General features: G+C 34.0%; 36 protein-coding genes, 2 long non-coding RNA genes, 3 other non-coding genes and 5 pseudogenes across 49 annotated transcripts; 22 read left to right on the forward strand and 24 right to left on the reverse strand.

Annotated features, from left to right (window-relative positions):
• Positions 1-668: 668 nt before the first annotated feature.
• LOC108862819 (calmodulin-binding transcription activator 6) lies at positions 669-5,436 on the forward strand. 2 transcript variants are annotated; one of them, XM_018637069.2, is made up of 12 exons: positions 669-908; positions 1,245-1,370; positions 1,467-1,582; positions 1,662-1,750; positions 1,861-1,906; positions 2,054-2,159; positions 2,732-2,851; positions 2,934-3,241; positions 3,314-4,017; positions 4,100-4,649; positions 4,735-5,028; positions 5,115-5,436. In XM_018637069.2, the coding sequence occupies exons 1-12, from the start codon at positions 842-844 to the stop codon at positions 5,142-5,144; spliced, it is 2,556 nt and encodes an 851-aa protein (XP_018492571.1). In that variant the 5' UTR covers positions 669-841; the 3' UTR covers positions 5,145-5,436. The 2 variants fall into 2 exon arrangements, with proteins under 2 accessions (XP_018492571.1, XP_018492572.1); XM_018637070.2 differs by having other exon boundaries at positions 2,735-2,851.
• A 1,765-nt stretch (positions 5,437-7,201) lies between these two features.
• On the reverse strand, positions 7,202-10,834 carry LOC108858069 (F-box/kelch-repeat protein At3g16740-like; annotated as a pseudogene).
• A 752-nt stretch (positions 10,835-11,586) lies between these two features.
• Positions 11,587-13,405, forward strand: LOC108860351 (B3 domain-containing protein At3g17010). Its single transcript, XM_018634243.2, has 4 exons — positions 11,587-11,811; positions 12,248-12,539; positions 12,628-12,920; positions 13,002-13,405. Exons 1-4 carry the CDS (start codon positions 11,713-11,715, stop codon positions 13,260-13,262), a joined length of 945 nt encoding a protein of 314 aa, XP_018489745.1. The 5' UTR covers positions 11,587-11,712; the 3' UTR covers positions 13,263-13,405.
• Positions 13,406-13,528: 123 nt separating this feature from the next.
• LOC108857643 (universal stress protein PHOS32) lies at positions 13,529-14,925 on the reverse strand. The gene is made up of 4 exons (XM_018631649.2): positions 14,640-14,925; positions 14,156-14,265; positions 13,884-14,002; positions 13,529-13,780 (listed from the first exon to the last, which is right to left on the reverse strand). The coding sequence occupies exons 1-4, from the start codon at positions 14,821-14,823 to the stop codon at positions 13,702-13,704; spliced, it is 492 nt and encodes a 163-aa protein (XP_018487151.1). The 5' UTR covers positions 14,824-14,925; the 3' UTR covers positions 13,529-13,701.
• A 457-nt stretch (positions 14,926-15,382) lies between these two features.
• On the reverse strand, positions 15,383-18,190 carry LOC108856460 (protein high chlorophyll fluorescent 107). Its single transcript, XM_018630265.2, has 8 exons — positions 17,565-18,190; positions 17,354-17,497; positions 16,975-17,280; positions 16,841-16,900; positions 16,514-16,759; positions 16,304-16,414; positions 16,061-16,237; positions 15,383-15,964 (listed from the first exon to the last, which is right to left on the reverse strand). Exons 1-8 carry the CDS (start codon positions 18,093-18,095, stop codon positions 15,620-15,622), a joined length of 1,920 nt encoding a protein of 639 aa, XP_018485767.2. The 5' UTR covers positions 18,096-18,190; the 3' UTR covers positions 15,383-15,619.
• Positions 18,191-23,338: 5,148 nt separating this feature from the next.
• On the forward strand, positions 23,339-27,912 carry LOC108861947 (phytochrome B). Its single transcript, XM_018635946.2, has 4 exons — positions 23,339-25,879; positions 25,949-26,756; positions 26,850-27,140; positions 27,374-27,912. The coding sequence occupies exons 1-4, from the start codon at positions 23,722-23,724 to the stop codon at positions 27,624-27,626; spliced, it is 3,510 nt and encodes a 1,169-aa protein (XP_018491448.1). The 5' UTR covers positions 23,339-23,721; the 3' UTR covers positions 27,627-27,912.
• A 605-nt stretch (positions 27,913-28,517) lies between these two features.
• LOC108859047 (glycine-rich cell wall structural protein) lies at positions 28,518-29,604 on the forward strand. The gene has a single exon (XM_018632891.2). The coding sequence runs from the start codon at positions 28,585-28,587 to the stop codon at positions 29,461-29,463; it is 879 nt and encodes a 292-aa protein (XP_018488393.1). The 5' UTR covers positions 28,518-28,584; the 3' UTR covers positions 29,464-29,604.
• A 69-nt stretch (positions 29,605-29,673) lies between these two features.
• On the reverse strand, positions 29,674-31,417 carry LOC108859048 (probable pectinesterase 67). Its single transcript, XM_018632895.2, has 5 exons — positions 31,126-31,417; positions 30,776-30,938; positions 30,497-30,703; positions 30,172-30,419; positions 29,674-30,074 (listed from the first exon to the last, which is right to left on the reverse strand). The coding sequence occupies exons 1-5, from the start codon at positions 31,374-31,376 to the stop codon at positions 29,909-29,911; spliced, it is 1,035 nt and encodes a 344-aa protein (XP_018488397.1). The 5' UTR covers positions 31,377-31,417; the 3' UTR covers positions 29,674-29,908.
• A 15,262-nt stretch (positions 31,418-46,679) lies between these two features.
• LOC108860949 (peroxidase 29) lies at positions 46,680-49,035 on the forward strand. Its single transcript, XM_018634784.2, has 3 exons — positions 46,680-47,171; positions 47,772-48,132; positions 48,532-49,035. The coding sequence occupies exons 1-3, from the start codon at positions 46,926-46,928 to the stop codon at positions 48,939-48,941; spliced, it is 1,017 nt and encodes a 338-aa protein (XP_018490286.1). The 5' UTR covers positions 46,680-46,925; the 3' UTR covers positions 48,942-49,035.
• Positions 49,036-50,783: 1,748 nt separating this feature from the next.
• On the reverse strand, positions 50,784-52,069 carry LOC130494819 (uncharacterized). Its single transcript, XM_056985618.1, has 2 exons — positions 51,499-52,069; positions 50,784-51,361 (listed from the first exon to the last, which is right to left on the reverse strand). Exons 1-2 carry the CDS (start codon positions 52,067-52,069, stop codon positions 50,784-50,786), a joined length of 1,149 nt encoding a protein of 382 aa, XP_056841598.1.
• A 694-nt stretch (positions 52,070-52,763) lies between these two features.
• On the reverse strand, positions 52,764-53,588 carry LOC108858070 (glutathione S-transferase T3-like). The gene has a single exon (XM_018632053.1). It carries the CDS (start codon positions 53,586-53,588, stop codon positions 52,764-52,766), a length of 825 nt encoding a protein of 274 aa, XP_018487555.1.
• A 1,510-nt stretch (positions 53,589-55,098) lies between these two features.
• LOC108858071 (uncharacterized) lies at positions 55,099-56,744 on the forward strand (annotated as a pseudogene).
• A 3,689-nt stretch (positions 56,745-60,433) lies between these two features.
• LOC130495383 (small nucleolar RNA snoR118) lies at positions 60,434-60,526 on the reverse strand. The gene has a single exon (XR_008934654.1). It is a non-coding gene; the product is annotated as a small nucleolar RNA snoR118 (small nucleolar RNA).
• Positions 60,527-60,575: 49 nt separating this feature from the next.
• Positions 60,576-60,652, reverse strand: LOC130495335 (small nucleolar RNA R66). The gene has a single exon (XR_008934607.1). It is a non-coding gene; the product is annotated as a small nucleolar RNA R66 (small nucleolar RNA).
• Positions 60,653-61,148: 496 nt separating this feature from the next.
• Positions 61,149-62,339, forward strand: LOC108856622 (transcription factor bHLH147). The gene is made up of 2 exons (XM_056986805.1): positions 61,149-61,337; positions 61,425-62,339. Exon 2 carries the CDS (start codon positions 61,445-61,447, stop codon positions 62,087-62,089), a length of 645 nt encoding a protein of 214 aa, XP_056842785.1. The 5' UTR covers positions 61,149-61,337; positions 61,425-61,444; the 3' UTR covers positions 62,090-62,339.
• Positions 62,340-70,992: 8,653 nt separating this feature from the next.
• Positions 70,993-72,283, forward strand: LOC108859950 (putative glycine-rich cell wall structural protein 1). The gene has a single exon (XM_057010402.1). It carries the CDS (start codon positions 71,531-71,533, stop codon positions 72,071-72,073), a length of 543 nt encoding a protein of 180 aa, XP_056866382.1. The 5' UTR covers positions 70,993-71,530; the 3' UTR covers positions 72,074-72,283.
• A 6,493-nt stretch (positions 72,284-78,776) lies between these two features.
• On the forward strand, positions 78,777-80,916 carry LOC108861113 (uncharacterized). Of its 3 annotated transcripts, none has more exons than XM_018634941.2 (4): positions 78,777-79,096; positions 79,580-80,258; positions 80,353-80,497; positions 80,594-80,916. In XM_018634941.2, the coding sequence occupies exons 2-4, from the start codon at positions 79,811-79,813 to the stop codon at positions 80,652-80,654; spliced, it is 654 nt and encodes a 217-aa protein (XP_018490443.1). In that variant the 5' UTR covers positions 78,777-79,096; positions 79,580-79,810; the 3' UTR covers positions 80,655-80,916. The 3 variants fall into 3 exon arrangements, with proteins under 3 accessions (XP_018490443.1, XP_018490441.1, XP_018490442.1); XM_018634939.2 differs by having other exon boundaries at positions 79,589-80,258; XM_018634940.2 differs by lacking the exon at positions 78,777-79,096 and adding an exon at positions 79,110-79,487 and having other exon boundaries at positions 79,589-80,258.
• A 3,909-nt stretch (positions 80,917-84,825) lies between these two features.
• On the reverse strand, positions 84,826-85,514 carry LOC108859892 (cell wall / vacuolar inhibitor of fructosidase 1-like). Its single transcript, XM_018633792.2, has one exon. It carries the CDS (start codon positions 85,450-85,452, stop codon positions 84,901-84,903), a length of 552 nt encoding a protein of 183 aa, XP_018489294.1. The 5' UTR covers positions 85,453-85,514; the 3' UTR covers positions 84,826-84,900.
• Positions 85,515-99,177: 13,663 nt separating this feature from the next.
• LOC108861122 (uncharacterized) lies at positions 99,178-101,103 on the forward strand. Its single transcript, XR_001950810.2, has 3 exons — positions 99,178-99,307; positions 99,911-100,745; positions 101,089-101,103. It is a non-coding gene; the product is annotated as an uncharacterized LOC108861122 (long non-coding RNA).
• Positions 101,104-104,265: 3,162 nt separating this feature from the next.
• LOC108863592 (E3 ubiquitin-protein ligase UPL6) lies at positions 104,266-111,430 on the forward strand. Its single transcript, XM_018638067.2, has 26 exons — positions 104,266-104,721; positions 105,042-105,139; positions 105,241-105,368; positions 105,724-105,835; positions 105,987-106,167; positions 106,293-106,475; positions 106,655-106,837; positions 106,936-107,017; positions 107,147-107,262; positions 107,370-107,665; positions 107,813-107,909; positions 108,228-108,368; positions 108,464-108,547; positions 108,660-108,746; positions 108,852-108,998; positions 109,141-109,266; positions 109,374-109,472; positions 109,584-109,651; positions 109,743-109,809; positions 109,945-110,115; positions 110,197-110,286; positions 110,373-110,453; positions 110,548-110,621; positions 110,710-110,781; positions 110,890-110,979; positions 111,114-111,430. The coding sequence occupies exons 1-26, from the start codon at positions 104,563-104,565 to the stop codon at positions 111,178-111,180; spliced, it is 3,099 nt and encodes a 1,032-aa protein (XP_018493569.1). The 5' UTR covers positions 104,266-104,562; the 3' UTR covers positions 111,181-111,430.
• A 1,394-nt stretch (positions 111,431-112,824) lies between these two features.
• LOC108861120 (B3 domain-containing protein At3g17010-like) lies at positions 112,825-114,446 on the forward strand. 2 transcript variants are annotated; one of them, XM_018634950.2, is made up of 4 exons: positions 112,825-113,151; positions 113,276-113,561; positions 113,642-113,937; positions 114,019-114,446. In XM_018634950.2, exons 2-4 carry the CDS (start codon positions 113,480-113,482, stop codon positions 114,034-114,036), a joined length of 396 nt encoding a protein of 131 aa, XP_018490452.1. In that variant the 5' UTR covers positions 112,825-113,151; positions 113,276-113,479; the 3' UTR covers positions 114,037-114,446. The 2 variants fall into 2 exon arrangements, with proteins under 2 accessions (XP_018490452.1, XP_018490451.1); XM_018634949.2 differs by having other exon boundaries at positions 112,825-113,561.
• Positions 114,447-115,541: 1,095 nt separating this feature from the next.
• On the reverse strand, positions 115,542-116,954 carry LOC108861123 (uncharacterized). Its single transcript, XR_001950811.2, has 3 exons — positions 116,570-116,954; positions 116,048-116,425; positions 115,542-115,944 (listed from the first exon to the last, which is right to left on the reverse strand). It is a non-coding gene; the product is annotated as an uncharacterized LOC108861123 (long non-coding RNA).
• A 3,724-nt stretch (positions 116,955-120,678) lies between these two features.
• Positions 120,679-121,316, reverse strand: LOC108861114 (pectinesterase inhibitor 2-like). Its single transcript, XM_018634942.2, has one exon. It carries the CDS (start codon positions 121,277-121,279, stop codon positions 120,716-120,718), a length of 564 nt encoding a protein of 187 aa, XP_018490444.1. The 5' UTR covers positions 121,280-121,316; the 3' UTR covers positions 120,679-120,715.
• Positions 121,317-131,087: 9,771 nt separating this feature from the next.
• On the reverse strand, positions 131,088-133,765 carry LOC108863067 (dihydrolipoyl dehydrogenase 2, mitochondrial). Its single transcript, XM_018637374.2, has 2 exons — positions 133,414-133,765; positions 131,088-132,589 (listed from the first exon to the last, which is right to left on the reverse strand). The coding sequence occupies exons 1-2, from the start codon at positions 133,678-133,680 to the stop codon at positions 131,339-131,341; spliced, it is 1,518 nt and encodes a 505-aa protein (XP_018492876.1). The 5' UTR covers positions 133,681-133,765; the 3' UTR covers positions 131,088-131,338.
• Positions 133,766-134,300: 535 nt separating this feature from the next.
• Positions 134,301-136,101, reverse strand: LOC108857468 (probable protein phosphatase 2C 43). The gene is made up of 2 exons (XM_018631455.2): positions 135,779-136,101; positions 134,301-135,604 (listed from the first exon to the last, which is right to left on the reverse strand). Exons 1-2 carry the CDS (start codon positions 136,067-136,069, stop codon positions 134,612-134,614), a joined length of 1,284 nt encoding a protein of 427 aa, XP_018486957.1. The 5' UTR covers positions 136,070-136,101; the 3' UTR covers positions 134,301-134,611.
• On the reverse strand, positions 135,861-141,573 carry LOC108857747 (zinc finger BED domain-containing protein RICESLEEPER 2-like). 3 transcript variants are annotated; one of them, XM_056986095.1, is made up of 3 exons: positions 141,415-141,554; positions 139,574-141,272; positions 135,861-135,997 (listed from the first exon to the last, which is right to left on the reverse strand). In XM_056986095.1, the coding sequence occupies exons 1-2, from the start codon at positions 141,458-141,460 to the stop codon at positions 139,585-139,587; spliced, it is 1,734 nt and encodes a 577-aa protein (XP_056842075.1). In that variant the 5' UTR covers positions 141,461-141,554; the 3' UTR covers positions 135,861-135,997; positions 139,574-139,584. The 3 variants fall into 3 exon arrangements, with proteins under 3 accessions (XP_056842075.1, XP_056842074.1, XP_018487260.1); XM_056986094.1 differs by having other exon boundaries at positions 135,887-136,012; XM_018631758.2 differs by lacking the exon at positions 135,861-135,997 and having other exon boundaries at positions 139,429-141,257; positions 141,415-141,573.
• Positions 141,574-142,853: 1,280 nt separating this feature from the next.
• LOC108856749 (zinc finger BED domain-containing protein RICESLEEPER 2) lies at positions 142,854-145,082 on the reverse strand. The gene is made up of 2 exons (XM_018630627.2): positions 144,923-145,082; positions 142,854-144,826 (listed from the first exon to the last, which is right to left on the reverse strand). The coding sequence occupies exons 1-2, from the start codon at positions 144,957-144,959 to the stop codon at positions 142,995-142,997; spliced, it is 1,869 nt and encodes a 622-aa protein (XP_018486129.1). The 5' UTR covers positions 144,960-145,082; the 3' UTR covers positions 142,854-142,994.
• Positions 145,083-148,481: 3,399 nt separating this feature from the next.
• On the reverse strand, positions 148,482-150,860 carry LOC108859646 (zinc finger BED domain-containing protein RICESLEEPER 4-like; annotated as a pseudogene).
• Positions 150,861-154,368: 3,508 nt separating this feature from the next.
• LOC108862991 (probable inactive DNA (cytosine-5)-methyltransferase DRM3) lies at positions 154,369-158,250 on the reverse strand. 2 transcript variants are annotated; one of them, XM_018637275.2, is made up of 10 exons: positions 158,096-158,250; positions 157,708-157,754; positions 157,484-157,615; positions 157,279-157,375; positions 157,097-157,194; positions 156,925-157,021; positions 156,534-156,685; positions 156,334-156,433; positions 156,031-156,122; positions 154,369-155,899 (listed from the first exon to the last, which is right to left on the reverse strand). In XM_018637275.2, the coding sequence occupies exons 2-10, from the start codon at positions 157,708-157,710 to the stop codon at positions 154,562-154,564; spliced, it is 2,109 nt and encodes a 702-aa protein (XP_018492777.1). In that variant the 5' UTR covers positions 157,711-157,754; positions 158,096-158,250; the 3' UTR covers positions 154,369-154,561. The 2 variants fall into 2 exon arrangements, with proteins under 2 accessions (XP_018492777.1, XP_056841970.1); XM_056985990.1 differs by having other exon boundaries at positions 157,683-157,754.
• A 307-nt stretch (positions 158,251-158,557) lies between these two features.
• LOC108805271 (importin beta-like SAD2 homolog) lies at positions 158,558-166,631 on the reverse strand. The gene is made up of 21 exons (XM_018577271.2): positions 166,431-166,631; positions 165,809-165,981; positions 165,549-165,716; positions 165,106-165,216; positions 164,929-165,006; positions 163,182-163,378; positions 163,052-163,112; positions 162,787-162,861; positions 162,626-162,703; positions 162,430-162,492; positions 162,233-162,316; positions 161,972-162,150; positions 161,610-161,649; positions 161,382-161,525; positions 161,125-161,244; positions 160,828-161,043; positions 160,424-160,585; positions 159,584-160,256; positions 159,225-159,424; positions 158,958-159,096; positions 158,558-158,882 (listed from the first exon to the last, which is right to left on the reverse strand). The coding sequence occupies exons 1-21, from the start codon at positions 166,588-166,590 to the stop codon at positions 158,740-158,742; spliced, it is 3,264 nt and encodes a 1,087-aa protein (XP_018432773.1). The 5' UTR covers positions 166,591-166,631; the 3' UTR covers positions 158,558-158,739.
• A 4,876-nt stretch (positions 166,632-171,507) lies between these two features.
• LOC108859942 (uncharacterized) lies at positions 171,508-172,983 on the forward strand. The gene is made up of 3 exons (XM_018633843.2): positions 171,508-172,104; positions 172,282-172,569; positions 172,741-172,983. Exons 1-3 carry the CDS (start codon positions 171,600-171,602, stop codon positions 172,833-172,835), a joined length of 888 nt encoding a protein of 295 aa, XP_018489345.1. The 5' UTR covers positions 171,508-171,599; the 3' UTR covers positions 172,836-172,983.
• A 2,603-nt stretch (positions 172,984-175,586) lies between these two features.
• Positions 175,587-178,335, forward strand: LOC108858073 (uncharacterized; annotated as a pseudogene).
• A 552-nt stretch (positions 178,336-178,887) lies between these two features.
• On the forward strand, positions 178,888-181,477 carry LOC108862222 (uncharacterized). Its single transcript, XM_018636283.2, has 4 exons — positions 178,888-179,255; positions 179,607-180,613; positions 180,828-181,115; positions 181,274-181,477. The coding sequence occupies exons 1-4, from the start codon at positions 178,999-179,001 to the stop codon at positions 181,369-181,371; spliced, it is 1,650 nt and encodes a 549-aa protein (XP_018491785.1). The 5' UTR covers positions 178,888-178,998; the 3' UTR covers positions 181,372-181,477.
• Positions 181,478-181,999: 522 nt separating this feature from the next.
• On the forward strand, positions 182,000-191,548 carry LOC108862221 (kinesin-like protein KIN-12C). Of its 2 annotated transcripts, none has more exons than XM_018636280.2 (30): positions 182,000-182,599; positions 182,674-182,829; positions 182,942-183,025; positions 183,112-183,231; positions 183,307-183,420; positions 183,520-183,612; positions 183,692-183,852; positions 183,924-183,998; positions 184,288-184,375; positions 184,452-184,510; positions 184,604-184,667; positions 184,781-184,846; positions 184,935-185,096; positions 185,225-185,283; positions 185,636-185,702; positions 185,782-185,838; positions 185,988-187,365; positions 187,494-187,570; positions 187,697-188,920; positions 189,008-189,115; positions 189,212-189,363; positions 189,455-189,527; positions 189,619-189,693; positions 189,963-190,205; positions 190,287-190,385; positions 190,479-190,553; positions 190,638-190,696; positions 190,808-190,919; positions 191,007-191,102; positions 191,189-191,548. In XM_018636280.2, the coding sequence occupies exons 1-30, from the start codon at positions 182,123-182,125 to the stop codon at positions 191,354-191,356; spliced, it is 5,841 nt and encodes a 1,946-aa protein (XP_018491782.1). In that variant the 5' UTR covers positions 182,000-182,122; the 3' UTR covers positions 191,357-191,548. The 2 variants fall into 2 exon arrangements, with proteins under 2 accessions (XP_018491782.1, XP_018491783.1); XM_018636281.2 differs by having other exon boundaries at positions 185,782-185,811.
• Positions 191,549-193,252: 1,704 nt separating this feature from the next.
• On the forward strand, positions 193,253-196,031 carry LOC108856345 (receptor-like cytoplasmic kinase 1). Its single transcript, XM_018630120.2, has 8 exons — positions 193,253-193,525; positions 194,002-194,112; positions 194,209-194,459; positions 194,553-194,679; positions 194,763-195,036; positions 195,130-195,262; positions 195,395-195,481; positions 195,661-196,031. The coding sequence occupies exons 2-8, from the start codon at positions 194,031-194,033 to the stop codon at positions 195,799-195,801; spliced, it is 1,095 nt and encodes a 364-aa protein (XP_018485622.1). The 5' UTR covers positions 193,253-193,525; positions 194,002-194,030; the 3' UTR covers positions 195,802-196,031.
• A 209-nt stretch (positions 196,032-196,240) lies between these two features.
• Positions 196,241-199,086, reverse strand: LOC108857802 (probable receptor-like protein kinase At3g17420). Its single transcript, XM_018631815.2, has 7 exons — positions 198,825-199,086; positions 197,696-198,263; positions 197,388-197,615; positions 197,142-197,312; positions 196,934-197,063; positions 196,638-196,853; positions 196,241-196,544 (listed from the first exon to the last, which is right to left on the reverse strand). The coding sequence occupies exons 2-7, from the start codon at positions 198,235-198,237 to the stop codon at positions 196,449-196,451; spliced, it is 1,383 nt and encodes a 460-aa protein (XP_018487317.1). The 5' UTR covers positions 198,238-198,263; positions 198,825-199,086; the 3' UTR covers positions 196,241-196,448.
• Positions 199,087-203,128: 4,042 nt separating this feature from the next.
• Positions 203,129-203,548, forward strand: LOC108858075 (heat stress transcription factor A-4a-like). The gene has a single exon (XM_018632055.1). The coding sequence runs from the start codon at positions 203,129-203,131 to the stop codon at positions 203,546-203,548; it is 420 nt and encodes a 139-aa protein (XP_018487557.1).
• Positions 203,549-204,133: 585 nt separating this feature from the next.
• On the forward strand, positions 204,134-205,270 carry LOC108858076 (uncharacterized). Its single transcript, XR_008945840.1, has 5 exons — positions 204,134-204,249; positions 204,398-204,446; positions 204,591-204,708; positions 204,808-204,902; positions 205,099-205,270. It is a non-coding gene; the product is annotated as an uncharacterized LOC108858076 (transcript).
• Positions 205,271-205,408: 138 nt separating this feature from the next.
• LOC108857318 (novel plant SNARE 13) lies at positions 205,409-207,967 on the reverse strand. Its single transcript, XM_018631290.2, has 10 exons — positions 207,663-207,967; positions 207,500-207,592; positions 207,285-207,378; positions 207,037-207,074; positions 206,768-206,868; positions 206,364-206,443; positions 206,230-206,286; positions 206,058-206,150; positions 205,900-205,974; positions 205,409-205,806 (listed from the first exon to the last, which is right to left on the reverse strand). The coding sequence occupies exons 1-10, from the start codon at positions 207,737-207,739 to the stop codon at positions 205,699-205,701; spliced, it is 816 nt and encodes a 271-aa protein (XP_018486792.1). The 5' UTR covers positions 207,740-207,967; the 3' UTR covers positions 205,409-205,698.
• A 2,513-nt stretch (positions 207,968-210,480) lies between these two features.
• On the reverse strand, positions 210,481-211,142 carry LOC108858077 (uncharacterized). The gene has a single exon (XM_018632057.2). The coding sequence runs from the start codon at positions 211,081-211,083 to the stop codon at positions 210,481-210,483; it is 603 nt and encodes a 200-aa protein (XP_018487559.1). The 5' UTR covers positions 211,084-211,142.
• Positions 211,143-211,275: 133 nt separating this feature from the next.
• On the reverse strand, positions 211,276-213,015 carry LOC108857254 (50S ribosomal protein L3-2, mitochondrial). The gene is made up of 5 exons (XM_018631215.2): positions 212,523-213,015; positions 212,233-212,442; positions 212,003-212,107; positions 211,821-211,934; positions 211,276-211,712 (listed from the first exon to the last, which is right to left on the reverse strand). Exons 1-5 carry the CDS (start codon positions 212,892-212,894, stop codon positions 211,539-211,541), a joined length of 975 nt encoding a protein of 324 aa, XP_018486717.2. The 5' UTR covers positions 212,895-213,015; the 3' UTR covers positions 211,276-211,538.
• A 2,342-nt stretch (positions 213,016-215,357) lies between these two features.
• Positions 215,358-216,650, forward strand: LOC108861193 (putative F-box protein At3g17500). Its single transcript, XM_018635021.2, has one exon. It carries the CDS (start codon positions 215,395-215,397, stop codon positions 216,586-216,588), a length of 1,194 nt encoding a protein of 397 aa, XP_018490523.1. The 5' UTR covers positions 215,358-215,394; the 3' UTR covers positions 216,589-216,650.
• Positions 216,651-220,165: 3,515 nt separating this feature from the next.
• LOC108861144 (putative F-box protein At3g17500) lies at positions 220,166-221,461 on the forward strand (annotated as a pseudogene).
• Positions 221,462-228,486: 7,025 nt separating this feature from the next.
• Positions 228,487-229,853, forward strand: LOC108832073 (putative F-box protein At3g17500). Its single transcript, XM_018605561.2, has one exon. The coding sequence runs from the start codon at positions 228,562-228,564 to the stop codon at positions 229,738-229,740; it is 1,179 nt and encodes a 392-aa protein (XP_018461063.2). The 5' UTR covers positions 228,487-228,561; the 3' UTR covers positions 229,741-229,853.
• A 2,091-nt stretch (positions 229,854-231,944) lies between these two features.
• LOC108832072 (CBL-interacting serine/threonine-protein kinase 1) lies at positions 231,945-235,800 on the reverse strand. Its single transcript, XM_018605560.2, has 12 exons — positions 235,392-235,800; positions 235,183-235,245; positions 233,911-233,982; positions 233,716-233,823; positions 233,547-233,627; positions 233,260-233,439; positions 232,957-233,175; positions 232,771-232,875; positions 232,566-232,682; positions 232,399-232,461; positions 232,235-232,309; positions 231,945-232,154 (listed from the first exon to the last, which is right to left on the reverse strand). Exons 1-12 carry the CDS (start codon positions 235,581-235,583, stop codon positions 232,092-232,094), a joined length of 1,338 nt encoding a protein of 445 aa, XP_018461062.2. The 5' UTR covers positions 235,584-235,800; the 3' UTR covers positions 231,945-232,091.
• A 15,248-nt stretch (positions 235,801-251,048) lies between these two features.
• LOC108860132 (late embryogenesis abundant protein, group 3) lies at positions 251,049-252,228 on the reverse strand. Its single transcript, XM_018634037.2, has one exon. It carries the CDS (start codon positions 252,088-252,090, stop codon positions 251,200-251,202), a length of 891 nt encoding a protein of 296 aa, XP_018489539.1. The 5' UTR covers positions 252,091-252,228; the 3' UTR covers positions 251,049-251,199.
• Between the last annotated feature and the right edge of the window lie 11,348 nt (positions 252,229-263,576).

Genomic DNA, 263,576 nt, shown 5'->3' on the forward strand with positions numbered 1-263,576 from the left:
ATCTACAGAAACTTAAAAACAAGTCTAAACTTCAAACACAACTCTTTTTGATGAATTTATCTCAGAAAATTTCATACCTTTTCTCTAAGAGAAAACGAACACTGTCAAACGATTTTCTAACCTCCAAAATCCAAATCACAGTTTACGTTTTCACTTCCTCTCACTCACCAATCTCTTTTCCGTCCGCTAAGTATATATATTATAATCTATAAACCCTAGTATCAATCACACAACTCCAATACGCAACAACGTTACACTTACCGAAGCAATTATAGTTATAACGAGAAAGGAACCCTTTTTTACACATGGGGTCGTCGGCTCCAAACCAAATGTCAACATAACGAGAGAAATTCTCTTCTTTATCCAGCGGATCGTCGTCTCTGGCGTCCCCTGTAGTCTGACACAGGCGTCTATGCACCGCTAAACTCTAATCCTGTTTGTCTGTGCTCTGACACACATCGAACAACGAATACCGAAACTCACGAGATCTAAGACAGGGACATTTTCGTCCACCCATGTCTGAAATGTTACTGCTTTTTCTTATATCAAAATCTACAGACATTTTGCAAATTTGGCCGAAAATGGGTATATTCCACTCATTCACTCTTTAAATTATTATTTTAATATATTTTCATAAATAATTCCAGGGGACCAGTAAACAGTCTGCGTATTCTCTCTCTCTTAATTTTCTTCGTCCTCTCTCCCGACGAAATATTGGACCAGATAAAACGCTCTCTAGTCTCTAACTTTTTCTTGGATGTGTACTTCACTTTCTTAGGCTTCTTCTTCGTCGGTGTGTTACTTTCTCTGCTCGAGGGAGAAACGAATACTGTGAAGCAAGATGGATGGTGATGGTGGTTCCGGTGGACTTATCGGCTCAGAGATTCATGGATTCCATACCTTACAAGGTTATTACCTCTTAATCTCTGTAAATTCAGTTTCAGTTTGTTTTTTTCCTGTTTAACTTTTCTGTTGTTTCTTGTTGGACTCCTCAATCGCATGACTCTGGTTGGTTCTGATAGTTTCTTTCAGTGTAGTTTTATATAATTTTCTGAATGAAGTATTCCTTTTCTTTTTTCATTTTTTTGGAACTTCTTCTTTTTTGGGGGTTTGGAGAGAGTATTATATATCGGTTAAGGTGACGTGGCAATTTTGTTGCAGTTTATAGTATGTGATGTTGAGGTTCCTCGTCCTTTGATTTAAAACATGTTTTTCTTGTGGTTGTGTGTTTTTTCTGTTGGCAGATCTTGATGTACAGACAATGTTGGAGGAAGCAAGAAGCAGGTGGCTTCGTCCTAACGAGATCCACGCTGTCCTCTCTAACCCTAAATACTTCACCATCAATGTCAAACCTGTCAACTTACCTACTAGTAAATATCTTTCTTAAATTAACCACTCAGCATGTTTCTTCAATTTGCCATATGACTTGTTAGTTCTTATAACATAACCGTGTTATGTTCCTGTAGGTGGCAGAATCATACTGTTTGATCGCAAGATGTTGAGGAACTTCAGAAAGGATGGTCATAACTGGAAAAAGAAGAAGGATGGAAGGACAGTTAAAGAAGCTCACGAACACCTCAAAGTTAGCTTAAAACAAAAAAAATCTTAAATAGCTCATATATATTTTTTACAAATAATTTATGTCCTTCGTCTGATGATAGGTTGGTGACGAGGAAAGGATTCATGTGTACTATGCGCACGGTGAAGATAATACTACCTTTGTTCGAAGGTGTTACTGGTTACTAGATAAGTACGTATCAAGAAATGACCACTGCCTTGTCTTTCCTAGAAAAGCCTTTTATCTACTATGTTTATTCCCAAGGTTATATGATTGTACCTTCTTCTTTTTTCTTATGTCAGGGCTAAAGAGAACATCGTCCTTGTACATTACCGTGACACACAAGAGGTTTGTTTGTCTTTTTTGCTTATCTCGCGTATGTTTACTGTGTTAGCTAGTTTTTCAATGGACCAAATATGTGTTTATTTTGGACATTATATAGTCATTGGTAGGCTTTATTTGCCGCCTTCTGAGAAACTCTTGTATGATGTTCAGGCAGCTACGACATCAGGGGACTCAAACTCTCCAATATCTGTCTCTGCTCATTCATCCTCAAATCTTGTGGCTGTTGAAGATATTGACTTTATTCCTGATAGTCTAGGTGAGAAAATAAACTTTTTAAAGTTTGAGAAATTGCCAAAAATACCATTTTCATAGTACCACTTTTCATGTTTACACTAACCACTTTTACCACTACTTTTAATGAAGGGTCTAGATTTAAAGGTTTAGGATTTAGGGTTTAGATTTAATGTTTTAGGGTTTAAGGTATATAGTTTAGGATTTAGAGTTTAAGATTTAGGGTTTAGAGTTAAGGATTTAGGGTTTATAGTTTAGACTTTAGGGTTTAGGGTTTAGGATATTGAATTTAGGGTATATAGTTTAGGGTTTAGGGTTTAGAGTTGAAGATTTTGGGTTTAGGGTTTAGAATTGGAGGTTTAGGAATTAGAATTTGGGATTAAAATTTTGAAAAACATATAAAAACAAAAATATAAGAGTTTTTACCATTTTAATAAATAAGGTATTATTGAAAATGTGTCTTTAGTGGTGGTAAAGATGAATAATGGTATCTTGAAAGTGGTATTTTTGAAAATTCCCCTTAAAGTTTCTCTATTTACTATTTGCTCTGAGTTCTTCATCTGGACGCTTATCACGGTTTCTTTTGGTGGCTCACAGCAGCCAACAACACTCCGGTTGTGAAAACCCATGAGGTTAGGCTTCATGATATCAATACGCTTGATTGGGATGATCTGCTAGTACAAACTGATCTTCACGACCAATCTGCACCAATCGTTGGTAAGTTATTCAGGATTCTTGAGCACATTCTTCTGAATATTAGTTTGTTAAGTTAAAGAAAATACATTCTCGTTGTGGTCAGATGATATGCCATACTTCTCAGAACAGCTCCAAAATGCTGCAAAAGACTCTGCACAGCATGTGACAGTGACTGATGAATCTCTTGACGCTTTGCTTAACAATGGTCCGCAAAGCCGAGAGAATTTCGGTAAGTGGATGGATTCCTTCATCGGCGACCCTAATGGTTCCCTGGAGGATCCGTCCTTTGAAGCCATGGTTACACTTGACCATGATCCATTAGCTCCTCATCATCACTCCGACTTACCTCAGCAAGTGTTCAACATAACCGAGGTTTCACCTGCTTGGGCCTATTCTTCAGAGAAAACAAAGGTAATAAATATTGGGTTTTAACTGGACTGAATCATATGAATGTGGACGTTACATTACATGTTGATCCTGCAGATTGTGGTGACTGGTTTGTTGCACAACAGTTATCAACATCTCGGGAATTCAAACCTTTTCTGCATCTGTGGCGACTCTTGTGTCCCTGCAGAATATGTCCAAGCTGGAGTCTACCGTTGTTTCATACCTCCTCACTCTCCTGGCATGGTAAACCTCTACCTTAGTGCAGACGGACACAAGCCAATAAGCCAGTGTTTCACCTTTGAACACCGTCCACTCCCAGTTTTTAGTGGCGAGACCGTTTTCAAGAACGATCAAGAATCCAAATGGGAAGAGTTTGAGCTCCAAGTCAGACTTGCACATCTCCTGTTTACCTCTTCCAACAAACTCAACGTCCTCTCCACCAACATCACGCCTGAAAACTTGCTAGATGCTAAGAAACTCTCCAACAAGACTTCTCATCTCTTGAACAGTTGGGCTTACCTGATCAAGTCTGTTCAGGGGAACAAGGTGTCGTTTGATCAAGCCAAAGATCACATCTTCGAGCTTACTCTGAAGAACAGGATTAAGGAATGGCTAATGGAGAAAGTGCTTGAAGGTCGCAGCGCACGGGACTATGACTCTAAAGGCCTCGGTGTGATCCACCTCTGTGCCATTCTTGGATACACTTGGTCTATCCAGCTCTTCTCGCTGTCAGGTCTATCGTTGGACTTCCGTGATAAGCAAGGATGGACAGCTCTACATTGGGCTGCATACTACGGAAGGTAAAAGATATCTCTCCCTATTAAAGTAACGAGAGGTCATTAGCTCAATTAGAGTGACCGTTCACTTAACTTTGTTTTGAAGGGAGAAAATGGTGGCTGCACTTCTCACTGCTGGGGCTAAACCAAACTTGGTGACAGACTCAAGAAAGGATAACCTTGGAGGATGCACGCCGGCTGATCTGGCTCAGCAGAATGGATTTGATGGTATAGCTGCTTACCTTGCTGAGAAATGTTTGGTAGCTCAGTTTGTAGCCATGAAGATTGCTGGAAACATTAGTGGAACCCTTGAGGCTCGCAAGGGTGAGATGTCAAACCAAGGAGCTCTCCCTGACGATGAGCAGAATCTCAAGGACGCTTTGGCTGCATACAGAACGGCTGCGGAAGCAGCGGCTAGGATTCAGGGAGCGTTTAGGGAGAAAGCGTTGAAGACGGCACGGTCAAAAGTGATCCAGTTTGCTAACAAGGACGAAGAGGCTAAGAGCATAATCGCGGCGATGAAGATTCAGAACGCGTTCCGGAAATATGATACGCGTAGGAAGATAGAAGCTGCTTACAGGATTCAGTGTAGGTTCCAAACATGGAAAATGAGGAGAGAGTTCTTGAATATGAGGCGTCAAGCAATTAGGATCCAGGTATGTATGCATGGATAAAGTCTTGTCTGAAGTTTACAACTCATGAGTGTCTGTTTAAAGCCTGTTTTTTGTTTTTGTTTTGTAGGCTGCATTCAGGGGGTTACAAGCAAGGAAGCAGTACAGGAAGATCTTATGGTCGGTAGGAGTGTTGGAGAAGGCAATTATGAGGTGGAGACACAAGAGAAAATTGTTTATAGGACTCCAAGTGAGCGAAGCTGAAGAAGCAGAGGAGAAAGCAGAGGAAGATTTCTACAAGGCGAGTCAGAGACAAGCAGAGGAGAGGCTCGAGAGATCTGTAGTGCGGGTCCAAGCCATGTTCAGGTCTAAGAAAGCTCAAGAGGATTACAGGAGGATGAAACTCACTCATGAAGAAACTCAGGTACAATTATGTTTTGCTTTTTGAATCTCTCGGTTTAGATATACACACACACTAAACGGAGAGTATTTGTTGATGGTGTGACGCAGTTGGAGTATGAGTTCCTTCATGATATTTGATACAAAAAATGGGTGGCTATGGAGAGAGATGAATCCAAGAGTGTTTGATGTGGAGTATTGATGCTCTTGATCTGTAAACTACTTTCCACTTTCGCCAAAACTGGTTTAGAATAAAATATTACATCACTAAGCCAATCTCTATTGTTGGTGGTTTTATGGGAAATGATAAACAAATTTAACAAATACTAATAAACAACTAGACATATGTAGTTATTTGTCTATTTCTATAATTCAGTTCCTGTAGGACTTGTACATTTATAGAATGCAAATAGCTGTATAATAATTCTTACATTGGAAGCCCTGCAGGTCATGTCTGCATCTCTTAACAGGTACATAATTGCCAGAAAGTGGATTTAGTTAGGCATTCCATTTAATTACTAGTAACAATGAAATATACATTGAGCTTACCAATTTTATTTATTTATTGATTTGTTATTAGACAAAATGATCATGTAGACGAACACCAAACCTTTTAAGGTAGTTAGTTTTGCAAGGGCCGTTTTTGTGTCTGCTTCATCGGTTTCTTCTGCATTCAAACTTCGCAATTACTCTATCTCTCTTATATTTGCAGATAATAAAATGTTGTAACTCATTATCCTACCTAAAAACTGCGAGAAAGAAATGTACTTCCAAAAATACTTGGTCTAAATTGAAACTACCATGATCCACATGGTTATAAAATTTGATCTCCAAGACCATCACCATCTTTTGATTTACAAGGATATTGTAACATCATTTGATTTACAATAGTATTGTAACAACATGTCATTTTGCAAGATCATTATAATAATGATCGTTTTTGGATAGTCAAAACCAAATAGAATAAGATTGTTTTAGGTGTGAGACATCTTTGCATATGATTAAGATATCACCGAGTCTTTTTAAAGAATGAGTTCTTTATTTCTTGTAATATGATAACGTTGTATGTGGATGACTATTTTAATTAATTATTTGTTATTTAATTATAATAAATTAACCTTTGATTATGTATTAGTTTCATGTTAAATTACTTTAGTCTTTTTCTTTTAAATGTAAGGTCACTAAATATTTATTTAATAAAAATCTTATTATGATTAAATGAAGGTTGATATATATAGTTATTGCAACTATGAGTTTTAGCTAGCAAACAAAGTTGCATTTCAATAAAGTTACACTGTCATCAAATCTATGCCTAAAGTTTTCAATGCCATACACAAAATAAAAGTATACTTTATGTTATAGACATTCTGAATTTAAAGATGTTTAAAGGTGTTTATATAGCAAAACTTTTATAAAATTATTATATAATCAATTCCAGTCTGAATCACAAGTCACAACACAAAGTTTACATAAACCATATAAAATCCTATCAAATGCACAAAACTTGTTCCATGCACCCACTAATTGCGAGTTATTTGTTGCTAGCCACTCATGCTTATTTGTGGTTAATCCAAAACCTTTCTCGATGCTCATATCAATATTTTCTTGCTTGCATAGTTGCAGTGATCAAATATAAAATGTTGTTTGTATCTTTTTATCAGTTCAAATACATATACAATTTTTTTGAGTTTGTTCTCAAGTTTTTACTTAAAATTTCTAAATATATAAATAATGCATGTATACTTTATCATGTGTTTAAAGGTATTGGAGTTTTCTGATCTTCTCATAAAACTGAGTTCAGTGACATCAAACCTGATCGAAGACTTCAATTCATTAAAAGGCCAACATGTTTTTCTTCTCACAAGGGTCTAATCCAGTAGACCCGTGATAAAACCTTTTAACAAAGCAGATTTATCTTCCTCCTGCCATACTTTTTCGAAAGTATTTCTCTTGCTCCTCTCCTTCTAACTTCTCCTTCTTCTACTTCTACTTCTCCTTATCTACCATTGTTTCTTCTTCTTTGCTTGGCTTTGGAGGTTGTTTTGCTCCCAAGGAAGAGTTTGTTGTGGTCAAGGGTTTTGAGAAAGTGTCGGTCGACACACAAAAACAGAATGTTTCCTTTCTAGATTTGAGGTCATCAAAGAAGATATTCATGATTGTGATTATAACTTCCTATGTTGATGAGTCTTTTAGAACTTTTATTTATCAGGATTCTTACCATTGCTTAAATTCATGTACATAGAAATTTTGAAATCCTTTATTAAACAAGTATACGTGAAACCAAAGACAAGATTCAAGCATAAATATTCTCAATGGGTGAAGGGCTTGTAGATCAAACTATTAAGTTTAATCACGGAAGCTTGTTTCTCATCATATTTTCTTGAATCATCCTCGTCCGTGTTTTATGTTTAGTTTTACCTTGGATAAAGCCACGAAGTTTCTTTCTTCAATAAACACACTTGCAAAGAAAAGCACGTACTGACCAGAACACTTGCAAATCCTGTCAAAATGTCAACACCAAGTGCCTTCGTTGAATTGGTCAGATTGTTTCGGATTTTGGTAGCCAGGTTATTAGCATGGTCTGCAACACCCTGACGATCATAACCAGCAGCTGAAACCTGTTTTCCACGAGGAACCAAAAAAAAACATAATATAGTGAAGGCGAGAAGGACTAATAATCTCTCTACCCTGGTTCATTTTTATAAACATGATCATCTATGATCATTTCAGTCACACTATTTGTTACCTTTCACGCATGTCAAAGACAAAAGCTAACAGCGAGAAGAGCTTTCGAAGGTACACAAACACAGCCTCTGTTAACAACAACTCCTTCAGTGATAGCTGTTTTAAGTCCCTAAAAAGAACAAATACAGAGTAAAGAAACAGAGTTAACTCATCTTCGTTTTTTCACATGCAGATAGAGAGAATCTTCCAATTATCACGAATGCAAGGCTAATCAATATAAACTAGACAATGAACGTTGGGACAGAAAGACTGATGTTCGCGTTCTAACTAAAGTAGTAAACAAAAGTTATTAGTTTTTAATTGTTTATATTTTTCTTCTCCTAACAATTACTTCTAATTTTTTTCAAAGTTTTTGTTACTGAAAGTTGTTTACATTTGTCGATATATCTCCTTGGTTGGCTGCAGGATTTTACTGACCGGCAAGTAGCATCTCACTCTCATCAACACTTACTTGGGCTAAGCTTATTGCGCGAAGTGTCATCACGAAGGATCTTTTTCAATCATATATATCTGTGGGTTATCCTATTTGGCTTACTCATCTTTTTGTTTAAGGTTGATACTCTCTATCACCTTCTTATTGATTGTACTTGATCCTTTGTACCTCCTTCATATATATAAAAACTAGCGTTTAAAAAAAAGACTGATAAACATTTTCATTTTTAAAAAAACTTTGGATTTGTTGACGCTATACTACACGATTCAGAGATTCGATGGTTATACTAACTCGGGTAAAACAAAAAAAAATCAATTTCAGATATAATATATATTTTGGGTTAGAGAAAAACTACCTCTCACCACGGTACCGGTTCACCCTTTGGTTGAAGATGGATTGTATCTCCGTCTTGCATATGAAATTTTTGATGATGTTGGCTTCATATGAAATTTTTGATGATGTTGGCTTCTGGGGCCAATTTCATAGCAAATATAACTTAGGTGAGCCATTGATGCCATATACACTGAGTCGTCTTGAGCTTCATAATGTACTTATTGTTGAGAGGAGAGTTTACCGCTGTCAACTATACAAATCATTTAGGATTTGTCATTATCACACCCACATACCACATGGGTACCCCTGACACAGATTCAACCTTTCCTCCAACCTCAAGTTCTAGCATTAGGCTTCATGATATCAATACGCTTGATTAGAATAAGCTGCTAGTACAAACTTATAAATTTTGCAAATTTAGTTTTCTTACTACAGTACCACTCATGAGACATTCTTGAATTTGCTGGACAGCGCTTATTGATGTCTGTGTGGAGAACGCTGAGGAATTCTTGAAGTCAAACTTTGGAAAAGAGGCCACCTATGATGTATTGAGTTTTGGTTTCTAGCATTTTTTTTGTTGTTGTAATGGTTTAATGCTCTTTATCCTCATCATTTGTGATTCCAAGAGCAATGACCATTACATACACATTTTCTAATCTCAAACACTCTCTTAACATCATCAAGCATATATATACACTATGTAAATGCATATGTATCACATCTTGGTTGTTGAAGCTGAAAAAAAATTGATGGGTTATTAGAGGTTAAAGAAGAGTTAAATTAACAAGGGTGAAAGAAGAGACCAAGAGCAGAGGATATCATCCATGGCTATGCTTTTCTTTTCATACCCCAACGCATCATCATAGCTTTCCTTACCAATCTCTCTGCACTCTTTTTTTTTTGTATTTCACTCCTCTTACTATCTTCACCTGCTTCATCATAGTTACGAGAGCAGATGATACCAAATACATGGTGGAAGAAGCCATACAAGATCACAACACAGAAGTATTTTGATTGGAAATATAAATAAGATGAACAAAAGTAAAGAAACCATAGGACATGATCAGATACCATATAAAAAGGTGGGAAAAAAAAAAGAAAAGAAAACGGACAACAACAAATTTATAGATACTCTTGTATGTGCCTTAGTGGTTTGCAGTTTACATGATGTCCACAGAGCTTGGAACATAAGAGCACACAAGTGGGATATGACTTGAACATCGAGTTGTTTGAAGTGTCCATTTTTACCAATGATGCAAGCAATGTTGTGAGTGAAGCAAAACTTACTTCTGGCTTTATCAAGAACCACTGCCACCTCCTCCTCCTCGTCAACGAAGAAACTCTCACCGGTAAAATGAAACAGAAAACCAGTGAGTGGTTTCATATCCAACACTTAGGAACAGCTTGTTCCACGACACTGCATTGGGCTCGATCTTGCTACTAATCCAAATCTTGACCGTGTATGGAGAAATACCTCCTTCCTGATATAGCACAGCAAGCTGCTCTTCTCTAACACTAGAGATGGTCACTATCTCGTCAAAGGAGTGAAAAGGCAGAGGCAGACGCGGCCCAAACCTCTCTTTTGTAAAATCAAAACAGAGTAAGAAATCACGGAGATCTGATATCTCTGTTCCTGGAACTAATGAGAGCTTCTCTTCAGCAAGCCAGTAAGTGTTTCCCTTTAGAGACACGCCAAGGTGATAATACCCTAGAGTCCAGTCAGGGTTGACATCAACAACTTTCCACGAGTTAGAGCTCAAACTGTAGAGTTCATACTCATGAACATGGTCCTTTAAACTCCAGTCGTAGAAATATATATATATATCTCAAGATTTTGTGGCTACGAACAAGTGAGCAATTCTTCTCGTATCCGAGAACGTACTCGCCAAATTTGTTGTAAGAATCTCTGGGTTCGATCCACCTTGTTTGCCCACTATAAGGGTTCCAAACCACAACCCCCTCGGTTGTCATGTATTCGGTGATGCATAACAATAAACCGTCGCAGTGAAAGATGTTAGATATCTCGACTCCATCAGCAGCAGCAGCGGGATCCTTGTGGTTTAGGCTAACGAGCTTCCCTATACGCTCTGTAGACGGTGGAGTGAGGAGATCAACGCTCATCAAATAAACCTTATAGTCCAGCAGCATCACCACCTTCCTCCGCTGATTCTTACCGAGGTGCTTCTTTATAAATCCCTCATCTTTGGTTAAAGTGTTCCACTTCTTACAAGTAGATCGTACTCCTCCCAGGGATGTAACCGGAAGCCAAGAGAGCACCTCCTCTGCCACATCCCTTGGCAGGTCGGATATCATCGTCGCTTTTGTTATTGTGTTTTTTTTTCTTTATGTATTGTATGCATCCGTACGTATAAATCTATGTTATTAACACCTATGAAATCAGTATTAACACTATTTCTCATCTGATAGTAACACTATGAAGTCAGTACATTATCTCTAAATTATTTACTTTATTTAGTTTCAAATTTCTAAATATATATATATATATATATATATATATATATATTTCAAGGTCAAACATTCACAAGAATAACAGTATAAAAAGCGTTGAACATATACATATATGCATTATGCATGTATGCGTGGTGAGTTTATTTTCTTTGTGAAACACATTACCTTGGTGTGAATCGAGTGATCCTCAGAAGGTGATGATCTCATCCTGGTATAGAGAAAAAGACTTTGACCTTTGACTGCCAGAGAAAAATAAACGTTTTACTTATAAAAAGTCACTGAAGATAAAATGAAATTTAAATAATTAAATCTAATAAAAGGTTAGCTGTAAATTTAGTACTAAATAATAATATTATTAAAAGAAAACGGAAGAAGGGAAAGTATTAAGTGTGTGCTTTTTCCGCATCAGGAATTTTCAGGTACTAAAACAGGCATTCTGCTTTTGCGTGTCTGCGAAGTCAGTTTTGTAACAGCTATTCTGTCTTTTCTATCACCATTTAAAAATCAACAGAGATACTCACTACTTTGACTATACATGGATGCTTTTTCACAGTTTATTTTGAAAATAAATGAAAAGGACCAAGTACTTTGTAAAGGATAACTAGCCACACTTTTCTCACTTACTAGTTACAAGAGCCAGAGAGAGGCCTCAGAGGGACTGAGAGACAGAAGGAAGTAGAAATCAGAGAGGTTTTGGGTGAAAGAGAAGAGCAAGTTGTTGAAGGAGAGATGGATCGTAACGGTGGATTTGGTCGGATTAGGGAAGAAAGGAAGAAACTGAGCTTCTTCAAGATCTTCCAGAGTGCAGACTTATCCTCTGAATCGATGGTAACTTTTTTTGTCTTCAAACTCTTATCTTGTCCTGAAGGTTGTAATCTTTTGGTTGTCTTTGAAACGTTGGTTCTCTGGTGGTAAACGGGTCTCAAGGCTTTTGAAAAGTTGAATCTCGTTAGTTTGTTGTGTATGAAAAGTTTGAATCTTTTAATTTGGCTGTTGTTTAATGAAAGGTTGAGACTTTCTACTGATTTCTTAAGGACAGTGTATTCATTTGTTAACTCTGTCCTTGTTTCTGCACTCAGAAACATCTATAGTTGTTGATTCTCTCTCTGAATCTGTATGGTCGGATATTCTCTCTCTCTCTCTCTCTCTCTCTCTCTCTCTCTCTCTCTGCTTTTCTTGATTTCTTGGGATGATTAGATGTGAAAGATTTGAAACCTTAGCCTTCAAGTTAACTGTTTTTCATTCATTGTATGTTCAAAAACAGAGAGCACTTCCTTACGACTTCATGCAAAATCTGTCGGACAATGACTTGTCATACAAGATGGTGATAAGAGCGGAGTGGGGAAGCTCATGGGAAGTAGACATCTCGAAGAACCCGAAGTTCTACTACATGGAGAAGTCTGGATGGAACCAGTTTGTGAGCGACAATGCCTTGGGTGAAAACGAGTTCGTTACCTTTACTCACACTGGACTAATGCGTTTCGACGTCAACATCTACAATCCCGATGGCAAGGAGATCGTCACACCACGAAAACCCCCTCCAACAACTCCTTTCAGTAAAAGCATTTTGTTTTCAATCAAACAGAGTAGCTTGTCAAGAAGAATGATTTTTTTTTTGTTTGCTAATTGTGATGATGGAAACAGGTGGAGTCAAGAAAAAAGAAGGTGAGAGCAGCTACAAGGACGTGAAGAAGGAAGATGAAACATGCGAGTCTGTGGAAGGAGTTGAGCTCGAAGCCACAAAGAAGAAAGCTGAGGCTTCTAAAACATCCAAGAAGAAGAAGAGCAAGAAAGTGGTGAGTTATGTGGGAGTAGGTGAACCATCCAGAGGCAGAAAGAAGAAAGCTGAGAAACTCAAAACATTCAAGAAGAAGAAGATCAAGAAAGGTGTTCCAGAGTTCAAAATCACCATACGGAAGTCATACCTCAAGTTCTTGGTAAGATTTATAACAAATTCAACAGTATTACAGTCTCGTGATATGTGAATCTTTGCTCTTTTCTTTTTTTGTTGGTATCAGTTACTCCCAAGGGTGTTTGAGGTGGAGCATATCACGAGTGAGTCTAAGGAGTACACGATACATCACTGGAAGAGGAAGTGTTCATGGAATGTGCTTTGCTTGGTGAGGGAGAATCGAACAGTCTTCTCAAGTGGATGGTGTAGATTGGCACGAGAGTTTCCTTTAAAGGTCGGTGACAGGTGTACCTTCAAGCTCATCAAACCCACAGAGTTTGTCCTCATCACCAAGAAGAGCAGAAAGGAGATCACTGTGATTGGCTAATGGAAGGAATGTTTTATTGTCTTGTTTCCCTATATCTATGGAGACAATATGATATTTAGCTTAATGTGTTGTTTTATGTGTCGGTTGCACTTTTATCTTTATCTGTTTATGATACTAATCTTGAGACTTTTACTTACTTTGATCTTGTTTATGAAATTAGTCTTGAGATTATGCAGATTGCTGATCAATTGGTCATTTACATGTCATTTTCTTTAGCAGCAGAGATAATAAAAAGTCATTTACATGCTTAAATAGAGTAAAATCAGTTGGTCTAAAACTCTCACAAAAGAGTCTATTTTATTAGAAGGTGAAGTATTTTTTTACCCCCATTAACACATATAAGATGCACAACATACAAGAGTTTGAAAATAGAATTTAAGACACAACCAACAACACACAAAGCTTAGAACATACACCACAGGTCATTCTAAGACAAAGCTCAGTGGTGGGACTTGACGACGGTGACAGGGCAAGCAACGGTGTTGACAACATGGTTGCTAACACTTCCCATTATCATCCTGTTTTGCATAAAAAAAGGAAACAAGACTTGTCAGTGACATTGAGATGTTGAGGAATTGGAGGATAAAGAGGAGGAATGTTTTTTTTTTTTTGATAGTTTACCTCTTAAGGCCACCAAGGCCACGGTTACCGATGACAAGGCTAGAGAGAGGGATATGTTCAACAGCTTCACAAATCTTCTCACGAGGATCCCCCCAGTATATCTTCATCACTACTGTAATCTGCTCATCATGTTTCAAAACAAACAGTTGGATCGTATTCATTTTACACAAACCAAACACTTGTTGTAAAACCAAGAATCATTCATATACGTTACGCCGCGCAACTACTAAATTACTATTGAAAGGAGAGAGGGGGGAACAAGAAGCTTATACCGACTTCTGCCTAGCGGCAGTGTTGGCAATGTCAAGGGTTTCAGCATCTGGCTTCACTCCATACTTCTTCATCACGGAAGCTTCAGATACCTCACTCAGTGGAATCAACGCTGAAAACGTTACAACAAAAAAAAAAAAAAGTGTCAAAACAAGAAGAAGAAAGATCATTGTTAAGAAACACTTTATTTCAAACCAACAGGAGCAAAAGTAAGCTTAATCAACAACTAAGTAAAAACAAAATCTATCGAGTTCTTTAAGTACAAGTCAAAACGATGCATGAGTAAGTCCAAGTTCCTCCAACACAAGGGATTCTTTTGCTACATGAGATAAAAAAAAGGGCTAAACGGAGTAGAACTGTTAAACCCTCTAAAACTGACACGGATCGTGATTTTCTACAAAGCATCCTTCGATTCACAGTAAAACAAACAATAAGAAGGTCGCAAGAAAGAAGAGAATGGGAGATGATAAGAGAAGGGAAGTGTACGTGATCCGACGGTCTCCCAGAGCTGCATCTCGCCTTCCTCGTAATTCATGTTGGGGGCCACGGTGATGAGGATTAGATAATCTCCGTCGCGAACCAAGTTCTCGATCGCCCAGTTCAGAGCCTTCTTGCTGCACTCCGAGAAATCCACCGCCACTCCTATCCTCCGTCCACCGCTCTCCGCCATTCTCTCTCTCTCTCTCTCTCTCTCTCTGTACGAATACTACACGAAAGCTTGATTCTCTCTCTCTCTCTCTCTCTCTCTCTCTCTCTCTCTGCAAAATAGCGCCACGCGAAGACAAATGGTGTTTGGTCGGGAAGGACTAGACCAGGGAAACAAGATCCTCTGTGACGCTGTCCTATGATATGTATTACTTACTGACCGTTGGATAGATTCTCAGATGATCGTAGCCTTCGAATTAGAACAGCTCACTAAACAAGTGGTTTAAATACTTCACAGAAAATAGTAAACGGACAAGGTTAATGTTAGGGTCCCACTTATTTTGACACAAGTCAAACAGACTCTCATACTTTAATTTAAACCCGTCAGATTCTGTTTCCTTTTTTTTTCTCTCTTTTTATAATCATAACATATACTACCAAATCAGTTTATCAGATCTTACGGTAATAATGAATGTTCAAATCTTGAGAACGCTGGTGATTTCACACACAGCCGGCCACGGCTATTAGCTGAGACAGAGGTCACAAGGAACCACTCGTTTTCCAACGGACACTAGATAAGCTGATCATCCTGAAATATATATTCTTTTTAAGTATAGTTTGGTTTCCTCCTCGGCAAGTGTTACAAAAAAACTAAAGTAAACAATGAGCTGCATAAAGCTATACCAAATTGAATCTTATAATCATAATTTGGTTTAAAACCAACAATTGCTACCTTATAACTCTTCCAAAGTTAACAGTATTTTCATCTTTACAGTCCCTCCCCTCCCCCCAACCCCCCCCCAAAAGTATAAAACCTTCTCTCAAGCACCACTTGTTCTCCCTCTAATGAATCTCCCTAGCCTCTGAGAATCAAGATTAACCTCTATCTTCTTCGGATCCAACGACAGTTTCTCACGCAAAAACGCATCCAGGTTAAACCCACTCCCAGTTTCAGTATCCTCACGTCCTCCCACAGAACCTCCTGCTACCTGATTAGATTGACCATCCTTGGCTCCACCCATGTACTTAAGTGTATCATTTAACGGGCTGTTGTTGTTGTCACTGTTCTGACCAAAGTTCAAGAGCCTCTTAACCGTGTCTAAAGCGGGGTCAATTATGTCCAAGAATCCCGTGACCCACGTAGCATCATCAACAACCTCTGTCCGCTGTTTTTGCAACGAAAGAAGAAACAAAAAGCTTATCAACATGAGATGAATAATAACTCTTACTAGGAAGTGTAAAAAAAAAAAAGAGATGATTACTTGTTGGAAATAGAGGTTACGGATTTCCTCAGCACGGTCTGAATCTCCTTGATCTTCCTCAAGTTGTGCCCATGTCATCCATGTAACGTAGCTTTGTGAGTTTATGTTCAGTGATGATCTGAACAATCTTCTTGCTGCTGATAGGTTTCCTGCTCTCTGCTCTAAAACTCCCCACGCCTGTAAACACATAGAGCAGGCTAATTTATTATTCCAACAAGCTTTTGGTTGATAAGTACTGTTTACCTGAAGACAACGAGCGGCACTTTCAGTAGATGCATCAATGGAGAGAGCTCTTTGGTAAAGTTCTCTAGCTGTTGTTGTGTTTCCTTCTTTCCACTCCATCCAACCCCAAGCCTATACCCAGCATACACACTTTCACCGATCATGCTCTCTTCCATAGATTATAAAGAATCTTTAATACGCTATAGCCAGATTGAATAATGTAATACTTACAATCCAAACAGGTTGATGTCTAGGATCAAGCTCTGATGCTCTCCTTAGTAAAGCCCGAGCAAGGTTAGCAGATGAGTGTTTATACTCCAGTAAGCCAAGGGACTGAAGGAGAACCGGGTCTCTTGGATTCAGCACATGACCTATCTTCAGCAGCTTTCTTCCACGCTCAACATTTCCTATTCCAGCTTCAAACACTCCCCACACGTGCCACGCAAACCTATTCTTAGGGCTTGCCTGAACAGCTTTCTATTAAAACAAAAACAAAACAAAAAAAACTCAGATCATGAAGCTTCCATATGATATATATACAGCCTGCACTGTTCTTACCTCGAAAAGCTTTCTAGCAGCTGGGAATCTTTCCTGCTGTATCTCCAACTGTGCCCATGCCTACAGACAGTGGAGCAAACATGTCCTAACTATTATGAAGAAACATGTTCGATGATGCAACAAAAACCACTTACCAACCAACTAGCACAGCTCTTGGAATTGGATATGGTGGCCTGCTTGAACAGGTACCTCGCCTGCTCATACCTCCCAGCTTTAGCCTCTAACAAGGCAAGCGTCTGGTATATATACTCGTTCCTTCCGCAAAACTTGAGGCCTTTGGCGAGCAGGTTCCTCGCTTTGCTAATATTCCCTTGTTTTATCTCCAAGTTCGCCCATCCATGCCAAGCCGCTACATGCTTCTTATCAGCCACCGTTGCTGCATCAAACAGCTCTCTAGCTCTCCTTACATTCCCCAATCTGTTCTCCAACACAGCCCAACACTGTGTGTTCCAAATTAAACAACAACGTAGTGAGAAACATAAAGTGTCGAAAATCAAAGATAAAGTAGCAAACCTGCCAAATGTATGCATTCTCTCCTTGTGTAGCTTGACACCCTTTCTCATAAACTATTCTTGCTTCGGACAGCTTGGTTTGTTTGGTCAGTATCTTCCCTAATGCCACGTACGGTCTCCCATCCTCCGGCCAGTAACCTATACACTTTAATACCAAACGAGATATCATAAGAATCATTACGAATTTGACTTTTATTGAATGATGTTTATACCTTCTCAAGAATCTTCTCAGCGTCTTTGTATCTGAAACTCCTCGCGAGAAACTTAGCTCTGTACAGAGACAAGTCGAGGTTCACCGCGAGAGGCTTCTCCTGCGCCCTCGCGACGGCCGCCGCCGAGGAAGACGACGAAGACTCCGATCTCTCCGGCTCGAATATCGGCATCTTCTTCGCTATCTTGCTCAGACCGGCGTCGATCTTCGCTCGATACCTTTTCTCTCCCTCTCCTTCTTCGTCTCCGTCATCGCCGGAAGTCTCCAGCGACGGCCGGCGAACTACCAGCACTCCCTCAGCGTCACCGTCCGGAGATTCCTTCTGCGATGGTACGTTGGGAGAAGGCCTGTCGACGACTGCGTGACATAGAGAAGTGTTCTTTGATGAGTGTCCGGAGATTCCATGGATTCCGATGTGGAGTCTCGCCGGTGGTCTGCAGAGATTCTCCGGAGAGAGGAATAAGAGAGAGAAGGAAGAAGTGTTGGCCGGAGATGGGGATGAAGATGAAGAAGTCGGCACCATGAAGTGCATTGTTTAGACTTAGAAGAACAAAAAAACAAGTTTTACTGTTAAAACTGTTGTGAGCTTTCATGGAGGAGGTTCGTTCGGACAAGAAGAAGAATGATGGTCCAAAATTACGATGTTGCCCCTACGTTGATTTCAGATTTTATGTATTTTAATAATTATAGATGTCTAAGGAAGGGTTATTTGGTAAGTTTGGATTGAGGATACTTACTGGTGTAGTATCCCGCCACGTTGCTAGCTTTTTGGGTGGCTTAGCTGAATTGGATTTCATTTGACACGTGGTGAGATTTTATTGGTTTCGAGTTCTGAAGACGATTCTTAGCGGTAAGAACAGTGAAATCCAGTCCGGGTAGGTGCATGTTTAAGTTTGTAGTCATCCACTCATATATCGTCAGAGATTAGACCAAACAAGAGGCGCAGCAGCAGCGTCTAGTGTCTACCATGTATTCAAATTTTTTTAAGTCTTTTCTTTTCCCATGCATCATCAAAACGATCACATGCACTAGTCATATTATTATTTTTTTGGTAACCACTAGTCATAATAGTTCAAACTGAAATTTTACCTACGTGTGTACAATAAGTTGATCATTTTGTCTTCATGCTAAAATGTTTATGTAATAATGTGATACTCGAGAACAATGGTAGGTTACGAATTCATGATAGAGCTCCAAAGCAAACAAACAAGAAAAAGGAAAAAAAATTCAATAACAACAAATAAAGAGACAAAAGCAGTGTCGAAACGTGAAACTGTGACGCTGCCTTTTAGCAAAAAAAAAAAAAAAAAAAAAAAAAAAAAAATTTATTGAATGATTTTGTAATGGACTCTTACTTTTCATGCACACGATTCTTTTTTTGTAAGGTTTTCTATTTCTTAAAAATAAAAATTTATTGAATGATTTGTTTTTTAAGAGGAAATATCTAATCTATTAAAATAGAATCCTAATTTTTATTTACTGTTGGAAAATTGTCATTTAAATTTGGACCTATTCATAATACTAGCATTTATTTTTATTGAATTATTATATTACTTAAATAAATGATATAACATATTATTTGAAAAATATAAATAAAATAATCTGTTAATCTAATTGACTTGTTATTGATTTAAATGTTTATGTAGTATGTAAACTGCAAAAATAAAACAAGTTTGATTTATTTCGCTGTTTTATAATTTATTTGATTTTTTATTTTCTTTATCTAAATAATTCTGAAGAAAATTATTAAGAATTATTAAGAAGATGGGGCATAATGTTTTATATTGTTTGAACTCAAGAATCGCGTTGATAGTTTTCCTTGTTGCATAGTATCCTTTGGAAGTATAGATAATAGTATAAAGAAATATATATTAATGATTTAAGGTAAATTTAACTATAAAGTAGAAAAAATACTAATTGTAAACAAAAAATTTAAACTGATTATAATATAAATAAAATTATAAAAAAATAAATTACACAAAACAGTTATAATAAAGTTAATTAAGTTATATTAGAGGAGTAATACAATAAGACATATTAAGTTAAGTATTTTACATCTATCATTTTTTCTATCAAAATTTTGTAGAAACGTCATAATTTTATAAAATTTCAAACGGTTAATTTTAAAAAAATTCGTGAAAAGGTGACAAATTATGAAACTATAATAATTTAAAAACAAATTAGATTACATATTAGTCAATCAATTAATCTCGGATTTTAAAGATTTTACAGTTTTAAATATATATATATTTTTACAAAACTTAAACTGAATTATCGGATCACCACATTAACCGGGTTGACCGTGAGTCAGAATAGAATTGAAAAACACCGATTTAAATACAAAATTATTTTAAATACACAAATTTTTTACAAATTAACTAAATATTTATTAAGCTAATAGTGAAATTTTTTATCATAAAGTATTTCGTATTTGCAAAGCGCATGTTAATATCTAGTAATTAGTTAAATATCCATATACTATCACAGAGTAAACCAAATTCACCCTTAACATTTTTCTCTAATATAAATCGGTTGATAGTTGTTTCCGGAGGAGGGGAAGAGGAGAAAATGCATTTAATGTTACAAATTGGAATGGTTGTCACATTGTTTAATCCAAATTTAAAATACCTTCCTACTGATTTCAATTTCAGGGATGTACGGATAACGGATCGTTTGTTATATCTCATTGTTGTGTTAACTACTAAACAGAAATCCAAATCCGAACTAATTAAACAACGACAATTTAATTCAAAAGAAAAATTGAATCCAGGATCCCCCCTCCCCCCATGACTTTTAAGATTTTGTTCAGTCATGAGCTCTGATTTATTTTCCCTTTTCTTGTGGTTTAGCCAGTTTTATAACAAGAGTCCAAGTGGTTGAGTTTCCTACAAATCTCCGAACAGCTTTATATAGTATCTAATCTATTAATTTAGAGTTCTATTTTTATCTACTATTAACAAGTCATAGTAGGACCACTTAAAGAATTAGTCAATATGACATATTTGATTATTTGTATTAACAATAAACCAACTATAAATATATTAACAATAAACCAACTATAAATTTGATTTTTTAGTTATAATAAAATCTGTTGAGAAAGAATCTAACAAAATCTTAGTTTAAAATTTAAATATTTTTTTATAAATAACACATTAATATATTTCGAAATTAGTAATATAATATTATTATAAGTAAATTTAACTAAAACTTATTATAAAAAAGAAAATAAAAAATTCTTTATACTAACTTTTTTTATAGATTCTATGATATATTCCGTATTATATAAAAATAGAAGTGCTATATGAATTAAATATTAAAAATATATTAAATAGGTAAATTAACAAAAAAAAATTATTTTATTTTTTAACTTAAATAAATTATTGATCATCATTATAATGGATTAAACTTCGTAAACTATATAATACTTTTATATTAAAATAAATGTATTAACATAAGTTAAAATTTTATATTTACAGCCATACATTATCTTTTTATTTATTTTGAAACTATTAGCAATATATTGCTTAAAAATGTTTATATACAAAAATATAATAGTATATAATAACCTTTAGTTCATATACTATTTAAAAATATGTTATTAGTAAAATATGAAATTTCAGTAATTCATTTAAAATATTAGTGACAAAAATCAAATTTTAATTATAAATTTTATGTTATTTTAATTGTAACAAAATTTGTTGATAAAAGAATTAAAAATATCACCAAAAATTCAAATATTTTATAAAATAATACAGTAATGTAGTACCAAAACAAATTCAAAATTCATGTATTATTCCAAACTCAAATAGTTGTGTAATTTTCCAAAGTTGTCTCGAAAAAATATATTATTTTGAAAATAAATATTCAAACTCAAAATGATAATATTTCAAATTTTACAAAAGACAAAATCATGGATAATAAAGATTAACTTTTTGAAATGTACCTGAAAAAAACTAACTATATATGTTGTAAAAATTTAAAGTAACCTAATGTTTTGACGTCTTAATTTTAAAAAAAATAGAACTTAATATCATAACATCCAAAACAAATATCCTATATAATAAATTTAATAAAATAGTATGATAGATACTACTATGTATAAAGTTTACTAAAACAATAGGATTATATTATTTAAAATAAATAAATCCCGTAAAATACTAAAATGAGATATGTTAAAGTATATTTTCTTAAACACAACATGTAAATATAATTATTTTAGTCATATTTATTTTCTATAATATAAATAAATAAAATTTAAAAATGTATTATATGCAAAATGTTTAAATTAAAGAAAACAACATAATTTGAATGGGGTTCTCTATTTGAGTATTTCATATTTTTATTTTATTTTACCTAACTCGAAAATATATTAGTAAGTAATAAAAATCAATAACAAAGTAATTTTTTTTTTAAAAACTATTATATATTAATAATACTGAATAAGAAATATAAACAATAATATGATATAGTAATACAATATATAACACTAAAATAGAAATTATATATTTAAAACATTTTTAATAATATAAAATATATTTAAAAAATATAAATATATCCGCACGAACGTGCGGGTTAAAATCTAGTATATGTTAAACAAAAAGCTAGTTCTAGTTGTGTTTTTTTTTTCTTTTTTTTTGATAACCGTGGGGGTTCCCAGGCGGTAAGCCCAGACTAATCCACACGAGGCCTTCCATCCGGGCACGCACGGTTATAGGCGGGAAGGTGGCCAAGACGACTCGAACCTAGGGCGGGCACTCCAGCTGGAGTGTATTGGTGTTTACATATACATTCTTCCGTGAGAAACAAAATTCCTTCAAATCTTAAACACAGATTTTTATCCTCGTTTCTAGGTTATTTATGATTTATGTTTTACCCTAGCTAGAAAGGTATACAAGTAAGAAGATAACTTAAACTTGCATATAACAATGCACGACGTTCCAAATATGCTAATATTAAGCTATATATAATTCTAATTTTGTGAAAGTTTAGACTAAACTGAGTTGAGATAAGTTTCTTAAGCAACAAAAAAAACTCTAGTTGTGTTTATATAACTAGATGTGTATATATTAATATACAATGCATGGAATGTAAATTAAGGATAGATAGTACAGCTTTTCAAAGTGCATCGATACAGTATCATTTTTGACATAGCGGCCAGTCGATGAGTTGTTATTGTGTGAATGTTAAATCCAAACACTTAATGTGATATCTTTTGTTGGTTCAATGTATATTAGAAGCTCATAGCCTCATATACCACGTAAACAAAACCATTGTGAACTTGTAGTGCATTTTCATCGAACTACTAGATTTAGACCATTACTGGTGATAAACCATTTCCAATACTTTGTGAAAAGCCATCTTTTTATCTCATTCTAGTGGTTGTTTTACTAATTGGGACACCTCACAATGACCCTCTAACATCACAACCATCAACATTATTTTCCCGACCAGCTAACTTCGATATCTTTTCTTTCATAATTGTCAAAACATGTTTTGTAAAAAAGGTGATCATAATATCCTAGAAAAAATAACGAGAATCGATAACCACCATTCAACTTTTCCGATTACGTTTACGTTTCATCGGATTTAGACTTTGCAACGATATGAAACCAGAGAAAAGGAAACAAAAAAGTACGATTTGAATTCGATACCACACGCCCCACGGGCCCAGGGGCCACGTGCGCGCACTAGAGAGAATAAAGCATAGCCCACGTGATATTGGGCCAATCTCTTGGATCTTTCTTTCTCACAAATACGACAAAAAACAAAGTTTCGGGTTAAACAACTTACAGTCGAAGCAAATTTCATCATCAAGAAAAAAAAAACGATGGAAAAAGCCAATGAAGAAGATGACAAGAGACTCTTCTCTCTCTATCACAAACACACAATTGCCTCCTGCTTCATTTAATTAGCCTCCGTGACCTAATTTCCACCTTTTGATTTTTAAATTTCACCAACAAAATCTCCGATCTCAATTTTCTCCTCGGAAAATCTCTCTCGAGAAAATCGCCAGCTCTAACAGAATCTTGCGTTTCGACTCCACCAAGAATCTCTCGGCTTCATTTCCCAGCATAATATCTATAAAGCTCACTCCCTTTTTCGATATAATCTGACGTAATCTCCCAACAATCCCACACGAAAGAAACAAAAGGAGAATTATGGTTTCCGGAAGCGGCGGAAGTGGTCGGGGCCGCGGCGGAGGAGAAGCATCGTCGTCAGGTCAAAGGAAAGAACAAGCTCAATCCTCTGGGACGAAGTCTCTCAGGCCACAACAACAGAACCAACAACGACCGCCGCAAAAAACGGAATCAGTGAGCAAAGCCATCCAACAATACACAGTGGACGCGAGACTGCACGCCGTTTTCGAACAATCAGGGGAGTCAGGCAAGTCGTTCGACTACTCGCAGTCCCTCAAAACGACGACGTACGGCTCATCAGTCCCCGAGCAGCAGATCACGGCCTACCTCTCGAGGATCCAGCGCGGCGGCTACATACAGCCCTTCGGATGCATGATCGCCGTCGACGAGTCCAACTTCACCATCATCGGCCACAGCGAGAACGCGCGGGAGATGCTAGGCCTCACCCCTCAGTCCGTCCCCAGCCTCGAGAGGCCCGAGATCCTCGCCATGGGGACCGACGTCCGCTCTCTCTTCACCTCCTCCAGCTCCGTCCTCCTCGAGCGCGCCTTCGTCGCTCGGGAGATCACTCTCCTGAATCCCGTCTGGATCCACTCCAAGTACACCGGTAAACCGTTTTACGCGATCCTCCACAGGATCGACGTCGGAGTTGTGATCGATCTTGAGCCGGCTAGAACGGAGGATCCGGCTCTCTCGATCGCCGGAGCGGTTCAGTCTCAGAAGCTAGCCGTTCGCGCGATCTCGCAGTTACAGTCTCTCCCCGGTGGAGATATTAAGCTGTTATGTGACACTGTTGTGGAGAGTGTGAGAGACTTGACTGGATACGACCGTGTGATGGTGTACAAGTTCCACGAAGACGAGCATGGAGAGGTTGTTGCGGAGAGCAGGAGGGAGGATCTAGAGCCTTACATTGGTTTGCATTATCCAGCGACTGATATTCCTCAAGCGTCCAGGTTCTTGTTTAAGCAGAACCGTGTGCGGATGATCGTCGATTGCCACGCCACTCCCGTTCTGGTGGTGCAGGACGATAGGCTGACTCAGTCAATGTGCCTTGTTGGTTCGACTCTTAGGGCTCCTCACGGTTGTCACTCTCAGTATATGGCTAACATGGGATCTATCGCGTCTTTAGCGATGGCGGTTATAATAAACGGTAACGAAGAAGATGGGAGTAGTGTTGTTGCGGGTGGGAGAAGCTCTATGAGGCTTTGGGGTTTAGTCGTTTGCCATCACACTTCTTCTCGATGCATACCGTTTCCGTTACGGTACGCTTGCGAGTTTCTGATGCAGGCGTTTGGTTTACAGTTGAACATGGAGTTGCAGTTAGCTTTGCAAATGTCGGAGAAACGCGTTTTGAGGACGCAGACGCTGTTGTGCGATATGCTTCTCCGCGACTCGCCTGCTGGAATCGTTACGCAGAGTCCTAGTATCATGGACTTGGTGAAATGCGACGGTGCGGCGTTTCTGTACCACGGGGGTTATTACCCGTTGGGTGTTGCTCCGACTGAGGCTCAGATTAAAGACGTTGTGGAGTGGTTGCTTGCGAATCACGCTGATTCGACTGGGTTAAGCACTGATAGTTTAGGTGATGCTGGATATCCTGGTGCAGCTGCGTTAGGGGATGCTGTGTGCGGTATGGCGGTTGCGTACATTACGAATAGGGATTTCCTTTTCTGGTTTCGTTCTCATACAGCTAAAGAAATCAAATGGGGAGGCGCTAAGCACCATCCAGAGGACAAAGATGATGGGCAACGGATGCATCCTCGTTCGTCTTTCAAGGCTTTTCTTGAAGTTGTTAAGAGCAGGAGTCAGCCATGGGAAACTGCGGAAATGGATGCGATTCATTCGCTCCAGCTGATTCTAAGGGACTCTTTTAAAGAATCTGAGGCAGCTATGAACTCTAAAAATGCAGATGGTGCGGTTCAGCCTTATAGTATGGGAGGAGAGCGGGGAATTGATGAGTTAGGTGCTGTTGCAAGAGAGATGGTTAGACTCATCGAGACAGCAACTGTGCCTATATTTGCTGTTGACGTTGGAGGATGCATCAATGGATGGAACGCTAAGATTGCAGAATTGACTGGTCTCTCGGTTGGAGAAGCTATGGGGAAGTCTCTGGTTTCTGATCTGATATACAAAGAGAATGAAGAAACTGTTGATAAGCTCATTTCTCGTGCGCTCAGAGGTATATTCAATTCTCCAACTATGTTGTATTTGCAATATGGTTATTTGATTATTTTGTTGCATCATGCAGGGGACGAGGATAAAAATGTGGAGATAAAGCTGAAGACTTTCAGCCCTGAACTACAAGGGAAAGCTGTTTTTGTGGTTGTGAATGCGTGTTCGAGCAAGGACTACTCTAACAACATTGTTGGCGTCTGTTTTGTCGGGCAGGATGTTACTGGTCAGAAAGTCGTAATGGACAAGTTCATCAACATACAAGGAGACTACAAAGCCATTGTCCATAGCCCAAACCCGCTGATTCCACCAATCTTTGCGGCAGACGAGAACACGTGTTGCCTGGAGTGGAACACCGCGTTGGAAAAGCTCACTGGTTGGTCTCGCAGTGAAGTGATTGGGAAAATGCTTGTTGGGGAAGTGTTTGGGAGCTATTGCAGGCTAAAGGGTCCGGATGCATTAACCAAGTTCATGATTGTATTGCATAATGCGATCGGTGGCCAAGAAACAGACAAGTTCCCTTTCCCGTTCTTTGACCGTAACGGGAAGTTTGTTCAGGCTCTATTGACTGCAAACAAGCGGGTAAACCTCGAAGGAAAGGTTATTGGGGCTTTTTGTTTCTTGCAGATCCCGAGTCCTGAGCTGCAGCAAGCTTTAGCAGTCCAACGAAGGCAAGACACAGAGTGTTTCACAAAGGCGAAAGAGCTAGCTTACATTTGTCAAGTGGTAAAGAATCCTTTGAGCGGTTTGCGTTTCACAAACTCGTTATTGGAAGCTACAGACTTGAACGAGGATCAGAAACAGCTTCTCGAAACAAGTGTTTCTTGCGAGAAACAAATCTCAAGGATTGTCAGTGACATGGATCTTGAAAGGATTGAAGACGGGTAAGCTTAGTTGAAATTCTATATAAAAATAGTGTTTGATTACTTGACAAAATGTGACCAGATTCCAAATATTGTTTTTGTCCATTTGATCAGTTCGTTTGAGCTACAAAGAACAGAGTTCTTACTCGGAAGTGTCATAAACGCGATTGTAAGCCAGGCGATGTTCTTATTAAAGGAGAGAGGTGTTCAGCTAATCCGTGACATTCCCGAAGAGATCAAATCCATACAAGTTTATGGAGACCAGACAAGGATTCAACAACTCCTAGCTGAGTTTCTGCTGAGTATAGTCCGGTATGCACCGTCCCATGAGTGGGTGGAGATCCATCTTAGCCAAGTTCCAAAGCAAATGGCTGACGGATTCTACTCTATCCGCACAGAATTTAGGTATATATTTCATTGTTCCAGCTGTTGTCTCCTCATATCTGTTTTAGTTATTGATTGTTTGGATATAGAATGGTTTGGTTTATGAATCGTTATTTAGGTGGCAGTTTTGGCTTGGTTAGACTGGATTGGTAACTTCTACAGAACCATAGGATTAGAATTTGCAGACCTTTAATGTTTTCAGATTTGCATATGTTGGGTGTTCTCTGTTATGTCTTGATTTTCTGCGATTTCAGAATGGCGTGCCCAGGTGAAGGTCTGCCTCCAGAACTGGTCCGAGACATGTTTCATAGCAGCAGGTGGACGAGCCCTGAAGGGTTAGGTCTAAGCATATGTAGAAAGATCCTAAAGCTCATGAACGGTGAAGTTCAGTACATTCGAGAGTCGGAACGAACCTATTTCCTAATCATTCTCGAGCTCCCCGTTCCTATGAAACGCCCTTTGTCAACCGCTAGCGGAAGCGGCGACATGATGTTGATGATGCCATAGCAGTCGCACTTATAAGCTGGCAGGAGCGAGTTTGTATCCTTGTTGTATGTGTGTGTATGAGAGAGAGAGAGAGTCTAACGACACTGGAAGAGGATAGAGAGTTTTTGTTTCCGGTGAGATATAAGTAGAGAAGAGGGTAGAGAGTTTATCTGCAAGACTTGTTTTCTTTTTTGTTTGCACTGTGTATATTGATTACTCTGAGAGAGAGGCAAACGAATGAAAAGAAGAAAGTGATGTTGGTTGTTGACCAATCCTTCATAATTGTAACTCGCATATTGAAATGTCAGTTACCGTAAGTCTTTACAGACTAATTAGCTAGTATATTTTGATAATAGATTAGTGTAAATCTTCACAGCAAGTTATATCATTCACAGAAGGGTTGCATAAGATATTCCAAGAATCACTACTTAGTTATTTATTAGTACAAGTTACTAGAGAGATCAATAATGAAAATGATAGGGGGGATTTGGCAGTTAATGTGGCTACCGTATCCAAAGTAGTTGAGAAGCTCTAGATGTCAAAGAGAGTACGATATTCTTAAAATTAATTACATCCTCACCTTCCCACCACAGTCTTCATTTTGAATTTTCTCTGCATGTTAGCTATAAGCTGTATATAATAATGAAGTCGTAAAGTAGAAGAACATGGAACTAAATAAAAGCTGAAAGGTTATCCATGATAGGAATAGGAGATTACTATTAAAAGACGCAACTGGGGTGTCACAATTAATTGCATCGTAGAAAAAAACTGAACATGAGTGATTGGACATGAGCATGTGGAGAAACGCGGTGTAGGAAAGAAAACGTTGAAGAAGGCCTCTCTCGCAACCATATCTCATAAATGCTCTCTCTACTTACTACTAGCCACTAGGAGTATATATAGTGTTCGTAACTCGCAAGTGAGTCATAGCAATTGTATTCTGATCATTAGCAAGATACTAGAACAACATATCAAAGATATGGGGAAAGTATCTTTTGTGTTTTTAGCTTTGATGCTTATAGTGGTGGTGATAGGGGTTGTGGAGTGCAGGAGATTTGAAAAGGAGACGTTAGGAGGCGGTGGCGGTGGACTTGGTGGTGGTTTTGGCGGCGGCAAAGGTTTTGGTGGTGGTGGAGGTGCCGGTGCTGGTGGAGGTTTTGGAGGTGGTGTAGGAGGAGGACATGGTGGCGGTTTAGGAGGTGGCATTGGTGGAGGCCACGGTGGAGGTATTGGTGGTGGTGCTGGAGGTGGAGGTGGTGCCGGTGGAGGACTTGGAGGAGGCCATGGTGGTGGTGCCGGAGGAGGTGTTGGCGGAGGACTCGGAGGAGGCCACGGTGGTGGTATTGGTGGTGGTGCTGGAGGAGGTGCTGGTGGTGGTCTAGGAGGCGGTGCTGGTGGAGGACTAGGAGGAGGCCATGGTGGGGGTATTGGCGGTGGTGTTGGAGGAGGACATGGTGGAGGTATCGGCGGTGGTGCAGGTGGAGGAGCCGGAGGAGGATTTGGTGGTGGTGCAGGCGGAGGAGCTGGGGGAGGATTCGGTGGTGGTGCAGGCGGGGGTCACGGTGGTGGTGCAGGCGGAGGATTCGGAGGAGGCGCTGGTGGAGGAGCTGGCGGAGGATTTGGTGGTGGTGCAGGCGGGGGTCACGGTGGTGGTGCAGGTGGAGGATTCGGAGGAGGCGCTGGTGGAGGAGCTGGCGGAGGATTCGGCGGTGGTGCAGGTGGCGGTCACGGTGGTGGTGCAGGAGGGGGTTTTGGTGGAGGATCAGGCGGAGGATTTGGTGGTGGTGCCGGTGGAGGAGCTGGAGGAGGATTCGGAGGTGGTGGTGGTGCCGGTGGTGGATTTGACGGTGGATTTTAAATTTCTTAGTAATTAAAATATTCATACAAAATCTAATCTTGGCTTTTAACTAAGCAGGGCTAGTTACTTATGTACCACGTCATACAAGAAGAAAGCATATCATTTATCTTTGGTAATTTATTTTGTAAGAATAATCATATCATCATTTTCGTTGGATTGTTTATCAATTAATCACTCGGAAGATATAATTTATAACTTAGGTTACTTATATTATTAAAATGGAACCTCTTACATAATGTGTGCAAAGTGCAAACACACAAAGAGTTTTCCAATCACTCTATAAACATTGTATCAGAACAAAAATTAGAGATATCTATTTCGTATAGTAGTAGTATACCATCAAAGAAAAGATGGGGTTCTTCTTACTTTATGTGCTTTTTTTCCAAGCCACAGCAAAACGCATAACGCTAAAGTCAAACGCGAAACACGCACAGCATAAGGCGCTCTAAGACTTTTGCTGAAGCCAAACAGGAAGCCATGAAGTTCCATCAATAAAATCAATGGACAGGAAAGACTCAACTTCTTGCTTGGTAAGTTCTTTGGCCCAACTAGATCTACGTTGCCTATTAGCACCTGGTCCATGACACTTGTACTCTGCGTGGAATAAGTCCCTGATCAAAGTGTCAAGAGTGTTAATTAGTATTAAACATGAACAACAGTATATAAAATACCACATAGGTGAAAAATAAATAGTAATCAGAGACTAACTTGGTTGAGCCATGGTAGCTCCAGTTGGTCCAACCGTCAGGGACAACGGTCTTGGAAAAGTAAGTCTTGGCAAAGATGACCCGAGAATACGGTCCTTTGGCTCTCCCCAAGTAAACCTCATCGATTCCGTACACTTTGCCTCTTATGAAAACATAACCAGTATTTTCGTCTGCGTGCTCCCTGTTGTGTGCTGTGATTGACCCGTAGGGTTTCACCCTCTTGTCCGATATCACAAATATCTCACAGTTCTATAACAATCATTACAATCAGTGTTATTGGTATAGTCTAAATGTTTGAGAGATTGTGTAAATGGGGAAAAATATACGTCGAAAATGGAAGTTGCACGACCGAAGATGAAGTCAATAGAGCCTTGGATGTAACACTGATGGTAATAATGTCTACCTTTGTTATCAAACAAAGTATTGTGCAAGCTGAAGAACGCACAATGGTAAAACGCTACTTTATCGGCAGCTACAAACGCTGCCACGGATTGGTTATCAGACGTGAACGCCATTCCGACAGGTGCATCATTCTGCATATTCATCACAGATTGCCATTAACGTGATTAAACAAAAATCTAAATCTACAATTGTGTTAGACATACCCTGATGGTGATACCAAAAGCAACGAAGTGATTAGCTTCAACTTTGAAAGTGGCTGAAGCAACATTATCGACCGAACTTTGCGATGATTCGATGACCGTTTTTCCTCTTCCGTTACCTCTCATAAATATGAACGGTTTGTTCTCCGGAATGTGCACTCTCTCTCTTTTTCCCCAAACAAGTAAAATAACATCAAATTTCATAATGACAATAATAATGCTGCATTAGTGATCTTTCAAGATTACTATAACTTGGTGTTACATATATGCTAATATGCTTGTTATACAACATGTTTTGTGCATAATATTAAATAATCTAAATTAAAGGTTAAACCTCGTAAAGGTATACGTACTTGTAGATTCCTTTACGAACATGGACGATAATCCAATTAGAGTTACCAACGGGGACAGCATCAATGGCTTTTTGAACCGAAGTGTAGTCTCCTTTGCCGTCGATATCGACAATTATCGATCTGTTTGTTGCGATTTTTTCAGTCAGAAGCGGTGCGTCGAACTTTGTCTTTTGCATTGCGGATGCGTCCGAACCCCATGCGGACACTAAAATCAGGGTTAGGACAAGTATCATTCTTGTTCTACAATCCATATTTTTTGGGTTTTTACTCTCTTTTTTTTCTTTTTGAAATGAGGTTGCGAGAAAGATATTATATTGGTGAAGGAAGAGGTTAAATTTAAGAGAATAGATTTTTTAAATTTAGGGTGTTTCGTTGCGTTTGTTTTGTTTTTGGGAGGTAGAGATGGGTTTTTTTCTTAGGCATTTTTTTTATTTTTAGGTTTAGACATTTATTCTTGATTAATGGGCGAAAAATACTTTGAGCGATGTTTCTATCTTTGGTAACAAATCAAAATAATGATTGTTATGTAATGGCACCACACGCCACAAGGTGTAAAATAAACATGCCTTGTCCACTAAAATTATTAAAACCTAATTATCCTTTCGAATAAATACTACAGTATAACCTCTTTAAATTAATATTCGATAAATTAATATACACTAAAATCTCTATAAATTAATATAATTTTATAATTCCAAATTGAGTTTTTGGTTCAATTTGTATATAGATAAATTAATAATCTCTATAAATTAATTAAAATATAGTTTTGGTGTAGTCCCAACATTAATTTATAGAGGTTTCAATGTAGGTAGTAATTTTCGCCGTACGCATAAAATAACTTATTAGATTATTTATTTTAAATTGTAATAGGAGATATATCGTATATTTTTTCAAGGGATGAACATTTAAATATCTGTTCGGATTTAGTTGATATATTGAAATTTTGGATTTTGATTTTTAGAGTTAAAAATTTACATATGATTAGGATATTTACAATTTTTGGTTTGAATGTGGTTTGGATTTGGTTCGAAGCATTGCATGTTCAATTCAGATTCGAGTTTGAATACTTTTTTTAATTATGTAATTTTAAAAACAAAATCCAAATATACTTAATCCTCAAAATCCAAAAATAAAAAACATAAAAAGATAATATAAGACTAAATACTTAAATTTACATAAAATAGTTTAATTTAAATATTTAAATAGAGAAAGTAATATATTTTCAATGTTTTGAACATATTTTATTATTTTAGGTATTTTCATATTAATTAATATCTAATAGATATAAAATTTAAAAAAAACTAATATATTTAAGTATATAATTGTGTTTTAGATATTTTCGGTATCCAAAATATTTTAGTTTGGATTGGATTCAGATCTGGTTATCCGGATACTAAACTTTAGATCAATTTGAGTATTATATATGTTTTGATTTGTGTTTAGTATAACTTTCAAATCAAGTTCGATTCGGTTCTTCGGATCCAAATATTTTATCCAAACTTATTTTCTTCTACTAATATAAAGAAAAATAAATGTAAAACTAATATGTTGGACTTATTTTACATTCATAATTATTGGAACACACTTTAAGAATACCAATAAAATGGTTGGGCGTGGTATCAATAGTGTTGGGCAAGATGTAGTCTATAATCAATAACGTGTACTTTAAAAAAAATATTTGGCAAATATAATTAAAACACAATATAATCGAGTGAATGTGTTAGAGTTGCCTCAGAAATATTCAATCGATTTCGCGAAATTTTTTTTTTAAAGCTTTTCTGATTTCTGATTTTTCTACAATCTGATTATGTTTTTAATTCTTGGTTTGATATAAAAATTCTGTAAAGAAAATAATACTTTGCTAAACTAAGATCTAACTTTGTGTGGTGTTTTTCACCTAAATTTTCTTAATTCATAATCAGTCATAATTATTAATTTTTTTTGTATGCATAAACCTCAACCATGGCCAAGTTCGGCAAAATACGGAATTTTCAATTTTTAAAAACATTCTCATTCTAACATTTTAGTTGATGTGAATCTTAATGATTTTGTAGTTTATTTATTTCAACAATGATATTATTTAGTAATTGTCTGGAGAGAAATTGAATTCACTAATACAAAAATTAATAATACAAAAACTAAAAAGAGTTAATTAAAAAAATTAGTGTATGAACACATTAAATTATCTGTGATAGAATTAAAATGTGAGACTGACATGTAAATATTTTTTGTTAATGTATGTGAACACATTTTGTAATTGCTTCTCCTTTAATACATAAGAGATTTCCATTAAAACTCCAAAAGAATGGGCAAATTGCACATAGTTGATTACAGATCAAATTGGCTAATCATCCTCTTGTTTGCTTGAGAAACTCTCGACTATTTTTCATTGCTATCGACTATAAACTCTTGACTACCATAAAAATAGTCTATACATTGCTATTGACTATTTTTCATTATTTCCTGTACTTGTTATTCATATTATATTTTACCATACCGTTCGTATTATATAGCCATATCGTTTATAGTCTAGGATACGTCCTCTTTCACATAACGATGTCTTCGTCATGAATTGATATTCGATATTATGAATATATACATAAAATATAACTCGAAACTGAATTCACGCTTCCCCACGGATATTTGATTATATTTATATTCAAAGTAAACTTATAAACTTTTGGTTTTATAAAATAATCTTATGTATATTTTTATATTTTTTTAATTTTCATCTAGAATATAATATATAATTTCATGTTGATAATTATCTTTTTATTTGTAAATAATATTATATTAAAAATTTATAACTTGATACAACTTGATGTAACTCTACTATTCATATATTAAAATGTTTTTGTTAATTTAATTTTTTTAATGAAACAACATACTAAATTTTAAAAAAAATCTGCATTAGTTTTCTATGAATTATTATTAATTTTATGATATTTTGTTTTTCTGAAAATTGAACTCTCAAAAAATTTATATTTGACTAAACTAATTAGATAAAGCTATATTTAAAATTATTTTATATAATATACTATATATATCAGTTTGTTTTTTATTTTCACCACAAAAAATAACAATTATTATAATTAATTAATTTAAATTGATTTTAAATGCAGAGGCATAATCTGTAAATAAAAGTAATACAAAAATACTTAATTTATTATAAATGCAATGGCTAAATGTGTAAATAAAATTAAGTAATTAATCAGCTATCAATATTTTCAAACAATTTTATTTATCTTTATATCCACTTTTCTAAACAATATCAAAAATACTTTAATTTTAATAATATAAATAATGCTTAGCTTTATATGGGTTGTCAAGTTCTGATACATCCATAATGTATCAGTCTTGCCGTGTGTTTTAGCACTCGATCCTGAATAAAAGCTCTTAGCTTCTAACTTCATTCATTCAAAAGGTTGATCATAATTCATATACGAGAGTCACTAGTTGTCTGATTTAGATCACGCTTTTGCAGAGCCGGTCCTAGAAAGTGGTGGGCTGGAAGCAAAAACAAAAAAATTGGCCTATTATTACAAATAAAAAATAAAAATCAAATGTTGTAGGAAGAGGTATTCGAACCCCTTACCTTTGGTATTCAAAGGTTATGCAGTAACCATTTAAGCTAATGAAACTTTGGAAATATGTGGCCGATTTAATATTTATTATTTAGCGGCCGGAAGCAGGTGCTTGGTCAGCTTCTACTAAAGGCCGGCTATGCGCTTTTGGCTTCTTCTTACTTTGTGACAAAGTGTTGGAGAGAACAATAAATTTCGGGAGCTTACAATTTAAAATCAATTAGCAACAACTAGATTTAATTCGAATCTCTTATATATTATTTAAAAGAGAAAAAAATTAAGATAGCACAAAACCAATATTTTATCACAAAATAGCATTACAAAGAGGAAAATGACCAAAATAAATTTTATTGAAAGATAAATATGCATTTATAACTTTTGGCTTAATTAATTTACGAATTAAGGTTTAGAGTTAATGGGTTGAATTTTAGAAATATGTTCAAATATTTAAAAACAAAATATAAATATTAAAATTTTCAAAACAAAAATATATTATTTTGATCATTTTATTTTTTGAATGTTATTTTGTGACAAAAACTTAAAAAGTATTGTTCGAGAGAATTACCTACATAAAATGTCGTATGTTTTAGGTGTGTGAGTTTTTCTCCATAACAAACTTACCATACTGGTTTCTTATAGTATACAAACCGGGGATTGACCATATTTCCCATTAAAATAATTTGAGTTAGAGATAATATAGATTTGTTTTAGTAGGAAAGATACGTAATACTAATATACTAATTGTTTATTTGCAAATATTTATGTTAATCCATTAAGATGTGATTGGGAGAAAAAAAACATGAGGTCAATAAATGTTCAAATGTCGCATGAGATGTAGTAAGTATTAGTCGTTTTCAACTTTAATGCAATTAAATTCGGTAAAATAAACAATTTCGTATAGCTGTGAATGACTGCGGGACCAGTACATTCGTTTTAAGAAAGTTATTTAATAAGAGATATATTTTGTCCACGACAAATCTAGAAGCTCACTTTGATAAAAAACTGGAACTTGATCTAGGTTCTTCTGCAATTATTTGATTTAATTTGTATTCAACGTAAATACATAAACTATCGGTTTTATAAAATGTCTATATATATTTTTATATTATTAAATTAAATTTCAACTAGAATATATTATTTTATAATACGGATGTTTGATAATAATAATTTTTATTAGTATATAATATTATATTTAAAATTTTATAATTTATACAATTTGATGTAATTATACTATTTATATATTAATTTCTTTATTTATTTATTTATTTAAAAATGAAACAATATACTAAATTTTTTAAATTTTTGTATTAGTTCTCCATAAATTATTATTAATTTATGATATTTTTTCGGGAAATTTTACTCTCCGGATATTTATATTTGTCTAAACTAAATAAGATAATAATATATTTATATATATATATATATTATAATATATACTATATATTTCAGTTTGTGTTTTTATTTTAACCGCCAATAAAAAAACAATCATAATTTTTATAACCGCTAATAACATAATATCGATATAATTAAAATGACTAACAGTCAAAATATAAATACCAATCTGGTTATTTAAGCTTTAAAATCGCAATTAATTATTTTTAATTGATTTTAAGTGATGTGACACTCTGTAAAAATGTATAAAAGAAGTAATTAATTTATACTAAATGCAAGGCTAAATCTGTAATAAAAAGAAATCTAAATATGTACATAAAATGAAGTATCTTGATACTTCATTTTAATAATATAGATTAAATTTATTGCGGAATATGTAAAAAATATAAAAATGAAGTATTTAATTTATTCTAAATGTAGTAGCTAAATCTGTAAATAAAATAAAGTCTAAGTCAGTAAATAAAAAGAAGTACCAAAATATACTTCAATTTTAATAATATAGATGTTAAATATAAAAACTATAATTTAATTGGTATTCGAAATTGGGCTTTGTATTCTATTTTTATTATATATATTGAAACATTTTTATCATGGTTATTAAAAAACTATTTTACTAAAATATTTTAATAAAAAATCAAATTTTGAATAAATATGATTTTAAATTGATTTTAAATATAAATCAATTTTAAATTATTATTTTACTTTGAAATATGTATATAAAGTTTAAGTTTTGTTTTACAATTATTTTTAACAAAAGATGTTTTAGGTAACTAGATTGAGTCATTTACGTATATTTTAAAACTTTTCTCAGATAAATAGTTTCTCATAATATAATGGACATCCAACTTTTTTAATAACATAAGCCAATTTTTTTTCTTAATATACTGTTATCTATGCTTCCAAACAATAATAAATTTTTATATCTTTCTATATATGTTTCCAAATAGTTTTCAAAGTACTTTAGTTTTAATAATATATATTTTAAATTACTATTTTGATTTGAAATATGTATATAAAATTTAAATTTTGTTTTATGATTATTTTAGACAAAAGATGTTTTTAGGTAATTAGATTGTACTATTTCATATATTTTAAAACTATCCGAGATAGATAGTATCTCATAACACAATGGACTTCATATTTTTCTTGATAACATTAACTAATTATTTTTTTCTTAATATACTATTATCCGCGTTTTCAAGCAGCATTATATTTTTTTATACTGTTATCCATATTACCAGATAGTTTTCAAAGGTATTTCATTTTTAACAATATAGATGGGAGCATAGAAGAAGATAGTACTAGGCATTTTATCTGGTATCCGAACCCATATCAAACCTGAACCTAATCCAAAAAAATTCAATCGAAATTCGAATCAAAATAGCAAAATATCTTAATGTGTATTAAATTAGGAAAAATTGGATATTCGAACCCAAATAGATAATATCCGAACCATATGGATGTTCAAAGATAGCTGAACATATGTATAATTAACCTTGTACTCCTAGTTTATTTTTCTAATTTTATTCAAAATATTTATATTGATAGTGCACATGGCTCAAGATCTAGGTAATATACATATAGCTATAAAAAAAAATATTTGGTACTCATTTAAAATGTATGTCAAGCTTATTGTTTCATGCATTAACGAAATTTGCATATAAAATATCAAACAACAGCTAGATTAATGCCTTTCTATTTCAAATTTTTTTATCTTCAACCTTATTAATCTTCCAACCTGTTAAATATTAGAAAATCTGTTAATTAATCATAAATTTTTAAGTATAAAAAACTTGAGTAATGAAGAATTTGAATTTTTCTTTCAAAATCTAAATATTTTAATTTGATCCGAAATAACTGAATCTGAACTAAAAATATTTGAACCAGGCCAGATATGTAAAAATATCCGAATGAATACCAAATACCAATATCAAAATCAAAATATCCAAAAATTTGAAATATCCGATCTAAACCTAAAGGGATATGTGAACGCACATTACCTAGAAGAAAAAGAAAGCTACAACTCTAAGCCGTTAATATTTGTTAATTATGAAATTGACTATACTATAGTCTACCAATAACTTAGAATTCACGTAATTTTCTTCTCGTTGACAATATTAGGCCATTTAATTGTGTCGATTCCTAACTAATAAAACGGTCAATAACATGCTTGATTTTAATAAGATAGATTTATTCATTCAACCCGGTTTAATTCAGATCCGATTACGAACCGATTCTAACAAAATTTGATTTATCTTAGTTGAGTCCATATATACAATTAAATTCGTATATACTTTATACAGATAAAGATGATATCGAAGCATATCAGATAGGACTTCCATTCCAGAGTCGTATCTTTTTATGAAATCTTTAACATTTGCACCAAATAATCTTTTTATGAAATCACCCCTATAACCATTAACGGATACTCTCGTACGCTTGTGGAACTATGAAGAAAGTAGTAACCTGTTACAGATCTAAGAACACGAAAAAACAGAAAACAGTTTTTTGGATCACAGATTCCACGTTTGGAAAAACAGTTAGGGACATTCATTTCACCGAAAACTCGTATTAATTAGTCTCACCAACATTACTCTCTACTCGTCTTTATCAGAAACCATATACTTTTGTGTATCGTCTTTGTGCTCGGTTCTTTTTCTGAACATATTGATTGCGATCCAATTATTTTATAGCTTGGTGATAAAGCTTATCTGAATTCATCCGAAACATCTTCCTTGTGTAATTTTTCAAGGCCATTAACATTTTCTCTTTCTCAATAAAAACATTTCACTAAAAGTTCGAAAACATATTTTCTTCCTCTTTTAATCTAAGCAAGACAATCATGTATTTGTCTCTTGTTGAAACATCTAACCAAACGATTGTTAATTAGTATATGATAACCTAAAATGCTAACAAAATTATATATTAGTTTAATCTGAACTATACGCTAGAGTTTTCTAAATGTTGATTCTGTACACAGTATAAACTAAAATCAATATACATGTACACAGGGGCGGATCTACCTTCAACAAGGTGGGGCAGCTGCAACCATAAAAACTACAAATATTTTTATTTTCATATGATATAGTGAAACTTCAGCAGCAAAGTTGGTCTCAACCCTCATTATGCCCCCAATAAACCACCGATTGAATAGGCACGCTTTTCGAAGCTATTTCAAAAGTATAGATCTACGCCCTCCCTCTGCAGCTCCGTCGTATTTTTACGCCGGCAACCACCGTATCTGCTCACCGGAGAAGAAAAATCTCACCAAGTATATTCTCCTCCTCATGGTAATTAGCTCTACGGTGTTAGAAATGGCGTTTGGAGCTCGATTTGCAGTAGATCTGTTGTCTTTTGAAAACCTCTCCTTAAAGTAAAGCAAAGTTAGTTTCTCCTTTTCCTCGACACTGAGGACCTCTTCGACGATTCCTATTATTACGGTGGGGGAAGCTGCTTCACCTGTTACGGGAGCCTCTACCTTAGTCTACACTGTGAAGATCGATTACCCTACCTTGTTTGTAAGGCCATATCTCAGTCACCTTAAAGTTCAACTCTTCACTCCGGTATGGCGCATCGCTACTCAAGATCCGAGAAAGGAAAATGGGTGCCAGAGGCCTCTAAAACCATGGATCGAAGATCTTCTCCACAAGGTCGGAGAGCCCCCGTTCTGCTCCCTGCAAGCGACAACTCGGATCTTATAGAAGATAACAAGCTCACTCTCTTAGGTCGGGTAACAAAGCCCACGGTTCAAAAACCTCAGTGGGTTCTAGATTGGCTCATACAATTCTGGAACCTAGAAACAGCTGTCACAGGAAGAACACTCGGACCGGACCTCTTCCAAGTCAAGTTTGAAACAGAGGAAGCCCTCCTGTCGGTCATGAGGCGAGCCCCCTTCCACTACAAGCGATGGATGGTTATACTGCAGCGATGGGAGCCGATAATCTCCAACTCATTCCCCAAACGCACTCCTTTCTGGATTAATATCCATGGTCTACCTCTCCACCTCTGGACGCATCAGGTTCTAAAAGCTCTTGGAGATGAGATAGGCCCCAGAATTGATGAAGATGTTCCTCAAGGTAGAATACGTATTGATGTAGACTGCCTCCGCATTTTAGAAATGCAATTACCGGTCCAACTTCAGTCGGGAGAGACCTTTACTGTGGACTTGGAATATGAAAATCTACAGAAACACTGCTTCTACTGCTACTCCCTCTTTCATGAGGTGGATGATTGCCCTACAAAGCCAACGTCAGAACGCACCTCTACCCACTCTTTGGGAATCAGTCAACAAAATACTCTGAGGAGCATTGAAGATCATAGGCGCAGACATGATCATCGACGGACCTCCTCTAATCAAACGAGGCACTCAGGGGCCTACCAGAGAGAGGATTTCTCCCGATCACAAAGATCAGCTACCTCTCGACCTGTGTACTCGGAGAGGAGACCATATGACGAAGCCATGCGACACCACTCTGGTTATGAGGTACGCCCTGCAGAGAGAGCTACTGAATCACGACAAAGGCACCATCAGCAGCGAGTCTCCTTTGAAAGGAGAGAGCTCCGAGACCGCTCCCCTACACGCTCCTCTAGAGATCATCACACTCCATCAGACAGGTCTCACTACTCTCAATCGTCAAGGACACCTCCTCCGAACCCACCTAGAACCCCTCTGGAGCTACCGGTTATTCCGGAACGTGGTGAAGTCACCAGTCAGACAGTGGGACGCCGATCAGCACTTGAAAGGGTGGAGCTACCCCAACAGGAACAACAGAGATCAGGTGGCCTCTCGAGCTCTCTCTTAGCTCGTCTGCAGGATGTTGAGGTCACCTATGAACAAGAAGACCTTCGTAACAAACTGAATGAAGGAAGCTCCGGAAGTAAGAGAGCTCAGAGATCACCAGAAGAGAACCTCAGCTCAGGGCAGAGAGTTCCTGCGACTCTGCGTATTGGATCTCCACCAGGGGCGGCTACAAAAACACCACGAGCTTCTGCGAATAAAAAGCAGGCTGCTGGCAAGGCGGTAGTGAAGAGGAAAACCCCAGCTAAACCAGCACCTCAGGGGAAGAAGGCACCAAAAGCCAAAGTCAACAGAAGCCCTCTACAAAGCACGAGACTGTCTAAACAAATGACGACTCGGTCTGCGAATCAAGCACGCAAGCGGCTTTGTATAGAAAGGGAGACGACTGATAATTTACCTGGTTCTCAGGCTCAAGATCCACCGGCTATGGTGCAGGTTCCGGCTATAAGGAAGCGTCGTGCGGATTTTCGGGTTCCGCAAAACCCGATTCCTTAGCACTCGTGTGCTGGAACTGTCAGGGACTAGGAGGAGAACTGACAGTTCCAAGGATCCGGGAAATAAACAAGACACTGTCCCCGGATATACTCTTTCTTATGGAGACCAAGAACCAAGATGACTTTGTGCTCTCGGAATTGCGCTTTCTTGGTTATGAACATCACTTTACAGTCCCTCCAATAGGGCTCAGCGGAGGACTGGCGCTGTTTTGGAAATCAGGCTTCTCTCTCGACATCCTTGAATCAACTCCTCACTTTATTGATGCCAAATTGAAGGTAAAGAGAGCCGATTTCTATATAACTTTTATTTATGGAATGCCACAACAGGAGCACCGTGCTGCGTTCTGGGAAACAATCTCCCATCTTGGTAGAGGCAGAGATACGGCCTGGCTTCTGTCGGGTGATTTTAATGACATCCTGGATAACGTAGAGAAGGTGGGAGGACCAGAAAGATGTGAGGGCTCTTTCATCCCATTTCGTGGTTTTGTCTCTGAGAATGGCCTATGGGATGTGAAGCATATAGGCAACCCACTGTCATGGAGAGGTCAAAGATGTACCCACTTCATTAGGGCCCGGCTTGATCGCTCGTTAGCAAACTGTGCTTGGACAGATTTATTCCCGTCGGGCCGCTGTGACTACCTCAGATTTGAGGGATCTGACCACCGCCCCTTGGTCACCTATCTAGATACCTCCAGGAAGAAACGGAGACGCTTATTTCGTTACGATCGGAGCATAAAGGACCTGCCAGAAGCTAAAGGGATCATTGAGGAAGCATGGAGGAAAGACGTTCTGGAGCAAGTGGAGGATAAAATAAAGCGTTGTCGTAATGAACTGATTCGATGGTTCAAAATCAAGAAGGAGAACAGTGCCAAAGCGATTGTGGCGCTCCAAACCAGCTTAGAGGAGCACCTTTCCTCAGGGGAACCTTCTCCTGAAAAGATTAAAGAGATCTCTCAACAGCTCAGCAAAGCTTATAAGGAGGAAGAGCAGTTCTGGCGACAAAGAAGTTGAGTACAGTGGCTACAAGGGGGGGGATCGCAACAGCGCTTACTTCCATGCGGTCACCAAGTGTAGGAGATCTTATAATCGGCTGACTACCATTGAGAATGAGTTGGGAGTGGCATTCCATGAGGAGGCTGAAATTGGTGGAGTGTTTGCTGATTACTACTCAAACCTCTTCACCTCTGCTGGCTCAACTGGATTAGCGACAGTGGAGGAGGTCATCTCTTGTTGCATTTCGCAGGAAACTAATCAAGCCATTACTGCCATCCCGTCTGATCTTGAGATCCATCATGCAGTTCTTGACATAAATGCAGAGAAAGCGCCGGGACCCGATGGGTTCTCATCAGGTTTCTACCACTCGTTCTGGAATGAGATAGGGGAGGACATCTGCCGGGAAGTTAGAGAGTTCTTCTTGTCGGGGAAGATGGACACTAAAATCAATGAGACAAATATCTGCCTACTTCCCAAAGTTCCAGGTGCAAAGAGTCCCTCTGAGTTCCGCCCAATTGCTCTTTGCAATGTTCGATACAAGATCATTGCAAAGATACTCACTCTGCGCCTGCAACGGTACCTCGATCTCATTGTGCCCAAGCATCAGTCAGCGTTTGTCCCGGGAAGATCCATCACTGATAATATCCTGATTACTCACGAGACCCTGCACTACTTGAAGATTTCAGAAGCGACGAAACGGTGTGCCATGGTAGTAAAGACTGATATGAGTAAGGCGTACGATCGGATAGAGTGGGATTTCCTCGAGAGGGTTCTTCTGCAACTGGGCTTTGATCCAGTGTGGGTGAATTGGGTGATGGAGTGTGTCACTACGGTCTCTTACTCGTACCTCATTAACGGAGCACCTTATGGTCAGGTCCAACCGTTCCGGGGACTGCGCCAAGGAGACCCTTTATCTCCGTATCTGTTCATCTTATGTGCGGAGGTACTCACTGGGCTATGTATGAAAGAGCAGCAGTTGGGACGGTTCAAGGGCTTGCAAGTCGCACGCAGATGCCCATTCATTAACCACCTTTTGTTTGCTGATGACACAGTCTTCTTTAGTAACACCAGTGTAAAGAGTTGTACCTCTCTAATGAGGATCCTCAAGCAATATGAAGAATGTTCGGGTCAGTGTATTAACCTGGACAAATCGACAGTCTCTTTCTCCTCCAAGACGCCTGCAGAGATAAAGAGCAGAGTACAAGCAGCGATTGGAATTGATAAAGAGGGTGGAATGGGAAAATATCTAGGGCTCCCGGAGACCTTTGGGAGGAAGAAGAAGGATGTATTTACGGGTCTGGTGGACAAAATCCGCCAACGAGCTCAGTCTTGGCCCACTAAATTTCTTTCAGGAGCAGGAAAGCATGTCATGCTTCAAACTGTTCTATCGGCGCTCCCCAACTACTCCATGTTAAGCTTCAAGATTCCAAAGTCTCTGTGTAAGCGCATCCAATCGGTTCTTACCCGATTTTGGTGGGATAGTGCACCTGATAAACACAAGATGGCGTGGGTCTCGTGGGACAGAATGGCCACACCCAAGTGTGTTGGAGGTTTAGGCTTCAAGGATTTGGAAACATTCAATGACTCCTTGCTAGCTAAATTGGGATGGCGTATCATGAATAATCCAGAAGCTTTGCTCTCACAGGTCTTAAAAGGCAAGTACTTTCCAGAATGCTCCTTTATGGAGAGCACACAAAAGCAAGCTGCATCACATGGCTGGACAGGAATATTGGCAGGCAAGGAAGTCCTCAAAAAAGGGTTAGGCTATTTGGTGGGGGATGGAGAAAATATTGCTGTCTGGTATGACCCATGGCTCTCCACGTCAAAACCCCTAACCCCCATAGGCCCGCCAACGTTTGAAAACCAACAGCTCAGAGTAAGAGATCTTCTCCTGCCAGGGACTAACGAGTGGAACTTGCCGATGGTGCGATTGCATTTACCTCAGTATGAGGAGGTTATTAGACAACTAATTCCCAGTGCTCTAAAACCACCAGATAAGATGGTCTGGTTAGGAGAATGCAAAGGAAACTACACAACAAAAACTGGTTATAAAATGGCCAATCTCATTGAGCAGCACCAATTGCCATTTGGGTTTGAATGGGTTAAGCATGTCTGGCGGTTGGACGTACCAGGGAAGTTACAACACTTCTTATGGAGGGCGTTGAATGAGGCTCTCCCGGTGGCGGATCTCCTGCTCCGAAGAGGAATTGAAGTTGCTCCAGAATGTAAAGTTTGTGGAGAGGTGGAAACGATTCCTCATCTGCTATTCCTCTGTCCCTTTGCGCAAAAGACTTGGGAACTGGCGCCTTTGGTCCTGACAAGAACACAGGCCCAAGCCTTCCCCCCAAGTGATCTTCGCCAGATGCTCACTCTTTTACCAAATGTGATCAATCTACCACCTGCAGGCCTCACTTGTTCTCCCCTGTCCCCATGGATCGTGTGGAACCTTTGGACAGCAAGGAACAAGAGACTCTTTGAAAACAAAGTATACACAGCTGAGGAAACCCTTTCAAAGGCGGTTAGAGATGCTAAAGAATGGGAGTTAGCTAAGGAAAAACCTGTAACAAAAGAGCTTCTTTCAAGGAGCAATTTTGGAGCCATTAAGCAAGATATTCCGACATGTTCGGTTGATGGAGCCTGGAATGCTGATTCATATTGTGCTGGATTTGGTTGGTTTTTTCAGGACAAGAAGAATCACTTGGAGACTCATGGTGCAGCATCTCGCAGGTGTGTCGGATCGGCGCTAACAGCGGAGGCCCTCGCCATAAGAGAGGCACTGCAAGAGGCGTCAAGGAAGAGAATCTCAAAGCTACAGATATTGTCGGACTCAAGCGTCCTAGTTTCAGCCCTGCGATCAGGGTCGGTTCTGAACGAGATAGCGGGGCTGTTATTTGATATCAGCCACCTCATTCCTCTCTTCACTACTTTATCTTTTGTCTTAATTCCTCGCACTGCAAATGTTGTAGCAGATCGTCTTGCTAAGGATGCTCTAGCTTCTCTTTCTTTGCAAAACATTGGGTGAGATATGTTTTATTTATGAATGAAGTAAGCCGTTGACCAAAAAAAAAAAAACCACCGATTGAATCTCCATCAAAACGTTTGACCCAATTTGAATACTTTTTCTAATTTTCTTTTTTTGGCTACTTATTTCCCTTTTCTTTACTTTGCTTTCTTTTAGTTTTTGTTATGTTCATCGATTCTTTTCTGTTTTTTTTTTAATTTATTTTTCTGATTCTTTGGGCCACCTATCATATTCTTTTCTCCTTACATTACATTTTTTTTTTATAAAACAAAATTTTTAACATGGTTGAATCTAGAGGAGTCGAAAGTCCGTCGATAAACTTTTTCTTCAGAACATTCAAATTGGTCCTAAAGTATAGACCTATATCCGTGTTAGATGAACAAAATAATCTGATTTAGTTTCGCATAACACGAGGATCGAACCTGAAATATGTTAGCTTCTCAGGTACGTCCTTATGTTACATTCTTTTAGTTTTTCTTTTCTTTTTATACATTGGTTCTTTGGTTCTTTTCAATTCAAAATCAGTTTTGTGTTCAATAATTTTTACCAAATAGTTTTAGTAGCTTAATACAATATTCTCATCCTTTATTTGTACAATGTCATTTTGTTTTGTATTTATTCGTTTCTTTTCTTCTATTGAAATATATAAAATTTATATAACACTATCAAATATATATATAATATTTATTTATTAGAATATTAAGTAACTATATATTTATTTTTGTCCTCATTCAAAATATTTTCTAGATACACCACTGCATTGAAAATAGATATAAAAGCAGTGAACCAGTGGACCGGTTTAATATATGTGTACTGTGTACATGTCACATTATGATAAACGTATACGTGAAACTAAACCTAACAGGTCACATTATGCATGTTGCTCTAGTCATTCTTTGTCTTGTCTTCTCAATCAACCGTTTCCACCTATACCCATTTATTAAACCAAACCGGTCCACTGGTTCACTGCTTTTATATCAACTATTACTGAAACAAAAAGATGAAAAGAATGAAACAGTTGGGTTTTCCTCTACCATTGAAAATATATATACTTTCTTCAAGGTTATATTAATTTTCAATAGAGTCGGTAGAGAAGCTCTAAAACCACACTTAAATCAATACCAACTCTGGCCGGTATTTACTTCTGTTGGCATTTTAATTATTAATGTCACATCGCTCCAGCAAAATTGTATAAAGCAGGCTACCTTTTACCCTTAAATTCGAATTAAGCAACCGAAAATTGAGATCAACCGGCATAATGCGGATTCAATATGGCTTTTTCTTTGGGTTCGTGAAATGAAAGCATGAGGATAACCAAACTTAAACCAAAATCTAGCAAAACCGATCGGTTAAAATCAAATTAATGTCTTATTCCTTTAATTTTCGGTTGGGATAATTGATGTCACGGCTATAGCTTCGGCTTCCTATATATCCATACATACACTTCCAAGGGAAATATGAAAGTCATCTTCTCTTCAAGCAACTCAAACTCCAGTTAAAGAAACAAAATTGAGACGATGATGAAATCAAAGAGCATAGCTGCAGCTTCTGCATCATGTTTTCTTATTATGAGCTTGTTATGCAACTACATTAGTGGCGACCAAAATGAGACTAATTATGAAGGACTATCTTACAATTACTACGAGAAAACATGTCCAAGACTCGAAGAGATCGTGAGATCTTCTATTTCACCACTGTTTGCTATTGATCCTACGGCTCCTGCCGCCTTGCTAAGGCTTATGTTTCATGACTGTCAAGTTCAGGTTCTCTACCCCTTCCTACATCCATCTCTCTCTCTCTCTCAAATTGTTTTCCACTCGATCAAATTAGGACTACGGTTTGAAAAGTATTAATTTGTTAACTATGTTAAGGATTCCATGAATACGTTAATCAAGTGAATTAACATACATGATCATTTTTGGTTATATATTATTCATTTGAAGATGCCACAATTGGTCATTAATTTGTACATGAATTTGAGCTTTTGTTTTATACATTATTTAATATTGGGTTGCTTTTATATGTATACAAACAAAAGTTTGAGATATTTTATTTCTCAAGAAAAAGTTTGAGATGTTTCATATATATGGTTATGAATTTTTGCTGACTATGTAATTTATTTGATAGTGATCTATATGTATTTAGAAGAGAACATGACATGGAAATTCCGCTAAGGCCACCTTACTTAGCTAAACATGTCACGGTCCATTTTGTAGGAAGCATGAAGTCTTTTTATTTGTTTCCATGCTAGCTATAACACTCAATTTATCATTGTTCTCGGTCCTATTTATTACATACTGATCATCATTTAATCAGTTGTCGAAAGAACAAATGTGTGTTGAATTTGCTACTTCATTTCACAGGGATGTGACGCATCTATCCTAATCGAGACAAGTGGGGACCAGCAGTTCACGGAGCTTGACTCAGCCAAGAACTTCGGAATCAGAAAGAGGGAACTCATTGGCTCAATCAAAACCTCACTAGAGGTCGAATGTCCCCAGCAAGTCTCTTGCTCTGACCTCATCATCCTCGCGGCAAGAGAAGCCGTCGCTCTCACTGGTGGCCCACTCATCGCAGTGCCATTAGGAAGAAAAGACTCTCTCTCCACTCCCAGCAAACACGTGGCTGACTCTGAGCTTCCTCCCTCCACTGCTGATGTCGACTCTATCTTAAATCTCTTTGCCAGCATAGACATGACCATCGAGGAATCCGTTGCCATTATGGGTATAGACATAATTAATTATAGTCTCGTTCTTTTTTTCTTCTTACTGTTTTCAACTTTTCTGCCTATTCAAAGTATAATAAATATATATTTATATCTATAATTATTTTTATAATATATTATCTAATAACTATTAACCAAATTAATTAGTTTGAATATTTTTGGAATATTCAACTTTTACAACTTTTAATATTTATTAAATAAATATTTATAAAAATAAAAAATCTATTTTTCATAACGGAAAGAAATGAAGTTATGAATATAAAATTTACAGCAACTGTATATATATAATATATGAGTTAGGTATTTTATATATTTATTTCTTGTAATAAAGAGTTTTGGATTACTCATATATATTTCATATCTTAAACACTTTTTGGTTGGTTTTGTTTGATTTGTAGGTTCACATTCAATAGGAGTGACACACTGTAACAACGTATTATCGCGATTTGATAACGAAAACGCGACGAACACGAACATGGATCCACGTTTTCAAACGTTTCTGCGCGTTGTTTGCCCAGAGTTTTCTCCGACATCCAAAACAGCAGAAGCTACATTTGTTCCCAACGACCAGACTTCGTTGATCTTTGACACAGCTTATTACGATGATTCCATCGCGGGACGTGGCAATCTGAGAATTGACTCGGAGATAGGAGTGGACCCACGCACACGCCCGTTTGTCGAAGCGTTTGCGGCTGATCAGGACCGTTTCTTCAACGCCTTCTCTTCCGCGTTTGTTAAATTGTCTTCTTACAAAGTGTTAACCGGGAATAATGGAGTGGTTAGAAACGTGTGTGACAAGGTAGATTGATGTATATTTATAACAATCAAATATGTTATACTCTGTTTTTAAAAAAAAAAACATAGTGTGAAGCGTATTGTTGATATATATTATTTCACAAATTCATCGCAAGTTACTAAACAACAAGACCTGTACCAAACTAGTTAACAGAAAAAGGTTAATACAAAGAACAAAACTTAGCTACACCCCCTAAGGTGAACCTCTACATTTACCCACCAATAGGAATTAGTTAATTGAGATTTGATATCTCTTAAAAAAGGAAACCAAGTAATAAAAATTTAATGAAATAAAATTATGTTTTTAGATAAATAAAAAATAGTGGCAATTATAAAAAAAAAATTATTTTAGTATTGATAAATCCGTCCAAAAATACTGAACCCTATACCCTAAATTCTAAATACTAAACCCTAAACTCTTGGGGAAAGTCTGAACCCTTAGGCAAATCTTATACCCTAAATCTTTAATTTTAAACTCTAAACCCTACCCTTAATCATAAACCATAATATTAAACCCTAAATTCTAACACGAAACCCTAAACCCTAAACTCTTTGACAAATATTAAATCATAAACTCTTAATCCTAAACCATGACCATTTTGGAATTTAGGATTTAGGGTTTAGTATTAGGGGTTATGATTTATGGTTTAGGGATTAGGATTTAGTTTATGATTTAAGGTTTGGTTTAAATTTAAGGGTTTAGTGTATATGATTTGCCCAAGGGTTCAGGCTTTTCCCAAGAGTTTAGGGTTTAGTATTTAGAATTTAAGGTTTAGGGTTTAGATTTTAGGGTTTAGGGTTTAGTATTTTTTGATGGATTTATCAATATTAAAAAGAATATATTTTTTTGATAATTGCTACTATTTTTTATTTATCTGAAAACATAATTTTATTTCATTAAATTCTTATTACTTGGTTTCCTTTTTTAAGAGATATCAAATCTCAATTAACTAATTCCTATTGGTGGGTGAATGTAGAGGTTCACCTTAGGGAGTGAATGTAAGTTTTGTTCTAATACAAACTATGTTTGGAAAAGTATACAAAACAAAAAGAGTTCGCCCTAGTTTTTCTCTCTGGCCCGAGAATCGAGAAGCCAATAAACATCATCTCTCTCGATGCAGGTGAGGCATTTGGCCGCCGGCGTCGGGTTCTCTGTCCTATAATCTGCTATTCATTGCCTTTAATTCGCTCACCACCGTGTTTCATTCGTTTCCGCCGCTTGCGTTTTGGTTTCGGAATCTGGGATACCGGATCCGTGATCTCTTGGGGGACTCCCCACTTCTCCATCATGCCGTTCAGATTCAGTCACCCCCAAACCTCTAGATCTACAGATACAGCCTTATCTATATGGCTCTAGAACCTAGCTTATAAAATAACAATGCATTAATACAAAATACCATTTAGCTTTGTTATTCCAAGAGTTATAGTGAACGACCAGGGCAAAGTCATATGATTTAAGTATGGATCTTCTAAGCAACATATGAATCTGAAAATCCAGGAGAAATGAGTCCTTGACAGACAGTAGAAATGGTTCTTTATTAACCTACAAAATCAGAACTTGATCGCCACACATACGATTTGCTTAGAGCAACTCCATTGCTGAACCTCTTTAATGAGGTTCTAAGCAATTCTCCAGAATTAATTTAATTAATTTTAATTAATTATCAAAAGTTAAGGAGTTTCAAGCATTTGTAAGTCTATTGGTGAATCCCAAAATGAGGTTCTTATGAAATTTTTTTTTTTTTGCAACTCATTGGAATAAAATAATATTATAAAAATTATGAAAAATAAAATTATGATTATTGAAAAAACAAATATTAAACATACAATAATTAGGATCATACACTTATCAGGATTATTGGTTTCCAAATTTTGCAAATATATTTGCAATTAAATCGGTCTTCAAACGTTCATGTATGCTTTGGTCGCGAAGATCCTCCTGAGTGGGAATTATATTACCGAGATTCGTAGGCATGTCGGTAGAGAACGATAAATCCACCTCTGAACTTCTGCTTATTTCTCCTTCTAACCACATATTTGTATCGTATTGATAAGTGTATCCATCTCGTTCGTCTTCCACTATCATATTGTGTAGTATGATACATGCTCTGATAATGTTGCTGATTTTCTCCTTGTCCCAAAGAAGCGCCGGGTTTCTAACAATTGCAAAACGAGCTTGCAAGACTCCAAATGCACGCTCGACATCTTTTCTGGCGCTTTCTTGACGTTCTGCAAATAACTTCGCCTCAGGACCTTGAGGAAGAGAGATGGATTGGATAAAGGTAGGCCACTTTGGATATATACCGTCGGTGAGGTAGTAGGCCCTATGGTAGGTGTGACTGTTGACGGTGAACTTAAGTCTTGGAACTCGACCATAGATTATGTCATCAAAAACCGGAGACCGATCAAGGACGTTAATATCGTTTAAGGTACCTGGTGGTCCAAAAACGCGTGTCATATCCAAAGGTCTTGTGAAGCTACCGCCTCTAGAACAATAGTTGGCTTTCCTGCACCACGTGTATATAGACCTTTCCAAGAGTGTGGATAATTTTTCCACTCCCAATGCATACAGTCAATGCTTCCTATCATTCCAGGGAAACCGCGTACCTCTCCGATATCAAGTAGTCGTTGAAGATCTTCAGGTGTGGGTTTTCGTAGATACTTATCTCCATATAAATCAATGATTCCTTGAGTAAATTTTTCCAAACACAATAAGGCAGTGGACTCACCCATGCGGAGATATTCGTCCACCATGTCACCCGCACAACCATAAGCTAACATACGAATTGCCGCAGTACACTTTTGTAGTGGAGTTAGCCCAAACCGTCCTACTGCATCTCTTCTATGCTGAAAATAAGGAACTTCATTGGAGAAGCGATTAACAATCCTCGTGAATAATGACCGGTTCATTCGGAAACGGCGCCTAAAATACTCAGGTGGATAAGTCGGCTCCGCACTGAAATAATCATTCCATAAACGGTTGTGCCCATCCTCGCGGTTTCTTTCTATGTATGCTCGTCTCCTCGGTACTGGTGGTTGATAGTCCAGCATGGTGTTGTACATTTCTTCGATTTGTTCTTCGAAATAATCTTCAAACCTGTTTTCTAAATTCCGTTCATCATCGTTGGATGAGAATGCCATGTTTCCTGTAATAAAAGAATTATAAATTCTGTTCAAATATTATATTGAAAGTTATGAAATATTAATTATTATATCAAATACTATATAGATTTTCCTTGCAATATTACATGTATATATTGATCTAAAAAATATCAATTATTATATCAATCAGTCGCTTGTGATAAAGATTTTCCTTGCAATATTACATGTATATATAGATAGGTTCACATGGGCTTTGCAGTATATTTTTGAGGTATCAAATAAAGAAATACAAAGATAGGTTGACATGCTATTTCAATCACTCGCTTGTGATATGCAAGTAAACAAGAACAAGAAGAAAGAAACATAGAAGCATAAACCAAACTTACAAGATGCAGAGAGAAAGTAAAGAAGAAGCAGAGAGAAATACAAAGATGTTTTAATAGAGATAAACAAACACAAGTTTACATAGGTTTTAAATAGAGAAATACAAGTTCACATGACAACAGAAATAAAAAAATAGGTTCACATGACATAAAACAACAAGAGATAGCTAGGTTCACATGACATAAAACAACAAAAGATAGCAGACTCCTCTCTGCTCCCGTGCTCTTCTATTCCACCTGTGACAGAAAGACAACAAATACAACTCATTAGTTAGGCAAGAGACAACAAAGACAACTAACTCAAACAACTAAAAGCTTATCCTAAGTAATACCTCACTGGAAAGACGAACTTATCCTAACATTTCAGACATCAGTTTAAGTTTAAGTGACTCTTCCATTTCTGAAAGAGGGTCACGCTTCTCAAGCAACTTCTCAAGCAACTTCTGCTTGTTCAGTTTGTCTTTCATCTCCACCACACTTTTTATCTCTGTGTGTTTAGACTCCTCTTGAACACCTTTCTTTTTCTTAGCCGCTTTAGCAGCCTTGATACCCGGAGGCCTAGCACCAGGGACCTCCTCTTCGCCTTCACCAGTCTTCCGCTTCGGTGTAGCAAGATTGCCAGGCTTAGCCAAAGAGCACCATTTCTGGTCATGCCTTAGCTCTCTCCAAGCATGCTCCATAGTGAACTTACAACCATGGTCACTGAAGAAAAAGTCGAGTGCTCTCTTCATCACATCATTCTCATTCTCACCGCTTGCTTGGCCCCTCAATGCCGCATCATAGCAACCACAGAATTTGCAGGTTAAGTCATTAAGCCTCCCCCACCTTTGCTTGCACTGACCTAGCTCCCTAGGGGAAAACCCAGCATGTTGAACACTTGAGTTGTAGTACTGGAGGATCCTTGACCAAAAAGTCCCTAACTTTTGCTCATTCCCAACGATTGGATCCTTGCTAGTGTTGAGCCAAGCGCTTATGAGAATAACATCCTCCTTCGGATACCATTTCCTCCTCTCTTTGACAGTGGGTGCCTCTGAGGACTGGCTGCTAAAAGCTGGAAGATCAGCTGAGTCGAGGTCTATGGATTGAGAACCTGAGAGGTTCTCAAACCCTGGAGTGCTAAATTCACCGATTTGGCTTGTTAATAGGCTAACATACCCTGTAGGATACGATGCCATTTTCTAAGTTTGTGGGTTTTGGTTACTTTCTGTGGTTGTGGTAAGCGTGTGTTTTATGGTGGTTTTAAAGTAGTGTTCTTGTTTTAATGATGTATTTACTATCTAACCTAATCCTAACCACCACTCTAGGATAGTTCACATTTAAACAAGCTAGATACTTTAATTAACTTTAAAGACCAATCAACTCAATGCAGTTAGGAAGTTTTTCATTAATTTTTTCAGAAACAATTAAAATAAAAGACACTCAAGCTATCCTATTTTTCACAAGACACTCAAGCTACTTTAAAGTTTGAAATGAACTCGAAGTTACCTTATTATGTGCCATACTCAAGCTCATCAGACACTCGGCTTATGAGCTTCTCCACCTCTCAAGCTCAGACACTCGTTCTATGAGCTTCTCCACCTCTGCCTGCAAATGTTAAAAATATTATACAACATTTTGAAGGCATAAACATAACCTAAATAATAAAGAAAATATAGAAGGCAGCTCACCTTCAACACCAGATTCTCGACTTCCAGCTTTATGACCAGCGATTTATGCTCCTCACTTTTTTCCACCCGCGTTTTCAAGAACCCTATCTCTTCCTCGACTGCACAGACCCAGGGCTGCCTGTAATGCATCCCATCATCCTACACAAATAAAAAATGTATCAAGAACCCACTAGACAGACACAAAAAAATGTATCAAGAACCAAGAAAGTCAATTCACTTACTTTGTACTCCTTGCAAGTGAAGAACCTCTTCCCTGGTAGGTAGTCATAGACTTCTGCTGGAGCTCTCTCGCGCACTAAGCGTTGCCCACAAACACAGCGTTCTTGAATTCCTTGCATCGAGTCGGTTACAAAATGCAGGGAATCGTAGTGGTCCTTCTGCGCCTTCATAGCTCTCATCTCTTCATTAGGATCCATGACCTAACCTCCAATAGTGTCAAAAACAATAACTCGCATCAGTAACAAGAAGTAGCCAATACCATATATCGATTCAAGAAACCCCTATTTTGAAAACCAACCATAAATCGATTTGGAAACCATCTCGAGTACAACCACAAGCGAAGAAGAAAACTCCAAATCCGAATCAAAAATCGTATCCCAAATCGGCTTCAAACCCAGACGAAAACCCTAATTTCAAATCGATCCCAAAATCGATTTTAAACCCAGAATCGAACATAAGTGAGACGAAAACATCAAGGAACAACAAGTAATCACTAAATCGAACCCTAAACAACTCGAATATATGATTTTCCTATCAATTTACCTAAGAAAAGCTTTCGATTTCGAATCGCCAAAGATCGCCTTCGGTGGTTTTCTTTTTCTCTCTCTCGCGTAAATGATTTTTTTTTTTGGTTAACGCGACTTGGCGAAAATCAGACGCACAGGACGTGCCACGTCAGTAAGGATTGCCTCTAAAATCTCCTAATTAAGGGACACCTCTACCCAGCCCAATAACTTTTAATTGTTTTTTAATCCAACCCACCTAAGAAATTGAGCTAAGGAGTTCAAATAAGCCCGCGATGGAGATGGTCTTAGGTTCCTCTGTTCTGTAATAGTAAACCTACAGTCTTTTGGGCACTTTAGTCTTTACTTAATTGGAGGCAAAAGAGTTTACATAAGAGTTTCTTATACTATCTCCTATGGTGCATCATTTTGAGGAAAAACATAAAAATGAGGGAAAACATTTTCATCATTTCTAATGGTGCATCGCTTTAAAGGAGAAAAATGTGTTTGTAAATAGTATTCTCTCAAATTTGAAGAAATTAACAAATTCATTTTTGTCTCAAAATGATGCACCGTTGGAAAAAAATTCATTTTCTTTATGTTTTGTCTCATTTTGTGTTAAGTTTTATATTTATAAATTAACCCAACGGAAGAACTCCAGCAAAGACTTCCACTATGAGCTCGATCGATCGACTGGATACTGAACTATGATTTTAAAAAAAAAATTATATAATTTTATTTTATATTTGAAAATTCAATATTTTTATACTTTTAGAAAAAAATATTAATATTTTCATAATATAATTATAAGTTTATATAAACCCTTGTATCTTTATAGAAATTAAACTTATGTACATAATGAAAATTTAGATAAAATAAAATCTGGATAAAATTTATAAGTTTTATAAATAGTAACAACTATTTTCGAATTAGTAATAATTAGTAATAACATTATGTAGTTGAAACTATTCTTTTTGAGGGAAAGTTGAGAGAAATTAATATAAGAGAAAAAGACTAAAATAGCATTAAACCAAGTTTTTGTCACAAAAATAACATCAAAAAGAAAAAGATGACAAAAAAAAGTTTTATTGAAAGGGTAAATATGTATTTATAACCCTTAGGTTAATTAATTTAAGACTTAGAGTTTATAATTAAAGAGTGAAGTTTTAGGAATGTGTTCAAATATTTAAAAACAAAAAAAAATATTAAAACAAAATGTGTTATTTTGGTCATTTTATTTTAGGGAAAATTGACATTTAAATCCCAAACTTACAAAAATAAGCCAAAACAAACCTGAACTCTTAAACAGGCCATTTAAACTCTCAACCATTATGCTAACACAAACAAATCCCTAACTATTGTTGACCAAGCCAAAAAAAAAACACGAGTTTAGTTACACGTTAAATCATCATTAACAGATGTTAACCACAAAACGACGTGTTTTAATTTATTCTAAAATCCTCAATCTGTCATGAGTTTCAGAGAGAACATGGATTAAAGCATGTTTTCATTAAACTTACAAAGACAAGACAGCCAGACAATGACACAATTCATAACAGAAAAAAAAGTTCATGGATGTATTGAAGAAGCTTGAAGCTGGAAACGAAAACAGAGTTGAGGAAGTTGAAGGAGAGAGAGTCAGAAACAGAGGTGACTGTGGCTACTTTGAACGCCGAGATGCGTAAGACATGTCAGAGATGGCTAAAGCAGAAGCTGATGCTGCAGGAAGAGTGCAGCAGCAATGACCAAACCTGTGAGCGTCAAGGAAACAAAAGAAAAGGAAAATGGAGAGGAAGAGAGGAGGAAAGAGCTGATGAGGAAGATGGCGAAGGAGTATCATACACTGGATCAGATACTTGATAGTAACAAAGGAAACAGAAACAAGTATTTTGCAAAGAAGAAGAAGAAGAACCCTACTGTTCCTCCTTTGGGAGATTTCTAAATAAAATCATGTACACTGCAAGTGTGTGCATATATATATATATGCATGTATGCACTTCAATATCGGTGATATCTGTGTATATGTGTGTGTGTTCTTTATTTGTTTCTCTTTGATTCTTTTTGTTTGGATTTTGTATGCAAAACAGCAACGTGTGTGTTCCCTCTTTTATCCTATAACAGTTTTAACTTTTAATCTAATGCTATCACATACTAAAGAAAAGTAAACATAGAACAACGTCATCAAAGAACAACTCTTACGATTACTAACATTGCAGAGAAACTGAAAAGGAAAAAAAACCATGAAGTTGTTATGCATATATCATTTTAATCTCTAGCCGAAATAAGAAAAAAAAAACACCACCCATCCGAGACAAAACAATCCAGCAGGAACAACGATAAAAAAAAGCATTAGACTGAGGCTTTAAACTCCAAACAATTCAGGGTAGCTGTGATTGTCCTTGAGACATTCCTTCAGATTGTCCTTGAGACACCCCTTGTGAAGGTTCTCCCTACAAAAAGAACACGTTGTTATTATGTTAAACAAAACAATGTATAACCATCAAACTTAAGTCTTGGTCATACCTCAAAATTAAGTCTTGGTCAACCTCTTGGTCTCTTTGGAGGTCTCTCAACAGTTTCATTTGGACATTTGGTTTTGGTGTGACCTTCTTGAAGACAGTTAGAACATGTCATCACACGCCTGTCTCGGGATAGCTTAGTTTGTTGTGACGAAGAAGACTCATTCTGTCCTTTAATATCCCACTTCAGAAAAGCACCATCTAATCCTATTATTGGCCTACAACTCTGAATCCAAGTTTCCCTTTGTGATGTAAAACAAACGTAAAACCGATCAAACCTTTGCTTGCTAGTCGGAGTTACCCCTGGAATAGTCTCAATCACCACTGTCGAATATGGATTACTTCTCCTTAACTCTGCCTCATAATCCCATATGCGAGAGAAATGTACTTCATGGCTAGCTTTCCTTTCCCGATAAAGTTTGCTCTTGGCCTTTGCGCATTGCTCCTCAGTGACAATCAAGTTGTACTCCCTTTTTATCTCCTCAGCCATTTCCTTTTTGCTAAATTTCGGGTTCAACCTTAATCTCTCTTCAAAAAGCATTGCAATTGATGACCTTTTCAACATTTTAGAGTAACCTGACCTTAAACATATATGCTCATTCACATACACTTTGATTTGCATTTTGTGTTTTCTCCTCTCGTATGAGCAATATACTCTCCACGGGCACTCTGATTCCATGTCAGAACATTTCGCACCAAGCTTCTGAGCTGACGACTTGTATAGCTTAATGTCATATCTAGTTCTTAGAGAATACCGTAGTAGAGCAACTTTGAAATCTGCAGCACATCCGAATGTCTTTCCCAGAAAGAGAAGCTCTTCACTATCTATTGTATTTGCACGCATTTCTTTACGCTCCGCTGCTTCTTCATCATCGTCTGATGACAATGGATCAGGAATATTGCTGTCATCCCAAATATCGTCGCCACTATCTGCATCACTCGCCTCTTCTTGTTCTCGAGCCATATCTCCAAAGAGAACTTCTAAATTTGGGCAATCTTCTTCTTCGACACTGATTCCATTTACTCCAACATCCTCATCTAACTCATCAGTTGCATCATCCACGATGGCCTCACAATCATCTTCAGATACATCTCCAGCTGCATCAACTTCGGTAGTAGTACCTTCTTCTCTATTGTATTCCATCCCAGTATCTTTGTCTCTAACATCTTCCACCACAGTCTCTCTGATTATATCTCCTTCGACAATAGTCTCTTCAACCCTAGCCTCTTCCACCATAGCCTCTTCCTCTCTAGTATCTTCGACACGACTTGTTTCCGCTTCAGAATTATTTTTTTGCCTCGGTTTTAGTTTAATCCTCGTATTTTTCAAGGTTTCGGGTGAGACGTGAGAGGTAAGAAGAAGATTGATGAATGGTTCTGAGAGAGATGATGAAGAAAAGTGAAATTAGGGATTTTTAGAGATGAAACTCACGACAGATTAGGGATTCTAGAATAGATTAAAACACGTCGTTTTGTGGTTAACGTCTGTTAATGATGATTTAACGTGTAACTAAACTCGTGTTTTTTTGGCTTGGTCAACAATAGTTAGGGATTTGTTTGTGATAGCATAATGGTCGAGAGTTTAAATGGCCTGTTTAAGAGTTCAGATTTGTTTTGGCTTATTTTTGTAAGTTTGGGATTTAAATGTCAATTTTTCCTTTTATTTTTTGAATGTTATTTTTGTGACAAAAACTTAAAAAATGTTATCCCAGAGAATTGCCTTTTAATACAAACTCATTTTGAATTTACATCATTTTGAGGGAAAAAAATAGTGCAAACCATTGAACATGTGATTACCTTTTGTATGATTATGGAGACATGTACATGAAACGAGCAAACGGCAAGAATTTAACAGGGAACCAATCGGTCAAAAGTTCAGATTTGCAGAGCCAATGAAAAGACCGTGGATGTCTGCAACCCCCACCATACTCTCTCATCCTCTACACTGCACCCCCAATGATTCGTTTCTAATTTTTGCTTCTAATGGTCTTTGGTAACATTTGAGCAACGACAAAGCAGTTGTGATTGTTCACAGCCATCCCCGCGATGTAAGTTTCGTGTGTAACTTGTCTCTCGAGCAAATCGTTGACTTGCAAGTGATTTGAGTTTGCGCATAGAGTTACATATCGATGTTACCCGAAATCGAGGAGTAGATAGGAGTTAAGTCATTAGAATCCCAATAGTTACAAGTTTTTTAAGATAAGAAATTGATTTCTGTGTGCACAAAAAAAAGGTAATCGATTCAGTTTGACTGTGTTCTGTTATGCTTTCTTCAGGGAAGTGCAAAGAGACTGAAAAAAGCGGCCCATAGAGGCAGCGAGGAAACCAGAGATAAGATATTTAGATCTATAGAAAATTGAAAAGAAAATGAGATAAACATTTTCATGATGACATCACAGTTATACTTAAGAGTTATATAGTAGTGATCTTGAACCATGACCTCATCTCCAGAGGGCACACTGACACAACACTCTCTCTCCGGGGTGCCTTTGAACACTAAAACATAAAAAAAAACAAGACAAACATGTATTGACATTTCTTTCATTCTTACTTGTGGTTATGACATTTTGACATCTGAGATACAAAAAAATGAAAACGTATTTACCAAGTAATGTTGCATCAAGTGGCAATGTTCAGCCCTGTTCGTCTTCAACTTCAAGTGAGCATGGTTCTCGGCTGACGTATATTATTCGTGATCTAAGTAGTTTGTATTTGACGTCACTACGTTCCTCAATTAGCTACGACCCCTTTTCTTGTTCGAGATGTATTACTATAAGTATAACCATAGGTAACAATTTAATTTATTACAGTATAATATGTAAAATCAGTGGAATATATGCTTCTACCATGTGTGGTATTTTTTTTTTTTCATGTGTGGTATTTTCATTCTACTGATATTATTCATGATTTCTCTCAAATGTGAGAAATCTATTTAAAACAAATCTTTGTTTTCGATGTGCCATGGCCATTTATAGTTCTTGCTCTTGATGGTGAATCAGAGGTCAAATACAAATCTAATAATCATCTCCGAGAAAAGTAAGAATAAATTCTGTTTAACAAAACAACCCTTATAAGTAAGAAAAAAAATCATTTTGAAATAACGGAAAGGAGAAGATCAGATTAAGCTTTCTAGGCAGCATTATGCATCAAAAAGAAGTCGACTGTCAATCAACAACTCAGAGCCCAGTGCATATTCATCATCTTTTCTACTAACGGATTTAAAACAGATACTCAAATGTATAAAACAATAAAGGATCCTCAGTAAAAAAATGCTTATAGCGTTTCATCAATAAAATAAATCAGGTCTCAAAGATTTCATGCCATCATAGGATCCTTATAAGTGTACGAAACTTAGAAAAAGAAACATGAGAAAAACGGATATATAGTAGTTACAGCACGAGCTTATTTGCTATGCCTGGTTAACATAAGCAAAGCGACTCAACGCCCATGCTTTTAAACATAGATGAAAAATCCATCCCACAAATATCGAAACTCTGCAGGAAAATCAAACTGAGAGGATATACCAATCAGGGGAAAAGGGTGCTTAAAAGATTATAAACAAAGATACAAAAGGTAGTTAGCAAAATAAATGATCTGACGGAAGTGTTTCGTATTTATACATAATGGAATTAGGGTTTCGTAGGTGTAAATGCGTCTTAGTAATAGATTAATGGGCCTTATAATTCGATATTGGGCTGCTTCAGATAAAGCCCATAAGTTTGCATATGCGCAGTTACATTTTTTAGGCCCATATCCTATCTTCAAACAGCAGAATAAAGAAAGGAGAGATAGGATAAAGAATAATAATATATTCAAACAAACAGGATAGGATATTGAATCACATGGGGGAGAGAAGAGAATGACGACGATGGTAAAACTAAATTTTATAAAGTTTTTCATTTTCATGTGTATAAAAATGCGATTCTTTGCTTTCCTTTCTTCTTACTCTCCACATCCTTTCTGACACCTCACCTCTCCCACCACCTCCGTTCCGTTCCGTTCTCCAAAAAAAAAAGGTAAAAAACTAATCATTAATCATCTCTTCGATTTTCGATTCGTCTAATTCAGATCCCCGATTCTGATCTTGATTCTCATCTCATCAGAGATTTGATCGGCGAGATTAATGGACTCGAATCAGACGACGACCACCACGAGCTCTAGCTCCGATCTCTCTCACCGTAAGCGCAAGAAGAAATCTCCACCGTCTCCGCCTCCTCCATCGTTGCAGAAATGGAGATCGGAGAAGCAGCAACAGATCTACTCGACGAAGCTCGTCCAAGCTCTCCGCGAGCTTCGAATCAGCCAGACACCTTCTTCACCATCCAACCCTCGCAACGGCAGAGCCGTGCGCGAAGTCGCCGACAGGGCCTTGGCCGTGGCGGCGAGAGGCAAAACGCTCTGGAGCCGAGCGATTCTATCCAAAGCCGTTAAGCTCAAATTCAGGAAACACAAACGGCAGAGGATCACGGCTCCTTCGGCGTTGACTCACCCGGTAATCGCGACCGGGAGTATCAGGTCAAAGAAACAGAGAGGGGCGACGGTTATGAGGATCAAGGCCAAAGGACTGCCAGCTGTACAGAGGAAAGTCAAAGTTCTTAGCCGGTTAGTTCCCGGTTGCCGTAAACAGACGTTACCGGTGGTTTTGGAAGAGACCACTGATTATATAGCTGCTATGGAGATGCAGATTCGTGCCATGACTGCTCTTCTCTCCGCCGTCACCTCTCCGACAGAACATGAAGAGGAGGGACAAACACATGTGCTTGGTTAGTTGGCCAAACTGTCTTTTTCCTTTTTCTTTCTTTTTTTCAATTTACAAAAAAAAACCAAAAAAAAATGTTTCTCATTTATTTTTTCACTGTACCGTTTGCGGTTTGAATATTTTACTATTTGTCATTTTACCATTTCATCATGTATATCCATTTTTATCTTGAATCTCTCTCTGTGTTACAGTGATTGAGCTCTGTAATCGTAATAAATTTCAGTTTATTGATAATCGTGGAAGTACATTTCAGTTTCAATGTTGTTTAATTAAGATAGCACATGATGACAAGATCGAGTATTGTTTTAGGTATTATGAATGAATGAATGGCAAATGCAACAATGGAAGATTATGATTAAAGCTTCTTGTTTTGTTATGTTTGGAGTTAGGTTGGTGATTGGAATTGAATTGTTATGACACTTATATGATTGTTTATTTTTCTTCTTTTGTATATGGTTATTTGGTTAGATTTTGGTGATGTAAGAAGGTTAAAAAGGAAATAAAAAAACTAGAGAGTTATACCACAATAGATCACATGGCTGATTAAGACATATAGACATGAACATAAATGACTCAGTCACATGCTCCGTTCTGAAAAGAGAAGTATATAAATATAATAATCGACCAATGTATATTTTCCTTTCCTTATGTTTGATTCCTCTAGAAGAAAATTATTACTTAGGTAAAAGAAAACAAAGTGAATAACAAAAAAAAAACTAAAAAGGCAGTAAAATCTTCTTCTTTGTTTTTGGTCGGCCAAAAGGCACTGATTTTGGTGAAACTGTTAGTATTTTCGAAGAATAGTGATAGCAAAAAAAAAAAAAAAAAAGCAAATTCATGAAACATAATGTTTTCTGACACATGTCATGTGGTTCTTACATTATCTCCAACTTTCAATACTTGTAGACTAACCCCACCAACATCTTATATTTTTGTTGCACATGTGATGCATTCAATTGTGTAGACAATGAAAATCTTTGAATAGATATACTTCAGAAGATATGTAGTAGAGATCATCCTTTAATTACTTAACAGTAAACTCTGACCACATAATAACAAATATTGTAGGATTTAGAAAAGTACTTTATTCCAAAATCATTACATTTCATTTACCTCGACAAGGTATTTACTCCTACTGATATGTTCGAAAATAAATTTTCAGTTAAACTTTTATTTAGTTATTCAGTTAGACTAATATTTCCAGCATTATTTTCAATATATAGTAGTATTGAATAGTTGCAATGTGCGTATATTAGCCTAAACTATTCTGTATTCAAGTTAAATGTGCAAGTGATAGCCAAGTTTGAATTGAAATCTTAAATTGGTGTAGTCGTCGTAAGAGTCTAAGACGAGGGTAAAGGAACTAAGAATAGCCATGTAAAAGACAAATTTAATTATACGACCACAAAAATAAAGAAGATAGTAAGAAAGAGGAGAGCACATGGGTTAAATGATTTTGTGTAGCCGTCGACTCTTAAACGTGTATGTATAGTGTCGCTATGAGAGCTTTAAGCTGCTTTCCGTTAACCTCATCTTTAATTTGATTGAAAATAAAGACTATTTATTGGTGTTATTCCAATCACCTTTTTATTGTCCACTATTCGAGTCACTTAGTTGTCGGTTTAGATACACTGTATACACTTTGCATGGTCGTAGATTAGCATGGAAGAAACCTACAAAACATCATGCTTCAACAAACTATTGGTTTCATCCTTAATCAGGATTAGTAGTGGTTGTAGAAACTGGTGTATATCAACTCGTATGTCGCAAAGTGCATATGTACTCATATAGCTTTTATTCCTTTTTTACTCACAAAATTGATAAACCATTTTTATATCAACCAAACGTTGATTTCGTTTGAACATATAGTTTTTTGTTAACTACAAAGAGTTTGGACCTTAAATCATCCAAAATCAGCATGTGCTGATACCAAAACATGGTATAAACCACCTTTTTATCAGATTTCAAACTACGAACATAAACATCAACGCATACCATATAGTTGTACTTTCGTAGTTGGAAAATATATATTACGTGTGTTGTTGAGATTCAGCACTACCTCAGAAGCTATGTCAAAGAATCTATCATAAACTTCGTCAAGAACTGGTAATGAAAATCAAGCAAGTTCGCATAATTTAAACCAAAATAAAAACGTTTGAAAAAGTAAATATCAATTTTATAAAGTAACGGAAGTTGATAAGATTTTTGAAATATTACTTTCACAAAGTTATGAAAAATTACAAATATTTTAAAATATTTTTTACTCTCTCTGTCTCATTTTAAGTGATGTTTTAGGATTTTTATTTTGTCTCATTTTAAGTGATGTTCTCACTAATCTAGGTAGAATTTAATATGATTTGAATTTTATGACCAATTATAAAATACTTGGTTAAACTAGTTTTATTTAATGTATTTTTATGTTACCAAGATAAACTACATAAAAATATGTGTTTTCTTAATCTATGTGCAATAACCTAAAACATCACATAAACTTGGACAGAGGGAGTAATAAATTTATAGAAATGGGTGAATGTCCTAATCCAACTAGTTTAAATTAATGTAGTAAAACTTTTATTATATAATGGGAGCTCGTGTGTTTTGTTATCTCTTATCCTTTGAAGCCAAGCATCTTACAAATACCGATGTATATTTTTCTATTTTTATTCGAAGAGAGGTGCTAGATCTTTGTAAATCCTGAATAAACAAATATAGGCGTCTACCTAGAGTAAACATTTACTGGTATGTATCTTCTATGTTTATTCCGCTTTCTTTTTCTCTTCTCTATAATTTTACAAATTTTCATACTTTCTAACTTACATCGACGAATCTGTTAGAGAATGTGTCAAATTTTGTTTGTTTGATTCTTGATACCAAATCAAACTGTTTTTTCCATTATTATGTGGTTGAATTTTCCTAACATGTGTGACGATGGAAAACAAACTTTACACTTGCATTTTAACGGAATGGTAGAATTACAGTTTTATTTGTTTAATACGGTGTGCGTACAACTGTACTAGAATAAAATATCTTCGTGCACCCAAAGCATATGCTCGACAATTTCATCAATAAAGATGCATGTCTTCTCAGATATACGAACTACACAGCAATTATGCGCTCGTTAGTAAATTATAGACATTGTTTATCAAGACGGTTCCAGTTTCACAATGACGGGCAGCATGTGGTGTGCAGCTGTTCTAACCATACACGAGCCACTGACCATTCTTATTCGCACGTGGGGCACATCACTTGTTGGACCACACGTGTTCTCAGATTATCCACTACCTTACTATCCATAATAGGGAAACAAAATATGCCCATTTGAATATTTTTTCTTTATCTCACGTCCAGCTGAATCTATTCAATGCAATGTTGTGTACTATATATTTTCTTTTGTTAAAGAAACGATTCCGATGGGATTCGATCCACAATTTCCGGTTTTGTAGACGAGCGCCCTATATCCATTGAGCCACAGTCTTTTGTACAGTATATTCGATCCAGTCTTTGATGCAATGTTTTTTTCCCAAAATATGATCATTACTGTTTAGTTGAGCAACTATTGGATAATAGTTTTCTTATGAGAATATGATTATTCTTAGAATAAATATGTGGTTTTTAAAGCCTAACGTATACGACAAGAACAAAACGTTAGATTCACAACAAGAACAACAAAAACAAATATTTAAATGGAAAATGTAGATAGGAATTATGGTAAGTTGCTGTGTTGAAACAAGAGATGGGCATTTCTCTGCTGTCTCATCTCAGTCCACGACAAATTTTGTTGGATTGTCAAGTAATATACAAATATTTTTTTTTGTAACAAAGGTAAATACAAATCTTCATTTCTCAGTTTCTTGTTTAAAAAAAAAAATTTCGTTTGTCAGCATTAATTTCTGATATCAATTACTATATGCATGTAATATTATTATTCAGCATTATTTAATATATATTTACCGGGCTGTTTATGGTAATAAAACACGCAATCTATGCTCTATACTACTAGCAGTTGTAATTTTTTGGGTCAAAACTAATTTTGTAATATCTAATCTATTAATTTAGGAATTATCTACTATTTGAAGTTCTCATTTAAATTTTGGACTCTTTCATAGTTGTTGCTAGAATATATCATGCCTCCTATACAATGCAACCTACCAACTTAAATTAAACCAAATCTTAACCAATATAGATTAGTTAAACCTAACCAGTAACACTTTTATAATATTTTTGGTTAATCTCTTAATATAATTAGATCATATAAAACTGAACCACTCTTAAATCAACGAGTTCCATATCATTTCAGACATAAGAGAAAAAATATCCGACTCATTTACAACGTAAGCATAAAAAAACCGTGTATGCTTATGCTCATTGATCTTCCAAAAACCAAATAATTGTGGCATAGACCAACATAGGCTCATGTTCGTATCACTACTTTACTTCCATATATTTACTCTTCACCTACATCATATCACAACATACACAGTTATGCAAGAACATAATTTTTTTTGTTCAAACAACCAAATAATGGTGGTATATGGTCAGTAGATTTTTTAAATATGTTTTTTTATATATTACATTTTACGAGACTATGTGTATAAGTTTTTTTTTGAAAAAGGGCATAACTAATATATATATGTCTAATATGTATATATATATATATAAATGTTACAAAAATATATATAATATTATATACACATATTATATATACCATATATTATTAATTGAAATTTGACAAATCAATTTCCGCCCTTTAGAGCGGGTACTAATCTAGTATATATTATAGTAAAGAATTTAAGATCCATTCATTATTGTCATGGTTTCAGTTCTTACCTCTACAAACAGATTTTTTTCTCTCTGGTTTTAACGTCTACAAACAAATGTGATAGATGATTTTGAGCAGGACGGTATTGGTATACATGCTTACGTGAATAACGTTTACCGAAACAAAGCCATGTCTTTTTGGTTGATAAGTTTATATTCATGTTATTCTAGACGGCTATGAACTCTATGCAGTGATGAAAATTGATGTCTATTCTATTGATTAGAGCTCTATATCAGATATACATACTAAGAGCATTTTTATCCCTAAAATCCATTAGGATTTCTTAACCTTTTTTTTTTACTTTTCTGATTTAAAAAAAAAAATTAAAATCACACCAATCGTGAGTCACCACGTGTCGTGGGACCCGCGAATAGTGCATAAAACCCATCCCATGAGTTTTTCATCTGGCGACTTTTTTGCTTTGTTTCTCTTCTTTTTGTGGTCTTCCTTCTTTTGAAAACCCTTTAGAAACCATGAATAAAGATGCTCTAACTGACGAGGGTTTCTATTGAGTAGAATTCTTATGATAAGTGATAAACTAACCAATTTATGGCGGTTAGTAATTAAAGATTCATGTTAATTGATGCTTTGGAGTATAGCTTGACTCATATCTGACTGTAATTTTAATCATAATTTTACCTGAAGTTGTAACAAAATACTTCAGACTTTGGCCTGATATTACACATGTTCACCAAAAGGGACACTTACATATATATCAACAAGGTACAGTTGATACAGAACTAATAATTAAACCGAGTAATACTTGTAGTTGTAATACTAAGTGATAATTCAACTTTCGTTTTATCTATCGAATGCCTAAAAACCAATCTAGCTCAAGGCTCACATGCTACGAGAGTAGTGGACAAGTGGTTGTTCTTTCCTTTGTTCTCTACAATTACCTTTTTTAGAAAAGCCACCTTTTGATAATCAGTTATTGAGTGGCAATTAGATCCATAGACTTTGATTAAGCGCGGGCTAATCATAGTTTAAACTTGATTAGTTATAGATAGTAGATTTTAGAACACGCGATCGCAAGATGGTACAATCATTTTATTAATTTACCATTTTCCAAGTTTTCCAAAAGTCGTCATACTCTCAACACTTATCTATAACTCAAGACTTTCAAACTAAGTTAACAGCATCCGAGTCTGCTATTAAACTTGATTATGATTTTGTTTCACCCTCGTTAGTTGTTATAACCAAGTAGGCAATTACTAAATCAAGAAAGATAATACTAGAAATCAATTAGGCCATCTTAATTATATAAGTTGGGAAAAACAGAACAGCGACTTGTTCATTTGTCTACAAACACACAGAAAGGAGAAAAACATTGTCCAAAGCTATTTAAAACGCACGTGGGTAGGACCCTGGTCTGTCTAGTTTTCCAAAAAGCCGTAAAACACGAAAACAACAATTTTGTAGTAACTACGATAATAACATTTATTAATTAATGGAACATATCTTAATGAAATATAATTCAATGTTTACAAACTGATTTGTTGAAAAAAAAAACCGATTTAACTGTGAACAAGATTACTAGTGTATTGGTTAAGGTTTTTTTATAAACCAACAAAGCAAAAAAATCAATGGGATAAATGCACACACGAAAAAAAAACTTGCGAACTAATTGACTAGTATTTCAGGTGTCTTCTAAACTTTTGATAGTTTTTATTTTCTATAAATAGGGAAGATGATATAATTACAATTTTGTTGGTGTATAATCATAATTTTATTTTAAGGTAACCATGTGTTTATGTCTTATTGACTTATCGGCCAGTCATGTTTTCTGTATGAACGTATTTAATTAGTGTTATGCCATGGATTTCTCACCAAATAACTATCACATTACTTGATCTAAATTTGAAATATATTTTTGTACTTGCAAGAAGTAGCTGGAGCGCATGTTACTAAACTATTATATAAATTGTATGGATCAAAACTAAAATCTATTTTTTTCATCAAATTGTCATTTTGTTTCAAGGGAAACTCAAAACTCCAAAAAAGTGTTAACATATTTTCAGGTCAATCTTACAACTCAACCAGAGTCATGCGGTCACCAATACATTATCTTCCGTTAACTATAAGTTCAATCAATTTAAGTGTTAAAAAGGGAACTTTTTATTTGATAGACAATTCAAAATCTTTTCTTCCTGATAGAAAAAAAGAAAAAAATATTTATCTGAAAGTGGTAAAATTATTTCGTTACATTGGACCAAATATATTTCAGATCCCGGTTCTAATGTTATTCAAACTTTTAAAGAAAATCATATGACTGTATGTATGATCATACAATATACAGCAGCACGCTACTTTGCCACAGGTACAACAAGGAGACTATGCGATAGAATGAAGGATGGGCTCTTACGCAGATATATTCTTGTTAGGCCTGAATTTAACAAAAAGGCGAATTGGTTTTGTAAGACATTGACCAATAGACCCAATAACAATACTGTAAAGTCCAGTTTGGACTTTCTTCACGCGTCTCGGTTTATAAAGAAAGTGACAGTGTCGGCCCTGAGGGGAAGCACAACAAGCACCAGCTTCCAGCCCATCCAAAAAAACTTGAAAAAACCAGCCTTTTTAAAGCAAATTATCTATCTTATTAAAGCTGAAGTACAATTTCGGTGTGTTTGGAAACATGAATTGCAGTTTAAAAAGAAAGTTTGATTGGAAACATGGATAACAATATTAAATGAGAATTGTTTGGAAACATGGATAGCAGTATATTTACTTTCTTTTATTTACACATTTAGTCATTGCATTTATAAAAAAATAGATATTTCCTTTTCGTAATTTTTTTATTTACAGATTTTACCACTACATTTAAAATCAATTTAAATTAATTAATTGTAATTCCAAACTTATCTAAACAAATTGATGTCTCCATATATTGATCATTATTAATATGTAAAATTACTATTAAAAAAATATTTCACATATTTTAGTCAAACACATAAAAATATATTTTTTTTTATTTTTTTACAAAATCAGTTAGGCATAAACATTCGGATCATTTAGGTACGAGTCGTTTTTTTCGGGTATAGATTTTTTGGGTTTTGAAATTTCTTTTCAGTACTTCCTTTTTGTGTTTTTTATTTATAGATTCTACCACTGCATTTCAAATCAATTTAAATTCATTAATTACAATTCCATAACTTATTGAAACAAATTGATATTCATATATTGATCATTATTAATATTTTACAAATATTACTGAATAAAATTTTATATTTCACTTAATTTAGCCAAACACATAAAATATTTTTTATTTGTTTACAGAATCCGTTAGAAATAAATATTTGGGTACCCATTTAGTTACTGGTCAATTTTTTCGGGTATAGATTTTTTTGGTTTTGATATTAGGCCATGTTTGGATATAAATTTAGGTGTGAGTTTCAAATTGAATCCCCCGGATCTGTATGAATTTTGTTCTGATGTATAAGAAACTAAAAATATTCAAATAACGAAAGTATTTTAAAATGATTTATATTTGAACAAAAAATAATGGCATCACATAACAAAAAATCAATATAAAAGTACTGTACATTTGTATTCAAAATCATTTTTTAACAACAAACTACACAAATATGTTTATTTTTATAAAAAATAAATTACAATGTAAATATTTAATTAATATAGAAATATGTCACATTGTTTAAACAAAATATCAATATAAAAGTATTATACATTTGCGTTCTAAAATTATTTATTTTAACAACAAGGCAAATAAATATATTTATTAGATAGAAAATAAAACAAAGCCAAAAAACACATAGTTTACCAAAGAGACTCTATATGTCAAACTTATTATAAAGAAGATTTTACTAAGATAAATACATTCAATAATTATAAACAAATAATATGTTTCATAAAACTGAAAATAATACCCGCCCTTTCAAGGGCGGGTCAAAATCTAGTTGATATATATGTATGATACTTTAGTTAAAAATATACAAAATAGGCCAAGTTTTAGAAAATTGCTTGTGGTCTTTCCCATGTCAGGACCGCTACTGAGAAAGTCTTGATAAAAAAGATCGAATACCCAACTACAAATTCAGATGAAAAGGCTAGAGGCCACGTACCATGTACTTGAATAAGTACACCCACAATAAAAGCACTTTAACAATATTTTTATTATAAATGTAACTTTTTCAAATATGACTTTGGCATCACTATTTATAGAAATGTTGGTTGATGAATGGTGCTACTCGAAACGTCTAAACGTGTCTGTTAAGCATATAACTTTCTACTAGCAATTTAGAGAGATGAGCCATGCGGACGACGACACATGTTCCAATATTAGTAATTTAAAATAGATTGGGATGATATTGGAGGGGTGGCGATGGCAGTATCATCACCAAGAAAAGCACTAAGAAGTTGCCGTCCCACTTTGTTCAGCATTGTTCACACATACCGGTCAAAGGAAGCTACTAGAACTTACGTGGCTCTTACGTTTCCATCACCCTCGGTTCCTTATAAATAGATACACATTCCAACGTTCTCTCCATATACCATCAAGTGATATACAACCTCACAAACAGCTTCGCTAGCTATCTTTATTTGTTTTTAAAACTTCACAAATAAGAATCTTTTTTATCAGTGACTGATTAGTTTGGTTCGTAAAGGAAGTGATGAAAATGGGGAGCCTCAAGTTCTTGGGAGCTGCTTTCTTGGTCTTGGTTGTTTTTGACGTATGTTTAGCAGCTAGATCACCAAAAGCTCTCGGTAGAGGCTCTGGTTCAGGCTCTGGTTATGGCTCAGGATCCGGGGGAGGCAATGGCGGCGGTGGAGGTGGCGGCGGCGGTGGTGGTGGTGGTGGTGGTGGAGGAGGAGGAGAAGGTTCAGGTTCAGGGAGTGGCTACGGTTCAGGGTATGGATCCGGTAGTGGTTACGGGTCTGGAGGAGGTAACGATGGTGGTGGGGGTGGAGGCGGCGGCAGAGGAGGTGGTGGTGGAGGTGGAGCTGGTAACGGAGGTTCCGGCTACGGGTCAGGTTATGGAAGCGGTTCTGGATATGGAAGTGGTGGTGGTAGAGGCGGAGGAGGTGGCGGTGGAGGAGGCGGAGGTGGTGGTGGTGGTGGTAGCCGTGGAAATGGATCAGGCTATGGAAGCGGATACGGTGAAGGATATGGGAGCGGATACGGTGGAGGTGATAATTACGGGGACTCACCCTAAATGATTCTTAATGAGACATAAGCTTATTTTTACATGATAATAATGAGGTGACAGATTCTTTATCGTCACATAGACATGCTTATATATTATGTTGAGTCTTCTTTCGTTACTGAAGATAGGGATTGGGTGGTTTCCGTTGTCAATAAACATGCATGTTTCCATGCACATATTGCACTATATATATATAATTCTTATGACGTGTCACATGTACATCAGTTTCTAGTATTCATTTTATGAAATACTTCGGATACATCGATAACTTTTGAATGACATAAATAAATTAGGTTAGTTCCCGCAAAGAATAACACTTAGGCCATGTTTATTGCATGGTTTTAGAGTAGAGTTATTAGCATAATATAAGAATCATTTCTTAATTTTAACTAAGAAAAATTAAAAATTATCTTTTAAGTATTTTATTTAAAAAACGGTTTTTAAACTTTTCAGTTAAAAGTTAAGAGATAATTCTTATATTACGCTAAGAATCCCACCTTAAAAACCCACCAATAAACATGCACTTATGTATCGTTAAGAACATGTGACGATAATGAATCTGTCACCTCATTATTATCATGTAAAAATAAGCTTATGTCTTATTAAGACCTTGTGTTTTTAACAACTTTATCCAAATAAGAAAAAGAGGTCAACTAACTATTGGAAAAATAAATCCGGACTTCAATTATTGTTTTAACTTAAAAAGTAGGCATGGGCATTTTACCCGGACCCGAAGATCCGACTCGAAACCGACCCGAAAAACCCGGTTCGGATAGGAACCGACCCGATCAAATTACCCTATCGGGTCTTGTTGTAAAGGACCCGCGGGTCTTGGACCCGACCCGACCCGAACCCAGAACCCGACAGGTATCCGAATTAACAATGTAAATTAAATAAAATGTATTGAAGGGGAGTCGAAGACGAGTTATTTGTCTACAGATAAAATGGGTCAACCACTAGAAGACAACCAATTATTGTTCTATCTTGCATAGTTTAGTATATATACACATTTTAATATAATAAAAACAAAAATTTTAAATAAAATGTCAAATATTTTCGGATATATTAATATTTTCACATGTTTTTTTGTATTTTTAGGTATTTTTAGGTCGTACCCGAACCGAACCCGACCCGAACCCGACCCAGAACCGAACCGATAAATTCTAGTTACCCGAATGGGTCCAACTATCTAAGACCCGACCCGATCCGGACCCGGTACGACCCAAACCGACCCGGAACCGAAAATTTAAAATTACCCTATCGGGTCCTAAACTCCTAGACCCGAAAGACCCGGATCCGAAAGGACCCGATCCGAACCCGACCCGACAACCCGAATGTCCAGGCCTATTAAAAAGGATTTCAGATTTGATATTCGTTTCTAAAAATATTAATATTTATAATTTACTTCATATTTTACAGATATTAAATATTAATATTTATTATGCATCGTAGAAATATGGATATCCGAACTTTTTTTATTTGAATCGAGATTAATCGAATCAAAATTTAAAAATATTTTATCCAACTCTAAGATATAGAGTATGATTGTATAGCAGTAGTAGCTATAAATAGTTTGTCAAAAAGTTATTTACTCTCAGTTCAACTGAAAGATTGTTAGTCAAGTAAAAACAAATTTTGTTATTTTTGCACTGGATACCGTTTGAATAAAAGTAAATGTACCGTTTTATTATCTCTTTTTTTTGTTTAAGCTACCATTTTATTATCTAAACGACACTATAGTTAACATAAAAAGATGGAAAATAAGGAAAATATCAGAAAGTGGAAAAAATATTTCTCTCACAAAATAGAAGAGTAGATTGTTATAATGCTTTTTCGCTTTATTTACAGAACATAGAGTCAACATTCATAATGACAATTTTACCTGATTGATAAGTTTATAGCTGAATATGAAATAAACTGAATTTAAAAATAAAAATTTACTCTATAAATACCATTTAGTCACACTCTGTTACTAAGACTGTTTTAATTTAATTTAATTTTGTTTTGTTTTTATTTATTAATATTACTTTTTTCCTTTTACTCCATTAAATTTATTCTCTTTTCCTTCATTTAATTTATAAACAACAATTCTTTTTTTTGTTACTGAAACAACAATCCTCTTTATGGAAATATTAAAGATTTTAATATTTATTCAATTATTTGGGCAAACTCAAAGATTATTACACACTAATGTAACATAGTATATTCTTTAAAAATTGTTCATTATGGGTAGCTAAACTGATCCGTTGAAGAAGAAAAGTGTAGTAAATCTAAATATATAAAGTATGACTTTTACTTTTTTTTTTGTTACATGTGGAAAGAGAATTTGATGATATGTGTTTTCATATATTTTGTTTTTACATTTTAGATATTTTTCTTTTATATTACTATAATTTAGCCCAATATTTTGTAATTGTGATTTTTTCTTCTTCAACTGGTTTCAAAATTTCTAATCGTAACTTTAACCTTTATTTTACATAAATGAATCTTAAATACAGTTCATCATATCTAATATTTTTCGCAAAAAATCATCATCATATATAAATTTTTCTAATCTATTTTAATAATCAATAAAATCAAAAAAAAAAATAAGCAAAATATTATAAATAATATAAATATATTTTAAATATTTAATTTATTCACAAGTAAAAATAACATTAATTTTATTAGTTTATTATCTTTTACTATTTTCTATTATTTAATTTACAAATTATATATTTATTTTCCACAAATAAATCTTAAATACAATTCATCATATCTAATTTTCTCGCAAAAACCATTATCATATATAAAGTTTGCTAATTTATTTTAATAATCAATAAAATAAAGATAAATAAATAAATAATGAAAACATAAATTTTTACTATTTTATTATATTTTACTATTTTATATGATTTCATTTACAAATTATATATTTATTTTACTATTAAAATAAAAAATAACCGAACTAAGAAAAAGAAACTGAAGCATGTTACATAATATAAACCTGAAACATCTACAATCATAGAGAAATCAAAATGTCATAGTACTACTAACTTAATAAAGATCCAAAGTTGAAAAAAGATTAAGAATGAAGATTAACTTACCTCAAATTATCATAGAGTGTTTTGGTCCTAATAAACATATGTCAAAAATGGTAGAAAAATAAAACCTGAGAGAAAGCAATTCCCGTACACAAAGGAGCATGACCAAACACCAACATAGAGAACCAAGAAAGCGGATCAGAGGAAGAATAATCAATGAACCAAAATCACCATGAAACATAAAGACATATGTCTGAATCACCGGAAGCACAACCACCGGTTAAAAGGTAAAAAGTACCTTACAAACTAAACAAGTACATAAAGGGAAGTAAGGGAAGAAGAGAAACAACTTGAGAAAAGGAGAATGGAAGCCAGTCACCGAGAAAAATGAGCCCAAGCTTGAGATGAGAAACAATCTCACAAGTCCATAGAGCATACACGGAGAAAAACAACATCAAAGATAACTAAACTCTGACTCAACCAAAAGAGATGATGTCCCTATCCGAAATCTAAAGAAGAAGCGGAGCAGTTGACCTGAACATTCTATAATGTTGTGAGCAACAACCACATAACTGGAAACTCATAAACCTCTAAACAAATATCATATAATCTTAAAAAGAAAATGCGAGTAAAAGCAAGATCACGAAGTTGAATCTCTTTTTGGTGATGGTGAGAAGTATCGTACACTCGAAAGGTAAACAAGACATATAGATGGTGACGTACGCTCAAAAGATAAACAAGACATATAGATGGTGACGACTCATAGTCAAAATATGGAGAGAGGCCAAAAAATATTTTAAATGAGTAATGTTCAAAAATTTGAAAAAAATAAAATATAATTTTGACACTGAAACCGTCAATATTAGAATCAACAAATGTCAAAAAGCGAAGTTGTTTAAATTCAATATAATTTATATCATAGATTCACTACACCACTAACAATTACTACTATACACACAACAATTCATTATCGAAAAACAAACACATAATATATTAGCATAACACCTATCACTACATAACACAGTAAAAATATCAAATAATACTCTTAACAAATAAAAACGACCGTTTAATTACATCATTTAGAAATCATATTTTAAAACAATAAAACTATATTCCGCGTGAATCGCGGACAAACTTTAGTTTTATATTTTACCTTCTAATTTGGAGGAATAATAAACGTGGCAATAGACTGTAAGGTGAGTATGGTGTAACAAGTCGGTTTCATGGGGCCACGGTATTATTTCGAAAAATGGACCGATTAAATTTAATGTTTGGATGTGAAGAGCCTACCAATCAGACAGCTCCATGCCTTATAATTTATCTGGAATTATTGATTTCATCTGGGATAAAAGAAACTGGAGCTTCCTATATTTCACTATTTGTTAGTTAATCGCCCTAGTGATGATTTTGTAACATTGACAATGGAATAGAATAGCAAGAAAAGAAGAATTACACAAAACCATAATACAACATACTACTAGTATTAATTAAACGAGAAGACTAAATCGTGTAACAAAACGAGGTTGTTCACAAATTTGAGGCGATGAGACAGAGGAAGCGTTCATCGTAATCAGATATATCAGGGGTTAATCGAGAAGGCTTTACTAGTTAAGGGACTTATATTTCACTCATAGCGAGGGGAGTTCGAGAGAGCGGTTCTCGTTGGAAGTCATAAGTTTTAGATATTTGTAAACTGGGCCAGACAGATCTATAGTAAATCAAATTGGGCCAAAACTTATTTAATATGTGATATTCCATGTCGCCATATTTGTCTCTCTTTACCTGACTCTGTAATTTCCTTGTAAATTCATACAAAAATTACAAAATCTGAGTTTTGTATTTATGAAAAGCCCAAAATTAGCGTAAGAACAAACAATCGCACAAAGGGCTACAGGTACAGTATATTTTTAAGGCATCAGCATTGAGAATTCATGAGTGAGGTTCACACATTTTTCAAAAAAAAAAATATTAAAATAAGCAAACTTCATGAACTCCTCTCTCCTGGAGCTTTTCCTAGTGAACCCCTATTTCATGAGGTTCATCACTACAGCGCGGGCTCCACGTGTCGTGGCGACCCGCGATTGGTCTATATTTTTTTTTTTTTTAAAAGCAAAAATCAAAAAGAAAAACCAAAAAATTTAATAATTAAAAATTAAAAAGATGAACCCCAAGAGGGGGTTCACCAATGCAGATGCTGTAAGAAGTTAAAAAACAAGGGAGCATCATTATAGGTGTCCCTTAATTTTGAGTCCTTAAACATATTTTATTATAATTTTTGTGTTAAGGGACTTTGTTAAGGGCAATTGTAAAAATATTGATTATTGGTAGGACTTACAAATTCTAAGAGACTTGTTCGTGGTCAGATATATTTGGCACGAGATGCTCGTTTCCAAATTTCTGATCATCCAATTCATAAGAACTGTACAACATTGAACAGAACAAAAAAGAAAGATTTTGAGTGCAATGTAAACGAATGTTCACAGGGATTTTCACATTATCCAACATAGAAGGGAAATTCAAGGACAGTAGATATGGATGCTTACCTGCTTAACTGCTTTCAATAGATGCTTACCTGCTTAACTGATTTTGAGTGCAATGTAAACGAATGCTCAGCTGCCACCAACGAACTTTCTGGGAGGGGCCCAAAAGAGCATTGGATAATGACTAATGGAGAACTTGTCAGAGCTTCGCATTCATCTGCGCTGCCAAAAAATAAGTTCTTCATACATTACACGTTGTCCCAATAAAAAAAGAAAGCAAGGAAGATGGCGCAAGTAAGTACCTTTACTGCACAATCAACTCGAGCCATTAAAACAAGGCCATGATGTGCAGCGTCTGGTCCATTGAAGAGCCTTGCCACCTTGAATCCATCATCAATTTAGCCACAGACAGAACAAATGTTAGAACGGCACAAAACAAAGCCTTTCAAAATTTTCAATTGGTAAAAAAAAGTTTTAAGTTCTTTCTGGATAAATCTCAGGGGGATTGGCAAACGTAAAAAAACTTAAAATTGACGAACATCTCTCCGGTAGAAACCAAACAAAAAATTGAAACTTTGATTGTTCAGACAAAGAAAAAGATCAGGAGAACTGACCAGTGAGCGAAGAACTCCAAAAAGGCGTATTTGGCGGGGGTGTCTTGGAAGACTGAATCAAAGTTGGTAGCGTTCAATTCGACAGCGTTATCTTTCTCATCGTCGATAACATTGCCGATGTCACGTAGAATCGAGTGCGATCCAGGTGAAAACGACGCTGCAGCAGCTTCAACGCTCACAAAACCCACGAACAGGAGGAACAAGTGTATCAAAGACATCATCAAATCCAGTAGAGTGTATCTCGATTGGGTTTCGGAGAAGAGAGAAGAACAGACCGACAAACGACTTCGATTTCTTCTCCCAACTTCAGTTTCTTCTCCCTATCCCGTCCTGCCACGTTGCCTTAAGGACCGAACAAAAAAGCCCTTAGTTTAGGCCTGTTTGCAAAGTCCTTACTGATTTTTCATTTATTTTCGACCCAATAATTGTTAAGGGCCAGCCCTAAGGCCGCCCGATAATGATGGTCTAAGTGGAATAAAGTAATACCTTGGCCCATCCCTATGCGTCGGTGACGTGAAGCTTCCCTGCTGGAGAAGAGCTCACATGCGTAATCTCAGCTTATATTTAGAACACAAACACATGTCCGAACACAATGCACTCTGTTACTAATTCAAATCAGCTGTCTTTTATTTTTTCTTTTTATTTTATATCATTAAATTAATTAATTTTCCTTTAAATTATTTCGTTACTAAAATCCAGAATATTTTTCTGAATAAGATACCTACTACATATTGAGCAAAAAAAAAGCTGGAAACTTCGGCGAATGTGTTATAAATCTTTCTCGCTTTATTCTTTGTCCTGAATTAGTTTTTTGGAATGAGTCTGAACTCGGACAAGTAACCCGCCATTTTCTCCTCGGTCTCTCTGCCCGTCTCTTCAGTATCGGATCTGGGTCTCCTTCTCTTTCGTTTCAAGGTACACCCAATAAGTTTCAAATATTTTTCTATTCTATTCGCACCAATTTCGTTCGGATATTCCGATTTAAATTTTGGGTTCGTATTTGATTCGGTGAAAGTGATTCGTTTTTGTTCTTCTCCCAAAGTTACGGTATTTGGAATAAAGCAAAAACACAGCTGTTCCTTGCTTCATGACCGAGATTAAGCCAAAAATAAATAAATATTTTCTTTTTCACAAAACAATTAATTTCGAATCAATGCACTATAAAAGTTACCTACTTTTGACAGTAGTAGCTGAGATAAAAACATCAACAAAACTTCAAGCTCCTTTCATACTCTTTTAATCCTAATCCAGTCTTTACTTTTGTTTTTCCGACTTTATTTATCAATACCACGTGATTGTTGATCCGGTAACTATCCATAATTCTACACCAGGATTAATTATCCAGACTATGATTAAGCATTAAAAGTATTTTCTTTATCGATTGATGAGAAATTAAAGTTTGTGCAGATTTATTTTGAGGAGACGTGACGTTAGCTGTAATTCATTCTTTACTTGCTTTGGGTATTAAAAGGCGACACAAAGCGTGAATAAAAGAAAAGGAAACCCTATAGAGACACATTTGGTGTGTGTGTGTGTGTTCATTCGCCTCTACTGGAGATAGATCTTGATCCAGTTACAAGAACTTAGGTTCTTTTTTCTTGTTCTTGAGTGAGTAAATCTAGCGAGATCATGGGACTGAGTCTCGATTTCGATGTTGATCTTGAGAAAGGAATCTTAGATTGCCAAAATGTTTATACAAAATCGCCGGAGAAGCCATTGACACACATGTCTCCGGATAGCAAACCGGTAATAACCGGAGAAGAAACTCTCGGTTCGTTGGAAAACCACGATGCTACTCCGGTTAAATGTGCGATCAGTAAACCGGAATGGGGGAGGAGCGAACGGAAGAAATCAGCGTCGAAACCTCCTAGGCCGCCGCGTGGACCGTCGCTGGACGCAGCGGATCAGAAACTGATGCGGGAGATAGCTGAGCTGGCGATGCTGAAACGCGCGAGGGTGGAACGTATGAGAGCTTTGAAGAAATTGAGAGAGGCCAAAGCTGCTTCGTCTTCTTCTCTCGGCAATGTCTTAGCCACCCTTCTCACCGCTATCTTCTTCTTCGTCCTCGTTTTCCAAGGTATGGTTTGTTTTCAAACTCTTGCGATTGCGTTTGCGTTTTGGTATCGTCATTTTCGATTAGTCTTATGTGTGTGTTTTCCAAAATATTTCAGGATTGTCGCCGAGAGCAGCTGCTAGCTCCGGGGAATCTCCCTTGGTTGGAGAAGCCAATGGTGGTTTTGTACCGGTTCGATATGCGGGAAACCCATCTGCGAGCGAACCGAGTGTAGGTTATGGCGGTCCGGTTAGATTGCCCAAGTATGTTGTTTTGTTTCTGTATGGTTAAAGAAGAACAATGCTATTTTCATTTGTCTAAAACGATCTCTAATGCTGTTTTTTTTTCTGTACTCGCAGTTTACTAAAACCGGTTTCCGGGTTGGAGAATGAAACGAAGATGAATAGAGTTTCACAGTGAATGTAAACCAACGGTCTACTGTTAGGAACTCCATACTTGTTGATCGAACCATATATCGGTTTAGGTTGTCGGTGAACCACGTACTCGAGTACCGATGATTTTTGGGCAAAAATCAGCTGCTTTCTAGGCGGCAATGAAACAATAACGATACGATGTGGATAGGAGTAGTTTTGTAGTAATGTTTTTTCGTGTAATAAAATGAGAGAGTTAAAAATGGAGTAAAGTAAATTCAGTGTTATACTTTTTATCTGCAATCAGTTATATCACAAAGAGTTAACAATAGAGTTTACAATAGAGAAATTGGTGGAACTACACCTAAATGGATCATATATTTGTCATATGACCTCAAGCATATAGTCTACATTTCTATGACCATTTTATCCCTCTGTGCTATTTCTTTTAGATCTATAGACTCTATTGCATAACAGAGAGAAACGTTCTACACATTGGACAATTAGTTGTCTCATAGCTTTTCAAAAAAAAAAAAACAAAACAAAGCTAGTTGTGTATTAGTGTTTTTGTCCAGAATATCAAAGACATATTTATTCTTGTTTCTACAATCATCCTAGTTTAATATTTCTACCAATATTTTTTATTCGTTTTATCCCAACATTTATAATCCCAAAATCCTCTCACTCTCCATTTTTGTTAAATCCTTTAAATCTTCGATATCTATTGTTTCTTTCTGCCCTAATTGCGCATTCAACGTAGGGAATTTTTCTTCTTTAAATGATTTTTGCAGATGGCAAAGAGTCTTTGAATAACCGAGTGAACTCGTATCACAAAATCATGATCATCTAAGCTGGTTATTGATGCCCTTGAGCCTGAAGAGATGGACGGAGTTCTTATGCAATTTAACTTTTGAGAAGACTCGGCCATTGAAGAAAATCTGCCATTCTCGGGTCCGTTTGGACAACATGTCGTTGCGATTAACAAGATTGGTAGAATGTAGAGGTAATCTTACATATACTGGTTTAAGGTAAGTACAACATAGGTCCGCTAACTTTGTTTGATTATTGATAATGGTTTTTTTACGGTTAACAAGATTGATAAAATATAGAGGTGATAGGGCAAGAATATACTTTGTTTATGTTAAATACAATTTATAGTTGCTAATATGTCTGTTGAGGGATACATGTCACTTTAGCGGTTAACAAGATTGATAAAATAGAGAGGTGATAGTATACATTGTACTGGTTTAGGGTTAATAAATTATTTATCCGCTAAGCTTTTTAGATATGGCTATGTATCCGCTAATTTGATGGCGTCAGTGCACCCCGATGTTTATTTGTGGATAACTATCTTTTTGCGATTAGCAAGATTGGTAGAATGTAGTTTAACGTAAATACAATATATATCAACTAACTTTATTTAATTATGGCTAATTGTATTTTTAGCGGTTAACAAGATTCATAAAATATAGAGTTGATAGAATATGCATATACTTTGTTTACGTTAAAAACAACTTATAGCTGCTAATTTGTTTGTTGATCGATACATATCCATTTAGCGGCTAACAAGATTGATAGAATAGAGAGGTGATAGTATACGATATACATGTTTAAGGTTAATAAAGTTTTTATCTGATAAGCTGTTTAGATATGGCTACTTATAATTTTAGCCGCTAGGATGACACATAGTGTTTACATATTTAGTCTTGTTAATTGATGTGTTATTTTATAACAGTCTTTATGTGCACTCATTGAAGGTGGCTGTCAAGTAAATTCTAGAGGATCCGTATACGGTCAGCTGGAGCCCATATGTCCTCAAATCAGTGGCTTCTCAGAAAGTATGTAGTTTTGAAGAACTTTTCGGTTTTGAGATGTAAAGAAATCCCTCAAAGTCGAAGCCCAAACCGATGCAGCCGTCATGTATGTCCTATTGATTGAAGCTCATGCAGATTCAGTGTCGATGGATGTAAGTTATCACTCCTCGTGTTCTTCCAGACGCCGCAAATCAACTGATTCTTAAATTTCATGAAGATCTCTCGAAGTAGTGGTTGGTCAGTCTACTACAGACTTTGTTTAAGATTTTAAGGATTGTTTGTTTCTTTATGTACACTATCGACTTTTTCATTTTTAACAGATAATTCATGTGTACTAGTGGACCATTATATTTTATTCGTTAAATCAAATCGTTAGGTTTTAAAATAGTGCTTGATCGCTTAGTCATTAACTCAAATCATTAGTCGATAACAAGATATCTTCCCAAAATGATCAATACAAATAACCAATTATTAGATGTATTAACATGGAATTTAGGTGATCAATACACTATATTTTTGTCGCTAAATTAGCTTAATACACCCAACATACATCTTGTTCGCTTGATTGTTAACTCAAATCGTTAGTCGGTAACAATATGTCTCACCAAAACACAACTCCAAATTTTAACCTATCTTAGTAATGCTAATCACTAACACTCATCTATGAAATACATCGAAGTGGTGGTCCTAGAAAAAGACAATGTGTCGAGGTCAAATAAACCATCACAAGCTATTAAATATTGTCTAATTCCCGGTCACGCTAAAAACATCAATACCGAATGCCAGATTAGTTATCTTTGTAATAGTGTAGATAACTGTTAAATGGATTATTACTCTCTACCTTGTTGATTGGTGTCGTGCTTATTTATTGGGCTTAGTTGTTATTTTGTTCACGCTCTTACTCTATGTTTATTTTTTACCGTTATTTTATGTAGGATCCTATGCAGAGTAACATAAAGTGTTAGACGCTACAAAGTTATTTACAACCTTGGTTTATATCCCATACATTGTTTGTTGAAGTCTCATTTTCCTTGTTACTTGGCTAGTTACGGCTATTGAGTAGCTTATCTTCAGAATCATGACCAGATAACTCAGTCGTTGTTTGTTAACTTCATTGTTACCGGCTAACTATGTTTTTAAATGTTAAAAATATTTGGCTTATACCATGTATATTTGTCTCTTTTGTTGCTTGTTAACTTTGCACTTTCCTGCTAACTCGTTCAATTATAACCACAGAACACATAATATGATCTCAACGAATTGATAATAACGATTAGTTACTTGATACATGTATTGTTTGCTGATATATAATATGATACCAAAAAATTGATAATTGGTTTTTATGATATTACAAGAGACTTGACGTTCATTGATATATGGTTTGTGTAGATGATAAATGGTTGAATAAATAACTTGCGAACTTGTACATTTTTGATACTTAGTTTGTTAGATGGCAAATGGGTTGATACATAGCGTGGATTAATAAGTTGTTATCTGATACATTATTTGTACTCCCTAAATCAACTAACATAATGTGTACTCGCTAAATTTTAGAGTTACACGTAGTGTAAACTAGGTAACGTTTGACAATAACAAAAGTTAACTGTTAATATATATTGGATGTGTAACACAACATATTAGTTGTTATTGAATATCTTATGGGTAATATAATTTTGATTTGATTTTCACTGCTTTATCCAATAGTCCATTGTCTGCTCTGCAGTCTGACATACGTTTCTGAGTTCTGACGCACGCCTCTAACACACACTTCATCTCTCCAGAATCTGTATTTGATAAAACAAAGGTATTTTCGTCCGCACAGTACCAAAATATTACTCATTTTTGAGTTATTCATTGTTATGGTCAATTGACCAATTTGTATCTTCCCTGGGTATATTACACAAATTGTCTCTTTACAATACAAAGAGGAATCATTTTAAAAGAGTGCCAACCAAATAGGATCACTTTTCTTTAAGAAATCAAAACGTAAGAAGATATGTTAATCAACATTATTGGTATAGTTATTTTATATCTGAAATCACATGTTAGCGATGCTTGCAGTTTGAAATTTGAAATCAATTATGTTTTTAAAAAATAACAAGTATATTTGGAAACAGAATCCATGTGGCTGTAATCTAAATACTCCACTGAGCTCGAGACACCAGTTTTAATGCTGCGCCAAATTAATTGAACATGTGATTTCACGTGTCGGTGTGTATTTCAGATGTCTATTATTTCTGTTATGTTGCTGTCTTCGGATTGGGCCAATGTTTAAGCCCATTAATCCTAATTCGTTGATTTTTATATATTTTTTCCTTCCTTAGTGTTACTAAAATTTTTTTTTGTTTTGAATGAAATATGTTACTAAATTTGGGGGTTAGCACTTGGCAGGTAGAAATTTGTTCGTATCAATAATCACAAATATGTATATATATATATAATTATTATTTGTAACAGAAACAGAGATTCTTGTCTTAACTCTTAACGACCCTTCATTAAAGACTTAATCACAGAAATGGCCACGTCACAAAGATTCTTAACCTGCTTGTTCCTAGCCGTAAGAGCCACCGAGCTTTCATCGTCCGCACCGGCACTATTGATCCACTTCTGACAAGTATCAGTCTGTTTCTCAGCGTCTCCGAGCACATACGTCGCGAATCCGAACTCCCCTCGCCGCATTGCCTCGATCGCCTGAGGAATGTTGAACTTGACCACCGGCCGGTACAGCTCAGCGCACTGAGCCAGTGCTCGCTCCGCCGCCGGATCGTGAGAATGTCTGATCAGAGACTTGATATATCCTAGGGTATCTGTCATGTTACCAAGAACAACGGAAGCCATGGCGGAGGCTAAAGACTTGGGATCAGAAGGTGAGGGAGCGAGTGGGCGGAGAGAGGCTTCGCAGAGGTCGATGAACGGCGTCACTCTGCAGATTTTGTCGATAAGGTCGTCGGAGGACTGAGCTAGCAATGGTAGGAGCATGAGAAGAAAAAAGGAGAGAGACGGCGGTGACGTGACGGCGGAGGATTTCTTCATCGTCTGAACTAAGTGTAGTAAATTAAGTGAACTTGTGTGTTGTAAGTGCTACTAGCTAGCTCTGTTTCTATACTTATATATAGCTGCTACTTTTTTAAAAGAAGTATATAGCTGCTATTTAAATTTTATTATATGTTTATAAATATTAAAAGCTTACAGATTAGTATTTATGTGGTTTTTTCTTTTAGACAAACATACAGATGCTTTATTATACGTGTCGTCACATATGAGTTTCGTTAGATAGATAAATGAATAAAATTATTAGGTTTACATAGTTCTTATGATTCCACCCGTGACGAAGCTTCGTGATCAACTTCTTTTGTTTTAGGGTTTGATAGAAATGTCAAAATATATAATATAAGCAGCTCCGCGTATTTTAGTGATCACTACCTAATTGTCTAATACGTAAACATGGATCTGTATCTGCTCTTTAGTTTTTGTTTATAAACACTTTAGCTTTTTGGTTACATGTGGTTGTTGGCACAAACAAAAGAGAAAAGTAGAAGTATTGGTGAATAGGTGCGTATGTGAGTCGGTCCGTATGCGACAAATATACCCGACGTCGACCGAATAATTTAAATATATTATTCATCTAGCTAATTTTAAATATATTTTTCATGCTTATAAAACACAATATATATTCGTATTTTACCAGTAAGGGGAATATATATATATATATCTAAAATTAACTAGATGAATGTATATTGAAAAAGTTGCTCAGGAAAAAAGAAAGAATGTATATTGAAATTAGTCGGTGTGGGGCTGTCTTCTCTCGTCAGTCGATAACTGGCTCGTGAATGTTGGTATCTCCGTGATTCTATTCTAGAAACTTCGTGCCCATTTTCGCCCGTGTTCGAGAAACCGGCTCAATCATTTACCAATGATACTACCGGTTTAGTAGAAATGAAATTACTTTGTCTCTGCTGTTCTCCCTACATGCCACTATCGGCTAGATCTCTCACCCAATTACTTCAAGTTTGTATGGGTTATTTCTTTCATGTTCGCTACCAAACTGAACGGATGAAGTATCGATTGTTTTCTTGTTTCCATGTTTTTAACCTTTTTGCCATGGAATCAATTCCATAGGTTTCACATTTGGTGAATGACTCTTTGTAGACCTTGATAAATGAACTTGATATTGGGCCTCACATTCGGCCAATTTTATCTACTGTATCCCACAAAACTTATCTTTCGGCCCAAAGGAGTCGAGACGTATACTGCTCGCGCATATTTCAACGCGTGCGTTATAGGAGTTAATCAAATCCAAATTAATTATATTATTTTATGATCTTCATCAAAACCACGTTACATAAAAACTCTATAAATTTTATTAGTTTACCAAAGTTTCATTTTTGAATTTTTCTATTTTAAAGCATATCTTTTCTATAAATAAGAAAATTAATTAATTGTACTATATACACATCAATTAAGTTTCAAAAATTCGACTTTTATATATTTTATATTGTTTGGTGTATATGATTTTTTTTAGAATTTAAACGTTGTTTTAGATTTAATTTTACTAAATATTATCAAAATATATTGAATTCGTAAAAAAAAGATAATCCAACTATAAATATAAAATAATATAATGGTTGTTTTGTATAGGGCTGGGCAAAAAAACCGAATCCGAAGAACCGAACTGAATCCGACCCGAAAAAGTAGTACCAAACCCGAACCGAAATTGTTTAAATATCCGAGCGGATTCAAATTTTTGGTATTTAAAGAACCAATATCGAACCCGATCCGAACCGAAATATTTCGGGTACCCGAATGTATCCGAAATAATTAATATACTTATATTTTTAGATTTAATGTATATTAAAAATCATCAAAGTATACATGATACTTTTAAGAATACTTGAAAATATATAGAAATAGTCAAAAGTACATGTTTAAATAGTTAAAATATACTCAAAACACCAAAAATATTTAAAATATTTATTGATTCTCTATCCAAATATTCAAATCAAACCAATTTATATGTTAAGTTTTGGTATTTTGACACAAGTTATTCAAATTTATATGTAATATATTATTTTGCTTATACATTTTGTGAAGTTTAAAGCATATAATGAATTTTTAAAATTTTAAAATAATTTAAATGGGTTATCTGAATCCGAACCGAACCCGCAAAGATCCGAACCGAACCCAAACCGAAATTTATAAATACCCGAATGGGGGAAATTTTTGACCCCGAAAACCCGAAATCCGAATAGACCCGAACCGAATCCGAATGGGTACCGGAACACCCACCCCTAGTTTTGTATATATTAAATGTATATATATAAATTATTATTTTATAATTTTAACTAGACCATATATTTACATAGAATTGTTTAAAAATTATTATCTTATTATTTTATCGATTTATATCATATTTTGAACCGGTCCAATTCGGAACAACTTTTTTTATTAATTTATAGTGTTTATTAATTTATCGAGTATTAATTTATGGAGTTTCTTCTGTATTTCTTATATGAACCGTTGGATCTGTTGTCATCTCATCAGTCCTAGTAATATTTCAAATCTAACGGTTGCAATTGATTTTTTTGGGGTTACATTTCTATTGCTAAAGCTGATTCAAAGCTTCTCTCTCTCTCCCTTCTTTCTCAGCATGTTTTTTCATGAATAAAGTACACCATCTCATTGTGCCTCACAGCACAAACATATATTAAATACATCATCAAAATGAGTGATATCATATCCATTTTCGCATATTTCAAAAATTCAATGTACAAAAAATGTTAATCGGTAGTTAAACGTCTTATAAAGTATTAAAGTTTAGATTTGTATGTAAACTATGTTTTGAATATATTAAAAATTTATTTCATCCAGATCTGGTTTGCTAACCATGAAACATCTATACCAATTTTTAGAACACTAATGTAATTTGTATTGAACAAAACTTTTATAAGGAATAATAGTAGGGGGATGAAAGTTATTTCTTACGAATTGTATGGACTTTGGAAAGGATGAGTATTTAACGAGTTAGGATGATTTACTTTACCTTTAAAAGAAGGGTCCTTTGATCAAAAAAAAAAGAGAAGGGTCCTTGTTAGTACGATTAATAAACTGAGGACTTGACCATCCTTCAAATTTAAAGTGAAAAAAATCAAAATTCAAAGATTTTTTTAGAATGACATGTATTTTTTTGAATCTTATGTTGCTAATTGGGATGCTTGTTTTACAGCTTAGAATGTGCTGGCTCAGAGTTGATTTCAGTTCTATGTTCTTTTGTGTCAGCATTGATAGTTGCATATTTTTTATTAGGATAATCAAACAATAATTAAAAGCTAAATATGAGCATCAACTAGGCTATCCACCTCAACAAATTTAATCCACCAATCATAATATGTTTTTCTTCCACGTCACTCCGCCAATTTATCGTTAACAGATTAATAATGGGTCAACTTCTCTAGACTGCTGATCTATGTTAATTGGCCCATGGTTAACGAGCATAGTCGTCTTCGACTCTGTTGCTCAAAAAAAGAAAAAGTCGTCTCTTCCAATTCATCTGAAACAATTTGATTGCAAATCGCCGTTTTTCTTCTTATATTAATCATCATTCACTCCCATTCATTCAATAACGTTTTTCAATCCTATCTTAACTAGATGCATCCTTCCACCTCCATGTGTTTCTTCTCATAGCTATGTTTTCATCGCACAGTCCAAGATTTATATAAAATATGATTCGAAGTAAAACTGATACAAAAAGATTTATATATGAGAAGAAACACATGGAAGTGGAAGGATGCATCTAGTTAAGATAGGATTGAAAAACGTTATTGAATGAATGGGAGTGGATGATGATTAATATAAGAAGAAAAACGGCGATTTGCAGTCGAATTATATCAGATAAATTGGAAGAGATGACTTTTTCTTTTTTTGAGTAACAGAGTCGAAGATGACTATGCTCGTTAACCATGGGCCAATTAACATAGATCAGCAGCCCAGAAAAGTTGACCCATTATTAATCTGTTAACGATAAATTGGCGGAGTAACGTGGAAGAAAAACATATTATGATTGGTGGATTAAATTTGCTGAGGTGGATAGCCTAATTGATGCTCATATTTAGCTTTTAATTATTGTTTGATGTTTGATGCCAAAGGAATCTTCAGTGACACTCTTGATCATATTTGTTTTGCTTATTTTTGGAAGTTTGATTGTAACCCAGAGATTGCTAAGCTGGTGAATGAGGGGGAGGTAACTAAGGCTGAGACAATGACTATTGGTGAAATCTTCGCTTACATCAGGAAGGGTCCGCCAAAGTAGAACTTGAGCTGTAGATATGCCACTCAAATCAACATGCCTAACTACGTATATCACTTGGTCGTTGACGAATGCAGAAGGCGATTTTTTGTCTATAACTGTTACAAAAATTGTCTCTTTCTATCACCTCTGACAGTCCCACAGATGAAACAATACACCTATTGTTATTTGAAAAGGTAATAAAAGGTTGCCACATTCATAGTTTCAAATACAATTCTCTCTGATATTTTCATCTCCATGACCTCTTTTTGATTTCTCTTTATTTGCTTCTCCAGTTAATAATTGGTATTCTCTGTGAATATATCCAGAATTCCAGCGTTGATACAGAACCTGGCAAAGAGGAAGAATATAGTCCATTCCTCTGACTCTTCTCTTATCTCCCTCTATAAAGGAGATGTCGCCATACGGAACCGAAGTACTCCTTTGACGGCCACCAAAAAAACTAACAGATTTTGCTTCTTCTCCATCGTTTCCTATTCTACATCAAATTTTCCCATCTTTTCAGTGTATCAACAAAATTCAATACAGGTTTGTGACTTTCTTTTTCATATCCATTATTCTATTCTGCTTAAAATACTATCCTTTGAAAATCAGGAGAAGAATATATATAGAACAAGGTAACCTAGATCACATTCAGTTCTACTATATATATAGAATCACTATGATATGTGGCTATTTACTTTTGGGAGAATCTCTGGCCCTGTCGCTATTTACTATATAAGAATCACTGTGCCCTGTGACAGGCTCACCGCTTTGTGGCTATTTACAAATCAGTTTTGTTTGGCCTATCTTTAGAAAGGTAAATAAGCAAATCATATCTACTGGAGTCTAATAGACTGTTTGCGTGTTTTGCTATTGATTCCATAGAAAATGAGTAAACGGGTAATTAGAGGGGCCTGATACAACTTTATTCAAATGTTGAAAATCGATGAAAAACCAAAACCAAGTAAGGCTACAGACCTGGGTTTTACCCATATGCAAAACGAGAAAGTGGCTAGCCTATTAGATATTTGATTCCCCAGTTTTTTGGACGCATTATGTAGGAAAAGAAATTCATAGAACTGATTCTTCAAACTTTCAGAATCTCAGATCCATCTTTGCTTCTTTTTCATAACTTTGTTTCATAGCATTAATCTTCATTTTATATTATGTTTTTGATATTTTATAGTTTGTTCAGAGTGGTTATCCACTTACCCTTGCCTCCTTTTCATACCGTCTTCATCGTATTTCTCTTTAACAGCTGAAATAAATCATTAAATTAAAAATTACAGTCAAACAATTTGTTGCCACAAGTTACGTCGCATTTTCAACTTGCATACGTGAGAGGAGAGGCAAATAATGAAATTATTACATTTTTTTGAACAAAAAGAAAAAAAAAGATCTATTACATCTTGGAGGTAGATGCTTATCTAATATTAAAGTATGTAACTTACAGAGAAGATCTATTGTTTTATAATTTTGTCTACAAAGTTGTTACCAAATTTTGTTGTTGAAATTTGTTATTAAGATACCTCCGAGATTAAATCAATATAATATTATATGTAAACAACTACCAAAATCACAAAGAAAAAAAAACCATGACTTCTTTTGAAAGAAAACTCTTCCGTCAATAAAAATGTATTCTTTGCAACACACAATAAGGCTTCAATTGGTAATAACATTTTAAGAAAAGAACGTGATGAATTTGTTGTTCTTCAAAAATTGATACCAATCAAGTTGAAATTTTAATCAAATTTTCAACAAATGGGTTCCACTATATTCCTCTATTTTCCTCATCTACGGAAGAACTCATGAACAAATAATTCCTCTTCTAATTTTTTTTTTCCTTAAACCTTCCTTTGATAATTATAACTCCTCTTCTAATTTTGATAAGGAACAAGTTGAATTTATAGTTTAAAGTTTTTTTTAGTGATAAAATTAAAAAGTTGGTGCAAGAAACTAAGAAAATATTTGCTCATCAACATCCAACTATCATATAAAGTTTTAAACTTATCTTTTCAATCTCATGATTATCCCATTAATTTTATAAATAGTTAATAATTCTTGGTTGCTCAAAAAAAAAAGTTAATAATTCTTGCTGAGTAGAAAATCAGATAGAAGAGAATCATACAAACAAAGCAGAAATAAAGTTTGAGAGGTATATCATTGAGTTATTAGATAACAAACGATGATAAGTACATCCGTTCATCTGTTTGTTTATCAGTTATGTTTACTAATTATTCAATTCTTTATTTATCTGTAGTCAAATTTTTGTTTCAGTTCAATTCCTTAAATGAAACTTTGTTCAATATTTTCTCCATTTATTTTGTTCATTAAGTGGTCACCAATTGAAGCCTAAAGTGATCCAATTGGAGTTTGTACATGGGTGACCATGAAACTCATTTGATGTAAGGGGAAACTAACACAAAAACTATTAAAAAAAAAGAAACGATAAGTGATCTGATCAAAGTGGGAAGAGAGAAGTTGAAATTTTTTTGCCCAAAAAGAAGTTAAAAATTTTACCGAGAAGAGTTCAACCATAAAATAAAGAAACAAAATTAAAAAGGCATTAATCATACTATGATTTGGACATGTGTACTTGTGTAGCATATAGCCAACATATGAATACCAGCGCCACTTTTTAAAATTACACTTAAAATAAATTACAGAGGATTTATGAATCATCATACTCAAATTGTTGAACATGTTCATGCTATTCGAGTCAAAACAAACACATAGTGGAAACAGTGTGAAAATTACAAATCGTACTAAAGGTTTTTCAAAATCATCTTACATGAAAACATATACTAAATTTTTATTTTTAATAGTTTGCTAAATTTTTGTATTTGAAAATCTGAAACATCCATCACAAATATAACCTTAATAGTTTAGTGATGGATGTTTCAGACTTTATTTTTAATAGCTTTATTTTTAATAGTTTGTAAATGACTAAAGCAAATTACAAACTGATAAAACTATTTTTTTCACATAAGGAAATTGGAGGCAAAACCAAATGCTTAGCAAGTCTTTCAAATAGTTCATAATTTGAACAAAGAACCCAGACATGCAAACATAACCTTGGGTGTTATAACTTTTGCATGACCTTATATATAGCGATAGCTTTTTACCTATAACATCTAACACTATTATGGGAAAATCCCCGGGCGTAGCCCGGAAATAATATCTAGTTATACATAATGTGTTGTGGATGGGGTTCAATTTACCATCCTTTGTTTTTCGGTTGATATATATGGTTTGGTTTGTACATTTGTACTTGGTTTAACCTTTAATGATTTTTTCAGATGGCAAAAAAAACATTAGAGTCTACAACTTTTAAAAATAAAACTTGCAAATCTATGTACAAGAAATGAACCAGATCTGCTAAGAGCATGGTATAAATTAAAAGATATAGCTTAGGTATAAAAAATTAATAAAATAATATAAGAGATAAAGTTTAATAATAATTAGTGGTAGAATAAGTGGGAGAACCTAGCCAAAATGCTTCTTGTCTAGAACCCAAAATATACATCTCTCATCACTTATTCAATTTTTTCATTTTTTTTTTACGTCAAACGGCTATTCTATTACTCAAACTTGAGGTGGCCTGGGTAACCAGACCGGAATAGAACAACCAACAAAAAGTAACTCCCTATGGAAGGATCTAGTAGTTTTAGCTAAGAAATCTGAAATCTGATTGCGAGCTCAAGGAACATGTATGATCTCAAAGTCCGGAAAACATATTAGCAGCGTCTCTATTCTCTCCAGTTCTGTTGCAAAGCTTGGCCACGCAGAAGGTTCCTTTAACATTGCCATCAGCTCCTTGCAGTCCGTTCCAAATTTCTGGCATGTTGAATATTGAAGCATATTTTCCATTGCCCATCTGAGCGCCTCTACTTCCGAGTGCAAAGCTGATTCCCTTCGACTCACATTGCGGGTCCCCATGAGTTGAGTCTTTCCATCTGTGTTCATCCAAACCCATCCACACCCAGAGAAAGTAGCAGAGGATGTCCATGATCCATCTATCAAGCAAATGTTCCCCAAACTTAAGATTTGAGGTTCCATACTAGAATTATCTGTTACCACAGCTGGGATCGTTTCATTTGCCTTGATCCAAGCTTGACATTCACTCTCTGCATATCTTACTAGTTCCAATGGATCCCTATCTATTCCCCTGAATAGTTTGTCATTTCTAGCTTTCCATATGTACCAAATAATTCAAGGATAAGGATCACTGTCTTGTTCTGGTTCTATAATCTCATTCTTCCTCCAAAATAGGTAATCCATATTTGCATAAACACTTGACACATAAAAAGTATCCTGGCTAGTTGGAGTTGTTGATAGAGCCCAAACTTGTATTGCAGGAGGACATTCAAAAATGGCATGAGTAACTGATTCCTCAGGTTCCCCATATCTTGGGCAGAAGTTATCACATCGCATATTGCGTCTTGCTAAGTTTCATTTTATTATAATGCTCAAAGATGTTTTGAAATATACTGATAAAATGCTCTAACATAAACTGAAACTTTAAGATATTAAACGTTACTTTATTATGGGCTGCTATTGGGCTAAAGATAGGCCAACCAAGATACTCCAAAATCATAATGTCCTCTTCTGTAGAATTTTTCTAAAATTCGTTAAGGCTTCTAAATAGAATGCTGAAAATAATGACTTTTATAAGATCTATACTGTTATAGTTTTATTCTAAATAGACTGCTGAAAATAATGACTTTTATATGAATTATCTTGTGTCAAATTCTCTATAGTTTTAGGCTTTTTATTTATTTTGCCAATATTTTCAATAATTTCAATTAATAGTTTCAATATTATGTTGATTTGTCATGTTCTTCATAATTTTAGGATAAATTTATGAAGTGAATTTGTTTGTGTCAACTTCTTCATAGTTTTAGGTTTCTTTTTTCTTATTTATCAATAATTTCAATAATTTTAAATAGTAGTTTCAATATTTATTGATTTGTCATGCTTTCTTTAATTTTATGATAAGTCATATTTTATGTTTAATTATTAATTTTAATAAATAATTTTATTGATTTAGCTGATAATTTATCATTATCACCATCTTGAGAGTAATTAAAAATATCAACGATAATATTATATTTATTTTAATAACATTAAAATATTATATACATATTATATTATATTGTTTAGTAATATTAAACCAATTCTATTTTAATATATTATATATATATGTATAAACATAAGATAGAATGAATCATATATTTTTTAAGATAATTTTTTTAACAGAATCAAAAATCATTCATTGTGATAATTTTTTAAAAACAATTCATAAAGAATTTAAATATTTATATTATTATTTATAAAATAATATTTTTTCGTTCTCACGTTGAAAATTTAGATCGTTTAAAGTCTTTATTACACTTAATAAATAATTAGATTGAATCTGTTAGTATATAAGTACCTATAAACTGAAAATGAATTTCATTAATTTAATAATCATCATTATCTAAAATATTCTATATTATGTTATATAAAAGTATTTTAAATCATAATATTTTAAAAATAAAAATAAGTTAATATATATAGTTTTATGTGTATATGAATGTTTTCAAGTTTATTTTACGTAATAAATATATTTTAATAAAATATTTTTTCATATATAAAAAGTTTAATATTTAATTAACAATTAAATATTTCAAAAGCATAAAAACAATTTATTCTAATAATTTTGAATTAATAATATAACTATTTACAAAATTTTGTAAATTTATTAAGCATGTAAGTGCGGGCAAAACACCTAGTCATTATTGTTTATATGGTTTCATAACAAAATCTGGAAAATATCAAACCACCAAGTCCAATAACTATTTACTTTAAAATAGTGAAATATTTTGAGCATATCTTTGAAAATTTCATTAAACCTTTATTTTCTTTACTTTTGCATGCTACATACTTGCATTACAAAAATATTGGGCACAAAACAGAAGATCTCTGGAGCATGGTACCAAAGGAAGTGACAGAAGAGGGAAGGATTTATATGGGCAAGAAAACAAACGAAACAAAAAAATCATTACTATTATTCTTACTTATTCTTACTTGTTATAACTGTAGGGGACCCTTTTTGAGAAGTTAAGAGCTTTGTCGTAGTTTTGTATTTACCAAAAAAATTGTTTTTGAAGATATCAACTGAAATGTCTTATACTGAATACTTATGAAGAGTGAATACGTATAAACTAATTGTAGTGCTACCGTTCAAACATTAAACGAAATATTAAAGACAAATAAACATACAATATATAGTTTAACAACCGTAAAGTTTAAGAAAGTACGATGAGACAAAGTTACAAAAAAGTATGATGAGACATTTTTATAATCAACCAAGCATTAGCTTACAAAATAGAAGACTTAGCTTAGTGAAACAAAAGAATTTCACAAAAGAAGGATGTAATTACTTGAAAGACGGAAGGTGGTATCCGCGGTCTCGACCACTTTGTTTATCTCTTTCTCTTATCATTTTCTATTCTATATTTTGAAAATTTTGAAGTGGTTTCATTAGCTTTTCACCTCGTGATATGGTGAAGTTTATCCTAGCATCACTTATAAATCCATTTCCATCTTCTTGCTCATTATAATCAATTTGATTGAAGAGGCTGCCATGTTCAGGAGAATGTGAAGGAGCCAATGAATTGTCCGTTGAAACTAAATTGGTTTCGAAGACAATAACATGTGATGGAATTTTCTCCATAATAATAGATTATAAAACAATGTTAGTATAAAGTATTAGACTATTAGGACATTACTAGTTTATCAGTTTGATTATAAAACAATGTTAATAGTGGTATGAAGTATTAGACTATTAGTACATTATATAGCATTATTTTGACCATTTATGCCTTAGGAGACTGTGATTTTCCCGCACGCCCACAAAGTTCTATTCCCCACAAATCTTACTTTTGATTAATTCATTTTTAGTTACTTTTTTTCTTTAACCATTTTATATAGCTAAAAACGTTCGATCTTTTTGATTATATTTGATCAATCTTACTTTCGCTTACTTCGCTTCCGAGAGGACGGAAACTCGTTTGAATAAAGAATAACAATATATTCAAGACACAAGAGATGAAGAAATTGTAGAAACCTAAATTTTACAGTAAAATATCTGAAATCTATAAAATAATAAAAAGAGAAATCAAAATTACAATACCGAAACAAACTAGATAACAAAAAATTATAGAGTCAAAATGATAATTTTTTTTCTTAAATATTTAAACGTCTTAAAGTGTAATGATTTTATAACACTCAAACTCGAGTATATAGTTGCACTTTTTCTATTTTCTAACACCAAAGATAGAATTTATCAAATTTTTTATATGTTGTATTCTTAAATATAAAACTTAACAAAAGAAAAATGTTCAAGCGGGAGAGGCTATTGTTGTTGTTGCTCGTGTATATGTTTCAACTTATAAGCTGAATGATATGATATCCTGATTTTATACCACAAACCCCAATAGATATTTTTACCTAAAGTGAAATACTTCCTCCGTTTTATAATGATCTATGTTTTAGAAGAAAAAAAAATTGTTTCTAAAAAATTCATATATTAGATTTTTAATGTAAATAATAATGACAAATTGTAAACTTCAAAGACATTAAATGTATTTACTGAATTTTGATTGATTAAAAATCATAAGAAATAGCTAAACACAAAAAATAATACAGTTATTGTTAAAATTTTACTTATTTTCTTAATAAGTATAAAATTTTTAAAATATGTATTATTTTGAAACGGTGGAAGTAGATTTTTGTTTTAATTACTATCCATTCTTTACTTAAGCCATGTTTATTTTTTGTTACCAAAAAATAATTCATGTTTTTAAGTTACAAAAACTCAACTAAAGCAACATTAATTTTATAAATGACTTTTGATAGAAATATTAATTTTAGACTGTAAGCCTGTTTATTAAATTACGAAGTCCAAAATTTGAATAGGGGTGGGCACTACGGTTATTTTATCGGTTCGGTTCGGATTCGGTTCGGTTCTATAAATTTTCATGTTGAAGTAAACCATATTTAGTTTGGTTTGGATCGGTTTTGGTTCGGTTTATATTTCGGTTCAGTTTGTGTTTCGGTTCGGTTTAATCAGATTTTCTTAGTTTAGTTCTTTTAAAAAAAATCATGTTTTGAAACATCAAAGAATAGTCATGAAATCATCATATTGGTGACAATAAAAAATAAATTATGTGAATTAAATCTAATATAGAACTAAATCAATAATTTCTTTGTGTTTAAACGTAAAACCAAACATAAAACCAAATATTAAAATGTAATCTACTTATTTTAATTATTATCTTTGAACGTAATAAAAATACTATAGGCAATAAGAGTGACACTTCGGTTATTTTAGGGATTCGGTTTCGATTCGGTTCGGTTTGACTAATTCAGTTCTAAAATTTTTCCAACCGAAGTAAATCATAAGTAGTTTGGTTCGATTTTGACTCGGTTCGGTTAGTTCGGTTTGATTCGGTTCGGTTCAGTTTTTTTTGCCCGTTCCTTCTATTCAATTTATATTTAGTGGACATTTAATAAATATAACATTTAAAATTTTGTAAATTATCTTTTTAAATATTCAGTTATTATTTAAATCAACTCTGATCTTGGAATGTGGCTATATTACTTTATAATATCCAACAATATTTAGTTATTCCGAAGTATTTTTTTCATCAAAAATTGACCAAAAATGATCTAAAACAATTTAGTCAAAATCAGATTCCAACATAAATTTCTCAAGAAGTTAGAAAATTAATTTTAGGAAATTATAGATTTGAAAAATAGAAACAACAACACATGGACGTCATCGTTTTCTGAAGATTATTTATTAATAAAGTATGAAGTTTTTGTATGTAAACATGATATATTTTGAAATTTGAAGCCTAAAGTTTTGTCCCTAGAATTGAGGAATTCCACTTACCAAGATTCTCTTAATTTGCTCAAACTCAGTCTCTTCACCAATTAGCGAATAATTATGTTTAGCTACTAGCTAGTAAGCCTATCTAGCTGGGTTGAGTTATGAAGTAAAAATGTTACAATAAATAACGCGGAATATAAGTTATATGAAAAAATACATTTTAACATGAGGAAACCAATTGAAGTACTGTTGACAAAGAAAAAAAAAGTAGAAATGAAATACAGTTTCGAGTTTCTATTTGACCTGTTGACTTTTATTGCACTTATTATTAGGACCAAATAAACTGCTAACTCAGAGAAGAGGACCACCTTCCGGGCAGAAGCCGCAGAACGGTCACGTGTTCGGGCAGGTTGGTGATTGGTCTATGGATATCGTAACGACGACGTCATCAAGTTCACCTAAATAGTAGCAGCTCGCTCGGCATTGACGACGCCACGATCCCTCGCAAAGGTCCAATTGGGCCCCGGCCCACGAAGGTTATTATTTATTTATATCTAATTTATTTATTCCTCCCTTCTTATAAATCACTCTTCACTTGATACTTCTCCATCATATATCTCACCGTTTATACTCTCTCTCTCTGTCTTTCTACTTCTCTCTCTCTCAAATGGAACAGAGAGAAGAGTTCTCATGGATGAAAGAAGCGAAACAGAAGTTTCTCCAAGGTAATATGCATATCATGCATAAAAATATATTTGTTTATGTATTTTTGATGTATGTAATGTGTAGAGTTAGGGTTTCATCGGTTGGAAATCCTGGTTTTTCATTGTTGATATCTTAATGATATAGAACAGAAAAAATGATAGGTACTGAATTATATAATACTTATATGCCTACATATATATTTATGTAGTGTAGGTTTACATACATTTATCCACACGATCGACCACACACTTTCGCGAATTTCGATTTACGAAGATGAGTGTTCTGAGTTATCGCCACATGTTTGTTTGCATATATGTATCAGAAGTATTAATATGCTCAACCTAACACATGTGCTATATAAACATGCATGTTTATATATAGAGTCATGTAAATATATGTATTTCCATAGACTAGCTTTATTATCATGTACTTGTGTATGTTTTTCGATAGATAATGTTTTAGACTTTTAAAGCTAAGTTAGTATAAACCCTTTAACAAAAAAAAAAAAGCTAAGTTAGTATAGAGTAATAATCAAAAACAATATGGATTATCTGGATCCACTAATTATATACACACGACTATTTGTTAATACAAAGAGTAATAAGTTCTTCTTGTGTGTGCAGGCAATAGCGTGAACATAAACCTCATGATGCATAGAAACTACTGGGTCCGTTGTGCTGAAACACTAAGTTTCTTCTCGGAACTCCAATTACATTGATAGGCTGGTGTTATCCCAACTTGAGCTCATTGTCAATTTTTTTTTTTTTTTTTTAATTTCTTTCTCCCATTAAATGATTTTTATTTTCTTGACCTTGTAAGGCCTTTTCTTGACCTTGTAAGACCCCATCCCTTTCTAAGTGTCTCCTTCTTCTATCCTTTTACAGATTTTCTTTTATCTCTTTTCGGTGTAAGATATGTATGTATATCTACCCCTAATTCGTCCGAGTCATCTTCTCCTACCTTGTCTATCCCTCCTGAGCTAATCCTTACATCTTTTTGTTAGTCCATTGATGTATGGCTGATATAAATTTCAAATAAAGAATTTAGTTTTAACATTTGTTTGTGTTGGTTGCGTTGTTGTAATAAAAGTTAAAGGAGGTGAAAAAAAAGTCTCACTATCGAGGGGACTGGCAAAAGGCAATGAATAAGGAAACGGGCAAAAAGAATTATGCCTTTACTCTCTATCTTTAAAGCTTTGGACAGGAATTTACTTTTGTTTTATGTGTTGTGTTTGTTTGGGTCTAACTGACCCCAAAGCCAAACCAGAGAACACTCTTATTAATTATTCCCTCAGAACCATTTATTGTCTCTTTCTCTCTATCTCTCTCATTCACTCGTGACTATGTTTCTCACTGTCTGTAGTCTGTACTAGTATATCCCTTTTACCAAATAGCATTCTCTAACTGTGGTTAAACCTATTGACAGATGGGTAAGATTGGAAGTTTTATACACGGAAAGGTAAGAAGTTTTGGGTTATTAAGTATTTCACTTTCTACAGAGATGATCAACAAATTAATCAAATTAAATGTTTGTAGAAAAGTGTGTTTATTAAGATGAGCACAGCTTATATTGAAATACTTTCCACATGTTTAATACAATCTTCTGTTTTCCGATTAACCACACTTGTTCTATTAGGCTATTACTTTCTTTAATAGTACAATCTTCTGTTTTCTCATATATGCATCAAATAATTCCATAAGACCTTGTTGATGTGGGGAGACTTGGTTCTGTGTTTTAAATTTCCACATTGCCTTTTTCAATGGTAAAAAAATCCACGCATAATTATTAGTTTGATTTTTAGAGGAGTCAAATGGAGAGAAGGGGGTAATAAGCTTTACTGAGGAGAGGGCAAAAGCTGAGCCACCCTTTTGTGTTGTATACGAGAATAAATGTTGCTTGTTTTTTTTATCTCATATCTTTTTGCCATTCCTCATAAATACCCATCATGTGAGTACTTATGATCAGTCTCAAATATCATAATTGTACATTTATACAGTTGATTTATTGATAGCTTTCATTTCAAATCAACGACCCTGTATCCAGTGTATATATACTTATAATTGTTTTACAGGCGATTTGATATATCCGTTTCATATTCCAGATTTGAATTCTTAAATCGGCTTAGTAATATTTATCAATTAATCAATTTTATATCTGAAAAACTATTGAGATTTGAATTCTAAATTTTCTTTTTAGATTAAACAATTTTTCATATTTATGAGCTAGACCAACACTGTCTTCTCCTCTTGATTTTTCTGTTTTAATTGGGTTTATAAATTTATATGGTAGAGAGATAACACAACAAGGAGTCAAGGACATTAGATAAGGCCGGTCACATGATGGATGCATCTGCCAAACCTGTTCACTATGATTTTATTTTAAATTTACCCGTCACTAGAGTATTTAGGGTTAGTGATCATGTTATGCCTAGACCAAGCATACTTAAGCTAGCATATTTCATGTACTATATTTTCCAAAATAATTTAATTTATCTCAAGTTGCAAGTTGGGCAGACATCATTTACACCACAATAGTAAACCTCAAAACCATTTTACTTCTAGCTTGTTTCATTTTAGTAAATGTAATAAGTTAATAACTAATGATTGATCAATCTAACTATATAACATCAAACTTGTTTCATCAATATACCTATCTAAAAAAGTCTCCTTTGATGTAAGCTTGATGTAGTGTATTTGTTAACTAACGATAAAAATATTTTGTAACAAAACATCGTCTAGTGTAGTGGATTTTGTTAAAATTTGAATCCTTATAAGTAAACCGAAGTTTACAAACGAGTAACGATATTAGGGAGTATTGTTAGCTACTTCAAAGTTAATACTTCAATTAATTAATTGGATTCAATACTTTGTCAGCGGCCCCTTCAATTATGGTAGTGGAACGGTGGAGAGATTAATTATACGAAGTCTTTGGTCAAAATCAGTTCCCAATATCAATGTTAAATTTTATTATAATCATTGCCATGTTCGACTTTTAGGAAATTTCGAAATGTAATTTTATGTTCAATAATTAAAGAGACTTTACAGAAAACAAAAATTGGCATTTTTATTTTGGTTCTTATGATATTCCTATAATTGATGTTATATGGTGGTGGTACGTTCTACCACGAAATGATTGTGTCTGCAAGTGGACAATCTAGCTTTGAAAAAATAAAAAGGGTTTGCAACATCTTACCTCCTTTATTAGAAACGGTACCAAACATGTATAGCATTAAAAAGGCTTTGAATTTTTGTAGATATAATAACATAATGACTTATTGGAATTTTAATTTGGGTGCATAATTTTTTTCAGCTAATTCCATAAACTAAAACAAATTCAGTCAATGAATAATTTTTACCAATGCAGTGTAACCTGCATAGAAAAGAAGAGATTTTATTTCCATAACGTTAGCAAACAATACGGAGAACGAATGTAAACTACAAATCTCAGAAGAAATTACGAAGTCATGGTTCGAAAAGTCATTAATCATCTTAACTAACTGTTTTCATATGAGGTTGGAAAATTACAATGTGATATGCGATTATATATATATATAATTTTTTTTGGACAACAGCGATTATATATATTTATAAGAGATCAAATGAGAGCATCAAGTGTTTTTTTGGCGCATATATAGTCCTGTTATATTTTCACATAGCCACTATGTCAACTTTAGGTAGTTACCTTATGCTCTTGGGTTTTAGTTCATATTCGATGTCTACTTTGGTCACAAAGACCTGTTTCTTTTTTCAATGTGAATCACCAGCACTTTCTAGGTTAGGACATTTACAAATGTAGTTTCAGAATAAGCGAGTTACAGTTTTGTGTGTTTATAACACAGGCTCCAAATGGTGATCAAGGGAATGTGTGGGAATAACTAATTCCTTAGCATTCCTTACAATTTATACCATTTACAAGGAATATTTGTTACCTATGATTCCTTAACATTCCTTAAGATTTATGGAATAAAAGACTACAACTATTCCTTATAAAATTAGAAGAGGAATGAATTTTACTTTTATTTTATTTCTTTCATTCCCATTTTCCTATTCCTTTTATTCCTTTTGTGGTTACCAGTGAGAACCGATCTAAAAAAAAAGCTCTTTGAAGGAATTACCTGCAAAATATATTTCTACTTTGTATTTAAAGAAACACCATTTACACTTACTGTTGTTTTGTTTTGTCATCCACTTATTGTTGTTTCTTGTTCATAAAAAAGATCATCTTCAGCAGAGAAAATCGATAATGAATTGAGTTTATATTCTATACACCTACGGTTTGGTTTGTGGATTAGAATAATTTGTCCGTAAGAATGGTGATGATCACTGTAAGTCTGTACCACCAAGACTGATACATACGCACATACATCAAATGTGGATATAAATGGAAGGGAGATGAAGAAGAAGGATGCGACAAGATATTTCAAACTTTATACTAAGAATGGGCAACTTCTTATCATGGTTGCCTCACTCATTGATAATTCTCTTTTCTTCTTCTTCTTCTTCTTCTTCTTAATATCGTTCCTTTTCCCCAACTTCTTTGGCTTTCGTGTTCTTTCTTTTCAAACTCTTTTAATGTGATTCCCACTTTATCTGTAATAAAGTTAATTATTTGATTTATAAAGATACGAGACTAAGCTGATTGTGATGCGTTTAACATTTCTATAATCATAATAAACTATCAACGGTTACATTTTACTTAAAATATGTTCTCCCATCTCCTTCTTTCTATGCTTAGCTTGTATGAACTGAACTAGCACTCTATTCAAACAACCACCAAAAAAAGGAATAAACGGAACTCATTATGCGGGGACATTTGTTTGTACATCTCTCTCGGCCCGTTTCATTGAAAGTTTCAAGGGCCCAAATATTACAAAGCCCGGCCCGATTTGTTTCGTATAAACTTTTGTTTATATTATTGTTCACCCCGTGAAACACGACAAGACCCAACCCAAATTTTCTACCTACCCAAAAAAAAAAGATCCGAAACGTCGTCGTATAAGGCACCCGTCTTCTTCTTCTTCTTCGTCTTGATTTTTGGTTCAGCAAATCGGCTTCCCGAAAATATTTTCTCTGCTTGAGATTTCTCTTTCCACGCAATCATTAATTTTCGTGATCGTTAACTCCAAGCCCCCACCCACCTAGGTGTAAATCGGTTCTTAGTTTCAATCGAAGCGGATAGGCCAACAGTAGCTGAGATTTTTTGTTTTTTAGGTTATTGGAGGAGGAGGGGTGAATCTTGTAATTTTTCATTTCTAGGGTTAGCTTTTTAAAAAAAAATGTTTTTCTCCGGCGATCCTTCGACTCGGAAGCGAGTTGATTTAGGTGGCCGGAGCAGTAAGGAGAGAGACGCTAAGAAGCTTCTGGAGCAGACCAGGACGGAGCGTAATCGCCGTTTGCTTCAGAAGCAGCAGAATGCCGCCGCCCTCAAAATTCAGGTTTTAAATTCTTCAACCTAATCAACAGTGCACTATGTTTCCTTACCAAATAGCCTTTGGGGGAATTGTTAAGCTAAAAGGGGTCTCCTTTTGATAGCTTTGAGGTTTCAGAATCTCAGTTGATTTGGCTTATGGAGCACATTTTTGCTTGAGCATTTGATTCTTTTCGTGTTCATGTAGGTAAAGTCCTGTAGGTCTTGTTTGGGTAGTGGGGTTTAGGATTTAGCCACTAGTACTATTACGAAATGCTAGCTGGAGGCTGCAGATTAAACACTATTGATGGGCAAAGTGCTGACTGGTGACAATTTTTTTGGCTTCAGAAATTCTTTAGAGGTAGAAGATCAGTGGCCATTGAGCGTTCCAAGGTCAGGCGTGACTTCTGTGAAACCTTTGGTGATAATTGCCAGAATGTCGACAGGTATATTTTTCTTTCCTCTAGTACTATTGCTACTTTTTTTCTTGTTTTGTGGTTGCTTATTGTCTTTTTTAACCCTCTTGATATTTAATTTCTGCATTCAGGCGTTGCTTTGAGCCAGGTTCAAGTTTCCTCCGTCAGTTACTGTTTTTCTTCAAGGCACAAAACTCTGGGGATTTTGTGATTCTTGTGGAGACGTGTCGCCTACTGAAAAGTTTTTCTCAGAGCAATGGTATTTCCAATATCTATGCATGTTCCTTTTGTTGATATTTTTGGTCAGTTCATTCGTGGGTTTAACTTTCTAGGTAACTCTTATGTATGCGGAAACATGTTCTGAGTCATCATTTTACTTAATCAGTTATTGATGGCTTTTGTACTCTTGTTTAATATGTGTATCTTCTGAGCAATATAACTAGAACCTTGTTTGAGGAATGTCTACTTCACCACAAATTAAACTCCCCCATCCTCCTCACACATGTATACTATATTATTATTAAATTTGGCTTCAAGAACAATCTTTTTCTAGTTTCTTCCCGATAATGACTGGGATCTTACTTAACGATATTTGAATTTTCATAATATGACAGGTGACATTCTCAGCCTTTTCTCTGGCTTGGACTATTCCACTGAGCATAACTTGGTGGATTTTAGAGTAAAGAAACTTACTTTTACCTGCATCGAGGCTATACATCAGAATAGGTTATTTTTTATTACTTTTTTTGTTGCTGTCATCTCTCATTTAAAGGCAATAGCCTTTTTGTATCAAACTGTGATCAATTATCACTATATTGGCTTTGTTTCAGTTCTATTATTAATCTGTTCAGTTTTGCCTCCTGATTTGAGTCAGCAGGGACCGTTTAAGAGATCAGCTGTTAGTTACTATTGAAGAAGCTAGCACCTCAACAGCTATCTTGTTGGAGGCAATGTCATTGATGCTGGATCCTAAGCTGCCTTGGGTTTGCAAAACTGTGAGTTATCTACAGAAAAGAAACATATTCAAACTGGTCAGAGAAATCGTCATTACAGCTAAGGTATTCTCCAGTAGCTCCCCAATATTATCCCCCACCCTCCATTTCTTTTAATGTACTCCACATTTTTGAATTGATGTTCCATACTTGGCAACCTCTCCTCTTGAAGCATTTGTGTTGTGATGTAGGAAAGCCCTAGAGGTCAGAGTATGACCGGTAGCATTCTTTCACTAGAAAGAGTATTAATCCTGGTAGTACCTCATGTTGGCCGTGAGCCATGTTGCTGCCCTGTTGTTGATCCACGTTGGAGTTTCTCATCTATGATCCTTACAATACCCTTGATATGGCAGCTCTTCCCAAACCTGAAAGTGGTTGGTTCCTGAACTCATGTCTTTTAGTCACGGATAGACGCTAAACACAATATATGCATTATCATCTTGGCTAAAAGGATAGTTTTTTTGAACAAGTTTATACTTAACCCTGAGCTACATATTGTTTTAATTGTCTGCATCCATTTAAACTTTGGTAAACTCATAGTTTCATGGTCCAGGTCTTTGCCAACCCAAATTTAAGTCAACAATACATTCACCAGATGGCTTTCTGTATTCAAAAGGATACACATGTTCTCCCAATAGATACAAGCACAGAGTTCCCTGGTTATGCTTGTCTTCTTGGTAATACGCTGGAAACTGCAAATGTGGTGTTGTCACAGCCTGACTGTTCATTGGATATGGTGGGTTCTTGATGCAGTTTATTTCAATCACAAAATATTGTCCTCTCGGTTCTGTTTGACTCTAAGGTTTCCTTGTTTTTGTTTTTTATTTTGACCAGGCAGTTGACATTGCATCAGTTGCAACTTTCTTGTTAGAGAGACTTCCTCCTGTGAAGTCATCAGATAAAGAAAGCAGACAGAGTATGGCATTTGTTTTGTTTCACAGGACATTGTTTCATTATTCTAAATTTTACTGTCCATTCTGCTCGCGGAGTTCTTCATTAATTTGATCGTATTCTGAAATAGTCATGCACTTTAATCGTGGTTCAGGCTCTTCTGAGGAGGATGATATGTTGATTGACGATATACCAGAATTAGTCTTGAATAAGACTCTGGAGCAGCAGATAATCACCAATGCTATAGACTCACGTTTTCTTCTGCAGTTAGTATGTACACATTCCCTGTCATGTGAAACCATATTTAGTGCTATTCCTCCTCTGGGTCAAGTGAGTTATTAATTTTAACCTAAGTTATTTTATTGTCAACTATGCAGACAAATGTTTTGTTCCATCAAGTTTCGCTTGGTACCCAGCCATCTGATGAAGATAAAGAAGCACAAGCTATTGGCACAGCCAGTTCTTTTCTGTATGCAGCATTCAACACTCTCCCTCTTGAGAGAATCATGACAGTTTTGGCTTATAGAACCGAGCTTGTAGTTGTGTTATGGAATTATATGAAACGATGCCATGAGAACCAGAAGTGGTCATCCATGCCTAATCTCCTAGCTTACCTTCCAGGAGATGCTCCGGGTTGGCTATTACCTCTGGTTGTTTTTTGTCCTGTTTATAAGTAAGGTTTGCTTTATTTAATACCAATTTTTTTGTATTATTCTTGATACTTGATACTTGTCGTGTGACTATAATTAAGTTAGGGTTGTGAGGGTGATTTAATACTTAAATCTGATTTAACACTTAATTCTGATTTAACATTGATCAGGCATATGCTTATGATAGTCGACAGTGAGGAGTTTTACGAACGAGAGAAGCCACTGTCGCTACAAGATATCAGGTTGCTTATCATCATTCTCAAGCAAGTAAGTGTTATGACGGGTCCTATTAAGTAGTCTTGTAACTTTGGTATGAAGAGTTTTCGGAGATATGATTGAAGACACTTGCATAACGTTCAAACACGTAACACAAAATTTAAAGACGTGATTAGCTAAGGCCTTAGATGGCTATCTGTAATATAATAGATGGCTATCTGTAATATAATAGTTTGTAAACTAGATTTTTTGTTTTCGTATGGTTGCGTTGTGGCAGTGGTTGTTAAATTTCTGCACCAAAATAGCATCTAATGTGCCATGCTTATTAATTTTACAATTGTTCTTGTGTATGATGGTCTTTTATTCCAGGCATTATGGCAGTTACTATGGGTAAATCCACTTACGCAGCCTAGCACTGGGAAATCTGTCTCCAACAACCTCTCAAAGAAGAACCCTGTTGCCTTGATTCAAAACAGGGTTGGGGTTGTAGTTGCTGAATTACTTTCACAGGTTATTGTTCATTTTATGGCTATGTTGACTGTGGTCAGGATAACTTGGCAAAGATCTTTGTTCACTTTTTCGTTTTGTCATTATTTTTACCGCAGTTGCAAGATTGGAACAACCGGCAACAATTCACTTCCTCGAGCGATTTCCAAGCTGATACAGTCAATGAATATTTTATTTCCCAGGTGACAAAACACTTAAGTTTCGTTTGGTGCTTGTTCCTCTATCATATTGAATAATTCACGTTAATTTTCCCCTACCATAGTACCATTGCTGATATTCTTTTCCTTTCTCCAGGCAATAGCGGAAGGTACAAGAGCCAACTACATACTGATGAACGCTCCGTTCCTGATTCCATTTACAAGCAGAGTCAAGATATTCACAGTGAGTGGTTGTTAGGATGTGTGTCTCTGGTGAATGATTGTCATTTGTTGGGTTTGAGGAACTTAGGAATGCAAATTAACATACACTTGCTGGACATATTTGTAGACACAATTAGCAACGGCGAGGGAGAGTCATGATCATGGATCTCAAGCCATTTTTGCTCGAAATCGGTTTAGAATACGAAGAGATCACATCTTGGAAGATGCTTACAATCAAATGAGTGCATTGTCAGAAGATGATCTCCGGGGATCGGTATGTTCTGTCTCTTGCCTTGTATTTTGTCCTCAAGCAGTTGCTTGTTCACTGTTGCAAACAGATGCATATTTTCTTTCCTGTGTTTCTGATTTTGTTTGCTTTTGTAATTACTTATAATGCAAATATCTACCGGCTGTAGATTCGCGTGACATTTGTAAATGAACTTGGAGTTGAGGAAGCTGGTATTGATGGTGGTGGCATTTTTAAAGACTTCATGGAGAAAATTACCCGAGCAGCCTTTGATGTGCAATATGGGTTGTTTAAGGTGGCATGTCTAGTTTTACTCAACTTTTCGTGGACATAATTTACCACTCTCCATCAATGTTTGCATGTAGTCTACCTTTTTTAAATCTTGTAAATGCGTTCTTTCAGGAGACCGTTGATCACATGCTTTATCCTAATCCTGGATCAGGAATGGTACATGACCAGCATCTCCAGTTCTTTCATTTTCTCGGCACTCTTCTCGCAAAAGTATGTTTCCATTGAAATTTTATTTAGTTTGACCTTTTTCTTTATTGAAGTTGATTTTCCATCTTTTAAGAAAAGACACATGAAATGTTTTTCCCCGTTTTGTTGTTGCAGGCTATGTTTGAAGGGATTCTAGTTGATATACCATTTGCAACGTTTTTCCTCAGCAAATTGAAACACAAGTACTGTTAATTTTATTTCTAATTCATCTGTTTGTTAATCCCGCATAGTCCCTGTGAATACGTCGTAAAACTTCTATTTACCGTTGGCTAGGTACAACTATTTGAACGATTTGCCTTCTCTGGATCCTGAGTTGTATAAGCATCTTATATTTCTCAAGGTCAGTATTGCTTCCTCTTATTGTGGAACCGAGAACTAGCTGTTAGCATATGTGGAAGAATGGTGAAATCAGTTTGTGTTCCTGGGATGATTTTGGATGTTCTTATGAGCTTTTTCTTTTATCCACTACTTGCAGCGTTATAAGGGTAATATCTCAGAGTTGGAGCTTTACTTTGTTATTCTCAACAATGAATATGGAGAGAGGACAGAGGAAGAGTTACTTCCAGGGGGCAAAGACATGCGAGTTACAAATGAGAATGTTATAACTTTCATTCATCTGGTTTCAAATCATCGGTTGAATTTTCAGGTACCGGCACTTTCTCTCTCCTTTATTTTAGCATTGCTTGAGGTCACCCATATCATCCCCCATTTTTTTGGTGTGTTGCAGATACGCCAACAGAGTTCTCATTTCTTGAGAGGGTTTCAGCAACTCATTCCAAAAGAAAGTATCGACATGTTCAATGAACATGAGCTTCAGGTTCCAGTGGATAACTATGCTCCGGATGGTTAAAACTATTACCGACTTGTTAGTTGTTTATACCTTTTGTGGGGTTTTGGTTGTAGGTTCTTATATCTGGTTCAGCTGATAGTTTGGATATTGACGACTTGCGTCAGAACACTAATTATACCGGAGGCTACAATGCTGTGAGTTGTTCTTTGCTATCAGCAGAAATGCCATTCATTAATAAGTGATTAGAACATTGTTATATGATAACTCATCGCTGTGTTTTCTTGACAGGGACATTATGTGATTGATATGTTCTGGGAAGTTCTGAAAAGCTTCTCAACCGAAAACCAGAAGAAGTTCTTAAAGTAAGCCAAGTTATCACATGAGTCTTTTGTGTGTTTCTTCAACGGAACTGAGAAGGAACTACTAACATCTATCGTCTTTATTTTACAGATTTGTGACAGGCTGTTCGAGAGGACCACTGCTTGGTTTCAAATACTTGGAACCTGCTTTCTGTATACAGAGGTAACCTCCTTACACAGGACTCTTAATCATCTTGCCTTTTGAAATTGCTTTTGGGGCAGCAGCAGAAATCATTAAAGATGCATCATCGTCGTTGGGACTGTGTTTCAGGGCTGCAGGTAGCGCGAGTAATGAAGCAGTTGATAGACTACCTACATCAGCCACTTGTATGAACCTTCTCAAGCTTCCTCCCTATCAAAGGTTTGTCCTTCCCCATCATCAGTGTTGGTTTTTACTCATTTCGACAACATCATTTGTCTCGAATAACTTGTCTTGCACTCGATCCTACATGACTGGAGAAAGCAAACTTAACATCTCTTTTGTCAATGATGCAGCAAAGAGCAACTTGAGACCAAATTGATGTACGCCATAAGCGCAGAAGCAGGTTTTGACCTGAGCTGAGTAGCTTTTGTGACTTTGTCGCACGGAGAAACAGATGAAAGACAAAGGGGCTGCTTGATAGAAGAAGACAGGAGAAGGAAAGAATCAAAAGCATGTTTCTTGGATGTGGAAGAAAAAAAATCCGTTTCTGTTTTTCCTTTTTCTTTTGTAATATATATTCAAGGATGATGGTAAATATCTTTTGGGTGCATAATAATACATAGGAAAGGAAACGTGACATTTTGGTTTGGAGAATAAGTGAACCATGGCATCAGATTTGCAAGCAACACAAAATCCACACAACCAGACAAAATTATACAATCAAAGTCTTTATCTAACTTGATATACTTCTCCATACATGTCTCATGGTTGATTCGTGATCAATTAAACTTACTTCTTAACATTTACAAAACGCTCGGTGTTCGTTTTACAATATATATATACACATATATATGTAAATATTTAGAGATACAACAATATATTACGATACTGACCATATATTGTTGTGTTTGATCAGTTGTGATTACATAAAAACACTATTGTGTGCCGGGTGAAACTTATATTTAATTTAATTTAATATTTAATCGATTGCATATTGCTTGATTGTAGGCGTGATTCAATTTAGAAAATATAATTTCATAAATTTAATCGATTATCATAGAAAAAGGTAATCTAATTATGAAGTTTAGATTTTTGTTGATTCACTCGTAATTAGGCATTATTAGTTAGATATTGTTTGATCATAGTAAAGATATAATTGGGAATATTGATTGTGACAATATTCAAAAATTGTAAAAAAGAAACTTATAGTAAATGTGAATATAATTGAAAATAGTCATAACTCTATTATGTTACAGGAAAAAAGGTCATAACTCTATTAAAGAATCATAAGTTTTGTATAACACAACTAACTGGTTTAATATTATACTAGATTTTGACCCGCCCTTAAAAAGGGCGGGTATATTTTTTTGTTGGAAAATTATTTTATGTAATAAAATTATGATTTTTGATAAATTATATATTTTAAATTTTATGAAATGTATCTTAAATTTACTTATATAACTTATTTTTGTTATTTTCAGTATGACTAAATTTTAGAAGACTCTAAATAAGTATAACCCGTAATATGATTTTATTTATTTAAACCAAAGTTAAACTTATTTTACAATGATTTTTTTAATTTAAATAAAATATTTTATATCTTCAACATTCTTGTATTGAAAAATTCATTTGTGCGTTTCAAAACATTTTCTATAATTTTATTAAATTTAGTTTATATGATTTAGTTTTTATTTTATATGAAACTATTTTAAAGAGTTGAGATAGTTGAGACCCATATTATGATTTTGTTGATCTAATTATTTGTTATTTCAACTTGATTTTATTTTGAGGTTTTATTTAATAATTTTTTTTCAAATAATTAATAATGTGAAAGATTTTTTGGAAAGATATGTTGCAAATATTTAGGAAACAAAATTTACAAAAATGGTAAGAACTGAATTATATTAAATACTTTTTAATGTAATTGCAAAATAATGATTTTGGATGGGAAATTGCCACTAATACCACTTTCAAGGTACCACTTTTCAAAACTACACTAACCAACTTTACACTTAAAATATCAATAGGTAAAAGACTAATATACCCTAACTTAATCAAATCAAAGGAGATGGAGAAGTCGTCGTTGTCTCCACCTGGTGAACGCCTCCGTTGCCGCCGAATCATTATAACCACCTCCGTAGCTTTTTGGCTTCGTTTCTGCATCTCTTTTGCAATCTGTTTCATCTTCGTGGAAGGCTTGGTTGGTTCAGCAAACGTGTTCGTATGAGAAGCCAACTCTGATGATCCGAGGGGATCAATCAGAACTGATTGGATTGCAGGGGAATATGAAAAAGATCGGGATTGATAGGGGCTGGGAGATATTACGATCTACGATCTACACAGATACATGTGATCTTGGGTCGTCAAGTGATGATGGCTTGGATAATAAAGGTATGATTTTTCTTCTATTCAATGGGAGATCTGTTTGGATTTACTTGGTGTATCGACAGAGGAGTCAACGATTTGTTAAAAGTGGTGCCTGGAAAGTTTGGATTGGGTTATTAATGTGGCTCAGGATCATAGTGATACTTGAAGATAACCAGATTGGAGAGAGAGAGAGAGAGGAGAAGGTCGAGTTACGATGGATGTGGAGAAGAAACATGGGACAGGAAGGTTATGTTTAAGAACCAGTTTGTGAGCGACAATGCTTACAGAGCCAGTTTGTGAGCGACAATGCTTTGGGTGAAACGAGGTCATTACCTTTACTCACACTGTACTAATGCGCTTCAACGTCAACATGTACAAGCCGAGTGGCAAGGAGATCGTCGCACCACGCAAACATCCTACAACGACTCCTTTCAGTAAGCATTTTGTTTTCAATGAAACAAAGTAGATTGTGAGGAAGAATGTTTTTTTGCTAATTTGATGATGATGTAAACAGGTGGCATAAAGAAAGAAGAAGGTGAGAGTAGCTACAAGGACGTGAAGAAGGAAGATGAAGCATGTGAGTCTGTGGACGGAGTTGAGATTGAAACCACAAAGAAGAAAGCTGAGGCTTCTAAAACATCCTCCAAGAAGAAGAAGAGCAAGAAAGTGGTGAATGAAGTAGATGAATCATCGAGAGGAAGAAAGAAGAAAGCTGAGAAACTCAAAACATTCAAGAAAAAGAAGAAGATCAAGAAAAATGGTGTTCCAGAGTTCGAAATCACCATAAGGAAATCATACCTCAAGTTCTTGGTAATATTTAAAGAAATTCAACAAGTATTCTATACAGTTTCTGACATGTGAATCTCTGCTTCTTCTTTGTTTTGGTATCAGTTGTCCGAGGGTGTTTGAAGAGGATCATATCCCGAGTGAGTCTATGGAGTACACGATCCATCACTCAAAGAGGAAGTCTTCATGGAACGTGCTTTGCTTGGTGAGGGAGAATCGAACAGTCTTCTCAAGTGGATGGAGTAGATTGGCAAGAAAGTTCCCTTTGAAGGTTGGTGACAGGTGTACCTTCAGGCTCATCAAACCCACTGAGTTTATCCTCATCACCAAGAAGGCCAGAAAAGAGAGTATTGTGGTTGACTGATGGAAGGAATGATGTTTAGTGTCTTGCTTTCGCTTATATCTGTGGAGACAATATGATATCACTTTAGCTAATATGTAGTGTTTTTCTGTGTTCGCTGTTGTTTATGATATTGGTCATGAGACTTAATTTTGTTTATATGCAAATCAATGGTTAGTTATTTAACGTCTTACTTATCGTGGCCTTTAGCATAGATATTTTAGATCATTTATAAATTCTTACAAAAATTCTAAGATGGCGAGAAAAGAATTGAGAATTTATAAATGATCTATAAAGTCTTCTAACTGATTTATAAACTCTTATAAATTGTGTTATGAAGATTATTAAATTCTTACAATCTTTGGAATAAACCCTTATAAATAGATTTATAAACTTTTATAAATAGATATATAACCTTGTAAATTAATTTATAAACACTTTAAAATAAATGTATAAACTCTTATAAATATCTTATAAGTTCTTGTAAATAGTTTTATAAACCTTTTTAAATATTTTATAAACCTTTATAAAATGTTTATAAATTTGTTATAATAGTTTATAAAATGTTTATATATTAGTTATAATGGTTTATAAATTATTTGTAATTGTAAGGAATTATATATGTATAATTTCTAAAGGTTTATAAATAATTTCTAAAGATTTATAGATCATTTGTGATGGTTTCTAACTTATTTATAATGGTTTATATATATAGTCTGGTCTGGATGATCTTGCAGCAGTCTGCAAAGCATTGGAAAACAGTGAGTTCTGACATTACTCACGAAACAGTTTACTTTAATGGGAAGTAAAACCCATGAACATGTTTGATCTGATCATCTTGATGACCTACTGGTGTATCTTTATTTACGATTGCAGGATCACGATAGTGTTCAACAGCAAAAGAAAGGAGATGACTTCTGAAGACTGAAGCTGACCCTCTAGTATTTGATGATTTTCTACTTTTGTATCTGATATAAATTATTTATAAACCCTTACAAAGTTATTTATAATCACTTATATAGTTAATAAATTCTTATGAATACATTTTACAAACCCTTACAAAATGATGATTTATGAACTCTTATAAGTTATTTATGAGCCTAATAAATGATAAATGATTTTAAATAGATTTATGAGCCTAATATATGATTTTATAAAACCTTATATATGATCTATAATTGTTTTATAAAATCTTATAAATGTCTTTATAAAAGATTTATAAACCCTTATATATAATCTATAAATTGTTTTATATAAAATTTTAAATTTCTTTATAAACTCTTATAAATGATTTATAAAATTTTATAAAAAAATTATAAACCCTTATATATGGTTTACAAACCATTATAAATTATTTATAAATGATATTTAAATATTTACAAATGATTTATAGACGTTTCTCATATTATTTATTATCATTTAAAAGTGATTTATAGAGCATTTAAACTGTCAATTATTCACAAACTCATAAACTTCACATTCTGGCAATGCCCAACGTTGTCTTTCAGTGTCTTCTTTGTTCAGTAACCATTGATCATGCCCACTGCAACATCCATAGCTATATTAAAGCTATCACTTAACTTCTTTACAAGCAAAAAGATCAGTGAACTTCAACTTTTAATTAACAATGAAAATAAATAACTTTGTGAACCAGAGAAGTATAAGTGTTTGGGTTTTAACTGTGTACACATCTGCAAAACAAGATCAACCTGATTTAGCTACAGAAATGAGGTATTATGAAAGGAGTCACTTGACACCCGAACAAACAAAACAAAAAGGAAAGCAAGCCATTACTTTAGGATTATTAAGAACCTGATTCAACCCCTTAGCTTCTTCAACAGCCATCTCTTTAGCTTCTTCTACATGCATCACTTTCTTCGGTCATTCTTCGAACTCCTACAGGTAAACAATACACAAAGCAGACAACACAGATACAAACTACAGAACTCACACATAAGCAGTTAAACTTTTTTGCTAGTCATTAGCCATTTCACCTCAAACCCATTTTCTATTGTGATGTTTGCTTGATTAGAAAGTAAATTTTCACATACGACACGGACCGTGAGAACACCAAACTCAGCATCCCAAGCAATGTCGTGGCTCAAAGTGGGACTCCATGAGCAAACTCACTGCGCAGGTCGAGACGGACGTAAAGGTTGTCCTCCCTGTGTTCTGTCATAACATAAACAGAACAACAAAAGAAGAGATTACCAACTACTGACAAGGCAGCAAACTCGTAAAGGTGGAAACTTTATTATGTTTTTGCACCAAGTAAAGGAGAGTAATGGGAGAGAAAATAGAAAGAAAGAGAGAGACTTGATATGAATGGAACTCCCGCGACATGTCAAGTAATCTTGCCTCAGCCATCTCCTCTTCTTCTTCTTCTTTCTCTGCATGATCTCTCTCTCTCTCTGTCTCACTCTTTCTCTCACTCTCTCCAATGACCTGATTCATCGCGAAAATAGGTTCGACCGAAAATCTCTCCGGTGGTTTCTTCCGATCGGATTATGCTATTTCCTGTGTCGGAACACCGTACTGGGCCGAATCGTTCACCGTCGCTTCTGCCATTACGCTCCGTTTCGATTTTTTTCTTGTTTCTCTAAATTTCACAGACGCCACTCCAAGAGAGGAGCATACGGTGGAAGATCGAAACCTCCTTTCAGTGATCGGATTTGGCAGCCGTGGAGGATCGTAGAGCACAAAGAAGAAAGACTCAAGGGTTACATTAGTCATTTTAACAATATATATTAGGTATTTTTGAAAATGTCTTTTTAGTGATGGTAAAGATGAAAAGTGGTACCATGAAAGTGGTAAACATAAAATTTCCCCATTTTGGATTGGTTGCAAATAATGCTAGAAAAAATGTACAAATAATTTTTGTAATTACTTAGAAATTTTAGGGGCAGATTCATAAACAGTCATTTGTTTTAATAGTATAGATATCTAAATATAGTAGATGATGATCATAAAATATAGTGTATAACATTAAAATTAAGGGTAATAATAGAATTCTTTTAAAATAAAAATTTAACCATGTTTTTAATTGGATGATTGAATAATTAGATGGTCCATCATGAAAATACTATATATATATATATATATATATATATATATATCGTACTTGATCGGGTATGTACTTCGTTTTAATCAAAAAGTAGATGAGGGGCTGAGTTAGCACAATTAACAATGAAATAGATGGATGGGTTGCATAAATATGAATACACACATGAGGAGCTGAGTTACCATAATTTGATCCCTCACTTTACGGCAACAATATTGATTGATACTATCATTATAATTAAATAAAACCAAATTAAGGGTATACCAAGATATATCGTTAGTTAATGAAAGAGTTCAAATAACTTGTATAAGTAGATTTTTCAAGAATGCTTCTCTTTTAATAGTATAGATACAACACATGCAAACTTGAATAGAGCATATGACAAACATGTACCTCTTCACAAAGAAGTCATCCAAGAATAATACGACTATAACAATAAAAATAGTGGATTTTACCATCTCAAGAAATAATCTAATGGTTTGTACAACTTTATAATATTCAAAACACAACCCACGAATATCTAAAATAAAAACTCATAAAAAAGCAAATCATTCCTAAATCAAATCCCTATAATTACGCAATAAGTCAAACGCTCTTTAAACACATCATAACATTAAAAACACGAGATTTCCTTATAACCATACTAAAAAGCTATATAAAACCTTCCTCAGTGAAGTTTCTGTCCAAAGAAAATACAAACTTATAATAACACAAAGCCATGGTTTCCCCTCCAGAATAAGAATCACCACCTTCTTTCCAAGACCTTTTGACCTAAGCTACTTCTCGGCTATCTTCTCAGTATGGTCGAAACCACACTGCCTTAATGGAGATGTGTTTGAAGAATAAAAATTATGAAGCTCACTATATCGAGGGACTAAAGAAGTATTTCTACTTCAATAACACTATCCTTTGGATCACAGTGGAGGCAGTGGCGGAGCTAGCATTGTAGCATGTGGGTCATTGGACCCATGTGAATTTCTGTGGAAATTTTTTTTTACATGTAGCTTATTCAGAAAAATCTGAAATTTTAGTTTATTGACACTGGTAAAATGCATGAATTATCAGTTTGACCCATATCAAAGCATTTTCTCCCTCCGCCACTGAGTGGAGGTGATCCAATCCTTTGGTTGTGTTCTTGTTGTGGAAATACTCCTTTATACCTTCAATGAAGTGAGCCTCAGGATTGTTATTACTACCGCGGGGTTAATATTTTTTTTTCTTTACTGTAATTTGCCAAGGAATTGATGTAGTTTGTGAAGTGTTACTGAAACTGTGCAGTAGGTGTTTATAGAATTGTATATTATGTGTTCAGTGAGTTTTTCTTGGTTAACCGTATCTCTCTTTGTGTGGCTAGAACAGGTTACATTGTGGTGAGTTTATGAGTTTCTTATTTTTTGTGTTCAAACGGCTTATCCCGAAAGTATACGATTATATGTTTGCTGTTTCTTTGAATTTGTTTAATCTTTTTTGTTAGTAGTTTTATGTGTGTTCAGTTAGTTTATTGTTTTGGTGTTTTTAGTGTGGGAAGAAGTTTATTTTAAAGTTCATTGCAGAGTTAATACAAATTTTTAAAATAGAAAAGGTTTAATTGTTTTTATTTTAAAATTCATTTTTTGTTTAGGCTGTAGTCTTCATTTTTGATGCTCAGAGAGTATAAAAATCCCCTCTTTAACATGAACGACGTTTATGAATGGCTGACCTTAAACTTTATTGATTTATAAAGTTAGAGACACTGCTTAATAAGTAAATACACGTTAATGCTCCCTTTATTATTTAAAGTTATAATAAATCTTACACCAGTAAGAAATAGTTTACAGAAAATTAAAGAGACAGGCCAAAGTATGACTACATGTAATAGACAATTGAAATGAAACGAAACGTGAGGTTGAAGGTTAGATGTCCTTGCGAGAATCACTCACGGGGCGTTTGCGTTTGTTCTTCTCGGCTGCAGAACCTGGCAGACTTGCTTCACCAACTCCCAGTGAAATCTTTTGCGTATCACCCATGTTGCTGGCAGATTCTGTTGCTTTTCCATATTCCATATCCATGACTGGAGGTGGTGTGCTACTCTAAGAAACTGTAGGACATGTGTTAGTTTATATCATCAATTTAGAAAACTGTGAATACATAGATTATCCTACACCTACCTGAGTGCCAAAATAAGAACTGAAGCTTCACTAATTGCTGAGAACGGAGTTATATTGTAGGGAGTCACACGTAGCTTGGAAACATATTCATTGCCAGTTAGCTCCTCAAGACATTTTGGTACCTCCATTTCCTCACCGCTACTCCGTTGAATTAGGTTGGAGGTTTGTGGGGTCTTAGAGTAAGAGAAACAATTATATACAAAATAAAGAAGAATTGTGAAAGGAAAACGTACATCCTCAAGAACCTGACTTGCTGACTCTTTCTTAGTTATTTAGTTTTGTTATCTCTCTGTCAAAGACCACAAAATTGGTTTCTGCTTAATTATCCTTTTTTTTGAATTTTGAATAAAACTTTGGATAATTAAGATAATTTTAAATATTTCAGATTTTTTTTTTGTAATTCTGTTTTTGATATTTTAATTTAAAAGTAATAATTAAAAATTATACGATTATCTTTATACGTATATAAACACTACAGAAACTTGGGTACCCATACGATTTTCGGTTCAGTTTTGATTTTCTAATTTTTCGGTTCGGTTGTAGATAAAGAATAGTTAAGATCAGAATAATATTTATGATTTGTATTTTTGTAATTTGCTACCATAAATTTCTCTAATATACTGAATTTAAAAATAATTGTTTTTACTATGTTTGCATATCTTGATTTAAAAATATGTGTGCACAACACGGTATAATATATATTATATACAAATCAAAAATCACAAATGTTAATTTTTTAAAAAAAAGTAAACCAATTGTTTACAAAATTTTGATTGTAAGTCTTTTATCAGTTTTAGTAATTTACAGTTGTTTTAAAAAATTCAAGATATGATATATAAGAAAAAAAATATAATTTAAAGTTTTTAACAGTATATATTAAACTAAAATGATGGAGAATACAAAAATTTATACAAATTTTTATTATTCAAAATCATTAATTATCATATTAGGTAATTCCGTAGTTTTTATTTAAGAAAATAATAAAAAATATATTTATTTATTAATTATTAATTTAATAAATAATATAATATATATTTAGATGTACCAACTTCTTTTTTAAGGATTCTGAAAAATCAACTGATGATACATGGCTACACTCAAAAGTTGTAATATCCAATTAATTAATGTACAGGGATGGAAAAGTAAATATAAGAAACAGAGAAAAACATATGTTATCACACCAGATAGTAAATGGAATTTCGATAGGTTTATTCTTTTATTGCCACCTTGTAGGTGAATGAAAGATACAAAGAATCAAGAACTTAAAAAGCTGGAGAAAACTGAATCAACGGTACACATTCTTCCATACAGCAAATTGCGTTGTGGAACATAAGCAGGCACATTTCGCCGTCCTTTAAGACCAGCTTCACAAGAAGATAAACTATCAAAGGATTTAGAAGCTGCTTGAGATGCTAGCTTGTACGATTTAGAGGTTGCAAACGTTTGAGCTCCCTCGATCGCTTTAATAGCTGACTCATAACCTGTCACACAGGTAGTATATGGGGCCTTGAGCGTCGGATCACTTGTGGTTCTCACTAAGCCTTTCATCGTCGCAAGATTCTTATAGGCAAACAACTGCGTCTTTTGGAGGACCAAGTCGACAAGACCACTTATGTCGAGAGTGAAAGTTTCTGGATCAGGGGCTAGCCAACCGGCGCAGAAATGGTCGTAGATTGGCGGTTTTGCGCAGAGTTGGGCAAGCACTCCTATTGTGACTTTGTCACTAGGAGAAAAAGATGAAGACAAAGGGGTGATTGATAGAAAAACGAGAAGGGGAAAAACTGAAAATACGTTTCTTGTGATGCAAGAAAAAGCCATTGCCTTGAATTGATAAGAATATATTATTTCTGTAGATCTGGGGATTGTATATATAAGAGATAATCTCTTTCTATTAAGCAAATAGAAACGTCCAGATTAGTAAGAAAACAATCGCATGAAAACTAAATTCATTGACTTTTATATGTTTAACTTTATATTTAGGACTTCTCTAGAGTCGTAACGAAAATTAGTAAAAACGCATCTAAATAATAAATTGATTACGAATTAATACATCTTAAATTTCGATAACGGGAAGGATATCTTTGTCTATAATTGCTGTATCAGTTATATTACCATTAAGTGTATTTTTGTAGTTATGTTGATTTATAATTACAAATCAATTTGATACGAAGTAACACCTATTTGGCAGGTTCAATCTTGGTGAAGTAAATGAAATATTGACCCGATTATGTTGTTTTCTTTTATTGGCCACCAAACTTGATGAATCACATTTGGTCATCTGAAAATTATTACTATAGTCAGATGTTTATAAGAGTATAAGAGTAGGTATTATTACTATGGTTTTGCAACTAGATGAGATCCGGTAAGTGAAAGAAATTTCCTAGATATTATTTGCAAAGTGATTTTACACATCTATCTTATTAAAGGTGAAGTACAAATTCGGTGCGTTTGGATACTTGGATAAGATTAATAAAAAAATTTGGTGTGTTTGGTTATAGCTATAAAAAATGGAGTGTTTGGAAACTTGAATAGTAGTATCTATTAATTGTGTTTCCATATTTCACTTAGTTTAACAATTAAATTAATTATATTACCTTAATAATAAATTACATCATTAATTATATTACCATAATAATAATAGTGCATATTTTTATTTATTAGTTAATCAATATTAACTTTGTGCCAATTATAAAATCAAAAATGCTAAATAATTAGGTTTTACATATAATTAAACATTTGGTTTATTTTATTTTACTAAAATATTTTTATTTTAGTTACAATCGGTGGAAAATTACGTACCCAAAAACATAGTTCAAAAAATATGTTTTGTGAATAAAATAATAACTTAAATCAAAATACTTAAAATGTCCTACATTTATTGTCACTTAATTTTCCACTCCATATAATTATTTTACTTGATAAAAAAAAACTCTTTCTATTTCAATTAATTTAGCAAACACGCATAAAACAATTTTTTTTATTAATTTATATAATCATTTAGACATGAACATTATCCGTCTATTTAGGTACATGTTGTTCTTTTCGGGTATCCTTTTTTTTTGGTAACCAAGTCCCGCTTGAATATTATAAACTTATGTGTGGATTTTGAGTTGGATCATTCTAGATCTGGATGAATTCGGTTCTGATGTATAGGAACCTAAAAATATCTAAATAACCAATGTATCTAAAATGGGTTCGGATATTTGTAACAAAAATAACCATATAACCTGATTCGGTCCAGATCTTTTGAGTATCGTTAGTTACCAGATCTTTTGAATATCGATGTATAAAAATATATTTCACGGGCCAATTTAACAAAATATTAATTGGTTCAGTTGAAATAAATATATTTTAAAAAATTATATGAACTGAAAAAATCACTATAAGAGTACTTACATTTGGATTCAAATCATTTTTTTAATAACAAACTACACAAATATGTTGATTTGTATACAAATTTAAATTACAATGTAAATATTTGATTGAACACAATTAATACAGAAATATGTCACATTGTTTAAACAAAATATCAAAGTAAACAGTTGCGTTCTAAAATCATTTATTTTAACAACAAGCCAAATAAATATGTTGATTGGAGAGGGAATAAAATAAAGCCAGAGAAATACATAGTTTACCAGAGACACTCTATATGTCAAATTTATTATAAAATTTTTTTTACTAAGATAAATACATTCACTAATTACAAACAAATAATATATTTCATAAAAGTAAAAAATAATATCCGCGCTTCGATATGTTGATTGGAGAGGGAATAAACAAAGTCAGAGAAACACATAATTTACCAGAGACACTATGTGTGTCAAATTTATTATAAAGAAAATTTTACTAAAATAAATATGTTCAATAATTACAAACAAATAATATATTTCATAAAAGTAAAAAATAATACCCGCGCTTTCGAAGCGCGGGTCAAAATCTAGTTTTACTTATGTCTTATGTACATTCACTTTTTTTTTATGAATGTTAAATTTATTCAATTCAAAAAGTTTTTTTTACAAAGAATGCATTATGTTAATTTTGCCTAAATAAGACATGGACAAAATATATAAATAAATAAATATGATATGATATACTAAAAATGATGATATAGATTATGTCTAAATAAGACATTGACAATTACATTTAATATTAATTTTTAATTTAGAGATTTTCTTAAAAATATGTCAATATCTCATTACAAAAAAAAAATAAGAGACAAACCAAACTAATCCAAAGAACAATTTAGAAAAAAACGCACACGACAGATTTGATCTTTAAATCATATAAATCATTTAAACTGAGAAACACTACGTCATCTCAAAAACCTCTACCACTCTTCAAGTCGAAAACTATGTCGTTATAATTAACTGAGCTTGATTCAAATTACATGAAAAAAACAGAGTGACATAGTGTAGTGGTCCTTACTGGATCTAAACCGAATTTGGGACATAGGAGCACATAAGTGGGTAGTAACAACTTTCCTCTTGCTCCACTTATTCTTTTTTTTTTTTTTGTTTAACCTGGGGTATCCCAGGCCCAGAAGGCCCAGACTAATCCCCAAGGGGAAGGAATGCCCACGGATAGACGCCCCTCCCAGTTTTTCAAATGGGCCGAAAGCATGGCCCATATCCGTGTGGATGACAAGAGCGTTGTAAGGTAGTTCCCTCCGGCGTGGATCGAACCCCCTACCTGGATGCAGGCGGGGACCCGTCCTAACCATTGGGCTACAACGTCTTGTCAAGCTCCACTTATTCTTGTAGTGTCCAATGTCCATCTTCTCCAAATATGCAAGCTGCGTTGCATCATTAATACGTTTCCACTTTCCATATAAGTCAACGTATCATATTACCATATGGGCCTTCTGCCACTTCTTAATTATTTATTAAAACTAGATATTTTCCTGCACCATTTGGTATAGAAATAAAAAATTTCAAATTTAAAATTTATTTTAAACAATTTTTTTGTTAGTTTTTGATTTTCTTATTTACTTACAATACACAATATTAATTTAATCATATGGAAAAATTTAAGATTAAATAAATATTTATATTAAATGTATATTTAGTCATATATGTATATATGTAAAATTACAATTATGAAAATATTCCTTTATGTATATCTTTTGGTTAAAATATATTAAATCAAATTCTATAAATTTAGAAGAAATATTTGTTAGGTATTTAATTATCAAAACATAAAACTAAATAATATTTCTAAAATTTATGGATATTAAAAATATACTAATAGTATTGGGATTAGAAAATTATATTTTAAAACTGTATGATTTTGAAGATCTTTTTTACTAAAAATAATCATATAATTATAAAATTGTATTAAAGTTTGAAAATTTTAGAATAATATTATATTTCTAATTATACTATTATATTATGTATTGCTATATTAATGATGATCTATATGAGTTATTATCATATTCTAAAAACTTACCAAAAATACAAATCAACATGGAAATGTCCATGTTATAATTTGAAAAAATATATTATTTTTTAAATGCATAGTATTTTGAAGAATTTTTTAATAATAAAAAATATATACTTATAAAACATAGCTAAATAATATTAGTTATTATTGTATTTTTATTTTTATATAATTTATTGTTATTATATAATGATCTATAATTATTACCATATTTTAAAAACTTAACTAGAATATAAATCAACAATAAACGTAAATTTTCATGTCATAATTTGTAAGTCATGTCATTAATTTTAGTGTGTCATGTCATTATTTTTATTTCAAATAACAATCGCTCTCTCATCTCTTTCTTCTGGTTACTAATTTTCGTTTTAATCGTTGGAGTTCATCAAATGTCATTTCTCTTTTACTCTGATTTTCTTTTTTTTTTGTAAACTAACTTTTACTCTGATTTTCAACATCAATTTTTTTTGTATTTCTCTCTTAGTGCTATCACACACCATTTTCCATATATCTTCCTATCATATCATTTGGCGTCCAAAGAATTTACTTCCCAGTTTTCAATACATCCTTACAACTTCTCGCTTTGTCCGGCTTGTTTCTCGAGTTGTTCACCCTTCGTTTCCAATTATGTTCACACCATCAACCTTACAAACTGTCACTTTTTTTTATGTCTGAAACTCTTGACAGACGGCCTGCTTTCTCATGCTCATCCTACTTGTGAACATCTAATGATAAACCTCTGTTGCAGGTTATAATTATTGATCAAAAACAATTGCAAAAGAATACTTAGAACACAACTTCAAGCAAATTTCTCTGCCTTTTCTTTTTGACTTTTTCATTTTTTTTTTTTTGATAAAATACTTTTTCATTTATATAAGAAGCAAATTGGAACTAATAGTTCCTACAAACAAGGAATCAAAGTTTACACATGGAACTGAGAAAAACGTGAAGATAAAACGTGAGATATGAATTGCTTGATCCTAAAGTTTAGGAAACAAACCACGTCCTGATTATGTGCTGAAACAAAGAAATTAACAACTAAAACATTGGCTCAATCAAACCGGTTACTCTTGGTAATTTCGGTTTGTTTACCCAGTTTGATCGCTGGTATAGCACTGAACCATTTGGTGACTCATCATCCAAACTCAGAAAACCGTCAAAATCAGTTATATATGCATGCAGGATACGAAAAGAAGAGAACACACAACACTTTTTTTTTGTAAAAAAGAGAACACACAACACTTATTGACATACAAGTACGAAGCAACAGATAGAAGTCTTTATTAATCAAAACTTTTATTAGTTGGGATTTCATATGATATCAAAGATTATTTTCATACCCTGATATACAAAGGGTGTACAACTTCTGATGTTTAGCTTCTAGAGCTGCCTCTCCTCTAGGGCTTTGGAATGAGTTCATCGGGTTATATAGAAGGGGTGATTTTGTTGACGATTTGTAGCTTTTGAGAAAATTATAAATTGTTTGCACTAATTGCTGATGTGGATAGTTGTGGTGATTAACAGCATTATAAGCTTGTGATAAAAGAAAGAAAAATAGCATTATAAGCTTCATAGTCATAACGGCGAGAAGGGGAATGGTTGAACGGAAGGAAGAGGGAGAATCGGGAGTTGGGGACTATGACGATAGGTTTCACTGGTATAAACCTGGTGTCAGACTTCGGCCTAGCTTGTGTGTTTTGTTGACAGCAAAATGGTTGTTTGGTATTGGGCTTAAACATATGATTCGGTTCAGCTGAGAAATACGTAGCCCAACAAAAGAAAAGATGTTTTCTGATTGGTTGATTTTTTAAGCATAGGTGGCATGATTCCCATTGAGTATATTTGACTTTTAGAATTGGTAGATATTTAATACTCCCTCCGTTTCTTAAAGAGTGTCGTTGTGATATTTTTCACACAGATTAAGAAAATTGTTGAAATGTATGTAAGTTATAATTAATTATACCTCTTTGACCAATAGTATTTTAGATAAATAAAATTATTTATAAAATCAATGTAGTTTGCAATTAATTTTCAACTGAAAGTTAGTATAATTTACATTGAAATTGAAATTGTAAAATGACACTCTTTGTGTAACAAGAAAATGAGTTCATAGTGACACTTATTATGAAACAGAGGGAGTAGCTTTTTTTTTGCAATTTATAGTCAACGTGTTTTCCTGCACTAATAAATTTTTAAAAATTTAAATTATATTTTTAAAAAATCTATAAAATCTATATATTTTATTATTTTTGACAAATAATAATGAAAAATTCCTTTGGATAGTCTTTTTTAATTTATTTTTACAAAATAGCACTTAAAGATGAAAAATGACCAAAAGAGTTTTATCAAAGAGTAAAATATGTATTTATACCATTTGGGTTGACCAATCTAGACTTAGGTGTAAAGTTAAGAGGTGAGTTTTGAATATTATTTTCAAATTTCAAAAAATTAAAAAAATATTAAAATTTTCAAAACAAAAAAGGGTTATTTTGATCATTTTTGTTTCAAAAACTTAAAAAGGATATTTGAGAGAATTACCCAATAATAATATAAATTTGATTAAATTAATCATAAAATTGAGAATAAATTAATTTTTTTATTTTAAATTATATTTGAGAATATATATTTTTACATTTAAAATTGTAATCTTATATGTTTTTATCTATTTTTGGTTAAATATATTAAATAAACTTGTATAAAATTACTAAAAATATTCATAGAAAATTATATAGTTATCAAAAATTTAAAATAAAAATATTTATAAAATTTATAGATATCTAAAAGAAACTAATGATATTATGATTAAACATTTATAATCTTAAAAAAATTGAAAAATTTAGTAATAAAATGTGTATAATTATAGAAATAAAATCAAATAATATTTTGACTTTTTTGTTTGTCAGCAACATTAATATTCGAAATTTATAATGTAATATTTGAGTATATTTATTTTAGTGATGATTTATGAGTAATTATCATATTCTAAAAAGTTGCCAAAATATAAATCAACAAAATGTAATGTATGAGTTATTGTCATATTCTACAAAGTTTACCAAAAATATATATCAACATTAAATGTAATTGTCCATGTCATATTTAATCATAAGCCATGTCATCAATTTTAGTAGCCATGTCACATTTCCTTTATAAAAATGATTGTAGAAAGGACATGTGACAAATCACTTCTCAAATAATTCTAGGAGATTCCTTGGAGTTTATAGTCAATTTCTGGATTATATATTGACTAGAAATCTATCAGAATTAAAGGGAAACTAATGTTTATATTCTCTGCAATCTTTGAATAATATTTTTTTTTTCTTTTGATGTATACATGTTATTACTGTATATAATCAGACAAAGTTAAGAAGAATTCACCAAACAAGAAAAGTTAAAGCGAATATCTCTCAAAAAAAGTTTTTTAAAATTCTCTCTAATATGATTATCACCATAAAAACTTCAGTCATGCTTGTTTTCACTACTTTTTTCATTATATCTTTTGTTGATTCACTTCATTGTCATCCTCCAACTGCGGCTACCATTACTGCTGATTCTCCAGGTAATGATTTATAACTATAGGTACAATTTTATCATTTTTGATCAATATTCATATTGGTTCAATGATTTTGTTCATATAAATAGGTTATGGAATAAAGCTGGGGGAGACTGTAGTATGCTTCAGACTCACAAATTCATGTTATTCTGGTGGGTTTGCAGAATGCCATAAGATTTGTACGGATCGAGGTTATTATCAAAAGAAGTGTAGTCAGGATGAATGTTATTGTGAAATATTATAAGTATGCTGCGTTGAAAGATAAAATAATTGACGCTTGTTTGAAATAAACATCAATAGCTTTTATGCATTTTTACCAATAGATGATCAAGAACAAAATAAATAAATTTAATCAAATTGAAATAAATAATTTTTATCAAATTGAAATTAGTTTGGTTATTATATATAACCAAAAGCTATTATTACTCATACAGTTTTGGAAAAAAAAAGCTGTTAAGACAGCAAGAAACATGAAAGACATGAAGATTGTTTGTTACATTAAACAACCTCCCAAGCCGCACCCTTTTGGCAGACGATAGATGATGTCCATTGAAACTTATCCCAAAAACAAAAATTTCCCTAAAAACAAAGATCCTTGTAACATTTTTCGTACTTTTCTTTGTTAACCTTGTCAACAAAGTACTGCTTAAGAACCAAATTTGGTTTTAAACTGAAAGATAATGAATAATGAAGCGTGAAGTCCCTCACCCTCTGACTAAGCCCCTCGGCCCTCCAGTGTATTCGGTATCCTCTTCTTTTCTCTCCTTGTCACTTCCATAGACGCCTCATGTAAGTTTTGAATCCAATGTCCTAGTTTTGCTATCGAATGAGCTGAAGGAAGAGTCTCAGCTGCACACATGATTCCCTTTTCATAGAAGACCAACCCTGCAAAAGTAGCAAGACTAGCTCCAAACATAGCCAATTAACGATTGGTAAGGTGCCTATAGTTTTTTGCTAGTCTTATCCACATTATCATCATATAAAGTGTAGCTTAAGTGTAGCTTGTACGGAAGAGAAGCTCGTCTCTTGAGCAGAAGATAAGGATGCTTTTGACAAGGACATTACCTCTTGCGTGTTTGTCAAGAAAAGTTTCAGCGGAGCTAGAGCTTTACAAGCTAAAATGACCTTGGTTAGTGTTAAAGCAGCTGCACCAACTGCGCCCATTGGTTGTTGGAATCTTCCAGTAGATCTTTGTTTGTGGCACTGTCTAAAGCTTCCCTAATAGCTGGGAGACCATTGAATATGTTGTGATGATCAACAAGTAAGTTATAAAATGGAGTAAACAAATAGTGGAAGCTCATGACTATCAGACTCCCTTCTCCTTGGCAACACAGCTTGATGGGATAATCTTTTTACCGAGCTGAGTGATATGTGAAGAGATAACAGTTTCAACATTAGTGCATGTGCATCATCATACAATTAAAGAATTTTGATTCTTGGCGAAGTTGCAAGACATAGCAATTTACACTAAGAAATTATGCATTTTATTTGTTTTTTAATTTGTTATAGTTGTTCACTATGACATTTAATACTATTTGCCTTCTAGCAAAACTGTGGAGAAAACCATACCAATGAAACACATTCTTTCAAACACCACAACGCAACGCGAAAAATAAGCAGGTATTGGCTGTGCTTCAATCAAGGTTTCACAGTCAGATATAGCACCCATCGCTTTATAAGCCGCCGTATTTGCTGAGAAGTAGTCACTGGAGCTGGCGAACCCTTTTGCTTCCTCGATCCCTTTAGTGGACATTTCATAAGATGTCAAGCAAGACCCATATATCATCTTGAGATTTGGATCAGTTGTGGTGGTGTTCACTAAGCCTTTCGTCAACTTTATGGTCCTGAACCCAAACCCTTGGGTCTTTTCGATGACCATACCGAGAAGACCTTGTAAGTCGAGGGTTAGTGTTTTTGGGTCGGAGATCAGCCAACCGATGCAGAAGTTTTTGGAAAGTGTCGGTTTTGAGCAGAGTTGGACGATTAGTTCTTTTGTGACTTTGTCACTAGGAGTATACGATGAAGACAAAGGGGTGATTGATATGAGAACGAGAAGAGGAAGTACCGAGAACATGTTTCTTGTGACACAAGAAAAAGCCATTTTCATTATGTAGAAGAATGGTTATGCGTGTTCCTAGATGTGTATGGGAGTGTTGTTTATTGCTTCCTAATATATTTATATATACACATCAGCTTTTGAGGATGATAAAAGTTTTAAGTCCTATTAAGTAAGAATCTTGGTGAGGTTTAATGAAATCAGAATCTTGGTGAGGTTTAATGAAATCCTGACCTGATTTTGTTTCTTTTATTGAATTGTTTACTCAATTTAAAGGATGAGATCAAGAAGGAACTTATCTAATAATTAAGCGGAGACAACTGGAAAAGAATTCTGTAGTTTTCCATTAATCGACTTATTAGTTAAGATCCATCATATTCATAACAACTAATACATTAAGAACATACTCTATAGTCTCTCCAGAATTGTCTGAATCTACATGGTGTCTTTGTAGACTTCTATACCAAAAGAGTAATATTTGATCCCAACTTGGTTCAACATAATTAGCAAAAAATATTGTTAATTACATAACCGAACCAAATGATTAAAACTGGACGTAGAACCGATATTAGAAAAACCAACAATGAAATCACACCGAATTTGGTTTACTCAATTAAAAATGGTTACTTGAGCATTTCAAATTATTACAAAGGAGTGGTAAAGTTATATTCTTTGAGCTCATCCCACATCAACGGGAAAGTAAAAAGAAAAATCAAGGTTTAAACCGAAAATATAAAACCAAACCAAATATAACCAAAACAACTCCGGTTTAAGTTCTCGATTTGGCCTAAACAGGACCAAAACTAAACCGTGATTTTACCTGTGGGGCTTCTTCTTACATGTGAATGGGCTTGTCGTAAGTAGCCATTGCAGCTTCCTTGATAGCCTCACTCATGGTGGGATGAGCGTGACACACACGAGCAATGTCCTCACTAGACGCATCATAGTTGATCGCTAGAACCGCCTCGTGAATCAACTCTCCTGCGTTTGGGGACATAATGTGAACTCCTAAGATCTTGTCCGTCTCTTTATCAGCCAAAATCTTGACCATTCCCTCTGCTGTATCTATAGCCTTTGCTCTGCTATTCGCCATGAACGGGAACTTCCCAACTCGGTAGCTTACACCGTCTTTCTTCAGCTGCTCCTCGGTTTTACCCACAGAGGCAACTTCGGGATAGGTGTAGACAACACCAGGGACCTTGTCGTAATCCACGTGGCCGTGTTTGCCTGCTATAAACTCAACACAAGCCACACCGTCTTCTTCAGCTTTGTGAGCCAGCATTGGTCCTGGAATCACATCTCCGATAGCATAAACGCCTGAGACATTAGTGGAGAATCTCTCGTTCACTAGAATCCTCCCGACTTTGTCCGTTTCAACTCCTATTTTGTCAAGATCAAGTCCAGATGTGAAGGGAGATCTTCCTGCTGAGACGAGGACAACATCAGCTTCGAGAGTGGTCTGGTCTCCACCTTCTGCAGGTTCCACTGTTAGCTTCACACCATCTCCTGAGGAATCCACGCCAACAACTTTAGTCTTGAGCATGAACTTCATCTTCTGCTTCTCTAGCGAACGTTGGAACTGCTTGCGGATTTCACCATCCATCGAGGGCACAATATCCGAAGCAAACTCAACAACAGTGACCTCAGATCCAAGCCTTCCCCACACAGAACCCATCTCAAGACCAATGTAGCCAGCGCCAATGACGATCAGTTTCTTCGGTATCTCAGTCAGAGACAGCGCTCCAGTCGATGAGACAATCTTCTTTTCATCGATGGTGATGCCAGGCAAAGACTTGACATCAGAGCCAGTCGCAACGATGATATGTTTCCCTTTAACAACAGTGGTTTCTCCGTCGTTTGTCTCCACAGAGACTTCGGAAGGGGACAGGAACTTGCCGTAGCCCTTAACGTAGTTCACCTTGTTCTTCTTGAAGAGACCTTCGACACCACGGGTGAGATTCTTGACGGCAGTGTCTTTCTGAGCTAACATAGCAGGGAGATCGATCTCAACGGAAGAGACCTTAACACCATGGTTAGCAAAAACGTGTTTTGCTTCGTGGTACATATGAGAAGAGTGAAGAAGAGCCTAAAATATACAAGAAAAAGAGGAAGCTTTATGAGAACAATCATTCAACAGAAGCTAATAGACATAGCATAGGTTCATCAAAGCTAAAACAGAGTGCTATTAACACCATGGTTAGGTAAAAAAAAGTGATTTATTACATGGTACATGTAAGAAAAGTGAAGAAGAGGCTAAATATTCAAGAAAAGTTTAAGCTTTACGAAATATGCATTCAACAGAAGCTACTAGATAACGTTAGATAGGTCCATCAAAGCTAAAACAGAGTGTGGAAGAGCCTAGCAAAAAAAAAAAAAACAGAGTGCTATTAATACTACGGTTAGCAAAAACGTGCTTTGCTTCGTGGTACTTGTAAGAAGAGTGAAGAAAAGGCTAAATATTCAAGAAAAGTGGAAGCTTTCATTCAATAGAAGCTAATAGAAAAGGTAGTATAGGTCAATCAAAGCTAAAACAGAGTGTGGAAGTTCCTAACACAATCATACAGCAAAAAAAAAAAACAGAGTGCTAATTACAACCACGGTAAGCAAAAACGTGTTTTGCTTCGTGGTACATGTGAAAAGAGAGAAGAAGAGCCTAAATATTCACGAAAAGAGGAAGCTTTATGAGAATATTCATTCAACAGAAGCTAATACTTAACGAATGATAGGTAAACAGAGTATGGGAGGTCTAAGCCTAACACAATCATACAGGAACAAAAGAACAGAGTGCTATTAACAAAAGGAACAAAGAGATCTGATTTTTAGTGATTTAGTTCTTAAACCTCAAAACCTCAATCTAATCTCCTTCACGGATCGAATCTCAATCAACAAAATTGAATCTACATGAATCACCTTTGAAGGAATACAGCCGACGTTGAGACAGGTACCACCGAGAGCGCCGCGCTTCTCGATGCAGGTTGTTTTGAGACCTAGCTGTGCCGCCTTAATCGCCGCCACGTAGCCTCCAGGACCGCCGCCGATGATGACGACGTCGTTTTCCTCCGATCCAGACGAAGCGAAGCCGCGGGAAAGGGAGAAGGAGAATCTGAGGAGTGGGGCGGTGGAGATGTTTCTGGTGAGAAGGGAAGCCTTTCTCCTAGCCAAGCTCGCCATCGCCATCGTTGTTTGTTAGAGACACGGAGACTTTTTGGTTCTATTTGAAGAAGAGTCGAATAAAGACGGAAGCACTCACTCTAGAAAGGTGCCTCTCTCTTCTTCCCTTCGTTCCTTTTAGTTTATGCAAACCGGTTTCTGGTTTCCGGTTTGGATCGGTTCAATTATTTATGTTATTAACCGGTAAATATCCAAATAAGTATGGCATAGATTATATAATTAGGACATTCCAAAATCATTGTTAAGTCCTAAATATTACTCAGAAAAAATAATAATATGATGATCATCCTAATAATTCGAGAATACAAAACATTTTGCTAATGGACCAACCACTCATTAAAGCATATAAAACATAGTGTAGGCAGACATGAACATTTAAAAATAGATAGAATATTGTCGATTATAGAATTGTAGTATCACAATTATTGTACGTTAAAAGAATTAAAAAATCTAAAATCAACTAAAATATGAAATACTACAGAACTATATGTAGAGAGATGACCATCCTAAAAATTTAAGTTATATATGATGATAATACTTCATGGTTTACAATTTTACTATGGACATATAAGAGACGTTTGGCTATGCACAAAGTGAATATGTTATATATGAACTGGAGATGAGGATTAGAGAAAGGAAGATAGGAGTAGATTCTTTTCGAAATCTGTAAAAATAAAACAAAAAAAAAAGAGAGAGAAAACTTTTATAGAACCTGTATTCGCCTCTAGTCTTAGAATCAGTTTTTGTACACAAGTGTTCAATAATCCTCTACGGGAGAAAATAGCCAAACAAACACATCAAAAATTGGCTACAACACTTGATGCACATCTTAAACAACAAAACACAAGTAAATTCCCTTCATCTTCTCTTTTGTTTTATTCATCCAATATCTCTGCTTTCTATGATTATATACATTTGTCCCCCTCAAGTCTCAGTTTTAGCCTTGTAGCATCGTCTGCAACTTGGCTCTGGCTTCATCAGAAACACAAAACTGTATTCTCCTCCTCTGAGAAGCTGGGGGTGACGACGTGAAGCAGATGACCACAACCGTTACGTTATCCGACGTGTCAAGCCTGAACGCTTCCCTTCCAAGTTCCATCGCACATCTCCTCGGGTCACCGTGTCTCCTCAGCCCTTGCCTGGCGAACGTAACAGCATACTGGCTCGTCATCACGTCCCAAACACCGTCGCATCCCATTATCAAAAACTCATCTTCCTCCGTCAGAACCATCTGTTTAATCTCCGGGTCCGAGATCAGAGGCGACAAAGAAGATGAAAGCCTCTTCACTGACCAATCTCCAAGAGCTCTCGTAACGGCGAGCTCACCGTATATATACTCCCCTTCAAAGTACCCTCCCAACTCCTCAACCCGTCTCCGCTCCGCATCCAACGTGGATTTGTGATCAAACGACAAATCAACAGCTCTCCCTCTCCTGCACAGCACCGCACGACAATCACCTGCGTTAGCAACCATCAAGTGCCGTCCGATCACGAGAGCTGTCAATGCCGTTGTCCCGCAAGAACCACTAACGACGCTCTCATCTTCCATGGCGAGATCAGCTAACCTATAAGCTCTCCGGTGAGATCTCTCCACTTCTCGCAAGAGAAACGCGTTCACAGTGGAGTGAGACTCTCTGAAAACAGCGTCTTCTTCAAAGAACAATCTCGTTGCGTTCTCTTTGATATAGCGAGAAGCTTGAGATCCACCGTGGCCATCAAAGACACCGTAGAAAGCAACGGGAACAGGGAATCTGAAGAAAGAAGAGCCGAGATGAGATGAGAGGTCGTCTATGCATATGTGTTCATCCTCCATGTACTCCCTGGATTCACCTTTATCCGCATAACTCCCGGAACTTATTTTAGGGACAAACTCGGTAGTAACAGTCTCTTCAACAGTAGTTGCAGCAGCTACAGAACAAGTCTTCTTCACCTGTTTCGAAAATTGACAGAAAACAAAAAAAACAGAGTATTCATACAAAACAGAACAGCAAAAGGAATAAAGGCGACAACTTTATCATAAAAGTCAAGTCTTTGATCCAGAATTGACCTTTAAAACAATCAAAAGAAGCGAAATTGAGATAAACCCAACAACATACACACGTACCGATCTCAACAGAGGGGTGTCTTCAGGAACAGGAATCTCGATACAGACAGAGTCGTTGATTCGAACTTGAGCAATCTGAAAGCTATTGTTGAGATCTTGCTGAGATGATGATGATGACTTAACGTTGATCTCAGCGGTGGGTTCAACGACGACGTTTTGACTCAGGAGCATCGATTTAGCTCTTCTGATGAACTGACGTACGCATCTGATTACGAGATCCTTCAAGAGACAGAGCTGTGTGAAAAGCAGCCATTTTTCGGTCACTGAAGAAGATGCTCTGCTTGTACGCATTTTTAATTTGTTTTCTTTTTTTAGCCAAATACTAAAGAATTAACAAGAATTTTTGCATGAATATATATATCACTGATATATAAATATTATGTTTTTTTTTTTTGAGATAATTTTGTGATACACGATTACTATTTAGGTGTTTTTTATGTTTTTGGTAAAAATATCTAATTAATGTAAATATCTGTAAAAAGGTGTTTTTAAATGCATGAATCTTTTGTGTCCACCACACTTATGTGTTGTTGAATAACCCCAATTAAGACAAAAGATTTTTATTAATATTGTAATTTGGCCAGTGGTGACTTACACGTGGGAAACATGAGTGCAACCTTTTAAACTACTTGGCCTCTTTACCAATCCACCGCCACCGTATGTACAGAGATGACCATCTTGATAACCGAATAAATAAAAGTTTGTAATGATAATACATATAAGTTTGACTAAAACATGGTGATGTTAATATACTGCTTTAGTTTTATCTAAATCAAAACCTAACTGATTCTTTACTCGTTAAAATTTGTAGAAAAAAAGGTAGCAAAGATTTTTCTTAAAAGTCAAACTCCAAACTTCAAAGGGAGACGCTGCTTAATTGGTTGCTATTTCCGCTGGTCAATTTAGTACAATATAGTTCATTTAATTCCTCTTTTGAATAAAAATGTGGCGTGTTGAAATTCTCATCGCACGTTCATACGGCTATCGCTTTGTACACTTATGTTTATATCAACCATATGTCCATAAGTTAGTCCCTTTCATGTAATTTTCAAAGCATCAAAATCATGAATTAGTGACGATTATCCACTAGTATACTTCAGCATAAACCAAAAGGAAACAATAAATATCATTAAAGCAAAGGGAGAAGTAGGGGTGGGCATTTCGGTTTAGTTTCGGGTTCGGCTTGGGTTCGGTTTGGGTAATTTGGGTTTCATAAAATTCAAACCAATTAAAACCAAAATAGCTTTGGTTTGGGTTCAGTTTGAGTTTAATTCGGTTCGGTTCAGTTCGGTTTGGTTTAGATTTTAGTTCGGTTTATATTATTATGGTCTATTTTAGTTTGGTGTAGTTTGGTTTGGTTATAAAATATGAAGATATCAGTTTTATACTTTTATTAAAAAATAATCAACTCATAAACGACAGAGTGAGAATATAAAAATGTATGCTACATAATTTTATATATAATAGAATCATATTTATATTTTTTTTTAAAGATATGGAAATTATGAAAAAAATGGAAAACGAAACTTTAACTAAAATTTACAATATGTTAATACATATATATATATCATATATATTTTTACTATATATATTGATTATCGGTTTGGTTTGGTTTGGTTTAAACTCAAACCAAACCAAACCGTTCGGATTGAGTAAAACATGAACCAATTGGATTACATAAAGAGCACGGTTTAGTTCGGTTTGATTTAACTTCGGTTTGGTTGGTTCGGTTCGATTTGGGTTTTTTGCCCATCCCTAGGGAGAAGTAGTTAACCACGTTTATTCTTTTACTTTTTTTTTAACTCAAAGGTTTGTGATAAAACAGCAGTTTGAAAACTGCAACATAACAAAAGATGCTAACAAAACAAGAAAGCATCAATGACAACTTAGGCTTATACCAGTTCACCCTAAGGGAAGGGCTTAAGAACTGATGATAGTAGCCTCGGTCCGGATGAGATTGTGTAGCCAAGCAGGGCCTCCCATTGCAAGATAAGATTGTAGTCGTCCATCTCTTAGCACACTTTTGGCTATCTTTGTCGCTACCGTGTTCGATTCAGCAGATTCCACTTCAAACAACAGAGTTCTGAAACCTGTACAGACTTCAGCAACCTGTCCAAGAAGATATCTGTATCGTGGCCATCTCAATGGAGATTTTATTGCTTCAACCAAACCTGTAGAATCTGTCCCAATGCTAACATCTTCTACTCTGAGGTTTGTCAAACTCCGAAGAACCCACAGCAGACATGTCAACTCCGCCGCTAGCTTGTCTGGCGAAGGGAGCAGAGCATCTCTTGCGTGCATTCCAACTACTCCCATGTGATCTCTCGTGATCCAAGCACCACCCGAGAGGTATTTATTGGATCTCCAACTCAAGTGAAAGTTACATTTCACTATTCCTTGTATTGGAGGTGACCATCTCTTCGATACTCCAAGATAGTTTCCCCCCGTCTCATATCTGTTCTCCTTCTTGTTTAACTTATGCCACAGAGTTGTATCTTCAAGCGCTCTTTGTACCAACAGAGAAGAAGATTTTTGCACTTCTGCATATAGGAGACTATTTCTATTCTTCCATATCGTCCATAACATCCATGGTATCGCTCTCTTCTTGTTTATATCCAATGCGCCCTCCGTCATTAGTCTTATGCTTTCCTGTACAAGTTCTGTTAGTGTATCATGTTGGAAAGCTCCGGTCAGTACGTCACTGAACTCCTCCCATAGTTCTTTGGCCTTCGAACAGTGGAACAGAACATGCGCAATAGTTTCCGTTCCTTGATTACAAAGCTTGCAACGCAGCTCTACTGGCATGCCGTGCGCCGTAAGTCGCTCTGCTACCGCCAGAGCTCCCGACGTCGCTCTCCACAAAAAGGTACGGATCTTTGGTATGGTGGGTATCTTCCATATCTTCTTCTTTAACTCCAAGGTGTTTGCATCTAGATCCCCAACATCACCTGTGTTCTCTGCCAATTTCGTTGAGAGCCAACTCCCACTTTTAACTGTATATTCTCCAGCTTTAGTGTAAGCCCAGATCTCCCTATCCTTGACGTTACCAATGAGTATCTGTTGGATCCTTTGAACCTCATTCGGCGGGAAAAGTTCTTGAAGCATATCCATTTTCCACTTCCCATCCTCTCCTATCAGCTCAGAGACTCTCAGATTGACATCATACGTCATTTGCTTATTCACTGGTCTCCTAGGGACATCATCTAAAATCCATTTATCAGCCCAAACATAAGTATCTTTCCCATCTCCTATGGACTTCATGAGTCCCTTTTGCAAGAGTTCTCTGCCAAACAAGATGCTACGCCAAGCATACGAAGGGCGATATCCCTTACCACACTCAAGGAAGCTAGAAGATGAGAAGTAGCGACCCTTATAGACTCTCGCCAGTAAGCTCTGAGGTTCATTGAAGATTCTCCATGCTTGCTTTGCAAGCAAAGCTTGGTTGAAAGCCTCAATGTCCCTAAAATCTAAACCTCCCTTGTCTTTTGGCACACATATCTTTTACTATGCTGTGATTTCTTTTTTGATTTTTCTAAATTTTTATGATATTCAAAATTAATTAACTAAAGATAGTTTTGTCCTTGTTTTGTTAATAGGTTTCATATAAATTTTCTTTTGTTGACTGCATAATACGATTGTGTAAACAACTCTTCAACGAAAAGAAGATGCTACTGATGATAAGGAGATGGGAAACAAACGTAGCAAAACCAAAACACAGAGTTGTTAAGTTTCATGAAGACTAAGAAAGCATGTTTTAAGTTCTTAATAGAGAGATAACGAAAGAAAAGATCTTACCAGTTTTGCCACTATTTTATAAGTGGTAACCAGCTTCTGCCGCACATCACTGCGTTAGCAGCTTTGGCATCCATGGAAAGAACAGACTCAGGAGGCTCTCTCTTCTCCGTAACATAAGCATCGTAAGACGTTGCACGCGAGACCGGTATGGAGAGAACGTCACGAGCTACACGGGAGAGGACTGGATAAGTCTGGCTCTTCTCTTTCCACCATTCCAACGCTTTGAAGTCTTTGTCCCACTCAATGATCGGCTCTTTGAGGTAGGCATCAAGCTCTGAATCACCAAACTCTCTTGGAGATGATCCTTCATACTTGAGAAATTCTTGAAACAAAGCGAAGTCCTTGTACGCATCAGGCTTCTCCTTCTCTTCCTTGTCTGCTTCTTCATCATCATCATCACCATAATCTTCATCCTCATCATCTTCATCCTCTTCATGGTCAACTGTAGCAACAGAGCATATTGGCTTCTGACAGAACTCACTAGCTGCATAGCGAGCAAACAGACTACGCAGATAGTCCAAAACAGTTTCAGCCTTTGATCCCTCATCACCGTCAATCTTCTTAGCGCAGTAAAACTCAACGTACTTCATCTTAAACCTTGGATCCAACACACAAGCAGCAGCCAAAACCACAAACATACCACCCCAATACTTATCAAACATCTTCAACATCTTCTTAGCTTTCCCCACAAAGTAACCATCACTCTCACCACCACCACCACCACCATCCACCTCCTTCTTCAACATCACCTTAAGCTCAGCAAGAAGATGAAAGTAAACATTACAAGTCGAATACCCTCCTTCCTCAAAAAGCTCCTTAGCCACTTTGTAAACACACCCACCGAGCTTACAATACGTCTCAATCTGCACCCACTCCTCATCAGAGGGCTTATCATACTCATCATAAATCTCATCCTTGGAGAAAGCATCCTCCTTATGCATATCAAGAGCCAGCCCGTAATGATAGAGCGTAACATTCCAATTAGGCGTTGAAAAACACCTCCCCCAGCTAACTAACATACGAAGCTCCTCGTACAACCCCCACCTAAACCGGCCACACAGATCATCCACCATTAACCGGAACAGATCAGCACAGCAGTACACCACATTAACCGGTAGGCCCTCCTCTCCCATGTATTTCTTGATAGCATCAACCGTCTTCTCATCGAAATCCTCATCGTTAGGGAGTAGTATAGTAGAGACTTTGTTCTGAATCTCGAAGCTCTGAACAGCGGTTCGGAAATGGTAAGTGAGGAGATCATCCATAGGGATGGAAGCGTCGGTGGTGTAGCCGAGGATCCATTTCCTGACCTTCCAGTCATCGTCGATGAAATGAGCAGACAAACAGGTGAAATCCTCGTGTTTGACAGGGGCTATGGTGTGATCTCGGTAGCCGAGAAGCAACCAATCGTAAGAGAGAGTTAGCTTCCCTTGAAAGTCCTTGAGGAATCTCTTGGCCTTGACTTTGCGTTCTTCGTGTATCTTGAGGACTTCTTTCCTGATGGAAGCCGGAGTGATTCCTAGCCAGTTGGACGTAGGGTTATTATTATCATCACCATCTGACTCATTCTCAGACATATCTTCATCATCATCTTCTTCCTCCTCCTCCTCAAAATCATCCTCAGATTCGTGCATGAGATCGTCAACAGTGTCTTCCACAGAATCATCTATGTTCTTCATCGTTTCTGAAATCGTAAAGACTAACACTTAAACGAGTAAAGAAGGCAACCATTATCTAGAATAAACCCTAATTTTTTTTTTGTAACTATAGAATAAACCCTACTTCCGTACAAAATCGTGAGAAGAGAACCCTCTATGGAGATAAAAAGAATAGATTGCAACCTGAATCGGAGCCGGAGCCGGAATCGATATCACTCTTCTTGTCCATTAGCGATGGTTGCTCTTGTGCGTGGAGACTGAGACGAAGAAGGGGGGGGGGAGAGAGAGAGGCTTTACTAGGTTGAATAGAGAGAGACGGATCCGATTTTCTACTAATATACACTGTGTAAGATCTTTACTTGTGATTTAGGCGGGAAGGCTGTAGCCACCTACGTGTCTTTCAGTTATTGGATGCTTTTTGCGTTTCCGAGGTTTGATTATCGAGGCGGTGGATCGGACGGTTTTTAATGAAAGTCGTGAACGGATGAGATTTATTTCAAATATTGTGTTTGGATTTTGTGATTTCAGTAATGGTAATTACGAATATACGGGGAATATATTTTCAGCCCATTTTTAAGAACTGTTTATCAAGTTTTTAATGATTTTTCTTATTTGACCACAAAAAAAAAAAATTTCTTAAAAGTTTTTTTGTAAAATATTAGAGCATCTCCATCCATTAAAGAAATTATTGAATTTTTAAAACAATTTTTAAGTAGATTTTATCAGTCATAAAAAAATCATGTAAAATAGGATTTATTTTGAAGTATCTTAAAATTTTCTAATAACTATACTCTAGTTACTTTCTTCACTGGAGAATCATTTTAAATTTTTTGAAGGTTGTATTGTAGACTCTATCTCAGGGGAACCATCTTGGGATACAAAAGGTGACGCATTTACTTTTGATTTAGCTCCAATGATGTAACGAGCCATGATGAGTTAGTTTTTGTAACTGAAGCTGATAGGATCTCATTCTCAACTTATAACCAGACTATTCAAAATCAAATCTTATGTGCTTTATAGAACCACAAAGGTGTGACCCATTTATCTTTATGTTCTGTTCGATCTAGTGAATTATGCTGAGTGGTTTATATAGCTAAAGCTGACAGGATCTTATTCTCAACTTATAGTCAGGCCCTATTTCTAATACCTTAAGAAAAATCAAAACTTTATGTGCCGTATAGGATCTCTGCATGTAGTTTTGAGTCCATATCTATATATTTAGTTGTCTTCACTTTCCTAGACCATTGAAATGAGTTCGGCGTAATGGCTTTGTCATGTTGAACCTTGACCAGACCGTTTTATACAATCCGTTGGTCTCTAACATTGTCTTTACTGTGCAGGTCAGAGTCTAACCAGTACCCAAACACATCCCTTATTCAGATTGAAGGAGTCAACACTACGGTGGAGGTGACAAGGTACCAGGGAAAGAGAAGCGCTTACATCTACAAGGCAAAGACCAAGAAGAATGGTAGCCACTATGGCACTGCATACGGGTAACATATTATGAGGGGAACTTATATTAGCTGTGGCTTTTGTCCACTAGTTCGTCATTTTTGTATTTTGATATCCGAAATCACTTTCCATCTTTTCGTTAAACAAAGATAAGTAGCTTACCTTCTTCTAAGAAAAGAACATTGTACTGATATAGAAAAGGGGAGACAAAAGCACCAACACGAAAAACAGAGTTAAAGCTTTCTAAACTTCAGACTAGAGATGAAGACGGGAAAATAAAGTTGTTACCAATTCTGACACACTTAACTCTGTCAAAGTCGTAACCATCTTTTGCTGCACATCATGGCGTTAGCAACTTCGGCTTCCAAGGAGACAACGAAAGCAGGAGGCTCTCTTCTGTCCATTCCATAAGCATAGTACGACGTGGCTCGTGATATTGGGATCGAGAGAACGTCACGAGCTACTCGAGAGAGGACTGGATACTTGTGACCCCCCTCTTCTCTCCACCAGTCCAGTGCTTTGAAGTCTTTGTTCCACTCCATAACCGGTTCTTTGAGGTAGGCATCAAGCTCTGTTTCACCAAACTCCCTTGGAGATGATGATCCTTCAAACTTGAGAAACTCTTGAAACAAAGCAAAATCCTTGCAAGCGTCAGGCTTCTCTTTCCTTTTCTTTCTTGCTTCCCTTTCGACTTCTTCTGATGTATCAGAATCATACCTTTCTTCTTCTCCTCCTTCTTCATCATCACAATCACTTTCTTCTACTTCTTCCTCGTCATAATCCTCCTCTTCTTCTTCTTCATCCTCATAATCTTCTTCTTCTTCTCCTTCATCTTCATTATCTTCTTCACCATCTTGTTCTTCATCACAATCTTCTCCTCCATCATCATTTTCATCTTCTTCTTTGGAGTTTGGTGCAGCAACTGGACATATTGGTTTCTGACAGATACCACTAGCTGCATATCTAGCATACAAACTGCGCAGATACTCCAAAACAGTTTCAGCTTTTGATCCCCCATCATTCTCCATCTTCTTAGAGCAGTAAAACTCAAGATACTTCATCTTGAACCTCGGGTCCAACACAGAAGCAGTAGCCAAAACCAGAAACATACGATCCCAGTACTTATCAAACCTCTTCAGCATCCACTTAGCATTGCAGCGTAAGTAATAACTCTCACCACCATCCACCTCCTTCTCCAACATCACCTTAAGCTCAGCAAGAAGGTAGAAATAAACATTAGACGTCGAATACCCTCCTTCAAAAAGCTCCACCGCCACTTTATAGATACAACCAACGAGTCTAGCAAAAGTCTCGATCTTTATCCATTCCTCATCAGACGGCTTGTCGTAATCATCGTAAATCTCGTCCTTGGAGAACTCATCCTCGTTCCTCATATCCACAGCTCGTTGAAGATTAGAAACCCATAGGTTCCAGTTCTCAGATTCACACTTGCCCCAATTAACCAGCATACGAAGATCCTCCAGCAGCTTCCCGCTTAAGTCTCTAAACACACCATCAACCATTAACCTGAAAAGATCAGCGCAACAATAGACTAGAAACACATTATCTCCTAACACCCTCCTGAAACCACCTAACGTCTCTTCATCAAACCCTTCCTCGTTAGGCAGCAACAGAGCAGAGACTTTCTTCCCCTCAATCTCGAACCCCTCAACAGCATTCCTAAAACCGTGAACGTAAAGATCATCATCCGTAGCCACCACTAGTCCCACCTCGCTAGCGTACCCGAGGATCCATCTCCTGACCTTCCAGTCATCATCAACGAAATGAGCAGTGATGCAGACGAAATCCTCGTGCAAGACGGGGCCTTTAACGGAATCTCTGGTCCAGCCGTAGTCCCCGAGAACCATCCACTCGTAAGAGAGGGTTAGCTTCCCTTGGAAAGCTTTGAGAAAGTCTTTGGCTTTATCTTTGCATTCTCGGTGTATCTCCAGAACTTCCTTCTCGAGGAGAGGAACGGTGGGGCGGAAATTAGGGTTGAGAAGCCGCGTGAAGTTTGTAAAGGACGGGAATCTGATCGTGTTGGGGTTAACCCCGCCGCGAACGAAGAACTTCGCTAGAGCGTTGAGAGCTTCTTTATCCTTCTTCTCCACACCGTCTAGAGAATCGTTCTTCTTCGTCATTTCTAAAACGATTGGAGAGTAGAATCAGTACAGATAGACAAAATAGAGAGAGATAGGGATTAGATTCGAAAACCCTAGAATCAACGACGAAACAGTACCTGAAGAGGAGCCGGGGGCGAGATCTCTGTTATCCATATCCAAAATTTGGTGTTTCCGATTAGGGTTTCTGATTTTTATGGAAGAAAGGAGGGACGATTGCGATTTCTACTGTATGATTTAGGCGGGAAATGATGCTGCAGCTCTCCAACCTACGTGGCTTTTTTTTGTTGGATAGTTGTTTTCTTATCGCGGATCTAAAAGGATCGAACGGTGAAGAAGTAGTGAGAGTAGTAGACGGACGAGATTGTTTTGAATATTGTGTGTGTGAGACAAAAATGGTATATTTGGGTAATACATGACCTCGTTATCTATACATTGAAGAACAGAAAAATGGTGTTGCATAGTATCACTGGTTCAGATGTTTACGAAATTTATATATGACAAAACACTCTTGGGATTTTATCATCTATCTGAAAAGTTCCACTCATAAAATTTTGATATTTGGCAGTGCTGCTCGGGGACTTATCAGTCACATGTTGTGTTCAGTCAGAGAAGCTAGCAGGGTGCAAGGTTGAGGTTAGACACTTAGACACATCCTGATGCAGCCTTGTTGACTCTCATCGTAACATTCTCTCTCTCTGTTTCATTGTAGGCCTAAAAATGGTGCTGTTTAGCTTTAATTAAAGACCTTGTCATAACGGAAATGACGATTTTGGTTTGCAAATTGCAGTCGAATCATACAATGGTTCATAAGAAAAATAACGGTGCTAATATAAATATCTGAGCATGAATGCAGCCAAAATTGAGCCAAGAAAATAAATATAGAGCTCAGACAAAGGTGCTTAGATATGATATACATAACTAAAAATAAGATACAAGAACATTCGGTTTCTTGATTTATTGCTTACCTTTCCAAGTAGCAGCATATATAGCAGGCCGAAGATTAAAAGAAAAACAAGAAGTCTTTTTTTTTTTTGTAAAAAAACAAGAAGTCTACGATTGGATTATGTAACATACAGAGGGATGCAATAAAAGCATCAGTTTCAAAACACACCTGTCTAGATGATGATGCAAAACCATGGATACTAACTTTGCTATGAGACAAATCTCAACTCTCTATATTGCTGAAGACGTGAAGTAACATAAACAGATATATATATATATATAATTGACTAAAAATAGCTTATAATTAAAATTACACAAAAAATTCCATAAATTATATTTTACTTATATAATACAATTTCTCAAAAACAAATCACAATTTTTTACTGCTTATTTTAAAAAGATATTAAAAACTATAAAATAAATTTTAAAAATAAACATATTTATTATTAAATATTTTAAATTCATTATTGTTTTAGAGTTTAGAATACGCACTAAAGTATCTATATGATGTTGAAATACTCTGTATATGAAAGTCATTTGTTTATTATTAAATATTTTAAATGTGTGAACATAAAATTATTTTAATATTACTTGAATTGATAACGTATATATTTATAAATATTTATAAAATTGTTGTGCCCGCCCATGCAGAGAAGAACAGCTAGTAGCCTACATATAGTCGAAAGCCAGTAGCACATGTACCTGGTTTCATAAAATTTAGGAGATTTTGAATTTTATGTAAGCATTTTATCAGTTTAAAATATATTGAAATGTGCTGCACCTTTTTAATAGAATTTTACATATATTTTTTTAAATGATATGAAAATTAATAATTTTGAAACAAAATTGAAAGGTTTAAGGCGTGATTTACATGTTGTAAAGTCGAATGAAATCACAACATAAAAGGTTAGTTCATAACATAATGTTTACTTTTTATCAAAACTCACTACCATGGCCTCACCGCTTTGCTTTCGTAAATCATCCCACTTCTACTCATCAACCAGATTAGGATCCGCCCTAAAGGGCGGAAATTGATTTGTCAAATTTCAATTAATAATATATGGTATATATAATATGTGTATATAATATTATATATATTTTGTGTAACATTTATATATATATACATATTAGACATATATATAATATTTTATTAAATATATAGAATTTAATAGTATTATCATTTGTGTTGTAATTGTTATTAGTTTGTATTTAATCTTCTTTTATTTTTAGTATAATAATTTGTCTTGTTACACTTTTTACCTTTTAACTTATACACATAGTTATGCCTTTTTCAAAAAAAAAATTATACACATAGTCTCGTAAAATGTAATATATAGAAAAACATATTTAAAAAATCTACTGACCATATGCCACCATTATTTGGTTGTTTGAATAAAAACAAAATCATGTTCTTACATAACTGTGTATGTTGTGATATGATGTAGGTGAAGAGTAAATATATGGAAGTAAAGTTAGTGATACGAACATGAGTCTATGTTGGTCTATGCCACAATTATTTGGTTTTTGGAAGATCAATGAGCATAAGCATACACGGTCTTTGTATGTTTACGTTGTAAATGAGTCGGATATTTTTTCTCTTATGTCTGGAATAATATGAAACTCATTGATTTAAGAGTGGTTCAGTTTTATATGATCTAATTATATTAAGAGATTAACCAAAAATATTATAAAAGTGTTACTAGTTAGGTTTAACTAATCTATGTTGGTTAAGATTTGGTTTAATTTAAGTTGGTAGGTTGCATTGTATAAGAAGCATGATATATTCTAGCAACAACTATGAAAGAGTCCAAAATTTAAATGAGAACTTCAAATAGTAGATAATCCCTAAATTAATAGATTAGATAATACTATTAAAACATAAAAAATATTTATCGACTAACTTTTTGGAACTAACTAACTAATCTATTTTTTAAAACTAATGAATTTAATGTATATAAATACGAAATTTCAATAAAAATAAATTATATTTTATTTATTAATGTAATAAATAATTATATATGTCTATTTAATTCGTTTATATACAACTATATATTAATCCAAATGCAAAAAAAAAACAATTTCTTCAAAACCATCACTAAATACATAAAAATATAATTCTTATTAAATTAGATATACATATACATAAATCTATATATATATATGATAAAAAAAATATTATAGTTCGATACTATTTATATTTAAAAAATATTAATAGTTCGATACTATTAATATTTAAAAAATATTAATAGTTCGATACTATTAATATTTCATGTATTCAAACATTTAATAATAAATATGGATGACACAGTATAAAGTATTTTTAGATAAGGATTAATACCGTGTTTCAAAAAAAAAGATAATGATTAATACCAAAATAATATTTTTTTTTAAAAAAATAAGATTATGTATTAAATTTTTAATTATTCATTAAGTGTATAAATGATAATTTTAACGTGAGAGCTCCGTAGCGAAAATCATTTCGCAAATAATAGTAAGATTATAATTCATTTTTAAAAAAATATATATAAAATGCAAATATTGTTAATATATTATTATAATTTCGAATTTAAATTATTATAATTCACAAAGTAAAATTTAATAAGGTATCAAATGCAATGTATAATGGTTATTTATAGTATATAGTGTCTCGAAGTCTTCCAAAATCATTTTAAAAATAATTAAACCCCATTGAAATAGAGAAGCAGTTTCTTTTTAATTCTGAAAAAGTCACTCTAGTCTAACAAATTTAGTTTAACAAAGATAAACTTGTAAGAAAAGAACATTGTACTGATATAGAAAACGGAGATGGAAGTTCTAAAACGAAAAACAGAGATACCGAGTTCCAGGAAGGACACAAGCGTTATAAGTTCTTACTAGAGAGATTAAGAGAAATTCTGACACAATATTGTCAAAGTCGTAACCATTTTTTGCTGCACATCATGGCGTTAGCAACTTTCGAACGCGGGAGGCTCTCTTTTTCCCGAAACATAGGCATCGTAGGACGTGGCTCGTGAGATTGGAATCGAGAGAATGTCACGAGCTACTCGAGAGAGAACTGGATACTTGTGACCCCCTTCTTCTCTCCACCAGTCCAGTGCTCTGAAGTCTTTGTTCCACTCCATAAACGGTTCTTTGAGGTAGGCATCAAGCTCTGATTCACCAAGGTCTCTTGGAGATGATGATCCTTCAAACTTGAGAAATTCTTGAAACAAGGCAAAATTCTTGCAAGCGTCAGGCTTCTCTTCTCTCATCTTTCTTGCTTCTCTTTCTGCTTCTTCCGATGAATCAGTATCGTAAACTTTTTCTCCTTCTTCCTGTTCTTCATCGTAGTCTTCTTTTTCTTCATCCTCATAATCTTCTTCTTCATCAAAATCTTCTCCTCCTCCATCATTATCATTATCATTTTCATCTTCTTCTTTGGAGTCAACTGAAGCAACATGGCATATTGGTTTTTGAAAGACACCACTAGCTGCATAACAAGCATACAGACTGCGCAAATAGTCCAAAACAGTTTCAGCTTTTGATCCCTCATCCCCGTCCATCTTCTTTGAGCAGTAAAACTCAACGTACTTCCTCTTGAACCTCGGGTCCAACACAGAAGCAGCAGCCAAAACCAAAAACATCTGATTCCAGTACTTATCAACCCTCTTCAACATCCCCTTAGCTTTACAACGAAAGTAATCACTATCAGCGCTCTCAGTCTCCTTCTTCAACATCACCTTAAGCTCAGCAAGAAGGTAGAAATAAACATTTGAAGTCGAATACCCTCCTTCAAAAAGCTCCACCGCCACTCTATAGATACAACCAACGAGTCTGCTAAAAGTCTGAATCTTTATCCATTCTTCATCATACTTAACGTAAACCTCATCTTTGGAGAAGGCATCCTCCAGTTTCATATCTACAGCTTGGTGAAGATGAGACAACCAAATGTTCCAGTTGGCAAACGAGCATTTCCCCCATCCAACCAACATACGCACATCCTCCAGGAGCGACTCGCTCAGCTCGTTAAACACATCCATCAACCATTAACCTGAAAAGATCAGCGCAACAGTAGACGACAAGAAACACATTATCTTCTAACCCTCTCCTGAAACCACCCAACGTCTCTTCATCAGAACCTTCATCGTTAGGCAGTAAAAGAGCAGAGACCTTCTTCCCCTCAATCTCAAACCCTTGAACAGCGTTCCTAAAAGCTATCTCCTTCTCCTCATTAGTCATTACCATCATTAGTAGTATACCCGAGGATCCACCTCCTCACCTTCCAATCATCGTCGACGAAATGAGCAGTCGTGCAAGACGCAGACGGGGCCTTTAACGGAATAACTAGTCCACCCATGTCCAAGAACCATCCACTCGTAAGAGAGAGTTAACTTCCCTTGAAAACCTTTGAGAAAGTCTTTAGCTTTCTCTTTGCGTTCCTCGTGTATCTCCACAGCTTCCTTCTCAAGCGCAGATACAGTGGGGCGAAGGAAGAGAGTTGGATTAGGGCTTCTGATTATATTGAAGAAGAGACGATTGCGATTTTTTCAGTGTGTGATTTACGCGGGAAATGATGCTGCAGCTATGCACCTACGTGGCTTTTTGTAATTGGACTGTTCTTTTCTTTTCAGGGATTAATTAAATCGGACGGTTGAGTACTGGAGTAGTGGACGGACGATATTGTTTTGAATATTTATTTATGCGCGAGAGAACTATGAGTTGGAAAGAGAGAGATTTTTTTTTTTTATTGGGCTTATATTTTTAGGCCATTTGAATTTCTTACGTCTTGTTTTTGTGTATATTCAACCACAGAAAAATGGTGTTTCACACAACACACACGCACGCACAGTATCACTGGTTCATTTCATCATATGTTAACAAATCTCATGACAAAACCACTCTTGGGACTTTTATCATCTATCTGAAAAGTTTAGAATCACTCACAAATGTTTTATGTTGGTATCTGACAGTGCTGCTTCCTCGGGGACTTATCAGTTACATGTTTTGAGTCAGAGAAGCTAGCAGGACTCAAGGTTAAACAGAGATCCTGATGCAGCCTTGTTTATGCTCACTCTCCCTGCTTCAGTGTAACCTAATAATGGTGCATTTAGCTTTACTAAAAGACTTTGTCATCGAGTAGTAACTTCAATGATTCGAAACATTGAGCCATGAAAACCATTGACACTGAACAAACGGTGCTGATATAACATCTGAATATGAATGCAACCAACATAGAGCCAAGAAAATAAGTATAAAGCTCAGACAAAGGTGTTAAATATGTGTTACGTATGAGGCAAGAAGGCCACCAATCATCTATCAGTACCGACGCAGAGGCCCAACCCATCAGAAGGAAGCAGTAACACGTGAGGAGAAGGAGGAAGAGCGGAAAAATATCTGAGTCACACGTGAGAGGCAAAAGGAATAAAGCGTATCCGTTCGTTGCAACAACCTTGGGGGAGAGCACATGGGATGTTGGCTGACGTGGATGATCTATTTACTTTCTATATATGTAGTAGCATAATAATGAGTTTGTTATCGAGTGAGAAGTTCGATCATTTGTGAGAGGAGAGAGAGTACTTCTTTAGTAAAACTCTAAACCCTGTATTACTTGTTCTCTAAGGAATACAATTTGTATTTCTTTAGATCAAGTTTTGCATACAACTCGTAACAAATTTGGTATCAGAGCAAGACGAACCTGGACGTTGCGATGGCACCAAGGAAGAACGAGGACAAAGCGGTGGATCCGACCCCACGCGACGAGGACCGACTCGGAGCTATAAAGGGAAGGATGTCCACCATGGAGGATCGTATGGAGGCGAAGTTGACGGAGATGATGAAGATGCTGTCCATGGGTCTCGAGAAGCTTGATCTGAGGAAGGAGCATCAGATCGGAGGGGAGGTGCGGCGTGTAGAAGGGCTGTTACCCTCTGATGTGATCTCTAACCCAGTCAAGCCGGTCCAGACTATGGCGCAGGTGGGAGAAGGATCGGGAAAAGGGATCGTTGGAGGGTTCCTGCCACATTCTGCGGGGAAATCGGTGAGTGACTCAGATCCATCGGCGGGATCCGTCACTACCCGACGTCCACCGTGGGGTGTACTGGAGGATCACGAAGGTTCGATAACACGGAGGATGGAGATTCCCTTGTTCGATGGCGAGGAGGCTGCAAGTTGGGTGCTCCGCGTCGAACAATAATTTGAGATCGGTGACTTTTCGGAGGACGAGAAGCTCAAGGCGGTGAGGATGAGCTTTACCGGAGAAGCGCTGCCTTGGTATCGGTGGGAGAGGAGCCGGAACCCATTTCTCAGTTGGGAGCAGATGAAAACAAGGGTTCTGGAGCAGTTCTCACCGACTCAGGACACCAGCGTAGGGGAACGATTACTCTGAATCCGACAGAAGGGGACGGTGAGGCATTACCGGCGCGATTTTATCGCCCTAGCGTCAAACGCGCCGGAGATACCAGATCACGTCTTGTTGATGGCGATCGTGTTCGCGATTCAGAAGTGGTGACACTACTTGATAGGGCGGAAGTTCATAGTGCGCACGGACCAGAAGAGTTTGAAGTTCCTCTTGGAACAGAGAGAGATTAACATGGAGTATCAGAAGTGGCTCACCAAGATTCTGGGGTTTGATTTTGACATTCACTACAAGCCAGGCCTCGAGAACAAAGCAGCTGATGCTCTATCACGCAAGAATCCGGTCCCAGAGCTATTTGCAGTCTCAGTTCCAGTGGCTATACAGTTAGAAGAAGTGGGAGCAGAAGTGGAAAGAGATGAGGAGTTGAGTAAGATAATTCGGGAGATTCAGGACGGGTCCACACAACATCCTGACTACGAGTTGGTTCAAGGGAGATTGTTGCGAAAAGGGAAGCTTGTTGTGCCTAAATCTTCCCCTCTGATCGGGGTGATCTTGCGAGAGTACCATGACAGCAAGTATGGGGGTCATGGTGGCGTGTTGAAGACGCAAAAGAGAGTAGGAGGATTGTTTTACTGGCCGGGGATGATGTCTGATGTCAGAAAGTATGTGGCTGCGTGTCAAACCTGTCAGCGCCATAAGTACTCTACTCTGGCCCTTGGTGGGTTGCTACAGCCACTACCAGTCCCAAATCAAGTGTGGGAAGACATTTCACTCGACTTCATTGAAGGGCTACCCAAATCAGACGGTGTCAATACTATCCTCGTCGTCGTGGATCGCTTGACAAAGTACGCTCACTTTGTAAGCCTCACTCATCCTTTTACTGCGGTCGATGTAGCGCTGGTGTTTGTACAGGAGATTGTGAAGCTGCATGGGTTCCCCCGCACCATCGTTTCTGACAGAGACCGCATTTTCACGGGACAGTTTTGGAAGGAGCTGTTTCGCTTGGCAGGGACCAGTCTGTGCTTCTCAACGGCGTACCACCCTCAGTCTGACGGTCAAACAGAGGTGACTAACCGTGGGCTGGAGACCTACCTGAGATGCTTCACGGGGGAGAAACCTCGAACTTGGGCAAAGTATTTGGCTTGGGCGGAATTCAGTTACAACACTTCATTTCACTCGACGATTCAGATGACACCCTTCCATGCAGTTTACGGAAGGGAGCCACCATCGTTGCTTCGTTATGAGAATGGGTCTACTAATAACGCCGATTTGGAAGCACGATTGAAGGATAGGGATGACACATTGGTGGTTCTGAAGCAACAATTGCTGAAAGCGCAGCAGGTCATGAAAGCTAGAGCAGACGAGCACAAAAGGGACGTCGAGTTTCAAGTGGGGGACATGGTGTTCTTGAAACTACGACCTTACAGACAGAGATCGTTAGCGAGGAGGGCCAACGAGAAACTTTCCGCTAGGTTCTACGGTCCGTTCAAAGTTGCAGCACGAGTGAGAAAAGTAGCGTACCGCTTGGAGCTTCCTCCTGAGGCTAAGATTCACCCCACATTTTACGTCTCACAGCTGAAGAAAGTAGTGGGGAATTCTCCAGCGGCCGTTACTCTACCACCACAGCTGACTTCGGAGGGTGTGTTGGAAGCAGTACCAGAAGCAGTGTTAGCTCGGAGGTTCAATGAGACAACTGGTCACGATGAGCTGTTGATTAAGTGGACTGGTCTTCCAGAGGCAGATTGTACATGGGAGTGGGAGAGTGTGATGTTGAAGCAATTTCCTGATCTTGACCTTGAGGACAAGGTCAGTTTAAATGACGGGGGTAATGTTACGTATGAGGCAAGAAGGCCACCAATCATCTATCAGTACCGACGCAGAGGCCCAACCCATCAGAAGGAAGCAGTAACACGTGAGGAGAAGGAGTAAGAGCGGAGAAATATCTGAGTCACACGTGAGAGGCAAAAGGAATAAAGCGTATCCGTTTGTTGCAACAACCTTGGGGGAGAGCACATGGGATGTTGGCTGACGTGGATGATCTATTTACTTTCTATATATGTAGTAGCATAATAATGAGTTTGTTATCGAGTGAGAAGTTCGATCATTTGTGAGAGGAGAGAGAGTACTTCTTTAGTAAAACTCTAAACCCTGTATTACTTGTTCTCTAAGGAATACAATTTGTCTTTCTTTAGATCAAGTTTTGCATACAACTCGTAACAATATGATACATAACTAAGAATACAACAACATTCGGTTTCTTGATTTAGTGCTTACCTTTCCAAGAAGTAGCATAACAGGACCAAGATTTAAAAAAAAAAAACAAGAAGTTTACGATCCGATTATGGAACATACAGAGGGATGCAATGAAAGCATCAGTTTTCAAAAACAGTTGTCTAGAATTACAAAAACCATGGATACTAACTTTGCGATGAGACAAGTCTCCACTCTCCATGTTGTTTGAGGACGTAAAGGCACTTCATCAGTTTGACTCCATGACAACTCTGACACGTTTTGTGACACGAACAAACTCGTTAAACAACGAGTAATCAAAATCACGAGCTTCGCTTCCTGCGGTTTCTTGTGACAGATCTGGTGGTACTGGTGGGTTCTGACAAATGACAAAGTCGAATCCACCGAATCTCTCCATCAAAGCCTCGAGCTTAGTTGTACTTAAGCTCCTAATCGCTTCAATCTGCACAAGCTCTCCGGTTTGTCCTGAACTCTGCCACCATCTTTTCAGTATGTTACGGCTCAGTGCACAGTGCTCAACAGAGACTACGTTCTTGAGATGGATTCCAAGTCGGTTTAACGTGATTTCCGCACCACCTATCCCGCTAAAGAGTGATAAAACAGTTAACCCTTCAGGAAACAAAGACTTGAGGACAGAGAGATGGTAACCCAACGTGTCTGTTTGGAAACAGAACTCAAACAGCTTCAACCTCTCAGCATATTTCCCACCACCGATCTTGGTGTGGTTTGTTGGATATCCCATGATGCACTCTAGATGTTCAGGCTCTACAGGTGAGGGGATGTTTGGAGCAATCCAGATAAGATTAGAGGTGTGACAATGTCGGAGTATTATAGTCTGGTCTTGTTGAGAAGGCTTTCCCTTGCATTCAGCTAGACGACGTCCAAGTCTTTCGCAAAGAGTAGTTGCATGTTGTATATCAGAACATGCAACGCTGCTCAGATGCTTTCTGACATCCCATTGTGGCCACCAGCTCCTCATGTGTGGCATTGCGTCTTGTATAGTTAACAGTGGCCTTGGAAGGATGTTGAACCTGTTTTCAACGGGAAGATTGTGCACGTACCCTTCTGTCCTGCGGAGCGGTGAACACAACCGAGTATCTACATGCTCAGGTTGAATACCGAACAAGAAACTTGAGATCGTAGAACACCACCTCGGAGAGATTTCACTTAAGTTTCCATATAAGAAATAAGGTCGTGTGGCTACATCTGGGGAAAGCTTTTGGGACAAACGTGGCTGCATTGCACTTGGAAATCCGTATGTGGTATCTTTATCATCTTGCATCCAAGGGGTTTCCATATATTCGGGTCTTGGCCTTTTGCCTCTGTCATCAAAGTCAGAAAACTCGTCTATATAGGCATTATCATCTTCGTCTTTTAGTCTTTTACCCCTTGAGGTCTCTCCCACATTGGCAGTGGCGGGGAAAGGAAGAGGGTCAGTACCAGGATCTGGTTTTACATCAGAAGTGCCACTTGAGGAACCTCTACCACTGTCTACTTTCTCTGCACCAGCACCAAGAAATCTCCAACTCTTTGAAAGACATGTAGCCGCAGGAGCCGCTGAAACTTTCTACAGTCACACCAAATATTCAGTAACATCTTAGTTTAGCTAAGAGAAGAGAATAAGATGGTTTTGATTGTGATTCAAAAACAAACACACAAACGTTCATTTTAAAAAGACAACATTGAAGGCACACACACCTTTTCTATTTCTTCAAGGTCCTTAGGAATGACACCAGGAGCTTCACCAGTAACAATTGTCTCAGCGAGGTCAGAGATCTGACCTTCTGTACCTGAAGAGGCGCAAATAGATTTAAGTACTTGGCTACAAGACTAATAGGGGTGGATGCAAAACAGATTATAGTTTTTTTCATTATTATGATCATTCCTAACAATATAAACCAGAATTCATGTCTATATAGTGGCAAGCAATCATGCCAATGTTTCTCTCATACACATTCCAAACATTGGACGAACATGTAAAGAGTCTTCTTAGTTGCTTACCTATTTTTTCAATTGCTATTGATATCTCATGGTTAGAGAATCCCATTTCCAGTAGATGCAAAGTTTTGTCCATTGTTTCGAACAATACTTCATTGGGAACCTATATAAAACATAAAACATAGGTTAAGAAGGTAGTAATAAAAGTCATAAGCAAATTGTAAAAATATAGAAGATAGGCCTAAAAGAAAGGTATTGAAGACCTCAGGTTCTCTAGCAGCAACTGGAATGACGTCTTCATCTTCTTCATTAATTTCAGTGTCATCAGGTGAGTCTTCGGATTCTTCTGCAAACTGTTCCGCTAGTTGAGCAGCAACAATAAAGTCCACCATCACATCAATTTCAGCGCCGTGACCTATCAGACAGAAAAGAAAATCATGAAGTAAAGGCATTGGCTTTCACCCTTAACGTTATTTTAAAACAGTTTCATTTATGGCCTATTCATCATGTCATACAGTGAAAAGTTCCACATTGTCAAACAATTAATCTTTAAAGAAGAACACAAAATGGTTTTCTTGCAATAGCAAGAAACTTGAACCAATCTGCAAGATTTTAATACTGAATGGAAAGCGAAAGTTATTGCGGATACATTACCAAGCCTATCTAGTGCAAAGTCAATCAGATTTTCGGGGAACTTCATTCCTAGTAACGCCATCCTTTTACCATCGGCTTCATATTCAGTATCAGGCTCCTATCAAAGAAAAGAAAAAGAGATTATTAATCTGAATGAAATACAAGACATGCTATAACAAGTTAGACAATGTACCGGTTTGGGTTCCACTAGCCCATGAAAGCTGGGTTCAGAATGCTCAGGTACAGAACTCTTAGTAAGAGTCTCTAACAACAACTCAAGATCATCTTCACCTGGATGTTGGAAAGGCAACGTCAGTAATATTATCAAGCAAAAGAAACTTTTCATATAAGAGTACAAAATATTTGTTTTAGTACCATTTTCATCAATGGCTTTCTGAACAAGAGTAGGGGTAAAACCCATCTCAATCAACAATGACTTCACATTACTTCCAGAAGAACTAGCTGCATTGTCCTATAGCACGTCAAGTATGAAAACAATAAGAATGCTTTTGAGAAATTCAAACTGGCATATAAACTCTTAAGTTGTTTGTGTCACTAGGTATAGAATGGTTAAACATACACCAAACTGCTGAGGATAAGAGGTGTCACAGGGCAAGTCGAAATCTATGGTCTCTGGTTTTGGAAACACCATATGTTCATTCCTTTCATTGTCAGAGGAACCTCCACCTCCTGCTCCTCTACGCAGATTACCCTGCAAGATTCCCAAAACTTATGAAAAAGTGCAACACCAACATATATATATATATTACAGAAGATACCTCCCAGAGTTGTCAAAGTATATACCATTTAGAGAAATAACGACAAACTCCACAGCAATATCACATGAAAGCCTGCACATACCGTAGAAAAAAAGTGTCACTGTCACCATCATGGATTGTATTCAAAATGTACCCAAAATTACACAAAAAAAATAAATGAAATAAATGGAGCAGCTTTCATTGATGATTCTCCCACCCATAAACAGCAAAGAATAGATGAATTATTTGATAAGAATCTAAACGTCTTGCATTCCCTTAAAGTAGAACTCCTCGAACTAAGAGAAAATTGAGTATTTTCGACATTTTCAATTTAATTTCACTAAAAAAATAGTAATAATCAAGCGATTGCATCAAAGGGGAGTCACAGAGAGATTATGTAAAGAGTGTGTGTGTGTGGATGGATGTAACCGTACTTGCTGAGGAAGGTGCATGCCTGTTGCCGTGGTTCGAGTCCAGTCCGGCGGAGGGAAAAGCTTAAGAATAACTAACTAATCGCTCTGTATCGCGGCGCGTCGACTTCACTGCCGGCTATTGTGAAAATCTGGAAAAGTTCTTTATTGATTCGCTTTTAAAGAGCGAACGATCAAGCGCGTGAGGAAAACGAACGGTCCAGATCAATAAAAGTTATAGGACTTTGACTTATATTATTTGTTTCCATATAAAGAATTTAAAAAAAAAACAGTGTTCCAGTAATATTCTCTCCTATAAAAAAAATTAAAGCAATTAATTTTGTTTAAAAAGAAAAGTTTCTTTGAATGTAAAATTTGATAATAGATTTATTTTACATTGTTTCTTTAGCAAAGAAAAATAGAAACTCGAAACTTATTCAAACACATTGAAATGCCGTAACTTTTAGTGAACTGGCAACCAATAAAAAAATTATAGTTAAATTTTACTTTATAGTAAAATGAGTTTGATGAGTTTTAAGCGAATCAAAAATTTCAACAAAAACATAGACTGGTTCAGAAATCACAAAACAGAACATGAACAAAACCAAACCACACCAACACACTTGGACAAAGAGAGAAAAAGTGCAGTTTAATGTTCAGTGGCACTCTCAAGTGAAGAAACCGGTATATGCAGGAAAAACATTTAGAAAGGTCGAGATCACTTCAGAGGGTACGAGTTTTACTACTCTTTGGTGATGCCTCTCCATTAACGATAAAACCAGCTTCTGCGGATCGATTTCATTCAGATGACCTGCAAAATCAGTACATCGAGAAAAATTAGAAGTCTCGTAGGTTGTTTCTTATCTTGTTGTGAAGAGCAACTTACCCAAATCAATCTCACGCTCATCATCTTCTTCATCTGCTTCTTCAATAACTTCACTATCCTCCAGTTCTGCTGCAGCTTTAGCATATCTTTCCAGAAATTCTTCCTCTGTTTCTTCGCACTCATCTTCACTCTCAGAATCCTGTTCAAATACACACAAACATGAATCAGTTTTATTTGGAAGAAAAAAACAAGTCACTAGAAGACCAATTTTGTTTCTTGAAAACAGCATATTGTTTCCTCATCTGAGTACTAACAATCAAATCAAACCTCGTCATTTGAATCATTTTCATCAGATTCTTCCTCAGGTTCTCCATCATCTTCATCATCGTCTGATTCTTCAGCTATTTCCTCTAGCCTCCGAGAAGCCTCCATCAGTGAAACAAAGCACTTCCTTACCAAATCATCAGTTGCATCATTCCCTTGCCTTGCATCTAATAGCAGCTCGATCACCTTTGCTAACGTCAACACTGGAAAAAGCAGTCATGCAATTACATTTAGTCTATGCCCATGCATTTATGACTAGCAATACAACCAAAACCTTTAAAAGATCATGTTCACCCGTTGCTTAAACCAGAGGTTGTTACTCCGAATCATCAACATATAAACGAAAGATTACTTCAACTCACCATATAGTTTTACTTCCGAGGCTATTGATGGACTGGCATCAAGCGTAAGCGAATATGAAAACGCCAATGAGGATACCCATAACTCGAAACCTCCAGGCGCTGCTTTCTCCAAAACGCATTCCACAATATCAGAATGGGAGATGTAGCATGATGATATTGCCAGCAAAAGAGGCCTCCACAACGAACAAGGTTTCTCACGCAATTGTAGAAAATGAGAAAAGGCTGCTTCACTGAAGACCACCGCCAATGATTGCCTTACCCCTTCGATGTCAGACGAGTAGTCTGGCACATGTAACAACGTGTGGACACAAGAACAAGCCCTCCTTGTGGCAGACGGGTACTCAAGTATGGCTTTACTGACAAACGAACCAATGGATTCAACAACAGATCGTGGACGGACTGGCATCGCTGGAGGGGATGGCATATCTCTGAAAAGGAAACTTCTGAAACCATATTTGTTGCTTACACTCACAACTTCTTCTATGCAGTCAAAAACTGACAGATCCTCCGACTCTTCCCAACCATTCCAGCTAGCAAGAAGATCAGCCCAAACTACGAGTAAATCAGCTAATCTGAGCTCCACAACAACATTGGAATTAGTAGACGCAAGCACAATGAACCACAACATCTTCGAGAAATGATCTATGCAAGAAGTAGGAGGCGCATCTGTTGCCTGAGCAATGCAAAGATAAAAGACAGAGCAGAAGTCTGAAGTTAGAACAGGAATTCAATGTTCCATGCAGGCGCACATTCTTGGTTTTAGTTTCTAGAATTCCATGAACAAAGAAGCAGTGGTGCTTGAAGATTAAAAGAGATTAAGAGTAAGAAAAATTCAACTACCAGCCATGTGTGCTGTAGAAGTGCTGACAAAGCTTTGCTGATGGTACCTTGTCCGGTTAGCCATGTTTCAGTGGCTTGATTTTCCTCCTCATCCGTTTCAGGCTTAGAGATTTCATAAGTCTGGGACATTGCTGCTAGTGTCTCAAGGCCACCCATAGTAGCCTTATTTGGGAAAAAAAAAACAGACAATTGAACGGTGACTTGCTGTGTCAACTAAAAATAGTCCAAATTCAACAAGAACTGCACAAATATTTGGGCTTGCGTCCAGGATTTCATGTGCATGTGATGTAAGCATTTGAAGATTTTTACTCAAATCAATAGAAATACATTCCCTTCTTTCAATTATGTTTTGAACCTTTAATATTTTTTCAGCTAAAGTGTTAGAAAACAGGAATTAAACATACCTGAGACCATTGATCTTCACCAGGATGGATAAAATTAAGCATATTACTAACTAGGGAAGATACAATATAAGGAATATGCATAGCGATATCTTGACTTCCAGACTCGACCACGGATTTTAGAAGCTGAAACAAAATGCTATCTTCTTCGTCCTCTTTGCCAATTCTACCGATAATAATCTGAAGAAGCGGCAACCATTCAGGTGGTGGGTACTCATTCTGAATTGAACAAACATTTTCTCTGAGTTAGATATGACAAGTCATCACTTAAGCTACGAACGCAATTAAGTGCTGACTTACTTCGAGTAGTGAACATATTCCCCCAGCAGCCGAAACACGCACTGGGTAACAAGAGATCTCTTCCTGATCTGGCATTGCTAATGCCTTCAGCAGAGACGAAAAAACATCCACATTCAAATCCTGAGAGCATTAAAGCAACTAATTAATAATGAGATCACTATAAGTCACAAAACAGTGCATACAAAAAACATAATATTCCAGCAAATGGTTTTATACAAAAAAATATATATATCAAGAAGAAAGTGTAAAATCAACACCTCTGGTAAGCAGGACGCAAGCTCTCCAAGTACCCAATTCGCAGATGCAACCAAGTAAGGTGAGCAACCAGGTGCAGAATAAATCGGTAGCACGCGGGTACGCACTAAAGATGCCACATACTCAGGATTTTGTTCTTGGATAAACTATAAAAGGTAAAACATCATCAATTTAATGTACAATATCAGTCAACGCTCAGCTTCAAAACAAAGAGAACCAATTTTTCTCACCTCTTGCAGCCCACCATATGCCATTAGAACGCCAAAATAGCTGACATTTCGAAAGTAACAACAAAGTCAGCTAAATCACAAAGTGAAAGGGAATGAAACAGGAAAGTATTAAAGTGGAAGAGAAAAGCTGAGAAGTCTAGCAAACAAGATAAGAGAGTATGAATACATTCCAATATACTGAAAATATATCTACGACATGATCTTGAGCTTGAATAACATGGCATTATGGAAGATTAACTTGCAAATGAAATCTCCTAAATTTACACTGCTCCAAAAGTGTAAAAGCATTATCCAATTTGGTTACATCTGCCTCAAATTTCAAGGAGTTGAAAAAGAAGTCGTGAAAATGTATAGGAACTCACGCTGCTGAAGTATTAGCGTCCAGTATGTTGCTCTTTGAAGGCACAGAAAACTTTGACAAAAATGGAAGCACCAGTAGATCTCCCATGGAACGTCTTTGGTTATTTATTACGTTTTTTTCACCTTTCTTCCTTTTAGATGCAGCTGAGGAAGCTTTATTTGTAGTAGATACTGGTGGTCCCTATGATAATGGGATCAAACTTTGTAAGAAGCTATGAACAGATAGCTGAATATAGGTTATTGACTAACTATAAGTTCTTCACCTTTGACATGGCGATAACACCAAGCAAATTCATAGCACTTTTCCTGGCTGTAAACAAGTCCTCCCTCCACCCAGAAATTTCTTCCTGCCAAATCAAAATGATATTATTACTAACTTGTAGTTGTGGCCACGCACATAAAAGTATTCATAATCATGAAAGTATTCCGTGTATAGAGAAAGAGAGTTAAGTTGACATACTAGTTCAGAAGGAAGGTTCTTCCTTATGAATTCATCTGCATCTTCTTCCCACTCAGATATGTCCTGTGTAAAAACATCCCAGAAAGAGCAGTAGAGTTTCAGAATTAATATTTTATCAAAAAAAAATGTTTCAGAATTAAGAACCCCTGTAGAAAGCAATGCTTGCAACACATATTACAACTTGAAGAAAGCGTACCCTTTCATTCAGCGCCAGGGCTGGAAAAATTGCGGAGTCCAACAAAAGAGAAAAATGGGGTGATAGTAATCTCCATCCCTGTTTTCAAGGTACCAAATATTTGCCGTCATTGACATTTCATAACTTTATTAAGATTTGCAGTAAACATTTTAACAACTTACAGGGCCAATTTCCATGACGCGTGAAATGACATCAAAAGCAAGTGATATGATTCTCTCAGTTAGGCTTCCGAGCTTCTGCACATGATAGTAGAAACTCAGAGCATTAGATTGGGAAAATAGTGACATTTGGGTGAGAAGCAGCAATTGTTTGTAGTTACAAATTTTGATGGAAACTTCTCAGGCACCAAAAACTCAATTTTGAAGAGCTCGAAAAACAATGTCTGATAAAATGACTTGAAAAGCTTTCACAAACGTCAATACGTACACTGATGCTTGAGCTATGTTTGACCATCTTCATTGAGCAGTTTACTATCTCCGGCACCAACCTGCATAATAAAGATATATTAGGCGTGGGATGTAAGCATTGATAAAAGGCTTTTAAGGTGTTTGCGTACTTGTCAGAGTATTTTCTATGTCTGCTGACAAGTGTGCCAAACAGGAGCAAGCTTCTTTTTCCAGTTTTCAACCTTAGCAAGTATCCATCAGAGGGAGTAACATTCCAGTCAAAACTCAAGGAGTCCAGAATTCTGATCATATCTCGGCAGAAGGAACCGAGAAGAGGTGACAAAGCAGACGGCATATGGGACTTCACCTACAATACTAATTATTCTTAACAAAACAACCACGGTGGATAGTATGATATGAACATGGCAAGGTAATATAATAAGTTTTAATCCAGAGAAAAATAATCTCCCAGACATGCAATATAAACTGAACTAGATTTTGACCCGCGCTTCGAAAGCGCGGGTATTATTTTTTACTTTTATGAAATATATTATTTGTTTGTAATTATTGAACATATTTATTTTAGTAAAATTTTCTTTATAATAAATTTGACACACATAGTGTCTCTGGTAAACTATGTGTTTCTCTGACTTTGTTTTATTCCCTCTCCAATCAACATATCGAAGCGCGGATATTATTTTTTACTTTTATGAAATATATTATTTGTTTGTAATTATTGAATGTATTTATCTTATTAAAAAAAAAATTATAATAAATTTGACATATAGAGTGTCTCTGGTAAACTATGTATTTCTCTGGCTTTATTTTATTCCCTCTCCAATCAACATATTTATTTGGCTTGTTGTTAAAATAAATGATTTTAGAACGCAACTGTTTACTTTGATATTTTGTTTAAACAATGTGACATATTTCTGTATTAATTGTGTTCAATCAAATATTTACATTGTAATTTAAATTTGTATACAAATCAACATATTTGTGTAGTTTGTTATTAAAAAAATGATTTGAATCCAAATGTAAGTACTCTTATAGTGATTTTTTCAGTTCATATAATTTTTTAAAATATATTTATTTCAACTGAACCAATTAATATTTTGTTAAATTGGCCCGTGAAATATATTTTTATACATCGATATTCAAAAGATCTGGTAACTAACGATACTCAAAAGATCTGGACCGAATCAGGTTATATGGTTATTTTTGTTACAAATATCCGAACCCGTTTTAGATACATTGGTTATTTAGATATTTTTAGGTTCCTATACATCAGAACCGAATTCATCCAGATCTAGAATGATCCAACTCAAAATCCACACATAAGTTTATAATATTCAAGCGGGACTTGGTTACCAAAAAAAAAGGATACCCGAAAAGAACAACATGTACCTAAATAGACAGATAATGTTCATGTCTAAATGATTATATAAATTAATAAAAAACTGTTTTATGTGTGTTTGCTAAATTAATTGAAATAGAAAGAGTTTTTTTTATCAAGTAAAATAATTATATGGAGTGGAAAATTAAGTGACAATAAATGTAGGACATTTTAAGTATTTTGATTTAAGTTATTATTTTATTCACAAAATATATTTTTGAACTATGTTTTTGGGTACGTAATTTTCCACCGATTGTAACTAATAAATAAAAATATGCATTATTATTATTATGGTAATATAATTAATGATGTAATTTATTATTAAGGTAATATAATTAATTTAATTGTTAAACTAAGTGAAATATGGAAACACAATTAATAGATACTACTATTCAAGTTTCCAAACACTCCATTTTTTATAGCTATAACCAAACACACCAAATTTTTTTATTAATCTTATCCAAGTATCCAAACGCACCGAATTTGTACTTCACCTTTAATAAAATAGATATATGACTTACTGAAAAGTAGAGGCATTTGTTAATGATGTGGAGTGTCTTCTCTATTTCCAGCTCACCCCATTCATGTGTAGTCAAAGCCTGTTTCATGCTAAATATCAATGCTCATTGAGCTCCAAAGAGCAGATATAAAGTTGTGAGCAGATGAAGAACAACAAAACACCAAGGGAAAGGAATAACCTTGTCAACCAGACGATGGAATACTGAAACCAATGGCACAAGAATTTCATTTGTGATACTCTCCAGCTGGAGTGGCACTGGTTCCTTAACAAGTTTTGGTTGCAAGAAGTACTGCAAAGCAAACACACAGAAATATACCACGTTTACTTAAAATAACAGGATCATTGGAACCAAGATCACACTACAAGACTACCACTTCAAATACAAACATTTTTTAGATTTGTTTGAATTAGTTATAATACTACTAGAAAATATTTCAGCCAGAAGTAGCAAAAGTTCATAACCACAATAATATGATGGAGAAGGAGATAAGCTAGAGGAGAGCATATACGGGAGGGAGAAAGAGAGAGAGAGAGAGAGAATATACATGCAAGTTTTAAGCTCGTGGCTTCCTTAATATGATGTTTATATTTTTCTCCTACGAAAGCGAATGCAACAAATACCTGAAAAGGTTTTACAACCATGAGCAACACCATCACAGCGTTCACGGTACTCCAGCTAGAGTCTGAACAGCTTATTAAACTGCTCTTCTCGATAGCAGAACGCAGCTCCAGTACAAGTTCAGGCCACGCATCTTTCTTCACAAATTCTGACACAACGACAATGTGGAACTGGCCCCAAACAAAAGTAAAATGAAGAAGAAGCGAAAACAATATTAGCAACCGTTAGCTAGACGAAGATAAAGCTTTTTAAATACGCCTACCAGTTCAAGTAAAACTTTAAGAAGTGCAGGCTCTGCGTGAAGCAGAGCTCGAAGGAGCTGATCCTTAAACTCTTTGCTGACTTCTGAGATGATCCCTCCAGTCCCAGTATTCCTCCTGGTAAAATTCTTCAGGTAGGTTGCAGCAGCAACTCTCTGACTAGGATTTTCACCTCCTGGGAATCAGAAAATAAATAATGCAGTAACACACATTCAACGGCTGTGAATACTTAGAAGCTAGAACTAAAAAGACTCAGCCGAGACTAGTTCAAATATGTATGAGACTCAGGATCAGCTGAATCAAAATATAACAATGAGCATATTATCCGTTAAATTTGATTTGATTTATTGTTATTGGTTTTGATTCGATCCGAAAAGATCCGGAAAGTAAAACAAATAACAAATATTATTTCGAAATAGCAATATTGCTCCGGCTCCGTATATTTATAGATATGTAATGTAATTAGGTATACCAGCAAAAGCGTGGTTAGACTAGAAGTAGATCTACCAAACAACGTAACCCTAATCGTTACATTCTAATTCGAGGATATCAAAAATTATACTCTTATGAACAGGAGACCAATTGGGTAAGTGATGAGGTAGAATTAGAGGACAAAAAGGTTACCGGAAGCGATGGAGAGAAGGCGAAAAGGGAAGTGAGGGAGCTCCGTAGAGAGTCGATCCAGAGCCTCTGTGGCCTCGTGGACGGAAACGCCATCTATGGAAGTAAGCGTCTGGTCAAGAAGCCGAACAATCTGAGCTGAGTCGTCGTCGGCGACTAACATTTCGTTTTTTTTTTTTTTTTTTTTTCCCTGTCAAGTTAAACCCGCCGTAGTTTCTTATTTTTAATTCACTGATAAAATTTAATTTGGAAAACACGAGAAGCGGGAAGTAATTTAGTTATCAGCTAGTGGCGGGAAATATCAGTATATTTGAAGGTTTTTTTATTACATAACATTGCTTCTTTTTTTTGCTATCACTCAGCAGTTTTACTATTGATAACGGTTATTAACATCTAATACAATAAAGTTGGGTCTTAGGCTATCCACGACATCTTTGGTGAGAGAGGCAAATGGTGACACCTGGTGCAACAATAGTGGTCTGTGTGCTTCATAAAAAATATCATAAATCATTTCAATCGTTCTAAATTTATTAAAATTAAAATTTATTTTTTGTCAGTATTTTGCAGTTATGAGTGGATAAATAGACATATAAACTTTTTCTAAAAATATTTTTTAATTTATACTAAAATTATGAAATAGAAATATAATAAATAATATATATATATAATTTGTATATTTAATTTAAACTCACAAGCAGTATCATAATTTATTTTACAAAAACTTTAAACTAATAATATTCACTATAATATTTTGATATATATAGAAGGATATATACATATATAAGCAAAACAAAATATTATTTTAAACAAAAATTGAATCAATGATCTTTGATATAAGAGTTTTAATTATTAAGCAATCTCATTTTTGTTAGATTTCCGTTGATCAAAATTTCGTAAAACTAGTAAAATGTTATACATAAAAACCAAGAAATATGGATTAAATAAATTAATACTATTAAAACAAAATCACTTTTATCTATTTGTAAATAGTTTAGGTTGGACCATTACATTTACATAATTTTTTTTTATTTTTTTCATACAACTAACTTATTTATTATTAAATATATATAATACCTAACAATTATTTTATATTATCAAAAATAAGATATCTATATTCTTAAGTATCATTTTCAAAGATTAAATTTTTAATAATATATTTGAATACCTTTTATTTAAAATGTAAATATACATTTTTAATATTTACTTTTAATTAAGAAAAACTCGTAATTAACATTGACTATAATTAAAAAACGAATGTTAATTCATTTTTCATTTTATATAAGAAAATAAAGTTTCTATATATCTATATATGCATAATTTATATCATAGTTAAATTATCACACCAGTTAATAAATATAAATAACCTAATTTATTTATTAAATATTTAAAACTATAAAATAACATAATAATAATATATATTCATGAATTTTACAGCATACTTAACTTAATAAAAATATCAAAGTAAGATATAAAGACTGATAAATAATTTCATATTTTAATAAATTATATATATATATATATATGTGTGTGTATATATATTAAAATTAAAATATTAAAAATAATTTATTATATTTATTAAGTATTAGATGGGTGGATGACAATGGTTCATTAATAATGCTGACAAAAGAATATAATATAAAAAATTGTACTATAATTTAAAGATTTTTAAAATAAATAAAATTGATATGAGGCTGGTTATATAAATGGAATTATCTTATTTTCATAAAATTATATTCTTGTAAATTTTAATATAATTATATATACGTTAAACAATTGTTTTATAAAAACAAATACATGTGTATAAGATTTCTAACTTTTAGTAAATAATTTTTTTTGAATAAAAATTAATCACGGGCTTTAAAACGTGGATCAAAAATCAAAAAAAAAATATTGTTAGATATATAATAAAATACATATAAGAAAATTAAATTAATAAATATTACTAATATGTATAATGATATTAAATTAAAATTTTAAAATAAACCAAAAACAAAACATCGGAAATATTCTAATAATATATGAACAATAAAGGTAAACTAAATAAATAAATTCAAAATTATATTTATTTCACTTAAATCACTAAATGTATTAGCTGTATATAAATCATTAATGCTCAAATTTCTATTCTTAGTATTCATCTTCTTAGATTTTGATCCATTATGTTTACAACAAAATGATAAATTAGTTTGACTGAAAAATTATACGGCTAAATTTTAAAAAATTAGAGCATCACATTTATAATATATCCACGATTCATCTAAATTTTCATGAATTATAATACTTTAAATATTACAATTTAATTCAAATTGTATTACATAGTGGATCACCCATCGGTCTAACCAATAAACGGGTCGCGGATTTTAGCGGTTTTGCGGGTTTTATAAAAAAAATCTAATAACAAGTTGTTTTTTTAAAACCAAACTGAATTACATATATAACCACCAGTTTTGTCGGTTTGACCGCGTATCTAGATTGAATTTCAGAATATTGAATATAATGTTTCATATGTAACATTTAAATGTATATACACAATCAAAAATATAAATTTATATCATATAAAATTTAGTTTAATTCGAAAATAACCACATACTTTGAAATAACGGATCAAAAATAGTGTATCTTAGAAACCAAGGCAAACTCTTTAGTTATTACTTCCTCCGATTACAGTTTTGTGTACTCACAAAACATGTCAACAACTTTGGCGTATGTATAAATAACAAAAATCGTATTTTTCATTGTTAAAACTATAAAAAGGAGGATATCGATAGAGAGCCCTCTACAGAATACCTAACTTGTTGAGTGTTTTTTCTCTCTCTCTAGACTTTTCTCTCTGGCTTCTTTCTAAGTCGCTTCTGCCGTGAGCAGTTGTCACCAGCCGACGGGTGGGCTACCACAGCCACCGTCGATCTGGTATCCTTGTTTTTTCTCTTGTTCTCTCTTTTGTACTTTGTCTAGATTTTCTCTTCGTTTTTTTCTTTTGGTTTGTCCTTGTCTCCGGCGTCGCACCTTCTTTCAGTGGACGGCCGGCTAAAGTCTCCGCCGTTGCACCTATCCGATTAGAGTGAATGGTCGGCTCTTGGTTTCCGCGTCGAACGGCCTTTGCGTTTTGGCGGTGGCTCTGATGGAAGATCTATGCTTTTTCTTTTGTGTCTCGGTGGTGGTTACTGGCTTCGCTTTCGGTTGAGAGCCCGATGGTCTTATAGGTCTACCCGGTGAAAGAAGCGACGGTGTTGTTTTTAGTTTGTGAATGGTGTCTATGTCTGGCCTGGAGGAGAGCTCGGTACGATTCCGGCGAAGCGCTCCTTGGAAGAATAGACGACGAGAAAGGTTTTCGTGCGCTCCAGAAACGGTGAGATCCGGTGAAACGGTGGCTGCTTCGGCTTCTCCGGCAAGCACCGACGTCCTAACCTTCGATGTGATGTTTCGGATCTCGAGGAGCGGAGTGGGAGATGCGTCAAGCGCGTGAGATTAAATCGCAACGCGCGGGCGTTTGGCGAGAGTGGTTGGGACGCGTGGCGTCGGGTTGGGTTTAAGGTCCATTATGGTTGTAATTTCTTTGCTTCGCCTTTTACTTGGGCCTCGGTTTGTAATCGGTTTGTGTTGGCCTCAGTCCCTTAATATATTTCATTAGACAGGAAAAAAAAAGGAGGATATCAAATCTCTATAATATTATTTGAGAAGTCAGTTTACTATGTGTCGCGCACACGTTAACTCTCACAATGGTTGATTACATTGATACCCTTAATGAATTAAAAGTATTACATTTATTACCTATTATTTTTTTAAGTTTCCTTTTTGAAATTTTCCATATAACATATATATTAAAAAGGAAATTTTATAAATTTTAAAAATCGAATTTAAAAACGAAAATATACATATATATAATATGATTCATTAAAAAGGAAATTTCACAAGATAGTAGTATTCTATTTTAAAAATATTTTTAAATAACATAAATTATAATTTTGAAGTCATAAATACTTACTTTATATCTATTGCTTCTTAGATGAAAAAAATATATTTGTATATAATGTGATTTCATAAAAATAAATTTCAGAAAGATAATCTTGATATTAAAAAAATATTTATTTTAAAACATAATTTTAAACAATACAAAATATATATCTATCTATAATATAATTTGAGAAGTCAGTTTCTTATGTGTCGCACTCACATTATGCACTCTAATATACCCAAATGATAACTAAATCAATAGTAAAAATAACAAAATCGAGTAGATTTAACATAACACATGCAACTTAATATATTCACAACATGAGTAACTCGACTAATCCAACTTATATCTAATATCATAGATTAAACTACAATAATAATATATAATTTTATGGTAATAATTAATTTTATAAATATAAATTATAGAATGAGTCAAAATATATTAACAAATGAAAATAAAATATTAACCAATTGTTACAATTTAGTTTTTTTGTAAAATTTATATATGTAAGCATGAGACTTAATAATATCATCGTTATATTAATTTATTGAATTTGGAATTCGACACTTTAATTTATCTTTTATTTCATTCTAAGCACAATATATCTTAATTTATAAATAATCAACCTAAAATATATTTGCATATAAAAGATAATCAACCAACCGAGTAACCTAAATGCAAATAATAAAATTAATCAAAATATAGTTAGAATAAAAGATATTATAATGAATTCAAAGAAATAAATGCAAATCAATATATCCAAATGATAACTAAATCGACTGTAAAAACAACAAAATTGACAACTTATAACATATCTAAATCAAATGTCTAATTAAAGTAATATAATATTATTAATATAAACTATGCATACAATTATAAATTAATATAAAATTAAAAATAAATAACAATTCATTATTATAGTATTACTATATAAATACTTATACCCGTGCATGAGCACGGGAAAATCACCTAGTTTCTAATAAATCACTATCAAAATAAGGGAAAACACTTTTACCAAAAAAAAAAAAAGGATAACACACAAACTCAAGTTGATATTCAAATTTATGGATTTCATACTATATATGACGGATAAGTCGATAACTACGAATATACCATACCGTTTACTTTCTACAAAAACAAAACCCTTCCGATCTCAGGAGTCGGTGACAAAAAAAATAAGATTACAGCTAGAGAAAGGGAGGAAATAGAAGACAGCAATGACGTCAAGGCTCCTCTTCTTCTTCTTCCTCTTCCTATGCACAGTAACAACTCTAGTATCGACAGTCTCAGGAGCATTATCTTGCCGAAAATCCTGCGGCGACATTCCAATAAACTACCCTTTCGGCATCGACAAAAGTTGTGGATCTCCACAGTTCAGTGGAATGCTCAACTGCTCCTCCACCGATCTGTACTTCGTTACTCCTTCCGGAAGCTACAAGGTACGGTCAATCGATTACGACAAGAACACGCTGGTTGTCTTCGATCCGTTGATGTCTACTTGCTCCACCCTCCAGCCTAACCACGATTTCAAGCTGTCGGATATCCAGAACACTCTTATTAGGCCCTCCTACGACAGCGTTTTCGCTCTCTTGAACTGCTCCAATGATTCTCCGCTGCATAACCGGTACCAGAATCTCTGCTTCAGTACCGCCGGCCACTCCTGCGACGAGCTTTACAGCTCATGCACTTCCTTTAGCGTCTTCAACACTACTTCTCCCAATGGTATGAAATCAAGATTTGGATTATCTTTTTCTTAAATAATCGATAAATTCTAGTTAAGACACCATAATTGGATTTTGTTTCTTTAGGTAATAGAGACAAAAACATTTCAGACAACGAATCGAATTTTTATTGTAATTTCATTGTAACAGCCATTTGTTTTTTTTTTCCTCGGCTTAGGTAACAATACGGAGCGTGCGACGCCCAATTGTTGTTTCACGAACTATGATACGGTGCGGGCGATGAGTATGAGCGTCTTGGATTGTTCACATTACACGACCGTGATTAACGATGGGAAAATGAAGGGCGCGGTGCCTATAGATTGGTCGTATGGAATCGAGCTTTCGTACTCAGCGCCAGAGATTGGTTGCAACGCTTGCGACAAGTCAGGCGGCACGTGTGGTTTCGACCTCGAGACGGAGATCTTTCTTTGCCAATGTCCAAACAACATTACGACAAGAGATTGTGGTAATTTAAACCCTGTATTTTTTAGTTATTTCCAAATAGGATGAGAAACTTTTGTTCTTTGTCAATTTAATCCATGACAGCATAGCAACACAGTTATCGTTTGTTACTGAACTCTGACCATATGTTAAGTTAGAAACGTTATATGTGTTTTTTTTGCTTTGTCAATCGTAGGTGGAGTGAGTGATGGAGGCAGCAACTCTACAAAAGCTAATTATGCTACGCTTTTCTTGGTGATGCTCGTGTCATTTATCTGTGCGATCTTGTGATCTATTCTTGTATCAGTTTCGAAGAAATTAAAATATTATTAGTCTATGGATTATGATCAAAATTCATCAGTGATTTCATTTTGATAACTTGTCGCGTTTTTAAGTTAAAATTAGCTGAAAAGAAGTAAATTAGTTTTCATGTTGATGACTAAGAGCATGTTTATTCGGGTGTTTTGGGCGTATCTTGAGGGAGGAGAGAGGGAGGGAGACCCACGAGATTATCAAAATCCAAAAGAAAAGTCGTCTGAGGAAGAGACGAAATCGGTTGAGTTTTTTTTGATTGTGGATCCACTGACACGTACCAGCCCACGATTGGCTCATTTAAAAAAATGATAAAAAGAAAAAAAAGAAAGAAATTCTGCGATAAACATGCTCTAACTAATCGCATGTGGCCCAAATAAAATATCTTTACAAACATATTTTATTAATTGAATTCAAAAATCAGTAAAGGTATACTAGTTTGGAAAACTCCAAACAAATTCCTTCCACGGTAACAAAACGAGAATGTAAAACTCCAAATATACGCAAAATGAGATTGTAGAACTCCAAATACACATTCAACATCTTTCCTGCATGCCTTTCTTATGTTGCAAAATATTTAATTTTTTGACTCTCTAGCTCTTGAATAGTTTGCATTATATGATTGATCATTTTGGATAAATATCATCATCTTAAATAGTAATCCATATAATATTTCTTTCCTTGAATAAAATGATGAGCACAAAGAGAAATACCTTGAAAAAGATTGTAAAGAAAATAGTGCATGGCATTAGAAATATGCATGCCATACGAAAATTTATACCTGCGCCATGTCTAATTTTATCTTAAAAACCAAGGCAAACTCTTTGGTTACTTCCTCCGTTTAAAGTTTTGTGTACTCATGAAACATATCAACAACTTTGGCGTATGAATAAATAACAAATATCGTATTTTTCAATGTTAAAACAATAAAAAAGAGGATATCAAATTTCATAAAAATCACTATCAAAATAAGGGAAAACACACATAAATTCAAGTTGATTTTCAAATTTATGGATTTCATGTTGTATGTGACATAACTACAAATATACATATTCCTTACATATTAAAAGACAACATTGTCCTTTAATGCTTTTTACATTACATTGGAGACGTAGCAGCATTACATCGATTTTAATTTGAATATACTGATGTGTTGGTCTGACAATCATTTAACAATTAATGCGTTCATTCACTATTTTTTTAACTCTCCCGCAATTGTGTTCATACATTAGTTTTTTAGTCATATTATTTTAGTGCTTGCATTTTTGATATCTGTATTAGTGAACTAAAATTATCTCTGTACAACTACTGAATAATATCATTGAAAAAAATTCAAAATCATTAAGATTCACATCAACTAACTCGAATGAGAATGTTCTTAAAAATTGAAAATTTTGTAACTTGCTGAAATTGCTAATAGTTGAGGCTTCTACACACGAAAACAACAAATAGTTGTGATTTCTTATGAATTAAGAAAACTGAGATAAAACACCATACACAAAATTGGATCTTTAGTTTAACCAAATATTACTTTTCTGTATGGAATTTTAGTATCAGACCAAGAATTAGAAATATAACCAGATTGTTAGAAAATTCACGAAACCGATTGACAATAGAATTCATATACCGAGTGAAGAGATCACATTATTTCCACCGAGCTCTATCATTTTTTCACTCTATTGTATCGTATTTTTATTTTAATTACCAATATTTTTTATAAAAATTTACACATTATTGTTTATAGACTACATCAATTTTGTAACACTCCCAACAATATTAACATGACTTCCAACCATTTTTATTAGTATTTTAAAAATATTATCTAATAATTATGTATGTTAAATAAACCTATAATATTTATTTTGCTTTATATTAGTACAAGAGCTCAAATAGATATAAAAGTTTAATATCCAGATAGCCAGACATGAATCTGATCCAAATTAAAATATTTTGGTTACCACAAATATCTAAATTACAATTATATACTTAAATATATTAATTATTTTAAATTTTATATCTACTAGATATTCAAAAATATGAAGATATCTAAAATCAACATGGAGCTTGGAAATTTCACGTTGATTGATATCACTCAAATTACACTAATGAGTAAATTATTCTTTTAAATAAGAAATTTAGTTGTAGTAATTAGGAACTGAATCTATATAAACTCTAGGATTACACAATAAATTTATAGTCTTCGAACAAAGTATTTTGCATATGAGAGTAGATTCATTCAAACAAAGTTCGAATCTACAATTTTTGATATAAAATTTTTAAATATCAGGCAACCTCATTGTTTGTTAGATTTCTGTTGATCAAAGTTTCGTAACACTAGTAAAATACCATATACAAAAACACCAAAAAATTTGGGTTAAACAAATATATCTTAGGCAAACTCTTTGGTTACTTCCTCCGATTACAGTTAGACATTTTGTGTACTCGTGAAACATGTCAACAACTCTAGCGTATGTATAACTAACAATTTTTTTTATTTTTTTCAGTGTTAATTTAAGTTTTCAATACTGGATTAGGTAATTAGTTAAAATTAGAACTATTAGAATGAGAATATCAAATTACTTAAAATCACTATCAAAATAAGGGAAAACACACAAATTCAAGTTGCTATCCAAATTTATGGATTTTATACTGTATATGACAAATGATTACAAATATACACATACCATGTTATTTATTTCACTTTTACTTTCCACAAAACCATCCTGATAGATTGCAGCTAGGGAAAAGGAGGAAATAGAAGAGAACAATGACGCCAAGGCTCCTCTTCGTCTCCCTCTTCCTATTCACAGTAACAACTCTAGTATCAACAGCCTCAGGAGCATTATCTTGCCGAACATCCTGTGGCAGTATCCAAATAAACTACCCCTTCGGCATCGACACAGGTTGTGGATCTCCACAGTTCAATGGCATGCTCAACTGCTCCTCCACCGATCTCATTTTCGTCACACCTTCCGGAGGCTACACCGTACGGTCAATCGATTACGACACGAACACGATGGTTATCTTTGATCCCGTCATGTCTACTTGCTCCAGCGTTCAGCATCACTACGATTTCAAACTCTCGGATATCCAGAACGCTCTTATTAGACCTTCGTACGACACCATTTTTGCTCTCTTCAACTGCTCCAATGACTCTCCGCTGCAGAACCGGTTCCAGAGTCTCTGCTTCGAAGCTCCTGCGACGAGCTTTATAGCGGTTGTACTTCATTTAGCATCTTCAACGGAACTTCTCTTAACGGTATGAAAAATCAAAATCTATAATTACTTTTAGGGGAATTTTCAAAAATACCACTTTTAAGGTACCACTATTCATCTTTACCACCACTAAATACACATTTTCAAAAATACCTTATTTATTAAAAGGTTAAAAGTTCTTATATCTTTGTTTTTATATGCTTTTCAAAATTCTAATTATAAACTCTAAATCCTAAACCTCCAACTCTAAACCCTAAACCCTAAATCCTCAACAATAAACCCTAAAACCTAAACTATATACCCTAAATTCAATACTCTAAACCTTAAATCATAAAACTTCAATTATAAACCTTAAATCATCAATTATAAACCTTAAATCTTCAACTCTAAACCCTAAACTATATACCCTAAACCCTAAAACATCAAATCTAAACCCTAAATCTTAAACCTTCAAATCTAAACCCTTCATTGAAAGTGGTGGTAAAAGTGGTTAGTGTAAACATGAAAAGTGGTACTATAAAAATGGTATTTTTGGTAATTTCTCTTACTTTTATTAACTAATCGATTAATTCAAAGATTCAGAATTCATCATTCTTCAGATTTTGCTAAGACATCAAAACTGAAATTGCTTTTAGATATTCTGGGAATATAAACAATTAAGCATTTTATCAAAATATTTCAAAAGTTGGGGTTTATTTCAAAATCTGGTCTATTTGTTTTAATTAGTCGATAGAATGAATTTGTTTGAGAAACAATATCATAGAATAACATTTAAAATGATCATAACAAATAGTCTCCAATGGTCAAAATAACCAAAATAGTTTTAAATTAAATCTATTTGGTTATTTTTTGTTTGTGTTATTTTGGTCATAAAACATTTTTGTAGGGTTTTGTGTAGATTTATCCAATTTGTTTCTTTATTACGTAATAGAAAGAGCATCTTTCAGACAATTAATCAAGTTTTCACTGTAATGTCACTGTAACAGACTTTTGATTTTATTTTTTTGGCTTAGGTAATAGTACGGTGCCTACGACACCATATTGTTGTTTCACTAGCTACGATACGGTGCGGGCGATAAGTATGGACATCTTGAACTGTTCAGATTACACAACCGTGATTGACGATGGGAAAATGAAGGGCGTGTCGCCTATGGATTGGTCGTATGGAATCGAGCTTTCGTACTCGCCGCCGGAGATTGGTTGCAACCTTTGCCAGAAGTCAGGCGGCATGTGTGGTTTCGACGACGAGACGAAGATCTTTCTTTGCCAATGTTCAAACATCACTTCACCAAGAGATTGTGGTAATTTCTGTACTAATCCCTATGCTTTTTCGTTATTTTAAAATTGGATGGAAAACTTTTATTTTTCTCAATTGAATACATGACAGCATAGCAACACATTTATCATTTGTCACTGAACATCTATCTTATTAAAACAGAAACATTCTGTTGGACCTAACATTTATTTTGTAAGTTTTTAAATTAAATACACCTTTATACTTTATAGTTAAACCTATATTAAATCATTAATGTTCCTTTCTTTATATTACTATCCATGTTTCCAAACAATATACTTATTTCTTACTACTATCAATGTTTCCAAACAATATATTTTATACTACTATCAATGTTTCCAAACAATACAATAATTAATCTTAATATTTTATATCTATCATTTTCTCTTTAAAATTTTGTAGAAACATCATAATTTCATAAATTGCAAAATAATGAACTTTAAAATTTGGATTATAAGATTACAAATTATGAAACTATTACAATTTAAATCAAATGAGATTACATATTGGTCATCCATCAGTTCAATCGGTTAGTCTTGAATTTTAGTGATTTTTGTTAATATGAATATTTTAAAAACCTAAATTGAATTGTCAGATCTCCGGATTAACCGGTATAATCACAATCGGGTTGAATTTAGAAACACTGATTTAAATGCAAAAATATTTTAAATACACTTTTTAAAAGTTACCAAAATATTTGTTAAGTTATTAGTAAAAAATTTCATCGTAAAATATTCCGCGCTTCCAAAGCGCGGGTCATAATCTAGTATATATGTTAAGTTAGAAACGTTATATGTATTTATTTTATTTTATTTTGTAAATCGTAGGTGGAGTAAGTGATCAAGGAGGCAGCAACTCAACAAAAGCTAATTTTGCAGTGCTTTTCTTCGTGATGCTCCTATCATTTATTTGTGCAATCTTATGATCTATTCATGTGTTGGTTTCGAAAAAAATAAAATATTTTATAAGAGCATGATTATTGCTTGGTCCTTGTGTAAAGTCCTTAGTATTCATATATGTATATGTATATATTATATATGTGTATATAATTGTTTGTTAAGAACTTTACGAAAACCGAAATCGAAAAGTTCTTAATTAAGGAACTTTTGGTTTCGGTTTCCGTAAAATCCTTAACAAATAATTATATACGCATATACAGTATATACATATACATATATGAATATTAAGGACTTTACACAAGGACCAAGCAATAATCATGCTCTAAGTGTATTGATTAATGGATTATGATTTTTGATTTCACATTTTTATAATCTTATGGCATGTTAAATCAGTTTAAAAGAAGTAAGTTAATCTCTGATTTTGACGACTGACTGATGGCATGTGGCGGAATTTGTATAACTGCTACCACCACTACTTCTGATTATATGTGGGGTCGCTAATCTCCTCTTGAATCCATTCAAACCACTACTTCTGATTATATGTGGGGGATACCAATGATGATTTGAAAGCAAGATAAAACAATAGGGCCTTATTCGTAAATAATGAAGAAGCTAAGGGCTCAAAGAAAAATAAAAAAAGAACTTTCTAATTTTGAAAATCCACTCCCTCTAATTCAAATCCGAGCTTGAAAGCTACAATTAGAGTAACTGATGAGCATTTGATAGTGTCCTCATGCGCCGTAACGCTCCGAGAATCGAGATGCCGGTGGAATCGGAAGAGAAAGAGTTCACGAGCTGCTTCGCTCTGTTCTCTCCCTCACGACCCCCTCTGAATTCGATACCAGATCCAAGCCAATTGCAGAAGAAGGCGACTCATCTCTCCGGTTTCGAATTGGCTCAGAAATTCCAAGGCAGAGGAGGTGGTGCGCACCCTAGGATTGTAAATCGTAATGCCAGATCTAGGTCGGAGCCGAACTCTAGTTTGGTCAGGTACTATATGAAAACCAAATATATTTTTTTTTTTTTGTGAAGCTTTGGTATTTTGTATGAAAATAATTTACAATGTTTCATTTTTTTGTTTGTGATATGTGAAATGAATTTTTTTCTTTCTAACTTCTCTGTTGCATTTTTATCTAATATAAATGTCGTTCTATTCTTTGAGTTTGTCGTCCTACGTTTACACTACAGTTCTGATATGCCTCGTGTTAGTTGATAATATAACCTTGAACCTGAAAATTTCAACTTTTCTCATAAAATAATACTATGATTAATTTGACAAGGTTGGGAAAGAAGCCTGCTTTGGTATCGTCTTTTATGTTTTGGTGTTGCTTTTCAATGCAGAGAACTAGATGAGATACAAGCTGGACTTGGAAGATACTTGAAACAGACAGAAACAATGTCTACTATTGGTGAAAACAAAGAGGAAGTGTGCTTTTCAGAGAGTAAAAACTGCAGTGGTATCAATGATGATACAGACAATCCTGATGGCAATAGGATTCGGATAATAAATGAATCACAGGATGTGCTAGAGGAGAACGATGGATCCATGAACAACAAAAGTAGTATGGAAAGAGAAGCTGTTCCTAGGATAGAAGGTCATCATGACTTTGAGTTAAGCGGCATGGTCAATAACACAGACGCTGTAATGGAGGCTGATGAGGGGGCAGACAGGTCACTCCTGCAATTCAAGTTGAGGAAAGTAATTAAAGACCTCGAGGAGGCTAAAACTCTCAATAGTCAATATGAAAAAGAGCAGAAGTTACCCTTATCTCAGCAACAGGTTGAAAGTATTGTATGTTCATTTCCACAAGTGAAAAGGAAGAAGCCGGCAACAAAAATGACTTCAAGGCTCCTCCCCTTCTTCTTTTCCGTCTTACTCTACACAGTAACAACTCTAGTATCAACAGCTTCAGGAGCAACATCTTGCCGAACATCTTGCGGCAGCATCCAAATAAACTACCCGTTCGGCATCGACAAAGGCTGTGGCTCTCCACAGTTCAATGGAATGCTCAACTGCTCCTCCTCCACCGATCTCTTTTTCTTCACTCCTTCCGGAGGCTACAAGGTCCGCTCAATCAATTACGACAAGAACACTATGCTTGTCTTCGATCCCCTCATGTCTACTTGCTCCATCCTCCAGCCTCACCACGATTTCAAACTCTCAGACATCCAGAACGCTCTTATCAGACCCTCCTACGACACCCTTTTCGCTCTCTTCAACTGCTCCAGTGTCTCTCCAGTGCAGAATCGGTACAAGAGTCTCTGCTTCAACGCCGCTGGCCACTCCTGCGACGAGCTTTATAGCTCGTGTACTTCCTTTCGCATCTTCAACACTACTTCTCCCTATGGTATGAAATCGATTATTTTTTTTCTTAACTAATCTATTAATTCTAGTTAAGACTTCATAATTGGATTTTGTCTCTTTAGGTAATAGAAACAAAAACATTTTTTTTTTTTTTTGAAACTGGCTTCAAGAAACAAAAACATTTCAGGCAACGAATCAATTTTTTTTGTTAATGTCATTGTAACGTAAAAGCCATTTATTTATTTTTTTCGGCTTAGGTAACAGTACGGTGCATACGACGCCGTACTGTTGTTTCACTAGCTACGATACGGTGCGGGTGATGAGTATGAACATTTTGGACTGTTCACATTACACGACCGTGATTGACGATGGGAAAATGAAAGGTGTGGTGCCTATAGACTGGTCGTATGGAATCGAGCTTTCCTACTCGGCGCCGGAGATTGGTTGCAGCCCTTGCCAGAAGTCAGGCGGCACGTGTGGTTACGACGACGAGACGGAGATCTTTCTTTGCCAATGTTCAAACAACATTTCGCCAAGAGATTGTGGTAATAATCCCTATGCTTTTTAGTTTTTTCCAAGTAGGATGAGAAATTTTTTGTTCTTTTGTCAATTTAATCCACGACAGCATATCAACACAGTTATCGTTTGTCACTGAACTCTTAACATATGTTAAGTTATATGTATTTTTTTTTGTCAATCGTAGGTGGTGTGAGTGATCAAGGAGGCTGCAACTCTACAAAAGCTAATTATCCCATGCTTTTCTTGGTGATGCTCGTATCATTTATTTGTGCGATCTTATGATCTATCCCTCTATTCCTGTGTCAGTTTCTAAGAATTTAAAATATTATGTCTATGGATTATGATCAAAATTCATCTGTGGTTTCACATTTTATAAACTTGTCGCGTTTTTAAGTTGAAATCAGATGAAAAGAAAAGAAGTAAATTAATCTCCATGTTGACGACTGACTGATCGCATGTGGCCCAAATAAATATCTTTACAAACATATTTTATTAATTAAATTCAAAAAATCAATGAAGGTATACTAGTTTAGAAAACGCCAAACAAGTTTAGAATTCATCAGTCTGACTAGGAATGACTTTCAAACGTCAGATTAACGGCTAATAGATTTTGAACACTACACTTTTCAATCGATTTCTTTATTTATTTGGATCGCATGGGTAAAAAAAGCAATTAATTGCAGTTTACATTATTACTACCACCACTACTTTTGTTTATATGTGGGGTCGTTAATCTAAAACCCTTTGAAGTTACACTAATTAAGCATATACTGTACTAATGATGAATCGAAAGCAAGATAAAACAATAGGGCCTCATTCGTAATAACAAAGAATCCAAAGGGCTCAAAGAAAAAATAAAAAGGAACTTTCTACTTTTGAAAATCCACTCCCTCTAATTCAAATCTGAGCTTGAAAGCTACAACAGAGTGAGTATAACTAGCATTAATTTCATCTTGTTCCATTATGAGCAATTGAAGAAGATCCGTGCATGCTGAGATCGAAAGATAACAACAACAGTACAAGCTAGTCCCTCATGCCGCGTAACGCTCCGAGAATCGAGATGCCGGAATCCGAAGAGAACGAGTTCGCGACCTTCGCTCTGTTCTCTCCCTCACGAGCTCCTCTCAATTCGATACCGGATCCAAGCCAACTGCGGAAGACGACGGCGAATCATCTCTCCGGTTTCGATTTAGCTCAGAAACTGGAGCTCGCGAGAACGCAGCAGGGTCCGGAGAGGAGAGGGGGTGTCGCGCACGACTCGAACCCTAGGATTGTGAGTCGTAACGCGAGATCTAGGTCGGAGCCGAACTCCGCGCAGAGTACGCCGACTAGGAACGGTGCCAGGGTTTCTCTCGGTGGCGGGGGATGTGTTACCGGCGCGAGAGTTGCTCAGTCTTTCGCTGGGAGAGGGAGGATCCCAAGGGGGATTTCTATGGCTGATTATGCGGAAACGGCTCCGCATTTTGAGATGAACGAAGATCATTCGTTTTGGAAAGAGCACAATGTGCAGGTTTGTGGATTTTGTTTAGTTGTTTGGTTGTTTGAAAAAGTTACTAAGTAAGGCTTTCTTTATATTTGGTGTAGGTTTTGATAAGGCTGAGGCCGTTAAGTACAATGGAAAGGGCTACTCAAGGACATGGTAGGTGTTTAAAGCAGGAGAGTCCACAGACATTGGTTTGGTTAGGCCATCCAGAGACTAGATTCACCTTTGACCATGTTGCCAGTGAGACTATATCTCAGGTAAACCTCATTTATCACAATGCTACACTTCCTTTTTTTTTAACAGATGTTACTATGTGATGTAGTTACCTGAATACACCTTATTTGTTGTGTATCCTGCTGATTTTTTCAGGAGAAACTATTTCGTGTTGCTGGGCTGCCTATGGTGGAGAATTGCTTGTCTGGTTACAACAGCTGTGTGTTTGCCTACGGTCAGGTGAGATCATGAATGATGATATGTACCTGCCTGTTAGAATTTTATGTGGTTCAGAATGTAAGAAACTTAAACATCTTCTCTTATAGACTGGTAGTGGCAAGACCTATACTATGATGGGAGAGATATCTGAGGCGGAGGGGAGCCTTGGTGAAGACTGTGGAGTTACTGCTCGTATTTTTGAGTATCTCTTCTCAAGAATCAAAATGGTAACTACCTAATTCCTCAGGACGAATCGTTACAAGCCAATCTATTTTAGTACTTAATAGGTCTTCTAAAATCAGGAAGAAGAGGGAAGGAGAGATGAAAAACTTAGATTCAGTTGCAAATGTTCTTTTCTTGAGATATACAACGAGCAGATTACCGACCTCTTGGAGCCATCCTCGACCAATTTGCAAGTAAACCAGTTTCTTTTTCTTCCATCACTTGACTACTATTGAATCATTATGTTACTTTTTGTTTTGAGATAGGTCGTAACCTTGTATTCCATGTTTTAGCTCAGAGAAGACTTTGGAAAAGGGGTTTATGTGGAAAATCTTGTAGAACATAATGTGCGAACTGTTAATGACGTTCTAAAGCTTCTATTACAGGCAAGACTTCCCTACTAAAGATTAGCTTAAGACTTAAGGTGTTCAAGTTATTAAGTTTTAATGTTTTCCTTATGCTCAGGGGGCTGCGAACCGGAAGATTGCAGCAACTCATATGAATAGTGAAAGCAGCAGATCCCACAGCGTTTTCACGTGTACAATCGAGAGCATCTGGGAGAGAGATTCCCTAACCCATTCAAGATTTGCCAGACTAAATTTGGTCGATTTGGCTGGTTCTGAAAGGTAGCCAGTATATTTTACTGTGGTTAGTTTTGCATCTTCGACTGATGAAATTATCCTTGTTACATATACAGGCAGAAAAGCTCAGGTGCGGAAGGGGATCGCCTAAAAGAAGCAGCAAACATTAACAAATCCTTATCCACTCTGGGGTAATCCTATCAGACATCTGTTTACGTGTCAGTTTGGCTGTCCTCTGCTTTTACCAATAACTATTTTCTGTTGTACATTGCTAAGCGTTTCTCACAAAATGGATGGCACGACTTTATTTGCTTTAGGTGTTTGACAACTTAAAAATTGTTATTGCCTTAAGCTTTAAGATAAATAATCTTTGGACAAGAGGCCTACAGTGCTTACACCTTCTACTATGCTCTATTTTCTCTAATCTTGTAACAAATTCTTAGTAGTTACTAACACTATCCCATTCATCTGTAAATTTAGCTTAGTGATAATGTCTCTGGTGGATTTGGCACATGGGAAACATAGACATGTTCCGTATCGAGATTCACGACTTACCTTTCTACTGCAGGTATGACCTATTAGAGCACTTCAGCCTTCATTTTTCCTTGCAACTGCATTGAGACTAACATCATATATGGTTTCAGGATTCTCTGGGGGGTAATTCTAAAACAATGATAATAGCCAATGTCAGCCCATCTCTTTGGTCTGTAACAATATCCATTCTTGCTTAATGGGTTTACCATTTACCTAATATGTCCCGTCCTGTGTATTTCTGATTATTATTGATTTATTGCAGCTCTACCAACGAGACTCTCAGCACACTGAAGTTCGCACAACGAGCCAAACTAATACAGAATAACGTAGTTTATGATTATTCAAATATTACAATTCCGCCTTTTCAAAAAAAAAATATATTACAATTTCGTCTATGAAGTTTGACATGATGTAAGTTTGATTCATTTTCATGTTCCAGGCTAAAGTCAATGAAGATGCCTCTGGGGATGTCACAGCACTCCAACAGGAAATAAGAAAGTTAAAGGTATTGACATCTGGACCAAACAGTAGACTTTACTTATCTCCTGGATATGCATGTGACAGTGCTATCAAAACGTTTTCGTATATTGAAGGTCCAGTTATCCTCTCTCGTGAAGAGCCATAACTCTTGTGGGGCTCTTTCAGACTGCATAGCTTCTCTTGAAGAACCCAGATATTCTGGTACGTATGAAGTAGCAAGAAAAACACAAGAAGACAAGTGTCACTGTCAGGTGAACAACTCACTGAAAAAGAAGGTATTTTGCAAAAGATTAGTCCTTTTCAGATCATGTAATGAAGTTTTGGGGAAAAAATGATATTTGCTGTTCTTAATATCGTTTAGTGCGGTTGCTGGTTTCTTAAGCTTAACTTTGATAAACTGTAGGAGAACGAGGTGGAAAAGGAATTTGAAGACTGCAGAAAGATGAACTCTAGTTTGGTCAGGTACTAATATGAAAGCCAAATATTCTTTTTTGTGAAGCTTTGGTATTGTATTAAAATCATTTACACTGTTGCATTATTTAGTTTGTGATATGTGAAATGGAAAATTTGCTGAGCTCTCTGTTGCATTTTTGTCTAAAAAACTGTCGCTCTATTCTTGGAGTTTGTCGTCCTACGTTTACTACCCTGTTCTATTACAGTTCTGATATGCCTTGTGTTAGTTGATAATATAACCTTGAACCTGAAAATTTTCAATTTTCTCAGAAAATAATAATACTATGATTAATTTGACAAGGTGGGAAAGAAGCCTGCTTTGGTATCGTCTTTTATGTTTTGGTGTTGCTTTTCAATGCAGAGAACTAGATGAGATACAAGCAGGACTTGGAAGATACTTGAAATTCGACCAAATACAATCAGACTTTGTAAGGTTTCATACTGACAGAGCAGTGGTTGTTATTAAATTTGCTTCGCCGGTTATTTATGTTTGTTTACCTTTTGCAGGTTGCATCTTCCACCAGTGGAGCTGAGCAGGTTAATCAAGCACATAAACATTCAATGGTTTGTTGAGTTATTATTTGTTATAAGAATCAGTCTGAATATATATTATATGTATATATATTTATTGTTTTGACATAGAAAGCTTGCTTGGAAGGGAAACTGTATATAAATGAGAAGCTCGTCTAACGCACTTTTTTCTGTTGAAACAGGCAGAAACAATGTCTACTAATGGTGAAAACAAAGAGGAAGTGTGCTTTTCAGAGAGTAAAAACTGCAGTAGTATCAATGGTGATACAGACAATCCTGATGGCAATAGGATTCAGATAATAAATGAATCACAGGATGTGCTAGAGGAGAACGATGGATCCATGAAACTGCTGAACAACAAAAGTAGTATGGAAAGAGACGCTGTTCCTAGGATAGAAGGTCATGACTTTGAGTTAAACGGCATGGTCAATAACACAGATGCTGTAATGAAGTCTGATGAGGGGGCAGACAGGTCAGTTCTGCAGTTCAAGTTGAGGAAAGTAATCAAGGAGCTCGAGGAGGCCAAAACACTCAATAGTCACTATGAAAAAGAGCAGAAGTTACTTTTATCTCAGCAACAAGATATTGAAGTAGTCCGCGAGCAAGTCGAGACAGAAACCGCTAGAACAATTCTTGAGCTGCAGGAAGAGATGATTGCTCTCGAGTCTGAATTTCAAGGAAGAATCTGTAAGCTGACTGAAGAAAATCAATCGATGAAAGATACTATAACTGTTAGAGAGGCAGAAATGAGAGCACTTAACCAAGACTGGGAAAAGGCCACCTTAGAACTAACAAATTTCATTGTGGATGGGTCTAAATCCATCACAGATGCCTCCACACAGATTGAAAGTATTGTATGTTCATTTCCACATGTGAATGCGTGGATAGGAGATTATGTTGAAAAGGCTGCAAAAGATTGTATAAGAAAGGAAGAAACAATTTTCCTTCTTCAGAAAAGCTTGGAGGATGCAAGGATATTGTTAGCAGAGATGGATTTGAAGCTGAATTGCTTAAAGGATGCAACAATTGCTCTCAACGAATTTCAACTGGATGGCAATGCTGCAACCACCGAAGAGAGTTTTCGCGTGAGCACTGAATTAGACAGGATGAGCAACGAGGTAGACACGCTTGAGAATGACTTAAAAGCAAAGCAGTGTTCTATTCTGGAGGCAGAGCGACATGCCGAAGCTGCCTTTTCTGTTAAAAAATGGCTTTCGGACTCTAGAAATCAACACCAAATGCCGGAAAAAGTAGAAGATCAACCGGTTAAAGAAAGCGGTCCCTCAAGTTCAGTCTTGGCTTCTCCTTGTGCGGAAGCGAATGCTGATATTAATTTTTTAATGGATGGATATATAAGTGAAGCAACATATACGAAGGGTGATGAGTTTTCAACATCAAGCTCTGACTTTTCAAACTGCAGATTGCAACATGATTGTGCATTGAACGCAGAGGGTCAAAGAGTTTCAGGTTCTGAATCTGACGCCCAGGAAATTCAAAACAGGACCAGGTCAGCAGCTTTGTTGGTTAAGAGTGGTTCTGAACATTGTGTTTACTGTGGAGGTATACTTTTGCTTGTCTTTTAATCACACACCCTATACCGAAGATATATAATTAGTAATCTTGAATGACTAAACCACCAGTTCTATCTTTTATGTATAGAAAGAAGCTTAAGTGTTTGTTTTATGCAGAGGGAAGGCAGACTGTACAGAGGCCATTAACGATAATGATGGGTAGAGCAGAAACGGAACGCAAATGCAGTAACCCAGTAAGTTTTTACTACCATTCGTTCTTTTCAAGATATATGAAGAAACTGGTTACATGTCAATGAAAGAGTAAACCATTGAGTTTGCATCTACGCAGCTTTTTTGAGATATATTTGGGTCTTATGCAGAGAGTGGATCCTGTGAGAAGTTTCTTCGACCGATTTGAGGCAGTTAATGCTACCATGAAAGAAGCTGACCTCACACTATGTGAATTAGTAAAGGCCAATGAGAAGAAAAATTTTGAAACTGCAATGTGGCATCAAACGCATGAAGAGCTAATGGTTAAGGAGAAAAATCTGACGGATGATCTTGAACAGGTCAAGTCTACACTATCGGCAACTGAACGGGAAAATCAAATCTTACTAAATCAAACACAATCGACTTTGGCTGAAATGGAAAATTCGGTGTCTTTGCTTGAAGCATATCTTCTGGAAACCAAAAGAGAAATAGGAGAAACAGTAGAGGCTTTAGCTTCCGATGTTGAACAGATTGTATCTGAAAACATGGAGAGAGAGTTCACCATGTATGCAACATACCAGTGCCACATTGGGAAACTGATGGATCAAATTTTGGACCACAGAAAACAGGTTATCACTCCCCACAATGCGGGGCAAGAAAACCAACAGTCAATGGAAACAAATGCCATTGGGTACAGTGCTGAAGATGAAGTTACGGGTAAGCTAAACAGAGTTCACAAAGCTGATGTGGTCACAAATCTCGAAGGTGAAGAAGTTGTTCAGACACATGAAGGCCTGTTAAATGAGAACTTTTATCTGAAAAAGGAGCTGGACAGAAAAGAAGCTTTGTTTGAAGGTTTGCTCTTTGATTTTCGGCTACTCCAGGAATCAGCATCAAATAAAAGAGATATCAAAGATGAAATGGATGAGCTTTTTGAAGCGTTATGCAAAGTTCAGCAAGATCTGGAGCTGAAAGCGAATCAAGTGCAAGATCTTTTTGTTCATAATCAGAATCTAGAAAATTGCTCCATTGACTTGAAAAAAGCGCTTCATACGTCCAAGGTGGATCTAGAGCAGGTCAAAGAGAGGATAGAAATTCTTGCGGAGCAGAATGATGAGTTAAGCGTCCTCGTCAGAGACCTCTGTATGGAAAAGGTTGCAGCTGAAGAGGGACTGGAAGACCAAAAAGAGATTGTTCAAAGACTAGAAAACGAAATCCTTCACTTGACTACTACAGCAGAAAAGCAGTTGGTCAAATCCATCGAAGAAAACTTGAAAAAGACCAGCGATGAGAAAGATCAACTTGTTGAAGAAATATGTTCATTGAATGACAAGCTCATGTTGGCGTATGCTATAGCTGATGAAAAAGAAGCAATTGCCGTAGAGGCTCGTCAGGTTTGTAACTTGTAATTGCTTCTTTCTAAATGAATCATTTGATCCTTAGCAATACTGAAGACTGACAGGAGTCTTTGTCTCATGTAGGAATCTGAAGCGAGTAAAATATATGCCGAACAAAAGGAAGAGGAGGTCAAGATTCTAGAAATTTCTGTTGAGGAACTTGAGCGTACTGTAAATATATTAGAACAACGGGTTAGTTTGCTTTGTTTGTCATTCTCTGTGTACAACATACTGTTCAGTCCGTCGTCTTAATTCTCATACTTATCTTCGACCTATCTTGGCTTCCAGGTGTATGATATGGATGAGGAAGTTAAAAGACATCGCACATTAGAGACAGAGCTCCAAGCTCTCAGGCAGAGATTGTTTAGATTTGAGGACCTCACTGGCACTGTGGTCACAACCACTGAAGGCAGAGATGAATATGAGAGTCAACTATCCACGTTAGCCATCCTAATCCTTCTTACGATTTAAGTTTATCTTGTCCATCTTTCTCGGTGAATACTGATATTGGTAAAGATAAACGTACTACAGGTCAAAAGAGCTGCAAGGTGCGCATGGTCAGATACAAGTCCTCCAGAAGGAAGTAGCAGAGAAAACCAAAGAGGTGTGTTATATTATTGGATTGTTCAGTTCAGTTTTCTCATGAAACTCAAAATTTTACCCTTACTTCTACTTTCGTCTTTCCCCACTTACAGATTAAACAGCTAAAAGAGTACATCTCCGAAATTTTAATGCATTCTGAGGCCCAAGCATCTAAATACCAAGAGAAGGTATTGGAGTTGTAGACTTTAGCAGTTCTAAACACTAAGTTAACTTGCTAAAATCATTTAGTTCAGCGAATAATTAGTTTCCATACTGCACAAATTTGCGACATTCTTTGCTAAAAGAAAACATCATGTCAAGAATTATTGTTATTTCTGTTACCTATTGTGCTGCATCTGAAGGCGGTAAAATTAGTGTTTATTTATATTAGCACCTGGGAGTGTTATTTCTCTTCATTTGTAGCTCATATAACTTCATTGGTTTCTACTGTTAACAGTACAAGACTCTGGAGGCCATGATTCGAGACTTCAAATTAGAGGAGTCAAGTTCGTCAGCTGCAGAGACCAACATATCACATAAAACTGAGAAAAGCTCAATAAGGAACAGAGGTTCAAGTTCACCCTTTAGATGTATAGTTGGGTTGGTACAACAGATGAAGTTGGAGAAGGATCAGGAATTGACCATGGCAAGGGTTCGTGTTGAAGAATTGGAATCATTGCTAGCTGCTAAACAGAAAGAGGTCCAGCCTACTTGCACTAGATTCTTCTTTTCTTCTGAAGTGACATAGAATCCCTCTTACATAATTTTCATGCTGGAACAGGTTTGCACATTGAACACGAGGATAGCTGCAGCTGATAGCATGACTCATGATGTTATTCGGGATTTACTTGGTGTGAAAATGGATATAACTAGCTATGCTGTAAGTATATTAGATTTTATGTCATCTTTAAGAGAGTTTAAGAAAGCACTTTTTTTCCTAAACGTATTCGGTTTCTTCGTTGGGATATTTCAGGAGTTGATTGACCAGCACCAGGTCCAAAGAGTGGTTGAAGAGGCTAAGCAACATGCTGAAGAGATCATGTCCAAGGTGATAATGCTATATACATATTGCATCCTCTTTAGTTAATCATCAGCTTTGGTCATTGATCTCCCTTTTTCTCCATCGATTTAGGACCAAGAAATCATCAACCTGAAGAGACATATTGATGCTCTTGTTAAGGAAAGAGAGAGGTTAGCCCTGTTCTACGTCTACCATAACTGTTCTCTCACTAGCCAAGATGTTTATTTTCTCTCTTGAAGTACATAAAATATTTGCTCTCTTGGGATGTTCTTGCTGGACAGTTGCATGTCAGAGTTGAACAAGAAGGATACAGATGTTCTTGCGACACAGATATCTCTGGACCAACTACAAGAGCGAGCTCAATTGCTTTCTATGCAAAACGAAATGTTGAAGGTAATTAAAAGTTTGTTCCACCTTTAATCCTACAACCATTGTTACGTGTGTTTCTTAGCTCACTGATTCTATCTTCCATATTTTCAGAATGACAAGAGCAATTTGCTGAGGAGGTTAGCTGAACTTGAACAAACAGTCCGCGAAGCCCAGGCCAGTAACCAACGTGTTCCACAGACAAAAAAGGTATGCATAATATACTTACAAACGGCGCTGCATTCTTTACTCAATGATCTGATTCCAAGATCTTGAATTTTTTTTCTGTTGAACAGGATACAGTGTCATTTAAACTAGCTGATACTGATTATACTAAGAGACTGGAAAACGCTCAGAAGCTTCTTTCTCATGCTAATAATGAATTGGCAAAGTATCGCAAAACCAGCAATAACATTCCATCTACAAGAACTCAAGGACAGAGCTCTGGTACAAGATATCGGTAAGAGATCTTCTTTACCAAACTGTGCAAGTCCCACGTCCAATTCTAATTGCTAGATGGAATTTCATACGTGATTTTATTTTAAAATCTTTTGGAATGATTGTGTATAAGAGTGCATATACCATGTTGTTGTAGTTGGTATGTTGTTTGTATTTTTGTATGTTTATATTTCTATGAAGGAAGAGTTTTGCAATCATTCGGTGTTAAGCCACTTGACCACCATCTTCTCATTTGCTAATTACGGAGTAAACTAAAGATATGATGGTTTTCACTCTTGCACCACAAATACAACAAAGACAAAACTCGAGCCTATCTATATGTTCGAAGCTTCAAAGACTCATCCTGAGACAAGGCAATTTACAACATTACAGGTGTAATATGACCATCCACTTACGGGGAAGAAGGCCTTCTTCCTCTTTAGGTTCCAAGGAACTGTGATGTCCGTGGATTTATTAGACGCGATCTTGTTGAATACTAGGAGGAATCCTTCTCTGCAATAAAGATCCAGTGATATAAGTATATAACACTCTCAGCCACAACATAACCCCCTTCTTCTGATCTGGAACGGACAAACCAAAAAAAGACAAGAACATACCTTAATCAGCTCAACAATGTTCACTCTTGCTGATAGCTGTTCACTCTTGCTGATAGCCCTTTCCATTGCCTTGAAAGCAACTTCAACAAATCTCGTCTCCATCAATACGTAATAGTATGAACACCAGTTCGTTATATCATATACTAGTCTAAGTCGCAGACATTTTCAAATCTCTCATCTCCACTCCAATACACATATAGATTGAGTTACTAGGCTCCAAACAACCGATATAATGGGCCAACAATTAGGACCCTAGATCAATGACATATAGGCTTTTTTTAGTTTAAAGTGGCTACTTGCTAACTTCTTGGCTTGAATGAATGTAACCCATTTTTGAAACATTTTATGGCCCTATTGGTAAGTGGCGACTATATATTTATGTGATTTTAAGCGGATTTAGAAAATTTAATCCAAATTTATTTGTAAATCCTAAACGCAAATGAGAAAAAATAAGATATGTTTTTTGTTTGGTGAACAGATTTACATTTGAATTAACTTTCTAAAACTGCTTAAAAAACACATGAATATATACAAGCCGCGTGCATAAATAAGATTTCGAACTTCTGTTTTGGTACTTTGAAGAAAGTATAAATAATTTCGAAAAGATGGTGGAAATTGAGGTGAGACAGACGCGAAAGCTTCACGGTGGTTGTTGACTTTGTAGACCGACGACCATATCACAAAGAACACGCTCACCTCGCTTTACATCTCGTTGACCTCTATTCAACTTCTTTACTTATATTCCATCCATAGTATCATATAAATTAATAAACCGACTATTTTGCTTTTGTTTTTCTCGCATACATTCACCCACTAGGTAAAAGTTTCTTCAGCTTTTATGTGATTCAAAGAAAGTTATACTATTATTATGTTTGACGGTGAGCGTGGAACTTGGAATAAGACAAAAATCTGTCTATGGTTTGGAGTTATGCTAGAAACTAAATTACCATATATTTACTTGGCCAAATAAAAACTTTGGAGTCGGACTAGTTGTCAATATCTCCTTAAAGGATTAGTTGAGCTTTGGTTCAGATTCTCCAATTTTTTTTATAAAAAATCAGAAGGTTATGTAATTCAGTATACGGTCCACTATATAAAAATTACGAAATGAATTTATTTATCCTTTTATTTCAAAATTTATTGGATCATTTTATGTAGGATAAGGTTGACTTTGTGTGAATAAACACTATTTTAAAGATAAAAGAAATTGTGGAACAATTAAAATGGGTAATAAAGGAGTAGATTAAGACATTGGACCCTCCAGAGACGATAAAGTAAAATAAATAATCAGAAGTTGCAAGGAGGCAAAGGAGGACTACTGACTAATACAACTTGGAACTTGGAAGAAGAAGTAAGCTATCGTGCGCATGCAGCGCATCTGCTCCAAACACCTTTAATAAGAAATTTCCGCCGGGAAGAAAAGTCTGCCCTCTGCCTTCTTAAGCCTAAAGCTTCGCCACCAACCATACGTATAAGAAGATATAGTCAAAATCCTCCCTACCCTTCTTCTTCTCCTTTCATCGGAAGAAGATTCAACCACACTCAGTCTTCTCTCTCTCTCTTTTGTTTTGGAAAAAGGTAAAACCTTTCTTCTCTCTGAGCAATCTCCCATGAGTTTCCCTTTTAGGGTCTTTCCTTTTTATGTTCTTACTTCGATTTTTTTTTTATTTATCGCTAGGGTTCGATTTCATGCCCCAGTTAGTTTGAAATCCATTGTAGGGGTTACGATCGTTGACCTTTTAGGTCACCAAATGTGTTATCGTGTCTGGATTTTTGTTTGGTTTGATTTTAGATAGTTTTGTCTCTGTTTCTGCTTAAACCCTAAATAATTGGAAACTTTTTTTTGTTTCAGGCCATGTCTGAAAATTTCTATATTCGTATTGTCTATTTCCCTTTGCAAAAAAAAAAAAAAAACATGTTTAGTTTACTTACATGTTTCTTATGCAAAGACTCGGAGCCTGTTTTTAGTGTTTTTTTTTTGCTCAAATCTTGTTCTCTAACACCATTACTGACCTGCTCACTTTTTTTCTTTTTTTTTTGGCGTTATAATACAGTGTGGTTTGTGTTGTGAGAGAAGAGCGTAATGAGCTGCTTTGGTTGTTGTGGTGGTGACGATTTTCGTAGAGTTGCTGAAACTGGTCCTAAGCCTGTCTACGGCGCAGCAGGTACTTTCTAAGTTTATATTTCTCCTCTTTAATGTATATATCCTTTTGGCTATAGCCTCTAAGTTGATGAACTTTTTTTTAAACCGTTGCTAAAAGGTCACGGTGGAGTTCACCATGCAAGGACAGACCCGCCCAAGAACACGCCAGTCATTCAGATGCAGCCCATCTCTGTGCCGGCTATTCCAGCTGATGAGTTGAAGGACATAACCGATAACTATGGTTCAAAGTCCTTGATTGGTGAGGGCTCTTATGGAAGAGTGTTCTACGGTGTTCTTAGAAGCGGCAAGGCTGCTGCCATTAAGAAACTTGATTCCAGTAAGCAACCTGATCAAGAGTTTCTCGCCCAGGTACAATGCTCTTGTCTCTAATATGGTTCGGTGTGAAGTCATTATGTTAAGTTGGGTTGCTGCTTTGTTACTGACCTAAGTAATGTTAACTAGGTATCAATGGTTTCGAGATTGAGACAAGACAATGTTGTTGCACTTTTGGGATATTGCGTTGATGGCCCACTCCGTGTGCTCGCTTATGAGTTTGCTCCTAATGGCTCTCTTCATGATATTCTTCATGGTAAGTCATTAATGTGAAACATTGATTCAGTAAGACTTGTAAGATGTGAAACTATTAACTAATGAAATGTGGTGTGACTTTAGGTAGGAAAGGAGTGAAAGGAGCACAGCCAGGACCTGTTCTGTCGTGGAACCAGAGAGTTAAAATAGCGGTTGGTGCGGCTAGGGGACTGGAGTACTTGCATGAGAAGGCGAACCCTCATGTTGTCCACCGAGACATCAAATCCAGCAATGTTCTTCTGTTTGACGATGATGTTGCCAAGATTGCTGATTTCGATCTCTCCAACCAAGCCCCTGACATGGCTGCTCGCCTTCACTCCACTCGTGTGCTGGGAACCTTCGGTTATCACGCTCCAGAGTAGAGCCCTTTTAATTGCTTTGACATAAAATGTCTTGCATCTCTTCTAATTGACTAAACTAGAGTCTTTTTGTTGGTTGTGCAATATTTCAGGTATGCAATGACAGGAACATTGAGCACAAAGAGTGATGTGTATAGTTTTGGGGTTGTTCTGCTAGAGCTCCTCACAGGTCGTAAACCAGTTGATCATACCTTACCCCGAGGACAACAGAGTCTCGTTACATGGGTAATGCATGCTTTGTGCAGCTCTGCTTCTTACTCATATTCATAAGAAAAATGCTTTAGGAAGACCAAACTCTTTAAGACAAAAAAAAAAAAAACATTTTATTAAATGAAAACGTGGTCTATGTGGTCTCAGGCAACTCCGAAACTGAGTGAAGACAAGGTGAAGCAGTGCGTTGATGCAAGACTAAACGGAGAATATCCTCCCAAGGCTGTTGCCAAGGTAGGTAACCTTTGTTGTCATAACATCATTGTTTATTAAATAGACAAGGTTTACCTTAGGACATTTACTTACAAACTGCTTCTCCAACGCTTCCATTGTTTTGGTTCCTCTCTATTGATTGTTTTCTGAGTCTATTTTTTGTTTTGCTCTCTGTTATATGACTCTTGGTATTGGATCAGCTGGCAGCTGTAGCTGCGCTATGTGTGCAATATGAGGCAGACTTCAGGCCAAACATGAGCATAGTGGTGAAGGCTCTTCAGCCTTTGCTCAATCCTCCTCGCTCTGCTCCTCAAACTCCTCACAGGAACAACCCCTATTGATTTGATATCCTCCAAATCTGATGCCACGCTTCATCATATCCACTATTTCATTTGTTTTTGTTTGAATACAATTTGTGTAAATTCCTGAAAATAGGCGTTTTATTTCTTTCATTTAAAAAAACCTGAAATGTTGCTCTACTTTTTTTTTTATATTATTTCATGCCTGCGATGTAAGTTTCTACTAATTATTATACAATATGTGAGGAATGAATATCTATTTATACTACTAATACAGCGTGTTTGTGCCGTTTTGTAAAACTGAGAAGATGGATTATTGCTGCATAGGTGGTGAAGTGAACACTCTCTCTATGTCTTCAGATACAATCTGTTCAACTAAATATCTTGTGTTGCTTTTACTTAGATACGAGGGAAGATATGAGTAATATATAAGAACTTGAGACTATATTTATAACCGATTTTAAGTTTAACATGATATCAGAATCTGAACCCACTAAACTTAACAGTTATGTTGAAAGTATGAAGGTAATAAAAATTTACAACAAAGCTATACAAAAGATCTCTCTTTCCTCCAGACAAGAGAAACGAATCTTGTCTTGTCGGCTATACATATCACATAATTAATCCACAGAAACAGTAAAAGAATCTAAACAATCTCCAAAAGAATCTAAATGTTTCTTTCTGTTAACTCAAATCTTTGCATCTGCTATGGTATTATCATCCTTATTCGCCTCTGTGCTTTCTTTAGGAACCTCTCCGTTCTGACTTCTCCTTCTTCTTCGTTCCTAACAAAACATTCACATCAAAAATAACTATCAACACTCTAGTTTTGTTTTTTCTGCTTTGAAACTTTGAAAAGTGTTATCAATTCTACATACCTCTCTAGGCAGCACAGGGTACTCATCAGATTCAAGCATTCGAGCAACTTGACTCATCGTTGGCCTCTTGTCTGCATCAGGATCAACGCATCTCAAAGCTGTCAAAAGCGCTCTTTTAAGTTCGCTTTTCGTTGGTTTGATCTCAAGCTCTTTATCCACCACTTGCTCAAACTGTTTCTGCTGTACCATTAGCTTCAACCACTCCACCATATGCACCTACTCAAATAAAATCAACTTTCAGTCTCTGAATCATCATCACTGTGTCAAGTTTATTATGAATCTCTTGCTTTTTTTACCTCTTCTTTAGGCCGTTCATAATCAACCGGGTACCTTCCAGTAACAGCTTCCAATAGAACAACACCAAAACTATACACGTCACTCTTCTCGTTTAGGAGACCAGAGTTAGCGTATTCAGGTGCAACATACCTAAACATGAAACAGAGAAAAATGTTATAAAAGCAACCAATGAGATTATGACTAAAGTGAAGTTAAAAAGCTACTCACCCAAATGTACCCATAACTCGAGTACTGACATAACTTTTATCAGCTCCAAGCAGCTTAGCAAGACCAAAATCAGATAACTTGGCATCAAAGTTGTCATTCATCAGTATATTGCTTGACTTTATGTCTCTATGCACCACTTTCGGCTCAATAGCTTCATGAAGGTAAGCCAGCCTGTGTAAATGAACCATGCATGAGCTTACAAGAAACAAGAAAAATCAAGTATTATTCTTAACAAAGGAAGCTTACGCTTTTGCAGTGCCAACAAGAACTTTGATTCTAGCCTCCCAAGTGAGATGTCCTTGGTGACTCATGTCACCGTGAAGCCACTGCTCTAAGTTCCCATTGTTCATGTACTCATAAACCAACATCCTATGTGTTCCTTCAACGCAGTATCCAAGAAGCCGAACTAAGTTCTTGTGCCTGACATGTCCTATTGCTTCCACTTCAACTCTGAAGTCTTTATCAGCTTGTCCTCTAAAATGTTTTTAAAAAAAACAATCATATCATCTCATCTTAAAGATCATGGGCATTGAGAACAGATAAAAGAAACTTACGGATTGTTGAGCAGCTTCTTGACAGCCACAGGGGTTTTGTTAGTTAAAGTTCCATGGTACACAACTCCATAACCCCCATCACCGATGATATTCTCTTTTGAGAAATGGTTGGTAGCTAGCTGAAGGTCACGGAGAGTGAACCAATGACCCCAACCAATGTGAGAACCTTCTTGGAGACCAGAGAGAGGTGAATGAGTTGTTTCTGAAGTAGGGACATGTTTCTCTAAAGAACCAGAGTAGTTATGGCCGTTCTCAATGTCTCTCTCTCCGAACTTGTCATCTAGAGCTTGGTGAGGTGTGACATTGTTGTTAGATGAGACGTGATCAACACTTATGTCTTTGATTTCATCTTGATGGCGAGGGGTTTCCGTTATGGGGAGAAGCTGTATGAAGTTGGATCTTTTGGATTTTTTACGGAAGCTGAGCCATACTGAGACGGCTAGGATTAGTATGAATGATGCGAACAGAGCAATGACTATGATCTCCCATAGTTCAAGTGCACCGTATTTCTTGGTTAGAGTTTGTTTCAGCTCAGAAGCCATTATTGTTCACAGAGATTTGTATCTACCTACAGAGTTTGAAACGGATCATTAATGTAACCAAAATTGAATGTTAAAGGAACAAATAAAGCAAGAACTAGAACATAACAGATGAAAGTAACCACTCAGATCATTTTGTAATAATATAGAGTTATAAGCATTTGAAAGTTGTAATTGTAATGAAGAAGATCAACAAGAGGGTTAAGCTAAATTATAATCTAACAACATCAACTTTGTCTCAAAACGACATAAATGCAAGAGACACAAACAGAGGAGAAAAACAGAGTATATAAGAAGCTAAAAGCCTAAAACTTTATCCTGAGAAATCAAAAGAACAATACAAATCTGATACCCATGGACTTGAGATAAAAAAAGAATTGAGCTGTTAGAAGGTACATGTTCCATAGTCATATGTCAAATTTTTAATAAGAAACCATTCAGACACCAGGATCAAGATCATGTGAGCTACAGAGCATTAAAAAGTCGAAGTTGCAGAAAGAAAGAAACTTTTTAAGCTTTCTGAAAAAACCCATATACAAAGATCAAACCTTTGAACACTAAACTTATTTAGTTCGGATTAAAACCAATACCTGCTTTTTCTAGAAAAGTTTCTCTCTGTTTCCGGTGGGTTGAAAGATGGAGACTATTGGCTCGAGTTAATAAAGGGTGGACATAAGAGAAGAGAACAAACTAATTATTGTCTTCATTTTAAGAAATCTTTAGAGAGATCTTTGTAGGGTTTACATTGGTTGCAGGGGGGAAGAAGAAGGAGGGAAACAGAGAAGGAAGTTTGAAGCTTTCTTTGATGTTTCTTCTTGTGGAAATATTTTAATGCTTGTGGTGCTGTCTTTGCTTTTTTAATTTTCTGTTTGATTAGTTTTCTTTTCTAAATTGCATTTAATGTTTTCTTCTTTTACATCTTTCGGCAATTTAATTATTCATTTAATTTATGTTTTCTCTATTAGCAACAGTTTCATTGTGGAAAGTGAAAACCGCTCCTACATGAGACTTTTTTCTTCTGTTGGCAAATTGTTTTTTTTTTTTTTTTTTTTTGTAATCTAGGGGTTCCCCGCTTCGCGGGTCATTCCCCTGGATCCGGTCAGGCAGCGGTCCACTTCACCCGGGAGGGCTGTACCTGGGCCAGAGCCCAATACCACTTTGATGTCCAGCAGAGGCAGGGTAGTTTCCGCATGGGGGGAATCGAACCCGGATGGTGATTGCCACCACAGACCCGTCCTGCCACTTGGACTACTTCGTCCGGACATACAAACTTTTAGGCTTCCCAAACAAATTGTTTGCAAGTTTTAAATGTTTACTCTTTATCAAAATAATAAGTAGAACTTTGATGTTTGTACGTAAAATAAGATAAAATTTTATAAGCATATACATAAGGTAAATTGAAATTTCACTATATAAACTCTTTTATGTTTATAGTTTTTATTTAATTATGTAAAGTAATGTTTATCTCAGATTTCTTATCTTGTAATACACGTTATTTATTTTCACAAATGTATATACACTTTATCTAAAGTTTGCATATGAACATTGTACACTTTAGTTGTTAAGAAAACAAAACAGAAAACAAAATAACAAAAAGAAAGATAAGGATTATGAAAGGAAGCTGACGAAGCTATATGCCGTGATTGGCGAAGACGGTTTTCAAAGAAAATGTTTAGCCGTTTAGTATTTAACTAAGCAAGTATTGTAAAATGTGTTACTAACCAATATGAACTTTGGTCAACATTATTAAATTAGACGTCGCACCTAACCCTTTAAGGTATTACTATTGTCACCACCTTCCCGTTTATTATTCTCCACTATACATTCCTCCTTTTTTTATAATGAACAATACAACCTTTTAAGGAAGTACATTAGTTTTATTTGAAGGATTAAATTAAAGAAAATGAGCGGCTGGAAAATCAGAATCGTGCATTTTGGTTCGTTGAAGTGTTATAAAAATATAAGAAGAAGAGAAGAAGACGACATAAATCATTTGAAAATAGTTAAAAGGATTAGAAAATGCATTCGTGGGTACATGTCTTTTGTTATTTTCGTGTAGATAAATTGGCATGCAATGCAAATGCACTAACATAACATTTTGACGACGTCTAACAAACAAATGTTTAGGGCTGAAAAAGTTGTTTCGTGTTATGATGAAGTCGTGTTACAAAAAAAAGTGTTATGGTGAAGTCATTACATAATCATATACCTGTTGGAAGATACAGAAATAAATCATATTCCAGCTTAGTAAAATTCATGTGAAATGACATGTGTATGTCACTTCTCATACTTTATTATGCTTTATGCATGGTGAATTAAAGTTTGTTGACAAAGGCAAAAATAGTTACCTTAATCATTAAAATAATATGAAATCTCTCTTCTAGAATGTCAACTAAAATGTGTGTTTGACATTTTAGTGAGATCAGAACATATTATACTATGCTATGAAAAACATATTATACTATGCTATGAAATAAGTTTTATATTTATAGTACTATTACATTTTGGTTATATAAAATGTGTAATGTTTTCTTTTTACTTTAAGGAATCACATTGGAATACTCCGTGACACGCTGTGAGACACTAATGCATGATTATTGGAACGTTAATTCATAAATAAACTATACAAATTATAAAAAACAGATAAAGCAAAGCAGTAATAATGTTGCCTTAGCGTGTGCTTGACAAAAGTCAACCCAGAGTGCCTGTTTGTCTTGCTGCGTGGAATACAAGAGACATACCTTCTTCATTGTCATTCACCAGCTGGAAAAATGATTCTCTATCTCTTTTATCTTCATTTTTATTATCTTCAATACAAGCCATTATAATTTTGTTTGCTTCACACTATCTTTTTTACGTCACCCTCAGACGATCAATGTGTTAATACATAACTGCATGAAACTGCTGATTTTTTTTCAAATAGTGTCTATGCACATAATTTTTTTATAGCAGATACAACTTTTTATGTAAACCATTCACGATGGCAGGTGATAATTTCGAATTAATTTATTTTAATTTCAGAAAAGTAAAATAAACTATTTTACCCCCCCCCCCCCCCCCCCCCCCCCAAAAAAAAAAGAAAACAAGCTGATTGGTTGTAGAAGTAGAACAATAATTCAGAATACAGGTAACAAACAACTGCATGATTAGTGTCCGCCTCCACAAGCTAACTAACAATGGTTTAGTTGGTGGTGTTGTTGATATTTTGCTCTTTTTCTTCTCTATTTTAATTCGCCGTTCTTTATCTTTCCTTCAAAACATTAGTTTTATATACTTTTCTTATCTATATTTTAGTCTTTTCCATTCCTTGATGTTTAATTAATTAAGTTGTTATGGTCTTGCAGTTGTTGGGTTACATCAAATCTGTCCTACTAGCAAGTAAGATATTAGGGTCTTAATAACAATGACAAGAAACCAGTGATTGTAGAAGCTCTTTTTTTTGTATCTAAACCACAGATGCATTGCATCCAAATCAAACCAACAATATTGTTGGAAGTCTTGTTTTGAGAAATATATTACAAGCTTACTAAATTATACCTAGTGATCTTTATTTATTTTTGTATATATCATCCAGCCATTGTTTTTTTTACGACATCTTTATTGTATTTACGGTTACAAGGTTCATGACATAAAATTGTAAATGTTTTATGAATTATGAACATCTCATAATAGTTCACGACATTTAGTAGCTTTATTTCACATTCATATATACGTCAACTTCAATGGGATAAAAGAGGAGATTCTTGTGTAAAATGTTAACACAATCAACTGGTGCGATACGCAAAATTGCTGCTAGTCTGCTAGAGTCGGTGCCCAAAAAGAGTGTATACATGCCATGTCTCTCTATCTTGTAGTTTATCATGTTTACACGATTCTATAGTATATATATATATATATATACACACACGTTTATATTTGTTTATTTTGGTGAAAGTGAGATTGTAGTCAAAAATGTCGACTAACAACAATTCCTTGAATCTCAAGAGAGTTTTTCTTTTCCTTTCATTTCCAAACCTGATCACGAATAGCTTATTTTGCGTGTTTATTACATGTGTTAGCTGAAAATAGTATTTTCATGGTAATTTTATATGGATCATGTTTCAAGCAATATTTAAGTTGATTTTATCGGTAATTTTTGCGTGTTCAAAGAAAAAGGAGTTGTCACGAATACGGCCGTGGCACATAAAAGATTTTTATATTTAAGGGGCCAATCATACAATAAGCTTTATCTAGTTCTACTGGTAATAAGAACGTCAGGATGCATGTCAGAGGTGCCAGGTTCATTCCATTAGAATGCAATTTTAAACATTTTTCTTCTGATTTTTACTTGTGGGAAAATTTTCTCAGGCTCGGCCCTGGTCACGAATATCTTACTGCCGACAAGAATTGGTTAGTAATACCAATTAATAGAAGAAGACCTTCAATTATAAATTAGTTAGTACATCACATTCATTTAGTTATTCTAAATTAAATATAATACAACCTCCCTAATCCTCACGTTTATATATAGATATATATAATTTTTTGTCGCCATATATATATATATATATATATATATATATTCAATTATCATGTATTGCAGCTTTCTTTTTTATCTCGCGTTATTTTTACTGGGCCTAACAAACAAGCCTCATGATAAACTAGGCCGATAAAGCCCAAACAATTTATTTTTGGCGGGTCTTGTCCACATCCGGTGAGATGGGTCTGTAGCCGTTCGATTTAGATACTGCAGATAGCGTAATAAAATCTCCACCGTATATTAATTAATTAGTTTTGTTTGGCACATCGTCTCCAACTAAAAAACTAGTGTCATAAACTTGTACGTCGTCCTAGGGGAGATTGATTTTAGGGTTTTGTGGTGTTGGTTTTCTGAGAGATCTGAAGTGGTGTAGCGATGCACGTGCCGGTGACCGTGACCGATGACTCATTATCTTCATTCTACAAGGGTTTATACGCTGTGGTGGATGATCCTTCACTGGATTCAGTAGTCTCGTGGAGCAAAGACAAGAAAAGTTTCGTCATATGGGATCCGATAGAGTTTCAGAGAAGGGTTCTGCCACAAAGAAGAATACTATCCTTAAACTTCTCCTTGTTTATGGCCGACCTTAAGTACTATGGATTTATAAGGGTTAAGGGATCTAAGCATCGTTATCACATTGGACATCCGAAATATTTTGTGAGAGGTAAACCTGCGCTTATGAAAAAGATGCAGGAAGAGAGAATACACAAATTTGAACAAGCCAGGGCTATGAGAAAGAAAGCCAAAGCTAGAGCCATGGAGTTAGCGGATTCCTTGGGTGGTTTAGCTCTTTGATTGTATGTAGCTATGTGCTTTTCTTTTCTTTGTTGACATCTTTAAATGTTTGGGTCGATTGCGTTTTGTTCCTAAGAAAAACATCTCCTCTTTTGTCTGTTTTAAGAAATGTTTCTCTTTGTTGACCAAACATAACAGGTCACACTTTTTTACTTTAGTGATATCAAAATTTCTGGCTACAAAAACTTGTACGTCCTTTCCATTAATAAAATCTTCTTCCTTCTCTCTTGTTGATTCCCATTGAATCTGCAGTTCTGAGGAGAAGGGAGGAGGAGGAAGATGATGATAAACAAGACGCTTGTGTTAACTTATATATACTTACTCATTTACATTGTACTCTCTTCAGGAGTTATACTCTACAACAAGGTCAGTAGTGCTTCAATACGCCACACAGAACCTTTCCTGTAGTAGTGTAATGGGTGTCGTCTATTCGTAGGGATGATAGTATTGTGATGTTAACATCAGACATAGATATGCAAGAAAAGGGCTAACTATAGGTGCATGGTCTTGTTTTAGTTTTTTGTTTTTTGTTACGTTTTAGAGGAAAACTTACTTTTAAATGGTGTTTTCTTATTGTAATTGCAGTGGGTTTTATCCCCAAAGTACTTCGATTTTCCACTTCCTATAACGCTGACGATGAGTCGCTGATCCATATGAGGTTCTCTGGATTTGTTGCCTTCCTTCTTATTCGTGTGTTCAAGGTTTTCTAAACTCACATAGTTTCACATGTACACTTCCATTTTTGGTTACGCAAATCATATGTGGAGAGTGCTCTTTCATATTATACTCTCTTCTATGGATCCTTTTTGCTTGTCCGGTGTTTGAGTTTCTCCTATTGTGTTTTTTCAGGTTGTAGCTCCGGTTAAAATGACATTTGAAACGTAAGCCAGCTTACTGGGTACGTGAGTTCCATCATATCTCTATTTTAACACACATTTTGGGTCCAGATACGCAACATGTGTTGCACAGATCCAATTCAACTTCTGGATCTTTTTCTCCAACGCTCTGTGTGCACTTGCCTTGAACTTGGCCATATTCTTAGTAATAGGGAGAACAGGGGCAGTAACTATACGTGTAGCTGGTGTTCTCAAAGACTGGATTCTCATAGTTCTCTCCACAGTCATTTTCCCTGAGTCAACCATCACTGGCCTGAATATCTGGTGTCGTTTAAACATATAGCATCGTTTTTTTTTTTTGTCACACAACATATAGCATCGTTTAACTTATCTATTCGTTGTCATGTATTTGAATTGACACAGCGCTATGTGGTGTCGTCATGTACAATTAGATCAAAGTAAAGGACGTGAAGGCGTCTCAAACAACTGCTGACAGTCTCCCGGATCGAATCAACAAGGTTAGTCAAAACATTTTCTCGACCTCTAACTCTATTGGTAGGAGATTATGAATCCATAAATAGATGCAAGGAATCTGTAAACCCATGTTAGTATTCCACACATTATAATGTGGTGGTTCCAGTTGCTTGTTTTGTGTGTGTAATATGTAATATATACTGATGAACACAAGCATTATATATATATATATATATATAGGAGAGGAAGATGGAGAAGAAGTCTTCAGATAAATTCAATCCTGATGTTGGTGGAGAGATCCCAAGAGTAGGAGCAGAGATAAACGACGAGGAAGCACCTTTGATCACGTCACGGTTATCTCATATCGGTAGGACGCAGCTCGGAAATCACGCTGCTTATGATAGAGGTTTTGCATCCCAGTTCATTTACCCTTTTTTGTTGAACAGACCCCGATGACTAAAGCTTAAAAACGGTAAAGTTACACATTTGTTTGTAGTTAATGTTGCATATAGTTGGTCTTTGTTTTTGTCCATCATTACTCGACTCTGGATTTGGTCTAACATGGTCTAGATTTTATACATAAGAAGTGATAGGTTACTACAAAGAAAACAAATGATGAAATATACAAACCCTCCTCCAATCAATACCAACCCAGATTCAAGTTACTGGGTTGAAAAGAAACAAAAGAACATGAACATAAACAACCCCAAGCCTCGTCAACTACCAAAGCACACAACCCCTCTCTCTCTCTCTCTCATCCATGAAATGGAGTGTTAACAAATGAAAAAAGGCAAAGAAGATGAAGTATGAATACAATTTCCTCATATACAGACAGAGATTCTATCTTCCCATACACTCCGTATTCCTCAAGTACAGTAGCTTCCTCGATTGCGCTGGAGGAGCTAATCCTGGGATGTCCCTTATGTCCTTGTTGTTCGGGTGTACGATCTGAATATAGTTTAACAACAACATACAAACAAAAAAACGAAGTTACAACTTTGCAACGAACAATCACAACTTTCATTGGAGTGAGCAATGTACCTTCACTACGATAATGGCTATCACACCGCATACAATGAGAAACAAGAACATCATTATGCATTTATCAGTAGCCACCTAATATAAATGAAGACAGAGGGATTCACGTTTTGTGGTCAAGCAAAAAGAAAGCAATTTTGTGTTCATATGAGGTTACAGACCTGTCTCCCTATCTCTTTCACAAGCTGGGAGGCTTTCTTGAGAGAGAACTGAATCGTGTCTAAGTGGTTCACAACGCGTCCCATTTGATCCGTCTGCAATATTTTTCTGATGATTTGAAACTGCACTCATAAGATTTCAGTAGGGAAGCGACGGAAACTGCTTTGCATTTACCTGTCCCTTTAAATTAGCTGCAGTTTGAGTTCCAACTTCAATTGTTTGTTCTACAACCTGATAAGAACAAGAATGTTATCACTTCTATAGTAACAAGAAGTAAGTGGAACACACTTCTTCATTTTGTAACTTACCTGTTTTGAGCGTTCAATGGCCTGATCAGTCTCATCCATTCTTTTCGTTCCAGCATCAACAAGCTCCTGGTTTGACATAGCTATACACATAAAATGACATAAGCTCCACCATTCTAAAATATTCAACTTCACGCCAAACTCAATTACCATATTTCTTTAGGCGAAACCTTTTGTCTATACACTTGAGCCACACAAAGGATATCAGGCCAACCGGTAAAAAAGTTCTAGTATAGAATAATCGTTCACTATAAATGCACTCACATACATCAGAAATTATGCCATACCATTAAACTAAGAGGACAAATATATAGTACACCAAATTCCAGGAGTTTAAGCTTCAGACATGTCAATCTCTTGATGTGTTGGGACAATGGTAGCAGAGAAAAGAAGACATAGGGACTCACCTGAAGCCATTTGAACATTTTCGTCAGCTGTAGGTTCGGCGCTGGGTCCAGCTCCCATATCGAAAAGTTCAATCTTCTTGTTGCCAAGGGTACTCATATACCTGAAGTACACACAGACTAAGTTAACATGCACGAACAGATAAAACTAAATGAAATCCTAAAGACAGACATGTGCTGAGCGGGATGTTAACTAAAGCCAAAAAGAGGACAGGGGTATACAAGGTTCAAGTAATCCAGATTCTAAAAGTTGAATGAAAAGAAGCACTTACGTTTTTCTTAGAGCAACATATGAATTGAGTTCCTTAATCTGCAACATTTAAAACACGAGGGGAAAAGTTAGAAAAAAAGCAGACATGAACAAACAAAGTGTAAGGGAGAGGAGGGATAGATAAGATTTGACACTCAAGATCTGCGTTTAAATATCACTCCGGTGCCACTAAAACTTAAAGCAAACTTGAGATAACATCTCCTCTGGCAGTATATTCAGTGAAAGAAAGGCCAGACAGTAAAAACTAACCATAGATTGTTTCTCATCATTCAATTGCTTATTTACTTCGGGAGGATTTGAAGCTTCCTCGTCCTTGAGTTCACGGTCAAAATCCTTTACCAACCTGAGGAGACAAAAAAAATAGATTGTTACTAAATAATAATTATTTGGTCACATGAGTACTGTTTCCTTGCTTTATCATCAATCATTATACAGTACCAACTCAAAGAACGCAAAGTGGTAACCTTTTACAGTCTCTCATCTTATCAGTGAGTTCCTCGAGTTGCTTGCTTTGTCTAGTTGAATCCTTCATCTTATCCAACCTCTGGAATCCATTCCTGCAATAACAGAACAACCATCAACAATCTCTTAAATCGAAGTTATAAGAAAGAGGAGAAAAAGCATTACGCGAGGGCTCGGAAATGGTCACGGATTTCGCCATGGATCTGCTCCAATTGAGGGCTCATCGGGATATTTGAAGCCATCTCGCCGGAGATATTCACAACTCCGACGATTAATCAAATCAGAACCCTAAAGAGTACTTAAACACACACAGAAACAACAAAAGCCCCCAAAACGATAAAAACCTTAGCTTTTGAGGATTAACTCAAGTTAAAGAGGCTTCTCCAGAAAACGGAAGGAAATTCAAATTAATATAATTAGATAAAATTCTAGACAATGTGAAACAGATAGAGTGCGTGGAACAACGGAAAAGGGAAAGAGAAGAAGAAGCTTACGTGTATATGAAATTTGTACTGTTTCTTTTAATTAAAAAGACAGATATTATGACAGCACAGCGCCAACTTATTTGGGGGGTCCAGGCCTGTTTGTTCGTTTATGCGATCCGCGACGGTAATTGCAAATATGAACGTGACGTGACCATCGCAAATCGCTAATTCATGTCGTTACAAAATTTTAACAACTAAAATTATTATTTCTTTGGATTATGCAAACGAATAACATTTGGTGGCAAGTCACAACCACATTTCAAACCAACCTACCATTTATCCTTGGTTTGAATGATTACAAAATTATTTCATTTCTCAAATACACCTTAGACAAATACACATTGTTTGCTACTTGTTAGGAGCTTAGGATCATAGCAATATTATAATTACATTAATAATCTTCATCGTAGGCATCATCAAGATTGTATCCACAGTCAACGTTAGTATACTCCAGTAACACTTCTCCTCTTCTTCCTCGTCCTCGTCACGGGCTTCCTTCTCACCTTGCAAACTCTCGTTAACTCCACGCATAACCTCAGATAGCTGCTGATTCATTCACATTAACTATCAAAAATAAAGAAACAGCATAAACGTTTTATAAATGGTTGAATCGTCATTACCTAACCGCCATAAAAGTCTTATATTGGCCTTGTGGTCCATAAGGGTGGCTTCAGGTGTAAGGAGATCTGCCCCACCTGTGTGAACTCGTTCTTCATGAGGTTGAGCACCAAATGTTTTGATTGTAGATGAGCCTTGTGATTCTTTGGCTCTTCTCCAAGCAACTCGGAGACAAACTCAAGCTTTGAGATGTCTTCAAGAACCAGTTCTGTAGAGTGCATTGCGCATGGAGACCAGAATAGATTCTTTCTCTTTTCTTCAAGTAATCTTCCAGCACTTGTACAGGTTGATGTGCACCAACGTCTTCAACTAGTTTGTCTAGGTACTTAGAAAACGCCCAAAGCATCTTCTATTACATCAGTAACATCGATAGAGGAATGGAAGTAGACACCTCTGGGACACGAGACCAAGAAACTGATCATCGCTCTTGCCTTCTCTGTGTTGATCCAAGTGTCTTCTAGTATAGAACAACCCGTAACCATCCAAGAAGATCTGTACTCTCTCTCTCAAGTAGCCTTTGATAGTCGATATCTCTTCCTGAGAAGACTATTAGATTGCTTCCCGTTTGCTTCTTCTCTCCCAGCACCACCGCTCTTCCTCATAGTCCTCATTGTTAAGATTGATAACAACACTGTCTTTCCTCAGGCAGCCTCATTTTTCTTGTCGAACGACGTCGTTCTAGATTCTCCTTCATCCTCAGACATACTTCCTCTGGAGACTTGTCACAATAAGTGACTTCTCCTGATACTTGAGCCAAGTGTTGCAGTTTACCTTCTTCTTACACGCGTCTTGTGCAACACCGTGTTCCCAATCTACTAGTACTACTCCGGTTGAACCAGGTGGACTCATTGTTAAATCATACACAACTTTCAAGAAAGCTTCAAAATTTAATCATCTCCACAAACCATTGCAACCTCTAAAGCTTCAAACTTTAATCAGCTTCGCAAACCATTTCGACCTCTGGAGCCTTAACAAATGGCATTAAGAATCTGTGTAGTGATATTCTGCTCAACTTCCGACAACATGTATCTCTCGTAACAAGCTAGACCAGATAAATGAACTGGATTTTTTCTGCTACAGACATACCTAATTCGGCAAGGTGAAGTTGGAAACACATTGCAGGCGGCCAAGCGAGAGAGTTTTGAGCTACGAATCGACGAAGCGTTTTTTCGCGGGAGATAGAGCGAATTAACTCGACTCGGGCGATTTTTAGAGTTATTAGTGTTTTCGGCTGACTCGTTATTTTTAACGGATTTTCGAAATGAGGGCTTATATTTTATGGAACATTACATAGGAGCCGCAATATAATGGAAAGCTACACGATTAACCCTCTAAGTAATCAATATGGCAAACCCTATTTTTGGCAATGCCTGAACTTGCTCTTTCCATTTTCGTGTTGCATAAACAGATGTATCTTTGAACAAAAGAACAAAAATTAATCTATTATTTCCATTTCCAAGCCAAAACATCAAAATGCACTACCATTTTCTTTTTTGCTTTTCCCTCAAGTTATTGGAAATATGTTAATCAAACCTAATTCATCATCACATTATCATGAGAACTCAGTACATAAACAATCAAAAGTCTTCTTCCATGAATAAAATCTCCAAAACCAGTAAACAATACAACAAGACGAGAAGTTGTAATCACACAAAGACTTGTAAAGGTTTGAAGAAGAAATATACACATTACTATGAATGAATCATCCCTTCGTCTAACACACCACTATACAAAAAGAAAACCCTAAACTCAAAGTCTCCATCATTCTGAGAGTGAAGAAAGAAGTGAAAGTAGTAGTCTTTTCTTGAACCCTAGAGGAGAGAATCTATCTTACACATCCTTACGTACCGAACCATTCTTTGCGAGAGAGGTTTCTTGAATCAGCGGCGGTCATCGGCCTTCCTCTTCCTAGGGTTAGTCTTCCCCGAAGCTATGTCTTTGACGTCCTCAAGATACACCAATGCTTCTTTCGCTTTCTCCTTGGCGTCTTTAGCTTCGATGCTCTTCCTAACAGCTTCTTCCTCCAACTTCTCCGCCACGTTCTTGGCCAAAGCCACCGCGATCTCCGCCGCCGCGACGAGAGCCTTGGCCTTTTCCATGCCGAGAGCCGCCTCGTTTTGGGTAGAGCTCGTGGCGAGAGACTTGGGGAAGAAGGAGAAGTTAGGGTCGAAACATGGCGGGCAAGTGAAGAGATGACCGTCGGAGGAGGATGAGGATGAGGAGGAGGAGGAGGAAGGCGACGGGGGAGGAGCGCAGTTGAGGTGAGTGGTGGAAGAACAGCGGAGGCAGGTGATGCTAGCTTGTGGAGGAGGGACGGTGGCGTAGACGTCGAGACAAACAGGGCAGAAGAGGTTGCGATGCTCCTTGAGCAAGCAGTCAGGGCAGAGTCGGCGGAGGAGGTTGCCTTTGATGACGGTGAGGATGAACGGCGGCTCAAGCTCCTGGCAAGCTGCGCATTGGCGTTGATTCGGTTCTGGATTCATGGCGAAAGAGGGAGAGGGATGGAAGAAGCGTTAGTGTTCTCTGAAGTTTTCAAGATCTTTTGGGGTTTGAAGAGATGAGAACACAACTGTAATCTGTTGGGAGTTAAAAGACTTATATAGGGGACTAAGCATGGATCTTGATTCTTGCTGAAATATTAAAAATGGATCTTTTATGTTTACATTAAACGTAAATAAACATACAAAAGTAACCATATAATTAGAAGATAAGACAAGAATACTGTTACTTCATTGCTTATTGCAGATTCAACAAATGCAAAGACTAGATTCCTCTCTAACCATCGTTTTCAGTTTCATACAACTAATAAATAGGAAAAGACAATCTTTCTTCAGCAAAAGCTTTAGAGCTCTGTGCCTCCACTTCATCAGCTTCTCGTCTTCCACGAACGTAAAAAATGAAAAAGGTCAAAATCAAGATGAGGATCATGTCTTTAACATCACTCTGCTAGCATAAATGGGTCGACTTCTCCTAGATCTGCGACCAACGGTTCTAACTCTGATGGGTCCTCGTCTTCTGGGGCTAAGTAGGTTGGAAATGGAAGCTTTGAGATGTCTGGTTTCTTGTAGTGCGCATCTTTTATGAACACAAAGTTTCCTTCCGCACCAGGAACCTGCAACAAACAACAACAAATCATAATCTTGACCCAATGACACTCACGTAGAACGATCCTAAAGAGTAAGTGCGAGCCAAAGACACCAACTAACTTGAGAATACTTACTTGTCCTCTAACCCAGATGAGGTTCCTGGCGGGATCAATCTTGTAAACCCAAACGTTCTTTACAGTCCTCTGCTCTGCACCCATCCTCCCAGGCATCTTTCTTCCCTTGAACACCTGCTCAAAATGTTAACAAGTCAAGCTCTTGTAAAATTGCTCTAGAGGATATCAATTGAAACACATACCTTTCCTGGATCATCTCTTTGACCTGTGGAACCACCTTTCCGATGTGCCTTTGAACAACCATGTGATGCCGGCCCTCCTTTGAACTTCCATCTTTTCATCACTCCCTGCAAAATTACATCAAACATCACTTTACACCAGACACTAAACGCACATTGTTATTTGACTATTCTAACACTTGTGTTCTACCTAAGACAAACAAAAAGATGAAAGCTTTTAAATCAGTATTCACCTGAAAACCTTTCCCACGAGTGATCCCAGTGACATCAACAAACTGCCCAGGAACAAAATGACGCACACCGAGCTCAGTCCCAACAGGAAGCAAAGCGTCTTCCGTCACAGGAAACTCTCTCAGCTTCCTCTTCAACGGCACACCTTGAGCTCTGAAATGACCCAACTCAGGCATCGTCAAATGCTTCGGTTTCTTATGCCCACACCCAATCTAAAAAACCGACCAAACACAAAAAAACATTACTAAAACCACCACGAGCTATCATCACTCACTCATCAAGGAGCGTTTACCTGCAGTGCAAAGATGCCTTCTTTCTCAACGGTTTTGACCTGAGAGACGATGTTGTCATCGACCCAGAGGATCGACACCGGAACCCTAGCTCCCCATTTGTCCCAGAGAGCTGTCATCCCACACTTGACGGCGATGATCCCTGTCCTTTTGGATCCCCGGGACATTTCTCCGGGTTTCGCCTCGATGATCCGAGTCGGAGCTTCGATTACGTCGGATTCGTTGCCGTCGAGTGATCCAGCATCGGAGCTGAATCGTCGGGCGAGGAAGAGGCTAGAATGGGGAAGAGATTGAGAGGAGGGTGAAGGGGTTAGAGATCGGATCGATAGAAATTGAGTGATGCGAGAAAGGAGGCATCTTGGTACGGCGCCCATTGGTTTCGGATCGAATCGGAAGCAAGCGGAAGAAGGAACTCGGAGGAGGAGGAGGAGGAGGCTTTTGCGTAGGGTTTTAGATGGGAGGAGTCAACTATTTTGACCCTCTAAGCGAGAGAGAGACTATACTATAGCTTTCAGTTATTTGTTTTTATGTAAAACTATTCATATAAAAGAAACTAAATTTTGATCCGGGCTTCCAAAACACGGGTATTATTTTTTTTATTTTTATGAAATATATTATTTGTTTGTAATTATTGAATGTATTTAGCTTAGTAAAATTTTTTATAATAAATTCAACATATTTATTTGGCTTGTTGTTAAAATAAATGATTGATTTTAGAATGCAATTGTACAATACTTTTACATTGTTATTTTGTTTAAACAATATGATATATTCCTATATTAATTAAATATCTACATTGTAATTTAAATTTATATATAAATCAACATATTTGTGTAGTTTGTTGTTAAAAGAAATGATTTTGAATCCAAATGTACAGTACTTTTATATTGATTTTTTTCAGTTCATATAAAAATTTTAAATAAATTTATTTCAAATGACCCAACTAATATTTTGTTAAATTGGCCCCTGAAATATATTTTTATACATCGATATTTATTTTTCATAATTAGTTTTATATATTTTAGATGTATCATAATATAACTAACGATATTTAAAAGACATGGACCGAATCAGGTTATATGACTATTCTTGTTACAAATATCCGAACCCGTTTTAGATATCCGAAGGAACAAAATATACCTAAATGGACAGATAATGTTCATGTCTAACTGATTTTATAAATTAATAAAAAAAAAACTTTTTCTATGTGTTTGGCTAAATTAAGTGAAATAGAAAGAGTTTTTATCATGTAAAATAGTTATATGGAGTGAAAAATTAAGTGGAAATAAATGTAATACATTTTAATTATTTTGATTTAAGTTATTATTTTATTCACAAAACATATCTTTGAACTATGTTTTTTGGTACGTAATTTTCCACCAATTGAAACTAAAATAAAAATATTTTAGTAAAATAAAATAAACCAAACGTTTAACCATATGTAAAACCTAATTATTTGACATTTTTATTTTATAATTGGCACAAAATTAATATTGATTAACTAATAAATAAAAATATGCATTATTATTATTATTATGGTAATATAATTAATTGTAAATTATTATTAAGGTAATATAATTAATTAAATTGTTAAATTAAGTGAAATATAGAAACACAATTAATAGATATTACTATTCATGTATCCAAACAAATTTCATTAAGACTACTATTCAAGTTTCCAAAAACTCCAAATTTTTTTAATCCTACTTTTCAAGTCCCCAAACATTCCGATTTTGTATTTCAGTTTTAATAATACAGATAACATTAAATTTTTTGAAAAATATAGACTCCAAAGATCAAATGATCAGAATGTTTTATTACAGAGCTGAATAATATAGGATAACACTAAAAATGTTTCATTAAATACCATAATATAACACTAAAAAGTTGGTCGTCATAAAATACAGATTCTAAGAATCAAAATGATCAAAATATTTTATTAAAAAAGTAAATATACATTTATATCTCTTGAATTAACTAATGTAAACATTAGATTTTAGAGTTAAAGTGGAATTTGGGATTGAGATTTAGAATTGTAAAATACCTTAGGATAGCACTAAAAAAATTTGTCGTCACAAATATAGATTCTACGGATCAAAATGACCAAAATATTTTATTAAAGAGATAATATACATTTTATACCCATTGAATTAGGATGGATATTTGGGATTGATGTTTAAAATTAAGAAATACCTTAGAATAGCAACAAAATATGTTTGTTGTCACGGATATAGATTCTAAAGATTAAAATGACCAAAATATTTCATTAAATAAATTAATATATACATATACCCCTTGAATTAACTAATATAGACATTAAGATTTAGAGTTAAAGGGTGAGGATTTGAGATTGGAGTTTAAAACTATAAAATAAATATTAAAAATTTGTAAATGGAAAATTTAAAAATATTTTAAAAAAGAAAATTTGAAAAAAGTTTCAAAACAAAATTATAAAAAGTTCGAATTTGAAAACATATAATCTAGAACTATTATATATTTTTTTTTTACTTTTTGAAAAAATTTGTTGACTTATTTGTATTTATAAATCTAAGATATAAGAGTCTAAAATATAAAAATATAACTAAAAGCTTTTAAAAATGTAAAAGTTATCTATTGATTCAACCAGTGGTTCAATCGGTACCTGATTTCGAGTTCTGGTGGGTTTTTACGGGTTTTCGCGGGTTTTTAAATTTTGAGTTTTCCACAAAGCCCAAACCGGATTTATATTGGGTCATCGGATTTACCGGTTCAATCGCGGGAGCAGGCCGAGTTTCAAAACACTGGAAATACTTATATAATCCATGGTAATATAGCGACCCTAAACCCTAATATCTAATAAACTAGAGCCACACCCCTCTAGCCTATTACTGGGAGATGACAAAAGAGACATTAAGATTGCTCGACCTTCCATGGGATTTGGTAGTTGAGATCATCTCTAGGGTTCCGGCCACATGTTTGAGCCGGTTACGCTTTACTTGCAAGCGATGGAATGCTCTAATAAAAGATGAAGAATTCATCAAGAAGCACTTGGATAAAACAGCAAAGCAGCATATGGTTCTCATGTTGCGTGATTTTATGTTTTATTCTATGCATGTAAATCTCCACGACATGTTTGTTGATCCACAAACGTCGTTGGTTAACCTCAAATCTTTCAATAACTCGGAACGGTTCGGGTTTCGTAAAATATTTCACTGCGACGGGTTATTGTTATGCCACAACGGCAGCAGAATAACACTCGTGGTCTGGAACCCTTGCACTGGACAAATCAGGCGGGTCCAACTCAGTGATTACAAGTGTAACACCGAGTTTTTTCTTGGATACGAAAATAACAAGTCTTGCCGCCAAACCTATAAAATCTTGAGGTACAGCTGGGTGTATCGTGACAATTTCCATCATCCCGTTGTTGAGTGTGGAATCTATGATTTTGGCTCTTGTTCGTGGAGGGATCTTGATGACATCCCTCCCAAATGCAACTCCATAACATCAAAGGGCGTATCTTTGAAGGGGAATGCTTACTGGACTGTTGCTAAAGATAAAGAAGAAGATGTCTTACTTAGTTTTGATTTTTCAACAGAGAGATTTTGGGCGCTTAGTATTCCTTTTGCGAGTATTGGTATTGATTGTCGTCTTACAGCCCTCTCAGTTGTTAGAGAAGAACGACTTGCAGTATTATATAACATGCGCTTTACCGGCCATCCACCAAAGATTGAGATATGGATGACGACAGATGATAAGATCGATCAGACCAAAGTTGTGTCGTGGAGCAAGTTCTTATCACTGGAACTAGATGAGAATAATCCTCAGAAAGGTCTTTCAAGTGTCACAAGTTTCTTTATTGACGAGGAGAAGAAAGCCGCCGTGTTATGCGGTCTGGAATATAGGAATAAGAGGAATATGGTCACGAATGTATACATTGTTGGAGAGGACAATCTGGTCATGAAAATACCCGTAGGAGAATACAGATTGCAGTTCTTGAGGCCTGCTATTTACAATTATGTTCCAAGCTTGGCTCGAATCCAAGAGCGTGGAGTAATGACACGAAAGCGAAAAAGAAAAAACCGGCATTAGTGGTTATAAACCACCAGGATGGATTTTTCAGTGTTGACTGTTTTGGGTTGATTTTTACATTTTGCACGTCTTCGAATATTTAATCTTTTTGATGTTTTTTTTGTGGACTTATCTTTAATTAATGTTTCGGTTTTGACTGTTTACAGTTTTGAATGTTTTTTTTTTTTTTTTTTTTTTTTTACAGTTTTGAATGTTTTAGATTGTCTGCCTATGTTTAAGTGTTGCTGTGTTGGTGTTCTCTCTTGATCATTGATGTTTTATCTCTTGATCGTTAAATGCCTTGTCGGTACGTATAGTAGGTTTTTTTTTTCTCATTGTTAAGCAATTTTTGAGAATTATGAAACGCGAGTTTCTGATGATTGATCAGACCAAAGTCTTGAAGTGGAAGAAATTTTTGTCAGTGGGTTTATATAAGAGTATTCTTCTTGAGCCTTTTCCGAAGGAAGTAACTTTCTTTATCAACGAGGAGAAGAAAGTGGCCGTGTTATGCGATCATGTATATAGTATTCATATGAATACGGGCATGGTATATATTGTCGGGGAAGAAAATCGATGCATAATATTCCATGCAAGAGAATACAGACTCCCACCAGTGAGGCCACTTTTTTACGATTATATTCCAAGCTTGGCTCAAATCCAATAGGGCAGGGTAACAACAAGAAAACAAAAGAAAAGAACGGCACTAGTCGGTATAACAAGCACGTAGTTTCTTGCATCTCCATTGTTCTTAATCTTTTTGTGTTTTTTTCTTGTGGGAGTGAATGTCGTTTGATAAATTAGTGATTTGGTCTTATATTTTATTTGATTCTGTTCTTTTCTAATTGCATTACATATTCAATTAATCTAACAATATCTAGAGATTTAAAATGATAAAATTTCTTTTGTCTCCTATTTTATTCCTTTCTACGTACAATATATATGATGATGATAAAATCTTATCTATTTGAATAAAAATCATGATTTCTCCTGTCATTTTGAAACAAGAAGCTTCTTTTTATGTGAATCTGAGTTCTTTTGGGCAGCTTGGACAAAATCTCATCGGATGAAGGATAATTTAATGTGGCTTATTGATGAGAACAAGCAATCCTCTTAGATCTGGAAAACTTTCCTCAAAATTCTATCCTTAATTAGCTGAGCGCTTCATTCATTGTCATATAGGGGCGGAAAACAAGGCCAGCTTTTAGTTTGATCACTGGTCGTCTCTGGTTCCTTTGATACACTTGGCTTGTGGAGGATCATGAATTCATGATTTAAGTAACTACTCCACTGCCTTAACTTGGGAGGCTATTAGAAACCGGGGGTCATACTCTTGGCTGGGAGAAATTAATCTTGTTTAAAAGGCACCGAGTCACTGCCACTTTGGGTCGCTAATCTTGATAGGCTCCCACTTGTGTCCGTCTTGCCTCTTGGGGCCTTCAAATCCCCAAAATCATGCTGCATTTGTAACATCTCCAACCAGTCCAGAGAACATCTTTTCCTCAGGTGCAGATTCAGTGAGGAGCTATGGGTTTTTATTCTGAAAAGGCTAGGATACAGACCTGACTTATTTCACACTTGGACTTCGCTATTTGCATGGATAGACACAAATGATGATGCTTTCCCAGCCACTCTAAGACTTCTAGCTGTGCAAGCTACTATTTACAAACTATGGGCTGAGCGGAATGGAAGGCTGCATGGTTCTGCATCCTCTTCTCCTCACTCCATTTTCAGGGACATTGACCGCTAGTCCATAACGTCATTCACGCGAGGAAACACCACACACGCTTCCGTAACCTTATGTATCATCATTGGATGATGCATGCCTAGTTTCTCTGTTATTTGGTTTTGTATTTGCCAACTATTAGGTCCTTTTTGCTTGTTTAAATTTTTTTGGCAGCAAATGACTTGAAAGCTCTGAATATGCAAGAAGAGCTTGCAGATGTCAATAGTCTTCCGTGACTAACTAGGCGACGAAGTCATTGATGCTGGAGGCATTAGTCGTTACTACATAAGGCATGCGGAGTAACGACTACATAAGGCATGCGGAGTGGTGGATTATCATGTGGATGCAAGGATATGCTGAGATAGAGAAGAATAAACTGAGGGTTTATGTCTTCACGTAGTCGTTGAAGTAGTTGCTGATGCAGTGAGTGTCAGAGAGTGAACCAGGAGGCATGCGAAGTGGTAGAGACCATGTGGATGCGAGATACCTTATATTCCTTAAACTTAAATTTTATACCGTGGAGAAAAGGCAAGAGATAAACTTGGGGAGCAAGTTTATGCCTTAAGGAATAAGTACATTCCAAGAAAAGGAAAGTGTACTTATTAATATGGAAGTTGTCTATATATCTATGTTGCCTTGGAGACTAGGATTTCAGGAACGTGAAAATCACTGTAAAAGAGCTATGGAGTCGTGGGTATTCCAAACACTGGGGGCTATTATTATAGAGGAAAGATGAAAATCCCTTAGGGTGTTCTTGGGATCGTGCCGAAGCAGTTGCTGAGGTACTGACGATGGAGAGACAAGTTTGGGTAGATTAGGAATTGTTCAGTAACAGCTGTTAGGGTGTTAACAGGCTATCAAGGCTGATTAAGCGGAACTTGTAATTGAGTGTATAAGGCAATTTCTAATAAAGCAATTGGTGTTTGCTTGTATCTATTTTGTCTCTTGGTTTACCTTCTGTATTACTATATTGTGGTGTCATCTTTGCACTAACAAGTTCTATGTACAATCTCCCTCCGAGTGTTGAAGATCTATTCTCCAAGTGTTGAAAATTATTATTATATATAAGAAATGTTTTAACACATGCCATAATTTGAAAAAAAAAATTTCCCTTATATCTCAGTCATAATAGTTAGCAATTTTTTCTTATTAAATATTTTCTTAAAAAAATTACTAAAATTTATTTTATATTTATAAAAAAATATTCTTTTTAGTTTTTTAGGATTTTTCTTTTAAATTTTTAATTGTATCATATTTATTATGTGTGCTAATTATGTTAATTGGCATTTAAAAAAAAGAAAAATTATATAATAAAATTACTAATATAATCCACGTTATTATATACTCCCTCCGTTTCATATTAAGTGTCGTTTTAGAGAATTTTTTTCGTTGCAAAATAAGTGTCGTTTTAGAGTTTCAATGCAAAATTTATTAACTTTATTCTCCATTCTATTTTTCTATTGGTTGAATTGTATCGGTAATGATATTTTTATATTGAAAATATGCAAAATTAAATGCTTTCTTAATCCGTGTGCACAAGTCTAAAACGACACTTATAATGAAACAGAGGGAGTATTGACTAATACTCCCTCTGTTTCATTATAAGTGTCACTCTAAGCTCATTTTCTTGTTACACAAAGAGTGTCACTTTACAATTCCAATGTAAATTATACTAACTTTCAGCTGAAAATTAATTGCAAACTGCATTGATTTTATAAATAATTTTATTTATCTAAAAATACTATTGGTCAAAGAGATATAATTAATTACAATTTACATATATTTCAACAATTTTCTTAATCTGTGTGAAAAATGTCACAACGACACTCTTTAAGAAACGGAGGGAGTAATAGATGACTAGTTTAAGGGGAAACGTGAAAGTCAGAACCCTAATTAATTTCTAAGAAACCTAGCCACCTCTAGCCGTCTTCTAATCCATTGGGAGATGACAAGAGAGGCATTGATATTGCTCGACCTTCCATGGGATTTGGTACTTGAGATACTCTTTAGAGTTCCGGCTACATCTCTGGCACGATTAAGTTTCACTTGCAAGCGATGGAACGCTCTATTCAAAGATCACGAGTTCATCAAGAAGCACTTAGATAAAGCAGCAAAGCAGTGTATGGTTCTCATGTTGAGTGATTCAAAGGTTTATTCAATGAATGTAAATCTCAATGGGATTCACGACAATGTTGTTGATCCACAAACGTTGCTGAGCCTAAACGATCTCCACAATCCGGAACAAATCAAGAGATATAAAATATTTCACTGCTACGGATTATTGTTATGCACCACATGGGACTTAAGACTCCTGGTTTTGAACCCTTGTACTGACCAAATCAGGTGGATCCCATACAGTCGTTACAAGGATCACTCAGAATTTTCCCTTGGATACGAAAATAACAAATCTTGCCAAAACTATAAAATCTTGAGGTGCAGCTGGGATATTATTGGCCTAGAACCTCAAGTTGTTGACTGTGGAATCTATGATTTTGAGTCTCATTCGTGAAAGGATCTTAATGACGTGTTTCCCAAAAACTGCAGCATAGTATCAAAGGCAGTGTCTTTGAAGGGGAATATTTATTGGATTGCCAATATAAATGTTGAAGAAGATCTCTTACTTAGTTTCGATTTTTCAACAGAGAAGTTTAGTTGTTTATCTATTTGTTTTCTGAGTGTCGTTGATGATTTTGTTCCTACAGCTCTCTCAGTTGTTCGAGAAGAACGACTATCATTATTATATAGTAACGTTTCCTATCCACCAAAGATTGAGATATGGATGACGACGACACATGATATGATTGATCAGAACAAACTTGTGTCGTGGAGCAAGTTTTTATCACTTGAACTAGATGAGAATAATCCTCAGAAAGGTCTTTCAAGTGTCACAAGTTTCTTTATCGACGAGGAGAAGAAAGCGGCCGTGTTATGCGATCTGGAATATAGGAATAAGAGGTATACGGACATGGTATACATTGTCGGAGAGGACAATCGGTTCATGAAAATACCCGTAGGAGAAAATAGATTGCATTTAGTGTATCCAGTTATTTCCAACTATGTTCCAAGCTTGGTTCGAATCCAACAGGGTGGAGTAATGACACGAGAACGAAAAAGAAAAAACCGGCATTAGTGGTTATAAACCACCGGAAAGGATTTTTCAGTGTTGAATGTTTTGGGTTGATCTTTACATTATACACATCTTCGAATATTAAACCTTTTTAAATGTTTTTTCTGTGGACTTATCTTTACGTAATGTTTCGGTTTTGACAGTTTACAGTTGCCGTGTTGGTGTTATCTCTTAATAATCGTTGATGTTTTATCTCTTAGTCGTTAAATGCATGCCTTGTCTACGGTAGGCTCTTTTTAAAATCGTTCAGCAATTTTTGAGAATTGTGAAACGCGAGTTTCTGATTATTGATTCGTTTATACGTTGGGCTAAAAGAATTCAAGAGCTCCAAAACTAAATGTGTTACACTCAAGAAGCAACATATGAAGAGAAGGAAGGTGTTCATTAGACCAACCAGCGTTATATCACAAGTTTATCTATGTGAACAGACAGGCAAGCATTCCTTAAGAAGGTTAAGGCACAACCTCACAATTCATCAAATTATATTCAATTCTCTGTCTAACACAATCTAGGAATCGAAACATAAATTGGGTAGTAAATTATGTACATATATATTGTATGCTTAAATCTTGTTTTATGTAAAATTAGTAGTATAGACAGGTATGGTACTAACTATTGTAAAATATACGTTCTTTGACTAATTAATGAATTGGTCTTATATGTGTTTCAAAAAAAAAAAGGTCTTATATTTTATTCTATCTTATTGTACATATCACCTGTTGTAGTTTGTCTCTTCTTCTCTGCATTACATTCAGTAGGCATCTATAATAATGACTATCACTTTCTCAATTGATGCAGCAGCATCGTAACATCTTTTCGGGAAGGATATATCGGTGTTGAACGTTTTGGTTTGATCTTAACTTTATATCTCTTGATCGTTGGATACTTTTGCTGTCCATTTTTTTCGTTATTATAAAACGAAAGTTATAGGGAGCATTGTGTTGAAGATGGTTCTGTTTGTAGAGCAGAAGCTAAGATGTCTATTGTAGCTCGTTTTAATGGTGTTAACTGTCTGACCTCATTGATCATGGAGGTTTTTATCCCCCTTTATTGTTTAGTTCAGGAATGTCAATTTGAAGAAGTCTTCTTTTTTGACTTGCCTTTCTCGGAGACAACGGTGGTTGAACGTGTGTGTGATATCACCTTTATCAAGTCTTTGTTTGAGTACTTGTTTAAGCTTTACCATTCGCTTGTCCAGTATATTGGTCTATGGTTTAGTTTCTTTGGCTCCTTGTATCCTTATTATTGTATCCTCCATTAGTAGAGTTAAAACTCTTTTAAGTTTCGATGAAAGTAGGGTTGATTGAAAAAACGAGAGTCTCGCTCAAACCCTGATTCGTTTATACGTTGCGCTAATAACTATACGAATAAGTGTTACACTCAAGAAGCAACTTATGAAGGGATCATGAGATCAAGCAGCCTTATATGGCAAAAGGTTTTTGCGACTTGTCTTTCTAACTACACCAATCGGTTAGAGTTCCCGTCTTTGCATCAGTGGCGGAGCAAGAAAAATTATTTGATGGGGCACATATTAAATATAATTAAATAAAATTAAATTAATAAATAAAATAAACATTTAATATATATATATATAATGCTATAAAATATTAATAAAAATAATAATTTTCCATAAGATAGGGAAAAAGCAATATTTCTTTTTTAGGAATGAAAATTTTAATAAAATTATTATAAAACTTAACAGTTTTAGATGCTACGGTTAAATAAAAATTGAAATATATAAGTCTATAAATTTATGTTATCTATAATAAGATGTTAATATCAAAGTAACTTGTTTTTGGTCATTATATTATAAAGAACTAAACTTTATGATGTTAAATAAAAATGCATTATATTTTAATTTTTGTTGACTATTTACTATTTATTATTAATTAATTAATTTATTAGAAACTACAAATATCTACAGTTAAACCTATTGACTTAGAGTGTGCTTCAAAAAAGAAAAATATAATAGCAAGAACTACAAAAAGAGAATTAAACAAATGAAAAAGGCATGTTAACAACAATAAAAATACATTAATTAATATTAAAAACAAAAGCAGCGAAAAAACTGTTACTAATAGTAAAAATTGAGATCAGATGTTTAAATATTCAAAAGCTTGCTCCTAATAAAAAGTGAATAAATTCTAAAAATATGATCTCAATCATAACATAAAAAATCCATAATAAACAAAACACTTAGGTGTCCAATATACAAGAAAACATAAAAAAATAGGTTAACCAAAACACAACCAGATAGAGACACAAAACGTGGACCACGTGCCTCCAGTATGTGTAATTCACATAATCGGTTGCTTGACCAAAGAGTTACAGGGCAAAGCAACTCAAAGAAGGTGAGATAATTAGAAGTCAACAATAAACGTCCTCCACTATTTTTTGACCCAAAGGTACAGCAAGTCAGCAACACCCAAAGGTTATTATAAGTGATTAAGATATTCTCAAAAACAACAAATAATTTCAGAGAAAATCTGATGTTTAGTCCTCAAAGTCAGCAAGCTCTAACCACTTTTTGTTTAATTAGATAAAAACTAAACTATTATTAGTGATTCCAGACCTATTAATCTAAATTAATATATGCATTAAACAACTTATTTAAATTATTTTGTATTAAATTTATGTTTATTTTGACCCGCCAATCTTCAAAACTGAATTTTTATTAGCAATATTTTTTCTATGTTTATTCATTTTAGATAATATATTATTGTATATATAAAGTTATATAGTTTCCGAATGTGAAGTCGTTATGTCATCGTATTATAATTTTAACATAAATATTTATATTTATGAAAATAAAATTTATAAATTTATCAAATATATATAACTTTATCGTATTAGTTCAATATAAATTTTAATTTAAAATTAATTATTATTATAAAATAGACAAAAACAAGATAATTTTTTATTTTTTCATTTTATAAATGATAACTAAATATATATTAATGTATAATAACAATTCATTGCTAATTAAGAAATTAGTTGAAATATCTACATAATTTTTTTGAAAATTAAGATATTGTTATATCTACATAAATTTTTCAACATATTTTTAAAAATAAATATTTATATTTAAAAGTAAAAGATATCATGATTAAAATATCTAATATTATTAGATTTAACGAAATACATATCAATTTTTATAAATGTATTATATATTTTACTAATGTTAACCCATTTTACCAATTTATTATATTTTTAACATAAATACTTAAGAAAATAAAATTTAAAAATTTAAAAATTTAATATAATTTATCATATTTACCTCGATATAATAATTTTCTCTTACAATGATTGATTATGATTATACAATAGATAAATAAGATTAGATTTATATTTTTAATTTTATAAAATATATTAATGTATAATAATATCTCATAATTAATTTCAAAGTTAGTGAAGATATTTACATATAATGTTTGAAAATTAATATCTTGTTAAAATCTTTTAAAAAGATTTGTTAGAATTTTTAAAATATATATTTATATTTAAAATGAAAAGATATCAAAAGATAATATGATTAAAGTAGTTAAAAGATTCTATATATTATTAGTCTTAATAAAATACATTTAATAAAAATTAAAGGATTGTCTAAATTAAAAAAATCACACATGAAAGAAGTCATGATTTCTATTTTAATATATAAATCTCTAAAACTAACATTCAAATCTTTAGAACCACCAACAACTTAACCTAAATTCCTTCAATTTTAATCCATAAAAGAAAACAGAAAACTAATGTTAAAATTGTTTTTGAAGCTAATTAAAGTAGGGAAAATTGGAAAGAAGAGATATTTTTAACTTAAGTTTGTCCTAATAGAACTTGTAGAGGATTATTTGGGTAAATAGGATTTATATTCTCTTTAATACCATTTATGCCTTTAATTAACCAAATTAACTTTATTATTTCATAATTTATTTAAGCTTTTGTAAAAAGGAAAAATAGTAAAACCAGAAAGTAAATATATGTATTGCGTGACATAAAAAGTTGGAGAGCTCAAGAACAGCCGCCAGCCTTCGTTGATTTTTTTGTTGGTGGACGTTCTTCGCCGCCACCGGAATGACTCGTCCCCTGTATTTTATTTCCTCTTCACTTTTCTCATCATCTCCTCTTTGTTTCTTAACAGATCTAAAAATTCTGGGGATTGAATTTTTAGATCTACAGATCTTGAGTTGTTTTCTTTTTAGTTTTCTGTTTCAGAAGGTGCTGTTTTGGGTCAGTTTGTTCGATTGCTTCGGCTTGGCTTGTGCTTCATATTTTTACTAGGTGTTTTCCTGCACCATGTGCAGTAAAAGAATTTTAAAATATTTTTTAAAAGATAAATATAAATTATATTTATTTTTTATTAATATTATAAATTTTCTTTTTTATCAATATTTTAATATAAATTTGATTTAACTGAATATTAAAATTAAGATAAAACCAATTTGTTTATTTTGAATTATATTTAAGAATTGCATGTATATATTTAAAATTATAATCTTAGGTAGATTTTTCTATCTATTTATTTTCATTAAATATATTAAATAAATATGTAAAATTCAGAATTGTCAAAAATTAAAATTATATAATGTTTATAAAATCTGTAAATATATATCAGAAACTAATGATTTTACGATTTAATTTGATTTTATGATTTAATTTTATAATTTTCTAAAAATATGTATATATTTTGAAATATTTTTAATTTAAATAATATTTCAAAATTTGAAATGCCATAATTGAATATATTTATTTAATGATGATTTATGCGTTATTGCCATATTTTTAAAAAGTCCAAAAATATAAATCGATAATAAATATAATATATGAGTTATTACCATATTTTAAATTTTTTATCAAAAATATAAATTAACATTAAATATAATTGTCCATGTCATATTAATCTATAAGACATGTCATCAATTTTAGTAGCTATGTCACAATTATTAATCTAGGTGTTTTCATGCACCATGTGTAGTGATGAATTTTTTAAAAGTTAAATTTTGTATTTTAAAATGTAATTTATTAATATTATATATTTTATTATTTTGACTAATAATTAATATAAATATCATTAATTAAGCATAAAATTAAGAGAATTTTTTTTATTTTAAATGATATTTAAGAATATATATGTATATATATAAAGTTAAAATCTTAGATTAAAAAAATTATTTATTTCATTTGGTTAAATTATTAAATCAACTTGTACAAAATTACTAAAAATCATATAAAATTGTATAGTTATCAAAATTTAAAACTAAATAATATTTATATAATTTGTAGATATTTAAAAGAAACTAATGATATTACGATTTATTTTTTTAATTCAGAAAATTTAGAAAATTTTAGATAATAAATTTTTTATTATTATAAAAGAAAAATTATATAATATTTCGAAATTCAAAATATCATATTTGAATATATTTATTTTAGTGATGATTTATGAGTTATTACCATATTCTACAAAGTTTACCAAAAATATAAATCAATATTAAATGTAATATATGAGTTATTGCCATATTCTAAAAAGATTTCCAAAAATATATATTAGCATTAAATGTAATTGTCCATGTCATATTTAACCGTATGACATGTCATCAATCTTAATAGCCACGTCACAATTCTTTTTGTGAAAACGATTGTAGAGAAGACATGTGGCAAATCACTTATCAAATATAGACTAGGGGATCCCATATGTTTTTATTTTCCTTGACAGAGAGGTTAAAAATCTGAAGCATTCTTGTGGGGTTTTAGTGTTTGTCCTTTTTGTTTTTGTTTTTATCGGTTTGTATTTCATCTAGTATTTTTTTTCAGTTTCATCAATCAAATTCAGAAGGCAAAAAAAAAAAACAGAAAGTGAAAAAAAATTGTTTCTTTTCTATCTTGTGTTGAAAATAGATTATATGAGTTAGATCTATAAAGTTTCAACTAACTTAAGTACAATAATAACGAAACTAATGAAAAAGCTGAGAAAAAAATTGAAACCGCCATTTTTGGAAGCAGATAATAGCAGGTCAATATGGAGAAGACGATATGCAATTTATTATTTTGCCCTTCATTAAATAAAAAAAGAAAAAATAAGACAAAAAGGTAAAGAGGAGGGTTCGAACTCAGGTTATTTGAGCAATACGACGACCACTTACCATATGAACCGGCGTAAATCATTGCTTATATATGCATCCTCTGTATTTATACTATATACATTCGTAAAAGCTTATAAAATATAAGATGAAGAAGAGTGAGATACAGAGTACGAAAGAGAGAAAGATCTTTGGGCATCCATTCACGAGATTTAACATGGATTGTAACCATGTTGTTGATGGAGAAAAAAAAAGATAGGGCGATGAAGAAAAGAGAAACACAGAATGAAAAGAACGGAAATATGGGAGGAGGAGAAAAACGTGGGGTGTCTACAAAATATTCTCTCAGATTTTTAGAGTAGATTTAGGAAAATATCTATAATCGAAAATGGAAGTTTCCATATTTTTCGGATTTGATTAGAATACGTATTCTACCTCACCCAGAACACAGTACAATACGTGGGAAGCCTATTCTTCCTTAGACGTCATATAAGGTAAAAAGTAGAAGACTATATGACACAAAAACTACGTAAGATACAACATAGAGTTGAGGCTATATATCGTTATATAGCTGCAGGTAGACTGAAGACATGTTGCTAGATTGTAACGTAACAAATTCTACCTCAGATATAAGGTAGAAGAAATTTTAGTTTACGGTATATACCCAGGATATATCTATGTATAAAAATTAGTATCTGATTTCTAAAAGAAGTAGACTACCAGAATTTGTATTCTAACCTAGGTTAGAAGACAAAATAAAATATGATTCCCCATTTAAAAAAAATAATTTTAAACATATATATTGTCATACCTATATTTTTAATAGTTTTCATATTTTTTTACATTTTTAAAGTTATGTTTACTATTTTTTCCATGAACGAAGGGTAAAACATGTTCAGAATTGCCAAAAGTATGAAAAATCCTAAATGGACAAACAAAAATTTAAAGTGTTTCTTTTTTCCAATTCTCCCATTAAAGTATGCACATATAAAACTGGGAAGGACAAACGTGAGAGTCAAAAACCCTAATAAACAAGCCACCTCTTGCTTTCTTAAAACACCTTGGAGATGACAAGAGAAACATCAAGATTACTTCCTCTACCCTGGGATCTGGAAGATGAAATACTTTCTAGAGTTCCGGCGCCATCTTTGAGACGATTACGGTTTAGTTGCAAGCGATGGAACGCTTTATTCAAAGATCAGGAGTTCATCAAGAAGCACTCTGATAAAGCAGCAAAGCAGCATCTGGTTCTCATGTTGAATAATTTAAAGGTTTATTCAATGAATGTAAATCTCCATGAAATTCACACCAACGTTGTTGATCCACACAAGTTGATGAGCCTTATAGTTTTCAATAATCCAGAAAAATTCAAGGTATGTAAAATATTTCACTGTGACGGGTTATTGTTATGCACCACCTTGGACTTTAAACTCGTGATCTGGAACCCTTGTACTGGCCAAATAAGGTGGATCCCATTCAGTGATCGTTACAATACTAACTCCAACTTTGTTCTTGGATACGATAATAACAAAACCTATAAAATCTTGAGGTGCAGCAGGGGTAGCCCTGCCAGAAACGTTGGAGTTGTTGAGTATGGAATCTATGATTTTGGGTCTCATTCGTGGAAGAATCTTAATAACGTTACTCCCAAATACAGCTACATAGTTTCAGAGGGCGTATCATTAAAGGGGAATATTTATTGGATTGTCCTCGATAAAGAGAAACAATATGTCTTACGTAGTTTTCATTTTTCAACAAAGAGATTTGGAGAGATTAGTATTCCTTTTTCGAACATCGGTGTTGATTCTTGTCCTACAGCTCTCTCAGTTGTTAGAGAAGAAAGACTGGCAGTATTGTATAGCAGTATTTCTCATCCAACACAGATTGCGATATTGATGACGACAGATGATAAGATTGATCAGACCAAACTTGTGCCGGGGACCAAGTTTTTATCAGTGGATCTATATAAGATCAGTATTCCTCGTGAGCTTATTTCAAGTGAGACAAGTTTCTTCATCGACGAGGAGAAGAAAGCGGCCGTGTTATGCGATCCTGAATATACATCTAATACGGGGATGGTATTCCTTGTTGGAGAGGACAATCGATTCTTGAAAATCCCCATAAGGGAACATAGAGACCAGGTATGGACGCCACATATTTACAATTACGTTCCAAGCTTGGTTCAAATCCAACAGGGTACCGTAGAGTTTTTGACAGAAGGACGCAAAAGAAGAAAACGGCATTAGTCTTTAAATATTTTTATATTTCTCTTAATTTTATCGTTCTTTTTGAAGGTGAATGTCGCTTGATTAATTAACGAACTGGACTTATATTTTATTTTATGAACATATCACCTGTTATAGGCTTGGCCTTTGTATTTTTTCTTTTCTTCTTTGCGTTACATTTAGTTTGCATCAACATCGTAACATATTGGCGGCAAGGATCAATCTCTTTTATATCTTTCACTTTAAGCAGTTTTTGAGAATTATAAAACGAGGGTTTCACTTCATCAACATTGATTCGTTGAATATTTTGTGTTAAAGAAATTTTACAACTCCAAAACTAAAAGTGACGGAGTTAGACCAAGCTGTGTTATATTTATATAGCTTCTTGTCTTTGCATCACAACTAAACCAAATAAATCAACTATTTGATCGATCTCAAGGGCATGTGACCAACACGGATCGGTTCATGAAAATCCGGGTAGGAAAATAAAAAAATACCATGCCACTTGTTTACAATTATGTTCCAAACTTGGTTCAAATCCAACAGGGTAGAATTATGACAGAAGGACGCAAAAGGAGAAGAAACGGCATAACTTTTTTTTTTTTTGTCGTCAACAACACAGACTCATATAGACTCTGCGGATCAAACTGGGAACTCTGCATCCATGTGAACGACGAAAGACGATTACTGTCTGGCACTGCGCACTAGACGATCCGCCTTTAAATTCTCCGTCCGTGGTACATGGATAATCTGTGAGTTCGAGAAACTGTCTTGTAATCTCTTTATATCCTCCAGATAACTCGCAAAAGCTGGCTACTCTTCTGGTTCCGAAACCATCTTCACCAACTGAGAACAATCCGTTGCAAACGTAACCTGATACTGTTGTAAGTTCTTCATACATTCCATCGCCCAAATTAAAGCCTCTACCTCCGCGTGTAGTAGAGATAGAGTAGCCCGGACATTTCGAGCCCCCATCAAACCTGTAAATCCTTCGAGCGTACTGAACCACCCTTGTCCCGAAAAAGACTCGTTATCCTTCCATGAGCCATTCGTAAAACACCATCGTCCTGGAATAATGGGAAATTGGTGAATTTGTGGAGCTATAGAACTCCTTATATTTGTCTCTTGTGCCGCAGCCCACATACTAGATTCAGTTTCAGCCAGCGTTAGTATATCCCTTGCGTCAACGTCCAAATTACTGAATACCTTATTGTTCCTTGCTTTCCAAATATACCATAAAATCCATGCGAATTGATGATCCTTCAGTTTCGGTAATACTCGCCAAAATAAGTAATCCATATTTGTGAATAGAGAATTCGATGGAAAAAACTCTGGATTAGTCGGAATCGTTGATAGCGCCCAGACTTGCCGTGCTGGAAAACAGTCGAAGAACACATGATTCAAAGACTCCTCGTCATACCCATATCTATCACAACCAATATTTCCTTTCAAACCTCTTGCTTTGAGATTCTGCAACGCAAGAAGAAACGGCATAACTAGCGGTGCATTTCCATGTTTTTGTTTTTCTTTTGGTAGTGAATGTTCTTTGATTAATTAATGAATTGGTCTTATATCTTATTTTATTTTATTGTATTGTACATATCACCTGTTATAGTTTGTGTCTTCTTCTCTGGCATTACATTCAGTAGGCATCTATAGTAATAACTAACCACTATCTCAATTGATACAGCAGCATCGTAACATATTTCTGGGAAGGATTGATCGGTGTTGAACGTTTTGGGTTGTTGATCTTAACTTTATGTTTAATCTTTTGCGTGTAACGTGTTGGTGTTTATCTATTGATTGTTGGATACCTTTGCTGCCTATTTTTTCATTATTAAGCAGTTTTTAATCATTGTTTCATTATTGCGTATTTTCTATGCCAATCGCTCATTATAAAACCAGAGTCTAATCAACCTTGATTCGTTTATACGTTGCGCTAATAACTAACTATACGAACTCCAAAACAATGTGTTATTGCACTCAAGAAGCAACTTATGAAGGGATCATGAGACCAAGCAGCCTTTATATGGCAAAAGGTTTTTGTCTTTGCAACTACACCAAGATCGCGTTTAGAGTTTCGTCTTTGCATTACACTCAAATTTCAACTACCCAAGTAAAAGCCTATTTCTAAATATTTATTTGTTTACAAAAAGTGAATAATTTTTTTTGGGATTTGGCTTTGGCCAAATTAAGAAGTGACTTTAGCCAACTTTTTCTATATATTTAATGCAAATTTCTCGCACTAATTATATAAATCTAAGCTCTTTGTGTATTTACATAAATGAACATAAATAGAAGTTATTAACATCGTTGGTGTACCGTAACTTATTCGACTATATATAATCTTTAGCCGAAAACACCAACACATTCTATGTTACTAGCTCTTGGTCCGGCGAGGAAGTGCCTACTTCTTTTAATAGTCTCTCGTACAACTGCATCAGACCCAAAAAAAACTGAATTCAATTTTTATAGTACTTAACACACAGAAATCACAAAATAGTTAGTAGCATACCTGTCTATACAAAGATGAATCGCCATAAGATTTTCTTAACTCAACCACGTTCAGTGACGGCTTTATCTCAAAAACCTGTTTATTCATACAATTGCATTTTTTGCTTAGTTCAATGTAATCACTAAATAGGCCAAAAGATAGTGAAATATTATTATGTAATATACCTCAGCTGTTACTGATAAGCCAACTTGACCCTTCTGGTTATGTTCTTCTTGCTTTACTTTCAACTGTACAACAAAACAAAAATAAAATAAAATAGTTTAATTTTTATAAACTCCACAAATTCAACTAGCAAAGAAAGAGGAAAGAAGAGATAATAGTGAAGACTCACCTTGGCATGTTTCTTTTGTACACTGAATCCCATTTCAGTAACTGCGGTTTCTATTTTCTCTAATAAATCTTTTGCTGAGGTATTTGAAGTGAATCTTATTCTCCTCTCTGATACATCCTGACAATTGGAAAGTACAACTTTGTTTTAGTATACATAGTGTCTCAAGCAGACACATCTTTGAAACATAGCAAAGGAATATATGTACCTCTTGTTCAAAGAAACCAGATAGGTCAAGAAAGGAAGACATTCCAATCAACTGAAACGCGTTGATGATGGTCGGTGAATCATTGCCCTTTCCATCTTCCGATCCCTACACAGTTCAGAGCATTTAGCACACTGTACTTACATTGAGATTAGAAAAGAAAAAAGAATGTGGCTGTTAGATTCTTACGACTTCTTGGATTGAGAAAGTATCATCGTCTGTGTCAACGTCTTCTTCGTCATCATCATCGTCTGGAACTGAAGGAGTGTAGTCGTTCCTGAACCATTCGCTGCCTTTAATACCTGCGACTGTTATCCTCGTGACTGGATTTGGATCCAGCATTTTCTTGATCATGGTTCTTGCACCTGGTGATAACCATCTTGGTATCGGTGGATCGCCTTTGCATATCTGAAGAAAGATTGAAATATTATTATCATGATGTATCTTCAAAATGTGTGTCGAATAGAAGAAAAGAGGCTGAACGGGTTTTACCTTCTGGTAAAGAACTGCGAGGTTTCTATCATCAAAAGGGAGACATCCGGTTAGAATCACATACAGGACTACACCGCATGACCATATATCAGATGCTGCACCCTCGTAGCCTCTGTTGGCTAGTACCTCAGGCGCAACGTAGTTAGGACTTCCACAGGTTGTATGTAGCAATCCGTCTTCCTGAAAATACCATAGCAAAAAAATGTTTAATTACAACAGTTATTCAAACTCAACAATTTCTTTCTGATTATGGTAATGATGTATATAAGATGATATTTCAAAAGTACCCTAAAATGCTGAGGCAGAGCACTGAGTCCAAAGTCTGTGATCTTTATATGTCCCTTTGCATCAAGAAGAACGTTCTCTAGCTGCAATATAAGAGAAAAAAGTTGAATATTAGGGAAAATTATCATCATATTAGGTTATTAGGGTTTTGGAGACGTGTAAAGCACGGACCTTGAGGTCCCTGTGGAAAACACCTTTGATGTGACAGTAACTGATTCCATCGATGAGCTGCTGAAACATTTTTCTTCCCTCTGTTTCTGTTAGCTTTCCGTTTGAAACCTGAGAGAGATATCAGAGTGTGATTTTAGCTTAAAAAATACACTCTTGAGTGAGCTTTGCTTGCAGAAGAAGGTAATGGAATCTTACAATTCTGTCGAACAATTCTCCTCCGCTGACTAATTCCATCACCATATTGATCTTCGTTTTGCTAGCCAATACCTGCATGATGAAGTTGGCCCATTAGTTTCAAGATGTTTTGTGATCAGATGTTTAAATATTTAAAAGCTTGCTCCTAATAAAAAGTGAATAAATTCTAAAAATATGATCTCAATCATATCAAATTTGATCAAAAAAAAAATCATATCAAAAAAGAAATCCATAATAAACAAAACCCTTGGGTGTCCAAAATACACGAAAACATAAAAAATAGGTTAACCAAATTAAACACAACCAGATAATGACACAAACGTGAACCACGTGCATCCAGTATGTGTAATACACATAATCGGTTGCTTGACCAAAGAGTCAAGATTGATCCGCGTTACAGGGCAAAGCAACTCAAAGAAGGTGAGATAATTACAAGTCAACAATAAACGTCCTCCACTATTTTTTGACCCAAAGGTACAGCAAACCAAAATAATAATGCATATAACTGTATTTTATTTAACAACATTATCATAACAAGAAGAAACGTATGCGTAAGATGAAAGTGGGTCCATATGGATAAAAAGCTTAAAAAGGTCCTAAGATTAGGCAATTATTAACGATCAGCGCCATATCCTGCAATTTTCACGACATGAATTTTGGGACCCACGCTGAATTGAAAAGTTCAAGTTACCGGCAAATCCAGCAACCATTTCGACAATGGAATTATTAAAACTTTTTTTCAAATGAATAATTTGATGTAAAGTGGCTAATATGGCAACGTGAAAAACAAGCTAAAGGAACATACTTCGGTACGAAACTCTTTTAAAGTGATTAAACCGAATGACTTGTAAGATATTCTCAAAAGCGACAATGTAGTTTCAGAGAAAATCTGATGTTTAGTCCTCAAAGTCAGCAAGCTCTAACCCACTTTTTGTTTAATACTTAAGATAATAACATAAAAACTAAACTATTATTAGTGATTCCAGACCTATTAATCTAAATTAAAACAAAAAATGGGATTAGATATAAATAAATATATATAAGCAATAATTGAGAAAATTTAAGTTCCACTTTCTGTCAGACTCAGGTACTAAATAAAAGAAAAGAACCTACCTACACCACAAACAAACAAACGAAAAAAATCATCCAAATTGCTATATTAATCAATGAAAGAATCATTGGATAATCCAGCAAGATTATAGGAGTAATTTTTTTTTTATCAAAACGCTATTTACACAAATTAAATTAGGTAAGATTATTTGGGATACTCACCTCATGTAATCTGACAATGTTGGGATGTTTCAGCATTTTCAGCGTTCTGATCTCTCTTTTAATCTGCAAAATTAAATTAATTACGAGATCTTTTAAATAACTAATTCCAACAAATCTCCCGGCGATTTTTTCGCCTAGAAGTTTACCAGATAAAAATTAATTAATTAATTTGAATATCATCGATTATATCGAAAACGTGGAAAAAGAACCTGCAAGGAGAAGTTAAGATCGGCGATACGAGACTTGTCGATGATCTTAACGGCGAACGGTTGACAAGACACGGTGTCTTTAGCGAATTTTACTTTACCGAAATTACCCTCGCCAAGCGTCCTTCCAAGCTCGTATTTCCCCAGTCGCATTCCCTTCCTCACCTCCTTCTCTTCCGCTTTCTCTCTCACCATCCAATCACCGGTTTATATATTTTTCCAATGAAGCAGAGAACCAAAAACGATTTTATCGAATGCTCGCTTGAATCTTTCCCGGTTAGATTGCGTCTATGGCTTTTAGCTTTGTGTATTGTATTTGTATGTGTGAGGGAGATATATAAATATGTTTGAAAGAGAGGAAGAAGATTGGGAAGAAGAAGAGAAGAAGAGGCTGTTGAAATTGAATAGAGAGGACGCCACTTCTCGTTGCTTCCTCCCTTCCTTTTTATATTCCCCCTTTTATTTATTTCTGATTATTTTAATTCTTTTTTTTTTGGTTTCTTGTTAAACAGATTTTTTTATTGGATAACAATTAACGTGTTAATCTTTTTTTCTCAAAACCATATTTATCTGGAAGATAAAATTTTCTAATAGAGAAAATCTTGCTTACAAATTTTGATATATTTTAAAAATAAATATTTCTAAATCAGTCATTTTTTTACAGCAGGGAACATCTTTAGTTATATTACATTATTTTTGTTGGAGTATATGTAAAATAAGATGCATTAGCAAAGCTGTATGTGTATTTTATGTGTACTTGTAGACATCTACGGGCCCACGTCATTTCCTGCAATTGTTTTTATGCTGAAATTAAATAATTAAATCTATAAAATAGATTTCATGAGAACTTTGGTTTTATTTTAAGTTGGAAAGAGATGCTATGTTGCCCCTTTTATATATGATCGTGTTGTGGAGCAGTTTTGATCTTGTTTCAGATTTTAGATTTTTTTTTTTAGATAAATACAGATTTTAGATTTTTCTCTTTTATATAAATATATAAGCGTGTAATGCAGTATTGTTTTATCAAGTTTACTATAGTTTTAGTTTCCACCTGGATTTAGCTTTCTACCAAAATTTATGATTATTTTAAAAATTATTTTATAATAAAATACATAATTTATAACCAGAGATCTTAAACTATATAAGGATAACAATATGTTTTCAGTACCATGTGCATAAATTAAAAATTTAATTTAAGCTATATCTAAAAATTAAAAATTTATTAATATTTTCTTATTTTCTTACCGGTATTTTAATTAAATGAAAGTTAAGATAAAATAAATAATTTTGTTTATTTTAAATTTATATTCAAGAATAACTGTATATATTTTGATACAAATTTTATAATTATCAAAAATTCTGAAGATTTTTAAGTAATAAAAAGTGCATAACTACAAAAAGATAATTAGATCATTTTAATTTTTTGACAAAGTATCGTTATATTCTATTTCTATTATTATAGTATCCAACTAGATGATGGTCCGCACACTTGTGCGGATTAGTTATCCAGTTAATTCAAATTTTAACATAATTTTTAATTTCAATAGTAAATTAATCAAAAGATAGACTTTGCTTTTTTATTACAACTCAAGATAGATAATAATTTTTAATTTCAATAATAAATTAATCAAAAGATAGACTTTGCCTTATTCTTTTACCAAATATCACATGTAAAAATTATCATCATCATAATAACCTAATAAAATTGTATTAATACTCTAAAGTAACAAATTATAAATCTACAAAATAAAACATAAGTACCAATTATCAGTGAAGCTTATATAATCAAACTATTTTTCATCAAAGTATTAAGTGATAAAATCTACAATAACTGAAAACATACTTCAATTTTTTAAAAATACAAACAAAAGTAATAAATTATATATGTCTACTAAAATCTGGACTCATATTTTTCTTTTTTTTTATCGGTGAGAGATTATATTATTTGTACTCATAGTTTTTGATTGGTAAGATAATTCGGTGACATAAAAGAGAAGCAAACTTCTTTTCTTTAATTAATAAATAAAAAACATTAAATAATTTAATATTAATTTAAAGTAATCATAAGTTGAAAAAACTATAAATTATTGCTAAAATTTGATAATACTTGTTAACAATAATTATCCCTGAATATAATGAAACTATTTATTGAATAATCACTAAAACATTTAAAACTAAAAATTTGAAAAGTTACTTATTAAAACTAAAGACTCAACTTAAATCATGTAATACGACAAATAGGTTTCTAAAAATAATAAAATATGATAAATAAAAAAAACTAAATTCATGCAGAAAGTAAGCAAAACTAAAATTAACACCTAAAATTATTTAAAATATTTTAAAAATTTGCAAATTAAAATTAAGAACATGACAAATAAATAAATAACTAAAATTATGGAGAATATGACAAATAAGCAAATTATCTAAAGATTATTGAAAATATTAAAAATAAGCAATAAACAACGACAATACCTAGGTATTTTGTCTGCACATGCGAGAATAGTTTTTTTATGAGTACTTATTAGTTTATGTCCTATTAATCTAAAACCAGCACAATAAGTTATTATTTATGTTCTCAAATAGTTAAATCAAACATCAAAGTATTTGCATATGTCAAATATTTTTATCAAAATATATACATATTATTGTGTTAATTTTTAAAAACACTCTTATCTTAGAAATAGTTTAGAAAATATCTTTATATAAATGTTTTACTTGCTAATATTTAATTATAATTTTTTCGTATCTTAATTTTTGATAATTTTCTAGATATTCTTTTACTCTCAATTATTTAATATTTAATGTATCATATAAATTTATATTATTAAAATAAAATTCGTTTTTAATTAAATATAAAATTCATTAAGGGTATTGTTTAAATTAATAAATGAGTGAATCAGTTAGAAACTAATCCATACTATTATTTTCGAAGTGATTTTTCACAACGGAGGTTCCACGTTAAAAGTTAGAGTGGTTAATAACGATATTACCCTTAATGAATTTTTATTTTTATATATAAATAAAAACGAATTTTATTTTAAAAATATTATATTTATCTATTATATTAGATAATTAATTATAATTTAGTATAATAAATGGTCAAATATATAACTAAAAAGTAAGATAAATTCTTAGATACATTGTGATATTATCTGAAAATGATATTTTCTATTACAAAAATTCACGTTAAAAACTAGAGTGATTAATATCAATTATAACCCTTAATGATTATTTATATTTTATTATATAATTTAAACGAATTTTATATTACTAATAATAGATTTATATGTTATATTAGATAATTAATTATAATTTAATATAATAAATCGTCAAAATATATTTTAAAATGTAAGATTGTTTTTAGATATACTATGTTATTATCTGAAATTAATATTTTCGAAAATAAGCTTTACAAAATTAAGATATAATATATTTTATAGTTAAACAATAATCAAGCAATACATTTATATAAAGATATTTTCTAATGTAAGTGTTTTTAAAATTTGAACACAATAGTTAGCTATATATAATTTTGATAGATGAAAAAAATTTATATATAATAATTTGATGCTTAGTTTAGTTTTTAAATACATAAATAATAACTTATCATGCTGATTATTCGAATTAATAAGATATAAACTAACAAACATTTACAAAAAGATTATGTCCGCATGTGCGGGTAAACCACCTAGTTATCTTTTAAATAAGATAATTCTTATATATTGTATTGTTATTTTAAAATAATTATTTCTGTTGAAATAGTTTAAAAAAATATGATATAGAATAATTTATCTATATCTATACTATTATCTGTGAATTTACTATATAATTAAAAAACAAATTTATATTAATAATATTAATTGTTTTAAAATATTAATATTATGAATAAATATTAATATATCAAATATAAGTATTAACAAAATTAAAAAATTTAATATATTTTATAATTATGGATTCAGATCCAGATATTCAGATTTAAAAATTATAATATCCGGATACGGATTCGGTTTTGACGGATTTTTAATTTTACTATACGAATTCGGATCTGACTATTTTTCGCAACGGAGCTCTCACGTTAAAAGTTAGAGTGGTTAATATCGATATTACCCTTAATAAATAAAATATATAATTAAGGTAAAAATAAAAACGAAAATTACTTTATTTGATTATATAATTGATTAAATTTAGTAATAGTAAGATTTATCCAAAATCTAAAAAATATTTTAAAATATAAATATAATTCCTATATGTATGTTGTGTTGTTATCTGATTTTTTTTAAAATAAAGTTGAAAACATAAAGTATATAACTAAATATAATTAAATGATATTATTAATTTTATTTAATTAAAAAAGATAATATTAAGTGACTAAAAATATATAATTAAGCTAAAAATAAAACCGAAAATTAATTTATTTGATTAATAATTGATTAAAATTATTAATTATATTTAGTTATAATTATTAAAATGGCATATTTATTTGATTAATTATTAATTAAAAGTTAGAGTGGTTAATATTGATATTATCCTTAATGAATAAAATATATAATTAAGGTAAAAATAAAAACGAAAATTACTTTATTTGATTATATAATTGATTAAATTTAGTAATAGTAAGATTTATCCAAAATCTAAAAAATATTTTAAAATATAAATATAATTCCTATATGTATGTTGTGTTGTTATCTGAATTTTTTTAAAATAAAGTTGAAAACATAAAGTATATAAATAAATATAATTAAATGATATTATTAATTTTATTTAATTGAAAAGAGAATATTAAGTGACTAAAATATATAATTAAGCTAAAAATAAAAACGAAAATTAATTTATTTGATTAATAATTGATTAAAATTAATAATACTAAGATTTATCCAAAATCTAAAAATATTTTAATATATAAATATAATTCTTATATGTATGTTGTGTTGTTATCTGAATTTCTTTGAATATAAAGTTGAAAACATAAATATAAAGTTGAAAACATAAAGTATATAACTAAATATTAATCAAATAAAATTCTTAATTTATATAATTGAAAAGAGAATATTAAGTGACTTAAAATATATAATTAAGCTAAAAATGAAAACGAAAATTATTATTTTTGATTAATAATTGATTAAAATTAATAATAGTAAGATTTATCCAAAATCTAAAAATATTTTTAAATATAAATATAATTCATATATTAATGTTGTGTTGTTATCTGAAATTTTTTAAAAATGTAAAGTTGAAAACATAAAGTATATAACTAAATATTAATCAAATAAAATTCTTAGTTTTAAATAATTGAAAAGAGAATATTAAGTGACTTAAAATATATAATTAAGCTAAAAATAAAAAAAATAAAAAAATTTATTTGATTAGTAACTGATTAAAATTAATAATAGTAAGATTTATCCAAAATCTAAAAAATGAATTTCATTAATTTGATTCTCATTATTATCTAAAAAGTTATATATTATGTGATCCAAAAAAATATTAATTTTAAATAACTGAAAAACAAGTAGTTTATATTACTATTTTCAAAACGATTTTCCTTTTCTCACGGTAAAATTTAAAGCATTTAAAATCTTCATTACCCTTAATAAATAATTAGATTAGATTTGTTAATATAAAATTGCTCACAAATTAAAAATGAATTTCATTAATTTGATTCTCATCATTATCTAAAAAATTATATATTATGTGATCCAAAATATTTTACATCAAAATATTTTAAAAATAAATATAAATACATATGTATAGTTTTATGTATATATGAATATTTTCAAAAAATTATGTAATAAAAATATCTTATTAAAATAAGAAAACTTTATTTTATATAAAACTAATATTTAATTAATTATTAAATATATAAAAAGCATGAAAATAATTTATTTTAATGGTTCTCGAATTGATAATATATTTATTTAGTAATTTAGAAAATTATTAAGCCCGCAAATGCGGGCAAAACACCTAGTAATAAATAAATAACCTAGCTAAAAGTCTAAAAACTAAATATGAAAAATAAGAAGAGTAACTAAATTTTAATAGAACATATAAACTTAATATTATTAAAATAAAGTCGTTTTAATCATATATAAGATTCATTAAGGGTATTTTTAAATTAGTAAATTAGTGACTTAGTTAAAAACAAATAATGAATTAATGATAAATTAAAACCTAATAAAATATAATAAATAAGAAAAATTATCTAAAATCATGGAGAACATGACACATTAGCCAAATCACTTCATAAATAATAGAATATAGATGTTACATTTGAATAGATTTATTTTGATCAAGATACTATATTCTAAAATACTTATCAAAAAGATAAATCAACATTAAATATAAATATCTATGTCGTAATAGTTTTTTTGTAAATTGGTTTTCATATGTAAAGCATGAGAAAGATAAAAGCATGAGAATGAAAAGAAATTACAGACCTAGCCAAGGTCAGAGAGTTTTGTATGGATATAGCCCAAGTAGAGATTAAGATTACATATTGAGCAGGAGCAAATGAGCATGAGTTACATAAATGTCTCCAAACTAAAACTATGTTATATTTTTAGTAAATCATGTCATTTTTTCCAGTGAAAATGAATGCGACGATAACATATAAATAAAGTTCAAAAACTCACTTTATATTTAAGATTAAGATAAATATTTCATAAGAAATCATAGAATTTTACTAAATGTTTATAGCCACAAACTTTAGTGCAACAACTTTTAAATACCGTTGACTGCTACGAGAAGTACAATAAACTTCATAACTCCTTAAACTTCGGAAATGTTGAAATGATCATAGGACTAATATCTGATTTCCTTCAGAAACCAAACCTTTTCGATTTGTCTTAAGGCATTCTATAGACCCAAGAAGGTCTTCAACTCGTCATCGTAGTAACTATTTTTAATACCGTTTCCTTGCATGGTTTACTGATTACAATCTGAAAGACTTTTGGCTTGAGTTTTTGTAGACAAATAATTTCGGGGTGGACTTTTTTAGTTTTTTTCTTGTGCGATAGGAAAACGTTTAATTAAAATATACACCCGCTTTTAATGTAAATTAGATGCAATTTCATATGCTGACAATTAGGAAAGTGGTTGTTTTAAGATCTCAGATGTATTTTCTAATCTTTGATTCTTTCAAAACGGAATTATAATTTAGGTTAAAGATAAACAGGAGTATTTGTTACGTTGGAAATCAGCAAAAAGTAAAATTTCTACTAGGGACACTAATCATGAAACTGAGGATTTTCTTAGGTGAATGCTTGAGCGAGGCATAGGTAAATTCAATTATTTGAAAGTAGTGTTGAATTAGAAGCATAATGTCATAATTCAGATTATTAGTTTAACTGTTCAAGTATGGTGGTCCAAATAAGATACATTATTGACTATAATAGAGTTTTTGCCTAAAACGTGGTGATAAAAGTTGCTATTATTTTGAAAAGACGTATTAGAGATTTCTCCTCTTAAACTCGAATTTTAGAAAGATAAATGTTAAAAAAATTACTTGTGTTCAAATTAATTTGCGGATTAGTTTTGAGTTATATACACATGAAAACTTAATAATTTGAAAAAAAAAAACTTAATAATTTGTAAAAATCGTATATTGTATTTTTTGTTCGACTATTTCTAAGACCAAACAAAAAAAAAAGCTTTTCATAAATAGAAAGCCTATATCATTTTCCAAACTAGTGGCCCTTGGTTTCAAGTTTCAACTTCTCATTTGTTTGGTGCTTAAAAAGGTCTTATGTTAATATGTCACATGTTTCTCAATGCATCTTTTTCATATGATGACTATATAAGGTTGCAGTTGTTAAATGATGTGGCTGAGATAAATAATGAATCTGGAAGGAGGAAACTAAACAAATACTAAAAGTTAACGTGTCAAAACGTGTTGGGATGGCCGGTGGTAGTGCTTCTGCCGGCTGCCGCCATCGTTCGGATACATTTTATTTCCTATATGTTGATTAATGATTATGGTATCCAGTGTAGCCGGAACTTTTCTTCTTTGCTGTATAATATATAACAGAGTTTGTATGAGGTTACAGTTTGTTTTTTCAACTTGTATCACGGTTGTCGCTTCAGCCATTTTTGCAAGTTTCATGTTATTGAACAGTACAACACGTACATTACATGTCTTTTATTAATAGTCAAATATTTGAAACATGAATAGATATTTCCATTAATATTTATAGAAAATTTTAGCAGTAAACCAAGATAGAAGATGTGGTTCCAAATATATGTAAGCAAACTATACATGATACTGAATTAAAGCACCATACTGCTCAATGCATACAAAATCAATCATAGAAATAGTGTCCACCCAAAAAAAAAAGCAAGTTTGATGATCAAGTGGCTATAGTTATAGCTTAACTGGTCCATACATAATAAAACAAAATTTAATACGGTTTCGATTTTTCTTTAAGTTATAACATTTTTTTTTTGTAAACTAATCTTTAAGTTATAACATATTACTTACAAATCATGTATAAACATATAATGACGTGGTAGGCCGAAAAAGAGTAGACAAAACATGAGATATTTGAGAGAATGGAGGATCCGGGCAGTAGCACGTGATTTAACCAACCAACTGATGACTGACTGGCGTGACCATTGCAGCCATGTGTGGTTGCTCTCTTTTTCATTTTTTCCAACCACAAAAATTTATTTTGTCTTTCTAAGAGAAAATCAACGAAAATTTAATTAATAGGTCGCATTCTTATTCGTTTTAATTTCGTATGGTTCAATTCATGTATGTTGTATTGAACAAATCACTAACTTAGGTTATCTAAACATGTTAATGACAGATTAATAGATGATCTCATTATAGTTACAATATATCATCCAATTGATTTCTTAATCTTTAGCTATATAATAAAAATATGCAAGATGTTTCAAATTAAACTTTCATTTGCCACGTACTTATTCATTGGTTAGTTGTGAGACTTGTGGCTAAAAGATATATACAGTATAATTAAATTCAACTCTCTCCCATCAGGCCCATCACCTTTCATTTCACTACAACTAACATTATAAATACTTTTAGCATAGTTTCCTCGTTTTCTCATCATCCAATGGGTTACCACATTTACTTCTGCGTCGTATTCGAGTGCGACTTCTCGTTGCTTAAGATACTGTTTGGCAAGTGTTCAAAAAAAAAAAAAAGATACTGTTTGGCCTCGCAGTTCGCAAAGGACGTACAGGTGTGTGACACTTTGCTTAAGATACCGTTTTGGCCTCACAAATTTTGTTTTCCTCAAGTAATTTGTCTAAATTTATATATATCCTTTTCAAAAAATTGTAATACCAATTAAATAATTTTCCCATCCTCCCCTAGGTATATATAGTTCCTTTCAACTCTTTCTCCTTTCTATTAGTGACCCAGTAACACAAATTGTTAAACAAATGAATTATGTATGGGTTATAAATTTCACAAAATTTTAAAGTTTTATATAAATAACATGATCAAGTGACCATGCATTATGAAAGCCAATATATAGTAGAATTCAATCATTATTGTGTAGTCCATGATTTTCTAGGTCCTAACATTTCATCTTCCAAACAATATAATAAGAAAGGTCATCACTTTTTTCAGGTCGAAGTATTATCCATTTAGTAAATGTGTACGCAAATAGCCTCATAGTCTCCAAAATACTCTAAATGTACCTGAACATGCAACGATTATAATATAGATTCAAAATAATATATAGACTCTAAAACCGGACTTATACCATGGTTAAAGTCTATAAAACCATATGATATATCAAAACATTAGTTTAAGCAAAACATATTCCTCAAAAATTTAATAGATGCTTGCAAAGATACTTACCGTCTACAGTGTACCATAACATAACAACGAGTTCAATAAAAGCTAGTTTTTTCTTTTGAAAAAAAACAATAAAAGCTAGTTAATCACATACATAATATTTAAGGAATTAAGATGCATGATAGAGGTAGAGGCCAAATGTAGAATATACACCAACTGACGGGAAACAAAAAAAGGACATGACAAGCAGCAAGAGTAGCCACATCGCGACATTCTTGACCACAAATAAGGCTGTTGAACTCATATAATTTTTGTGTCCTCATGAGGCCATGTGAGACTTTTTGAGACTGGTCCATAATAATCGTAAGCGGGTCCTATTATGCTCTTAGCGTATTACATATGATTAATTGTATTCGTATATATCGATGATCATTGATCATGCTAAGAAAATTCTTAGCCCTACCAAATCGAATAAATGATTATTGGTAAACTTTTCCGGGTGACATGCATCCCAATTTTGAGAATTATCAATTAAGGTACTGTTTTTCAAGTGCCACAAACGTTGACTAGTTCGCACTAAAAAATCTAATAGTTACTATAACCGTATAACTTTAGCATATATATATATATATATATATATATATATATATAATCGGAAGGTTTAGTCGATGATATTAGTATATCATCGTTCCGACATGCATCCTGCTTTCTTTTACTGTACTTTTTTGGAGGTTTGAGTCCTCATGTTGAATTGTGGGGAATATTCTTTCTCTTTAGACGATAGCGCACTTAAATAAAAATACATAGTAGTAGTATATAGAAAGTGACTTTGTGATAATCAACGTAATTTCGTAAAGGATCCTAGATTCCACAACAATTATTTATCTACACGTCAATTTAGAGAGTGTGTTTAAATATATATTGCGATTACTTTTCATACATTTAACGTAGAGTTTTCCTAAAAGCGACCCACTAAAGTACTAAACAATTCCTAATTTAGTGGATAAATGAGTCTCCTTCTCTTACAAATCTTATCCAAACTAAATCCACATCTACTTGCCTATCTATAGCTTATACGCATAAAAAAGACACCATGACACAAAGTCACAAACCTTTCCATCGGCGAAGAGGCACATATAGCTTAAGCCTACCCCCAAGAATGCCTAATTGGATCCTTAATTGATATAATTGTAATATACTCAACAAGTCGATCAGAACACAAAAGACGTACAAGAACCATGTAATTTTTGTTTTTAACGACTAAATTTAAACTAGAAAACAAGATCAAAACAAGCTGTCTACGGAATCATATTACCAGTAAGTAAGAGTCTAGGTTTGTGCCGGTGGAACTTAATAGACAGGGGCGGACCCAAGGTTTGGTGACCTGTGGCACGTGCTACAGGCTAAATAATGTAAAGCTCTTGTGTACATGTTATTCCCAGATGTGGTTTGTAACTCCTTTGGTTAAACCAGGCCAATTGTGCCCCACTAAACCAAGGATCGAAACTTCAGATCTGATTTTTTTTTTCTGTTTTTTTCAAATCTTTCTTTTCTTTTGTCAACATTCTTTCAGATTTTTCTAAACATTCTTTTATACTGTACTTACCTTTTCATAAAATACCTTTTCATTTTTTTTCCTCTTTTTATTTTCTTTCATTGGTTTTATTTTCTTCCTAGATTTTTTAGAAAATAAAATATAATTTAAATTTTAACTAACAATTATTTTTATGGTGTATGTGGGAGTTAAAGCGTGCCATGAAAGAAATGATGTGAATAAAGTAACATTTAGAAAATCGGTGGAAAATGTATACGTGAATAGATTTTTAAGATAGTTGATCCAAACTTTTAAAATTTTATTTCTTTTTTAGTTGACCCAATTTTTTTCCTAAAGTAAGATTTAGAAATATTATGACTAATGTAACTAAAACTAAAATATATTTTCCTAAATTATATTTATATATATATATATATATATATATTGTGCCACATATTAAATTATTTTCTGGATCCGCCCTTGTTAATAGATTCATGTATTTTACCTAAATCCTAAAACAATTATGTGGGTGGTAGTGAGAAATGGGATACAGTTTCAATCCAATCAAATCAGTTCAAAAATTCCTTATGATACGAGACTTTAACTGGTTCATCAATACAATTAAAACAACAGTTTTTTTTTCAAATCCCCTTGAACTTTGCATATAATTACATAAGAATGCCATTGTCTATTAATTAATAATTATTTTAATCATTTTGAAAAAGAAATAATATATTTGTATTGTTAGAAAAGATATTTACGATTCCATCAAGATTTCTTTAGTCATTTTAAGATTAATTATACCCATAAATATCGGCCATATATATCTATATTAGTTCCAACGGGATTTTAAATATTTTTATTCTAGCAAATTCATTTAAAGTATGCCAATAAAATATTGAACAAGAAACTATAAAAAAAATCTTATGCACGTGACATTACAAATATATTTATGATACTGAGCACACATTATTATAGATTATGTATTTCATGTAGATAAATAATACTCAAAATACTATATAATTTAAATATTTATTGTTTTTTGTCCAAATATTCAAAACAAACTAATTTATATGTTAAGTTTGTCTGTTTTGATATATATTATTCAAATTTATATTTAATATATTATTTTTATATTTTGAAATTTTAAAATATATAATAAATTTCAAATTATTATAAGCGGGTTATCCAAATCAGAACCAAATCCACAAAAATCTGAACCAAACCCAAACTAAAATTTATAAATATCTAAGTGGACTGAAATATTTAACCATGAAATCTCAAAATCCAAATAGATCTAAAATGAACATGAATAGTACTCAAACGCCCACTCCTATATTGTTAAGAAAATAAAAATATTTCTCCAGTTCATTCAATTAATTAACAATATCAAAATTTGTAACATTTAAAATAAGCATACTAATTCTTTAACCATACCCAAATTATTGAAAATAATCCTTAAAACGGAATCGAACCAGAATTGACCTCAATATTTTGTCGGCTTCTTAACATTTTTATCCGAACAAAACCAAAATAACAAAACCAAATTCATAAATAACCAAATCATCCCTTATATATTATTTTAGGAGCATTAAAAATAAATAACCTTTAGTTCATGTGTGATTTACAAATATGCCATTTCCTAGGTGTCATCACCACAAGCTCTCTCACCATCTATTTTCAAAACCCCTTAATTAACTAGACTAATTACAATAACTTGCCATTGGTCATTACATTGAAACTTAACTAATATACTCTAAGCTTTTATTTATTGACTAACCAAATAAATCATGTCCACAATTTATGGTTTCAGTTATTATTTACCATATGCTATTACACGATTTAATTATGATGCATTCCATTATTCTTTATATGGTTTTCACATTATTATCTACCAAACCAGAAATATGGTAAATACAATTGTTTGTTTCGGTCTTACCAGATACCAAAAATACTTTGGAACATACTCTATTATACAGTTTTTGGCTTTCATGATTAAACCGTACATGGTTAAATACTATTTTGTTTATTAGATGACTTTTTATGAAATTTACAATGTTTTCACTATACAACCGTTTAAACATATTTTAAAATCATTACAATTGAGTAGAATATTTTAAAAGCATAGTTTGAAATTATTATAATTGAGTAGAATATTTTGTTATCATCAAACGATCCAGAATCATTATTTTCATGTAATATTAAGGGATTATGTATTTTATATGATTCAATACTCTAATATACTAAGTCATTCATATTTGAGGCTCTGAATCATATGGTTTGACCAAGTATATAAAATACAATTTCGGACCAATGATGCTGACATGTTGTAACTTAAAACCATAATATAAAATCGTAATAAAACTGGATGGCTTGATTTCATCAAATCAAGACATCCAATTATGTAATCATCAAAATCATTGTAAGTTATGTTTTAATGCTGATTTTAAATTAGTCAAGTTTGATGCAAGTTATTTTTAAAAGAATCCGATACTAATTAACTGAAAAAATTCAAATGTACGTTAACCTTGGCCATTTATTCAGTCTGATGTATTTTCGTAAAGTTAGAACTATGAATTTTCAATCACAGAGTTCCTTGCAGTAAAAACCCACATGATTTTGAACAATCTTCCTATGTTAATTATGTCATTAATTAGTTTAATTATGCCTTTGATTCGTTTATAATAAATAAAAGATCTTCAATCCTCTGTCAATCACGTAGGAATATTTCTGGTTTGGAATTGTATTCTCCTCTATTTATCATATTTTAGGAATGTAAATCCCGTTATGACTACATATTGATCGTTTGAGAATCCAGTCATGCGAGAAATTGATTATTTTAGTATTTAATGTGATTGTATATTAGAATAAATGTGAAATACTATCAATAAGGAATAACTTTTAATGTTAAATTTTATTATCATGTTTTAGTCAAACTTCCCTTCTTTTTATTTTTATATATTCTCAAAAATAAAAAGATGTAAAATATAAATGACATAGTGATGTAAAATATAAATACATTTTATTTATTTTGGGGAATAATAACTAATTTTATATAAGTTTTTGATTACTCATATAAATTTACTCCCATGATCTATACTTCAATTACATACAACCAATAACACAAGTTTTTTTTTTAAATGAAACTTATCTTATATAGATATACACAATTTCGTTCAATCATTCATTATAAAATATATAGTATTGGGACTATGACTTTTATATTTTTAATACATATATATTAAAGTTTATAATTTTTTAGTTCATTCATCCTGCGCATGGCGCAGGTTATCAACTAGTTATTTATGATTCTTGAACCGAGAAATTAAAAACAAAACCACACGTGACTAGTCTGAACCACTTATGTGGGGCCAGGATATCTCTGTATAATTCAAAAAAAAAATGATTTTATCTAAATATATAAGTGAACAAAGAGACGGGTTAATAAATTATCAAAAAAAGTTAGTTTCGCGCTTTCAAAGCGCGGATCAAAATCTAGTTTCCATTTGTTTCTCAAGCGCTAGATCTACATATCAAGTTAACCAGATTAGAAGATACCCTATATAATTCAAGTACAGCAATATCTTTAAAACATATTGTGTAGCCTTATAACTTATACGTTATAACTAGTAGCATTAACAATCCAAAAGTACATGGTGTACTATATAATATGGGACGCTAAATAATACAGTTAGTTGACAGCAATTGAATCTCCAACCCTTGGGAGCAAGAAAGGAGAAAGCAAAGCCACCGTGTCACATTCTACATCAGCGAAAAGTGAAAGTTGAATATAGATTCGATTCTTTACCAATGATTATTATAATTTTAGCAACTATAAGCAAAGGAATACACTATAATAAGGAAAAGTGAAACCACCACGTATTATAAAAGAGAAGTGTGTATTGTTATTTTAAGTTTGTGATGTGAGGTGAGCAATCACTTACCTCTCCCACCAGCACTGGAGTGGGGGCAAAAGCCAAAGTTCGATAAAAAAAAGCGAAGATTTAACTACTATATATAGTCTACGTGTTCATCTCTCTGTTGATCCATGTGGATACAGTTCCCATTGGTAACATATTTAACGGTGACTTCGTTTGATTCTTTAAACAAAGCCCTTCTCCAAATAGTGAAAAGGCGTACTTCCTAACATCATTGCCAGCATCCTACTAGAACGATGTCGTTTGGCGAGGTTTCTGTCAATTCAATGTGCTAAAGTAACGAGTTTTCAACGCGTTTTGATGTAATGAAGCAAGCGATTAGGCTTCTAATCTCAGCAGTTTTGGGCTGCGTACCTAATAAGCCCACCTCACTACACACACTAGTCTCCTAACTTAAAACGTACGATATATATATCATCATACTGTATATGCATATACCCAAAGAGATCAACATACAAGATGAAACCAAAAGAGAGAAAAAAAAGCATAAACAAAAGATTCAGACACAATACACATATTTAAAGATCAGGAACAAAACCAACTGTAGTAACTCCTCTCTGGATGTTATTTTTCTCCCACATTTTAGAGCTCAGCATCATCGTCGTTCAAGGTATCCTTAACTTTCTTTGACTTGTGAGACACGGTATCTTTAGTTTGCTCTGTTTTCTTCGCAGCTGAGTCGTAGCTTTGAGACGCTTTATCTTTTGCAGACTCTAAAGTCTCCTCGGCTTTGGACTTAGCAGTCTCGTAGCTTTCTTTACTCTTGTCCTTCGCACTCTTACTCTCTCTCTCAGCTTCCTCCTTCAACCTCTCCGCCTTTTCCTTAGCCGCACTCGTCAGATCGCTCGCTTTCTCCTTAGCCGCCTCAACCGTTTCTTCCAGCCTCACCTTAGCGTCTCCTGCTTTGCGTCTGGCTGCGTCCTTGGCTTCTTTGGCCTTCTCAGACACCGTGTCTCCCACGTTAGGGTAGTTTTCTTGATCATCGTGCTTGATTCCTACTTTCTCCTTAGCCCAATCGGTCCATGACTCATCGCTCTTATCTCCGGACAAACTGTCTTTAGCTTGTTTTGACTTGTGAGTCAAGTCATCTTTAACTTGACCTGCTGAATCGTAGCTCTGTGACGCCTTGTCTTTCACGGAACCAATAGTCTCTCCGGCTTTTGATTTTGCCGTCTCGTAAACCCCCTCCGCTTTCTCCTTCGTGGCTCCAACTGTTTCCTCTGCTTTGCGCCTAGCCGCCTCCTTAGCTTCACCGGCCTTATCGGTGGCTCCATAAGCGTTGTCTTGGACCGTCGTGGTGGTGCGAGTGGTTGGGACGTGGTGCTCTTCGTGCTTCAGACCGATCTTCTCCTTGGCCCAATCAGTCCATGATTCATCCTTAGCCGCTTCTTCTTCGACGGTGGCCATCGTTACAACAGCCATAAGTACCAAGGATACAATACACAAACCGTACACTCTCCTTCCTAAACCCATTTTTTATCTAAGATTACAAAACACGATAATATTGATTTTGATAAAGATTAGACCTTCTCCCTCTCTTACGGCAATGAGATAATGATTGGTGATAGATAGTTATGAACAGTAAAAGCTCTGTGATATTATCTTGGAGGATCGGTCTTGTGATGGTTCTGTTATGTATTAGTGGAGAACGAGATGGTTTGATGACACATGTCCAGCAACGTGGCGAGTACCCACTTCTTCTGGCGTTTCGGTCTTGGATTCGTGTTAAGTGGTTCTTTACACGTGTTACATCTGTTACCAACGATTGGTTTTGCTGGAAAATACTCAACCGACTTGCGCATGTTAAAAGAAAAGAGAGAATAAATCAGATATGTGTTTCTTGACACCTGCTCCAAAGTGAATAGTCTAAAGAGAGACAATAAAGCTTTTGATAATTTTTTGGTTTTTAAAAGTATACTAATACTAATTTGATAAAGCTAAATAGACATATCTTCAAATTTTCTTCGGATACAACTTTTTTTTGGTTGAACATTTGCGACACCACTGAAGGCTTCTTAGATCATCATATCTCATTGTGGGCGTTTGTTAACAAAGAAAATGGGCTTACAAGATGCAAGTTGTTTGTTTGAAAATATTTAGGCCCATAAATCTAATAAATCTAGGCCCATGCATGACTTATCATACTTGCAGGGTAATCAAATATTTTGGTCCATAAGTTACAAATTGGTTAAGAAAAAAAAAAACAGATCATTTAAAGAGATTAGTCTACTGTTGGAAGACAGTTTTTTCTTTGGGAGCTGTTGTTTCTAATTAGTTGATAAACATAATAAAAGAATAAATGTTTTCTATTTTCGTTTTCTTTCCCTTTTGCGGGTGGATCACTGTTAATGATTTTACTCAAAGAATGTTTTTTTTGGAGAAAACTCAAAGACAATGTTTATGACTGCTTATTGCAACTTTCACATTAGTTGATTGGTTTTCTCCAATGGTATAGATATCTCAGAGCATCATTAGGCAATCTTAAGTGGCTCAACAATAAAAGTGTTGAAAAAATTAGAAAAATAAGAGAGAAGAGGAAGAAAGAGTCTCTCTAAAAAAAGTCTCCCTGGTTTTAGAAAAGCTCAAGTGCCACTTGTAATAGGGTTCAATTTATTTATATTTTGTTAACTGGGGTTCAATTTATTAAAAACACATTTTGCTTCCAAAAGAGTGCATTGAGTATCTTGTTGAAGCTGATGGCTTTAGACCATTTCCAATAATTTGTTTTATTTCCTCCACTAGAATGAAGTAAAGTCAAAGTAAATTTGTAATTTAATACAATGATTTCTCTTTTTTCTAAAATATTAATATATTAATTTCTCAATTTTTTATTTATTGCTAATAGCATATATTATTTGATAAGATCTAAAATTATATTGAATTACTTTTATACCTAAAATCTAACTTTGTTAAAATATTTTATTATATAAAGCTTGATTCTTCAAAGTTACTAATTAATATGATTGTCACATGTGTCAATAAATTTTTAAGATGGTGACATGTGTAAAAAATATGATATAATTTTTCTTTGTTTATTATTTAATAGAGATTTAAAAAAGGAAAAGTCTTTTAAAAAAGGAAAGTTACTAAACAATTACTATTAAATAATTTTTATAATTACTTTTCACTATTAAATAAAATTTAGAATTATTTCTTCAATATTATTTTTAGTATATATATTTTGAATCATTATATATTTTAGAAAAGGAAAATTACTATTACGTGGTCTTTTAAAATTCTATATTATAAAATATTTGATAGTAATTTAAAAAAAAAATAAAATAAACCAAAAGAATTTAAAAAGTTAGTTTTCTTTTTTATTTTCAAAAAGTCTTAAATAAAAAATGTAAAGAAATAAATATTTCCATATAAATTATTATTTAATAATATCTTTTTAGACGTGGGTTTAAAACAAATTATAATGTTTATTCTTAACAAATATTTCCATATAAATTATTATTTAATTATATCCTTTTAAACGTGGGTTAGAAAGTTAATTCTTTTTTTTAAAAAAAAATATAATGTTTATTCTTAAACTCACTAAAAATAGAGAATTATAAAAGATAAATTCAACTTTTTTAAAAAATGTTAAACAAACGAATTGTAAAATCCCACAATTTCAATTATTTAATAAAAAACATGGAGAAAAACTAACTTTATAATAAGATACTATTCCTTTTTAAAAGCCTAATTTAAAGAAAATTGTAAAAGTACTCTTATTATTTTCTTATAAATAACTAACTTTCCTTTCTAATAGATAATTGTATGTTAAAAATTATGACAAAAAATAGCTACAAACATTTCACATCTATATTTAGGTTTAAGCTTCCACATATTGTTTTTACAAAACACAATAGTATTTACATGATAAGTATTACCTGAGTATTTTCTTTTAAATTCTTGATACAACTCAACATTTTATTATCATTATTACATTTTATTATAACATAACTTTCAATTTTGATGTTGTTGTTTACATCATATATTAAACAGATATTTTTCTATTAAAAATAAAATAGTTGCATAAAAATCATAAGGAAAAACTAATAAAATAATTAGTTTTCATTTTTTTTTAAAACGTATAAATAAAAATGTAAAGGTAAAGTAATCTTATTTTTCTTATAATTAACTAAATTTATTTTTTAATAATTTTGTGTTAAAAATATAAAAAAATAACTTAAAAACATTTCACCTGATATGATTTGCGTCATGTGTCAATTACTAATAAAAAAAATTTTGAATGTGTCAATCAAAACTGACATTATGTGAAAATATTTTTTTTCATAAAATCTTAAACAAAATAAATTTCTAAAGTAAAAATTTATTTTCTAATCTTAACCAATTAAGATTTTTTTTCTTTTTCTTTTAAATCCTAACCGGAGAGAATTGTAAAATAATAATAGAAATTTTTAATTTAAAATTTTAATGATAAACATGATACTAACAATTATTTAATTAAAAATAAAAATTTTAAAAAAACATTAGTGATATTGAAAAAACGAATTTTGAAAATGCCATCTTTTAAAAATAATTAATATTAACTGGAAATAATTATTTGATAGAAATTTTGTTTTTATAAATCCTAGATGAAATATAATTGTAAAATATTAAGTAATATAAATTTCCTTTTCTAAAATCCTAAAGCTGTAAAAGAATATTTGATAGTTGTTTTCCTTTTTTCTAAAAATAAATCCTAAACAAAAGAAATTTGTATCATATTTCTAAGTCCTAACCAAAGAGAATTGTAAAAAAAAATATTTTATAATATTTAAAGAGAGTATATGATGATGAACATAATATTAAAAATTCTTTACTTAACGAAAGAAGTGTAGAAGTGGTATTGATACAAATTGTTAATAAAAGCAATTTTAAGATTATTTATTAATAACTAGAAATAATTATTTGATAGCAATTTTGTTTCTGAAATTTTAAAGAGAATATAATTGTAATAGGTTATATGACAAAAAATATTTCCATATAAATTATTATTTAATAATATCTTTTTAGACGTGGGTTTAAAACAAATTATAATGTTTATTCTTAACAAATATTTCCATATAAATTATTATTTAATTATATCTTTTTAAACGTGGGTTAGAAAGTTAATTCTTTTTAAAAAAAAATTATAATGTTTATTCTCTAACTCACTAAAAATAGAGAATTATAAAAGATAAATTCAACTTTTTTAAAAAAGGTTAAACAAACGAATTGTAAAATCCCACAATTTCAATTATTTAATAAAAAACATGGAGAAAAACTAACTTTATAATAAGATACTATTCCTTTTTAAAAGCCTAATTTAAAGAAAATTGTAAAAGTACTCTTATTATTTTCTTATAAGTAACCAACTTTCCTTTCTAATAGATAATTGTATGTTAAAAATTATGACAAAAAAATAGCTACAAACATTTCACATCTATATTCAGGTTTAAGCTTCCACATATTGTTTCTACAAAACACAATAGTATTTACATGATAAGTATTACCTGAGTATTTTCTTTTAATTTCTTGATACAACTCAACATTTTATTATCATTATTACATTTTATTATAACATAACTTTCAATTTTGATGCTGTTGTTTACATCATATATTAAACAGATATTTTTCTATTAAAAATAAAATAGTTGCATAAAAATCATAAGGAAAAACTAATAAAATAATTAGTTTTCATTTTTTTTAAAGTATAAATAAAAATGTAAAGGTAAAGTAATCTTATTTTTCTTATAATTAACTAAATTTATTTTTTAATAATTTTGTGTTAAAAATATATAAAAAAAAAAACTTAAAACATTTCACTTGATATGATTTGCGTCATGTGTCAATTACTAAAAAAATAAATTTTGAATGTGTCAATCAAAACTGACATTATGTGAAAATAACTTTTTTCATAAAATCTTAAACAAAAGAAATTTCTAAAGTAAAAATTTCTTTTCTAATCTTAACCAATTAAGATTTTTTTTCTTTTTCTTTTAAATCCTAACCGGAGAGAATTGTAAAATAATAATAGAAATTTTTAATTTAAAAATTAATGATAAACATGATACTAACAATTATTTAATTAAAAATAAAAATTAAAAAAACATTAGTGATATTGAAAAAACGAATTTTGAAAATTCCATCTTTTAAAAATAATTAATATTAACTGGAAATAATTATTTGATAGAAATTTTGTTTTTATAAATCCTAGATGAAATATAATTGTAAAATATTAAGTAATATAAATTTCCTTTTCTAAAATCCTAAAGCTGTAAAAGAATATTTGATAGTTTTTTTCCTTTTTTCTAAAATAAATCCTAAACAAAAGAAATTTGTATCATATTTCTAAGTCCTAACCAAAGAGAATTGTAAAAAAAAATATTTTATAATATTTAAAGAGAGTATGTGATGATGAACATAATATTAAAAATTCTTTAGTTAACGAAAGAAGTGTAGAAGTGGTATTGATACAAATTGTTAATAAAAGCAATTTTAAGATTATTTATTAATAACTAGAAATAATTATTTGATAGCAATTTTTTTTCTTAAATTCTAATGAGAATATAGTTATAATAGGTTATATGACAAAAAATATTTCCATATAAATTATTATTTAATAATATCTTTTTAGACGTGGGTTTAAAACAAATTATAATGTTTATTCTTAACAAATATTTCCATATAAATTATTATTTAATTATATCTTTTTAAACGTGGGTTAGAAAGTTAATTCTTTTTAAAAAAAAATATAATGTTTATTCTTAAACTCACTAAAAATAGAGAATTATAAAAGATAAATTCAACTTTTTTAAAAAAATGTTAAACAAACGAATTGTAAAATCCCACAATTTCAATTATTTAATAAAAACATGGAGAAAAACTAACTTTATAATAAGATACTATTCCTTTTTAAAAGCCTAATTTAAAGAAATTTGTAAAAGTACTCTTATTATTTTCTTATAAGTAACTAACTTTCCTTTCTAATAGATAATTGTATGTTAAATATTATGACAAAAAATAGCTACAAACATTTCACATCTATATTTAGGTTTAAGCTTCCACATATTGTTTTTACAAAACACAATAGTATTTACATGATAAGTATTACCTGAGTATTTTCTTTTAATTTCTTGATACAACTCAACATTTTATTATCATTATTACATTTTATTATAACATAACTTTCAATTTTGATGTTGTTGTTTACATCATATATTAAACAGATATTTTTCTATTAAAAATAAAATAGTTGCATAAAAATCATAAGGAAAAACTAATAAAATAATTAGTTTTCCTTTTTTTTTAAAAAAAGTATAATTAAAAATGTAAAGGTAAAGTAATCTTATTTTTCTTATAATTAACTAAATTTATTTTTTAATAATTTTGTGTTAAAAAATAACTTAAAACATTTCACCTGATATGATTTGCATCATGTGTCAATTACTAAAAAATTAAATTTTGAATGTGTCTATCAAAACTGACATTATGTGAAAATAACTTTTTTCATAAAATCTTAAACAAAAGAAATTTCTAAAGTAAAAATTTATTTTCTAATCTTAACCAATTAAGATTTTTTTTTCTTTTAAATCCTAACCGGAGAGAATTGTAAATAATAATAGAAATTTTTAATTTAAAAATTTAATAATAAACATGAAACTAACAATTATTTAATTAAAATATAAATTTTTAAAAAAACATTACTGATATTGAAAAAACGAATTTTGAAAATGCCATCTTTTAGAAATAATTAATATTAACTGGAAATAATTACATGATAGAAATTTTGTTTTTATAAATCCTAGATGAAATATAATTGTAAAATATTAAGTAATATAAATTTCCTTTTCTAAAATCCTAAAGCTGTAAAAGAATATTTGCTAGTTTTTTTCCTTTTTTCTAAAATAAATCCTAAACAAAAGAAATTTGTATCATATTTCTAAGTCCTAACCAAAGAGAATTGTAAAAAAAAAAATATTTTATAATATTTAAAGAGAGTATGTGATGATGAACATAATATTAAAAATTCTTTAGTTAAGAAAGAAGTGTAGAAGTGGTACTGATACAAATTGTTAATCAAAGCAATTTTAAGATTATTTATTAATAACTAGAAATAATTATTTGATAGCAATTTTTTTTTCTGAAATTCTAAAGAGAATATAATTGTAATAGGTTATATGACAAATTTTCCTTTTCTAAAATCTAAAAAAATGTAAAAGAGTATTTATTTTTTTTATTTAATTTATTAATTGTAGTTAAATAGGAGATTTATAAGATAATTTTTTTCCTTTTTTAAAATCCTAGCAAAAATAAACTTTTTAAAACTTTTTTAATAAAGCATTAAGTTAGTACATAAGAACATGTGTAATATTGTTCTTGACTCGATTGGTGTATTTGACTTTAATTTCTTTTTACCTTTCATTCAATTTCTTATTTGGGTTGTGTTGAGTTTAAACGTTTAGGTATAGTATATTCTTTAATCCTAATTGCAAAATTTACAACATTGATCTATGAACAATGATTATAAAATACAAATATTAACTTGAACTTATGTGTGAAAAAGGTTTTTAATTATAAAATAAATCTCACACAAGATATGCAGAAAAATCATAAAAATATAATAAAATGATTTTTTATTATGTTTTTATAAATTAAAACATCAAACAAAATCCGTTGCAACGCAACGGGCTCATATCTAGTTATATTAATAAATTACATAACCGCATATAACAATAGTAAAATTTTACTTTAACAGTAATATTACTATATTTTAACAAATAATCAATCAAAACATGTTCTATATTGTATTAAGTTTGTATGTTTTTTCTTAATTTTGTATTAGTTTTTTTATTTTTAGTGTTACTGTTTATTATCTTATTATATATATATATATACTGAATTATAAGGCTTATATTTATTTATTTAAATAATTTTTTAATAATTATGTTTTAAAACTTTTAATCATTAGATACATATTATAGAAAAGCTCTATAAATAATATTTAATGTAAAATATTTTGTTTCTGCATAAAACAAAGATTTCCTAAAAATTTAGGAATTATTATGCAAATAAAAAGATTCAACATCAAAACGGGTTTGTCAATAATGTTATCTCAAATTTGATGTAATACTATTCATTTTTTCTCAAAATAATATACTACCGAAAAAATTTCATTCATTTTTTTGTTTTTTCCATTTTGATGAGCCATTGGAAGTGATCTTAATGTAAAGAAACTCATATGAATTTCTAAAAAAAAATAGTTAAAAATTAACAATTTTGATTTAAAATTATGTATAATATCATATATTTACACCAGAAGTTCTTAAACAAGTGTAGAGTTGATTTTTAAAAATTGGGGATCCGCCACTGATTCTACGTTACTGGCTTTACTAATAAATTTTGGAAAAACACACACGAAAAGTAGAAAGTTTTTAGTTTACAAAAAAAAAAAAAAAATAGAAAGTTTTTGACCTAAACCGAGCATTGTACATGTAACAACTGCCAACACCTAAATCAAACACTGCGCTGCCATGGCTATGTATCCCTCGATTGTACGGATGAAAGTTACATTGAAATACATAAGGTGGTCAAACTTAACTATGAAGAAATTAACTTATAAAAACGTTTTAAACATATACTAGATTTTGACCCGCGCTTAGAAAGCGCGGGTTTGTTTTCGAAATTAAATATTTTTTTTGTGAATTTCTATATAAGATAGTGTATAGGTTTACCCTTTCATTTATTTTAAAATTCGAACCGAACTGTATCAAACTGAAAAAAAAAACAAAACTGAATGAAATTTCAACAATAACCGAACATATTATATATCTTTGAAACTGAAAAATTAAAACCGAATCAAAAACCAAATGGGTATCTTAATTTTTAAATGCATATTATATACTTACAAATATTAAGCATATTCAATTTATAAATAACCAAATATCCTGAAAATACTATTTATAAACCAAATTATTCAAAAAATAAATTATCTAAATATTTCTTATTCAAAATACTAAAATGTATTTGAATTATCAAATATTTTTATCCAGAACAATCTGAATTATCCAATATTTAAACTGAAAGCCCTAAATTATCAGATATTTTATCTATAAATCCGTAGTTACCGGAAAAACCAAACTGAGTTGGACCGAAATTTTTTTGAATACAAAACCAGTTTCCAACTTTGCTACTGAATCGAACCAAAAACCAAAAAAAAAAACAATTGAAACCAAACAAATTTATAAATAATTAAACGATTCTTAAATTTCTAAAATTAAAACAGCAAAAACCCAAATATCTGAACCGAAACCGAATACTGAGGAATAATAATGTATATACATATAAATGGTGTTAAGAAAGCATTATATTTTTACAAATTATTTAACCTCCTTTTAGTGGGGATACATATATTGTTTAGACGAAATAAAGTATAAGTAGTGTTTTTATATCCAATCAGGATCCATAGTCAAACTGGTAAACCTAGTGGCTGTATATAATTAGGACTAACTTATGTTCTTCATGTAGATTTATATTAGAGATTGTACCAACTGATAAGTTTCTACAAAATTTGGACTTAATGAAAACTATTAATTAAGAATCCGATTAAACCCAAAAATCTTCTATTAACCTATGAGCCGATATCGATTGATCCGACAAAAACTAAAACATCTTATAATATGTTTTGAAAAAAAAATATTAGTATAATTTAGAATTATACATAAACTGAATAATAATATTTGATTTTTCATATAAAGTAAATGTATTGTATTTATGGAATGCATTTCAAATTATAAGTTTTGTAATGATCAATACTATTACAATTTTAATGTCGATAAATTATCTCTTTTGTTTAAAAACATACAATGGGTTTAGACTTATCAATAAAATTAAGTTTATGATTGCTGAAATGAGTTTTCTTAATTTGTCATAGATATAATGAATTAATTTAATGCATAGATATAGTTTTAAGCCTAAAAACAAAATTTTGTTTGTAAATTTAGGGATATTTTTGAAAATTTTATCTTTTCATTAAAAAAACATAAATGCTTCTGTTTCAATATATTAAAATTTAGAAAGAAAACGTAAAAGGTTAATTGTTTTTGACATTCGGTATTTAAATATTAATTAGCAATATAATATTGTTATGTAAAGTGAATATGTAAAACTGTTTTGATATGTGAGATAATACTTTTCATATATTATCCTAAATATAAGAGTGTTGTTATACAATTTTTTCAACGTTATTAGGAATAAAGTCTAACATATGTATTTTGTGATATTTTTGTTTATAGATGGATGATTACGTACTGATACATATATATAAATATGGACATGTTTTGTAATAAATTCAACATATGTATTTTGTCTTCTTTTGATTCATATATACGGTGTATCTAAAGGGAGCTGTAAGTTAACTATTCTATGTCTAACTTAGATTAATGATTAATTAGGAATCAAAACAAAAGAGTAGTAACCGTTTTAATTTATGCAAAGGTCCCACAGATTTTGTTGCTATAATAACGATTGGTTATAATATCTGGTCAGTTATAATAGATTTCATTAAAATGAAGAGGTGCAATAATCTTTTGTAAGTAGATTTTTTGAGAATGCTTCTCTTTTAATAGTATAGATTTTAAGTAGTGGAATATCTTGTTCAATAAAATCAGTATTGTTTTGGACAATTTGAAGATTAATCATATTCACATGTTAAAAAAGACAAGTTGAAGAATATAGTTCAGTTCAAAAAAAAAGTTGAAGAATATAGTTTGGTAATATAAAGACGCCTGAATATTATATGACATTTATTTATCTACCATACATTAAATACTGTAATTTATTACTTATAACTTTTTAATATATAACATGAATCCTCCATCTGACATACATTCAAAGGTTGAGAACTTATTCCCATCTCAAAAGAAGTTCAATCACTTTTACAGCCATGCATCCGTCGGTCGTCTCCAATGCATTTTCTCTAGACATTATATCTTATTTTAAACCTCGTATAGACCATATATTATATACAGGAATACGAATGTGCGTACGTGTTAAAGGCATATTTTATACTCTTTTGTATATCAGTATATCACAATATTTCCTAGCTACTTCCTATTCTCACTCTCTCCCTTCCTATAAATATGAAAACTTAGATGTATACATATATTCAAGTTGAGTGATTGTAGTATACATATATAACATAAAGCAAGATGGGTGGGAACAAGAAATCGTCAACGTTTTCAGTAATAAGAGCTTTGTTACCGTGCTGCTCGAACAATGGAGAAGATTGGCGCGACGAAGGAATGATCATAAGGTCAAGAATCATGACCAGTGATGAAGATGGTTGGCTTTGGATCGCTGAGCCAGGGGTCGATAGAAGAGCCACTTCTTTTATCGATAGGTTCTACGAGAACCGAGTCTCTGATCCTAAATACAGAACCCTTACTCCTTGAGTTGTTCTCCAAGCTCTGCCCTTTTTTTTCCTTCTTCATGTTTTCGTTTATCTTGTGCTAGTTCATGGTACAAGTAACTATTCTCTGTTTTTGTTAGATTAACATGTATTACTTTTTTTGTTTATTTATATAATAATAATGAGATTTAAGTGATAATAATAGTAAACAAAATGGAATTCTAACTTTTATAAGAATATTAATAGTATACGAAAATAAAGTCAACACAACATCAACTGAAGAAGTTTTATCCACAGTAAATAAAGCCGGTGGAAATGTAACACCCCCATAAGTTATAGTCCGAATAAAGAAATCATACAATTTTATATGAGGAACATATATTAAAGCATTAAACTGAAACACAGCAGCTCCACTCCAAGCACACCAAAAATAATCCAACCTTGCACAGCTTTCTAACTTCTGAATATCCTATATAAACGATGCTTAACGTGAATTTCTCCAGCCGAACATACTCATAAAACGTTTCTTCCCAGAACAGCGAAATAACACTTCAATAACTTAGTATAACGACTAGAT

The sequence above is a fragment of the Raphanus sativus genome, chromosome 5 (assembly GCF_000801105.2).
Source record: "Raphanus sativus cultivar WK10039 chromosome 5, ASM80110v3, whole genome shotgun sequence".
Classification (NCBI taxonomy): Eukaryota; Viridiplantae; Streptophyta; class Magnoliopsida; order Brassicales; family Brassicaceae; genus Raphanus; species Raphanus sativus.

Excerpts from the sequence above, each read along its gene's own strand:
- LOC108862819 (XM_018637069.2), top strand. The coding sequence starts at position 842 with ATGGATGGTGATGGTGGTTCCGGTGGACTTATCGGCTCAGAGATTCAT. Across the intron at positions 1,751-1,860 it reads TGTTACTGGTTACTAGATAA|GGCTAAAGAGAACATCGTCC; the intron begins GTACGTATCAAG and ends TTCTTATGTCAG. Across the intron at positions 5,029-5,114 it reads TCACTCATGAAGAAACTCAG|TTGGAGTATGAGTTCCTTCA; the intron begins GTACAATTATGT and ends GGTGTGACGCAG.
- LOC108860351 (XM_018634243.2), top strand. The coding sequence starts at position 11,713 with ATGGATCGTAACGGTGGATTTGGTCGGATTAGGGAAGAAAGGAAGAAA. Across the intron at positions 11,812-12,247 it reads ACTTATCCTCTGAATCGATG|AGAGCACTTCCTTACGACTT; the intron begins GTAACTTTTTTT and ends GTTCAAAAACAG. Across the intron at positions 12,540-12,627 it reads CCCTCCAACAACTCCTTTCA|GTGGAGTCAAGAAAAAAGAA; the intron begins GTAAAAGCATTT and ends TGATGGAAACAG.
- LOC108857643 (XM_018631649.2), bottom strand. The coding sequence starts at position 14,823 with ATGGCGGAGAGCGGTGGACGGAGGATAGGAGTGGCGGTGGATTTCTCG. Across the intron at positions 14,266-14,639 it reads CTGGGAGACCGTCGGATCAC|CGTTGATTCCACTGAGTGAG; the intron begins GTACACTTCCCT and ends TAACGTTTTCAG. Across the intron at positions 14,003-14,155 it reads CTGCCGCTAGGCAGAAGTCG|ATTACAGTAGTGATGAAGAT; the intron begins GTATAAGCTTCT and ends CATGATGAGCAG.
- LOC108856460 (XM_018630265.2), bottom strand. The coding sequence starts at position 18,095 with ATGCACTTCATGGTGCCGACTTCTTCATCTTCATCCCCATCTCCGGCC. Across the intron at positions 16,901-16,974 it reads AGAGCTGTGCTAGTTGGTTG|GCATGGGCACAGTTGGAGAT; the intron begins GTAAGTGGTTTT and ends CACTGTCTGTAG. Across the intron at positions 16,415-16,513 it reads GACATCAACCTGTTTGGATT|GCTTGGGGTTGGATGGAGTG; the intron begins GTAAGTATTACA and ends TGCTGGGTATAG.
- LOC108861947 (XM_018635946.2), top strand. The coding sequence starts at position 23,722 with ATGGTTTCCGGAAGCGGCGGAAGTGGTCGGGGCCGCGGCGGAGGAGAA. Across the intron at positions 25,880-25,948 it reads CATTTCTCGTGCGCTCAGAG|GGGACGAGGATAAAAATGTG; the intron begins GTATATTCAATT and ends TGCATCATGCAG. Across the intron at positions 27,141-27,373 it reads TCTATCCGCACAGAATTTAG|AATGGCGTGCCCAGGTGAAG; the intron begins GTATATATTTCA and ends CTGCGATTTCAG.
- LOC108859047 (XM_018632891.2), top strand. The coding sequence starts at position 28,585 with ATGGGGAAAGTATCTTTTGTGTTTTTAGCTTTGATGCTTATAGTGGTG.
- LOC108859048 (XM_018632895.2), bottom strand. The coding sequence starts at position 31,376 with ATGGATTGTAGAACAAGAATGATACTTGTCCTAACCCTGATTTTAGTG. Across the intron at positions 30,704-30,775 it reads CTTTTGGTATCACCATCAGG|AATGATGCACCTGTCGGAAT; the intron begins GTATGTCTAACA and ends ATGAATATGCAG. Across the intron at positions 30,420-30,496 it reads GTGCAACTTCCATTTTCGAC|AACTGTGAGATATTTGTGAT; the intron begins GTATATTTTTCC and ends TGATTGTTATAG.
- LOC108860949 (XM_018634784.2), top strand. The coding sequence starts at position 46,926 with ATGATGAAATCAAAGAGCATAGCTGCAGCTTCTGCATCATGTTTTCTT. Across the intron at positions 47,172-47,771 it reads TTCATGACTGTCAAGTTCAG|GGATGTGACGCATCTATCCT; the intron begins GTTCTCTACCCC and ends TTCATTTCACAG. Across the intron at positions 48,133-48,531 it reads GGAATCCGTTGCCATTATGG|GTTCACATTCAATAGGAGTG; the intron begins GTATAGACATAA and ends TTTGATTTGTAG.
- LOC130494819 (XM_056985618.1), bottom strand. The coding sequence starts at position 52,069 with ATGGCATTCTCATCCAACGATGATGAACGGAATTTAGAAAACAGGTTT. Across the intron at positions 51,362-51,498 it reads AATGATAGGAAGCATTGACT|GTACCTTAAACGATATTAAC; the intron begins GTATGCATTGGG and ends TTGGACCACCAG.
- LOC108858070 (XM_018632053.1), bottom strand. The coding sequence starts at position 53,588 with ATGGCATCGTATCCTACAGGGTATGTTAGCCTATTAACAAGCCAAATC.
- LOC108856622 (XM_056986805.1), top strand. The coding sequence starts at position 61,445 with ATGGACTCGAATCAGACGACGACCACCACGAGCTCTAGCTCCGATCTC.
- LOC108859950 (XM_057010402.1), top strand. The coding sequence starts at position 71,531 with ATGAAAATGGGGAGCCTCAAGTTCTTGGGAGCTGCTTTCTTGGTCTTG.
- LOC108861113 (XM_018634941.2), top strand. The coding sequence starts at position 79,811 with ATGGGACTGAGTCTCGATTTCGATGTTGATCTTGAGAAAGGAATCTTA. Across the intron at positions 80,259-80,352 it reads CTTCGTCCTCGTTTTCCAAG|GATTGTCGCCGAGAGCAGCT; the intron begins GTATGGTTTGTT and ends AAAATATTTCAG. Across the intron at positions 80,498-80,593 it reads GGTCCGGTTAGATTGCCCAA|TTTACTAAAACCGGTTTCCG; the intron begins GTATGTTGTTTT and ends CTGTACTCGCAG.
- LOC108859892 (XM_018633792.2), bottom strand. The coding sequence starts at position 85,452 with ATGAAGAAATCCTCCGCCGTCACGTCACCGCCGTCTCTCTCCTTTTTT.
- LOC108863592 (XM_018638067.2), top strand. The coding sequence starts at position 104,563 with ATGTTTTTCTCCGGCGATCCTTCGACTCGGAAGCGAGTTGATTTAGGT. Across the intron at positions 109,810-109,944 it reads AGCATCTTATATTTCTCAAG|CGTTATAAGGGTAATATCTC; the intron begins GTCAGTATTGCT and ends CACTACTTGCAG. Across the intron at positions 110,116-110,196 it reads ATCATCGGTTGAATTTTCAG|ATACGCCAACAGAGTTCTCA; the intron begins GTACCGGCACTT and ends GGTGTGTTGCAG.
- LOC108861120 (XM_018634949.2), top strand. The coding sequence starts at position 113,480 with ATGCGCTTCAACGTCAACATGTACAAGCCGAGTGGCAAGGAGATCGTC. Across the intron at positions 113,562-113,641 it reads TCCTACAACGACTCCTTTCA|GTGGCATAAAGAAAGAAGAA; the intron begins GTAAGCATTTTG and ends TGATGTAAACAG.
- LOC108861114 (XM_018634942.2), bottom strand. The coding sequence starts at position 121,279 with ATGGCTTTTTCTTGCATCACAAGAAACGTATTTTCAGTTTTTCCCCTT.
- LOC108863067 (XM_018637374.2), bottom strand. The coding sequence starts at position 133,680 with ATGGCGATGGCGAGCTTGGCTAGGAGAAAGGCTTCCCTTCTCACCAGA. Across the intron at positions 132,590-133,413 it reads TCGGCTGTATTCCTTCAAAG|GCTCTTCTTCACTCTTCTCA; the intron begins GTGATTCATGTA and ends TGTATATTTTAG.
- LOC108857468 (XM_018631455.2), bottom strand. The coding sequence starts at position 136,069 with ATGCGTACAAGCAGAGCATCTTCTTCAGTGACCGAAAAATGGCTGCTT. Across the intron at positions 135,605-135,778 it reads ACACCCCTCTGTTGAGATCG|GTGAAGAAGACTTGTTCTGT; the intron begins GTACGTGTGTAT and ends TTTTCGAAACAG.
- LOC108857747 (XM_056986095.1), bottom strand. The coding sequence starts at position 141,460 with ATGGACAAGAAGAGTGATATCGATTCCGGCTCCGGCTCCGATTCAG. Across the intron at positions 141,273-141,414 it reads CGGCTCCGGCTCCGATTCAG|TCTTTACGATTTCAGAAACG; the intron begins GTTGCAATCTAT and ends TTTAAGTGTTAG.
- LOC108856749 (XM_018630627.2), bottom strand. The coding sequence starts at position 144,959 with ATGGATAACAGAGATCTCGCCCCCGGCTCCTCTTCAG. Across the intron at positions 144,827-144,922 it reads CGCCCCCGGCTCCTCTTCAG|AAATGACGAAGAAGAACGAT; the intron begins GTACTGTTTCGT and ends CAATCGTTTTAG.
- LOC108862991 (XM_018637275.2), bottom strand. Across the intron at positions 157,195-157,278 it reads GAAAGCCATTGATGAAAATG|GTGAAGATGATCTTGAGTTG; the intron begins GTACTAAAACAA and ends TCCAACATCCAG. Across the intron at positions 156,434-156,533 it reads TTGCTGCTAGAGAACCTGAG|GTTCCCAATGAAGTATTGTT; the intron begins GTCTTCAATACC and ends TGTTTTATATAG.
- LOC108805271 (XM_018577271.2), bottom strand. The coding sequence starts at position 166,590 with ATGTTAGTCGCCGACGACGACTCAGCTCAGATTGTTCGGCTTCTTGAC. Across the intron at positions 165,007-165,105 it reads TCCATCGTCTGGTTGACAAG|GCTTTGACTACACATGAATG; the intron begins GTTATTCCTTTC and ends AGCATGAAACAG. Across the intron at positions 161,650-161,971 it reads GACGCTAATACTTCAGCAGC|CTATTTTGGCGTTCTAATGG; the intron begins GTGAGTTCCTAT and ends TCGAAATGTCAG.
- LOC108859942 (XM_018633843.2), top strand. The coding sequence starts at position 171,600 with ATGACGTCAAGGCTCCTCTTCTTCTTCTTCCTCTTCCTATGCACAGTA. Across the intron at positions 172,105-172,281 it reads CAACACTACTTCTCCCAATG|GTAACAATACGGAGCGTGCG; the intron begins GTATGAAATCAA and ends TCCTCGGCTTAG. Across the intron at positions 172,570-172,740 it reads CATTACGACAAGAGATTGTG|GTGGAGTGAGTGATGGAGGC; the intron begins GTAATTTAAACC and ends TGTCAATCGTAG.
- LOC108862222 (XM_018636283.2), top strand. The coding sequence starts at position 178,999 with ATGCGCCGTAACGCTCCGAGAATCGAGATGCCGGTGGAATCGGAAGAG. Across the intron at positions 179,256-179,606 it reads CCGAACTCTAGTTTGGTCAG|AGAACTAGATGAGATACAAG; the intron begins GTACTATATGAA and ends TTTTCAATGCAG. Across the intron at positions 181,116-181,273 it reads CATTTCGCCAAGAGATTGTG|GTGGTGTGAGTGATCAAGGA; the intron begins GTAATAATCCCT and ends TGTCAATCGTAG.
- LOC108862221 (XM_018636280.2), top strand. The coding sequence starts at position 182,123 with ATGCCGCGTAACGCTCCGAGAATCGAGATGCCGGAATCCGAAGAGAAC. Across the intron at positions 183,026-183,111 it reads GTGTGTTTGCCTACGGTCAG|ACTGGTAGTGGCAAGACCTA; the intron begins GTGAGATCATGA and ends CTTCTCTTATAG. Across the intron at positions 184,847-184,934 it reads AGGAAATAAGAAAGTTAAAG|GTCCAGTTATCCTCTCTCGT; the intron begins GTATTGACATCT and ends CGTATATTGAAG.
- LOC108856345 (XM_018630120.2), top strand. The coding sequence starts at position 194,031 with ATGAGCTGCTTTGGTTGTTGTGGTGGTGACGATTTTCGTAGAGTTGCT. Across the intron at positions 194,460-194,552 it reads ATCAAGAGTTTCTCGCCCAG|GTATCAATGGTTTCGAGATT; the intron begins GTACAATGCTCT and ends AATGTTAACTAG. Across the intron at positions 195,263-195,394 it reads AACAGAGTCTCGTTACATGG|GCAACTCCGAAACTGAGTGA; the intron begins GTAATGCATGCT and ends ATGTGGTCTCAG.
- LOC108857802 (XM_018631815.2), bottom strand. The coding sequence starts at position 198,237 with ATGGCTTCTGAGCTGAAACAAACTCTAACCAAGAAATACGGTGCACTT. Across the intron at positions 197,313-197,387 it reads CTTGTTGGCACTGCAAAAGC|GCTGGCTTACCTTCATGAAG; the intron begins GTAAGCTTCCTT and ends TCATTTACACAG. Across the intron at positions 196,854-196,933 it reads ATGAACGGCCTAAAGAAGAG|GTGCATATGGTGGAGTGGTT; the intron begins GTAAAAAAAGCA and ends TTATTTGAGTAG.
- LOC108858075 (XM_018632055.1), top strand. The coding sequence starts at position 203,129 with ATGCACGTGCCGGTGACCGTGACCGATGACTCATTATCTTCATTCTAC.
- LOC108857318 (XM_018631290.2), bottom strand. The coding sequence starts at position 207,739 with ATGGCTTCAAATATCCCGATGAGCCCTCAATTGGAGCAGATCCATGGC. Across the intron at positions 207,075-207,284 it reads ATGATGAGAAACAATCTATG|ATTAAGGAACTCAATTCATA; the intron begins GTTAGTTTTTAC and ends TAAATGTTGCAG. Across the intron at positions 206,444-206,767 it reads AAATGTTCAAATGGCTTCAG|CTATGTCAAACCAGGAGCTT; the intron begins GTGAGTCCCTAT and ends TTATGTGTATAG.
- LOC108858077 (XM_018632057.2), bottom strand. The coding sequence starts at position 211,083 with ATGAATCCAGAACCGAATCAACGCCAATGCGCAGCTTGCCAGGAGCTT.
- LOC108857254 (XM_018631215.2), bottom strand. The coding sequence starts at position 212,894 with ATGGGCGCCGTACCAAGATGCCTCCTTTCTCGCATCACTCAATTTCTA. Across the intron at positions 212,108-212,232 it reads CTCGTGGGAAAGGTTTTCAG|GGAGTGATGAAAAGATGGAA; the intron begins GTGAATACTGAT and ends GTAATTTTGCAG. Across the intron at positions 211,713-211,820 it reads TCATCTGGGTTAGAGGACAA|GTTCCTGGTGCGGAAGGAAA; the intron begins GTAAGTATTCTC and ends TGTTTGTTGCAG.
- LOC108861193 (XM_018635021.2), top strand. The coding sequence starts at position 215,395 with ATGACAAAAGAGACATTAAGATTGCTCGACCTTCCATGGGATTTGGTA.
- LOC108832073 (XM_018605561.2), top strand. The coding sequence starts at position 228,562 with ATGACAAGAGAAACATCAAGATTACTTCCTCTACCCTGGGATCTGGAA.
- LOC108832072 (XM_018605560.2), bottom strand. The coding sequence starts at position 235,583 with ATGGTGAGAGAGAAAGCGGAAGAGAAGGAGGTGAGGAAGGGAATGCGA. Across the intron at positions 233,983-235,182 it reads ACATTGTCAGATTACATGAG|GTATTGGCTAGCAAAACGAA; the intron begins GTGAGTATCCCA and ends TTCATCATGCAG. Across the intron at positions 233,628-233,715 it reads TTTTCCACAGGGACCTCAAG|CTAGAGAACGTTCTTCTTGA; the intron begins GTCCGTGCTTTA and ends CTTATATTGCAG.
- LOC108860132 (XM_018634037.2), bottom strand. The coding sequence starts at position 252,090 with ATGGGTTTAGGAAGGAGAGTGTACGGTTTGTGTATTGTATCCTTGGTA.